We start from the raw sequence: 248411 nt of genomic DNA on the forward strand, positions 1-248411 counted from the left end.
GGGGGCTTAAGCTGGAGTCGGGGGACAGTGGCAGAAGGTGCAGGAGCAGCATGCAACATTCCAAGGCCCAAAAAAGGCAAATCCCAAGCAGCCGCAGCAGCAGCAGCAGCAGCAGCAAAATCGACTGCCAGGCTTGAAATTTCATTGCAGTTTCGTCGGTTCTCCGCGCTCCTCTCTCTAACTAGAGATAGAAACAGAGCTAGAGAGAGCGAGAGAGAGAGGCAGCGAGTGAAAAAGTTCAGCTCGAATAAATTGAATCGAATCGAATCGAATCTCGCGTCTCGAGATGCCAAAGAGTCTCGACGACTGGAAATGGAGTGAAAGTAGGGTAGGCAGATTAGAGTCGCAGCTTCCAGTGTGGCTCCAGCTGCCAATTTGGAATGGCAATGTAGTGGCAGCAGCATTCCACGAACCATTCCAGAAACAGCCCACGGAAGCCAAAGGTTAAAGTTGAGATTCTGTTTGGGTGGATGGGTCCTACCTCCCATGGGAATGGAAACTTCATCCACTCCAAAAACTTTGATCCAAGTCAAAGGTCTGTCAAGCGAAGAGATTCTTTGGGAGCCGAGTCACAGGCAGAGATTTGTTTTGTGCCAGAATCACAGTCAAAGTTAACCTCAGATCTGGCGAACCAATCAACTGTGGAATGACGCCCATTCAGGTGGTAACCCTCTCCCTCTCCCTCTCGCTCTCTCATTTACATTCAAAAAACAACAACAATAAAAACATAAATGCCATAGCGTCCATTCGTCGTCGTCGGTTGTTGTCGCATTGCCCTCCAATTCGAATAGGAAGTAAGTTAGTGTAACAAAAGTCATAAAAATACCTCGGACCGGCGACAGACTGTAGGCTCGATGATGGAGGGGCGGCTGGAGAACACTGAGGGGCGCGGTGGCCGGGTCTCGGTCCCTCCATTAACATTATCGTGGCTCAAGGGGCATGACTGGCTGGCTGGCCAGCAGAAATATTTGGCCATAATAAAAAGAATACAAAGCAAAACGAATCGAAACGAAACGAAATGAAATGGAAACTCAATCGACAACTCATCGAACCTTTCAATACACTCCAGCCACACGCTGCTGGTGGATTGATTGATAAGATATATTGACAGGGGAATTGTATAAATTATGGATAGCGAGACATGAGGGAGATTCCTTAGAGATTGAATCCTATGATCACGGATCTGTGCTGATGGTTTTACTGGAAGGATATGAACAACGATCGGTGCTCATTTCTTCTTTCGATTTCTTCCTTAAATGTATTTTATCTTCCTGACTTTATTTTGTAGCAACTTCTGTGAGATTAACGATCGGTCCCTGAGCACTTAATACTCATGAACTCTTCTCTTTTCTGTTGTGAGAAATCTTCCACAGATCTACTCCAAGATCAGCAATCACTAACCAAGTTCCCAATGGAACTTCCACAAATCCCAGAGCCTTATGCTCTACATTCCTCCCCGGTTAGTTGTGATGCTCTCCCACTTGAAAGGGCAGCAAGTATGCGACAATCGGGCTGTATCGACGGCCGATTGACAGCAATGAAGCGTAACGAAACAAACACACATACAGGCACCCACCAATACTTATACTAAGGGGAGTGGAACTGGGGACTGGGCACCCGCGTCATATGCCAACTTATTCAATAAATTCCAGGCCTCTTCGCCGTATTATCATCAACAACAACAAAGACTTTTGGCTTTGGCCAAGAAACAGAACAGCGCAGGGTAGAAACCCAAAAAAAAAAGGAGCCCCGAAACACGAGGAATTTTGAATAGAAAGAGGATCAATGGCAGCTGCTGCAGATCACTTCGGTTTGGGATCAGAATCGAGTGGGGGCCGCAAAAAACTGAAAAAATACAGCAAAAAATTGCGCGCCAATTCCGCAAAAGAGATTCTGGGGAGACACTGGAGGCCAGGCAGCAGAAATCGACTTCAAGGAATTGCATAAAAAATTCGTTCTTTATTTTTTTAGTTTTTTCTCTTCTTGGAGTCGAAACTTCGGCCTCGACCAGGCTCCAACCTCCACTCGCATGTACATATCTGTAGCTGTGTGTGTGTGTGTGTGTGTGTGCACACCAACTCACACACAATCTTGACCAAGAACGTAGCGCCCAAAAGGCAGGCTTACAGCCACAGCAACAACAACCGGTCTTAGAGAGTCAGCAACAGCGACAGAGCCAGAGCCAACAGCAAACCAAGCGATCGGCCGAAGACGAAAGAATAACGAAAAACAAGAATCAAAAGCCGGGATACAGTCGAGTCGGTTCAGGAAGTACCCTAAAAGTTGGTGGATCATTGTGTCATGGGAGGATTTATCAGCTGAGGAACTTTTATGGAGAATTATTAATAATGAAGATGACGATTTCTTTTTTTGGCTGTAAAGGATTCTCATTTAATGTAGATGGAAGATATTTTACGAGAACAGTCTAAGAATGTCACTTTCTGACCTAAACGTCCCTCAAACTGCTATACCCTTCAGGCAGAGTATACCAAGAAAAACAACACCCAAAAATATATATAAAAAACGCATAGCAAATACACTCGAAGAAATCGAAGGCTGCGGCAGAGAGTTCCCATCGTTCCCCCGACTCTCCTTCTTCCACCTGGGCCCCCACCGCGCTCTCCTAAGCCACTACACTGTCTGCTCCCACTGCTCCGCTCCCCTCTTTTGGCATCAGTCAACAAGTTATGACCATGCCAAGACGACCCCCGACCCGTCAAGAACGTGCTGAGCCCCAGCATCGAGGAGACTCGGACTTCACTACAGCTCCCCCTCTCCAACAGGCCACTATGGGGTGAGGTGTGGGGCGCATATTTGAAGCAGCAGCAGCAGGCAGAAGAAGAAGCGGTAGAAGAGGGAACAGCAAAGAAAAAGAAAAACAAAACTTACGAAAAAAAAATGAGTGTGTAGTTGGTTAGAGAGGGAGAGGTGCGAGAGAGAGAGATAGGTAAAAAGAATCCAGCAAATCAAGCTCACATTATGCTCGAGGAATGAATGCATTCAGGCACTCAAAGGTGCACGTGGTTGTAAGGTATGGCACTACTCTTTGCCAATATTACACGCTCCTGTGCATCCCGTAAGCGAGTCCACTGGGATACCATCCCAAGAGCTTGACATGTCACTGTTCCACCCTATAATTACTGACCTTGCATTCCTCTCCTTCTCACTACTGCTCCTGGGCTGATCTTCTCTTCCCTCTGACCGCCTGCAGCTGAGATATAACATTGGAATTTCTCACACACACAAATACAGATGTACGCCTTTGCATTTGCTGCTACTGTGATTCTCCTTTAAAGTTTGTTTTCCTTTTCCCATTTTTTTCGTTTTTACGGCTGCTGCCTTTTGCTTTTGGCTTTGCGAATGTTTTTCTTTCTTTTCTTTTTCGAGGTGCCTAGCTGTAACTGTAACTGTGTGTGTTAGTGTGTCTGTGTGGTATTTTCTGTCCCCAACCAACTGTTGGAGCCACTAACTATCATGAAAACGTCGCATTCCAATCTCAAATCTCAGTGGGAGATACACACACACACAAAACGACAGAGCGCTGGCTCTCTCTCTCCCTCTTTTGTTTTCGTTAAGTGAGACTCTGGCAACGGTCTTCGTTCAGTTTGTCTTAACAATCAGGCCGCTTGTTAAGACCTTAAATTATTTAACAAAAAATATTGATTTAGTTCATGGGTAATGTTTAATTTGTCTAGCAGCTGAAGCAATAAGCGTGGAATTTGTATATTCGTACTTGCTTGACGTACATAAACAACATTATAGGCATCTCTCCAGCGGAGGTTGAGCCACCTATAAATAACATACCTTGCGCTCACACGCACACATTTGACGAAACGATCAACACAGAGAGCGAAAGCAAACAAACCTATTATCTTCGTACCATGGTTTCATTCGAAATTTTGACGAAAGCTTCGTTCAGTTCGCTCGCAGCTCCACACTCGCCAGTGCGCACACAGATACAGCCACAAGGTGCGCGCAGATACAGACACAGCGCTCTTGCCAGCCACAGCTCCAAGTGGAGTTCGGTTTTCGCCCCACGATCGGAGCAGAGCAGAAACAGAGTCGAGTCTCGAGAGTGCAGTGTGTTTTTCGCGTTTCGGTTACGATTTGCTTTGGGGAATTTGGGGAACGGAACTCGGACTCAGATTCGGATTCGTTTACGGGTTTGAATTACAAGAGAAAAGCTTTTGCTACCGATTTTTGTTGGTGTGTGTAACGTGTGTGTTGTTTTCGAAAATTCCAGACATCGCGCGGACACGACTCAATCAAATCGTATACAATACAATCCACTACACTACAATCCTACAATACAAATCCCACAATCCAATAAAATCCAATCCAAAAGTTGGCGCTGGTCAAAATCGAGCCCCAGCAACAGCAACAGCAGCAGCAACAGCACAACCAAGCAAACGGCATTCTTTCGCGCAACAACAACAAAAACGTAACCGACTTGAGCGAGAGAGCTGACGTCTTTTTCCCACTCTCTCTCACACTGCTTGCTACTTTGTGTGTGTGTTCGGAGCGCTCGCGCGTGTGTGTATGTGAATTTTGATTAAAACGTAGTGTGCTCGTGCTCCCCCTCTCTCCCTCTCTCACTTCGGCGCCCACAAGTGCGGCCTGGAATGCGTTGACTGCGCAGTCGCAGCGCGCGATTTGAAGAGGTCAGGCAGCCAGCAGCAGCAGCAACAGCAACAAAACAAAACCAGCAACAACAGAAGCAGCATCAAAAGCAAAAATAAAACACAGTTTGGTGGCATTTGGAAAAAAAAACGCAAAAGTGTGAACAAATCAGTGAAGAAAAGTTGAAGAAGAAGCAGTTGGCAGCTGGAGAAAGAGTCGAAGAAAGCAAAAGATAAAACTTAAACTCTCAATTTTTGTGGATTACGCGGCACCAGAGCAGAGGAAAAACAACAACAAATAACAGCAGAGAAACTTCAACGAACAAAAACCAGAGACAATATGCCGACAACAACTGCAGCGGCGAACGTTGTCATCGGCAGTGCATAAGGTAAGACAGGGAAAACGATAGAAACAAAGAAGTAGCGGGAGAGGGGTAAAAACAGTTTCAGCGGGTCATAGGAGGGAGGAAGGAATAAGAAATCTGTCACCGTCAAAGAGATGGAGGATAAAGAATTACTTCTTGAATAACGGCATATTGCGACAGGGTGGACCAAGGGTCTGGGTCTCTCCAGCATGTGGGCTCATTTCTCTGGAATTTTAATGACTCCCTCGACCGACTCGACCCACTCATAAAGAAAACAAAACAAAATTCTCTTATCTCCCCAGCCCCAAAGTAACGAAATGAACCATAAAATCGCCAACGTCCAACCGACGATTGCCAAACTGTTGTTGTTGTTGTTGTTGTTGTCACTGTTGTTCTTTCTCTTACCTTCGCATTGTGCAATTAACCCATTTTGTTTGGGTTTGGGTTTTGAATTTTGATCCGCCCCAAAACTGGGGGCATAAGGAAATTGGCAAAGAATTTGAAGAATTGGTGGAAGAGAAAATTTCTGTGGAATTAGTTTAGACGATATTAGATATTAGGGTGTAAATATAGAGGGAGTACAGGAATTAGACATTCCTAGCTCCTATAAAGAGTAGAAGTATAAGGTTAATAGCCCTGCTTATCGACCTGGCTGGACACTGTTGATTGAGTGGAAACTGATCGACAGCGGAACTGAACAACTGAGATTAGGTGGAAAATTGTAGCTAAACTCCAATCTCGGAACTCTGTCTCCAGGTGTTGTATGGCATAGAGCGACCAGCGCCATCAGGAACCAGAAATCAGAGTTTTGTAAACAAATGATTGGTAATCCGTAATCCGTTTTTCCGTTCAGACTTCTCCAATGAAAAGATAAGCAAATGGCAAATGGGCGGTAAGCGGTTAATCGTTAAACGATTCTACCACCAAAACTGATATGAGTAACTGTATATCAATATGTAGCTGTAGCTGTGTCTGTACATGTGTTTCGTACCTATCTGTGGGATTGTCATTGCACTGTTGTTGTCATTGTTTTGTGGTTTCCGATTGAGTCTAGCACGCTGAGACATCTCCATCTCGTATCTCTATATCTTGCCATCACACTTGACCTCAGGCAATGGGCATTGCATTGAAATCGACAGCAGTGACAGCCAGCAAAATCATACTTGAAATAATAATAATTTCGTAAACCGAAATTCCTTCACGCACTCAATATGCGTATGTACATAAAGTTTGTCTGTTTGTTTCTGTTGTTTTTCAAACAATTCAAGCAATTAAAATGTACAACAAATTAAACAAATTTTGAATGACAATCGGTGTCGAGTTGCCGAGTCGAAGCTGAAAAGAGACCCAATCGCAATAGTTTTGTCTTTGCCGCCCCCTCCACGCTGATTAGATTAGAGCAAAGATCGACGGCTAGATGACCTGTAGAAGGCAAGTGAAATTGGGAAACACAGAAGGAGAACCAATTGGATTTAATGGCATATTTTGAGAGACTCATGACCGTTAAATTGAATTAAAACTGCTTTAATTAAGTATTTTAAATCAGTATATTGACTCAGTCATTGACTTACGTTCCTAAAACAAAGGTTTTGTTTTCCAAACAAGTTTTGCAAGCAATAAGTGAAAAAGTGCGGCAGAACTCCTCTGCTCAAAATATAAACTGAGGATTGGTCCAGTTTTTTAAGAATTTTCTCATCATCACACGAAAGATCTCATGACACTCCCCTACTTATCGCTACAGCCTATGCTCCCCTTCCTAGACCTCTTTATTTTCCCAGGGTATGAGCATAGTTTCGCACGCCTACCATTTGGCATGCGGCACACGTTGCCGTGTGCTGCTGCCTGCTGCTGCTGCTGCTCCAAGTGCTTGCCTGCTGGGCTCTGCTCTCATTGCGGAGGCCATCGCCATCGCTCCAGCGCTCTATCGCCTCCACCTGCGTTAGGTGTGCCTGTGCCTTCATGTCTACATGTATCTGCCTCGAAGAGACGTGTGCGCTGTTTTCTTTGGCCCAGAGCTCTTCACTTCACTTGTCTTCCCTTCGCCTGTCTGTCTGTCTCTCTAAATGTCTGCCACTTGCTCATCATCATTATAGTCATGATCATGATGAGCGGCAGACTTATCGCATTGGGGGACATTTCGCGCATTTCAAAGACACACCAAAATGTATCTGTGTGTGTGTTTGTGTGTGTTTTGGGCCATAACTGGCACAACAAGTGGAATTTTTGGCCGGAATTTGCCGCTGTTTGGCTTTGGCTTTGGCTCTTTCAAAGTTTTTTTTTCGGCGATTGCCGCTCTTCGTTTTCTCCATGTTTTTTCTGTCGATTTTGTCTGTTTTGTTTGGCAAGAAGATGCCGAAGTATTTGCGCGATTTGATGGCTCATAATCGCAGTCATAATAAAAGCCAGCTTTAACGTCCAAAGCCAACGTCTAAAACCTCAAAGCCTCAAAGCCCCAAAAGCCTCATTTGACAGAGCCACACCCCTGGTGTGGAATGACACTTGTGGGTCGAAATGACGCGCATCCGCTGGCACTGGACTGCGATCAGCGTGTGAAAATGCCACCAAACTAAGGCAAACATTCACGGGAACGAAGCGACTGAACTATTTTACTGACGCCAGTTCTATGCCGTTCAATCGTCGGCTCTATCGGTAATTAAAAAAAACAGCCCAGACGCACGTAGAACCCGCTTTGGATCCCAGAGTTCGCTTACAGTTCAGTCCAGTGCGATCCGGTCCGGTCTGTCTGGCGGACTCATGAGCAAAATATTCCACGTCAAAAGTTACCGCTCGTCGTCATTCATTAGCTGCCACAGAGAACTGAGAGAGAGAGAGAGAGAGAGAGAGAGACCGGGAGCTCCAAACACTTTCAATAGAATTCGAATCCAGTTTAAGAGTTCCAGAGATGTGCCTTGCTCTGCTCTGGTATCTGTTTTGCGATTAAAGTGTGAGAGGAGTGCCATGAGAACTGCCTCTATTGGGTTCTATGCCTATTGGCACAGCTAGAGATAGAGATATAGATTGGAAGGAAAGATCAGTGTAGATCAATTGGATCACGAACGAAGGTTCTGTTATGTGTATTCTATTTTATCAGGGAAATATTCTCACACTTTCTGCAGAAGAGAAATAATTCACATACTTTATTTATCACCTGTGGGATGTTCCTTCAAAGCCAATACTTACGCCCCTTGATTCAGTGTAAATTTCAATTCTGCGCTCCTTAAAGATCATCGATATGCTATTCCGTAAATTGTTTATTACGAATGTTCCTTCGAAAATCATTTAAAACACGCTCCTCAAGAGCCTCTGTTTATCGCCCAGATCTGCCATTGGAATCTACTATTTTTCTTCATTTATTCCACACATATTTTATTGTCGTCGCATTCCTTTGCCTGCGCTCGACTTTACGATCGTTTATTTTCAGTTGTTTATTGATCAGATCGCGCGAAATGGGTTTTTTTTTTGTTGCTGTTGTTGTTGTTGCTGCACGATCCTCTAATACTGTGATCGTGTGATCATATCTAAGATCTTTATTGGTAACATCTCTCGTATCGAGTGGCATTCCATACTGTGCAGATTTTTACGATCGTTTACACTCGAATGTTTATGGATCTGCGGGGCAGTGGCTTTCGCAGTGGCACTGGGCATTCCGCCATGAAATCCATATGGATATTTGCTGTTTCCGATTCAGCATTTCCAATGAGCAACAAAACAAAAAAAGGGGAGCGGTGGTGCAGTGGAGCGGGGCACAGACTGCACATGCGGTTAAATCGTTTATATCGTAGGGCCCTCGGCCCGTGCTCTTCGATCTCCGATCTCTGATCGAATGTTCGTTTGACTTGGGGACACAAAACACACACAGCGACAGAGCATGAGCTCAGTGCAATGGCATGCAATGCAATCGCTGGTGGGTCTCGAGGGGGGGGGGGGGGGGGGGGGGGGGGGGGGGGGGGGGGGGGGGGGGGGGGGGGGGGGGGGGGGGGGGGGGGGGGGGACTTGTGCTGTCGCTGCACAACGTGGCGTATGCGCAATGTCTCTCTTTGTCTCTTTTGCTCTTTTTGCTCTTTGGGTTTTAGCTGTGACAAGCAGAAAAATCATTTATTTCGCTGCCCGGCGCCAAGAGACCTCCACACACACATTTCGCAGCAGAGCCCGTGGGATATTTATTGCTCTCTCACTCACTCTATCTCTCTCTCTCTCTCTCTGTCTCTGCATTCCGCAAGTGTACCGTACCCGTACCCGTACCCCTACAGACACTTTATCATCTGGGTTTTTGGTATTTATTGCCATTTGCTAATTGCTGATTAGCGTGTCTGCCGCCTGCCCCTCCCTCTCTCTCTCTCTCCCTCTCTCTCTCTCTTTGTCTCTGTGTCTTTCTATCGCTCCAGTTGGCTTCTTCGCTTCTTTTTGCCGCATTTTTTAATTGCCCCACAAACGCCTGATAGGCCCCCCCCTGCCGCCTTCTCCAGTGTTGACTTTAATAATTAGCAACAAACGTCTTTTTTCTGTGCCTCTCCTTGCCGCTCTCATTAGCCATTGGAATGCGGATAATTTGTTGCTATGATTGAAATTGTTAAATGCTTTTAATTTGTTTGCATTTTAAATTAAGAAAACACGTTGCCAGCCGCTGTTTTGCCGGCTGGTGGAGACTACTTACTGACTCATCCTCAGCCAACCAGATCGCCTAATGCTCATTGATTGTTGAGTGAGTCTGTGGCGATCTTGAGGGGGACTCATTGCCTTTTGGATTATATAATTGGGGAATCTCGGGGTGGCCAGGGGAATCGTCTTGGGTTTGAAATATTCCACGACAAGTTCCCATTGATTGATGCCATCGATCGGTCATGGCAATCAGTGTTGTGATCCACTGGCAAACACTTCCGGAGAAATCTCACAGCAATCTCTTTGGTTGCTGTTTAATCGATCTTGCTCATTAGAGTTCATTTCCTGAAGAATTCCCTGAGGCGCATTCCTCTAATTGGACAAAGAAAATCTACAGAAATAAATGGATAAGCGGAAGATCAGTTTTTGGATTAGAAGATCACTTCTATGATCATTTCTCAAACCAAAGTCAGAGGATCACTTAATATTATCACTGCTTAAAGAAGCTTACTAATTGCAGTTAAAAGATCACTTCAGCATTAATTTCTCTTGCTTATAAAATCAGTCACTCACTTCCCACGATTCTATGCACATCTGTATTCATTTTTTTAGCACAGAATAAACAATCTTTTGCTTATATGATCACTCACTTACTACAAGTAGTAGCTCCCAGTCATCGCATAATAATAAACTCCTTTAGTGGCTTACTTCTTGCTGTCTCTCCCATAAATTCCTCAGTAATAAGTCAATCTCGCAGCATATTAGAGATCTGGAATTCCAATTCTCGTTTCGTAATCAGAAATAAAGCCACCCGAGTCAGAGCCAGTTCTGTGGATCGCTCATGGAAATCGGCTTAAGATATAATTGCTTTTCAAGAGCTCTGTTTTGTGTTTTGTTTTTATTTTTCGTTGGGTAGGAGGGAGGTATTGGTTCGTATCGGATTTGTATTCCCGGTGGAATATTCTCTTTTGGTTTCTAATTTATGTCAAATGCAGGCTTTGATTGATGATCGTGTTTTTGTTGTTGTTGGAATGGAATGGAAACGGAGGTAGATGTTGGATGCCGATGCCGATGCCGATCATATATTTATGGAAGTCAGGGCGGTTCTCTGTCTGTCTGTCTGTCTGTCGGCGTCTCTCTCTAGCGACTTTGAATAAATTTATGGAACATTTGAAATTTATTAGACACAGAAAATGCGCCAATATTGAAATTTATGCGTCGCTCTCTGCGCCACACAAAAAATGTTGTGGTAGAAAGAAACTAAAGTGTCTCTGGCTCTGGCTCTGTCTCTGGCGTCTCGCTACAAAGTAAAAAAAAAAGTTGATTTGATTCGATTTGATTTTAATTTATGCATAAAATACTTTTCTTTCATCACGAGGCCAGTTTTTCGGTCGCTCCGTGGAACTTTCTTTAACTGAATTTTAATAATTTTATGCGCAACGCATCTTGTGGGGATGTGGGGATGGCATGTGTTGGGGTGTTGTTTGAGAGAGAGAGAGAGAGAGGAGCTCTGGCGGAGCTCTCTGCCACGCACGCACTGGCCACCGCTCGCTAATCAAGTTTGTCGCCTAAGTCTTTCGTTATTGATTGGTGAAATTGTTCGGCAGTCAAAGAGCGGCACCGGGCGCCGTGCCATCGTCTTCGAACGTCTCCAGCGACTGGGGCGGCTCCAGCGTCCTCCATTTTGGCCCCGAAAGAATGCCTTATAAAACATAAAAGCACCTAAGCTGATCTGATCGCTATTTGATGGTAGATTTATCTATGGAATGCCTTTGCTGCCGCATTTCTAGCGATTAGTTCTGCCACAAAATGTAGAGAGATTTTTCACGATTCGTATCGCTTAAATGGTATTTAGTGCAAAGAAAAGTAAAATGGAAGATATATTGGTTAAGATTATACAAGATTATAGAATGCATCAACATATATTCGGGTTGAAAGAATCCTCCGGTATGTCGAAAGGCTGCTCTGCCATAGTGGGAAATTCGAGATGGGAATTTATTTAATTATGAAGAAAATACTCAGGGAGGGCTTCCATTAATTACCTCTTAGATTTGAGTAGTAGAATCTTACAGTCTTTTCTTACCAAACATTGAGACTAATTGCTCTACAAGATGCTGAGATATTCTCCAAATATATTTAGCTCCTTTGCAGACCATGGAACTTTCATCTTTGTCTCAGAGTTTTACACATCGAAACACACTTTTTGATGCTTAAAATTCACAAAATTTGCTCTAAAAAGCTACCCAAAAATATACAATAACAATAAAAATATACAATCTCTAATTTCTCTATTTATTTGTGACCTCTAGCAAACGTATTTCGAACGTGCGCGCTGTATACGGAAAATGATGCAGCATGCGAGCATTTTGCACCGTCAGCGCGCCCCTGGAAGTATGCGCGTCCTCAGCCGAGCAACTGTCACCAGGCTCGCGATTCCTGGCCCTGAGGTGAGTTTCCGCACAAAACCATAAATCTAACATAAATAAATATGCATTTTTCTTGCAGACTTCTGGGGCAACAGCAGCAGCCGAAAACCCTGTACTTCCTAGTCGATGCCAAGAGCCGTGTACGAGAGGTTTACACGCAGACATGTCTGCACTTTGCCACGCAGGGTATGCTCGATACCGAACTCTTCGGTCTGGCAGTGCTCATAGGTGAGTTCCATATACATTTGCTATAGATGGGAGGGGGGGCTGGAATGGGCAGTTAGAGTTTAGAGTAGCCAAATGCCAGGCGATAAGGCATGAAAAATACAACTAATAAACATAAACCAGTCTTTCTTTTTGTAAAAGCTGCTCATCATCATCATCATCATCATCGTCATCGTCATCGTCGTCAGCTTCTAGACCCAGTCTTTAGTTCTTTAGATCTGCTGCAGTCTTCATTCCTCACTTCTGCAGAGATCTGGAGTGTAGAACGGAGAGAGAGTGTAGAACGGAGAGCACTGCCTGCTGCTGCTGCTGCTGCTGCTGCTGCTCCTTTCGATCTGCCAAAACACATAAAAATACCAACACAACAGAGCAACAACAAACAACAACAACAAAAAATGGCACATAAAAACGAACAAAAAGGCCAGAAAGAAGGAACGCGTCGCTTTCATAGCGAACAAACAATTTCAGAGCCAAAAGCAGCAACAACCACGGGAGATACAGGGATACCGGGAGGTACTTCGGGGAGGGGGGAACAGACACAAGACGCGTGTTCAGTAATTCAGGTAGCCGTCGCGCGTTGCATTAACACAAACGAATCGAACGACAGGCAGCAGCAGCATGCGGCATGGGGCATGGGGAAAAGGCTGCTTTGAGGTTGGAGGATGGAGAACCAGAGCCAAAGCCTGGCCTGGTCTGGTCCGCACAGGCTGAGGAGCATAGCAGGGCAGCGCAGACAACGTCTTTGGCATTGGACTAACCGCTGCCCGCTACCCCTCTCCTTCCTATATGCGTTCGCCAAAGAGTGAAGAGCAAAACGAGAGAAGTTCCTTTTTGATTTGAGCGAAAGTCGAATGGGAAAATGCTCTGAAAAAAGTAGATAAAGACGGGAGATAAAAAGAGCAAATATTAGGAGTTGGGAAGCTGAAAACTGTTGTAAAAAAGAGGAGAAAGAAAAGGTTTTCCAAACATTTATTCTGTTTTAAAATCAGCTAAAAGAATTCCTTAAAATTTCTTTCTACATATTCCTCTTCAAGTCCCACCACAAACTTTACATACCCTTTCGTTTCCTTTTGGTTAGAGCAAAGCCCCAAGAACACAACACGTAAATTTTCGAATCTGGTTGGCATCAATTTCGTGGCAAGAGGCACAGCAAGACCCAGAGAGAGAGAGAGAGAGAGGCAGAGAGCGAAGAGCTAGCAGTGGAAGTTGCCTCAACATCTTCAGCAAAGAATTTGGTATGCAGTTTGAAGTTGGAGTCGCTGCTGGAGCTGAAGCTGCAACTTGGAGCAGGGGTTGGCTGGGGTATAGAGGATGGGCATGCCAACGTCCTCATCTTTGCAGGAGAAGAAGCAGCAGCAAAAGATGTGGCAGAAGAACAGGCGGAAGAGGCAGCAGCAGCAGCAGCAGCAGCAGAACCGCAAAAGGCAGGAGAAGGAGAGGCAGATGGAGGAATGAAGAACCAGCAGAGGATTCCTCTGGCTCAACTATGAAATTGGCAGTTTGCATTCTGCATTCTGCATCCCAGTGTCCAAGTGTGTGTGTTTTGCCAAGGATTCCTGTCCGTGTAGCTGTAGCTGTGAGTGTTTCTCTGTGTGCATCTGTGAGTGGCATGCGGTCGGAGCTTGCTTCCTCCGTCCACCATTTCACGCCGCGCGCTCTCCAAAGACAGTGAGAGAGAGAGGCATACCCATTGCTCCTCTCTCTCTCTCTCTCTGGAATAGATAGCCCCGTGGAATGTCAGTTCTTCTTCGTTCGTTTCTTGAGTCTTTCGTTTCGTTTCTGTTCTTCTTTTTTTGGCCCAGACCCTTTTCGGTGTACCCAGAAGGGGTTGGGGGGGGGGGGGGGGGCTTAGACCGAGAAATGAATTTCAATTTTATGGCCACGGCAACGTCAATAAATTTCATCTTTATGCAAATTTCCGCTCCTTCATGGGATGGCTCTTTAAGTGGCAGGCAGAGCCAGTGGCAGAGGCAGCAGCAGCAAGCAGCAGTAAGCAGCAGCAGCAGCTGCAGCATCCGATGGCAATTTGGCAACATTGTCATTCAGCAGAGGACAGACTCGGACTCCTCCTGCTACTCCACTCTCCATCCTCCTGTTTGGTGTTATTTTTAGGCTGTCGCATTGCCTGGATTCCGTCGCGGCCGCTGCCGCATTCCATGATGTCCGGTGCCCAGCCTCAGCCACAACCTTTTGGCTGCTGCTGCTGCTGCTCCTCCTCTGCTTTTCTGGTGGTGACTCTGTAATCTGTAGACCAACATTTTCTTTTCCATTTAATGTTAATGGCTCATAATCATTATTATATGGCGTTGGAGCTTGTTCGTCTTCGTCTTCGTCTGCTGCATCTTTGTTGGCTGTGATGTGATGGACGCTGGCGACTCGCGGCCTTGCCTCAACCTCAACCTCAACCTCAGCATGCCCGCTGCCCCCGTCCCTGTCCCGCTGCCGCAGCTGCTCTCCGCCTCCTTATGCTGCTGCTGCTGCTCCTCCTCATCCTGCTCTTCTCGGGCTGCGTGCATCTGATAACATCGGAAATTAAAATTCTTTTGGTTTTATGTTTTTTTTTTCATTCGTTCTTTCGTTTCGTTCTCTCTTGTTTTTTTTCTGCCTCTTTCCTTTAGCCTGTTTTTCGATACACACACACACACGCACGCACACATTTATCTTTTGAGGACATACCCTGTAGCGTGTGCATAGAGGGTAGGGTGTTTTAGGCCCTTGAACTCTTTTGGGAAAAGGAGGTTTTAGTCTACTGTTGATCTATAGAACATCTTTTACTTCAGTAGACTTTATTTATAGCACTAAAGTTACCCTATAGCCATAGTGCTACCTCGTTAAGAACATTTTTTAAGACGCTGCACTTTTGTTGGATTTATATGTTATTTTTAATATGGATTAGTCTCAGTTCTCTGTGTAACTGTGAGGTGTAGATATTATTTTAATATTTTTTCTGGACTTAAGTACAGAATATTAATGGTAAAATTCCAATAGCAAATTCTATGCCCATTAAAGTAAAGTTATATTAAGAAATCATATTTCTATCACATTAAAGGACGTTCATAAATCAGAGTTTATAACTGACACAAGAAATGCTTCTTATTGATTCTTTTTCTTAGACTCGATCACATTCTCTCTGTAAAATAGCACAGCCAAAATCAGCTTTGTAGATTGATCTCTGATTGATCCAAGAGTTGTCTTCTTCCCATACAGATCATCTCCCAGTCGACTCTGCCTCTTTCTACTGCTCACATTCTCTTCTCCCTCTCTTTCTTACTTTTTGGTTATTATGGGGGCCTACTCAAACGCTGAAACTCCAAGCTGAAAACCTTTAGGAAAATAAATCTGAATCTGAAGAATGCAGCGGCAGGCAGGCAGGCAGCAAGGCAACAGGCACAGGGCCTTGGCATTGGCATTGGGCGCAGCTGTCTCTTGAGGTTCGACTTTGACTTCGTACAAAACCCAGAGCCAGAGCCAGAGCCTGAGTCCGAACCAAAGCAAACCTCAACGAACTGCTGTGGAATTCCTTTGGTTGATGAGCCTCTGCTGCTGGCTGCTGCCACTGCTGCTTGCTGCCTGCCCCTTCTGCTACATCGAGGCTGTAATTTGTGTTGCATGTGTTTCAAATTGAAGATTTATTTCGTTGCCCCTTCCCCTGCCCCTGCCACAAGAGTTTGCCTCTCTCTGTCTGTCTGTCTGTCTGTGGTGTGTGCGTGCGTGTTAATTGTGAGCGCTGTGGAATGCGATGGAAAATATGTTAATTATTAGGTTTTTGCCGCTGGCAACCAACGCTTGACCAAAAAGGGTGGCAGCTCTCTGGCAAACCACAGAGATTGCGTGAGGATACATCCAGTGGCTGGCTGGCTGCCTTCACACCTGTGAGATTCAGGGGAGAAGAATTAGACTCCAAGAAGCCTCCAAGAAGCCAACAAGTAGCATCTCTAGAGGCCTCCCTAGAAGCCTCCCTAGAAACATCTCTAGAAGCCTGCAAGAAGCCCCCCTAGAAGCCTCCAAGCAACCTTCTTAGAATCCTCCCTAGAATCCCTAGCAGTGGCCTGCTAGAGGCCCTTCAAAAACTGAAGCCTGAGTGAAATTTGAATGCGAAAAGAAATCGATTCGAGACTCCGGGGACTCTGGCTGGGTCTTGCTTGGGTTTCAGCTGCCAGTCGCTGCTGCTGCCAGTGCTGCTGCCGCTTACCTGTCTTTCTACCTGTTTTTTTTCTCCTGCTCTCTTGGTTTTTTGTTGTTGCTGCGTTTTGGGCTTGGTATGCAGCAGCCACTCCACCAGCTCTCTCGCTGCTGGCACTGACTCTACTCTACTCCCAACTCGAATTTGTAGCTGCCTCTCTCTCCCCTCCACTGCCAGCAGCTCCCAATCTTTTCAGCTACAACTCCACGAAGACATCGTCATTGATAGGCACTTATTCGGCCGCTTCGCTGATGATTATTATGATATTGTTGCTGGCTGCTGGCTGCTGGCTGCTGCTTCCATTCCATTCCATGGCATGCCACTCCAGCAGCTCCGCTGACGGCCTGCCTGCCTCCTCCTCTGGTTTCTGCCGCTGCTGCTGCTGCCTCTTTTCATAATTATTATTTTCCATCTTGCTGTGGCTGCTGCTCTTCATTTCGTATGCAGGAATTCCAATTTTTCGTTCGATGAAGTGTGTGTTGATTTTGTTACTGGATTGGAGGCTGTCTGCTGCCTGCTGCCTGCTGCCTGTTGCCTGCCCTTGGGGCCCATACCCTTACTCTCCACTGACAGCCTGACGTGTCGTCATCATCATCATCTCCGACTCCAGCTCTTGAGTCTCTCGAATCTTGAGTCCAACTCTTGTTGATGTCAATGGGCCTGCTTGTTTATTGCCTGACAAACTGACACAAGTCTCGGTATCTCTCTCTTGCTCTCTGAGGCAAAAGTTCATTTAAAATTTTGATTAGCGACCTTGGCAGATTCGCGCCAAAAATGTTCCTTAACCGCTTCCAAAATCGCGGGAATCTGATCTTCATTGAGCGGCACTTCCTGCTACCTTCCTTTCCTGCTTTCTTATCGGGGAAAAAAATGAACTGGGAAACTGGCCTGGGCACTATCGGAAGTTCTCCATTTTACATGTACATTGATTAGTAGTTTTATGCGAACTTCCTTCTGTCACTCTTCGTTTGAGCAGCTCATAGATTGAGGCGATGACTGCCCAACGAATTCTACTTCCTTTGCTCATGGAAAACAGTTGACATCTCGTGGAGAACTTTGTAGATTGGATGGATCTTTATGAATATAGGCGATAGACTTTGCTATAAAAATTGGAATGAGAACTCGACTGCAATTAGTTTCTTTTAAGTTTAAGTTTTCATCTGAATAAGTCCGCATGAACCTTAGGGTTTTCAGTGATCTTCATTTGTTCTTTATTATTCATTTTATTCTCTACTAAACCATCTTCTACCCTTTGTAATTCCCTTCTTGCAGATGGCGAGTACATGTTTGCAGATCCCGAGAGCAAGCTCTCCAAATACGGACCCAAGAGTTGGCGTTCCTCACACACCCACGTGAGTCTTACCTCCACAAAAAAACCAACCCACTCCTTGACTTATTTTCACTTTTCTTCATTAGGGTTTGGATGCCAATGGACGGCCCCTCCTGGAGCTACACTTTCGTGTGCAGTTCTACATCGAGAGTCCGTTCATGCTGAAAGATGAGACATCGCGGCACAACTACTACCTGCAGCTGCGGCACAACATCCTGCAGCGGGAGCAGCTGCCCAGGGAGCATGCCGAGCAGGCGCTGGTCTTTCTGGCCGGCCTTGCGCTGCAGGCGGACCTGGGCGATGCGCCACTAGCACCAGCACCAAGCCAAACCCCCAGCCAAACCCACAGCCAATCCACCAGCCATTCCCAGACAGCCACCAAGGAGGATTCCAGCGAGGAGGCCACTTCTTCGAGGACGGCCTCCACAACGATGACGCTGCCGAAGATCAGCAAGCGGCTGAGCAGCGCCAATGAGCGAATGTTGCGACTGTCCACGTATGTGGCATCCACCTCCAAGCGCGAGTCGCTGCCACTGCCGCCGCTTCCACCCGTACCGCCACTACCCGTGTCCGGCGCGGACTACTTTCGCATCGAGGACTATCTGCCCAGCAATCTGCACACACCCTGGGCGAGGAGTGCGCTGAGGGCATGCCACAGGGAACACCTAGGCATGGCTGCAGCGGAGGCGGAGCTGCTGTACATTCAGCAAGCGTGCAGCCTCCACGAGACCATCAATGCGCACACATTCCGCATGCGGCTGGCCAAGAGCGAACAGGGTGCGGGCAGCTCCTGGTTTGTGGTCTATGCCAAAGGCATTAAGATACTTGGTGGAGCAGAGGGAGCAACAGCAGAGGCAAACACCACCACGACGACGACGACCTTCCTGTGGCCCAACATAACGAAACTTTCGTTTGAGCGCAAGAAGTTCGAGATTCGCTCGGGTGAGAGTCGCATCACGCTGTATGCCGCCTCCGATGAGAAGAACAAGCTGCTGCTGACACTCTGCAAGGATACGCACCAGTGGAGCATGAAGCTGGCGGCACGCCTCAAGGATGCCCACAAGCGAGAGGAGGAGGAGGCAGAGTCCAATCGCTTGCATGCGAGCTACGCCTGTTCGAGGAGTCTCCTGCTGCCGTACAAGAGCAAGAATGAGCAGCGTATCTCGGTGATATCCAGCACCAGCTCTAACACCACTTCGGGCATTGTCAGCGATCGCGTGCACTCTGAAGATGAGCTGGAAATTATGATCAACACTCCACCAGCTCCACTGGCTGCACCCTCCACGGAAAGCCTGGCGCTGGCGCACCTCCTCGACAGACCCAGCGTCAGCAGACAAACCTCTTCGGTGGGGCAGATGTCCCTTAAAGATCTGGAGGAGCAGCTGGCGGCGTTGAGCGTACGTCCACCGGACACCGCCTCCAATGGTGCCTCTGGCATCTCAGGCAGTAATTCCTCCTCTGGTCCGAGAACCTCTTCGGGCACGACGAATGCCAATGACTCGTCAACGGCCACGGATTCCCCCAGCTCGCAGCACAACATTGGCTCCCAGTGTTCGTCCACGTGCAGCACTGTGGTGGTGACATCGCCAGTGAGTGGAGAGACAGGCGCCACAGCCAACAGCAACAGCAGCATACCCGTGCACTCAACCTCCTCCAGCCTGGAGCTGGGCTTCAGCCACACGGCACAGAATTCCACGTTGAGTGAGGCCAATCCCGAGGACTTTCCGGAGAGCGTGTCCGGCGCCTCAGGCGTGTACACACTCGCACATGGCGCACCGCCCACAGAGACCTCAGGCGTGTACACGATGCACAGCAGCGAGCTGACGGGGCAGTCCTCGGAGATGGCAGAGTCCGAGAAGAGTTCACACTACGGCATGTTCCAGCCCACAGAGATGGAGCACATGGAGATGGAGGATGGTGGACCCTCGGACCTCGTGGATGGTGGCAAGAAGCGGGCGGAGTTCAGGCTACGCTCCGATTCGAACATCAGCACGGGCAGCTCCTTTCGCGGCGATGGCAGCGATCCCACGGACAACAAGCACTCGCTGCTGTCCGCCGAGGAGCTGACAAACCTCATTGTGGGTCGTGGCACCTATCCCAGTCGCAAGACCGTGTCCAGCACGCTGCACTCCGACTGTGACTACGTGACGATGCCCATACCCCTGGAGACGCCCAGCGAGGCAGATGATCAGGAGCAGGAACTGCCGCCAGCACCGCCACCGCCGTACAGTGCGCGACACGAGAAGACGGGTCTGTGTGGACCACCAGTGGCGCCACCGCCAGTGCCACCCATGCCCAAGACGGTGCCGAAGCCCATTGTGGTGGCTCCAGTGCCGCCCAAGCCAGAGCCACGTGCGCCAAGTCCCAGTCCAGCGCCACCACCGCCACTCACAGTGCCACCGCCCACAGTGACTTCACTGCGACGTCGAGATCCACCGCCATATCCCAGCAGCAGCAAGCCGCGACCCACATCGCTCATCTCGGTGACATCCTCCGCCAATCCAGCGCCCAGCACGGCGGGTTCTTTGAGTTCCCTCAAGTCCGAGGAAGTGACAGCGCGATTCATTACAACGAGGCCGCAGATAAGCATCCTGAAAGCGCACACCAGCCTGCTGCCGGATGGAGCAAAGCCCAGCTATGCAGCGCCACATCACTGCTCCTCCGCAGCATCCTCGAGTGGATCGGTGTGCAGTCATCAGCTGTCGCAGCAATCGCTGCACAACTCCAACTACGCGGGCTCCAGCTCACAGGCGTCGCTGCATCATCATCCACATGCGCATGCGCATCCGCACCATCGCATGGTGGATCCACATCAGCACCATCCGCACCATCGACACTCGGGCTCGGCGGCCATTGGCATACCGATAGTTCCTTATGGCCTACACAAGAGCACAGCCTCACTGCACCACCAGCAGGCGTCACAGCAGGCGTGTGTGCTGTTGCCGGTGATTAAGCCGCGACAGTTTCTGCCGCCACCGCCACCGAGTCTGCCACGCCAGCCGCCGCCACCACCACCGCCAGCACATCATCCGCACCAGCATCCACATGGGCATCCGCATGCACATCCCCATCTGACTGGACACCATTTGTACACGAGTCAGCTGGCGCGCAAGCAGCTGGAACTGTATCAGCAGCAGCTGTACAGCGATGTGGATTATGTCATCTATCCCATACAGGATCCGGCAGTCAGTCAGCAGGAGTATCTCGACTCCAAGCAGGGCTCGCTGCTGGCAGCCATGGCCCAAGCCCCACCGCCACCGCATCATCCGTATCTGGCCATGCAGGTGTCGCCTGCCATCTACCGCAGCACGCCCTACCTCCCACTGGCGCTGTCCACGCACTCGCGCTACGCCTCCACACAGAACCTGTCGGACACCTACGTACAGCTGCCTGGTGCAGCTTACTCCCCACTCTACTCACCCTCCATGGCCAGCCTGTGCTCGTCCTACGAGCCACCGCCGCCGCCACCGCTGCATCCAGCGACGCTGGCAGCTGCCGCTGCGGCCAATGCCTCCTCGATGTTTGCACGATCACGATCAGACGATAATATTCTGAATTCGCTTGACTCGATGCCCAAGGGGAAGCGTTTGCCGCCGCCACCACCGCCACCGTATGTGAACAGGCGCCTCAAGAAGCCACCCATGCCAGCGCCCAATGAGAAGCCGCCACCAAGTAAGCACAGAAACAAAAAGATCGATCGAACCCTTGCTAATTCCTCGCTCTTTTTGCAGTTCCTTCAAAGCCCAGTCCCAGCACGTGCATCCTACCGCCACGTAAGCCGCCCACGCTGAATCCCCACAATGCCAACAGTCCGCTGACCAAAACCTCCAGCGGTGCCCAGTGGGCAGGCGAGCGCCCGAGGCCCGATATGGGCGTCGGACTGAACCGCGCAGGCAATAGCATTCTGGCACAACTGCAAGCCTCCATGGCAGCGCAGAGTCATGCACAGGCACAAGCGCAGGCCCAAGCCCAAGCACTGGACATTGCCTTGTTAAGGGAGAAGAGCAAACACTTGGATCTGCCACTTATTTCGGCGCTGTGCAACGATCGTTCGCTGCTGAAGCAGACCAAAGTGATGGTCAATCCGAAGAATGCCAACGAAGGTGGAGGAGCATCACCAGCATCATCGTCCTCCTCCTCCGCCGGCAATGCAAATGGAAACTCCAATTCCACGTCGCCCTATTCGGGCGGCGGTGGAACACTGAGCAAAACGAGAAAGAGCTCCGCGACGGTGGTCAGCCATCGGCATCCGCAGGATAAGTTGCCGCCGCTGCCCGTACAGCAATTGGCCGAGGCCAACAACTACGTGATGGATCCCGCAGTGCTGATGAAGCACCACAAGAGCTACAATTCGCAGACGTAAATAACGGAGAGGAGCGAAGAAACGTATTGAAACGCAGAAATGGAACGGAAACGAAGCGATGGCCAGACGACACTCTTCTCTCTAGTTCGATTTGCTGTTTGATGTGTTTGTGTATACATGTGTTTTTGTGCTGTGTGTGTGCGTGTGTGTGTTGCGGCATGGCTACATGAGAATTTGCATAGATCAAGAGTCGAGTGTTGAGAGTTGGAGTTTGAGAGATCGATCACAGTGTTTCGGTGCGCAGGCAAAAGAATTCGGACACAAGAAAACACCCTAAAACATCAGAACAGAAGCATAACAGTAACCGTACCAGTAACAGAGTAACAGCGTAAACCACTTAACAGTGCAGTAGCAACATAATCCACTTAACAGTGCAGTAACAAACAGCTTAACAGTAACAGTAACAGCTTAACAGAATGTAACGCGACATAACGTAAGAACCTCAAGATCAACGCATTCAAATAACAGAACCCAGTCTAGTCACACGTAGAAGAGGGGACAGAGACAAAACCATACAGAGAATGACAAGAAAACAAAAAAACCAGAGAGAGAGATAGAGAGAGAGAGAGAGTGAGAGCGAGAAGCACCACTATATTAACTATGAGAAATGAGAAACGGAAACAATACTCAAGTATAAAATACGACAACTACTTAATAAAATGCTTAATACATTATAGTCTTAGTAGCTGCAACTTAGGCCAGATGCGAATACTTTTACACTAACTAAACTACTTCCGCCCAAACAACTGTGATTTGATTTTTTTAACTTTAAACTTAACTACATTTTAAAAACTACTTTAGTCAGTCAACAAGAACAAAACAACAACATCGAATGCAACAAAAAACGAAACAAAAAACTATGCAAATTTTTTAGTACGTAGAATCGCCCAACCTCACGACCCACCCCCACCCCACTCACACACATTATACCCACAACGAATCGGTTCCAACGAATGATCCACATGCTGGACATTCGCTGGACGTAAGGAACTAAAGAATTTCAAGAGTGCCCAGACTTGCCCAAACCCCCAACAACCGCTCACACCCACCGTATCTGAATTTAGCTAGTGAAAGATAAAGAACGAACGTGTTCTATATATTTTTTGTATCCATTTTTTGTGTTTTTATTTTATTATTATTATCTTTTTGTCGTTTAACAAACAACCCTCTGAGAGAATGTGTGTGTGTGCAAAAATGATTGAGTTTTTCGACGGATGTCACAAATATTTGCGTAGATTTTTCTCGACTAAAAGTCTATGGCTAAATTGAGTAATGTGATTTTTAAGAAAATGTAAAAATTTTTGCCATATATCTTACATATATATATAAAAAAACATTATATATATATATATACATATACAATTATTTTAATTTATTATTTTTACAACACAACAACAAAAACATTCAATTAATGCATTTATAAAGCGTTAAAAAAATCGTTGAAGCATCCAACAATCGTATACGATAAGTAAAGAAAATAAAAAACAAAGTCCTTGATTTAAACAAAAGAGTTGTAAAAATTATGTTTGCGAAATAAAAAATGAAAAAAATTCACAATGGAATCTTTAAGTGTTGTGGAAGATAATCTCTGTTATGTGTGGAGGGGTGTGTGGTGTTAAGGTATAGATTAAGAGTTAAGGAGTTAAGGGGTTAAGGTTTAAGGATTTGCTATCACAAAATGCAAGACGAATGTTGAGGCGACTGCCGGCGATTATCAGTTACATAACATATATAACGCGTAACAACAAACGATGCGACTATCAGAATGAACTAGGAGTGTTACAATTTGTCTCCTTGGCACTTTGGCTACTATTAATAATAACTACGACCTGGGGCTTTCCTCAGTTGGTCAGCATAGCCTCGTCCTCGTCCCGGCGCACCCAACGCTTGGTCAGCGTCAGTGTGACGCCTGTGATGATGAAGAGACTGGCAAGACCCACCAGGGAATAGCCAAAGATGATGCCATAGGAGGATAGATTTATGGCCAACTGTAAGGGAAATCAAAGATCAATAAAAAGTTATGTTGGCAGCGTCTTTATCCATACCTTAGCCTTGGAAGCCAACTCCGGCGAGAGCTCTGCGTACTGATCAAACCAGAACATGGGCATCAGCACTTTGGGAACTCCTCGATAGATGCTGCAATGCCAAATAATTTATAGAACAAATATCAATTAATATATCGACTTCAGCACTCACTCGTAATCGTTGTCGGGCTCAATCATCATATTGATCTGAATGCGTCCATGCACCTGAACGGGCACACCCGTGGTGGGCTCTATGGCCATGATGAACTCGTGCTTCGCCTTATCCGGATTCATGCCGGTAATCGCATCCAGATAGTGCTTGTCCGCGAGGTAAAAGTGCGGAAAGGAGGAGTAAATAGGCGCCTTGTCGCGACAGGCCTTGCACTCGACCACACCCGTCTTGGGGCACTCCTCTAGACGGGGATCACAGAAGCAGGCCTGATTCGGATAATTCTCGCCAGAGTCGAGAGTCTCCTCAGTGCCCACCCAGCGTGTGGCAGTCAGGCCGTGATTCTCGAGCGTGCCCTCCGGCCTGAGGTTCATGAAGCGACACGCATCGGTGGCAAAGATGGTGATCTCTTCCTTGACATTCATCTTGGGCGCAAATAGATCCCCAGTGGTGCCGTTCACAACGCCGCAGGGCATGTCATAGAAGCCAGTCTCCGCCTTGCCATTCCAGTGAGTCAGCTTGCCCACATTGGCGATGTTGTCGGTGCCCGTGTGAATGGTGAAGAGTCCATCGTAGGTTAACGATTCATTACGATCCGCCAGCCAGCCAAAGCGCTTGTAAGGAATATCAATCACGGATGTGTTGAACAGATTCAGGAAGTCCGTGAGATTGTCCTGATAGCCATCGAAGATCCACTCGCCCACGGGCTTCGTCGTGTACAGCTCGCCGCCCTCATGGTTCAGCATAAAGTTGATGATTTTCTTCACGATCTTGTTCTGGTGCCGCATCTCGTCCGCCACCGTGGCGGTGATGGCATGCGCAGCTGTCACCATATCATCCAGCGTGCCATTCGACTTTTCCGCATCAAAGAACCAAGTGCGACGCTCGTAGTACGCCACTGTGGCATTCTCGAAGAAGGTGAAGTTCTCCTTCTTGTGTTTCTCGAGGAACACATACGGGCCCATCTCCACAAAGTTGGGCTTGACATTCGGATTGCGTATCTCTTCGGGATTCGTCCAGTTGAACATGTTAAAGCTGAGATAAATGGGAATCGGAGCCTCCAGCCAGCTGTCGTAGGTGTCGGTGCCGGGCTTCAGTTTGAGACCCTAAAGCAGAAATGTTATTAGAGGATCTGAGAGAGTGAAAGTTTTACTTACATCCTCCACTAGATTGTCAGCCAATCCGGGCCAAAAGACCACGATTAGAATGCCCAACAGCATGAAGAGCGAGCCCAGGCCAAAGACCCAGGCTTTGCGCTGAGTTTCACCGCAGCACTTGAAGCACATGTTGAACGTTAAGCAGTCAAAGATTCACGGAAGGAGAAGGTAAAAGTACAAGTACGCTGGCCTAGGCGCTGCTGGGTTGCATCTGGAAAGTGATTGAGTGGAATTTCATTGAGGCTATTTTCGCTTGCATAATCTATGTCAATAAACCGTATCGAACGGGGGGTGCTGGCTATCGGTAGAATTTTTATTCGCTTATTGACGTTCAGCCTAACCCCTGCAGAGCTATTAATAATGGACAACCGGTGGCTTATCGCTCTGTATGTTTTTTTGCCATACTTAAGCATTCGATAAGCATCTACGATTAAGTTCCAATCCCAATTTGAATTCGGTGCACCCACTATGACATGCCCCAACAGAGATTACGGGCGCCAGTCCATGTCAACGCGCGAATTGGAGTGTGTTTCAAGTGCAGACATCCGCAAAATGTCTTGTTTGAAAGAGTGTTTGGGGTGTGCACTGATCTGATAGAAACTTACGAACTGTCGAACTGAAGAGTGGGTTTATCACAATTTTTGGGCAACGGAGTAGGACCAGGAACCCTACTGGACCGCACGCTAACGCAGACAAAGCGAAACTGTTTGCCAGCGCTACCGATTAGTGTTTTTAAGTTGTTCCACTTGAAGTTTCCTATTCCGCTCAATGGTTAATCTTTGGATTTGGCTAATCACAGCACAGTGTGCGCCTAATATGACGGTCAAGACTTAACATTCACGGCTGGAATGGATATGAGCTTGCTTGCAACATTTCTTATCTGACAATTACATGGGATAAGTGATGTTTGAGGCTAGCTCTTGGCTAATTGCGTAGATTTCTAATGATCAGATGCACGCACAAGGGGTTCCTATTTATGGCAGCGATAAGATAAGCCATTGGAGATATCTACTGGCAGGCGGGCAGAGCATTTGTACTGCGATTTTTATGTAGATTACTTCTAGCAGTCCAGCTGTGAACGCTCCGAGTTGTAATAGAAAATGGGGCCTGTTCTCTTTGTATCAAAAGTCCCAATTGCATATCACATTCTTTTGCTGCCTTACTGCCTTTGTTTTGTGCACGTACTGGACTGACTCAGACCGGGTTATTGGGGCTATGCAATCGGACTCGTACTCCGCTTTGTTCTTGGCTGATAACGAAAACGCAGACATATGCAAAACTAGAATGGAAGCGCGGGTGCAGATAATCATACTCCGTTCCGGCTGGAGAACTGGATTATGCCTTTCTGCTCTGTTCTGTTCAATGACCGGCTCCACCAGCTCAATAGCTGTTCAGGGCCGTGACTCGCCTGCTGAATCAGGTTGATCTCATGCCAAGGGGTAATCTCTCTACACCTAATTAACATGTGTATGTATTATTACTTGCTACATAAGTAGATTTTGTATTGCATTGGCATTACTCACCTTTTTCTCGCGCACACAAACGTAAGGTAAGGTAAGGGTCGTGACTTCTGCTGCTGTTGACCTTGACTTTAATTATGCAAGTAAGCTGCCAATAAATGTGGGTTAATGGATGACCAAATATGCTGCAAAAATACCGTTTAATATGTTTATAACTCAAGCAGAAGGCAACAAATAACAAAAATGTTTACCTGAGCAAGGCGCAGTAGCTGTAAACAAATGGCAAACACTGGCTATAAGGCACTGAGGTATTAGCAAAACCGACCGAATCTCAACAGAACTAATGGCAAGAGCTGCAGCGAGTGTCAAATCCCGCTGTCCACTGTTTTTTTTTTTGCAAATCTTTAATTGGATTAACAATTTGTTTGGCTTAACATTTAGCGGATTTATCGATAACATATACAGAAATAAGACCACTCATTTCAAAATATACCGCAAATATACTGAAAATATACTCAAACTTAACACCCTTAGCACCGCTCGTTTTAAACAAGTTAATGCCTGTTTAACTGCAGAAAATAATCCTCCTTGTAGGTCCATCCTTCCTCTTTAGTCAAACCAATTATTACCACGATATCTTCCACCTGAAATTAGTAAATAACTAACATGTCCGCGGGTACATTTGTGCGCTAATCGAAATACCCACCAACACTTCTTAATGGGTTAAATATCAGCTGTTAATCTCGCAGAAACAACAGCCAATCAACGCCGACCACGACGCACACACACAAACGTAGCTAGCGTCGACGACAAAATTTTGCCAGCAAAGTTCTAGTTAAAAAAGTATGAATTACATTTGTTAAACTAAGAGAAATCGGCAAAACCAACATAAACAGAATGCAGCTAATCAAAAGCTTGCTGCTGGTGCAGCTGGCTGTGCTCCTGGTGGACGTGGCACTCGCCGGACGGGACTTTTACAAAATTCTGAATGTGCAGCGCAATGCCAACACAAACGAAATTAAGAAGGCGTACCGCCGGCTGGCCAAGGAGCTGCATCCGGATAAGAACAAGGACGATCCGAGTGCGTCGACCAAGTTCCAGGATCTGGGCGCCGCCTACGAGGTGCTATCAAACGCCGACAAGCGGAAGACCTACGACCGCTGCGGCGAGGACTGCCTGAAGAAGGAGGGAATGATGGACCATGGCGGCGATCCGTTCGCCAGCTTCTTCGGTGACTTTGGCTTCCCCTTTGGTAATGGAGATCAGCACCAACAGGATACGCTGCGTGGGGCGGACATCGTGATGAGCATGTACGTGTCGCTGGAGGAGCTTTACTCTGGAAACTTTGTAGAGATTGTGCGGAACAAGCCGGTGATGAAGCCCGCCTCGGGCACACGCAAGTGCAATTGCCGTCAGGAGATGGTCACCAGAAATCTAGGCCCGGGCCGCTTCCAAATGATCCAGCAGACCGTCTGCGACGAGTGCCCCAACGTAAAGCTGGTCAACGAGGAGCGCACGCTCGAGATTGAGGTGGAGCAGGGCATGGTCGATGGCCAGGAGACGCGCTTCGTGGCTGAGGGAGAGCCCCACATTGATGGCGAACCTGGAGACCTGCTGGTGCGTGTGCAGCAGATGCCCCATCCGCGATTCCAGCGCAAGGGCGACGATCTGTACACGAATGTGACCATTAGTCTGCAGGATGCCCTCATGGGCTTCAGCATGGACATCAAGCACTTGGACGGCCATCTGGTGTCGGTGATGCGCGAGAAAATAACGTGGCCGGGAGCACGCATCCGCAAGAAGGGCGAGGGCATGCCCAACTTTGAGAACAACAATCTGTTTGGCTTTCTGTACATCACCTTCGATGTGGAGTTCCCCAAGAAGGATCTGACTGAAGAGGACAAGGAAGGTGAGTGGTCGAGCAGGCTCAGTATCTTAGCCCGTACTAATCCCTTTTCATTTTCTCTTTCAGCGCTCAAGAAAATACTCGACCAATCGTCCATCAATCGCGTCTACAATGGTCTGTGAATCCCGCCCCAAATTTTTAGGGATTGATCGCTCTCCGGCTGTACCCTAGTATTTAATTGCCCAAAACTATGCGATTTCGGTTCGGAAAACGCCCACTTAAATATTATGACTTTGTTCCAGAAAGTTGTGCGATAAATCAATTTAATTTTAGTTTAGAAATTTGTAAAATAGCAAATGGCTAACTATTTGCAGTTCCTGCTCTCTACAACCAAAACGGAATCGCAGGACAACCAAACCAACCACAAAAAATAAACACACAAACAGATTTAAATTATATTTGGGATTTTTAAGCCCTCTAATTAATAGAGAATATTAAGGGGTATACTAGATTCCAAAAGAAGAAATATCCTTACTACTAGATTCTAGAATTTGGTTACCGTCGGATTAATGTTATGGGCATAATGCAAAAAACTATTACTTGTGTCTGCCACACTGAATTGCGCTCACTGTCTGCATCTCACCACTAACCAAATAGTATAGTATACTTCTTCTTGTCCAGTGGCGCCACCTGTTGGAGTAAGCGTGAAATAAAGGCTGGATGATATTTCGTTGGTGGCAATTTACACTGCCAATCACTTCACATTGCTGAACCAAACAGCTTGAATCACAAAAACTCAGTATTCTGGTGTGCACGAAATCTTGATCAGAGCTCCAATATGTTTTATGGTGTAAATAAATCATCCAATTGAAATTTTTAAATACTTAAATTTAAGACCGGTTATTCCTAGTGTTGCCAGACCTGTGCCACGACTGACAACAACGACTTCTTTGAGTATTTAGTATTATTCAGTAGCAAAGTTTTAGAATGTAAGCCTGCCAACAGCTGTCGATAGGCGGCGCAGGACAACGGTAAACGGGAGAGAGATCGAAAGAGCGAGCGGCTACAGGAAGCAATAACTCAGCTTTCAGAGAGCAAATTTTCAGCAGTGCGGACGTAGAACAGGCTCGAATCAGGCGTATTTTTTTTTATTTATAGGGAAACCGAACCTAAAGAAAACCAGAAGTAATCTGCACAAAGAAGAGTATATCCAGAGCTACCTTAAAGTGTGGCCAGCGAAGGAATCATTTTTAAGGCAACCGTTTCAGGTGTCCTGCAAAACATAACCTGAAAAAGCAACGCCTGAACCTGAAACGACTTATTGCAACCAAAATTCCTAACTCCTGCGACACAACAACAACAAAAACCCACAGCACAGCATAGCAAGCGACCATAAATACATAGTATGAATGTCGCCTAAATATCATCATTTCGAGGTGAGTTGTCCATTCCATTTCGGTCGGAGTGGGGGCTATGCCGTGAAGACGCAACCAAAAACTGCCCCCCCCCCTGCCACACACACTCTTTTATCGATTTTCTGCGGCCTGCGGGGTTGTGTCCCTGTTACTTTAAGTGACCCAAAAAAAAAACAGGCTCTAAGGGTTGGAGAGTTGTGACTGGGTACGGTCGGCGGTGCCGGCAAGTTGCGTGTCCTTAATACCGAGTTCATTGTACACTTTCATCAACCAAAGTTCACTTTTTACCCCCCAACACAGATTGCACTGGTCTACTTTCTGCTGCTGATACCATGGCCGCCCACGAATGTCATCAAGATTTTGTGCTCGCGTGATAACAGCCGGCTGGTGCGCAAAATAGTGCGCTCCAAATGGACCCCCATATTGGATAAGCATCAGGTGAGCAGAAGCCAAATCCTCACTGCTTTGCTCCCTTAACTATTATATTCCTTTCCTTCAGGTCAAGCTCCCTTTGGAGTGCCCGCTGCATCCATTTCGGGATGTCTTTGCCCCGCGCCAAGATGCCAAGCAACGTGATCGCCCCACCCAGTGGACGTGTCGTCGCTGTGGCAAGAGCTTCTATCAGGAGCGCCATTTGGATTTGCACTTTGACACACGCCACAAGACGATCATCAATGAGGCAATGGACTCCATTTGTCTGGCCGACTTCTGTGACATTATGCGCTGCGAGGTGTTCGAAACGGAGGATGCCAATAGCCTCAAGTTTGGGGATCACATTGTCACGGACATTGAAGTCTGGGGCGATTCACTGGGCCAGAATTCCGCATTGGCCAAAGCGAATGCCGCATACTTGAGCTTAATACCAAGGTGCGTTCGTAGGAGCCTTTGAGTGTCTCATTTCTCATTTGATTTCCGCTACAGAACTTCCACATTGGGTGCCTCGCGTGCCGCCAAAGTACAAAACCGTCAATTACTCCAAGACAAGCCAATCCAGTCGTCGAGCAGCAGCAGCAGCAAGGAGCAGCAAACGCCGGCAGGTAAGCACTCAAACCCCAAATCCATCCACATCCCCCTACCCATATCCACACCCCTTGGCACTTGTCAGTCAACCCTTTACGCTTAGATCCAGCAGGAGAGGATGGCTCAGCGGCCAGGCCCAAGTCCGCTGGTGAGAAGCTGCTGAATAAACTCAAGGAGCTGGGCCTCAAGCGCGGCGGCGGCGACTCCACAGAGCCTGACGCCGAAACAAAGCTAAACGAAACAGAGGAAGAGGAGGAGCAAAGCGGTGACGATGCAGAGGCCAGTGGCCAGCAGGATTCAGCCAAAATGGAGGAGGGCTCAGGCAACGGCAATGGCGTCAAGGCCAGAGCCAACTGCAAGCCCGAGGAGCTGAGCAAACTGAAGACTCGCTGCGAATTGCTGCTGAGGAGCTGCATAGGAGGATTGCTGCTGTCCATGTCCGATCAGGCCTTCAAGGAGATGGAAGGTACAAACAGTCTGCACCCAACAGTCAGCAATCCATTAATCTCTGCTCTCTTTTTGGTCACAGAGGAGATGAACAAAGCCGTTTGCTGGTACCTCACCTGCGATCGTTATTGGGAGGATGGTCCCTTGGAGCCGCGTGCCTTTCCCTGGGGCCTCATTGTCATACTAATTTTTGTGCTATCGACTGGCATTTGCTTTTGTTATTACATCATTTGGATACTTTTCGAGTAAGTTTTCACTTCGGGCCTCGGCCACGAGGCTGTGCCATCTCTCCCATTGAGGTTGATCGAACCCAAGTCATTTGTTTCAGCTCCGAAGAGACGACAATCAATGCCAACAATCACTACGCGCCGGGACACGGAATCGGCGGCATGCACAGCAGCGGCAGCAGCAGCATCTACATGCCCGGTGCCCACCATCATTACCATGTCGATTATGCGACGCGACACGACCTCGACCTGGACGCCGGCGGGATACCTGGTCTGACAGCGGATCAGCAGCTGGAGCTGGAGATGGAGCAGCAGCAACAGCAGCAGCAGCAGTACTACTACCAGCAACAGCAGCAGCAGCAACAGCAAGCGGCAGCCGCTCGAGATTTGTACCCCGAAACAGTGCAATATCATCGGCACAGTCCGCGTCACTACATCGCCGATCCGCGTCAAGTGGGTCAGGGTCAGGGTCAGGGACAGGGCACACCCACAGCCGGGGGCGTACGCCAAGTGGTGGTATCGTCCTCCTCCAACGCCAATACGCCACTGCACCATCATCCGCTCCAGCATCAGCAGCAACAGCATCAACAGCAGCAGCAACAGCATCCGCATCTGCAGCATCGCCATTCGACGAGCCTGGGCTACCCACAGGACATTTTAGACCGACGCGACTATACAAGTAGCACTGGCAGACCCATGGCCACCAGTGTGGTGAGCAGTGCATCCGCCTCTGGCATCGGAGGTGAGGGCCAGCAGCGCCACTACAACACGCATCCACGTCCCCTGGATACGCGTCATCGGCATGTGGGCTCCTCGCAGCAATCGCTGCGCGCCTCCTCCTCCAACCAGGAGATTGTGCAGAACGAGGCGGGACTGGGACAGAATGAGCACTACATCTATGTCACGTATCCGCCTGATCTGAAAAAGCGCTACTTCGATAGCTACGAGTAGGGCAACCACTCGGCAGCGAGGATCAGCAAGGAAGAAGGGACTCAGAGCTGATATTACTATGGAGACTGCAGAGTGGAGCCTTCAAAGCAGACAGAGAGACAGAGAGACCAAAGAGCCCTCGTTGGAGAGCACAAAACGAAACGAAACCAAAGTTAGAGTTCAAGCGATGAACACGATCCACCTGGAACGTTACTTGACTCGAACCTAAAACACCCCAAAAAACAGAGTTGGTTTTTTACTTTTAGCCTGCAAATTCTAGATTTGTGAACTGTGCTGTTCTTTTTTAATTCTACAAACAAATAAATTGCAATATTTCTGTACAATAGTGGAACTCGCCAAGAGTTGCGACTTATATTTCATCTCTTGGGTTGCTGTAACTAGAGGAAAGAGCAAGTAGCGAATCGATTCGTTTCATTATTTATTTCCTTATCCATTTTCGCTTGAAGATTAAACATTTTAGCAAAGATTACTGCAGATTTGAATACAGCAGAAGCATTAAATGGAGTATCTAAATCGAAAGGAAAAAACAAATAGGAACTGCTCCCTATCTTCTTCATATTAGCTCTGGAAATGCAGAAACGCCTGATGGTGCAGCCGTTCCACCTCAATGCCCCAATAAGATCCAAGAGCCCAAGATCAAATCAATTCGATGCATCAACTGTTACATAAAAGATTTTCTTCGTCTTTCGATTTCGTATACAATCCACATTTTCCTTTGCATTATTCGTGACAGATTCCCTTAAACATTAGAGAAACCCCAAGATCCCTTCCAGAAATAAATCAGGCACTCCATTAACATTTACATAAAACATTTATTTCTCTCTTTTTAGGATTTTTCGTATTTCATTTATCGTAATTCCTTTTGATTTTGTTGTTGTTGTTTTTGTTTTTGCTCAAAGACACTCACATTTATATAAAGTCACAAATCTTAAGACTAAAGTAAATTGCAAAAACCCGTTCAGATATTACAGCTATAGCTCTATATAGCTATGGATATAGCAAGTGTAAGGGGACTGTGTGTGGCAAAAGGGCGAACATCTAGATCGAATGTGGGTTAGGGTCTGGGACTATGTACAATTATTCCATAATAAATAGCATTATTATTAATATAACATTTAGTGGGCTAGCATTTTGCATTTTGCATTTGATTTTGCTTTTGTTTTGTACTAAAATTAAGCGTATTATATAAAAACGAATAAAAATACATTTACAAATAGATTTTTATAATGTATATTAAAAGTTTCTAGAATGCACTTAAAAATCGAGGCTAGTTTATACGTAAGATTTATTTAGTTACATTTGGGTTTATATTTTTGTATAAGAGGTGTATATTTTTTGGTCCTTTGGAATGTGTTACAAGTGAGTGATAAAAGACATCTAGGTGGATTACTTTTCAATTGATAAATAGATAGATTGATTGATAGATGTGTTTAGTTGCCTAAAACTAGAGCCAGCAGTTTGATGTTTAATATGCGTATAAAAGACTGCAGACTGTCAGACATTTCCGCATGGTAAACGTGTCATGCAGCGTCGCCTCTCGGTCAGTTCGGTTTATGCCCTTGAGGTGTGCTTTCCGCAACCTTTCCGCATCTTACATAAATGAGCGTTTCAAATGCCAATTTTCCTGCAGATTAGTTGCATTTAAATATTCTTCTGGTTTATGCAAATTCCACACCACGTCCACCTGGAACTGCTGGCTTATAAAAATGTGTCTGTGTGTGTTTGTGTTTAAGAGTGTTTTAGGTGAACGCTTAACACGATCCTGATAGTAGGAACCCAACAAACAATTGCACTACAAACAAAACAAGTCTTTAAGTCTAAGATCTAACAGTTCAAAACGATACCCAAACCACAGATATTTATGGTTTACATTTTACTAAAATTTTTGGTCTAGGCTGCATATATTTTTTTTGGTGGCTAAGAGAATAACAGAGTCAAAACTGGGTGCTAGGAGGGGGCAAGGTTTTCTGGGTTCCATGTAGCAAAACACGCAAGTGCCGGGCATTTATCGTCATGTCCCTCAATCTGCGGGGGATCTGACCTTTAGTCGGAAAGCGTTTTAAAATTGCTCAGCCACTCAGTGACTAAAAATGCTGATACATTGTCCGATAACATACAACAGATACTCGTACATATATGTCTGTAGCTCTTGTTAATTGCACGCGAACCCAGAACCGAACCCATTCTAAGCCCCCAAACGATTAACTTTGCTTACTCATCCCTACAAAAAACTCACATCGAGATTCGAATTCGCGCACTTTAGTTACAATATTTTTTGTTTGTTATAATTATGCATTTGAAACACGAAAAGTTGTTTCAGTGTAAAATATTGCACAGTTTTCCAAAATATATAATATCTAAAGCTAATATCTATTTTTATACCTAAATTAATTACAATTATTCTGCTATTATTCTGCTATCAAACGTTGCTATCGTTCCTAAAGCAAATCCAAAATATATAACCAAGTCTTGAGATTCTAGAAATGTTTATCCAACAGATACATTATGTATAACTATAACTATATTATGTGTGTGTGTGTGGTGTGTGTGTATTTATGGATCGTATTTAGTATCCATTTAGGCACGCCTGATGGTTCTTTCGTCACGCCCCAATGGCTTCCAGGGGCTAAACGATCTCTGATCTCTGCGTGATCTGTTGTGATCCTCTCTATCTATCTTTGGTAGAAGCTGGACTCCCGCTGCTTTCCTGCTGCTGCTCCTGCCCCTCTCCTTCGCTTGTACTTCCTGACTATACGCTGAGCATGGTGGAATCTCCCTATGGGAATCTGCGCGTACTTCACATGTAAATACTTCAAGAACTCGCGACGACGCTGCCGCATTGCTGTCTGCCTGTCGGGAATGATCTCCTCGTGGTGTATCAACTCGGGCTGTGGCTCGGCCAGCAGTTGTATGAGCTGCAGCGCCTCCTCCTGGCTGCGATCCGGCTGCTCCGCATTCTCCTCCTCCTGCTCGCTGGCCACAACTCCCAGTATGTTCTCATTCATGTCGCACTGCACCACATACAGATCGCTGCTGGTATCAAATATCTCTGCCAGATTGATCAGCAGCATGTCCTGCCCATTCGCATTCGCTTCTGTCTCGGCATCCTTGTCGCCCTCAAAGTCCTCAGGATCGGAGGCGACGCCTATCTGCTGATACATCTCCGCCAGGGCATCCTCAACGCTTAGTTCACGTGGTGTTGGAGGCTGCTCAGAAGCGGGCAGGGAATCCTCTTCCACCTGTGCAGGCTGCTGGGATTTGGGTTCTTCCACAGGGTTCTGGGTTTGGTGTTCTTTCTCAGGGATCTGTGATTCGGGGGGATCCTCAGGGAACTGTGATTCGGTTGCTTTAAAAGGGGACATCTCTCGTTCCGCTGCCTGGCGTCTATCCTCTGAAGCCGGCTCAAAGGCTTGCAGGGATTCCTCTGGATCCCCGCTTGGTCTTAACTCTAATTCTCTAGTTATTAAGGAACTATTTAAGGCAATTTTACTAAGGTCACTTAGCTTTGGTACGATGCAGGAGAAAGGGAATGGGTTTGGGGATGAGGAAGGGCTTTGGGCAGGGCTTTGGGTTGGTGTTTCATTTGGGGACTGAGACTGACTCCGCAGTGTCGGCTGCTCCTCGCCATCGCTCTCCAGTATCTGCTTCAGCTTGGCAATATCATTGTTGGATATCTCCTCCATGGGCGTGGCCACGGCGAGTACTTCCTCCTCCTGCATGGGCTGTGCCTCCATTATGGCTGCCGCTGGCTTTGCTGCTGGTTCGAGAATCTGCGACTGGGAGAGTTCCCTCTCCAGTGCCGCCATCTCATTGAAGTCGCTCTCCTCGGCGGTCTCTGCGGCCTCGGCCACGGTGGAGTTGCTGCTGCTGCTACTGCTGGAGGAAGAGTCCTCCTCCTGGCTGCTGCTGCTAGTTGAATCCTTGTCATCCTCAGAGCTGGAACTAGAGCTGGAACTCGAGCTCGATGTTGATGACGAGGAAGAAGAGGATGGCGCTGGAGATGCAGCAACAACAATTGGCATCGCTTTGGGCTCTTCTGGAGTCTGGAGCTTCTCTTCTTCCTCCACTTCCTCCTCCATGCTGTTGTTCCTGAGCCACGCCTGAATCTCCCGCTCCTTGGCTTTGGTTACTTCCGCCACTGTGGACTGTGCCTGCACCTTCTCCTGCGCCTCCTCAGGCTCCACGCGCAGCTTTGCCTGCGGCGATAGATTTGTGTTCTCAATGTCATCGAATCCCTTGAAGTTGGGCAACAACTCGACGGACTGCATGGTGTTCTCCTCCTCTCCCTCCGCTGTCTGTAGTTCGCCATCCTCGATCTCCTCTTCAGTCTTCTTCTGTAGCGCGTAACCGCTCTTGATGACCGTCTCCCGGCCCGAGGACTGCATCAGGCTGTTCCTAAAAGCTTTCGTGTTCAAAGCGGAAACACTCAGCCCCTTGAGGCTTGGGGGATTATAGCGCTGCGCTCTCTCGTTCCTTTTTGAGCCCTCGGCGTACTTCCTGATCAATCGCTTAATGGGCGGCAGGCGACGCTCCTTACACAGTGCCAAGTGTCGTCGCATGAGGGTCCTGCGTTGCTCACGCGTCCGGCTGCTGGCGTAGCGCTTGCGCAGAAGTTTCAGCGCCTTGAAGTAATGCCGATACTTGAGTTTGGGACTTTCGAATTCCAGTATCTTGAGCATCTTGATGCGATTGCGTCGACGCCTGGCGAGCAGCTTCTGTGGGGAGAGTGTGATGGGCTTGGGACTTGGCAGAAGTGGTTCCTGCTGCAGCTGCTGTTCCAGTTTCTGCTGATCTTCCCCTTGTTGCTGCTGCTCCTGTGGCTCCTGTGGCTCCGTGCTCTTGCGCTTTCTCTTGTAGAACTTGAAACGCTTCGCATGCTCGCGATACTCGCTGTCATCTTGGGCATCCGTCTCCTCCGTTTCGCTCTCACTGCCCTCGATCTTGTGTATGAATGTCTCGTATTCCTTGGCAAAGGTTGACTCATTCGAATTGGAGCTGTTGTTAGCGTCAAAGTCCAGTGTGGTTGGTGGCTCCTCCACAACCGGAATGATGTCTGCTTCACTCTGCAGCAGGTCAGTGGAGAGAGCTAGCTCTAGAGTTGCCACAGGAGGAGCTTCCACTGGAAAAGGATCCGCCACAGCAGCAGGAGCAACAAGAACAGGCGCGGCTGTCTCTTCCTCGCGAAACATCTCCTCCAGTGCATCCGCGGGACACGTCTTTAGCCGCAGCTCGTCCAGCTCCTTCTCGACATCAAAGCAGCCAAAGGAATCCACACCGGCGGGCACGATGCCTGTCCCATTCGAAGCCTTTTCAATGTCTATAATGATGTCTGGGAGATTGATGCTCGCCGCTGCCTGATGATCCACTGGAACAGCTGTGGCCTGTGGGCCACTCGGCGGCAGAGATTCGTACATGAAATTGGGTGTCACAGTTGGCGCCACCAAAGCCACAGCTGTGGTCTGTGGTTCCGCTGCAGCCTCATCCTCATCATCGTTCCATGTGGCCAAAAAATCCCGAATGTTGCACGTTTGCGGGGAAGTCTTCGCGGGCTCCATGCTGTAGTGAGAGTTCGAGGTTGTGGCATGCAGATTGTAGCCCACATAACTGTCCACATGTGCCTCCAAATTGTTGAGTGCTCCATTGAGTGGACCCGCTGCACTGGCGCCCTGCTGTCCTAGGTAGCAGTTGCCTGCTGCCGATGCAGGGGCAGACCTCTTGCGGTACTCCTGGTAGGGGCCGCGATGCGTCTGCTGTGGCTGCATCTGTGGCGGCACCTGTGGCACATAGCTCTCCAGACTATTTAGATTTAGATTGAGATCGTTGTAGTAGTTGCCGCTGCCTCCACTGCTCATGCTGGGATCCATTCCCATGCCCATGCCCATGCCCATTCCCATGCTCATCCCCATGCCCATGCCCATTCCCATGTTCAGTGGTTGCGCCACATATCGCTGATTGGGATTTATATTGCTGGCTGTGGCTCCACCCACCTGTTGGCTCGTGCCATAGCCATAGCCCAGCTGCGTGGGCGGTGGTGCGGGGTCGTAGGGCGCGTACAGGTCAGAGGTTAACGGATGCTTCAGCTTTGTGGTGCCACTGACCGGATACTGCGGCTGCTGTTGCTGCTGCTGGGGTGCTGGTCCATTTCCTCTTGGATAGTAGCAACTCTGCTGAGGATATGCCGCCTGGGAGCAGCAATTCTGGCGGGGATTGGGCTGCGCGGGAGTCTCCGTCCACATGTTACGTCCCGCGGCTGCGCCATACGGCGGCTGCCCCATGCTCGTGGCATACGGATTGTTGGTATAAGGATTTGTCACAGGATTCCCATACTTGTCGAACTTTCCGGCGCCGTAGTACATCTCATTGCTGGGCGGGAGCGCTCCTGGTGGTGCTCCTCCTCCGCCTGGCACTCCGCCTGGGTGCGGATGATGATAGGAGCTGCTGGGTGCGGCAGCTACCGGCGGCAGAGTTCGACAATTGGCCGCATTGTAGTCCACGCTCCAGTGGCAGCTGCTCCCCGACTTTCGGTACGCCGACTCCCCCACCAGCTCCGGCGGCGTGTACATTGGCGGCAGTCCGCCATTCGAGGTGTACATGGGCGGCATGGGCATCACTCCGTACTTGTCGTAGTAGGGCGTGCCTGTGGCATTGCCTGGCATGCCACCCGAGGCGGAGGTTGCACCAGGAGGAGCTGCCCCATAGGGCACCTGAGACGGCGGCATGCTCTGGTAGCGACTGCTCGGTTTTATGGCCGCATAATTGGCCTCCAGCTGCGTGAACTGTTGCTGCTGCTGTTGCACTTGCATCTGCTGCTGTTGCTGCTGCTGCTTCTGGCTGGGATTCATGGCCAGTCCGTGTCCGTATTGAGGCTGTCCCACGGCTGCCGTCGGCTGGTTGGACGCTTGCACCATGGATTGAAGTGTCTGCGGTGGTGGCGCTGCCGCTTGGGCGGGCATCTTGTACTTGTACGGATCATACGGATTATTTGTGTTCATCATGTAGGGTCCTCCGCCTCCAATTGCACTGCCTCCTGCCTGCCCCAAGGGTTGAGCGTAGAAGGGCGTGGCTGCCGCTTGGGGCTTCATTCCTGCTCCTCCTGCAGTTGCTACACCGATGGCTGCATTTCCAGCGCTGTACTTTGAGCCCGAACTGGGTGCCAGCTTCTCGTAGCGTGCCCCACCCTGATAGCTGCTGTTGCTGCCGCTGCCGCTGCTGCTGGCTGCTGCCCCACTGCTGTACGCATTGTATGCCCCACTGTACGCATTGTAGGCTGCCGCATCCAGTGGTGCGCTCAAGGGCAGACTATTCCCATAGCCATAATTCTGATGATAAAAGTGAGATTGATTCTGCTGCTGCTGCTGCTGTTGCTGTTGCAGGTGTTGCTGCTGCTGCTGCTGCTGTTGTTGCTGCCGCTGCTGTGCATCCAGCGAGGTAAGTGCCTCGCTGTAGAACGGCGCCACTGTGGCTATCGTTGCCATTGGCATGGATGTGGGTGAGGCCTCATAGTGTCCCCCTCCTCCTCCTCCTCCTCCACCGCTGCCCATTGGCGTTGTGGGCGTGGTCGTGGCACTGCCATAGCCACTGCTGCTGCTGCTCCCACTGCTGCTGCTGCTCCCTGGGCCAGAGCTGGAGGATCCACCAACGCCCACGGCAATGGCCATGGCGGCCGTGTCCATCGCCGCTTGCATGCTGAGCGCTGCTGCCACGAAGAGGGAAAATACAGAAAAGAGAGAAAGCCAAAGGGCAATGTTTTATGTTCAAGTATAAAAATTATCAAGAAGGAAAAAAGGTCAAGGCCATCGGCGGAGCCGAGGTCTGGGAGGAACATTCTTGGGGGATTTTATGGTCTTAAAGTGCGAGGTACGCAAACTTCAGGTAAACTTTGGGCAACATAAACTCGAAAAATATTCTAGGAATACAAAATAACAGTAACAAAAATACTTTGCCAGCTCAAACTTAAAATACCCAAAAATATTTGTGTCAAAAAAAATAAGTTAAAAATATAAGCTAAAAACCCTAAAAAATCCGTACCCACATACCCACATACCGTACCCAAACATTCACATATAAAATAATTACTTAAATATTTTTCTAGCTAACAAAAACTGCATTCAATCGACTCTTCAGCGCTCTTTTTTCTTTTCTTTTTCTTTCAACCTACGATTTCTGTGTATTTCCCCATTTGAAATGATGACTCATTTCTACAATCGGACTCCATTTAATATTTTATATATATTTTTCCAAAGTTTAATAACAATGCTTGAGCAGATTTTTTGGGTTTTTTGGGATTCTCCTGTACACTCCCGTCATCGTTCCCCGCTGATCTCTTGATCTCCTTTTTCGAATTTCTTCAGAATAATTGAAGTGCTTTAGATAATGATTTTCGCTAATTAAAAAATCGTTTTAAATGCTACTAAGAATCAGTGCCAAAGTAATTATGATATGTTTTGGATTAGAAGTACTTGAGATTGTTTGGCGTTTGGTTGTATTATCAATATAATTAATTATAGTCTTTCTTGCTAAAGCAAAGTTGAGTTGTGTTTTAATGATTTTTACATTGAATTCATTCAAATGTGAAATGCGATTTTTAAGTATAAAGGAAGTAGAAGGAGGTTGTTGAAGTGCTTGAAATTCGGAGTTCTCTTTCAGTATATTCCGCATACGGACCCACCCTTGAAGGCTAAGCCACACTGGAATATAGAGGAACCGCGAGAGTAAAGGAGACGAGCAGAGTTCTTCAGCGGCAAGGGAGGGAAAGGGCAAGAAGTGCGCTTTCTTACAGCATATGCAACCACTTGCTGCTAAGCCGCACTGGGAAAAAGGGAAATATATACGGGAAGACTACCAAAACTATCTTCAAAGTTTCTTTAAACTTTCCTTAAAGTTGAAACTCAAGAAAAGCACAACTATTTAAATACGAACACAACTGAGCATGAATAATGAATGAAATGGACAGCCCACAGCCTCGAAGGTCAAAAGCTTCCCTCTCATTATTTTCCACGCGCTTCCTAACGGCCACAAGGTTATTTCTCCATTTATCCTGTGTGGTTGCACTTCTTAGAGTGGATTTCCCTTTTGTTCAAATTGCATTCGCAATTGTCGGTGAGGCCCTGCCACCACCCCCCTCCATTCACGTGGCTACAGGAAAAAGCAATTATGCCTGGCATTTAAATGAAAAATGGAAAATTCCCATTCATTTTCTCGTGCACCCGCGCCGCGCTGTGCCACAAATTCACTTTTGTGGGTCATTAAATTGTGGTTGGTCTTTCGTGTCGTCGCACGCAGAGGTCCTTTGCCGGCAAGTGTGTCAGTTGGTCCGTGGCTTGGGGTTTTTTGATGTCTAAATGCAGGAGGCGCACACCGAGAATGGGTAGCAGCTGGCGGTAAAGGTTGGAAAACCCACCAACAGACAACGAAACTGACTTCAACCGCGGACTTTGTGAAATGGAAATGTGGACTGTTCATGAAACATTAATGATTGACCCCCGACCGTACAAAAGCTATAGAGCAGCCATGGGGAATGGATGGATGGATGGACAACCCCTACTGCTTTCTATACACTTTCTACTAGCCACTGTCCCCCACCGTTCAATGTCAACGCCCACCACAAAACTGGGCCACACACAGACAGCCACAGAGGGTAAAAAAAAACCAATAATTGTTACAGATAATTGCCACAGAAGAAGCCAATGGACAATCCTGCATGCACCTACCGGACTTTCCCGGAATGCAATCGTAATATCCAGGCGGCGGCAGTTCCATCCACAGTCCATTCATGGCGACCACCTGTGAGGTGGTTGTGGCCCACGGACAGGGCCAGCCAAAGGGGCAAAGTGTTGCATCCGGGGGCAGCCACATCGTGTGGATAATTTGAATAGGAAATCGGTTAAAAAGAGAGCGAAACTACTAAAGGCACGGAGGAGCACACACAGAACAGAACCGGACGAGTGTCGCAACTGGAATTCATTATGGTAATACACTTTCGCTGGGACGATGCGAATGTTGTGTTTACCATTGATGACCACCGCCCCGACACAAACCATTAGGCCACCAGCTGTATGGATAATCGACCTTTCCTACCCATCAGGTCGCGGGGCACTCTCTGGGCTTTTAGGCTAATTGGGCGTGAAGCATTGATGTACCAACCGGAATAAATGAGATCGCAGCTCGTCGATTGGTTCACATATCCGAAGCGTAATGCAAATCGCCAAAACAGAAACAGGCAGCGGTATCCAACGGAGCGGAGTGGAGTGGAGCAGAGTGGAGCTTCGTGTAGCCACAAATTCGAAAGGGAAAATGGTAATTGAAGAAGTTGTTTTTTGTTCGATATGCAAAGCAAGGCTACGCGGTAACCCAAGACCCCCAAAGCGAACACCAAAAACACCCATCCTAAAAACAGAATCGGAAAACCAAACCTAACACACATTGCGTATACGCCCTGGATGTCAGTGTGTGTTTGGTGGGGGATGGCAGCCATCAGAAATTGCCTTCAATTGAATTAAATGAAATTGCTGGTTCAACGTTATGGGGGCAGGCATCGGTATGTGGCATCGGCATGGCCATCGGAATGAGTATTTATGTAAAACAAATGCAAATCTCACCGAGAATCGTGTGAATTATGCTGCCATATGCTGCTACAAAAAGGCGGGCTAACAGACACTGAGGCACTGACACACACGCACTGGGGCACTGTGGCACTGAGGCACTGCCACTGGCACTTCCACTAACACATTTCGGTGGCACAATGGGGCTTCCACTACTGGGATTCTTTTTTAATTATAAAACTTTCGAGGATTTGCTGTTATTTTTATTGTGTGGCAGCGAGAGGCGCGTTGAGGCGTTCTCAGCGGAAAACTTTTTCATCTGTTGAAGACGCCACGGAATGCCGACGACGCTCTGACTTGGGGCAGCAGCAGCAGCAGCGAAGGCGACAACCAACGACTACGACGCCGACGCAGTGAGGACAACGGGTAGTGTGTGTGGTGGCAGTAGTAGTGTCCTGCCGAAGGGGCTAGGGTTGGCTTCGGAAACAGTCAATAAAAATGTTAGTGTATGGGTGCCACAATGGGGTGTAAAATGCCTGTGTGTGTGTGTGTGTGTGTGTGTGTGTGTGTGTGTGTGTGTGTGTGTGTGTGTGTGTCTGTTGCTCTGTTGCTGTTATGCCTGGGAAAACAAGTGGTTGCCGTGGTGAGGCAAAAACGGGAACAAAATAAAGTCAAAGGATTGACAGGATGGCATCAAGAAACATTTCGATGAAGGACTGACACCCTGTAATGGAAATAAGACAACGCCTAAAAAAAGAATAATTAAGGTGGAATAATTACAAAGGGCCAAAGCCTAACCCTTAATTAGTTTTCATTCCGAAGGGCTGTGGGTAGTGTGAAAAGTAGTGCTGGGTGGAGTGAAAAGGTTGCCTCAGGTAGGGAAAAATATGTACAAGTTTTGAATAAGTAAGGGAGTATTGTTGGTAAATCCGCAGAAATTTCTAGGAGTTAAATTAAAATTTTGCATGGCGAATATTTATGTATGCGATTGAAAACTGTTTTAGTAGTAGATCCTTTGATTGGTAGAACTCTTGTTGGAAATCTCATCATTCAGGGGGGAACATTTTTATATTTCTTTTAAGTTCATAATAAACACATCAAAAATTTATATTCCGCATATTTTGGCATCCAAAAACATAACAATCTAATTTAATAACAAAAGTGTCTTAAATTACACAACATGTAGCTCAAATTTAAGTGAGTTTTAGGCCTGGCGTACCTAATAGGGTACTTTTACTGCCACTTTTACTTTATGCTTTCACTTTTCAACTCAAAAGGGAATATCTTTAGCCAAAACAACTTTCATCCTCTGCTGCGTGTCATCCGCTTGAGCACACCCACACCAGCTACAGGGTATGCCAAGTGCAGCCGCTCCTGCAGACATGTGACAGCTCAGCGCGCTCCTTTTCCTGGCAGCAGCGGGGCCCGTCCCTGCCCATGTCCTGGCTGGAGCGGAAATGAAGCCGCCGCTCGTAAGCAAACATGACAGCTCCAATGCTCCCATTAACGGTACTGGTTCTTGTTGTTGTTTTGAAGTGTTGTTGTATCTGCTTTGCCTCACTAACGGTTCGCTGACGAGAGGCGTGACAAATAACAACAAACAAAGTGAAAGAAGTAACAGAAAATAAAAGCTACCGCAAGATATAAGGTTTATGTAGATACCCTTTGGAAAGCAATTTTATGTATGCGAGATGTGTGGATGTAGCGTTCAGATTTTGTTATAGCTTCTAAAACTGAAATTTTCCTCTTTGTTGGAATTATCTTGGGGTACAAATATTTTCTTCGTTCCTACACTTGCCCTTTTTATGGCTTCTTTCACTTGCAGTGCAAAACCTCTCTTGAAACGCATTATACTCCCTTTTTAAGGGCATAATCGAACCAACTATGATTGGAAAAGTGCATCATAGGTTGTTGGTTGGTTTGCAACTTCCAGCTGCAGTTCGAACTGCTGGAGGTAACAGCCCCCGCGAGCAAGAGAAAAAGAGAGAGAGAGAGAGAGAGAGAGTTGGTTAAATAGGACTTGGAACAGGCAGCGGCGACCACAAAAACAAATTAAGTAAATTCAACCAAACAAAAAGGTAGCAAGAAAGAGATAGGGAAAGAGAGCGTCACAAAAGGGAATTGATATAAACAATGAGCAGCAAACGGCAAAAAAATAGGCGACAAACAGCAACAACAACCACAACAATCATCAAGGCAGGCAGGCAGCAGGCAGAAGCAGCAGCGGCGCAATCAAATGATAATAAAAAGCAGCAGCGATTACGCTGGCAGAGCAGTCAACGTCCACGGCAGCAGAGAGCACACACACAGCCATGCACATGCACACTCCCCCCGATACGTCTGTGATTATTATGCATGCGTGAGCGAGTCGTCGATTCCAAGTCGCGTCGTGTCTCCAAAGGTGAAAAGAAACATGAAAGAAGAAATGGCAGGGGTAGAGAGAGAGATAGAGATAGAAGAAGCTATAGCAATTCCCAATTCAAATGCAAAACAAATTCAAGAAAATCGAACAAAGCGAACGAGCAAAAGATACATATAGAAAAAGAAATAAATAACAGAAAGCTAAAAGAAACTTTGTGTCATCCCATAGTTTAGTTTTCGTACAGGCAGCGCTCGACATTCGGAAATCGTAGTTATTTGATGAAAATCAAAATGATGTTATGGAACTGGAGAAAACAATTTTTAATTATACGAAATGTTGGCCTATTTTCGCACACTCCAGCTAAAAATGGGTTGCATCGAAAGAAACAATCAAATACGAAATTTCTAGATAAAAAAACCACATTTTGAACCTAATTTTGAACCACACTTTGTACAATTCATAACTTTTCATAAACAATGAACAAGTGGCAATACAATTTCATTTTTATTATGAGAAATTTATTTTGTTTCAAAACGTTGAAATATAATGAAATATTCGTGTGCCCGGAAACATCTGTTTCCCATTGTAGAGCCTCCACTGTACATACAAACACCACCGTTACCTCTACATAGTTGTAGATATGTATGGACAAAATATTGATTGAAAATCAATAGGCTTTCTGCCGCTTGTCATTCATTTTAGTTCATTCTAGTTAACGGACACGTCCCAGAGAACAACAATTCAAAATTGTACGCTGAGATCGTTGTCGCCGTCGTTGTTGCTGCCGGCAAAACTTTACAGTTTACATATTTGTATGGAAATATGTAGGATACATAAGTATTTCTGTCTGCCAGTGTGTGTGGTGGTAGTAGTTTTTTATGTTCGTGCGTGCTGGGCGCGATGACAAGCTTGGCTTGATAATTTCCAACACGTAGCCCATTCCAGGCAGCCCCAATAATAATACTAATACAACCCCCTACTAGCGCTCACTAACACGAACACCGTCACATCCATGGGGTATAGAGCAAAACAGACGTGAAAAGGCAAAAACGAAAAAAAATGTCAACACACTTTTATTGTTGTTGATGTAATTACCCATTAAAAACAACTATCAAGTGGGTATATCCACCCGCATCACGTGCCACAGGTACTGTAGCATATTTAGTAGAGCAGTGGGTAAGCCACAGTCGACCCATCCATCTTCCGTCCACGTTCTTTTTCCCGCTGTCTGTGTGGCGCTTTTTGGGGCTGTCGTTGTAATCAACTTTGTTGTTATTGCCGCAAAATGGAAAAAATGCCAAAGAACAGAATAAAGTAGAGCAGCACCCGAGTCGGCGGCATAAGCCACACACACACACTCGAACTCACACCCAGCCAGATAGATAGTGTGTGTAGAGAGAGGGGATAAGAGTGATAGCCACAGCGGCTTGAGGGGGGTGAGGCTTGAAGCGAGCGTATGCACTGAAGCAGGGAGACGACGCTCTCGACATACTTACATACAAACTTCAAGCTACGTTCAGAAGAGGGTAAGGCAATCCCACTCCACGGGTGGGTGGTCTTGCCACTATCCCAACCTCTCTCTATTTCATGTACCTTGCTTACTTACATTTACATTTACATGAAAAAGCAAACACACACATTTACATATACGAACCTCAGCAGTTTTTCGACATTTTCATGCTATTTTCGCTCAGCTCAGTCGCTGCTCACTTAAACGTTCTGCCTGATGCTGCTGCTCTGCTGCTGCCTCGGTTGTTGTTGTTGTGGGGGTTATTTTTTGTGTGTCTCTGCTGTTTCGCTTGATTATTTTGTTTTTATACCTCCCTCTCTTGTAACTTGCACTATAATTGGAATTGTAACGGTTGTTCGGCTATGGCTTTTGCTTTGCTGTTAATTTCACATGCTTTCAATTAATATTTGGCCACGCACTTAAGAGAGGGAGCAGTAGTTTGAGGTAGCGCGCTGCGCTGCTGTTTTGCTACCTTTTTTGCACTTCAAGGTAACACTCGTGGTACACACGATATATGCTGATAAGAACGGAATTCTCTCTTCCACTCTCATGGAAACACTTTTCTTTCTCTTTTGCACGTATTAGATATGATATTTAAACGTCAGCATAAAAAAATACACCAAAATGCAACTCACACACACACACACACATAGAGGGCACTTAGTGTGCCGGCATTGACAACGCTTCAAGGGAGGTGATGGTGCTGGTAGTGTCGTTGCCGTACCTCCCCCTGTGTTGTACAGGTGGCAACAAATATAGCTGGAACAGCGGCGGACCGCGAGCGTGGCGAAATGTGTCGAAAAGCGGCGCGTAAAATGCAAAGAACAAAAATCATACACAATACGTATAGTACACAGTACAAGTAGTAGATAGGTGGAATGGCAAACGTAGTAAATATAGTACATAAAAAGTTAATAAACAACGCAACGAACAAAACACACGACGACGACGACGACAGCAGCGACGACGCGCCAACGGAACAGAATAGCAGCGCGCACAGTCCGCTCTCGTTGAAGGTATGAATACGAATAGAGCAACGGTAAAACACGGTGAGTGCTAATGAGCGCCAACGACAAGCCAGCAGAGCTTCGTCGGCTTAGCACGCGCCGAAACGAAATTTTACAGAGAGAAAGAGCAGTGGAGAGAGCAAAGCCAAACGCTCGCAAATTATATCGCATTCGAGTAAAATGCGAGATTTAACCCGACAAAACGCTCGCACTAGGACCTGGAAATTATGGAAATATGTTTCGTTTAGTTTGTGGCAGCATCGCTCGATGAGTTTAGCGATCAGTTTTGAAGAGTTTGGAAATACAAGTTAAAATCAAAAAATGCTCTTAAGAAGGAGCTTTTGGGAGATTTATTATTCTTTTCTATTTCGTTCTCTAATAAGAACATTTGTATTTTAATAATTTTAAGCTATATATTTATTAATATTGTAATAACTTATAAGTCGCATGCGTAATCGTTTGCGAGCATTTTTCGAAACTATCAGAAGGAACGTTCGTCGGTCTGCTGAGGAGAGAGGCCCGCCTCTCCATGTGTGTGTTTACATGTGTCCATGGATTCAGGGAGGGAGCGTTAATAAGTCACACAGGTGGTTGAGTTCGGTTGGGAGGAAGAACTGTTAAGAGAAACAGCAAGCAGTGGCTGCGAAGGGTGCTAATTGAACTTTTCTGTGCTCATGTTCTATATTTACCGTTAGAGCGACTCAGAAGGAGACCTGTATTCGTAGATCTGGCAGCCCACTGAGTACACATATGTAACGTAAGAGCGGTATCGTGCTGCCAGACAGTGAAATTGAGAACCTGCAATGCCGGTATTACTCTGTTTTTTTTTGTGCACCTCACAAACGGTCATACTGTGAAAGAAGAAGCTGAAAACAAAGAAAATTTGGGAAAAGTATTTGAAAAAATTCTATTTAAATTCGATTTGAGGCGATTTAGTGAACTAAAATTATGACGGAAGACTGGCAGAGTCAGAAGTTTCGCCAGAATGTAATTTCCAAAATGTAAGCAACTCAAAAAGCCAAAAAAAAAGTGCCACAAAAACAACGAACATTTTTCTTTTCAGACACGACTTGGTGCCGCCGCATGCCCAGGATCAGACGAAGAATGCCAGCGGTATGGAGAACCACATCTTTCGCAAGTCACGCAGCAAGGACGAGTACCTGGGGCTGGTGGCCAAGCTTTTCATGCACTACAAGGATATGTCGCGCAAGTCCCAACAGCAACAACAACAACAGCAGCAGCAACAGCAGCCGCCGCCTCCGAACGCGGAAATGGGCCAACAGAATATGATGCAGGATCCGCTGAATGCGCTACAGAATCTGGCTAGCCAGGGCAATCGCAATCCCCAGATGATGCCCATGGCCGGTGGCGCTCCTGTGCCTGGCGGCCCTGGCACTGCCTCGAATCTGCTGCAGTCCCTCAACCAGCAGCGTCCCGGCCAGCAAATGCAGCCTATGCCCAATATACGTGGCCAGATGCCCATGGGCGTGGGTGCGGGTGCAGGCGGACCACAGCAGATGATGCAGGTGCAGCAAATGGGCGGCGGCGGTGGCAATGCGCCCGGCGTTATGAACGTAATGGGTGCAGGCGGTGCCCAGGGACAGGGCCAGATCGGTGGCAATGCCGGCCAACAGATGGGTGGCATGCCAAATCAAATGGTCGGTCCAGGGCCGAACAGTGGCCCCGCAGGCGGTGCCGGAGGTGCAAATGCTCCTGGTGCCGGTGCTGGGCCTGTGCCCAACCAAATGCAGAGTGGAGGACCGATGAATGTGAATGCCATGCAACAGATGCCGCCCATGCAGCAGATCCAACAAAATCAAATGGCTGTAAGTATGGGAGAGGATTTTTACCAGAAGGAAAACTCCAATCGAATTCCTTTTCCAGATGGGCATGAGTCCCATGATGCGCATGAACCAAGGCAACGGCATGGGTGGACCCCAAGGCATGGGTCAGGGCATGCAGGGAATGCCGCCAAATATGCAGCAGCCGCAGCATAATGTCGGCGTGGGCGGACCGGCGGGACAGCAGCAGCAGCAGGTGGTGCCACCCAATGCCGTGCAGCAGGGCGGCATGAATCCCATGGGTGGCATGGGCGTCAACATGCCACCGAATATTCAACAAAAACCCAACATGGCCATGGGCCAGGCGGGACAAATGTTCCCAGGCAATCGCGGTGGCGTCGTTGGCGGCCAGCAGCCGGGACAGCCTTTTATGCGTTCGAGTCCCTCGCCAGCGGATGCCCAACAGTTGCAGCAACAGCAGCAGGCGCAGCTGCAACAAATGCAACAGCAGCAACAACAACAACAACAGCAGCAGCAACAGCAACAACAGCTCGTTGTGGGCAACCAAACGCCGACACAGCAGCCACCAACGCCACAAATGCCCACGCCACAAATGATACCCAGTCCGGCACTGGTGCCGCAGTCCAGTCCCCAAATGATGATGCAGAATCCACAGCGTAACATCCGCCAGCAGTCGCCTAGCAATGCTTCTATCAACACACCCGGCCAGGTAACGGGCAATAGTCCATTCAATCCGCAGGAGGAGGCGCTGTACAGGGAGAAGTACAAGCAGCTGACCAAATACATTGAGCCACTGAAGCGCATGCTCGCAAAAATCAGCAACGATGGAACTAGTGAGTGTCTAACGATAAGCGCCACCAGAGCTGCTCTTTCAACTCAAACTCTTCCCTTTTAGATGTGGAAAAGATGACCAAAATGAGCAAGCTGCTGGAGATCCTGTGCAATCCCACGCAGCGGGTGCCACTGGAGACGCTGCTCAAGTGCGAGAAGGCGCTGGAGCGCATGGATTTGATCTCCATTTCGGGTCAACAGTTTGGCGTAAGCTCCCGACAATACACTCCAACGAATTCTGTCTTCAAATGAGTCTCATTCATACCCCCAGAAATCCTCGAATCCCCTGCTGGAGGTTATCAATACCACGCTGCAGAGTCCCATAGCCAATCACACATTACATCGCACATTCCGACCTACACTGGAGCTGCTCTTCGGCACGGATATCGTGGCTCCAGTGCCCGCCAAGAAGCCGCGCATTGAGAATAAGACCTCACCTTTTGAGCAGGATGTGCCCCATGTGCTCCAAGGCGAGATTGCACGCCTGGACACCAAGTTCAAGGTGAAGCTGGACACCACAGCGCAGATCAACAATAAATCTATTCGTTTGATTTGCTGCCTGGACGACAAGCGACTGCCCAGTGTGCCGCCAGTGAGTGTCAGTGTCCCAGAAGAGTATCCGTGGCAGGCGCCCGACTGCTCTCTCACCGAACAGGAGTACTCCGCCACGCCCTTCCTGCAGACCGTTCAGCAGGCTCTCATTGCACGCATCTCCAAGCTACCGAAAAACTACTCACTTTCACATCTACTCGACACCTGGGAAATGGCCGTGCGGCAGGCCTGCTCGCCACAGGCCAAACCCAAAATCTGCGAATTTACCGCACTTTTCGGGGTTTAAGTGAAGGATCTGAAATCTGAATGTACTTGGTGTTATGGGATTTTAATTTAATTTATTTCAGCTAAAACAACCCAGAAAACTATCTGGTAAATGAACTAAGCTGTTTGTGCTGAGTGTAAGGATATTCTATATCGTCTATAATAAATCGAATAAAACCAACGTAGAATCTTCGTATTCTATAATCTTTGATCAAAGCTACAGAGAGAGAGAACAGGAAAAGCCCGTAAAACTATTGTTTATTCCATTAGTCACAAATTAAGACATTTATTTAATGACATGACTTTTTTGCTGGAAACTTGGAAACTTTTTTTGTATATAGCTGTTTCGTATATAGTTATTACTATAAAGAATCCATTAAATTCCCATTAAGTCAGCTATGAATTCTTTGCAAATAATGGCAGTAATGGCTTTTGGCATCTTCCTTTGATTCACGTTAAAGATCTTTCTGTATCCACTCCTGAAAAGGTTGCCATTTAGTTAATGCATATTAGTAATCCATATTTGTATTTGATTCATAATTAATGATCTCTCTTAATTCCTATGCAAATCTGTGTATATGCCCACTGAACATCTATCGCAATTTCGCATCATATACGAATATCCGAATGTCGAGGCACATGGGACTCTAACGAAAACTGCAGTTCAGTAAATAAAGTCAACTTTGTAATTATTTTGGAAAATATATATATTTTCATTTTGTTTTGAGATTTGGTCCGTGTGGGGGATCCATTCTATTTTTTTTGTTTTTGTTTGTTGTTCTTTTCCACATTTATCAATAAATACAGTTGTTGTTTTGTGTGTGTGGTTTTGTTGTGTGTAAGATTAGGAGAATTACGAGTACGAGCGATAACTACAGTATTGTTACAATATAGAAAATAGTTAATAGGTAAGAAAACTTAAATATCACAGATGTTGCCGCTAAATATACGCGTATATGTGTATAAAGATGCACTAGGTATAATCAGAATTAGAATCAGCAGATCGCTAAACTAACATGTGTGTGCTCTGTGCCCTTGGAAAGAATGAAGTGGCGCTGCCTCCGCCACTAATCCACTGAAATGGATCGGCATGCGATCCAGCGCCAGTTCGAAGCGTAGCAAAGGGTTATTGAATATTAACTTGATATATGCACAAAACGATGACAAGATCTAGCTCTTAAATCTATTGCTTAAAACTACACCCCAGCTGGGCTCCGTTCACGCTCTCTCTCTACGCTTTCGCTCTCTGCTGTCCAGCTGGTGATACTGTGTTGTGGGATGAGATTGGTTTGGCGTTGCTCCTGCTGGTCTCTCTTTATCGCTGCGCCTGCAGCAGAGTTCCCACTCCGCTGAAGGTAAAGCCGCTCGCCTGCTGCTGCAGTCGCAACAAATCCTGGGCACTGTACACCTGAAGCGTGGCTGGTGAGGATTGCGTGACTGGCAGCGATGTTTGTACTGAGCTGGATACGGCAGCCGCTGGGGCAATGGCTCTCAGGTGCAGCGTGGGGTCGCAGAGGGCGGACACCGAGGCTGCCGAGGAGGAGTTGGAAGCCACAGAGACGTTGCGATTGACGCCGTTGGCCTTGTCCTTGTTGTGACGCTTCACGTGCTTGGAGAGGTGATCGCTGCGCATGAATTTCTTCTGGCAGACGCCACACTGGAACTTCTTCTCGCCGGTGTGGGTGCGCTTGTGGCGGGAGAGCTCGTCGGAGCGGGAGAAACGCTTGTCGCAGTTATCCCACTTGCACACGAAGGGACGCTCGCCGGTGTGGACGCGCTGATGGGCCTTCAGGTGGCTGCTCTTGAAGTAATTCTTGCCGCACTCCGGGAAGCTGCACTCATAGATGCGGCTGCGGGTGGCCGCTGCCTGGGCGGCGGTGATGCGCTGATGCTTTTCGGCTGGCGACTCGGCCTTGGGGCTGGACGCCGGACATGGGTTGGGGCACTGCTGGGCGGCTACTGTGCTGAGCAGGAGCAGCTGGGATGCACAGGCGATTGATGGTGAGGCTGGTGTGGCGATGTAGATGCTGTTGCTGGAGGCTGGCAGAATGGCAATGGGTTCCGTTTTCTCTGTTTGCGGCTCTTCCGCTGGTTCTGGAGTCGGTGCTGGAGCTGGTGCTTGGACTGATGCTGGGGGCTGGGGCAAGGCCACCTCGGCGGCCCGCTTGCGGTTCATCTTGAACTTGAGATTGCGCCACACATTCGCCTCAGGATAGTCATCCTCCATGGCTGGGCTGACTGTGCTGCTCGTGGTTGTGGTGGTGCAGGAGGAGCTGCAGCAGGAGCTGGAGCTGTTCTCATTCTGGGAAGAGGAGACGGCGCCCGAGCTGTTCACCCGCATAATGACACTGACACGTTTGGGCTCATCATCGCTCTTGGACTCATCCTCTTCCTCGGATTTCTGCTGGTCGGGCGGCGGTGTCATGGTCACCGCAGGCTGCTCCAGGCGTGGCTTCTTGCTGGGCACATCGTCCATTTCGGGTGCCTCATCCTCAGTGTCCGAGGGATTGGGTGTGATGATGCCGCCGCCATTCTTCTGGCTCTTCTGGGCCACCAGTTTCAGCTTGGCCTTCAGCAGGTTCTCGTTCACCTGTTGCTCGTCCTTGACCACCTGAAGCGATACAGAGAGAAAAGGGTGATGATTAGTAAGAGTTTAATAACCTGATCCCGTGAGTCCATTCACATTCACGTTCACTTTTCCCCCAAAACCAGACCGGACAGGGCTGTGACCCACAATGACTTTAAGTCGAAAAATTTTTGCTAATTACGCAGGCATCACGCAAGGCCGTTCACCGTTAACCTTAACCTGTCAGCTGTGGGTGGGAGATGTCGGTTCAACGCACTCATTTTGGCCAAGAAGGTTGATGTATATTTATTTATTTATGTATTTTTTGGCGGTTTTTGCACTGTTTTTTGGAAAGCCGTTTGTCCGCGGTTCAATGAAATTTGAATTGCTCGCCCAAAAGCAGGCAATGGAGCAGTGCAGCAAGACTAATGACTACAGTTATTACGTGCTGCAGGTGTGCCGCGTGTGGTGGGTGCGAGGGGGAACGATATATAAACGTCGTTGAAATCTTTTTATGGGCTCGGCACGTTGCTTGCCATGGTGTGTGTGCGAGTGCATGACTCTGTTTGTTTGCCAGATAAGTGAGGGGGGGTGAGCAGAGTAGAGCAGTATAAGCAATGTGACATATTTTTATGGTACCGGGGCTTGGTTGTGGCCCCGTGTTTGCCTAGCCTCTCTGTCTTCCTCTTCTTCATTGTAGTATTTTTCTGCCGTCTCGTCTAATTGGCAAAATCACCTTCGCTCACACATACTAGCAAGCGCAAGCAAGCTCTCTCAAAACAAGACTCTCCCAAATATGCTAAATAGAAGGTAAGGTCTAACGCATAGAAAAGCATAAATAGAGGCCGTTATTTGGACTACTCTACCTCCTATTTGATATGCCTTGGTGTGCCCTCTCTTTGGCCTAACTGTATGTGTGCGCTGCGCTCTCGACGACGACGAGACTGTGTGCCTGTGTGCTAGGGGTCCAATGTTCAGCCCCCGCGGCACTCCTCCGTTGTTTCTTTCCTATAAGCCTGAGCATGCGGTGTTCACGTGAACGCGTGCTGGCTGCGTGATCTGCCCTGGCCATGGGTGCAAGAGAGATGGGACACTTTTGTTTTTAGAAACGCGACAAGTGGAAGCGAGACCGTACGAACGTCTGCTCCCATGGCCCCCCTGCGTGATTGTGGCCTATGGGGAGGGGCGGTAAATGTGCGGGAATTTCTGTTATGGCCCAGGGTCCGGGATGCATTTGGCTCTAATCACATTCACTATTCCACTAATCACAATCGCATTGTAGGTCAAACACATTCACTCCCCCGTGAGTCACATTCACGATTTACTTACATTTTCCAATTTATTTTCCCTCAGGGGGGGCGTTGCTGGCGGCGATGGCAGCAGCAGGGTATCCATATTCATATCCATTTCTTTGTTGAGGATTAGTCTTGCACTTTGCACTCTCTTTGCGATGCACTTTTCTCTTTCACTCTCCCCTGGTCTTTGTAGCCGGGTGTAGGAGTTAACTGTCTCTTTCTCTTATCACTTTGTTTAATCTGTTATTTCTTCTCCGAGATTTTGCACAAGTCTGTAACTGTTTCTTTTTTTGTACTCTTCAATGGACTGCGCTTTTCGGCCAGGCCGTGTGGAGCGGGTAGCGGGAGCTAAGCGAACCGTTGCGTTCAGAATTCAAAAGACGAATGAAACAACATTTAGTCAACGGGCTCCCAACAGAGCTCCCACCGCTGCCGCGCCGCAGTCGCAGAGTATCTGCTCTGTGTGTGTTTGTGTCTGTGCGAGGGAAGCGCCGACGTAATCACTTGTAAGTGGGTAGACATGAAGGTGTGTGTCGGGGGGAGGACAAAAATCGTCATCATCGTTTCGTGAGTGGAGCAACCAGTGCAATGAAACCGAATGGAACCTCGGGAACCCGGACAGCGGCTGCCGCCGGACATCAGCAGCCATCAGGCAGCAGCAACGTGGGCAGCAAAACGCCAGTTTTCTTCCCTTCTTTGTGGATTTACCCCCCCCTGACATTCTGAAAAGGTCAGGTCTCTTGTGTTTGCTGCCTTCCCTTTCCTTCCCATACATAAATATACACATGCATACATATGTGTGTATTCTTAGGAATGGAAGATCTCTTAAGCAGAGAGGCGGCACTACCACGTAACAAACGCATGGACGGACGTCATCAGCTGTTTACTTGAGACTTGTTTTTCGATGGTCGGATGGTTTAAGGAGGGGGACCGTCAGAAGATTCCATTCCATTTGGAGGGGGGCCCCGCCCCTGTCTATTCATAGGCTGTCCATGCACAAGCCGCGTGCACAGCACAGCCGTAGCACACACATTCGCACTCACAAACTTGTGGAGCTCACACAGACACACCCCAAAGCCATGACTGGGAGTCGGGCCGCCGCCAAAAGCTGTGACGCTGACGCAGTTGTTGCTACGGAAGTTCGTGATTAATGGACAAAAAAAACAGGCTCGAACGCGGTCGAGACAGGGTCTTAGCCATTGAAACGCTATGGCAGACGCACCTGGCATCCGATTAGACAGATCTTGGCCTCGTCGAATATATTTGCATAGGCATTATAGCCAAAGTCAGACTTTGGTGTCTGGATCGACTCGAGTGGGGTGGGAAGGCGAAACGCAAGATTTTATTAATGGACGCTACACAAAGAGATAGAGAACGGTAGAATGCGAGATGGTATTGGAGATCAACAGTTGAGCGAATCATCAGCGTTGCCAGCTGCTATGTAAATGTTGAGACATGTCGTGAAATTTGAAATGAGTCACATGGCAATGAAATATTAAATAAACAAGTGGACAAGTAAATTTTAACCCAAACTAACTATATAAACAATTAAACATATTTACAAAATACATACCTAAAGTAAATCTAATACAGTGGCCTGGCAACGCTGTGTGTTCGTTCGCCTGTACAAGTTTTCAAAGCAAAAAGGGGCTCGTACAGCGAACACACACAAAGAGAACCAGAGTGGAGAGAGAGAGCGCCAGCAGAAACAGCTGTGACTCTCTTGCGCAACAACAACTAGCATGCCATGGTAGAGAGGGTATCAAGAGTATGTCAGGTCAAAGGAAGCTATCGGAGCAATGGCTTGGTTCCAACAGCATTTGTTACTCATTCGCAAAGAAAAGTAAGATTCGTCATTTGACGTGTGCCTACACGTCGTCACCAATATAAGAAATTAGTAAAATATGGATGAGTTCTGTGTGTCTAGCATTGAATAATTCCTGGAGAAGGTATCAACTAGTCGACCCGTTACGTAAATAACCTTCTTACTGGCTGAGCGTGTTTGCCTCTGGCTTTAAGTGTGTGTGTGTGTCTGTGCTGCGGCTGTATCACGCGTTGACCTCATGTTGTTCACGTGAACATTTGTTGATACTTTGGTAGGCGTTCGTTCGTTTGCTGTGATGGAATGAGAGATACGGATAGAGCGAGAGAGAGAGGCCAGCAGTCTGTATCAGTATGGAAGTGTGTGTGCGTATTCGTGTGGGTGTTTGAGTGCTTGCGTTTTTTGTTGTTATTGGAAACGAAATTCGTGTGTAAATTTGCGCGGAACTGAAGCGCAGTCTCATGGCATGATGGCATACACCCGTTCGTCCCCTTGGAAGTGCACCACACGCCGCTCATTTGGAATGCAATAATTGCGTCGCAGTTGGAGGACGCTTCCCGACTTACTTACCCCCTACCCCATAAATATGGCATTAGGGAAATCTCTATAATTTTATCATCGTCAAGCTGGAGGTTGCTCATACAAATGTATCTAAATTTAGACGGAAAGACTCTGCCGTGTTCGGCCAGTCCCCGGGGCCAGGTTCAAGTTCAGCTTCCTTGACATGCATTTGGTGTGGAGGGCGCCCACGCACGCACTTCCAGATACTTCCACCCCGTTTCGTATCCAAATCCAAATCCGGACTCTGAGAACACGTGCCCACGCACATTCTCAATTGCACGTAGGCCGTCACACACCCCACACCCTAGCGAAAAAGCCGACTTACTTAAGAAGAGAGACAGATAGTAGTGGGCGAGAGAGAGCCCTTTTTTAACAGAGAGAGAGAAAGAGCTTGCGCATTGACGCAGTAATATTACGTAGCGCCTGGTGACGTCACACACATACTACATTTTTGCTCCTGTTGCGCGTCAAAGGTCAAACGTAAGAAGCTACGGCGAACGACAATGACGTTGGTGTTCCGCCACTCTACTCTGTCCGGGTTCAAGGCCTCTCTCTCACTCTTTCTCTCTTCTCCGCCTAGTTATGGCTGGCTTATTACAGAGGAATTCCAAGCAAAAGCACAATCACAAGCCCGGCCATGGCCATGTGTCTGTTTTCTCAATCACCGGACACACGGAGGAGGCGTTGCTCGAGCTCGAGCGTCAATCACAGGTGTAGCCTGACGTCAGACCCCCAGTCGCACAGGTCCAACAGTCGAATCATGCAGCCAACGAGTGTGCCCTGCCGCATAGAAAAAACATGAGAAATGTGTCTATAATTCGACACGGCAACAACGTCAAAAGCGTCAACAGACGAGGCCCATTTTCCGCTTTCCCATTGCCTCAAGTTGTGCCCCTTTCGAGATTTTGCAATTCACTTTTGGCAAACATTTTCTTTATGTTTTTCTTGGCCATCGCTCGATTGAAACTCGGGGGACTGGGTAAAACCCCGAAAAAAATAAATTAACTTGTCTCTGATCTCCCTCTAAGCACCACGCGCTATCCTCAAAAGTCTCCATGACGTCATGTCATGACTCGTGATCAAGCCACAACTCCATCAACAAAGACGAAGACCTTACCGTCTCCTCTTTTGCCTCTAGCCCATATTATTGTCATCTTTTTAGGCTTCTTTTGTGTCGAATGTTTACCGGAGCTCAGGTGGTAGATTCATAAATCGAAGCAGAAATTGGAAATAAACAGGCTGTGAGTTGGTTGTCGAATAGAATTATCGAAAGAGATCGTTTTTCATCGAAGGAAACACTGTGTGCTATCGATGGTGGAAAGGATACATCAAAAAGAGCTGTTAAAAACTGTTTTCTGATCATTCCCATTGATTTTCTTCACCCGATTGTATACCTTTTCTACTTCCTTGAAATATTTTACATTGCCATTAATATTATTTTGACTTCTAGATAAGCTTCCAAGATCTTGTTGTCGTTTCAGTACCAATGTGGGTCGGTACAATCGGGACTGATGAAATATCTGTACTTGTTTTGTTCAGAATCAAACCGATTTACCTTTGCACCGTATCGCCACCGTGTACTTTTCAGGAGTTGCTTTGCTGCTATTTTGTTTAAAAAAAAATAAGTAGACGGAAATTAGTATCTATTAAGTTGTATAAATAATAATAGCAGCTTGTGAATCATTTATTTCTAAGAATATTTCATCACTAAGCGAATTTCTGGCATACTTTCTTGAATAATTGAATCATAATTTGATGATAGTTTCGCCTGCAAGCGAGCTAATTCTATGGCTAGATCTGTAGACCCTGTACTTTAGCTAAGATTCTGTTTAGGTTCCATCACGTGCTTCCTATCCCCCCGACTGCAATGCGTTTTGCTCTCTGCCTACGTGCCTGATAACGCGTTGCCATCGAAAAAAACGTAACGCAATGGAAGCCCGGAACACTGCGGGGTAGCCTACAATGTTTCCAAATTTTTGGAAAAAGGCAGAAGGCAGTGTGGGAACCGAGAATCATGAGGTTGTCATGCTGTAAACAATGAGAGCAAAGGGCCAGAGCGGCCTTCAGCTGGGCATTGCGGGAAACACCAATGGAAATTTTATGATGATGTGTTGAAGGTTTCCCCCCCCCCCCATACACACTGGTTTTTGTTGCTTTTCGCTCTCTCTCTCTCTCTGTCGTTTCTCGTTCTGGCCGTTCGTGGGGACCGACCTTGGCCCAGTTCCTTCCCTTGCCAAATGTTCCATCTGAACTTGAAAGTTGTTGTCCGTGGCGCAACGGGATGGGATGGGATGGAATGGGATCGGAGAAGGTTTCCCTTCTCGTCCCGACCACTGTCCATGAACCGGTTCAGGTGAATGGGCGTTAATGGGACAGTTGCCTCGGGGCATATCGATGCCTTCAGTTCATCTTCATCATCATCATCAAGCGCAAATGGGGGGGAATCAACAAACATCATCAATAAGTGGAAAATACGAGTGTATAAATGGCACAAACAGAAATAAATCTAGAATAAGCACCATCGTACCCGTCCCCCGTCCCATTGTGTGCAGAGTGAGAGAGTAGATAGACCCGTTTTTTGTATGCCGACATCGACGTAGATTCCGATTCCGATGTTGACGAGGTCGCTGGGGCCTCTGATTGGGGGCACGTGAAGTCAACGTGAACACCTCGGCCACGCCGAGAGCGGAGAGCGAACGAGCAATCAGGCAAAATAAAACTGCGTTATTCATAACACAGCGATTTTTGCTACGGCGAACATATCCCCCGGACAGCTGGTACGTCCGTCCGCTCGTGCCAGAGGCCATCCATTTTTGGAACCCAACCCTACTGGTGCGGGGCAGCAAGGGGGAGAAGACGACTGATAAGCACTGCCGTCTCATGATTTACCCCAGCTGGATGCCGCATGTCGGCCAATCTTATAGTCTGCCCGCTGGTCAGTCACAACATGAGCGAGAGGCGTGGCTCTTATCTCCCTCTTATCAGCCACTCTCCCAACCGCCCCCACCCAACGGCCGACCCCCGGCATGGCGTGGCGTCGCTTCCCATGCGCCGCCGTCAATGGCTCTTGGTTATCAATGCGGCGGTGCATGGGGGGGCTGGACCGGGCGTCCGGGTCCGTCTATGACTTTGGGAATGCAGGTGTTCAGCTCGTGTACGTCATTAAAGCCAGGGGGGGGGGGTAATCTTTGCCATGTCTCATCTTGGTAGTGGGTGGACATTTGTGAATGAATTCTCGGGTGTACACGTAGTTTTCCCTTTTAGCTGGGGTTATCTATAGAGATTTCTCATTCATTCGTGATTATAGCTTCCTGAGCGAGCTGTGACCTCGGATGACATTGTGGAGAGTCAGACTTTTGCCATGAGTCATAGTGATAAGGGAAGCGCATTAAGATTATTAAGATTAGGTACAGTTGCAACAAAACAAATCACACAAATAAGTTATCAATGGGGAGGCAGTGGGTAATCAATGTCAATGGGTGATTTATCACTTTTTAAATATGGATCCTTTATGTGGAATATGCAACTGATGAGCCAGTATCATTATAATAGTAAGAACAAAAGAGTACAGTTCCTTCAAAACATTAAAGGATTGAGGTAGAGGAAGTAAGCTTGTAAAAATAAATCTTCTTTATATTTTCAGAGCTATAGAAATACTTAGCTTTCCTATCTAGTTCAATTTCGCTATCCAGGATCAAACTTTGCAGCACTCCAGTAAGGTACAGCCTGCACAAAACATGACTATAACAATTTTCCTCTATCTTTTCATGTTATGGAATATCAGCAAAGTCAAACAACAATTGCCCGATAGCTTTATATACATCCAAATCTTTCCCCAAGTTATACTTTATTAAAAAAATATTATGCAATCTCCGAATGTAAATAAAAGTATCTATTTCCATCTCGCTCCCTTTATTTCTATATCTCTTTATACCCCCCATTTATTTATCGAACTCATTGACAGCCAATGGCTGCGTGCACACAAATCTGCAATTGGCGGCAAATCCGGGGCATGCTGTTTATCTAACGTACTCCCCAATGGTTGGCATGGTTGAGGCATGGGCATGGGCTGGTCTGCTCTGCTCTGCTCTGGTACCATGACGTAGCAAGACCTTGTTTATGGGGCGTTGGTTCTCGCTTGTTTTGGTTCCTTAGATTGAGGCGGAACGACCAGGGGCTACGATTGCGATTAATATATTGCCCTTGAGGAGTACGTAAACCCTATAAAGAGAGAGTGTTAGCCACTACGCAGCGTGTGACTGTGTCACAATGGAAACAGCCCAAGTGGGCAGCGCCTCGCGCTCTCTCTTTGATTCTTCCCCCTTGCTGGCTCTGGTTTCTTCCCTCATGCCTCTCTGCATATCATTCTCCATGTTTTTGTTGACATTGCGCCGCGCTGTTTGACTAAGTGGGCGCGTTTGTTGTACTTGATATTTGATGCGTGGGGGAAGAAAAGGAAAAGGGAAGAGGTGGAGCAAGACCTACAGTCGAGGGCAGTCGCTGTCTGGAGTGTTATCGCCAAGCGATTACAACGGAGTGACCATCGGCCACGCAATGTGTGAGTGCACTCACTCTACATTCTTGGCATTTCATCAAACATGCAGGACAGAAGGCTTAGGGACTGCCAACCGGTTTTTGGAATGTTGAAGTAGAGGCCTGGATCGGAGGATCATGTCTGGATTTAGGCAGTCATGGGTGCTAGTCCTGCAATCTTCACAGATTTTATACATGCATGACATGTAACATAGTGATTGCCAATCTGCTGTTGGATTTGGATTTTCTGGGCAGGAGTAGAGTGTAGAGCAGAGCATTAATGAAAGATTTTCTGCTCAGGACAAAGATCAATTTACGTCTATAATCTTAACATCTTTCACTTTTGCCACAGTCTCTACGTTCATTGCATTCCCTTATACATGCATGATGACAGCGCTGCCAATTTGCTTTCTGCTTTTGGTACGCTTTCTTGGAAACAACCACTCCCACCATCCCATACGCTGTCCATCCACCTTCGATCAGCTCGGTGTACATGACCGGGTGGCGTGCTCAATGATTTTCAGTATTTAGCACATTTTCTGCTGCCTCCTGCTCGGCGTCCGCTTCCACCGACGATTGTTTGCTTTTGCTCGATGTCTAATCGAAGCACGAGCGCACAACAAAAAATGTAGTATTGTTGTTGCTTTATTTATTTTTAGACACTCGCGACGCGTTTCAAATAATCAAGAGTCGAAAGGGGGGAACTCACCATATCGATGCTATGCATGAAGATATCGCAGCAGAAGGAGTGACCAAAACACCGAAATAATAATTAACATATTCCTGCAAATTATTGATCGAGTGTGCTGGGGCCATAAATCCAATGATTGGATACTCGAGATCCCGAGTTATCTGAGATCACACAAAACATTTTAAACGGGGCATGAATTATATTTAATTTGTATTATTTTTTATTTTGTTCCAGAGGGTTTTTGCACTTTAGCAAGGACAACGACGGAAGTGAACATCATCACATCAGTTTTTTGTGCATTGCATTTAAGGTCAACGCGCAAAAAATTCAGAAAACGTTGAACCAAGAAAATATAAAATATATAAAAAACATTTAGGAGCGTAGAAACGCATCGAAGTGAGGGGGCGAAGCAGCAGTGCGGCGTCAGTCAGTCATTGGAAGAGGATGAGTAAAAAAAAAATGTAAAGCAGGCCGGTCAGATCAGCAGAAACAATACAAAAAACGAGTAGAGAAACGACAGACTAGTCGTAACATACGACCATGGGAATACCCGTTAAAGGGGAATTTTAAATAAGCTTCGAGCTAAGGGTAGTGAAAAATATGGGAGTAATCGCTGGGAGAAGTCAATTTGCAGGGCTTGGAATGCTTAAATCTTTTGCTGGGAATTAAATTATCAAAATGAGGTTGGGTATATGGGTGGAAAATGTAAATAAAACTAAGTTTATTGAATTTCATTGCTTTATATTCACATTTGCGGAAACTACAGCTTTTATTCGTAGGTTTCTGTACAGTTGCGACTTTTGTCTAGTGATGACATTTCCGCTCTTGCTTCTTCCTTTGCTGTTTATCGATTAACTTGCACAAATTTCGATTAATCGCCTTCGATCTTACAGCTATTGTTTCATTTAATATCTAAATTAATTTCACATTCTTTTCGATAACTACAGCATACCCTTGAACCCCTCTGCATACCTCAGTGCAGCCTCAACTACAGAGTTCTCTCAACAATCGATGATCAACCATAAAAGCGAATCTTGTGGCGAGTTTGAACTTTGGAATGATGTCATTTGAGTCACTCTGCCGCTATCTCTTTTGCTCTTTGAATCACCTATCGCTTCATGCGTAAGGCGAATGATCGCACAATTCCCTCCTCCAACGACTCTGATTGATCGCTCTGTGCAGAAGTTTGAAGGTGAAGGCGAAGGTGACCCTGGCACACGTGAACCGCAAACTGCGCGCAAAGTTCGCACACCAAAAAAATACCATATACGCATACCAGTTTCAGTCTCTGTGTAAAGTACCGAAATCTCTGAGCCAATTTCCAATGGTACTTGAGCTCGTTGTAGCGGTTATCACCATACGACATCGACAAACAATTTCATCATCTTCCTCTTTTGTCTGGTCAACTTCTGGCGAAATGACTTTAAATAGACGCAGCGAATGGCCATTGGTCGCGAGATAAGCACAATGTGGGGGCAAATCAATGGAAAGTGGAGCGTCGTGGCAGGCCGGGGAAATCCCCGGGCAGTTCTTTGAAGTTGAAAGGTTAGAGGTTGGGAATTCCCTATCTCTGAAGCTGTACAACTTTAAAGTTTTTAAAGATAGAGATTTTCTAAGGAAGTGTTGAGATGGAGGAGAACAATGAGAATGAGAATTTCGATCCGAGGACATTCTTCTTGTGAGGATTATAACTTCTGATACTCTAACCAATATGAATGCCCGTTTGAACTTCGCGCTTAGATCATTTCGGATAATTGTCCAGTCTGGCAGCGCTGTGTCTAGTGATCGCTGTTATCGATAGACTGGCGGAGTTATCTGTTTACATTTTGCGCTTCCAATTGTTAACAAATAAGAAAAAGTGCTTAAAAATGGAGCAGCCCAACGAGGAGAAGTTTCTGCAGCGATTCTCTCAAATGTCATTTTCGCACAATGCGTTCATAGAGTTTATGAATAACCAGGAGGTGTTTATCATGGACGATGTGGTGATGACGGCCTTTCGCGATGCAATTCGGTCGCAGCGCAATGCTGAAATCTTCGCAGGTGCCACTGTCCTGGAGGTGGGCTGTGGCAGTGCGCTACTGTCCATGATGGTGGCCAAGCAGGGCGCTGCACGTGTGTTTGCTGTGGACTCTGGCGATGTGGCGCAGGTGGCACGCCAATTGGTGCGTCAGAACGGGCTGGACAGCGTCATTGAGGTGATTCAGGGCGACATTAAGGAGCTGCAGCTGCCACCTATTGATGTTATAGTGTCCAAGTGGATGGGGTGAGTGCGGGACTATGCCACACGCTTGGTTCTCCATGCTGATGATGTCTTTTACTCCCTTTTCAGCGCCTGTCTGGTGTACAACTCCGCCTTGGACCAAGTAATCTTTGCGCGCGACAAGTGGCTCAAGCCCAAGGGCTGCATCTTTCCCAACACGGCCCGCCTGTACCTCTCTGTGGCTGAGGACCGGGACGTGAAGCCGCCCAGGCACCGCTGGTCACGCTTTGCTGGCTTAAATCTTTCCCATGCGGCGAGCATTGTGCAGCGGCTACCAAAAGTAGGACGCGTGCTGCAGCGCCAGCTGATCTCGGAGCCGCAGCAGATCTGGCATATGGATGTGCGCACCATCAAGCGTGAGCAGCTGAGCTTCAGCGTGCCGTTTAAACTGCAGTTGCTGAGTCAGGAGATAATCGATTTGTTTGTCGTGCACTTTGACTTTGGCTTTCCGGACGGCCCCCCTGAGGAGCTTGTGTCCACGAATCCCTGTGCTCGCAGCACCCACTGGCAGCAGACACTCTTCCACATTGATCAGCTTGTGCCTATACACAGGGGCGATATAATTGCAGGCAGTTTTGCGGTGTCGCGTGCTGTCAATCATTTGGACTTTGACATTGATTGGAGCTGCCGCAATAAGCTGGTAAACATTAAGCGGCACAAGCAAATCTTTCGCATGGGTGGTGAAAGCAAGGAGAAGACGTAGAGCGAGCATGGAGCAAGGATGGAGAGTGAATGGGAACAAGGAGAAGTCATTGATTAAGAATGAGAGCTGCATGAGAAGCAGCGGAAGCCATAGAGCCAGAATGCAGACTGGATTGGGCACAAGGCCAAGCCACTGCTCAGATCTGAGCATGGCGCTGAATGAGGATTGAAAGTTTGCCCTGAACCAAGGGAAATTCTCTGTATAATTTTACATTTTAAGACATGTTTGAGACCGCATCTGTGTTTTTTTTTGTTAGTTAAAAAATTAACCCAAAATGCATGTAAATATAAGACAAGGCAACTGCAACATTTATGTTTGTTGAGAGAGAACCTCCACTGTATGCTCTCTGTTTACCCAGGGTCACTCGTCATTACGTGTTCGCCGCATTGGGACGAACCTACCGCAATGGCGACGGCAGCGGCCCCCAAGAGCCAAAAAAAGCCCAAGTACCAATTAGCAGGGGGCTAAACAGAGAGGTGAGAGATGGCGAGGGGGAGCGGTCAAGAAAGAGTGCGGGGGAGATGATGCTAAGAAAGAGAGCGGCCAGCTATTGCTGCTATAAATACACAAATGGACCGATGGATCATTGGTGTTGCAGGCGGGTGCATGAACAGCATGGACTTTGATCAACTGCAGCGCAGACAGGCAGCGACTTTGATTTTTGTGGGCGGTGGCACTCTGCCTGCGTCAGCGCCGGCGTCCAACGTTGTTTGCCATAACGGCACAAGAGATGCTTGTGGGCAAGTGCAGGCTCGCAGCCAGAAACAAAGAAATTTGTTTTTGTTAAAAATAAATGAATAATTTTATCGGCTTTTCTGCCGCTGCTTATGCGCCGGACTTGGCGAATTTCATCAGCTGTTTTAATTTATGCAAGGAGGCGACACCTTAAAAACAAAAGCATCTGAGATCAGCTGTCTGTGTGAGTGCATATGTGTGTGGATGGGAGAAAGGTATGCTGAAATGTGGAACCCAAGCTGTGGAGGGTATGGCTTGTCGGTGGATTTGAAGCTGCGGCTCGGAGTGGCTTCCTTCTTGGAACTCCTGCTCCCAATGGTCCCCATACTGTACCCTCTCTATTTCGTACGTACACACAAACACAGCAACACTTTGCCAACAAACAATAAAATTTTATGGAATCTCTGCACTCCCAACGCATCATCCAGAAGAGAGTTAACCTTCAGAAGAGAGTCTCTCTCCCGCGCGTACACACATAAAAGGTCGCCACGCCAGGGCTGCAGTCACGCAAGCACAGTGGATCGTGTGGATGCCATGTGTATGCCAAGTGGATCATTGCACCCAGCGCACCGCAAGGTAACTGCACCTTGGGTCAATGATATGCGGCGCTGCCACCCGCCGAAAAAAAATCCCTCAAAATATTCGGTTCAACTTTTTCGAGTGTGTGTTTTTTTTGCAGCGACGTCTGTCATTTCCATTTCCATTTCGAGTCACGGGCATGGCCTTGCCGGCGAGCAGTTGCTTGACCTGGAAGTTGCTGCTTACCCCCCGACAGCACCCACTCCCCGTCCTGTTTTTGTTATTGCCTCGTTTCGCCTTGCCTCCAGCGTGGAGTGTAATGCACTATGATTACAGAGGGAGGCCGATTCGGTCACACACAGATACACAGACAGCTACACAGCTACAGCTACAGCTACAGATATTTATCTTTATTTTGGGCAGCTTTTGTTTTCTAAAGTCAATGAAACACGCGAGTATCTAGAGTGGGTTATGACCCACGCAGCAGTAGGGTGTGGGATCTTGGTGTTAAGCGTGTGAAATGTGCAATTTTGGGGATCGTTGGGGAATATGGGAATGCTTGAAACATTTGTATGGTATTTATTTATTGTTTCGGGGCTAATGAGAGTTTACTGCAACTGCTCTTAGTTCAATTTTCAATCATCTTTATGCCATTTGCGACCCTTGAAAGCATCCTGCATATCTTAATACCACTTTCTATGCAGATCTTTCACTCAATTTAAAAGATAGCAGGCTTAAACTTGCCTCAGAGCCTTCTTTTGACTGTTTTTACTCTCTAAGTTAAAATCAGCTATTTCGCTTTACTATATCCCATAGCTGTCATAGGAAAGATCGTTTGAAAACTGAGTTTTTGTATGAAAAACTATCTTGTTTGTGCAGCTAAAGCAATCAAACGTTGTACAACTTGTTTGCATATGCCTTAACATAACTCAGCCAAAAATGGTCATAATCGGATGACTATATCATATGGCCGCCATACAAACTATGCAACAAAAAACCATTTTTTGTGGGTAAAACTTTTTTGTTTGTAAAGATAATGCGTGCAAACTGACACACTTGTATTTGAATATGTTTTTACGTGTCTCACAAAGATTTGATTAAAATCGGAGCACTAGAACATATAGCTGCCATAGGAAACTTTGATACCAAATCATAACTTTGTGAGAAAATTTCAATTAACACTAGAAAAAACTGAATTTTCTGGTCATTTCTTGACTAAATCCCGTACCCACCATAGGAACAATGATTTTTTTTTTGCGAGGGTATTAATCGAGAAACTACGCCCAAGGCAATCGCATGAATAACCTTGCTGTGTTGCTTTTTGTGTGTTGGTTTTAACCTGTTTTCAGTGATTCTTTTATTTATAGGTTTGTTGGGCGATTGCCGAAAATGCATTCAGCGGCACAGAGAGCGATGATCAGGGATTGCCGAAAAAAAAAAACGACAGGCAGAAGGCAGAAGGCATACGGCATCGAGTGTGGGGGTTTAACGAACGCAGCGAAGGTCAACGGTGCGTATACTTCATTAGCGATTAACGAAACGTTGAGGACACGGGCAGGGACAGACCACAAATGAACCCAAAGGGGGGCGGGGAAGGCTAATCGATTTGGCCATATGTTAGCGCGGATTATGCTAGCTCCGCTAACTGGTTTTTGCTGGTTTTTCTCTGCCAATATTTATGGCCCATGCATCCCATTTGCATAGCACATCCCCACCCAGTCCTTTGGCAGGACTTTCGAAGCGGCCAACAGGAAGCGTTTCATTTCCGTTGCTGTCGCAATTTTTAAAATCTATGAGCGTCCAATGCAAAGCAGTCGGTATAAAAAAGTTGCAAGTGCCATTAAAATGTGTACGTTCGGGCGAGCAATAGGTGCAAATTACAAAGACAAAAAGGTAAAAGCGACAGAAAAAATTGGACAGGGAGAGAAACCCGAAAAATGCGCGGAAGTGCAGCTAACATAATGGTTAGACAGGAAATGGAATTCTGTCAGCGTAAGAGCAAAAATACTTATTATTTATATACAATAAATAAATGTGAGAGTGCGCTCATACTAATGTCTGTTAAAGAAACATTTTGGTGGAGCAAATAGCATTGCAATTTGAATTCAGGCGCCCATTGACTAGCGCCCTCTATACGGCAGCCCAAAAGTATGCTTTCTTTTTGGCTCACCAGTGCCAGCTGTCTCAGCGAGCTGCCAACTTGTTAAATGCTCATTTAAGCGTTAGTGCTAAGCCAGCAGCGGTTGGAGCCAAAAAGTAATGTGCAGCAAGAAAAGCTGAAAATGACCCAATTAAAAAGAAGTTAAGCAATTAAAAGGTGTAGAAAGTGAACAGATATAAAGTCAGAGCGTGGATCCAGTATAAGTTCTAACTAATTTGAGTGTTTGACAATCAAAAAGTGAAAAAAACAGCTGTTGAAGAAAAGTTCGGGCCGCAAACAAAGCAAAGCGGGGCTAACACATTTTTCGGTAAAAAAAAACATTAAACAAATTGTCAACGAACAACAAAAGTGCCTCAATCGTTTCTTTCCGGCCTGCCGGCAGCTGTTAATTGTGACCAAAACAACAGTACATTGCAACACAGTCGGGTTGCCTGGCGTGCGAGCGAGACGGTGAGCGGTGTGTAGTCCGGTGCGGTGCCTTCCTTCCCGGGGGAAAACGTGCGTAAATGTTTCGGCGTTTTTGTTTTGATTCTTATCACGCCACGAAGCAGACGGCAAAGCATGCGAGGCAATGAAAAATAAAGTAAAAACAAAATGGAAATTCGAGCGGGAGAGACAAATGCGCGCGCAATCGGTTGCTCTCTTGCATGGCTCTCCTCTCTCTCTCTCTCTCTCTCACTGACGCGCGCTGTCTGTGGCCACCGGTTTTTCTGCTTTGTGCGAGCTTTCGTTGATTTTGGAGCGAAGCCCCAACGCATTTGGCGACGCCAACCTGCTTACAGTTTTAGTTGGGAGCTTGCACTGTTCGGACGTTGAAAAGCCCACAAGCCACGCCCCCACCGACCAGGCACTGGCAAAACACGCGACAAGCAGCGCAACAATTGCAAAACTACTGTAAAAACCCCGAGCATCATTCACAATAAGTTGTTGGGTGTTGATATTTGCGTTTCGTGTTCCGTTACGATCTTGCCGAATTCCATTACATTCCCTTTCCATTCCCTTGCGTTACGTTACGCGATCTGTGCGCGAGCCGCGCGTTTTTTGTCGCCCGCTAAACGCGTCGATCGTTAAAAATTCATTAGAGCTTATTAATCGCTCGTAGCTATAGAAATAATCGCAATCATTATAAATTATTGATACTTGCGAGTGCCCGTGCCCCCGAGCCCAACAAGTGTGTGAATTTTTTCCTCTCGCCTCTGTGAGTGTGTGCGTGTGTGTTCCGGTGTGTACATCCGATCGCCAATCGCCGACAACCGACCGCTGACCGCCGGTAAATGTCCACGGAAAAGGCAAACGAAACGGATCTGATGCAGACGTAGGTCGCAACGCTCCGCACGCCCGCCGTTGGACCCCCCGCCGCCGTACGCATACAATGTCACGACGCAAACAATCAAACCCGAAGCCGTTGAATAAAGGTAGGAACTAAATATTGCCCCAGTCTGCTCTGGCCAGTCTGCCCAATTCCCGCCGATGAGCGATGGGTTTGAGTTCTCCCACCCATGACCCATTCCAAAATGTTTTGCATGGTCAGCAGATCTGTTCTTTCTCATGTGTTCCCCCCGTCATGTGAACATGTGAAAGAACAAACAATGAGGGGGTGTGGTGGGGTGTGCAAAAGAGGGGGAAAGGTAAATTATGCCAAGACAAAGAGTGGACAGAAAGTTGAATATGCGAATGGGGAATGCTCTGCAATGTGAAGAAATTAAAAATAAATACAATCTTATTGGGAGATGTAAAGAGAGGAATAAGTTTCTTTTGCAATAGATAATTTGGTATTTAATTTAATTAAATTTTGCTTTTAGAGCACACTTGATCAAGGGCTTGCTGCCGAGTCAATGGACTCTTTATACATAAGTGCCCTACGATTACTTGGGTATAATCTCTAGAGAGTGAATGGTAAAACTATGCCACAAGCCAGCGACAAGAAAAAGCGCTGAAAAAAATTGAAATCAACGTTTTGTGTCTCAGTTTCTGTCTCTGTTGCTGTGTGTTTTCTGTTTTATTTAAATGAAATTTCTTTGTCAACCCGTTATCGATATCGATACTTGTCGTACGTGCTGCTCTGATGTACGGCCAGACAGACGGACGGACAGACGGACACACCTTATAGCGGGTCTTGGAAGAGATTTGGGGCTTGGGTTGTGTGGAGTGTGAAGAGTATTAACTAATTACATTTCGCTGTTTTGTTGTTTGGTTGTTTCTGTGTTTTTTTTTTGTTGCCATTTGATATTTATTTATGGCCCCGAACCGTTTGACACCCGATGAATGCATTTCGAAATCGAAATCGATAAAACGTGCCCCGGACCTGCGACACTGGACACCTCCAACCCTCTACCCACCCCGTCGCAAACTCAGCTCAGAGTTCACCTCTGGCCCCACACCCTCTTTCCGCTCTTTATCCATTTGCCATTTTGGACTCCTTATCGTTTGGCCGTTGCTGTTGCTGTTGCTGTTGCTGCCGCTTCAAGCACGTTTCTCGGCTCGCTGATTCTGATTCTGACTCTGCCCCTGCCAGTGCTCATGCCTCTCTGCCTTGGTGGCCCAACCCAAGCACAGCCCACAAATGATATCAGAACGAGAGAGTCTCATGAAAGTGGAACTTATACTTGAAAGTGTACAAGAACACAGCACCAGTGTAGCTTCAGCGCTAGTTTTGATACTCTATAGAAAACAGACGGAATATTGAAAGATTTTGGGTGTAGTTTCTTAGGAAATTCTCCACAAGAGCTGGAGAGTTACGATACAGATTAGCAGAGCTGCGATAATTCTGGAAATCTGTCAAGAAACTGGTCACAATCAAAGGATCCCTTGAGACTATATAAAGATGTAGATGGAAGAATGATTTTATAGTCAAGAATTATCTTTCAGAATGAACTTAATAGCCTTTTCCATGCCAAGTTTCTTCTAGTATTTTGTAGAAATTCCCTAGAATTGTGCTTGAAAATACATTTATCCATATTCCATCTTATTAATCCCCAAATTTCATCAACTCTCATGCCGCGCACTCTCTTTTTCATAGGGTATTGGGTACTGTACAGTTGATAACAAAAAAGAACTTCACGACTTGCGTTCCGATAAATTAGGGCATTTATCTGTGCAGCTGTTGACTGTTTTCTGTTGTTGCTTTTGGCTATTGTTGTTGTTGTTGCACCTGCACTATCAATGGGTTATCCCTGAGCCAACTATGCGGCTCCTATCACACACTCTACCTCCCTCCTGCTCTATTCTCTCCACCCAACTATTCTGCTTTGCATATTTATCTCTTGAACACTTTCCTCTTGCTTCTATCGCCTGTGCTGTGCTGCTTGTGTGTGCCCCCCGCGCATTTTTTTCTATAGCAAAAAGTGGGAGTGGAAGGGAGGGGGTAGCTGGAACTCAAAGCGCAACTCGATAAACTTTTATCACAATTGCAAATAACAACAAAAACAACCACTACAGAAACAACACCAAATAGTCAGCTTTTGTTGAGGGCTTTTCGTAGTTGCTTTTACATAAGCTTCAATAACTGACATTTCCATCGGAATGCCCGGATAGTAGTCGCAGCAGCAGCAGTCGGAGTCGTTATCGTAGTACCTCCCGCTTTTTGGTATCGCGATGACAACTAAAAAGCGAACGCCTTTGAGGGCAGGAAGATGGATGCAGGAAGAGGATTTTAGATGCAATTTTAGATGTTTAATATAGAATTCAATTGTAAGACGCTTGTAAGTAAGACCCTAACGAAGAGAATGAGATTGTAATTTGAATGAGAGAGTGGGCTCTCCACCCAAAAAGTAATCAAGGCATTATCATATGAACATGTTTAAATAAATCATATGGATCTTGGGTGGTGTTTTGATAATTATTTATGTATATTTTCAAATATAGAGCTGAGAACCATAATCCGAAGTCTTGAAGTTCTTAAATTCTTTTCAAAATTGCACACAAAAACTCAGATAAAATGTGTAGAAAAAGTAGAATTAAAGGAAAATTAAGTATTTCTTTCAGAAAGGTCTCACGAGAGGCTAAATGCAAAAGCGTTCCAATTTATGCTTTTTGCTTTTGCTTATGCTAAACTATGAAAATTAATTGAATTACTCTGTACTTATTATACACAGCAATGATAGCTATAAACAAAACTGATAATGAGTATTGCTTAAAGATTTCTCAGTAAATTTGATATTATCTGAATGTATTTCTGTACCTTTTGGTCACGTACAATTAATAGGAATCCGTGCAGCGGCCTACTTGCTGATACTTGTTGAATAAATTGGCTATCAACTGAATGAATAATTTCAGCAGCAGCAGCAAAAAACATCAGTAAAAAACAACATTTCATAAGAAAATAGGTTTATCTTTGTGGATAATGATATTAATGATGATGATATTGTGGCATTGAGTCATTTTATATTATAAATTTAATGCATAAAAAACAACAAAATCATCTATAGAAATTTTTAAATATATCTGAAAATGTTGAAGTGGTTTTTCTGTATTTTATTCTTGGGTTTGTATTCATTGAAATTCAATTAAAATATTTTGCACTGCGCTTTGCTGCATCTTTCTGCCATATCTTTCACCTGCCCCTTGGCCATCTATCTCACTCCACTTCTTAGACCCTTGGGGAGTGCACTTGCCCCCACAGTCCACACATAAATAAACACTTTGTTTTGTTTCAGTTTGTTTATTTTTTTATACATTTTTAATTACGCTTATCACTAATTTTATGTTAATTGCCAGCTGTTGCCAGGTTGTGCTCCAAGCAGCAGCCACCCGTCATGCGGGTGACAATTTTGGCCAGCAAAGTCCACAAGGCGGCGGCGTCTCGAAGCCGCTTGGGGGTTTATTCTGTGTTGGAGCTGGGGGCACTGGGGCCTCCCTCTCTCGGTCTCATATCTGGAATCGGCAACGGGTACGTGTCATGAGGTTTGGATGAGGTTCGCTTTGGCTTCGCTTTGCAGATAAGAGAAGTGGCTCTAGTGGCTCTGGTGGCTCTGTGGCTCTAACTGCGTATTCCAATTGCAGTTTGCAGTTTGCTGCAGAATGATAAAAGCCACGGGGGCTGCCTGGCTCCTCTGCTCTCAGTTTTGCTGCAAGCCAAAGCCAAGGTCTTCCCCTCGGTCTCTCCCTTTTTGATTTCCACTCTCTGCGGCAGTGGCTCTGCTGTCCATTTCAATTGGCAAAGATAATCTCGAGCTTTGGCCATTTTGACATTGTATTTTAATAATTGCGATAAGCTTTTTCCACTCTCACTCTGCTACCCCCCTCTGTGACTGTCCCTCTCTTGTTACTCTCTTTGTTTCTGCTTCTGTTTTGTTGATTTGCTTTGGTGCATTGAAATCGCGTACCAGGAAATATCAGCAGATAAAAAACACCAACACCAACAACAAGTACATCACAAAACAACATTAAAAAAAACAAGAACAACAATAAATAATTAAATAAAAGCTGTGTTTTGGTCTGACGACGCGTGTGATACCCTCGCTAAACGCTCGTTTCCTGTAGGAAAATGCCCTAGCCCCCAGATATTCATACAAATTTTGATAAGCTTTGAAAAAATAACACTTGGAAATAATGTTGGGTTGAGTATGGAGCGGATTACTTCACAAAAGTGGATTGGAGATATGTACAAATGTTTTATGGAATATTTTGGTATTTATTTTTTATTTCTTAAGCCAGTGTAGGCCACCAAGAGTAGCTCTTTAATATCATATCATGACACAATATATATGGAAAACGAGAAGGGACGTGTGAGACGCTTCTTACGCGTCACAACTTTTATACCCGTCACTCAGGACTACATCTAGATGTAGAAGACATCGCCATCCACTAGATATCGTTCACATTACAGAAGACGTAGTAAAAGCCTACCAAATAAAATGCATCAAACAAATTGGATCAGTTAATATTTTCCAATTTATGAGATATTTAAAACAGCAATAAAATTGGTACATTCTTGGACCGATAGGTTTCACAGCAAATTTTTCAAAAGTGGCGCCATCTATGAAAATTTCTTGTACGCAACTTTGATGGTCCAATGGTCTGCACATTCTGTGCAATAATGACCGATAGGTTTCACAGCAAATTTTTCGAAAGTGGCGCCATCTAGCGTTAAAAACCGAGTCTTGGTTAAAAGTCGGGGGAGGGCAGTGGCAGGGGCCGAGTGAAGCAGAAGCAGAGTGTGAATGAGTGAATGTAAAAAGAGCAACAAAAGCTGCGGGACAGGGTGGGTTTAGCCACTGGAAATTAATTTCCCCATTGTGGCTATAATAATGATCCGATCGGATCCCAATTTGGTGATCTGATAGATATAGCAATTTCCTACGGAATGGCGTTTTTAGTTTTCTTTTATCTTCAAAACTGTAGATTTGGGAGGTTTTCGCTCTTTTGCGGGGGCGGAAGGGGGCGTGGCTCATTTTTGAAATACACTGGTTTCAGTGTGAGCATACAGCAGTCCGGAGCTAAAATTTGGTGGCTCTAGCTCTTATAGTCTCTGAGAACTAGCCGACAAACAAGACGGACAGACGGACAGACGGACGGACGGACAGATGGACAGACAGACATGGCTCTATCGACTCGGCTATTGATGCTGATCAAGAATGTATATACTATATGGGGTCGGAAACGCTTCCTTCTGTGAGTTACATACAACCGTTATTCGCACAAATACAATATACCCTATTTACTCTTTGAGTACCGGGTATAATTATATGGAAAATTGGTTAAGACCTGCAGAAAAACCGATGATCAGAAATAACAAAATATGGCTATGGCTGTAGTATAACTTTAACGTGGTACTCGACATAAAGTGGAAGCTTCAGGGGCGCTGATCCCACGCAGAAATCCCGATCAATGGATCGAAGAGCACTGCTTAATGTCCTTCTTTGTTATTTTTACACTTCATAGCTAGATTCATCTTGCATATATTCCCTTTTTCTCTTTGTTTAATCCCCAATCTTCTCATCAAAATAATATTATATTATTAACAAGCATTACAAATTACATTATGTTTTTATTTCTTTTTTTTTTCATTTGTACTTGTCCTTTTTTTGTTGATTCTGCTTTTGTTGTTGCTTTTTGCTTTTGTATTTATTATCGTTGTTTTTGGCCAGCAGAACATTTGCATATCAAGTGGCAAACGATTGTTATGTAGGGAAGTAGGAAGGGAAAAGCGATAGGCGGGAGATAAAACTTAGTCAGCGAACAAAACTCTTGATTCTTGATATATTTATTGCAGTTTGCAATTTTATACGAGCGTGTACTGCCTTTTGTTTCGTTTTCTTATCGGCTGAAAATAAAGAACCTCACAAAATAAAATATATTTAAAAATAAAAGGGAAATACGCGTGCATGATCGTCAGGAGTGGGAACTTTTAGGAATATTTCAGGGGTTTAGGGTACTTACGATCATTAATGTTTGATTTTGCAAGAGCTTGTTGGCCATGGGACACTTCAGACTAGTCTGTCTCTGTCTCCATTCATCGTTCATCAGTAAGAAATTACACTTCGTCTGAGATTTTCTCTGAGATGAGCCATGCCGAGGTTCCTTATAAGATTTATTATTAGATCAAAAGTCATGAAGCCTGTGCCATGAGTAAGCTTCCTCCTCAAAGTCCTCCATTGAAGTTGCCTCAAGTAAAGCCAAGTAAAGATCTTAAGGTTAAAGTTCCTTAAAGAGCAAAGATAAGATCTTTTTGCTGTTGCTGCTGCTGTTCCCATCGGCTTCTATCAATCTTCTATGCTCAATCTAAGCCCAATCTCTGGTCTCGGCTGATCTCTCGCGCTCTGTCTTAATATTTTTCAAGGTCTGCACTTTGACAGGCAATGGCCACCAGCAGATAATCAGCAAAAAGACAGCAAGACTTTAACTTACATATAGAAAATACATAAATACATATGTACATACATATATGTATGTATGTATGTGTGTATGTATGTATATGTATATGCTTGAATGATTTGCGGGGTCTAATGCCCCAAAGGGGCATTGGGGGCATCCCAGGGCTTAATCAGAGATTGCAGATGCAGAAGCGACAACAGGCGACGACGCAGGCAGCCACAGCCACAGCCACAGCCACATACAACGAAGAGCCACAACACAGAGAGAGGAGGCACAAGGCATCGATGGATCGCTTGGGATGGATGGATGTGGTCAGAGTCAGAGAGTGGCCCAAGTTCTGTTGGTCAATTAAACGAATGCTGGATGGGAAGCCACTGATCGCTGGGAATAGATAATAGAAACCATGGCATGAACTTTATTTCGAGATAAGCGAACCACTCCTCTCAGTCTTCCTCCTCGATTGATAATGAATTTGAGCAGCAAAAGGAAGAGCGAAGAGCGAAGAGCGAGAGAGAGAACCGAGGAGAGAAACTAATTAAGTGGGTGGAAGCAATGCAGAGAGAGAAGAACTCTTGGCCTCTTGCTTCGCTGATGATTATCGCCGCCAGCGTTTACCCTTTTTTTTTTTTAAAAAAATTGAAAATCAACAGAACAAATCTCAAGTAGAAATCTAACTAAGGAATTGAACCACTGCTTCGCTCTCGCTGTAGTGCCGATAAGGATAACGAATATCATTATCGGCTGACTGGCAGAGTCTCCTCAATGGAAGAGCGTCGGGAGGTAGCACCACTCGAAATTGGAAACCCGCCAGATGCCCGTCCAACGATAAGGTGTCTGTAAAATTTGAAAACTGAGATTTCTGCCACCGATACAGCACCTAGACCCGAGGTAATCTATCTCTTACTTAGGCTGCCCAGCCCAGCGGTCTCTATCATTGGATCGCCGCCTGAATGCCGCACTTTGATAAGCAACTCCCGTCGGTTTCCCCGGTTTCTTTTTTGTATATTTAGCAGAAAATCAGTTCTAGTTCTTATAGTGCCCCCGAGCCGATGGCTGTCAGGCTTTGCGTTCCGTTCCGTTTCTTTCTTTTTTTTTTTTTGGAGGCGCTGACAGAGATTTATGGCATTCAAAGTGTTTATTTTGTTTGGTGCGGGGTGGGCGGTGGCGGCGGCGGCGGACAATCAATCGGCACCCGGCGACAGCCAAGCGATCCGAATGGAACCTGATATCTGATGCAAAGTGCGGAATGGAAATTAATTAGACCCCAACAAATCCAGGGCTCAACTTTTTACAGATTGATCAGACCGATAAATACCCTCTATAATCATCTCAACTCTCCTCATAGTTAGCTTTTTGTTGGCATCTATCATTTGTTTTTTGTATCTGCGGCGTATCCATCCGACAAACCACATCAGCATTGACATTTTTATCTTTAGCTGAAAATCTTTTCAAATTGTTATAAACGAAAAAACAAAAAAACAGACACAAAATTGTTGCTACAATTTTATTGTTTTTGTTGTTCATTCTCTGTGTCTCTCAGTTTATTTTGGAGGCAAAGCGCGACAATCTAGCCATCAGATCAGCTGATAAAAAACAAGCGACGAGCGAGACGGACCAGAGCAGAGCAGAGCAGAGACCAGAGCCCAGAGCCCCACCGTAGCATTGTACAAATCATACAACAAACATCCCACAGATATACAGATACACAGCCACAGATACAGCCAACAACAACTGACAATCGACAGCTGTTTCAAGCGATTTTTAGTTGGATTTTTTAGTTCGTTTTTTTTTTGTAGGGAATGTTTTTGGAAATGACTACAAACCGTTATCGCTCTTTGGGCATCAAATTTCAAACTTCAAAACCGATTGCAGGCCACGATTAAAATACTCAAATAAAACCAGATCCCTCCAAAAAGACTGTGGGGGACCAAGGGGGGGTTATTGAGCGTGTGACATGGGTGGGGTTTCGGGCCTGGCTGGCACCACTATCGCAGGTGATTCGTCAACTGCTGGCATGGAAATCGAAATCGTCTAATCAAGATCTGAAAATGCCTTTCTTTGGAGTCAGACTCAGGCTGTGTATAAAGTAAGGAAAGAGACATGAACAAATACTCTATAGAATTATTTTTTGCACTTAACCTTTAAAAAATGTATATAAATTGACCGATTTTTAGATCATTTTAATAGCTAACATTTTGATAGCCTTCATTCGCCTCCGAGCTTTTATTATTTACAGATCTGAAAGATCATTTATTAAATATTATTAGTGAAGAAGATATTATGATATTTCCTTATAGCATATAAAAATCTTCAACAATTTTTAAAGATTTACATTTATATCTTTTTGATTTATTATATAAATTCGTTTATTTTTTTCCCTCAAAATGTCCCTTCATAAATAATTCTCTTTCTAACATTAGTGAGTGATTGACAGAGTGACTCACTTCCCCTAGCTTTTTTAGAGCTTCCTTGTGATGTGCTGTGATGACTGATTTGAATTTCTAAAAAAGAGAACGAATTAGCCTTATCAGACATTGGGCTCAATTTCATTCATTTCGAGAACTGACTCATTTCGATAGCTTTAATAATGTTGATAAATTTAGCAAAACAAAATGGGAATAAAAAATAAAAAATTATAATTTAATTTAATTAAAAAAATTTTTTAAATTAATTAAATTAATAACAATTCAGAGTAAATGAAGGCTTAATTCTATGGGAACCTTTGGCAGACTATCTGCCAGTTAATAGGTTTTGCTCCTCATAAATGCGCTTTTAAAACAATTTCCCCTAGTCTACGTATCATCTCTCCTCCCTTTATAAACCCTTTGAAAGGGATAATGTGGACTCAGCTCCCTCCCACTAACCCCTTCACATATCTATTTCTTATTTCCTAGACGATTGCTGCTTGGAATTTCTGTTTGCCTTTTACTGGGGCTAAGAGTTTTGCCTATTTCGCCTCATCAATCAATTATTAATTACAGAATGTACAGAGCAGCAGAGAATGTGCCACAAGCTGCAAGCTATCTATGCTCCGCTCGAAGCCCCTTCTCTCTGCCATAGAAACTGGTGATAAATTGATTAAGTTTACATGTCCATGAAGGAGGGAGATAGAGCGGAAGACAGGCAGACGGAGAGACAGGGAGTGACATCTACACTTGAGCTGCCATCGAAATCGAATCGGAATCGTATCGAAAATCGGGCACATACACACACAAATACAGAGAGGCAGCGAGACACACAGATACACAGCTACACAGCTACACAGAAATATTTCGAAAATGAAAATTTAAGTGCTGCGATTAATTTGGCTGGTGGCTTATCAGAGGCACAGAGAGAGACAGGGACGCCTGAGAAACCTGAAAACCTAAAACAAGTGCAATTAAAAGATTTTTTAAGCAAACATTTGTCATTAGAGATAAGCGGCAGAGAGAAGGGAATAAACGGGCGGGGAATTGGAGCCTATTGCTACCTACGCATAAACCCAAATTAGGATGTCTTCATGGCAGGGAATCATTTGGGAGCTAATAGCCAAGAGATACCGATAAAAAAGGGAGACCAAAAAGCAAACTAATTAGCCGATAAAACAATGTCTCTCTGTCTGTCTCCACCTGCTGCCAATTGGCCCGTCTTATGGAGGCATGTACCAGCACCCCAGGCCGGAGTATTCTATCTCTATTTACCCACGACAATCAAATGGCATCGATGGAATCGCATATGGAATGGTTTGCTCGGCCCCAAAAAAGGGCAGCGCAACGCAATGTGCCACAAAACAGAGCGAACGGTCGCCGGCAATCGATTAAAAATCCATAAAAATATATTTCTAGATTTTATTTACTGATCGAAATGAAGGCAACTCCCGCAATGTCTGTGTAATTAAGTTCCAGAGGGTGGCAGGGAGAGAGAGAGAGAGAGGGTCAAATGGAGGGCAATATGAAATCTATTTATGCCATTAGCTTTGCGCCGATCCCAAAATGCGATACGTTGAGCATTTTTCGGTGGCGGGGGGAGGGAGTAGCTCCTTTATGGCAGTTCTCTTGCCCTGTTCTTGCTTTCATTTTGTTGTGGTTTATCTCTTTGTTGTTGTTGTTGTCTTTTGATGTCCAACCCAACAAACCAAGCAGAACTCTCAGAATCAATGCTAGTGTTGGGTAATGCTATATTTATAAACCCGTTTATTTTTATTCCTCGTTTAGCATGAAATTATGTCTGTCTCGCGATGTTATGTAACTGCGACGCAATTTCATTTGCATCCAGCATACGAAACTCGGGATGGGCCTTGCTCACGACGCCCACTTCCAGGTGCAGTGGCTCGAACTCAATGTCCATGGCCGTGCTCAGGCAGTCGATGGCCAGCTGCAGGGACTTCTCCTCCGACATATGGGTCTGTAAGTGCTTCTCCAAATAAGCTTCGGCCTTGTCGGCGTTAGGCCCCAAGGCGCATCCCTTGTAGCTGTTGTACTCGCCTGTGGGTTCTGTCATGTGCACGGTGGGGCCTCCCTCCTCGTCGTAGTCAATCAAAATCATGCTGCAGCCGAGCGAACGTATTTCGGAATGCATCGAGTAGATCTGATTCATGTCTGCAAGGCGTTCGCACAGCGCCCTTGCCGACATATCGTAGCCAAAGGTATACCGGAATTTCGAGGCCTCATTAATGGCCCAACGCTGCTGGTAGCGGGCATCGGCGATGCGACCGGTCGCACAGCAGCCAACCTTTGGGGTGGTGGCAAACAAATACTTCAACGACTGCGGCACGATGGTCTTGTCCCCAATCCGTTTCTGTGTGGCCACAACTGCCGTGTGTATAGTTTTCAGCGCCACTGTGGTGTTCTCCGTGGCAACGGCCATCTTGGCATAATCAATCTGATGCAAGTCCCCCGATGGCGAAAATATTTTGATCTGCTGATCCAGCCCTGCTGTTAATCTCTGCATTTTCTGAAGCTCAAATTAATAGCAAACTTCTTCAAATGATGGTGCACTTTATTCAGCGTATGTTCAACTCTCTTGCATGGAACTGTTCTATTGCTGTTTCTGTCCTTTATGTCAAGGTGTTAACTAAAACTATGCATACTACGTTTTAGCACAATTCATATTCGACAATACAAATACGATTACGTATGAGTATCTATATCAAAGATTAAAAACAAATCACTCTTGTTGCAACAGCAGGAGAAGAAGATTGAAAGAATTTGAAAATTTGATTCTTGTCTACAAATTTGTGGCTAAAAATATGACGCATCGACAAAGGAATCACGTCATCAGCAGAAAGTCAAAACAGATAGATATAAAAAAGATATACGAGACGATTTCGACTGAAGGAATACCCGTTTAATAGGATTTATTGTGATCTAAGAACTTTGTTTAATAACTTCTCGAAACGAGCGAAAGATGCATCAAAATTGTAACAGGAAATTAATACAGACTTTTCTGTAAAATGTTTTGCGATTTGCTGGCATTTAAGAAAATTTCTCTTGATCATAAGAAGATTTAGTAGATCTAGAAAAAGTCAGACTAGCCCGTTCGAAAACTCTTTTGATTTCTGACCTTCCCCTACCTTGACAAGAGCACAACATACCCACCATAAATCATCAATTACCAGGGTACACAAAATCTCATTAGCTCGAATTTTTGGCATTATGTTTTTGTTGCTCAGATATCACCTGATGTCTGTCTGATGAGTGGATGGATTTCTACACCAATCATGTGATATTTTGGCGCCTCAATTCAATGGAAAAACCCAAAGGTTCCAGCCGGAATCCATAACAGTTTCCGTTCAATGTTCGAGATCTGGATGCCATCGGTTTCTGACTCTGACGCTGGCTGTGTATTATCCTTAGTTTTGGGATGAGTGGGTCTTGGAGCACTTTAAGCCTAATCATTTCAATGGCCCACAACTTGCCTTCACAGCCGCAGAGGGCTGATTGCACGCTGCAGATGGAGATGGAGCTGTTGTGGCGTTCGGCATCGGAGTTTCAGGACGGGAGAGGAGACATTTGCTGGTGCCGCCGCCGCCGCCGACAGTCTTATCTAAATGCCAGCCTTACAGTCTCGTCTTCCATTATGATACAGAGATACGCACACGTGGACATCAGCAAGAGACACAGAGAGACAGTAAGATAGAGAGAAAGGAAGCAGGGAAAAAGAGAGGTATGCAGAGAGATGAAGAGCGCGCGCAAAAATAAATATCTTCAAGAGCTATCGAAACGCGTCGCCAATGTGGAGCCAATTGGGAAATCGAAAAGGTACTGAGAGGGAGAGAAAGAAAGGCTTGGACTCATACCAAAGGGAATGAGAATGCCAGCGAGTGGAGGCGAAGTTGGAATGCTCTAAAAAGAAAGAGAAAACTGGATCTGGTGAAAAGAACGGGCAGAATTTTAATAAATAGCAAAGATAGTTTGGGGTGGGATGGTAAACTGTTAGGTGATTCCAGGAGGATGCAGATTTCTGTGTAAGATAAAGCGAGGTGCACTGCCGCATTACGAGTTACACGAACGATGTCCTCAAGAGAATAGATAATTTGAAGGATGCCAGTTATTATAAGGAACATAAATATAAGGGGATATCTCATAAAATTAATATTATTTCCAAATTACTCCAGCTGGTTCCTTCATCTCTGATATTTGTTATGAAATTCCATCTACAATTTCCACTTTTCCACATAACCTGCCAACCTCCTGCCTTAACCCACATACTCCAATAAAAAGTCCACACTTTCAGGGCATTCGTTGAGCAGAAGTGTTGAGGAAGCATAATTTACATGGCAACAGGCGCCATTAGGAGGAGGCTGCTTGCTCCTCTGTGCTGTTCGAGTGCCCTGCTGCTGAGCCTTGACTTTGCGGCAGCAACATCCAAACGGGTTTCCATGCGTGGCAAGGAAAACACGAGCTACCTGTTGCACTGTGGACAACACCCCCCCCCCCCCCCACACAACTCTGCCGCAGACGCAGGGGCTTGGCGCTGATGGATGCGTGTTTGTTTACAGCTTTGCTGTTTGTTCAGTTTAGCGTAATTGCCGCCGTCTCTCCGCTCGATGAAGTTGCAGGTGTGTGTGTGTGTGTGTGTGTGTGACGGAGAGGTGTAAAGGGTGGTGGGGGGGTTAAATGAATGTTAACAACGTGTTCTGCCTGCTCTGCTCTCTCGGTGTCTCTGTCTCTCATTCGTTGGCTGTCCTGCGGACCATTAAAACATTTTAATTATGGGACCCACAAAATGTATTTCTTCTTCTGTCGCTTATCCTGCTTCTGCTTGCTCGCTCTCTGTGTTTCTGTTTGTGTTTTGTGTCGCTGTTTTTTCTTTCCTTTTTCTGCAGCGAGGTGTCTGCAGGCTATAATAACTCAAGGTGAGGTGTGGTCTTTGAGGAATAAATACTTAATGCTTAATATTCACACCCCTAACAAAATCTGATACATAAAATAAGTTTAAAATAGGCACCCTCCTCTCTCGTTTTGCCTTACCCTAACTTATTATACCCTACTTCGCCGCCTCTTACTCTCCTAAATGGCATTTAGATAAGGTCCTCCCGCCGCCTGCCGCTCTCACTCCCTTTGCCTTTCGCTGCTGCTGCTGCTGCTGCTGGATTGTCCATCGATTTATGAGAATGTTGATAGCAAACTCAAACGCCGTCTCTGTCTCTATCTCTGCCCCTCTCCATCCTATTCTTTGCCCTAGCTGGCAAATCTTGCTCATCATTCTCTGTCTTCTCCTTCTCCTCCTCCTCCTCCTCTTTTACTGCTGCTTCTTCCTGCTGCCTGTCATTGTGCGTCATTTATTGAGAAACTGATAAGACCATCGACCACTAGCTAGCTGCTACTCCATCCTCCCTTCCTTTTTTTTTCGCTTGGGCAAAATATGAATTTGATTTGAAAAGAAATTAAGAAAACAAAATAGAGAAGATGAATAAAGACATTTTGTCGCCGACATTGAATGAACCCAAAATATTAGTGCCTGTTCGCTCTAACACTCAATAACTGTGCATTTGTGGTGCGCTTTCCTTTTCTCACCCGCACTAATTGCTGTGGAGTACGTACCCTAGATTCTAACAAGAGCAGGAGAGTCCATTGATTTTGAAGAAATCTGCGGCTAACAAATATTTAAAGGGAATCAATGCCTTACAAATGCTCAGTACCATGATTCTGATTTAATATTTTAAACAATATTTTTACATACCAAAAATCCTCGACTAGCTTCCTTTCGGTACAGATCGGTACCTTCCTCTCATGTAGAGGGTATCTGTGATGCGCCTTCACCCCCTCTTTATTGTTTCCCCTCTCGTGTGAGCATTCATCTCCTCCACAGCTCGGTCTCCATTTACCCGCTTATCGTGGCCATCGAAGCTAGCATCTAGACAAGAGCCCCACTACCATTGCCATCTCTCTCTCTCGCACTCTGTGGCTTTGCTCTCTCAGATATGAAGCTGCTGTCGTGGAGGGCCATCCATCCATCTCGCTTGTCCTCCCACCAGCCAACCCCACCCCCATCTCTCTTCCCTTTGCACTCAGCATTTGAGTTTCGATTTCGGTTTCTTAATTATGTTTGCCCAGCGACTGCTCTGCTCTCCGCTGCTCTGTTTTCGGGAGCATCCGTTTGTAGATCTCCACGAGAGATAAGACAATTTATGATTTACGTTGAACATTGCGATGGAATGGAATGGAATTTGATTTTTGTGATTTTCGGTTACGGTTTTTCGTACGCTCTCTTGAGTTTCGCTTTTGGGTTTGCCTTTGCTTTTGCCTTTGGCTTTGAGTGTGCTTCTGCCTTTGCCATTTATTGAGAGCATCAATAGCTTTACAGTTAATTCTTGTATTGCCTGTCATTATGCATATGCGCTTTGCTTTTGCTTTCGTTTTCATACTTTTAGGTTGTTGTCAAGCTCTCTTTTGCTTACTCTGCCTCCCGCTCTCCCCTTGTGTGTGTTTTGTTGTTTTTTTTTTTGGGCAGATTGAGGTCAGCGATAAGGCCGCGGGACTCAAAGTCAAAAGGCATTTTGTCCGATTACTCCTCTGACGCGACTCTGTTCGTCGCAAGATTGGGAGAGTCGCCGCCTCGCGACTGGCGACCACACAAAGCCCAAAGCTCCAGCGGGCACCAGCCCGCATTCTCAGTCTCCTCCTCTAGCCTAGCGGGGGGGACAGGTGGGACATACAAACATATCTCTCTCGCTCCATTCCGTTCTTATAATTATTTTATAAGTGCAGCGACATCGGCTTATCCAGTGAGCAGAGACCAGAGTAGAGGCCAGACCCCATGATTCACTTGGCGTCACTTGGAGTCTCTCAGAGTGGACGACTCCACTCTTCCATGGCCGATAACTCCATGTAGATTAGCCCTGGCTCTGAGTGCAGCACAGAACAGGGAGACGACGGCGACGGCAACGATAACAACACTCCACGTTCCACGTTCCATGGTGGGGCCAGAGAACCCACCAATGCCCGTATCCGTACCACAGGTCGTCGCTGTGGTCATAATGTGAGGCAGAAAAAAGGTTTTTGAGTTGCATATCTTGAAAATTGTTATCCCAAATGCTGGCCAAGAGAGACAGAGAGAGAGAGAGAGAGTGGCCTGATGGGACACCCCGCATGTCTGCTACATGGGCCTCCTCCATTTCCCCCATTCCTGCCGTCGTTTTGTTGCTTTTTCTGCCATATCTAAGCGACTACGAAAGCCTGACTCATCAAAACTGTCAATTGGGTGCTGGGAGTGTATTAAGAAGTTTTTAGCAATTTTTTGTTCATTTATAGATATTTTCGGAAGGTGTATTTCATTTGGAATGGAAATTATATGGTATAAAAACATAATTTTAAAATTTTCTTAGCGATTGAGATTTTTCAGCGATAAATCAAGTCTTAAAAGGATCAGATCCCGTATTCAAACATGAGATCTTTCCTTTATTTATGGGTTTTCTTAAGGCTTATCCATAAGGAAGCCCCGTTCCTTATCTATTCTATCCAGAATTCTAGGAATTTGCCAACTTTTTGTATATTTTCTTTTCCTTCTCTTCGATTTTTAAATATTATTATTCGCATTATTGATGTGGCACCCGTCTTTCCTGTATTTATAAGCTTTGTGGTTGTTGTCCATTCAATTGTTGTTGTTGTGACCACAAAAGGATCGTAACAAATCTCAAAAAATTGATAAACGTTTAGGTGCTCGCTGCTCGCTGCTCACTCTCATTTTTGCAGCTCTCCAGGAGGGTGGAGAGGTTGCATTTTGCGATGGCCATCGTCCACTTTTGACTGCCTCCCTCTGTGAGGCATGCCCCGAGAGAGTGTTTGCTCTGAGTCGCTGATCTGAGACTCGGATGTGTGGGCGTTCGTGTGAAACTAATGTCGCACTTGGGCCCACATTCCCATCGCCATGCCATTTAAAAACAAACAAGGCAATGCAATGACATGGCCACAGTGGGACGGAGGCTATATTTAATGGGATCCAGAAAGATATGATGTGATATACTCCTAATAATGTGCTATGGAAGTTTTGGGTACAAGTTTCAGGGATTAATGTTGTTTTCACTAGAGTTATATCATACCTGAGGCAAACTATGATTTTCTTAGGTAAAGAGCTGAAGAAAGGGAACTGAAAGCTGAACGATGATCCATGGAAGTGAAAGCCATTTGGTTTGTTTCACAGTTTATTATACATTTAATTCCTTCTTTAGATCTTGCAGTTATTTTCTTTTTACTCAATTAATTCATTGGGTTATCCACATTTTATAATTTGGCTTCAGATATATTCCCTTTAATATTATCAAATGATTCCTTTGTAGATCCTTTCTATACTCACACATATTTTGCACCACTGTTGTGTATATATTTTCCTTAAGTTCATTTTTGGAGTGGGACTGTTGGACTGTTCGACCGCTGATAGGTTTGTGTAGATCGTGTTGAACGCAGCTTGTTTAGCATGCCAATTAGGCTCCTCTCCGAATGCTCCGCCTGGGAATCGACTGTGCTCCACCTTCGTTTCTCTTTCTCCTCCTCCTGTCTCCACTCTTTCTCCTCCTCCTTCTACTATTTTTTTCCTTTTTGTGTGCCGTTTGTCCATCTCAAATGCAAAATCAGCTCGTGCACCAGTCAGCAGCAGCGGCAGCAGCAGCAGCTGGCAAAAAGGTGTTAATTTTGTCTGGCACTGGCACTGTCGATGCCTTCTCCCTTTGGGCCAGCTCCTTTGGCTGTTTGACTGTGGCGTGGCTCTTCGGTCTTGGCCAAATAGTTTGGTTTTTTGTTTGTTGGCCACGTTATTGCCACAAAAAAGCGCAGAGCCCGAGTGTGCTGGTTCACGGGGGTCATCGTCGTCGTCGATGTGGCAGTTGCAGACCTAATGCCGGATTCTCTTGAAGCCAAACACAATTTGTAGATACATTTTTCACGAATCTTTCTCTGCATTTTTTCCCTTCGTTTGGCATTTTTGTGTGCATTAAAATTGGTTTTGATTTACGCTGAGAAATGAAGGTAAAACTTGGATGTTCTGCTGGCTTTTTGCTGATCTTTTTCCGAAGGAAACTTTTTGCTTTAATCTTCGCTCTACACTTGTGGCATACCACATATGGGCGTGGCCTATTTACGATTATGATTATGATATCAATGGAGCAACGCAGTGGAGCCAGCCACCAGCCAGAACTAACATTTAAGTCAAACACAAGAAGCAACGTACAGGAAAGGGGCTGCCGAGGCAGAAGGTGCTGTTGCTGCTGCCACAGAAGATGTTGCTGGTTGCAGCAGATGCTGCTGATGGGGAGAATTGATGATGGGAAGCGCACATCATGGGGCGAGCGTATGATGGGGCGCGCATTGGTATTCCCATTTGCCCATTATAACACTTTCACGGCTCGTTTAGCTCGTTCGTTGCTCGCCAAAGCGAATCATCTGCGGCAGATCATCAACAGAGTTAGCCGCCAGAGGAGCACGAGTTCTCCATTCTCCACCAGAGAGCTCTGGAGAGGCACCTCTTGTTTTGCCGTTCGAGTTCTCCCGCACCCTGGAGGCGTTTGCATGCCATCGTGATTGGTGTGGATCATAGTCTCCATGCTCTAGGTCTCTCTCTCTCTCTCTGTGTGTGTGTGTGTGCCTGTATCTGTGTGCACGATTCGACACCATCTTTCATTTTAGCCTCAGTTGCAGTCGCAGTCGCAGTTTTAGCCACTTTGCTTCCAGCCCAAGAGAAGCATTTTCAATTAATGGCCACACATTCCACAGGGTATCTAAACAGCACAGAGAGAGAGAGAGAGAGAGAGAGAGAGAGAGAAAGAACTAGATGAGAAAAGGGATATGGGATGTTAAGAACAGAGCGAGAGAGAGAGAGGGAGAGAGAGATTCGAAGCCTTAGCCAAAGTGTTACAAATACGCCAATGGCTGAGTGGCGCAGATTTTCGACTACACTAGACAACAAGATTGCTGGATGGTGGAAAAAATTACATGAATTTTACGTTTAAAATTTAATTAGCATTAATTAATTTCAAACAGAACTGTTTCCTTCATAGATTTTTTTTAAATATGATTTAATTTTAATTTTTTGGAATTTTCAAGATTAAAAACGATGCGAAGCCTCTCTTACGCTTTCAAAATGTGGAAATATCACAAATTTGACTCAAGCTAGATCTTTTATATTCATCCACAACCCAATTTTGTAGTGCAGTGTCTTTTTGTTTTCTCCTGATCGGCCGCTCAACCGCAGAGCGAAACAAATTGCATCCCAGACGGAGTTTGCTATCGAATCAAAGCAGCGGCAGCAGCAGCAGCAGCTTCGCCAGCATCGGCAGCGTCAGCGACAGCTATGCACGACGACTACAAAAAAAAACTGCATTACCTATGCCCCCTTCTCCACTCTCCCCTTGCACACTCTTCTTGTGCATTTCCTGGGCAATCTCTGTGCAGTGCCTTTGCCTGGCTCTCCCATCGCCTGCCCGCTGCCTGCTTGGTTCCCTTGGACACGTTTCGTGATTTATGAGGTGCGAATTGCATTGAAATCATTTTGGCTTTTGCCTTTGACTCCCACTTGCCTACAATGCGCCCCTACCCCTGCTCCCCCGTCGCTCCGCTGCAATATTAAATTGATGCCATGGATATTCCGTGGCCAACTTCCATTTTTAAGCCACTTTTCGGGGCTCGATTTAGGTTCGGGCCTCCGTCTCCTCTCCATAGAAACTGTCTTTTCTTTTGGCACCATTTTTGATTGGATTTCGAGTTCTTTCTCCTTTTGATGTATTTCTTATTTGGGTGTCGATTTGTGCTGCTTATGGCATACAATTCGGGGAAAGGCAATGACCGGGCCACTTAACCCTAGAAAGTCGATTAGTTTTGGGCAAGGGAATTGGAGTAAAATTATGGCATTAAAAATGTTGATATACTGAATATTTAGTGCAGAAGTTTAACGCGAACTTTGCACGTATTTCGGTAAATGCGGAAGACATGCTTTAATTTGCAGTTAATTGACAATCAGTTCTAGATGAGAATGATGTAAAATTTGGCGGTAGATTAGTGCCAGATGATAAAGAAAAGTGAGTGTTTTGTGATGGATTTTTTAGTCTCTCATTCAAAGTTATACGTAAAGAAAAATACTATTTTGGAAACACAAAATCCCTTATTAATTTTACATATTTTCGGGTGTGCTTAAAGATACAAATAATATTCGTATTTATCGTCCTAAACTCTTAATAAAGTGTGCTCAAAATCGACCATTTAGTCTTTAAAGATAAAACATTTTTGTGACATTTGTATCCCAATTATTTCCCAATTTTTATTTGCTATAAAATACCAACTAATGTTTTACTTCCTTTTGTATCTTTTTAGGTAAGTTTTGAATTCCACATTTCACATTAAATATTTTTGGAGTCTGAAAACACAACATTTAGTGTTTGAATATAATAATTTGTTGTCCCTTTTGGGTAAGTTTATGACTAAATATCCCACATATCAGCTTTATCATGAATTTATTATTTAATGCTGCCTAGCCATTGGCTTTCCAGTGTTAAGACCTCTCTAATGCTGGCTTCCCATTTTAAGGCACCCTAAAACGGGGCACAATCCTCGATGGCAATTAGTTTTTGGTCACCCATCGTGGCGCAGGCCAGCGGATTAGGACTCATAATTCACTGACGATTCGTCTGCTTAGCTGTTAATATTTTAATTAAAATGTCGCGTGCATTCGGGCCATTATTATTTAGACTGCAAAGCAGCAGCACCTCTACTTGCTCTTCTTTCTTTCTTTCTGCGGTTGCTGCTGCTGCTGCTCTGGCTGTTGTCTGTTATCTTATCAGTAGACGCTGATATTGCTCATAGATACGCGAGGATAGGGGCACCAATCATCACTCGGCAACGCCATTTTGTTTGCTGCCTTTTCCCCCTTACTTTTTGTGGAGTATTTTGTTTTTTTTTTCCGTGGGGTTTTACGCTCTTTGTGGAGGAGGATGCGGGATAGGCAGAGGCAGTGGCCCTTTATCGAGAGACCATTTCTGGGCGTCTTTTCACTGGCGATAAAAAGCGTTCTCTGTGCCGTTTCCTCGTGTAACTTTGTAGGTACTTTTGTATATATGTTTTCCGTATTTGTTGCATGTATCTGCTGTATCCATGTACTCGTAATATCGCACTTATCGCGGACCATATAAATTTGTGGGCGGACATAAAAACCGCAGAGCAGAGCGAGAGAGAGCAAAGTGAGCAAAACTGAATGCAGATAGCACTCAGCAGATATGAGACGAAACGAACGGATAGACGGACGAACGGACGGGATGGACTCTACTGCACAGCGAAATATATCCGTTTTCAAATATTGTAAACAACAAAAGCAAACACAAACACAAAAAGTACAAGCATAAACGCAGTAAAAAGTGGATGCAGACTGAAGAAAAAGCCGATGATTAGAATACACTATGGAAGGAAGGAAGTATAAATTTGTGCTGTTTAATAAGTTGAATATTATAACTTAATCTTCCATGAAAAGTCATACAAGTTGCAGCAATGTTTATTATTATTATTTATTATGCATCGATTATTACTGCAGGAACTCTGGAAGATCGTGAGGAATATTAAATTATGCGAAATGCTTTTATGGAACTTGCAACTATGCATTGAATTCAGTTGCTTTTGTTACCATTTGTAACCATGTTTTCCTCATAAATTTGATGATATTTTTTCCCTTCAATCGTTGATCTCTTTATATGGACGATCTATTAACCTTTTTTATGAAGCTGCAAAAGCTATCACAAGACCAATGTACCGTACATCAAATAGTTACACCCTTTTTGTATAGCACATCATAGAGTATCAACAAGAGAACATCAGAAAAAGAGCGAGAGAGCGGCAGAGAGTGAGTGCAACACACACAGAAAAAAATAAGTGTTGTAAAATGATGGGAAAATGTTGAATGTTTCAAATGTAAAATGGCGTGAAAAACGGAAGCTGACAACGCCAACTCTCCAATGACACTGAGTGATGATGGTCTTTGTATCTTTTCGTTTCTCTATGGTTGAGTGTGGATAAAAACTGACAATCCTAAACCGCAAAACGCAACGGCATACCCCCCGTTTTCCCCTCTCAGCTTACACCACTTTATGTTAATTTTTCATGTTGGTTCCTTTGTTATTACCATGGATATTTACACTGTTTTTTGTTTCCATTGCTGACAGAGCAAAATCATTCATAGATAACATCTGAAAATCTGGAAAATCCCATACCATCTGTCTGTTTCTGATTTTTGCGGCTACTTTTTTGATGTTTTTGTGCTGATAAAAATGGGTTAAAAATAAACAGACGCACAGATTGCTCTTTTTTTGCATTAGCCGATGGAATGTTGCTGCCTCTGCTCTCCCCCCGTCTCTCTGGAGAGATTCGTATCTCTCCATCCGAGTGTCGCATTAACGACAAATTTAAGTTTTAAGCTTTTAAATTTGTTTTTGGGTGGCTTTTGTTGTTGTGTGTGTGTGTTTTGTTATCTCGGCTGTGGCCCAAAAGGCAATTTCCATAAATTTCTAAATTTTATTGAATTTTTGTTTCGTTGTTTTTAGCAGATAAAATTGCGTATACGTTGCGTGTGTCCATGGCAAAGCTTTCGCGATACGGATTGGATTGGATTGGATTTACGAACGATACAATTTCTGGCATATCTTTTCCTTTCATTCGCTGGGGAAGAGGAGTTGTTGCTTTTTTTGTATAATTTATGGGGCAGATGCTGACCATATTGTTTATGCAGAGATCTTTAGATATGTCTCTGCTTAAGTGCTCACCGATTTTTATATTCATCTGAAGGTGTGATTTCATTTGGATTTTTGTTTGGCATATGAAGTCATCGAAGCGCCTCTTATCGCTGGCACAATCTTTCGCTGGATCTGTGGCTCGGTCTCGGTCTCGGTCTCTGGCCCTCTCTGGGTTTTGGCGTCGCTCTAAGTGGACCAGTTTTTGAGTTTTTGATGATCGCATTAATTGATTTTTAATAAACGATAAGCAGATGTGCACAGGGGCGTTGTGTAGATGATTAGTGGAATGAGTGGAGGGGTGGATACATATTCTGGGAGGTTCTATGGGATAGAAGAGATCTGTTGGGGGGAAATGCCAGTTAGTTGGGGGAAGTCTTTCGAAGCCAAAATATGAAACACAATGATGTATTACAATAATAAGGATACTGAAAGTTCCTAACTGCTAAGCTGCACTGAGAAAGATTGGGAGATTGGGAAAGATTGAGGCAGTATGAAAAATTAAACCACGTAAAAATAGAATGTAAAAGAGTTTTAGAAAGTTTTTCTGGAATCGTATCAAATTTATAACAATGAAATTCACCAATTTCTGCGGTTTTATGTTTAAGAAACTGTTGGAGTTTCAGATTTTATTGCCAGACTGTTATTCCCAACACTATTTTTCGCTTGTAACGATCATTAAATGATCAATGAATGTCCATAAAAGATGATTTCTCTGCAATTTGTGATAATTTGATTAAATTTTTTGTTTAGTTTTTGTCATATTCCCCGATTTCCAAACACTTGTAAGCGAATACCTACAATCTCTGGCCATTTCCATTCCCCTGCTGCTCTTTAGCGAGATGTGTCCCTCTGCTTGATGGTCGCCTTAACTGAACGTTGATTTGCCAATGCGATAATTGGCCAGCATGCAGCATCCAGCATCCAGCTTGCAGGCAGCACTCTGTGGTCATCTCTCTCCCATGAGGTGCCAGTGAGTGTTTCCAGTGTCTCTCGGTGTGTGTGTGGCATTCCATACGAGCCAAAGGCGAAAGGTGGAAAGAAAATGCAAATTGCCACAGAAACAGCAACAGCAACAGAAACACACAGACACACAGGGAAACCAGTTTCCCCTGGAGAAACTTGCTCTGAAACCCCCCCAAAGGACCAGATAGCGTCGCTCTCTGCCTCTCTCTTTCTTCCATTTCCCGTTGACCAACACTGGTCTCTGTGGTCCCCGTGGTCTCCGTGGCTCTGTTGCTGTGGTCTCTTGTCTGATCGACGCACTTTACACTATCTGCCACCGACATCTGCCGCGCTGCGCTGCGCTGCGCTGTCGCTGCAACCATTTTGAATCAGACCTCGTGAGAGGGGGGGCCGACCCCCCTCTTGTGGCAGCTCAACATGCTGAGGGCCAACGCTGATTGGTGGGCCCGCGTCGTGGTCGGGTCGTGTGCTGCTTGCCGGTGCCGGTGCGCCGCCCCAATCTGGTTTTACAGCCTCGGCCCACGGGGCCACATCGTTGGCTGCTGCTGGGGGCCTGAATTCCACTTCCACTCCGAGTTTTGGGTTCGGTCGAGCTGTGGCCTTATCTGCCTTTTTATCGACTCTTCTACGAGTGCTCCATCGCTTTTACTCACAGGCGGAGACTCTGCTTAAGTGCCCTCTCCCTCTCTCTGTTTGATGATCTTCACTTTTGTTGGCGACACCTTCTCTGCGGTTCGGAGTCTACAAAATGTTTTGAAATTGATCAAATTTATTGCTCAAGAATCCATCAAATGGCACGCCCTTCAACTACACAATTTCTCTTTATCGATTGTGCATTTAAATTGAAATCGCGACAACATTTTCCCTGTAAATTTGCATTTGCACATTCCATGCCGCTAGCATATTGAATTTTTCGCACTTTTATTTGTTGGGTTTTTCTCCTGCGGGGTTGCCGCAACACGTTTGCAGCTGGTTGAGGCTATTGGATGACCTGTTTAGGTTTAGGAAGGCATATTGGACATAAGAGATAAGTGTAAAGGGTTTAGGATAAAAAAATAAACTTATTTAGAACTGAATCACGAAGAGTATTGGGTGCTAAAGGATACAATTCCATGGGAATACTAAACTCATAAACGACTCTCGAGAGAGTGAGAAATAATTCAGCAATTTCTCGCTCGCTCTTTCCATTTCATTATATGCCTCGGGCTTCCAGGGTATCTTCCTTATCGAGATGGACTCCTACTCCCCGCCTCTTTGCTCTTGTTTCTTTTTACGTGTTGACAACTCAAATGAAGCTGCCCCTCAGCAGCACCCCTTTCCGCTCCCTGCCTCTCCTTCTGCTCCTTCCTGGCGGCCTCAAAACTGTTGCGCCTCGCTATGTTTTTTTGTTGCCTATTTTTTCAACCATTTTTATTGTATATTTTTTTGTTTTAGCATTTTGCAAACTGTAGAACATGTGTGGGCGTGGCTGCCTGCCTGCCTGCCTGCCTGCCTGTTGTTGACGTCTGTTCTTGTTTTTGTTTTCCTTTTTGCATTGGATTTGTTTTTGTGTTATGCGCAAATTGAAAATGCTGACAATATTATCAAAGGTTTTTCAGTTTACACATCAGTGGGCCTTATGGCTGTGGCAGTGTAGGCCCAATCCCAATGCCCGTCGTTGGGTATTTTTGAAAAATTATGAATATTCGTTTCTAAATTGCAATTTGATCAACAATTCCCCTGCAATTGTTTTGTTGTTTGTAAATTGAAATTCAATAAAATGTGCCACAGATATCATCCATCCAGTAATTACAATCGAACGGGAGAGGCTTAGACTGCAGGAGGGGAAAGGGTTTGCGGTTGGACCAGGGGTACATGTGGTTCATGTGTGCATAGACACCTGCCAACCCCCGACACATTGTGTAATTAGTTGGACCACGTAACGAGCTTCACTCTAGATCTCATTTAATGATTTGTGGCACAGCTTCAACTTTGTTTAACAGCCGCCTGAAATGTTGGTTTAGTAGCCATGCCATCTGCCCCCTCTATAGTCTGTCTACCACTTGTGTTATCCCCTATCCAATCTCATCAGGTGATTACCCGAAGCTGAACAAAAATGGATAAAAAAGTAGGCAGAGAGTGAATTCGTTGTGCGATATTAATGAGCTAAAAAACGGCACAAATATTAGTTATTGTTTATTCGGAGCTGGTTGCTGCTTGCAGCTCGGTCTCTACATTTATTTGTCAGTTTTGATATGTGAATATCTTTGTTAAGTGTGGGAGTTGGCATAAACTTTGTGCAAGATGTATTGTAAGTTGAAATTCTGAAGTTTAAGTTTAAGTTTAAGAATTATTGATGGCTGGTGATATTATTCTCAGCATATTTTGGACAATTTTCTGTGCATGAAGTGACTGCGTGACTCTGTGTAGTCTCTCAGTGTACTCTGATCTTCTAGCTGTGTAAGAGTAGATCTTATCGTACCCTGACTGTACGTTTTTCTTGTAAATTTCCTTTACATATTTCTCCACTTATCTTGTTGTTGGGAACGTGGGCAAAGAGACCCTCGCTTAGTGAGGATCTTCAGAGCGAGATGTCGAACTTTTGTCCGTTTCTCCTGGAAATTTCTAAGTGAAATATTTAAAAATTCTCCTCTCTCTTTAAACAATATTTCCACCCTTTATGCATTCCTTTTGCCATCTCCCAAAAGTAGTTTCCTCCATTGATAAACCCATAAAATGTCTATGTACATATTTCACAAACATTTTGGTCCATGACTCGCTATCAGATTTCAATCCCAAAAATCTGCTAAAGCTGCGTTAACGTTAGCCGAGCAGCACCAGCAACAGCAGCAGCAGCAGCAGCTTCTCCTCGTGCCACAGCGAATTATCAGTTAGTTGCAAGCATTTTGCATACCACTTTCCGTTTCTTCCTTCAGGAAATCACGTTGCACAGACACACAAACACTGCCACACACACACATAGAGTGGAGTGTAAAGGAGCGCGTGGCAAGGCGTATGAGCAATATTACATTACGTATACGCAGCGCTTTGGCAACTTTTTGTGGGCTGGGAAGGACCAAAAACTTTGCAACGTCTTTATAGCGCGAATCATGGCTGTATCTGGGCGTATCTGTGTGTGTGTGTGTGTGTGTGTGCGTGAGTGTGTGTGAGTGCTTTACGTGCCTGTTAATGCAATATTCAAGTGATTGCAGACATATCCTTAGTCGCCTCCTGCCTGCTCCTCCTTCAGTTTTGCTTACAACTTCTTCAGCTGTCACACGAATGAGCAGCCAGGCGGGGCACTCGCAGGGGCAGGGGCAAACGCTTATCTGCCTCACTCAGTGGCAGTGTGCACACTGCCGCCAGACCATGTGCATCTTCAGCTTCCACTTGCTACATGCTCCACCCCGCGCCCCCTGCTCTGCTGTAAGTTTTGTTTCCTCTCCCTTTTTATACGAAGCAGCAATCTCTGTGGCACTATCAAGATTCGCATTAAAATGTATCATTTTTGCCTGCCTTGCAACAGCAGCAGCAGCAGAAGCAGCAACAAACATGCACCATCCTGCTGCCTTCTGCTCGTTCTCTTGCTGCTGCTGTTGCTCCTGCATGCATCCTCGTCTCTAAAACTTCGTAATCAACTCGTAATGACAATGCATAATAGCTGACTCTTCTGCCTGCATCCTGACTGCCTGCCTGACTGCTTGCCTCCTTGTTGTGTGTTTGATTGTGTGTGTGGGTGTGTGCGCTTTCCTTGAAGAAGGATGCAATCGATGCACTTGGAGAAATTCAAGATGAAATTGTAAGGCAATTAAGGTTATTTGTCTGGCTTTAAAATCTTTTGATGGAAGCAGGAAAAGCGGCGAAGATTTATAACAAGAGATTAATGGAATTGTATACAGATTTTTGAAGGAATATAAAATATTATGCGTAAAGATTTCCTATAAACCTGCTTTACATTTTATTCCCTATTGTATTCGGATATTTCTGTCTGGGATCTGCATACAAAAGCTCAGTGATGGGCATTTATGACTACCATTCTGTTGAAATCTTTCTAAATTCTGCAAAAAGGTAAAAAGATTTTATCTAAAAAATATCTCTGTCGACTTCCGCCTTAATCTGTTGATTTCCCCAAGAACTCATCAACTTTACGATCCCTTAAACCATTTTTTTTGCGACTAACGTACGTGCTTTAGCCACAAATCCGAATCACAGATCTCTAATGTTCCTGTAGAACAAGTTCCATCATAATGCAATAACTTTTCCTTTGGTTTCTCTCAGTTATAGTACTCGTTCTCTCTCTCTCTCTCTCTCTCTCTCTGCTTTCTTATCGCTCGCTTTACGTTTCATAAAATTTTGTTGGCTCTTCGGAAAAGAGAAAAGATTTTTTTTTTGTGTTGCTGCTTCTTGGTGTTGGAAATATTCAACATTTTAGCAGCATTTTGCGAGTCATGAATCATGCGAATGGCTTCAGATCCTGATTAAGTTAGCGAGAGTCACTGCCTGAGAAAGTATTAAAATACTTTTGCTTAGTCGGCGGTCGCTCTTCCAGGAGGTACGAAGGGGTTTTATCTGGGCTAAAGGAAGTCCCAAGTTGCTCTTAATCTGGCATACCCCCCGGTATGTAGCACTTCTTAATGATTTATCAGCTGTACGTGGACTAGCCCCAGTCGCTCAGGGAAATTCTTCTTATCAGAAGCGCACGAAGCATTTCAGGTGTTCAAAATGCAGTGGAACAGGGTAGAAGGAGAACAACAACAAAATAACAGCAATACACGAAACTCAAATGAAAACTTTCGCAAAGCTCATTCTCTCTCTCTCTCTCTCTCTCTCTCTCGTGGGCTCCTGTTCTGCCGCCCTCTCTGCGTCTGGAAGACACCTTTTTTGGGTTCGTTTTTCTTTATCTTTTGTTTGAGGACACATAAATTTAGAAAGGGTATTTCTGTAAATTTTTTGAATATTATTTAATTAATGAAACAAAAAATGAAAAGTTGTGTCGAAATTTTAGGCTGAAGTTTTCAGTAAAACAAGTGAGGGAAAACTGTTAAGAGATTCTGGAAATGTGTTTCTACTCTCATTTCTCTCTCTTTATAGACATTTTCAATACCATTTAATCGTACTTTGCAAAACATCTTCCAATGCTTTCATCCAAGTAGAGTTTTCAAAGGCGATTTCCCTCTTTAATGATCATTCTTTAACTTTTATTTAACTTTCCATTGTCGATTTTGCTGCTATAATTACGCCAGACCTTTCTGTAAGCCAACAGCTGATCCACTTAAAGCAGTCAGCAGGTGTCACATGTACCCTCAACACTCTCCTTCTCGCATTTGTCTTGCATTTTGGGTTCTGCCTCTGCTGCCGTCTGCTCGCTCTCTTTCTCTCTGTTTGCGTGGATGTTTGTTTTTATTTTATTTGTATTTGCATTTTCATTTTGTGTTTGTTCTTGTACATTTCTTTTTTGTTGTGTTTGTTAATACGTTTTGATTGCCTTTCGCCTTTGGCCACCCCTCGCTCTACTGCTGTTGCTGTCTGGCTTGCTCTCTCTCTCTCTCTTTCCCCACTCTTACTCTCTCAAACACTTTTTATGTTGTTGTTCTCTATCTCGCTCTCTTTGGCCGGCTTTTGACTGCTGCCTGCAAGTGTGTGTGAGTGTTTGCGGGGTTGTTATGTTGTTGTTTATCTTTGAGGCTGTTTTTATTTTGCGTACACTCCACACACACAGAAACACAAATACACAAACGAACACACACAAAAACAATTCTTCCTTTCGTTTTTGCTCCATTTGCATCGTCTTTTTGTTGTTTGCCTTTTTTCGGATTGCTTCGTTTTTGTTTGGCTCGCTCTCTTTCTCTCTCTTTGTTGGCTTTCTATTCTGCTGAGCGCCTGTTCAATGCCGGTCGCGAAACTCAACAAAAACACAAACAAAGTAACGGTCGGCCGCACGGGAGAAGGAACCACAGCCGCCAGATGGTGGTGTGTCCGCGTTAGCATCCTTAAGCTAAGGAGTGACAGAGTCAGCATAAGAAGTCCCGTTTGGAATGAGTTTAGCCTTGAAATGAGCACAACTTTTGGTGGGGCTGGTGGGGACGCAAGAAATGAAGGGAATAGTATCATTAGCGTATGTAAAAGGGTAATGGGATATGGATGAATTTTTTGAAGAGAAATTATTCCGAGAATTAGTTATTGAAAATAAAATAAAGTATTCTGAAAATGAAAAATGCAATCAAAATTCAGTGGAGATTTAAAGTCGATTCAAAAGAGTTTCAAGGAAGATGATATGGAAATTTAATTTCAATTTGAATGAGTTTTTTTTTTTAGATTTTTGATAGATAGACTTCATATAAGAAGATAGTTTGAAATCCAACAATTTCTAGAACATTTTATGGAAATGCAAAGAAAGATTATTTTGCAATTATTTTGAGATTTTTTAAGCTTTCTGGGGCTCAGTTGTATGAGTAGTTCCATTTACTAGGATAGACTTTAATCTTTCCTTCCATTTCATACTCCAGATTCTCTCCCCCCTTGTTTAATGTAAATTCAGATGCGATTTTAGAGCTGCGATAAGTACAAGAATTATTATATTTTAATACATTTCGGCAGACATTGAGTATCTCAGACCGCCTATCATCTCCCATCTACGCTTCTTCTCCCTTCTTAATGCTCTCTCAAGTTTGGCTGAAACAGCAGAAATATTGTTGTGGCCCCTTCGCAGATCCCTAGGCCTTCGTTATGGGGTTTTGATTTGTTGTCACAGCTGAATCGGCAGTTTTTGTGTGCCGCTTTTATGGGCCAATAAGCGGAGTCTCCCCACCAGCACTCTCCCATCTACTATTACTCCCTCGGCTGCTCTTTCTGCTCTTCCTTCAGCTCCTCCCACACCCTCATTAGCTGCCCTTAAAAGCAAAATTTGTCAACTTTATCTCCCGCTCTCTTTTCCATCCATCTGTCTATATTCTCCACTCTTGATTCTGCTCCCCCACGCAACTTTCGTAGCTAATAAACTAAACTATAATTAATTATGATTTCTAGATCTTTGCCCCCTACTCACTCTCTCTTTCTTTCTCTCTCTGATTCATTCCTCTAAATGCCACCATTTGTCACCTGCCCCTCCCAAACCGATTCCCGCACCAAATTCTTTGCCCTTTTGGTCAGCATTTGGTTTGCGCTTTGCATTTCCATAAATCATTTTAATGAAAATTATTTCTTCCACGACTTCTTTTGCTCTTCTTCTTTTTGTGGATAGCGATAAGGGCAAGCTTGGGGCATGAGGGTTACGGTTTACGGGGGTAAGGGTTATGTGGCGGATAAGGGGGAGACATCAAGACATCTCATCTAAGTGGCGCTCGAGTGGCGCTTGTGGCAACAACAAGGGCGGCGGCTTTTGTTTGAGGGAATCCGCTGATGTTCCTGCCACCAGCCACCAGCCCCCGGCTGCCCGTGCCCCGCTGCCTGCCTGATGGCGGTGGCGTCTTCATTATCGCAAGGCAACGTCGACGACGACGACGGCGGCGGCAGTTGATAAAAAGTCCGTTTCTGTGGCTGTTGTGGCTCGCCCAGAAACTGGGGCAGGTGTGGCAGAAAGACAGAAGAAGAAGGAGGAATACTCACGTATCGTATCGTATCGTATCGTTTGGTTTTTGCCTTTTGTTTCATGCCAGAGACACCTCGAGCGAGAAAGAGAGGGAGAGAGAAAGGTATAGCTATAGGTAAAAAGAGAAACGAATCAATATCGGGTACAAGTTTTATTCAGTTAGCGATTCCATTCTGTTTTGTTCGCTGTCTGCCTTACATTCATTTGTATGTAAATATGTATGAATGTATGTAAAAATGTCTCTGCCAGATGTGCCACTATTGATAAGGGAAAAGAGAGTGAGCGAGAGACGATACTAAACAATCATTTCGAACATTTCCAAAGCTTCTGCTTCCACCACAAAGTGCTAGAAAGCAGTTCCAAATGCACTTTGGATACCTTCGAATATATGGGATGGATAGTTTGTAGGGAGAGAGACAGATTGTGGTAATTTTTGGATAAGTTGTGAACATTTTTTGGTACAAAGTACTAATGGAGTGAGGATTTTATCATGCTTTCATTCTTGCGTGCAGAATATACAAAAAAATTGATACAATTATTTAAAAAATATTGGAAAAATTGGAAAAGCTTGTAGAAATAAGCAGATCAAAATACAAATACCAAGGTTAATACAAAATCACAGATGCAGGCATGTTTTTATGGTTAGCAGTGGAGTTCTGTGTGCAAACATTTCCACTGGTTCCAGTGCCATGCCAGGAAATACATCCAATAATTCAGATAGAACACTTTGTGATAGATTGAAAAATAATTGAAATGCAATTTTCTTTAGATATTTATAATATTTCACTGTACTCATGGATATTCATGTTTTCCAAAGTATTTTATATATCTTTTCATTTGATTCCGCATCAACATTTTGGCATTCTCTCAACCCTTTGGTTGGGTATCCCTTAGTCGTCTCTTTCCCCCACTGTGCATTACTCTAACGCTTTTTGTTATCCCACCTAGCGATTTCCCTGCCGTTTATCGGACGTTAACGAGAAAACAAACTTTGCTGCGAGCTACAAAAAACAAAAAAAAAAAAAACAACAAAAAAACGAACAAACTAAAGCTGAAAATGAAACTCGAATGGAATCGGAATGGATTTTTGTTTGCTCATCGATTTGTTGCTGACGATGACGAAAGTTTAGGGGCACCTGTGTGTGGCATGCCTCCCGCTCACTCCCCTCCCCTGCCCCTCGCTGGTTTGCTTTCTGTTTTATGTGATCTTTGCTTGTGATTAATTAAGATTGATTGATAAGGTCTACTGCCTGTCCCAAATGGTGGCACTGTGTTTGTGTGTGCGTGTGCGTGTGTGTGTGTGTGCGTGTCTATAAAAAGTTTTCGTTTTTGCCTTTATTGGCAAATATCCTGCTGGTGGCACATACAGCAGGGGGCAGGAAGGGGGCACAGGGAGATGCCAGCTAAGCGATAACTCGTTTTGGCTTTCCACCGAAAGAGAGTCAGAGGGGGAGAGATCCTAAACCAGCGATAGCTACCCGATACCCCAGTGCCTGGCTGCTCCATCCATTCGATAGACAGACGACGATATATGGGTGCTACCTATACACACACACACGCACACACACGCACACACCACACCTATGCTGTGTGTACGGTCATAAACCAGAAGTTTATGACTCTGTTTGCTACTCGCTTGTGCCTCACATTTAGTTATTTAGTCATGGGGCGCCGCCACCAACTGGATTTAGCCCCATTAATCCAACCCATACCCAGTCCCATCTCTCAGGTCTCTCCGTCTCTCATGCCACATGCCTCATGCCTCATCAATATTTAGCATCGATACTCAATACCTCTCTATCCCCTGCCACAAGTGTAATCGAACACCCAACCTTAGGGCCTCTGGGCCTGGATTTAAGTTCAAATAAAGTCACAAATGTGTGCATAAGTTATGGCCCAAAAGTCGTAAATGAAATCATCGCAGAGGTTCCTGCATTAAGTCTCTCTGGTTGGATCTCTTTTTGTAACCATAGTTTGCAGCGTATATAAGGATTGGATATAAAAAGATTTGAAATAAATAAATAAATGGACATTTTTAAGGGATTTGTGAGAGAAATTATCGCATAGATGGCAGATTTTGCTTTAGTTCAAATGAATTGCAGAGACTCTTTCTCTTTCTCAGAAATGCTTTAAAAAGTGGAATTTATGGGACATTTTTATAGCACTTATTATGATGAAGTTTTTCTCGCAAAAATAAAACCACATTCAGTGCCTAGATGTTCTATCATTGCTGCCACAAATCTTTCAATCACTTGCTGTCATATCGATTGATGATGCATGCCCCTCAAGAGGTGCAGTGGGTTTACCCCTAGCCTTATCATCAAAGAATCCATCGAGAGCACAGCATCGTATCAGCAATTTGGCATCGACCAAAGCAATGCAAAAAGGCCTCAAAAATAAAATCAAGCAAAAAAATGCCCCAAAAATCAACGAGCAAGCACGAGTATTTTTTTGTGTGTTGTATTTTGGTTTTTGTTGCGGCAAGCGAATGGCAATCAAAATGTTATCAATCAGTGGCAATCATCATTAAAAGTTGCCAATGGGGCAGTGGCAAGAGGCGGAGCAGTGGCAGCAGGTGGGTAACCAAATCGATGGCGATTAGTGCGGATATTCTGTCTGTCTCTGTGTCTGTCTAATTATCTGACATTTACCTTTCTGCTGCCTCTGCTGGCTGTGGCTCTGCCTCTGATTCTGCTTGGGATGCTGCCTGTGCCTCTTGGGTTTCCACCTCGGATTCTGCTTTTGTTGCTGATTGCTCTTGCAGCTGCAATTTTTGATAAGCTTGCAACATCCCCATAAGCTTAAGGTTAAGATAACGAGACACAAACAGCTGCTGCTGCTGCTGCTGCGGCTAATCTTTGGCGAATGCTGCACGTGCTCTATCTCGCTCACCGCTTATCCCCCGCTCCCCTGTGCTTCACATTCCGTTTCTCTGGAGAGTTATGCAGAGTTCATATCATTGCAACAAGGGGCAAGGCATGGTAAGGCAAGGCAAGTCAAGACAAGCGAACATTTTTCGCGTACTATCAACCCACACGTGTATCAGTCGGTCTCGCTCTCTCTTTGATTATGTAATCTGGGTCAAGCGAAGTATTTCCCAAGCATCCGAAACGCGACGCAACGAGACGCGCGACATGCCGCGCGTGGCAAGAGCAACAAGCAGGCAGCAGGCAGCAGCCATCCAGGCCAGAGCTTTGCATCTGCCAGATACAAATGTATCTGCGGCAGCTGGCAGCGCCTTGCTGTGCTCCTGTTCTGCCACACACAAGGAAACACACACAAACGCCGTTTAACGGCGCGACGGGAAGTGTGTGTGCAGAGAGAGACAACAATACAAAGAGAAAGACAGAGAGAGAGAGAGGCAAAAAGAGAGTGTGTGAGATAATGAAGGATGTGGAGGAGAGAATTATGATGTTTAGTGCTCTCCTGTTGCGATAGTGTTAGAATAGAGCAGGAAGCTGCCAAGCCTTAGTTTCCATAGACAAAATTTTCATGGAGAGAGAACTTGAAGAACTTCAAAGACGTGCCAATTTTTCTGCACAAAGAAAAGGAGAAAGTTATCCCTGTTGGAATTGATTTCGAACCAGAAGTTTTAGCATTTCAGGAGCTTCGAGCAGGATACAGAATGATGGAGAATGGATATGGAGAATGATAGTTAGGTAGGGCCTGTGATGAAGTGACTTGGCTCTCGCGCAATTGTTAGACAAAATGCTACACCCTGGAGGCAAATTAACGCTGAGAGGAAGCTGAAAGGAAGGTGTTCTTTACTTTGGGAGACCCTCTTAAATGTGCCACCCCATCTATCCCTTCTCTACTCTCTATCACACCTGAAAATCTTACTTTCTCCCTGACGCCCTTTCTGGCTGGTCTTCCTGCCTCTATTGATTGTGTGTGTGTGTGTGTGTGTGTGTGTGTGTGTGTTTTGGTGTATCGCACACATACGCAATGGAAAGGATATTCATATCGGGACTGGACCTGGACCTGGACCTGCTGCTGCCATCATGAAAATAGAGCAAGGACTAGAGGTGCTGTGCCCCACTCCTGCTGCTGCTGCTTTGCTACCCTTGGTTCCCACTTCCTACTCTGACTCCTGCTGCTGGTTCCCTCTTCCTTCTCTCAGTCCTGCCTGCTCGTTCCCACTTCCTCCTCTGCCTCCTGGCTCCTGGCTGCTCCATGTCTCTTATCGCTGCTGCTGCTGCCTCTGCTCTTGTCGCCTGTGACCGTCTCCTCCTCGACTGGCTTGGCACATTCCACACGGGCGATAAGCGGCACACTACCCTGTCCCCCTGCCTCCCTGCCTCCCTGCCACCCTGCTACTCCTGCTGCCACGTCCATCCATTCACCCACCGAAAAATGTTTGTTTATCAGGGGGCATGCAGCAGGCGGCGGCATTTTCACTTCAGTTAATTAAGTCAAGGCCTTCCAGGACTAGCCTCAGTTTGGGGGTGAAGTGTAGGGGTAGTAGGAGGTCTGCTGATAACAGCTGAAGGGGGCGTGGCTGTGAAATCAATTTGTAGTTTTTCGAGGCACAAAAAACCCCTCGAAAATCTCTTTCTCTCTCGCTCTGAAAGCGAATGATTTCATTTAACAATTTTTTTGCATCCATTGAATGCAAAAATTGTGCAACATTTTCCAACACTGAAAAGGCGCTTGCATTATCAGGTGGGCAGGGTGTCCTGTCAACCGGTTGTCATTGTTTTTGGCTCTCAGAATGGATTTCTGCTCCGCTTGGCTCGTTCTCCGGGGTTAAAACCTCAATCCTCACCATCCAACCAGCGCCCACTGCCCCCTCTCCCTGCCCTATGTGTGTGCTTGTGTGTGTGTGCGTGTGGCGATAAGCAACACTCTGCTGGCTTCTGGTGGCATGTCCTGCCACTGCCCCGTGCCCCCTCTGACTTTTGCTTCATATCCTTGCAGTCAGGCAGGCGACTGCTCCAGAGCTGGTTGAATGATAAGGCCAGCAGCGACAACGGCAAGTGAAAATATTCCATGAGCCCGCGAGCAGAAAATGGAATTCCACTCGGAGAACAACAACAGAAAGCACAAGGAGAGGGTTGAGGCGGGTGTGTGGAACAGGTGATAGCAGCACCTGCTGCTGCTGCTGCTCCTGCTCCTGCTGCCCGGCAACTATAGTAGTAGTGCCTGCCTCTTGCCTCCTGCATCCTGCATCCTGCCTCCTGTTGGCCATTTTTGTCGTCTGCATTCAGTCGTGAGCTTCGCTTCGCCTCGCCTAGCATCGCATCGCGTCGTGTCGCTTATCTCTGCCAGCAGTCGTCGCAGGACAAAAAGCTCTGCCTGCCACCCACACGGAACACTGCAAAAAAGAAAGGTTAAAAATCAGGTTATTGTTGATTTGAGTGCAGGATAGGCTGCTCATTTATTGCAGAATTATTATCTATTGAGAGCCTCAAAGTCTATCTGTGTTGCTGTCCAACAAGATCCGGAACACTGATCTTTCCACAGGATCTACATATATGTTCAATTGCTACGGATTTGGCGTTCAATCAACCTTCAATATGATGCCAAGATATTGAAAATTAATAATTGCTTCACAACTGTCTGCATGATAATTTCGATTCTTCAAGTTCGATTTTGTCTTATAAAAAGATTTCCCACTGCATCAAAGTTGGTCTGACCTTCCAGGGTTACCCTTCAACTTTATGAAAGTTTAACCGCCTGCCAGGGTTGCCATTGCTATTCATACATTCAACTATTGACCTGCCAGTGCTGCCACATTTTTATTTAAGTGCAAAAGATGAGTGCCTGCCCCGCGTCGTATCGTGACACGAATTGTTAGCACGACTACCGGCTACCAGCTACGGGTGTGTCGTCTATGCCGTGTTTCTGTCTCTTTTGCTCACTCTCTTCCTATCTCTGTTTCTCCCTTTCCTTTACTGCTTTTTCTCTCTCCTTTGTGCGGGGGAGCGGGCAGTGCACACTCCATTTAAAATCTTTTTGCTTATCGGCGCTCGCTGCTCGCCTGATTGATGGCCATAGATAAGACGTGGGCCCAGCCCCATTTCTGGTGTGGCTGCTGCTGCTTCTGCTCCTCCTATTGTTGTTGTTTGTTGTGTATGTCCTTGCTGTGTTGGTTGGGTGGGTGTGGTGTGGGTACGGGGCTACTGCCTGCATTGCCTGTGCGCTGCTCCATTTGGCATTGTTTGGTCCCATTAGCGCCGGGGTGTTATCAGTTTTCCCATTCGCTCTCCAGCAAGTTGATTCCTTTTTCATCTCTGTGTCGCTTTCTCGCTCTCTCTCACTCTATGTGTGGGTGTTTCTGTCCCTCTCCCCCCTGGAATGGCTGAGTGAGAGTTTTGCGATAAGAATGTAAAATATAAAATATGGCATTGGGTTCCTCCGCCGCTCCATTCCCCATATCTCTCGCTCTGTTTCGCTTTTCGGAGAGCATTTGAGGAATGTCCTTTTTGTGGCCAGAGCAACCCCCAACTCCTGCTGCTGCTGTTGCTGCTGTTCCTCTGGCAATCCTGGCAACCCTGCCACTGCCAGTGCTGCCCCTGATGCTGCTGCTCTGTTGGTATTTTGTCAATTTAATGGCTCCCGCTACACTGAGACAAATGCTTTTGGAGACTCTATGCCACACACTCACCCACTAAAGCCTGACACCAGACACTCCCTCTCCCTCTCTTTCTGTCTCTCTCTGTGAGCATTTCCTTATCAGCTGCAGCGTTGTCCTGCGTGCCTCCGCTTCCTCTGGCTCTGGCTCTGGCTGCCGTCTCTGCACTGATTCTGCCTTGCAGTTTGTCATTTGGCTGCAGTTCTGGAGAATTTATCATTCTGGCCCAGTCACAGGACACACACACACACACAGAGACACAGCAGCAGCAACAGGATAAAGGATAAGCTCGCCTTCATGCGTTTTTGGTGCGTGCTTTAATGAACATGACTTTTATTTATGCGAAGGACCTTCTGTACATCGTTGGCCCCCTCGCAAGTAATTTGTAATTTGCGAAAATTGTTATGATCCTGGGGAAAGTTGAACCTTGACCCAACGGACAAATGCCTTTTTTATTCGAACAGAACTTTTGGGGCGATAAAGATCTTTAGGATGAGGAATATGTACTCCAAAGCAGCGCAGGACAATGACAATGATGATGACGATGATGATGACGATGATGAGCAGGGCCTTCGGGGCATGCCACTTATGTATGACGGGGTAGGTGGTGCAGAGTATAAACGGTTATGATTTTTATGGTGCGACCCCAAAAACACTTTCGGAGCATGACTCACTCTTCCGTTCGGAGGAGAAGAGATGGCAGGATGATGGGGCACACGGGCGGCAACAATGCCACACAGGAGACTCTGTGAAACTGAATCTGTGAGAGACTCTCAGAGAAGTGGAACTGAAACTGGTAAAAGGAATGCCAACTGATAAGAGCGCCCCATACAGAGGAGCGTTTCCGATGATGCCTGATGCTTGATGCTTTCGCCTTCGCCTTCGCCATCGTCTCCTTGTCTCTCTCTGTGTCTCCCTGTCGTTGCTCGTTGTCACACATGTGTGCCTGGCATGGCACACAATCGGTGGGCATGAATCAGGGGAGGAAGGTTCACTCAGATTGAGACAGACATTGTTTAAGCACTCACTGCGGAAAAGGGTACAACAGCTAGGGGAAGAGGTTGGAGACAGGAAAATTCACACTCTCATTGTATTTGTTGGAGATTGTTCTTTTCGCTAAATATAACCAGAACTTTCAGTCTTGAAACACTGTGAAGGAAAGATATTTCTAAGATAGAACTATAGACAACAAAATCGTGAACATATTCTCATATTCTAGCCAATATTTGTCTCAAGAATGGTTCTCTTCAAAATGTCCCCAAAAATTTCGTATTTCGTAATCAAATTTGAAGACTCCAAGAGGGCTTGAAGTTTCCTCATCCTTCACTCGAACATTCCTTGAGACTGCTGTCTCCATTCCTAATCTGAAAGTAAGTGCATCCCGAATTCGTCACAGGCCTCCATGCACCTTTACTTCCACTTCTGATTGCCAATTGAGGCGCTGATCAAGTAGTCAGGCAGTACCGAAAAGCGGTATTCTGATGAGCGAGAGAGAGCGGGAAAGAAATACCAAAAGAGCAAGAGGTTGGGTAGGGAAGAGCAGGCGAGAGGCGTGTAAAATATTTTTATTGCACCTTCCTTTTATGATGGCACTTCCGGCTGCGATAGCGGGCGACGTCGTCATCGTCTCCGTCGACGTCGTCGTCTCGGTGTCGGTCTCGAGCCCCGTTATCCACTCGAGATCTTTTGACGCACTGTGGAAGCCGTTGACAGGCGAACGTCAAAGGACGCAGGCAGATTCTGTGGGCAGGACAGATATAGGGAGGACAGGACAGACAGACACACAGATACAGGAGAGCAATTAGCTTTGGCTTTGGCTTTGGCGTGTGCTCTATCTGCATCTCTCTACCTGAGGCGCAGCCCTCCTACGTGGTGCGAGTCCGAGTCCGAGTCTGTCTCGGTTTCCAGTCTCGTCATTTGCTCATTTGATGACTGGCGACGGTGACGGTGACGGTGACGGCGACTCCCGACCCTTCCCTAAAACGTTTACTGTTTTACAAGCCACTTTTGAGCTCAATTTGCGTACAGGCGACAGAGACAGAAAGAGGCAGGGATTGTCTCAATATCGGTTATAGGATCATTGACACTTTTGTCAAACCTCGTCGCGCCCGCGTCATCTCTCTCACATTACGAATGTCGCCGCCGAAGGAATCACAAAAAAAAGAAAAGAACGAGCAGGCGCGGGTTTTTATGGCTTGACTTTCGCCTTCTCCCAGGGAGAAGAGGAGTAGAGAGAGAGAGATCCGAAGTCTGCGCCTTTGCTTTGTGGTGGCTTTTGTTTTTGTTGCTGGATCGCCTTTAACGACGTCAACTTGACGCCGAACTAATTGATGCGATAACTCGTGTTTATCACTCACTTAGGAGTGGGAGAGAGCGAGAGTTGAAGAGAGAGAGAGCGCGGCGCCCAAGGCAGGAGCAGCGAGGTAACGGGGAATCGAGCGCCAGCAGCAGCAGAGAGCGGGTTAGAGCGAGTCCGAAACAGCGGCCGCCGTATGCAAAACAAAGCCAGAGTCACAGTCAGAGCTCCGTTGTTGTCGATAACGTTGAAATAATTTTGAAAGCGAACAGAAACGAAACGAAACGAAGTCTCCAGCAACTCCTCAACTCAACGAAATGTACGATACGATATGGTTTCCATTTCCATTCCCATTTCTGTTATCGCGCCTCGGTCTGTGCATTTCTGCTGCTTGCTTGCTGCTGCTGCCTTTATCCAATATTTTAATCTCGCACTTACCAACGGATGACTGAACGAACGAACGAACGAACGAACGAACGAACGGACTGGCGGCTCCGTCGTCTCCGGCTTCGGCTGCGGCTCTGGGGCGATAAGGAATTTTTACGATGGCCGAAAAGGAGAGCAAGAGATGGGCAGGGGAATGGAGTGGGAGCTCGGCACACGGGGGGTTGTAAGTGTTGGCACCCGCATAGAGGAGGCTCAGTCGGCGGCGTCGGCGGCTTCCTGATGATGCATTAAGCATATTTTATGACCACTTAGCAGCGTCGAATGCCGCGAACAGAACAGTAGAAGCCTCCGCCAGAAAGGAGGTCAATAAAACGTGGCAAACCACTGGATATCGTATGGGTTTTATAGATCAAATGGAAGAAGTAGAAGCTGCCTCCAGATTAATGATAGATCTTTCAGAGGATAATCGATGAGTCACTAAAGGTGGGGAGAGAAATGCTACTACTTAGGAATGATTCAGATGATCCCTTAAGAGAATGTTTTATGGCAATAAAACTCTTTGGGATTTGTGGAACTATCAGTCAGCTAATTGGGAAAATCATTTCAAAAGAGTGACACAAAAAAGAGACACACTTTCCCAATCCATTTGTTCAGTGTTCTGGAATGAAATCAAGTGGGGTTGGAAAAGAATCTGCATATGTACGCGTTTAATTGAATAATTCCAACTCGAAACGTTAAAAGATCAAAGTCGCATGTGAAATGAGGGATAAAATCAATCTGTCAAAGATTAAAACACATGAGTGCTTTATCTAGCAATTTTATCTGAAGAAATGCACTCAATTAAATGGTGCTCAATGGCATTTGGTAGGGATGGGGTGTTTTGAAGGACTTTGAAAGAGGAATCTCAGACATCAAAGGAAGAGATTCAATGAGAAAAGAGACAGAAATAATTTATTGATTTTATGTAGATATTGTAATGGATATAGATTTCTCATCTACTTAGTTCCATTTCCTATTTGATTTCCTCACCACATTTCATATTTCCCCCAAAATCAAGTCTCAAACTATCTTGCCCAGCCATTTATTGCCCTCCTGGCAAAGGGTTTATGTTTAATTTAACGAATCACTTATGGCATTTCATTTTGTTGTCCTGCTCTGTCTGTGGCGTCTGTTTGCCAGCGATAATTCCTCAACACTGAGCCGACGCCTGAGCCGGAGTTTGCAGCCAAGAGTTGAGTTGAGTTCTTAATCGGCATTTTCAGAAATATATTTGCTGTCTCCACCCATGCCATAGCCATGCCTTAGCATTCCATTCCATTCCATCGTGGGTCTCGTCTGGTTTCTGGTCTGCAGATACGCGGCATGAAATTTAAATCACTTTGATTGATTGCTAGATTAGCAGCTAGAGAGAGACAGACAGAGAGAAGGCCAACCAAACGTAGAACGAAGAAGCCAATTGAGAGTGGGATCTATAGCTGTAGTTGTGTGCTGCCTGTTCCTGTGGCAAGGTGGCAGCCAGCGATAAGTGGGGCACACCACAACCACACAGAGACGCAGGTGGTGGTGGTGGTTTGGCTGGTAGGTTGACTGACTCTCGCTCTCGCACCTTTGCTTATGTTAATTGATTTAATTTCGCTACAATGAAGTCATCGTCGTTTCTGCTCTGTTGGGGGCTTATCTGTCAGACTTCATAAATATGCGGCAGGGCCTGCTACAGGTCCCACGGGAGGGAAAGCCACTGTCAGCGGCTCAACACCTGCTGCGGGCGAGCAGGGGGAAACTCAAGGTTGAGCAGTTTTTCAGAGGAAATGAGTGTTGAGCAACTCTGCTGTCTGCTGCTGCTCAGCAGCTCCATTGATTATATAACTCTGACCCTCGTACTACACTTCACCCCTTCTGTGGTGCATGAGTGGAGTCTCGCCCCCTCTTCTGCGGAATGAGACTCCCTCCCGGTTCATACAATTTTTGAGACCTGACTTCAATGTGCGCGTTTCGAGTTACAGCAACAAATTGCGTACCCATTAAACGTGGAGTACAAGGGGAGTGCTGGGTTGGAGAAGAAGGAACTGACGATTATCCAGAGAGTTTCTAAAGGTAACTTAGCCTTGTTTTTCTGCAGGAGTGGAGCCTATTCCGATGAGCGGACTTTCGGATAATTCAAGATTAAATACCAAGAGTTCATAGAATTTGCAGTTGGTCCAAAAGTTTTAGAAACCCAAAACTGCTGCCAGGATATTTGTATAGTCGATTCGCTTCACCATAGCCTTCTCTCTTGTTTCGTTTTTTGGAGTTTTGTTTCATGAAGAAGCAGAAACAGCAACAACAACAAATACAACCAAAAAGCTGAGTAGATTTATTTCAATGATAAATGTTTTTTCATTGTTGTTGTTGTTGTGTTTTTTTGGTGTTGTTTCTTTGTGATTTGGCCACAATCACAACAACAAGAGCAGCAGCAACAACAGCGACTATAATCTTAACGATCCATCTACCCGAAAAGCGAACGAAATGAAATAAAGCGACGAAAGAGACAGACAGCTAAGGAGAGTGAGAGAGCAAGAGAGAGCAGCGTTGGGGAGTGTGTGAGTAAAAACAACAAGTAAAAGCGTTAAAGGAGTCGCTATGCCGACTAAAGGATACCTGGGGAATAAAGTCTTTCAAATTTAAATGTGGAAAACTAAAAGATGCAGAAATACTTTAGTAGTTCGACTAAAATTACTACTGGATTTTTTTTCGTGAACAAAATATACAACAATTAATAACAACATATTTTCCATATTCTGTCGGTAACAAATGAAGCTATGGATTCTGAGCTATGGAAACCAACGCCTAACTACAGCCTAAAAGCATTTTCCGCATATTCAAGAAGGGTTCTCCAGTTATAAGTATCGTTCCAGCTGAGTAGCTTTGATATTTATTCGATTGGAATGAATTTTGTTAAACTAGCGGAAGTGCCATGAATATTTATATCCATATTATGTGGATTATGTGAACGAGTTGCTCTATTTCTATTGGCTATGACATCATATAATATATTTTTAATAAATACAAAACTAACAGATCTAAGGTATTTAGTGGGAATTGTGATTTTAGTTTCTTTTAGCAACAACATCTTTCTGTTGCATATCTCCCCATCTAACCCACACACCATCGTTGCCTTCAATTACCAGGGTATGCACAACAACAGTACCAGCAGCAACAAAACAAAGCAATCCCCGAGTAGAAGTAGAAATAACCCCAAAAAAAAAAAAAAAAAAAACAGAGAGGAAGAAAAACAGCAACAACTGTGCGCTCGCTGGCTGCTCTTGGGCCTTATCAGCGTCAGGATCTTATCGCTTCGCTTGCATCTGCGCGCTCTGCTCAGCGCGCTGGCTTCAGCTTCGACTGTGGCTTCGGTTGTGGCTTCGTCTATGCTGGCGCAGCTCGGAGCAGCGCAGCGCAGCGCAGAGCGGAGTGAGGAGAGCCATCGAGGTCGACGTCGCTGCTACGTCTGGTGTGCGGGGGAGAGAGCAAGGAGTGTTACAGAGGGGGGAGGGAGTATCGTATTGCTGCGTCACATGCAATTGCAGGCAACATTTGAATACCCTTTTTGGATTATTTTTAATAAAAATTGACGAAGTTTCCTCCTGCCTGTCCAACAGTTTATTTCTTTATTTTACTTCTAAAACAGATATTTTCTTTACGGAATCTTGTGTTCTCGTGAAGAAGTCATTAAAAGAATGGATCGTAAATATCAAATTACTGTTTCAAATTCTCTACTACCCTTCGAACATCAGCTATGAGACAACCTTTTGTGGTCTCTCTTTATTGTACAGAGAACAAATCTATGTACATTTTTAGCAGTGATCAAAGTCGGAGTACAACTTATAGTACGAGCATTTACGCATTAGCTATCCCAATCACAATTACAATCAATCTTCAAGGGCATCGGACAGCATCAGTTTGTTCATCGAAACTTAAGCGTTTTCTTGCATGTTTTTTGTGGCTGTTCGTTGCTGTTGGCTTTTTCTCTTTATTTTTAGCATATTTTCTTGAAAACGCTTTTGTGTTGCTTCGGCTGCTGCTGCTGTTGGTTTTTCTGTGTATTTTCTGTAATCAGCAGACGTTGATCTGTCGCATTTGTTCATATTTATGTCAATAAATGAGCACGTAACAACAATGACACACATAGATACAAACACACACACACTGCCACAGCCACAGCCACTGCCACAGCCGCACGCATCAGAGACATGTGTATGATACTTGTGGCAACATAATTGCAAAACAATTGTTAAGACAGAGCAAGAGCCAGAGAGAGCGAGATGAAGATGGGGCAAAGATTAAGCCAAAGAAAAAGAGAGATGGGCAGAGACAGATTGGCCGCAAAAAGTGTGGCTAAGGCGCAGGGTGTATACAATAGAAGGTGTGGCAGAGTACTCCATGCCAGAGCTCTTCTTACCTTCCTTTTCAACGAACCTTGGGGGGCCAAACCCAATGCCGCACCAAGTGTTTTGGCGGCAGTTCAACACTCCAAGCTACCGAACTACCAGGAACAACCCGTAACAACCTCCAGCAAGAACAACTGTTGTTGCCGCAGCGAGGGGCACATTCATCAGCAACAACAACAACAACAACAACAAAAGAACCTTTTGCAGATATTCACGCATGAAGTGTTTATCGCGCTGCATAAGCGCGGAACAGAAACAAAAACAAAAACAAAAGCGCGGGGTACAACAACAAATAAGTGAAGGAAAAACCAACAGCCACCCACAAAATGTGGAAAATATGCGTTGTTCTAACTAACACACACACACACACACACACACAAAACAGGGAAAGGCAAGGAAAGGCAAAAGTCATTGGAAAAGGAAAAATTGTGTAGCGAATATGGGAATACCCTTTGTGGAAAGAGAGAAGTGTAAACGTGGGAAGTGAATGTGTGGAGGCAGAAAGGAGATATTTATGTTGAAATTGTGTACATATTATGGGCGGACATAATATTGATGAAGAAACTTAAGCCGAAATTAAAGAAGTACAGTAGGGGCAGTTTTTATGCACCATGAAACCGCAATTGAAACCATTACTTGAAAATATTTCTCAAACTCAAAGTAAAATTTGTAACTTAAGAAACTTTAAGCCGAAAGGAAACATTTTGAGGGATTATATTTGGCAGCGAAATTTCTTCACTTCAGTTAAATAATATAATTTCATCATAGTATTTCAGTCGCCAAAGAGTTCAACCAATCAATACTCCCTACTAAACTTCATCCTTAGGGTACAACAAAGTCGCATACAAAATTCTCCGATGCGCCATGAAGGGGTGTCACATGGCTGGCCGAGGGGGGTTGGGTGCGTGGCGGTGGCAAGCGGCAAACGGCAAGCGGCACGTTTAATGAATCTAATTAAAAGTCAACAATGGCAAACGAGATAATCGTCATAGAGAGGCCAGAGCCAGAGGCAGAGGCAAGGGCAGACAGCAGACAGCAGCAGGAAGGAGGGTGCAGCCACAGATGGCAGGGAGTGGATTTAACGCTTTGCCACAACGCATGCGCAACATGCAGACACAACAGCTGATTGAAGAGAGAGAGAGCGAGAGCGAGAGCTCGCTGCTGCTGCTGCTGTAGATGCTTATCTCTTGAGAAAGAGGAAAAACGTTTTTGCATCTGCAAAAAAAGTTGCCAGGGAAATGGAAATAAACCAAACGCCGATAAGCATCAGAGGAGGAGCAGCAGCAAGAGGCAAAAGAGTGGCTGAGAGGGCAGACATAAAGATAGATCAACGCTCTGCGATTATAAGCCCCCGAAGGAATGAAGGAAAAGCTGAACAAAAGCCCCTCGAGAGCCAACAAAAAAAAAAAGCGAAAGAGAATGAGTTGATGGAGATGTGAAGATACAGATACAGATACAGCTGGGGGGAAATGTTGGAAGTGGTTGCAGTACCAGGCAGGTGGAAGTCCATCGAAATGATAACAGATCCATTCCACTGTAGACGTAAAATCCACTTCCACTGTGCGGCCTGTGCTCCCCCTGCTCTTCGCAACGTTTCTCTGTTTCGCTTCATGTGCATTTCTCAGATACAGATACACAGATACAATTAAACACAAAACGCTTATCACTAAGCAATAATCAGAATTCCATTAGCCGTAGACGCGATATCGCTCGCAAGCATCTCCTCCACACAGCACAACACACAACGGACAACACACCCCTCGCAAGCGAATGTATCTTTGTATCTGTATCTGCAACTGTGTGTGTGCCTGTCTGTGTGTATCCGTTTGTTGCCGCTGCTGGTTGGTTGGTTGGCTGGTTGAATGGCTCGCCTTCCCAACTCATTCGCTGCTCGCGATGTTATCTAACTGCGCGCCGCACCGCGCTCTTCTTATCAGTGCTTTATCAGTTTTTGTTTCGAATAATTTCGAACCGACGACGAAGGAAGTCGACCACAGCAGAGGCAGAGCTGGGAGCAGCAGCAGCAGCAGCAGCAGCAGCAGCGACTGTGTTGTGTATGGAAGATATCTTATTTCAGTTGGCAGCGAACCGAGGAGCCGGCACTGCGAGTGTTTCGGATGCAGATACGAATCCAAATCCAAAGAGAGACAGAGAGAGAGAGAGAGAGAGACTCTGCGAGTGCGACTGAAGGCAGCAGAGATAGGGCAGCAGATAGACGTTCTGGCAGACACTGGCAAATGAAAGATAAACCTCCTCAACGTCCACAACCCAAAGATACAATATACATATATCCACAGACAGACAGCAGAGACGGCACTGAGAGCCCAGGCCACAGCCACAGCCCGGCATCAACAAACATCAGCTGTGCCTCGTCAGCGCCGTTGCCGGTCGTTCGTCGTTTTCCTCGTTGTCGTTCGGCCAACTCTCGGTATCTCTTGTATCTCACACAGATACTCTCGTACACACACACACACAGAGACAAATACAGATACAAGCGCACACGAAAATTTCATTACTCACCGGCCGCCCCAGAAGCAGCGCCTCGCCTGACACTGCCACTGCCGCCGCCTGAGTTGCCTTGCCCCGAGTTTCAGTTTGCCATAGAACGCGGACCGAGCAGCAAGCGGACACTCGACAGTCGACAGTCGACACAGCGAAAAGATAGAGATATAATCACGTTCGTCATACAAAATTTGAATATTACGAGTGTTATTTGTGAGTGCGAAACGAGTCAAAGTCAAATAATTTGTGAGTGTGAATGGCAAGTGAATGAAATGCTAAAAGAATACCCAAAGTGCCCACCATGTGTGTGATCAAAAGTGAAGCCAAAAAGTAAAAACAAAACAAACAAACTAAACCCTAGGATTAGCCGCTGCACTGCGATCAAATCAACAACAATGCTCAGCAGCAATACAAGAGGTGAGAAGTGGCCTAAAGGTTACAGACGAAAGAAATCCACCAAAAGCTGGGCTTACGGAGAATAATCGTATGCAATGTGGTGCCAGAATGATTCACTGGAACGGAAGGGTTCTATGTTTAAACAAAGTTAAGCGGAAATTAAAGCAAGTTTATGTGTACTCGGATGTAAACAGAACATTAAGGCAGAACAAGAGTGGAGAAACAATGAAATGGAAGTCATTAAATTACCTTAAACGTGGACTAAATTAGAGCTGGGATATAGTTAAAGTGGTTCCCGAGCTCGTAGACAGTTGTGGATATATTTGTATTATAATAATACCCACAGAATGGCCAGAAATAGATCAAGGTTTGGTTAGTAACTGGAAATTGGAGGCTGATAAAGACATTCATTGAAATTAATTGGTTATGCAGCAGCACACCTCGGTCGGTTGGTCATTCCTTGCTGCCAGGGAGATTTAACATTGGATGAAGGAAGCTAAACAATTAAATGAAAGAAAGGTTCAAATCAAAGGGAAATATTTCCTACAAATGATAAAGATCAAGCGTGAATCATCATGGACTGGGATCGTAAGATCAGAAATCCCTAAATTAAAGCCACAGTTAAACCTAAGCTAAGCCGCCTTTAACCTCTGATTAGCAGCCAACCCACGCGTAAATCCAAACAAATGACCCACTAAACGGCAACATAAAAGATGATTTTTGCCCAAAAGAAGAAGCTCCAAAAAGTCGCAGCAACTTTGCTGCGGCACAATCAACCTGTAAGCCGCGATGATGTGTGGGTGTAGTACGAGAGAGAGAGAGAATGAATCCCGCCAATTGCTGTCGAACACTTGGAAGACTCCTCGACGCACACGTTGCTGGGGAAAGGGTTGGGGAGTTGCCTCTGCCTTTACCTTTACGTTTGCTTGGCCTGGGCTGCTGGGGCTCGGGCGAGCGGTGGTGTCCGGCTTGTCCAAGTCCATTCCAGCCAGCTTTCAGTTGCTTATCAGACGACTATCTGCGCTGTGTGGCTTCACATTCATTCCATGGCCAGAGAGCTCCACCACAGAGAGCCATGTGTGTGTGTGTGTGTGTGCTTTGCTATCTGCAATCTGTGGCAAGCGAATGGAAGAGGCAGAAGAGGTTGAAGAGAGGCAGAAATAAAAACGAAGGAATTCTGCGGATTGTTGTTATTATTGTTATTATAATTCCTTGAAGTGAATAATCAGCGAAATATAATCAAAAATGAGAGAGAGAAAGAAACAGCAAACAAAACGAAAAGACGAAGACGAAGACGAGTCGTCGACGTGACCAGGAAGGGGTGTGGAGTGTGTAGGCTAGTGTAGACTGTGCGTTGTGTAGTGCTGTGTAATGGACTTGGAGACGCGCTTGAACACCGGGCTAACCCATGGGGGACGGGGCTACTGTGCGTAGCTCTCCTCAAACACACACACACACACAACAGCAGATACAAAGATACAAAGATACTAGAAACAGAACAGAGAATGGGCGGTGGGGATTGGATGGGATAGTAGAGAAAAAACAAACAGCGTTTCACTTGAACAGCAATTATGATGATCGCTGCCAGTACGGCTCGTAATCGTAATCCCTTACGACAGAAGCGAATTATCTCTTAGCCATTATTGAAGGGTGTGGAGTGGTGGAAAGGATTGCAAAGCGGAGCGTAATATTTCCAAACAATATTCTAAAAATCATCAGTGGTTATGATGGTTATGCGATTCGGAAAGATCTACCCGACATTCAATGCAAATTGTGGCCCATTATCTCTTACTAGATGTCTTTTTTTGTATACACTTAAGACCTGGATGCATCTTCCAGCAAATTAATATTATTTTTAGGACAATCTACTGTCAACAAATATTACAAACTATTACTTTTAAGAGCAAACGAAAGATCACTCTTAAGTGTTTGCATTTATTACAAAAATCTTTTTGGAACATAAATTTCGTTCAGAATTTTTGGATCTTCCTTATGGATATTTTTTATGAAATCTATCAACCGTTTGTAGCTCTATAATATCTCTAAGTTTTCTTCTTTAACCTCTAAAATATTACCCTGAAATCGATTTCGCACATTGTAATCTCTACGAAGTGCTGCATCTCCAATCTCTAAATCTCCACATCTACAATCTCTAATCTTCAATCCATTTTCCCTCCCTCTTTCAGGTGATTGTTCCGATACCACAGAAGAGATGACCGTTGACAGCAGAGGTATGTACCATCAGCCCTGAAGCAGCAACATTCTTCCACAAGAGAAAACTTCCATCCATTGTCCCTTATCCTTTATACCCTCCAATTCCCCACAACCCAATCGATTTACTCTAGCTGCCGCTGTCCACTGTTCAATCCGCGATAAGTTTAAGCTTAAACGAAATGGGCCAAAGCCAAAAAATAAATTCTTATCTGTTCGAATGCAGGGAAACAGACACTGTCTCTCGCTCTCTCTCGCTCTCTCTCTCGCTCTTCGACAGACATAACCCGTTAATGCTCCAATAATAAATTTCCTCGATGTGTAGACACTGCCCCTACTCCAACCCTCCTCCTCCTCCTCCTCCTCCTCCTCCTCCTGCAACGCTTTCCCTGCCATTCCTGCGGGCTGCTGATATTTTGCCAATAAAAATTTAATCCCAAAAAAAGATGGAAGTGCGGGGGAAGAGCTCTCTAATTTAATACAATTTCTTCGTTTTTGGTTATCAGTGCAGTGACACTGGGTACACCTACCCCGCTCCCCGAGGCCACTACTCTGCGGTTTTTGGTGATTTTTGACACCTCACAGCAGGACCTCAGCCTAAACCCTAAGCCTCCGGAATGAACCCTTTGCCCAAAAATAGAAACGTAAACGCTGCCAGCAAGGGGTGTGGAGAGAACACCACACCACACACACAACCCTCGTTTCAGTCACTTCGATGGACTGCAGGAAATGACAACGGGTCAAGTTCTCCTCCCTCTGTCTCACTCTCTCAGTCTCTCACTCTCTTTCTGCTGTAACCCCTTTTGCCTGTTACAGCCCTTCCTCCTTCTGTTGCCCCCGGGGACATGTATTTTGACTTCACTCTTCTGTTGCCCTGGCATGAGGCATCATTGGCATCAATTTCATATCACTTCATAATCATCAGGCAGTGTCAACGTCATTGAGACGACGACGACGATGTCTCCCATGAACCCCCAAGCCGGCAGCCCACAGTCCAACCCTTTCTCTCCCTGTCGCTGCTTTCACTGCCTCTGGTCCGCTGTGCCTTTTCTTTGCTCTACTTTAGACAGGAGCGGAGTGCGGGTGACACTATTTCCGATAAGCAGGCATATAAATATTTGCTGTGGCAGGATAGACTTATGGAAATGGTTCCCATTTGTTGTATTTATGCATCTAAGAATGTCTATATATTATTTGGCTACTGATTTCCATATTTTCCAAGAACAATTGGCACCTTCTGAGTGTTTTTCTCTATCGCAAAAGCTTAGAAAGTCTCTAGAAATTCAATACGCAGATCGTGTGAGATCTAATGAGACGATTGGGCAAGGCACTTCTGTAGAAAATTTCTTATTTGTGAAGACTAACTTAATTTGTATGTCTTTCCAGCGATATTTCTATCTTTCAGCTATGAAATTCTCTTCGAATTCTTTGCTTCCTTCCTGCGATCATTTATCATCTATCTAGAAAGGGTTCATTTCTAACCCGCTGCTGTTTTTCTCTGCTAAAACCGTTCCTGGTTTTCCTTTTTTGATCTAACCTGCAACATTCCACACCATTTCGCTGCCATCTCAAGCATTCATCATTAATAATCCTGCCGCCACCAGCCCAAAATACAGGCGGCATTTGGAGCGCCTCTCCTCGGCTCGCCCCACTGTTGTCCATCCAGCAGCCGAGCTCTATCGCAGCCCTTCCACGTGGCCCGTTTTTGTGCTGCGTCAGTGAAAGATATTCTCTAAAGCAGCAGCAGGAGCACAAACACACACACACACACACACACACACACACCAGATAGGGGCAGGAGGCCAGTGAGTAGAGTGGCCGAGTGGGCGTAACAGTTTGCCTAAAAAAAAAGTGGGCGTTTCTCTGTTGGGCTAATCTTTATCTGGCTGTTGACACTCCATGGAAACGGCGACGGCCAGGGACACAGGCACACAGCGATAGATAGAGGAAGAGCGAGAGAGCATTCCTTTGGGAAGCTCACACTATCGCCACCCACTGCACTCCTGCCTCCACGCTGGCTTGTGCCACACTTTGTGTCCAATAGATACGCGAGCTGTGTCCTACACTTGCATTTATTTTCCTTTGCTGCACAGATTGGGCTTAAGTTTAGTGGCAGCTGATCGCAGGTTTGGTTTGTGATGAAGTTTATGGATGCTGCCAACAGATAGAAGGTTTCTTTGGAATTATTTCACAGCTTTCTTTCCATATCTTTGAGGAACTTTCGATGGAGATAATTTGTTCTATCGTTGATGCTTTATTTCTTATTTTATGGTGACTATTCTTGGTGTAATTTGTGGAGCTGATGAATGTTTCTGTTGGGATTCCCTAACTTTCTATGCGCCTCTTTGATGGTTTGTGGATTGAGTTTCTTTTCTGCTATCATCAATGCTATTTTCTATATTTTCTGTTGACTAATCTTGGTGTCATTTCTGCAGCTGTTCGGCAGATTCTTCTTCTGATTAGCCAAATGTCTAATAAAATGTCCACCAATTCTTGGAAGCTTATGGCAACTGCCTACTTGTTCCTGTGGTTGTTTCTTCCTTGATTATTTTGATTGATCATCCGTTTCGGTTAATTCTCCAATGATTCACTTCGAATCCTTTGGGCTTTTTGCTCCCACTCCTAGCAGAGTATTCCATCTTCTGGATATCTCTTGACTCTGCTGCTTAGCCTCTGCTGTTTTTGTTTTGCGTTGTGGCTTGCCATTGATGGCACTCTACTTGCCACTGCTGCCACACACTTGCTACACTTGCCACTGCTGTTGGTTTTGCCTCTGCTGCTGCATCTACTGATGATGATGCTGATGATGACGTTGCTCACTTTTGGCGCTCTGCATTTGCTGTGGCTGCTGCTGTTGCTTCTTGCTGCTGCCACCGATTGCTGCTCCTGTGCAATGTACTGTAAGCGCCTGTCCCTGTCCTTCCTGTGCTCCCTGTGCGCCTGTCCCTGGCTGTAGTCGTATCTCTGTGTCTGTCTCTCTGCTCTCTCTGGCTCGCTCTCTGTCAGTGTGTGTGTTGGTGGGTTTTTATCTATGAAATTCATGAATGCCTTGGCTTATCTTGCAGAATTGCATACTTGCAGCTCGCCACAGAATCCCCCCAGTGACGTCCTCCTCCTGTGCTGTGGCCCGGCTTTTGCCTGGTTGGCTGCCTCTGCCTGCCTCCTCTTTGTTGTTTGTCTCCCGCCCTGCCCCGCTTGTTGGCTGCCTTCTAATGGCGCTAAGTGGTGACCTCCTAACCACACTCCAGCCATGGCATGTGTGCGTCTCCCTCCCTCCCGCTCTGTCTCTGTCTCTGTCTCTTTCTCTGCTTCTCTAATGGCATTTTATCTATGGCATAATTTTTTATTATGTCTCCCTGCTGTTGCTGCTGCCGTTCGCTTAATGACAATCCACCCAAAGAGAGCGAGAGAGGGGGAAACCACACACACACACAGCACCACACTCCACACTCCCGACATCAAGTCAAATTGTTAGATAGCTTTTCGGCATGTAATTAATCATTTGACAAGGTTCAAGCTCCACGAGAGCTTTCGGACAGCGGGGGGGCGCACATATAAAGGGAGTGTAGAGGGGCCAGCCACAAAGTTTTCTCTTTTTTTCAAGGGGGGGCTCTTAATGCGGGAAACATTTGCTGCATTTGCTGCGGGCAGCAGGCAACTGCAATAATGAGGAGGGAGCGGGGGTGTAGAAAAAACCATTACACGGCGCTCACGACTCACCTGCGTTATCATTAGCGTTCAATCAACATGCCTCTTACCATATCTCTTACCCCTATGGCCCCACAGAGACGCTCACAACGCGCTCGACCCGCTGTGCAGTTGTTTTGTTTTTTTGGGCTGGAGAATATTACGCATACGCAAGAGAGTTGCTTTTGGGTGGGGAATGCAGTGGAAAGCAGCTGTGGAACTGAGGCAGAAAGGAGGTTACTATGTCTATAAGCTAATAATGGCATATAAATCAATTGGGAGAATTTTAATATATATTTTTTACAAGCTGCTGAAGCTCAGAACTCCTAAGGGATCATCTAGACATCAACGTTCAAGAAATATCCCTCTCTTGTGTATAAAATATTTCCGAGTCTTTCTGCAGATCCCTCCAAAAATAGCCCTAAATATGGCTCATTATAATCTGGCTTGAATTCTTTTTCACACTTTTTCCTCTTGCAGTTTGCAGCTACAAAAAAAAGCAGCAAAAAGTCAAGTCAACTCTTAAGCCACCATTGCCATAAAACCAGCAGGGATTACCCCCAGCAGGGATCATCTAAAGCACCCAAAATCCTTGAGTCACATTTCAAAATAATTCGCACAAGAAAGAAAGTGCACCCTTTCCCTGCCTGCCTGCCTGCCTGTCTGCCTGCCTGCCTGCCTGCTTGCCCCGTGTGTGACCCCACAAAGAATGATGATAAAGAGTCGTATAATGGTTGCCATATACATAAAAAAATTACAACATAAATCACAAACACACACACACATACAAGTGTTTGGTTGTGTTGTATTAAAAATAATATCGTCGTCTGGTCGACGAAAGATAAGAAAATTTATCCAAAGGATTGCGTTTTGGTGTTATGGCCACACACACACACAAACCACGACACGACACAAAAAGTGAGAGAACCCTGTGGAGAACCCACCCACTGAACCCCTCCCTCCTCTTCCTTTGTGTGCGCAACCGCAAGGACAAGGACGAAGGCAAGCGCCCAGTGCCCAAAAAATGGAAGAACAACTTGAATCCTGTGGCCGCCTGAACATTTTATGACCAAAGGCCCGCCCCAAGTCGAACTCATCATCATCATCAGCGCCCATCGCCCCATCGGCCCATCGCACAGCGTCATCTGGCGAGGCAAGTGGGGCAGAGTCCAGGGCCAGAGACAGGTCCCAGGGTCAGGACTTAGGCAGGAGGAGTAGCGCCAGGAGCCGCCACCAGTTGTGATCTGTGGCCAGCGATAAGAAGAGAGAGAATGAGAATACATTTCATAAATGCCGCGCCACAAAAAGGATTACGAGGCTGTGTGCTACTACTGCCACTGCCACGGCCACTGCTCTCCTTTCTCTGTCAATATTTTGGGGGCATATCCGTAGGGGGTTTCAGGCCGTAATTTATTGTTAAAATAGTATACATTTTATTTGCCACTTGGCTGCTGTTGCCACTGCCACTGCTGCATGGAATATCTATCTATCTATCTGTGCAGCTCGGGGAGGTTGTCTTTTACTGCTTTTAAACTTTAGGGAAATCTTTGATGTTCATTTTATTGGGAATAAGAAGGATGCATACAAGTATAACTTTTATTTATCTAATTCTGAAGAGAAACTCTGCTAAATAAACAGAGGAAAGCTGCCTAAGTATTTCTGTGTGAATTCGTTTTTAATCACAGCAAAATGGAACAAATTTAACAACTTTGCAAGATTAAAAGTTATCCCAATTTTATTTAGTAGAAATATTCACAGATTAAAAAGGAACATCAAGGGTATATTTATAAGCCCACGTGTGACAGGGTAAAATATGTATAATAATATTTTAGTGGGTTTTAGGGACTTGTCTTTGAGCTTTAGAGCTGATTGCTTGGAGTCTTTATGCAGTTCAGCCTTAAGGCTTTCAGAACTTATGACTTCAACATTTCCCTGAAGTGTCTTCTATTCGAAGGATAACTTTTATAAAATTAATCTTAAAATATGGGATTGAAGGATGGACATTTCCTCAGCTGTTGGACATGCTACAAACTTCAGGGACTTCAGCCGCTTCCGTTTCCATCATTCTAAGACTGATTAATATGATAGAAAACTCTCTTAGAATGTGTGAATTTCCTTGAAACCTTCCGGCACATTTCATTCTTAGCTCCCCTTAATGGGAATGTGATTGAAGGAATTCTCCTTCCCTTTACTTTTCCCATTTCCTTGGCACTTTGACATCCTTCACTTGTCCTAATGCATTCATGCTATGCGGTTTGCCTTTGATTGATCCTTTTCCATATAAAAGGGGAGACATTCCTGTCAATGTTTAATCAATTAGCTTTCTCTCCCTCTGCTAAAACCCTTGCCATCGATTCCTTGCCAGCTCTTCCGCTTGTCATCTAACTTTGGCTAGAGCTGCCTTCCACCCTTTCTAGCATTTCTTTCCTTGCTCTCCCCTGCTTTTCACACTTTCTGCCCCACTCATTGGTGTTTGCATTTGGCTTAGCCGCTGCTTGGGGGCTTAAAACACGCACGAATGACCCTCGTCAATGGTTTTTGTGGCTCTGCTCTCAGCTCCCCCGATGGCTGGTTGGATGGTTGGTCCAATCATGTTGCTTGTTTCCCTTCAATGATTGGCTTGCTTGCTGGCTTGTTTGTTGCCTTTTTATTTGTACAAATCCAGTGCGAAATTCAATCAGCTATCGGACTGGTAGAGCCATGCCACAAGGATTTGTCGATTCAGTGGAGTGTACTCCTGACACTCTCACTCTCACTCTCCTTTTTCTGTTTTTCTTTCTCTCTTTCTTTTTGCATATAAAAGAGCATCCATCCCTTTTTGGGTGCCGCCTCATTACAAGCTGTTAGCAGGCACTTTGCACTTCATCATCCCAGGAGCAGCAGGAGCCACAGAAACGCAGGTAGCTCCCCATACCAGGTACCTCCAGGTAGCCACGTCTCTTCTGCTTCGGCTCCTCCCTAGCCTTTTGGCTGCCTTTGGCCTCCCTGCATTTATGGCTTATTTGCTGCCTGTCAGTCACTTGGCTGCCTCCTGCCGCATGCCTCGCCAAAAACCCAACTCATTCGCAACGTTGTAAACGTTTATTGTGCCACCAAAAGAGCAGGCAGCCAGGCAGCCAGGCAGCAGCCTCCATACTCTGGGGCCTTCGTGTTTGTCTTGACTGCCTGCCTGCCTGGTTGCTCTCCTCTTCTGCTCTGCCACACAGACGCACACACTTTTTGGGGCCTAATTGGTAGGTAATGATGTGTCTGCCTTGCCGCTTTGTTAGTCCCAGTCGTTGAGGTGGGTACGTACCATGGGGTTCCTTGGGCTGCCTTTTTGGCTGCTGCTGCTTGGCCTGGGACTTGGACTCCTTTTTGCGTGTCGGCCTTTTCGCTTTGTTCTCTCGCTCGCTCTGTTAACTTCTTGTTGCTGTTGCTGTTTGTCGCTGACTGCGCGCATCTTGTTAGCAACTTGGACGCCTGTTTAGGCCTGCTCCCCGTACTCCCCTCCCTTCTTCCCTCTTACGTTTTGCTCTCTGTGTGTGGGCTGCCTTGTGTCTCTTGTTTTCGTTGCTGGAAGTTTTATTCGCTTGTCCATTCCACGAGCCACGTTTGCAATTCCCATTCACACAGCTTGCAGGCAATTTTCGCGCCTCTTTAATTTACTGTTCGAACAGAAGAAATGTTAAACCTTACCTCCGGCTGCTGCTCCCCTCCTGCTGCAGTCCCTTTCTCTGCTGTTTGCCGTTGTTCTGTTGTTGTTTCGTGTCGTGATTGGCTGATGAACACATCAAAAGTCATCAGCACATCAGTCAGCCAGCAGCAGCAGCAGCAGCAGCAACAACACCAAAATTGCACACAGAGGGAGCCACGCGGAAAGGCAGCAACAAAATAGAAGGCAGAGGAGCGAGAGCTACAGACAGACAGCAGAAAAGAGAGAAATTAAGTTAACACAAGCCAGACACGATTTTTTGGACAGAGCTACAGTGGGGGTGGGAGTGGGAGTTGGGTTTGGGTGTAGAGGCGTGGCTGGGCAGCCCTCACGAATTGAGTGTAACAGTAAAACGGAGCAGCAGCAGCAGCAGCAGATAGCTACATGTTGCTGTCGTGTCTAAGAGAAAAGGGAGAGAGCAAATGCAAAATGCGAACTCGAAGTCAATTGAATTGTGTGGCAACCCTTTTGGGGGCAGCAGTTGTCAGTTGTTTTTGATTGATCAGCGGAAAGCGTGATTTGTATACAACAATTGCTGTAAAATGTTGCTACACTGCCATGTTGCCGATGCCATGTTGCCAGTTTGCTGTTTTTGCTGCTGGTACCATGTCCTTCCATCCCATTCCCCTCTTCGGTCCAATCATCATCTACTGATTGTAATCAAGCCAAAGCGACATTTATGCAAATGCCAGGGACTTGTTTAATAAACGCAAATTATGAGCTTGCTAGGAAACAACTAACCATGTTACCTGCAACACCAGTCTCTGCACTCTATCCCCCAGCCCATGTGATGTTGCTGCTGCATTGATTTTAGATTAGCAACATTCAAACTTGCACTTGGGTCAATTTAAATTTGTGCAGCAACAGTTGCGGTTGTTGCCGTGCAGCACCAGCCAGAGCAGCAGCAGAGCAAAACTGGCAGATTGTGGGAGCAACAGGCAGAGTGGAGCTGCGAAAGCCAAAAGCTATACCCGCGACTGAAGATCGCAATTGATCAGCTGGCAGCCAAGAAGTGCAACAAAAAAATCGAAGCTACAGGCATGCAAAAGTGTTGGTGGCTTTGCCTGTGGGGATACTCTTTGAGGCGGAGAGGGTATGTAGACTTAAAACAATAGTTTGTAGGATATGCGATTTTTGAAAGTTTAATCAAAGAAATGGCAGCAGAGAGAAATAATCTCTTCAAATAAGTAAAGTGCCTAAAGGGTATTCCATGTTTCGGCAACTTGTACTCTACTGCTGCTGCTGTTGCTGACGACAAATGTTGCTGCAGTTGTTGCTGTTGCTGGCTGCTGTTTTTGCTGCTCTCCGCTGCTGATCAAGCGATCAAGCAGAGTCCCCCAAACGACCGCAACAATCGACGCTGAGCGTGCTCACACGAAATTTTCAAGTACTGCGACAATTTCCCTACTACCAAAAACCACACCACAGCCCCTCGCATCCTCGTCTCTTGTTGCTTATCAGCATGCCATGCAACAGCAGCACCAGCAGCAGCAGCAGCAGCAGAGGCAGCAGCAACAACAACTGCAGCAACACATCTCAACAGTTGCATCAATTGCTCAACATTGAACTCTGCTGCAAAAGAGTGGGGCAGCCCAGACGATCAGAGACTGCAACACCCTCTGGCACCCTCTCACCACTGCAGCTGCCCTGCCTCCTCCCTCTGCTGTTGCCCCTTGTCCCTTGTATCATTTGCACGTTTTTTAATTAAGACATCAAAAAGAGACTTTGACTTGGATGGCGATTTCGAGGAATTGCTGCCTGCCTGCTGCCCTCCGTCTCTCTGTCTCTCCGCTTCTCTGTGGATGTTTTGTGGCCTGTGTTTTGGTTTTTCTATAGATCGAAGATACAGTACCGCATTGGTTGGTCCATATACATATAGCAGGCACTGTTCTGTGCGGACTGCTATCTATCTGCTGCACCATTGACATCTCAGCAACTCTGTTGAACCCCAAGTGAACTAAATTAGTTTTTGGCCCGAAAATCGAACTTCTGTTGGATGTTTCGATGGAGCAAACGAGGTGGGTGGAGTGCCAAAAGAAACCGAACATGACTTGGGCTTGAGGTAGAGGAAATAAAAGAAAGGTTCTCAGAGAGAAAAGAGTCTGAAGAGTGGAAAATTGGTGGACGGAAAAAGTGTATCTAGAACATGGAAAAGAAAGAAAAGTAGCAGCCGGAGGAAGATTCGGGAGATTCGGATAGAGAAACTTACACAGAAAATCCTCTAAACGGTAGAACATATATGTTAATAATTCGGAAGAATTTCAATTTAAATAACATCTAAAAAAGTCTAAAAACTTGCGAATAAATAGCACAAAATACTTGGAAGAAGAACACACGAGAAAATGGAAATTGTCCTCTAGGAAATGAATTCCTTTGGATATTTTCGGAGGTAGAATCAACAGTCTAAGATCATCTAAAGGAATAATCTGATTATGAATCACATTTAGAGAGTTTTTTTCTCACTTTCTCTCTCAACTAAAGAAGAATTACTCTTGATATAGGAATAAGAAGAGGAAAGGATTTTATGGAAACCATCTTGAGGCAGAAATATCAGATAAAAGTCCTATATTTTGAGTGTAAAAACTACCAGACGAAGAAGAGCATCCAAATAAAAGCAAACCAAAAAAGAGCACCATTTTGGCAAGTAAATCACGAATAGCATTTTGAAAGAGGAGCCCCAAAGATATGAGAATTTTGATTATTTACACGGCCTCCTACCAGGACCGTCCTGGTCATCCTTTTGCTGCTCCTCCTGTGCTCTCCAGATCCTCCCACTTGTTCTTTTTGGCCAAAAGTGTGAAGTGAAATGAAATTTTGTTGCGAACTTTGCGCTGTTTGCATTTGGTGGATTCCTCTTGTTGCACTCGCGAGGGGCCTTTTCCTTGATTAATAACAATTGATAAGCGCCGCAGACAGACAGGCGCAGAGAGAGAGAGAGAGAGAGAGACCAGAGCTATGGCCCCAGTCCCAGCTCCAGCCTCATCCTGAGACTCTGAGAGATGGCGTTGATTGCCCGTGCCAGGTCTTCCTCCAGCCTTCCTCCCAGTCTCCCGCCCGGAAACCCACGAAAGGTGGCAAAATTTTCGCGCGAAAATGAAGATTTCTCTTATCAGCGCAGAGACTCCCAGCTGCAGTTTGCATCTCGCTCTTTCGCTCTCTTCTTCTCTGCCATTCTTTCTCTCTCATTCTCTGTATCTCTCTTTTGGCGCTGCTTGCTCACGTTTTTCCATTACTGCACCGAAAAAAAAGAATCTCGATCTTCGATTGGCTTGGCAAAAATTTGTTTAATTATACTGAAAGCAGACAGAAAGGCAAGAAATCTTTTTGGCTGACTAATGAGCCAGCGAGTGGGAAGCTTTAGGAGGTGTCCGCGAATGAGGGAAAAAAGTAACAGGAACAGGAAAAAGAAAACATTGAAGGAGTATTTAAATCTAAGTAATTGGAAGGAGTCGGATTGGGACGGAGTTTGGTCTAAAATATTACCAGAAATGTTTTACTTTGCTTGCCAAACTCGAGTACCTTTTTGTGTCAACAAATTTCACTCAAACTCAGCTCTAATTTCTCTCATCAAAGTGGTAGAAAACCCTGGCTGGAAACACCCACAGAAAACCCCACAAAAACCCCGCAAATGTACCCTCAACCACAACGCACACTCCCTCCACATCCCGGACCTTCTGCCAACTCCTCTCTGGCTTGGCCAGACTCCCTGGCGACGTTTTGGTCTTGGTCTTAGACCCATGCTAGACACCCACCGAATCGAATGTGTTCCCCCAAGGTTGCCACCAAGAAGAGATCTCTGCGGTGATCTGCCATCGAGTACGAAATGAGCTTCGCCTTTGGATGCTCTGGGGTTCAGTCTTTTCGGGTTTTCTGACCCCAAACGATTAGCAGCGACGGCGGTCCAGTGGTTGAGAACCCAGCGACAAATGAAACAAAAGGGCTCGCGGGATCCTCTGTGCCATCCCCTCCCCTCTGTTGCCAGTTGCTGGCCAAGATCGGGGCACACCAAATTGTTCGATTGTTTATGGCTGGCAACAACGCCCACCGCAGCCGCCGAGTGGCAGCCAGTGGAGTGGAGTTGGAGCGTCCAAAAGTGAGAAACCGGCAACAATCATCTGCCGGCTGATAAAGTGCCACAAAACCCCTCTGTCCCCTGTCCCCCTCTCGGCAGTCTCCTCACTGTGTGTTTGTGTCGCTTATCGGCGAGGATCGATCGCAGTTGCAGCGCAACCACAAAGAGCGTGGGGAGATGGAGGGGAGTGGAGTGGAGTGGAAACCACAGCGTTGCAGCGTGGAGAAACGGCGGCGAAGCTGATTTAACAAATTGATAAACAATTGTTGGCGTTGGCCACACTGCAAGTCGCTCTCTGCCGCTCTCTCTACCTCTCTCTCTCTCTCTCTCTTTCTGCAGTAGGTGTGGGGCGGCGTAACGTTACGAAATGGCTAAACAAACGATCGCCCAGCCGATCAGAGAGCCCCGTGAGCCGCGTGGAGGGACCTGCACAGTTCCTTTGAATATGTTCCAAGATTCGAAATCGAATTCTCATCGTACGCAGCCTTGGCATTCCACAGAAGGGGGTTGCTTCGATTGTGGATGGTAAATGGGAATTACTTGTGGAGAGGGCTTTGGATAGACTTCCTACCTTCGTAATTACAGATTCTAGTTAAAATCCTCCTCGAATTGGAACATTTATAAAGTATTTTGGCTGTCAAATCCTTCAAAGTTCTACTAAAAGTTGTATTCATTCTTTTTTTAAACCACAAATGTACCTAAAATGTACCCTTTCAATCTTTTATTCGGCGAGTTTTCACAACCCAGAACATGCCGCATGCTGCAACAATGCAGCAATGGCAATGGCAATGGCAATGATGATGATGATGAGGTGGTAAGAGCAGTACTCGCAACAGCGCAACAAGTGCGGGCTGGGGGGGAGAGACTGTTGGGCTGGGTGATGGCACTCTCTCGCGAGACAATCGTTGGAGCAAATCTGTTGCAGTGCTGCAACTTGGGCCTAATCCTCAGCAGCGTCAGCAGCAGCAGCATCGAAGCAGAGGCGGCAGCTGTCGCTAGGGGCAGAGCTTGAACTGGAAGTTGGAAGAGTCAGCGTGGAAGGTTTACCTTTTGCCAGAGCCCAAAAACCGAACCATTGTTAGCGTCTTCTCCCGTTTTTTGCGCTCTATCGGCGCTGGGCCATCTCTTGTGGCAGTGTGGAGGCTCAACCGCTGCTGCTGCGGACAAAACACTTTACGTGTGCGGCTTATCGCAACCCAATCGAAGGCAATAAATATCTTACAAATAAGCAGAATGCCTCGGAATGCCTTTTGCCCCGAACTCTGTTCCTCTGTGCCGCTCCTCCTCCTGCCTCTGCTCTGATGATTCTTCTAACCGATTGCTCACGTGCAGAATTGTGTGAATTCGTGAAGAATCGACGGCGGCAATTAGGGCGGGCCGTCAATGCAACAACATTTCTCCCCCTCCCCACCGCCACAAACTCTGTTGCTGCAAGTGCGTCGTCAGTGGCATTCAAAAGACTCTGGCGACGAACTCTCTTCTCTCTTTGCTCTCTCTCTCTCTCTTTTTGGTTTGTGGCTGAAAGATGTGCTGACATTTCAATAGCCAGCAATTGACAGGTCAACGCGCAGCTTTCTGGCGGGAATTGTGGCAGAGAGCAGCACTGAGGCCCGCACGAGCAGAACCAGTCGAAAAGATGTCGAATTTCTGGCGAATGCGATGCAAACTCGTCCTTATCCAGTGGCTTCATCTATGGCCAGAGCCAGAGACAGAGCCAGAGCCAGTCCGAACCATTCCTTGCCATGCCATGTGTGTGCCATGTCCCCTGTCCATGTTGCAGTTGCAGTTGCATTCTGTTGTGCAGTTGCCACAATCTCGTCCAGCATCGACCAATGGGTCGTTATAATATTTCTGCTGCTGCCGCTGCTGCGGCAAAAAACAAATCAGATGTCAGTGAATGTTCCTGCCGGATCCTGAGGCCCTAATCATCAGCGGCAAAGGCCACCATGTGGCAGCCTGCAGTCGCTTTTCCGCCACAGCGTTTTCCACGTATACGAAGAGATGGCCAGCGTGGATAAACGTGGGCCAGAGCCAGAAAGATTCGCGGTGCACAGAGAGACGCTTGTCTTGTGTCCGCAGCTCCTCTTGTCGCATTGTTTTCACAGCTTTTGACTCCCCGCCACTGACAATTTGTTTTGATAATAATTGCCTAAGCTTTAAGCTGATCTGCAGCCAGCGAAGGCTTCTAGGAATGCCACTTAAACCGCTCTAATGATTACTTCAACTCTCTCTCCTGCAGATTCCAAAGATTTAGCCGCTCAGGAAATGGGCGAAGAGAAGCAGCAACAGCAGCAGCAGCAGCAGCAGCAGGAGGAGCAAGACGAACCCATGGATCTGCAGGATAACAACAACAACAGCGATGGGGAGGCAGACACAGAGGACTCCCTCTCCGTAGCATTACCAGAAGAGACGCAGGCAGAGCTAGGGGCAACAGAAATGGAGGCCGAGGAGGCTACACCCCACAGCAGTCCCAGCACGCCGCCACGCAGTCCCACGCCGCCAGCTGGCAACCTGGTGCCCAAGCTGGAGCAGCCCGCAACGCCACCCTCCGAGTCGCCATCGCCAAGTCCTTCGCCCACGCCCACGCCCACACCCACGCCGAGACTGCCAAAGCTGCGACTCAATGCGCTGCTAGCCTCGGATCCCGCGCTGAAGCCCGATGCCAAGGAGTTGCACCTGTCGGACAAGCGATTGCTGGCACCGCCGCAGCAGATCAAACCAGAGCCACAGGCACAGGCACAGTCGCAGTCCAGCCTGCAGCCCGATCTCGTGGAGCCGCTGCTGAAGCCCGCGCGTTTCATGTGCCTGCCCTGCGGCATTGCCTTCAGCTCGCCCTCCACGCTGGAGGCGCATCAGGCGTACTATTGCTCGCATCGCAACAAGGACACGGAGGAGGCGGATGGCGCAGGTGCAGACAAAGCTGGAGGTGCAGATAAGACCACAGCGGGTGGAGGCACTGGCGGTGGCAGCAGCGGTTCGGAGCCACCTGCTAAAGTGGCGCGCATCGGCAAGCAATACGCGTGCACCCAGTGCTCCTACAGTGCGGACAAGAAGGTGTCCCTGAACCGTCACATGCGCATGCATCAGACCTCACCGGCGCCCAGTCTGGGCAGCCTGGGATCTCTGGGCAGTCTGCCCAGTCTCACGGCAAATGGTGTGCCAGGAGCGGCAGGTGGCAGCGGTGGCGGCGGCAGCAGCAGCAGCGCCCTCGAGGACTGTTCTAGTCAAGTGAGTTTTGGTTGCCAAAAATCAAAGAAATTTTCCACTAACTTTAAGCGCTTTCCAGCAGCAAACGGACCGCTACTGCAGCGACTGTGATATACGCTTCAACAACATCAAGACCTATCGTGCACACAAGCAGCACTACTGCAGTTCCCGACGCTCCGACGGACGTTCGACGCCCAAAGGTGGAGCAGCAGCAGCAGCAGCAGCAGCAGCAGCGGAGGGTGCAACAGTCGCCGCTCGAGAAGCGGGCGGAGCGGGCTCTGCGGGCAGTGCCTCCGCGGCAGCAGCGGCGGCAACCGGCAAACTCAGCCCACAGACGCGTAATAAGACACCCACGCCAGCCATGGTGGCAGCAGCAGCAGCGGCGGCAGCAGCAGCAGCGGCAGCTGCCACATTGCAGGCGCCCACGCCTCAACCCTTTCTGGCGCTGCCCACGCATCCGATCATCATTGTGCCGTGCAGCTTGATACGAGCAGCGAGCATTATTCCAGGACCACTGTAAGAGACACCACAGACACCTTCCGCACTGCTCCCCTTGCTCATTGTTCCTCTCCATTTCTCTACCCCTGCAGCCCCACACCCTCCTCGGGCATTGTGAACCTCGAGTCCACCTGCTTCACCGTGGACAATGGCGCCATCAAGCCGCTGGCCACTGCTTTGATAAGCAATGCGCTGGCCGGGAACATGAATCACTTTGTCAATTCGCTGCACATGGCCGCCCTGGAGCCGGAACGTCCCACAGCAGGCGCCGAGGGAGTAGGGAACCCGGAGCCCAAGAGCAGCAGTCCAGCGGAGCCCAAGCGCAAGGAAGCAGGCGGCAGTCGGTGAGTACTTGGCAGCCCGAAATGCAGCTGAATGATCCAACTAACTGAACACATCTCTCTCTCTCCCCATCCCTTAGTGAATCTGCGCCACTCGATCTCTCGTTTCGTCGGTCGCCCATTTCCCTCTTGCAGCATCGCCAGCGGCACATACGCACCGCTGCTGCTGCTGCGGCCGCTGCGCTGCTGGACGTCGAGGAAGTGCTGCTGGGTGCGGGAAAGGAGAACGTGGAGTCTGCCCTCAGTCGAGCTGGCGGCAGTGTAACGCCCGAGCAGATCGTGTGTGCGCCCTCGCTGCCCAGCAGCCCCTCGATGAGTCCCTCGCCCAAGCGACGTGCCAGTCCAAGAAGCTCGGGTGCAGGCAGTGCCTCCTCCATGTCGCCGCCTGGCCTGAATCCACATCTGCTGGACATACGCTCCATGCTGCCAGCGGACTTTGGGCTGTCCGAGTCGCTGCTGGCCAAGACCAATCCGGAGTTGGCGCTCAAGCTGGCGGCAGCCGCGGCGGCAGCTGTTGCAGCGGGTGGGAGTGCCGCGTCCTCGGTGGCTGCAGCGCCCGCGAATGTAGGAAACCAACAGCAACAACAGCAACAGCCACAGATCTACGTGAAGCAGGGCGTGTCCAAGTGCAAGGAGTGCAACATTGTGTTCTGCAAATACGAGAATTATTTGGCCCACAAGCAGCACTACTGCTCGGCGCGCAACCAAGAGCCAAGCGGCGATGGCAGCGACTCCAAGTCCGCCGTTTCGCCCTCGAATGCCGCAGCTGGCAACAATGTTGGCGCCTCCTCGGTGGAGACTACGCCCGTGGCCTATCAGCAACTCATTTGCGCCGCCTGCGGCATCAAGTACACTTCGCTGGACAATCTGCGCGCTCATCAGAACTACTACTGCCCCAAGGGTGGTGCCACGGCGGCCACAGCGCTGTCCGAGGCAACGAAGGAGAAGTGCGGCAAGTGCAAGACGCTGCACGAGCACGGACATCCCTGCCCAGCGCCACCTGCAGCCACACCGCTGACAGCGCCCACCAGCCTGCAGTCGGGCCTGTCCTCGGGCCTCAACAGCGTCAACAAGTGTCCCGTGTGCGGCGTGGTGAGTCCCACAGCGGCACTGGCACGCAAGCACATGGAGATGCATGGCACGGTGAAGGCATTCCGCTGCAGCATTTGCCAGTACAAGGGGAACACGTTGCGGGGCATGCGCACCCACATCAGGACGCACTTTGACAAGAAGACGAGCGACGTCAACGAGGAGCACTACATGACGTGCATCTTCGAGGAGGATAACTCGGGGCATGCCGCCGCTGTGTCGCAGGAGCTGCCAGCAGCGGCAGTAGTGACTGTGCCACAGCAGGAGCCACCCATGGAGCATCCGCCGCAGCTGTTTAACTGCGATTATTGCAATTATGCTTCCACCTACAAGGGCAATGTGGTGGGTGCAGCTTGAAGACTCTTCTTTGATGAACTTTCACTTAACTTTGGACTCTTCTCGCTTACAGCTGCGTCACATGAAGCTGCTGCATCCGCATGTGGCCATCAACTCTCCCTCAATATCCCCCGAGACACGTGAACAGGAGACGCCGCTGCTGCCCAGCGTCACGCCAAATGCGCACGAAGCATCCAATGGCGAGGCCATCAGGTAAGACTTTGGTGCATGAAACTTAAACCCAGAATGGCGCCTCATCCTCGTTCTCCTCTCTTGCAGCTTTCACATCAAGTCAGAGCCTGGACTGGACAATCCACCGACGCTGCACGAGAACAACAACTCTCCCATAGGCACACCCTTGCCGCACATCAAGGCCGAGCCGCTGGATATTGATGGCATGTCGCCCACACCGCTGACACTGCCACTGCCACCGCCTGTTGCCTCGCCGCTGGCAGCCGCTGCAGCCGAGGCCATGAAGAAGTACTGCTCCGTGTGTGACATATCCTTCAACTATGTGAAGACTTTTCTGGCCCACAAGCAGTTCTACTGCAAGAGCAAGCCAGCAAGGCCCGAGGTGAACGACAGTCCCAGTCCCAATGCCAATCACCTGGCGGGAGTGGGAGTCGGAGTGGGTGTAGGCATGGGCATGGTGAGTGGCCAGCCGCTGCAATCGCCCAGCGAACTGATGCTGATGCAAAAGAACAAGGAGAACCTGCAGGAGGCGGCCATTTGAGAGAGCCAGCAGCGGCAGATGTGGGAGGCACAGCGCAAGCAGCTGGAATGGTATTACAAGTGCTTCTAAGCAGCATTCAAACCGAAAAACCGAATCGAAATCGAATCCTCTTAACTCTACAATGTATAATCCATAAACGTAATCCCATAAATTCCCGCAAAACCGACAGCATCGATGACAGTATTCCTGGCGAATCTCACTGTCGCTGCAAAACGCTCCACTTCCACGTCAGAACTGACTCCGATCGATAGAAATAATTATAATTAAACATACAACCTAAATATACACACAAATGCATATACAGATATATATATAAATGAATATACATTTAGACATTTAGGTACATAAACGTACGCATACCCCACACCCCATAACATACCCATTAAGTGGGTAAATCATGACATATAATGCATGCCAAAGCTTACCACTTAGAGAGAAACTACAAATAAACAAATATTGAGTGCAAGAAACTACAAGTTTTCGCTAGAGAACCGATGATGATGATGATAATGCGAGGAACAAGCATAATCCTATATAGATTCAATATTCTACTGTATGTTAATGCTATGTAGAAGCGAGCAATTCAAACTGTGTAATTTAAATGAAGAATACAATATTTATTAAGTGTGTGCGACAATAAAAGTAATTAATTTATTCAAAATAAGACAACTTTTCCACAAATTTTCAGAATTTTCGCAGTGTGTTGGTTGGAAATTTAATGGGCTATCGTACCTTCTTTCATTACCTAACGTTTTTTGGCCAATATTTTTAATACACATTTCATTAGCGGTCTTTTTCTGATCACGGGAAGCCAAAGCACGTCCAAATCGGGCAAGAAATGGTGAAAGTATGACATAAACAAGCAACACCCTAAATTTGGCGGCACGCGGCTTGCAGCGCTGTTAGAAATTTCTACACAAATGCGGGGCATACTTTTAGGGTGGCAGAAAAACTTTCTGGTCATTTCTGTGCGCCTGGTATCCAGCCCGTTCAATTTCTCGTTTTCGCGCACTTGAAGGCGGATTTGGTTTGCTGTAATTTCGTTGGCTATATCTCGAATATTTAAGGACGGATCTGAGCGTGGTTTATCATTGCTTCATCGGGAGAACCCTGTCAACCGTTTGGCAACATAAAAAACGGAACTCCATTTTTCACAATTTTTGCAAAAATATCATGACGTAACCATCGTTAAATTTGCCAAAAAACAACATATCTTTCCCAAACGACATTTTGATGGCAAAAATCAGTCTGGGTTGGGTTCTCACGATACTGTAAATGTTAGTCTTTGGCTAAACGGATCCCGATTTCCGGAGATTTAGCGTCTCAAACTTTCGCTTATCATTAAAATACTGGTTTCAGTATACTGTGTATGTGTATGAACATACTATGTCCAGGTGCAGTGCACATTGTGCATGTACAGTTATGAACATGCTTGAGAACGCTGGGGACCGACATTGTTCATATCTAAATGTTGACATCCTGCAATTTTCTCTATTTCGATGCCCACCAACAGCCAGGATTGTGTGTTAATCGAATTCGACAAAGGCCGATCAAAGCCAATCTCAAAGCAAGAGTAAAGCTCTGCTTTAGCTACATACATACGTACACATGCATGTGCACTCAACCATTCATATAAACAATGTACATATATCACTGCCACGTAGCAACTTCGTCATGATTCATCAGGCTTGGTGTGTACATGGTAACACGCTTCCAAAAAACGAAATGAAGCTTATACAAATATAAAATAAATCAAAAAACATATGGCGCATGTACTTGTGTGTACGCACGGAAAGCAATTTTAATCAAATTATAATCCCAGTGCAAATCGTGAGTTCACATACATACATATTTGTTTATTTGATAGACTTAGTAGAAGTAAAAAGATATTAGAGCATTCCCGAAAATGCTGCAATTCTAGATGTTTTTGTTTTGTGTGTTGTGTGTTTGTTGGTGATCGGTTTTTTTTTTTATTTTTGTGTTATTTGTTATGTCTATGTGTGGATTGAAGAGCGGATTTACTCGGTTGCGGCCATGGCACGGGCCTGTGCGCGCACGCGTTTCTCGTACTCCAGGCGATTCTGGCAGTAAATGGTGTATGCCTCGGCCTGTGCCGGATCCTTGATGTTGGGCTCATTAAGCAGATCTTGGATGCCCAACAGAATTTGCTTAATGGTGATGGCCGGACGCCAGTCCTTCTCCTCGTCCAGCAGCGACAGGCAGACAGTGCCCGACGGATACACATTTGGGTGGAAGAGCGGTGGCTCGAATTTGCATTTCGGCGGCGAGGTCGGATAGTCATCCTTGAAAATCATGCGGAGTTTGTAGAGGCCACCCTCCCATGGGGTGGACTTCTTGCCGGGAATGGCGCACTCCCAAATCATCAGGTTGAGGGTGCCATCGGGATTCTTGGCGGGACGTGCAACAAATCCGTATGGATGGTCCTTCCGCCAGGCCTTGCGCTCCTCGCCCAATCGTGTTATGGCAATGCCAGACATCTTGTATTCAGCTAGTCGTTGCTGCAATTTGTTGTTGGAAAATGAACTGTGTCTTGTCCGTCCTCTTCTTTATCACTATGCTGTACACGCTGCTACGCGTCTGCAAAACGAAAACCACCGAAAAAGGGTTACAAATGTTTGCTCTCGCGGTCCTAAACCAGTTTCCTTTTATGCTTACCCAGTTGCCTCTTTGTTTGTCAGTTGACGATCAGGAAATTGCCAAAACGTGTGGCTTTTTTCCGGCAAACTATTTTTCTTTGCAAATTTCTAGCGCAATTTTTTTTCTCCGACGCTCGGATCCAGTGTGACTGTCGGACCGTTGCAAATATACCGAAATACACCGTAAATATACCAAGGACAAATCTGCACTAACCCACTTAGCCCCGCACTATTTAAAGTTTCAATATGTAAGCTGTTGAACACTGTTGACGTTAGCCGCTGAAAATAATAATGTTTTTAATTTCTCGCTGTATATTCTTCCTTTTTATTTACAAAATAAAAAAGGCTACTATATATTTTACCCAAGCTGTGCGCACAACACTTTCAAGTTCGACAAAATTCCTGAGTAATCTGAAATATTCCGCTGGTCGAAAACGGGCTAACGTTATATATTATTGTTCGATTTTGACATTCTCTTTATTATTACGGTGAGGCGCTCAACTCCAAGCATACTATTTTCCGACTTGTGAAAATTTTGTACTCTCATTTTTTTTACCAGTGTGGCAGCCCCTTGCAAAATGTGTACATTTCAGTGTTAGTAAGTTTACGTTTGGCGCTAATTTTGAAAACCAACTAATGTTATTTATTAAATCATATTTAGTTAAGACACATTTGAACAAAATAACAAGACGAAAATGTATTCATTGGGTCACAAAAATTTAAATATATATTTCAAGTGTTCATTCTTATTTGTTCGTGTTCCTTTACAAAAGGTACATAAATAAAAAATTCTACATTAACGTTTGATTCTGGTAGAAAAAGTTTGAAAAAAGGTAAGTTAAATTCTCTACATATTTCGTAAACCTAAACGAACTTAATAAAGTGGTTGTGCCTTGCGAAGGAACATTACTAAATCAATATTTATAGCAAAATCGTCTTTTATAGAAATGTCGCAGGAAGTACGGATCGGATCAGAGAAGTGGAAGCTATAACAAAATATTACACGGCTTGCCAAATTGAAGAAGACATTTAGTTTGATGGAACGGGTTGTGGTTGTCGTGCTGCTCTTGGTGGCATTTACTTTGCCTTCTTAGATTCCTTCTTTTTGCTGCTGCTGCTGCCGCTACTGCTGCCCTCCTCCTTGTCCTTCTTTTCCTTCTTTTCGGGCTTCTCCTCGGGATGATCTTCATAGCTGTACGAACGATATGCCATTAGTGGGGATCAATAATTTGTATACTCAATAGAACTCACGCAAAGAGCACCTTCAGCTCGCCACGGATGAGAGCCACCAGCAGAGGGGTGCCCATGCAGGCGGGCACCAGATAGAGCAACGCCGGTTGGGCATGCTTGAAGACATGCATCACAAAGATCGTGGCCAAGAGACCCAGGAAATATGCCGCCAGTGTGGAGTAGAAGTAGATGCGCGTCTTCCTCTTCTTACTGTCATCGAAACGCAGGAGCAGGGCAATGAAGATGCCCGGAATGACAATGTCGCCAAGACCCAGCATGGCAAAGTTCGAGGCATTCAGGCCATTGTCTATGAGATCCTGGGGGAAGACTAGCTTGATGGGTGCCTCGAAGCTCTTAGCCACAGTGACCATGACATTGGTGCCAAACACCCAGAAGATGTCGTAGAAGAAGAGACCGCTCAGCAGGATGACGCCAGTCACAAAGTTATTCAAATGGAGCATCTCCACGCCGTTGATGGCGAAGGCGAGGCCGAACAGGTTGTTGGCTATCCAGTGCTTCTTCAGCAGATACCACACACCAATGACCGATGAGATGACCAGGCACACAATGTCGTGGGTGGAAAACTTATAGTTAATGATATCCTCCTTGTGCTTGCCCTCGCCCCTCGTGAACAGTATGTGGAAGGGCACCTTTGGCACGGCCGCGGGCATCAGCGAGTTCATCACGGGGCTGAGTAGGTGCGCCAGAGCAATCACGCCCAGCACGAAAAAGTAGCCGGTGAGCAAGAAGTTGATGTGCACCTTCTGGAATATCTTGAAGAACAGATACAGGCCGAAGAGGGTGGCCGAGGCAATCAGTGGGAAGTACATGGCGTCTTTCTTTGTCATCGTGTCGGCTTTCTCCCCCGTAGACTGCGTCGAATCGAAATGGAAGTGAAACCAAACAAAACCAGTGAGCTGAATGCATAATTAGGGCAACAGATGACCTACCTTTTTCAGCTTGTGCAGTTTCACGGAACGTATGGAGCCGAAAATAATGGGCAACATGGCCATAATCACCAAGCTGCCGTACGCCACCGCAATGCCTTCGGGGCTGGACGGTTTCTTCTCACTGGGCGCCGTTTCATTTTTCACATTCACATTCTCAAAGATGCCTTTGATGGTATCCTTCACAGTGTCAATCACTTCGTCCGCCATGGTATCTATTTTTTATTTATTCGAACGGGGTTGAAATTGACACGCAGCCAGTGTACACGTCAATATTAGGGACGTGTGACCGCGGAATTATCGATAAGATATACCATCAGACCCTCAAAAATATACCAAAATATACCTTCTAATTGCAATTTTTTTTTCGTAAATATACTGTAATCTTAAATCATACTTGTCGATTTTCATGTTATATTTGATATTACTATCTTGCATAGACTTTTGGCTTTAGTTCGGCGTATTATAAATACTCCTTTTTATTGGAATGTACACCTTATGACCTTATATATTACAAAGTATTATCACTAACCATATAGTATAGTCACTAACCTATACTATTTGGTTAGTGGTATTATGTAGGGTTGGTGGGGAAACAAGTTATCGGTATTTTTGTGCGATAAGCTGAACTTATAGGCGTTGATTACGAAAACAATAATAATGCAGCCGAATTGCATTACTGTTTCAACATTACAATCATTTTGGTATTAAGTTTACTACATTGCAGCTACTAAAATCTTCAATATGCAATTTAGGCAAAAGGAGAATCACATAAACATAACTGTTTTATGGAGTGGAAGCGTTCTACGTTTATTTTATCTGCTGCAAAAGTGAATGAAAAATTGCTGCTGACCGCCAAAACCATTCAATCAGGCAACAGATTATGTACAATGCCCACATACTCGTAGTTTGCGAGGCTGCTATCGCTTATCCGCTCTCTGCCTGCTCCCTGCTTAGCCTCGGTTTGTATTTGGGCGCATTCCGACTTATCAGAGCAACGGCCATGTGAGCAAAACTCAGAGCTCTGAGCTCAGTTCCAATTCAGACTCGGAAGCGAATGCATTAACTACTTCAAAAAATTCTAACTGGAAACAACAATGACGACGGCCCCAAAGATAAAAACTCTGATTTCCGGTCGTGGGCTGCTGGGAGTATTTTTGTTGCTGCTGCTTGCTGTTTCCGTGCCAGGCGCCACTTGTAAGTGTCACAAAAGTTTTTTCTTATACAAACAGCTAACTCCCAAATTCCTGTTGTAGCAGATGCGACTGCCATTAACGCCAGCAGGAGCAGCAGCAGCGATGGCAATGCCAATGTCAACGCCCTGGATCGTCTGCACGCGAGTCTGTTCCTCAACTACGACAAACATTTGCAGCCGCTGGACAAGGGCGAACCCGCGACTGTCAGCATGGCGCTGACCATTAACTTTATTGATATTGACGAGTTGAATGGCAAGATGACGACACACTGCTGGCTGAATATTGTACGTTTTCCTTGCATTAACCCATTGCCATCTTGATCTCTGTTTTCCCTTTTTGCAGCGTTGGATGGACGAGCTTCGCACGTGGCAGCCGCAGGAGTATGAGAACATTACGGCCATCCACTTGCATGCCAGCGAGATCTGGACACCACAGATTAAGCTCTTCAATGCGGCTGGCGAGGATGAAAGCTTCCTGGTGGACACTCAGGCAATACTCACCCACGAGGGACAGTTCCTGTGGGTGCCACCTGCCGTGTACACGGCCTACTGCAACCTAAACATGATCAACTGGCCGTACGACGAGCAGACGTGCAAGCTAAAGATTGGCTCCTGGGGCGTTAGCCACATCAATGCGGACTACGACAAGTCGGGCAAGGGCCTGGACTACGACGGTGCAATGCAGTCCACCGAGTGGCAGATTGTCAAAGGGTCAACGCAATTTGTGCCTCAGGATTACTACAGCTATTTGGAGTACACGCTGACGGTGCAGCGACGCTCCAACATGTACACGGCCATCATTTACACGCCAGCCTCCTGCTTTGTCACACTCGCGCTGTCCGCCTTCTGGCTGCCACCGCACATGGGCGGCGAGAAGATTATGATCAATGGATTGCTCATGATTGTGGTTGCTTCGTTTCTCATGTATTTTGCGCAGCTGCTACCGGTGCTGGCCAACAAGACGCCGCTTGTGGGTGAGTTTCTGTGTGTTCCTCCATGTGCATTAAGCCTCAGTTTGCTCTCCATTTTGTAGTCGTCTTTTATAGCGCCACTCTGCTGCTGCTGAGCATCTCCACCATTGTGGAGGTGGCTGTGCTCTACTTGTCCACGGCCAAGCATAAGCGGCGCGTTCCAGACTGCCTCAAGAAGCTACTGCATGGCAAACTTGGCTCCTGGCTGCTGCTCTCGCACTTTCGCTCCGAGGCCGAACAGCAGAAGGACAAGAGCAAGGAGATGGATGAGCAATTGTATGAAAATGACGATTATGATCAATCCGAAACGCTGGACATTAATCCCACGGAGGTTCCCACATCCCGGGCCATACAATTCGAATGGTCGCTGCTGGCCACGGCAGTGGATCGTGTCTCATTTTTGGCCTTTAGCCTGACCTTCCTCATACTGGCCATTGTGTGTCGTGTGTAGGAGGATGTGTAACCCCCCCACCTGTATGTAATTGTATCTCTATAACTATGTATCTGTATCTATATCTATGTATTTTTTGTGTATTTACTATATGTATGTATCCTCTGTGCGCTTAGTGAACTTAGAATTATATAATGATGAGACCTCTTAATGGGTTTTTTGCTGCCAGAAGCGAGTGGATAACAGATGAAGTAACAAATTGGCTTCTCCTCTCTCTTTCTTATTGCTCTGCGATGCTCCGTTGCTATCACAATTCCTCAATTAACCGATTAAGTATCTGGAATTATGCGGAAATTACTCGTGTCGTACCTTTTTACGGTCCAGTCCGGTCCGCTGCTTCTCGCTCTCTCCCTTACAGCACTCTGCGCAGTGGGTGGTCCTTGCGCATCTTCCTCGCCACCCCCCTGCCCTGTGGGTCGACCGTTTACAACCCCACAAAAACAAATTGGGGTTGCTGTCGTCACCATCTTCAGTTAAATGCATTTGTGGATGGGTTGCCCTGGTCATAGGTCGTCCCCGTGCCTGTCCCTGTTCTGGCTGCCTGTTCAGCTGCTGTCCCGCCATGGAATGGTGCCGAAAACGTCGCCGTTGTCGCTGTGGCTGCTGGTCCATTGCTGGGCGAGGGCTGTGACGACACCGTAGGGGGTGAGGGGAAGCCCAAACTGGAGCTGGTTGAGGCGGGCGATGTGTGGTGATGCAGAAAGTGCGGCTGCCCGGGATGCACATGTCCGTGGCTGTGTGGATGCGAATGATGATGATGGGCATGCTGCGTTGAATGAGGATGATGCAGCGGTGGGTGACGGCTGAGGGGCATTCCACCGCCGGGATGATGATTGTAGGAACCTAACATATTGGCAGCCGGATCGCCGCCTTGCGCTTGGGCCTGGCAGGCGGCCATCAGGCCATGAAAGTCGAACTTGTAGGCGTAACGCTTGCCGTGCACCTTGGTCATGATGTTCTTGTCGTAGTAGTACCTTTGGGAAAGGGGAGATAGGAGCTATATAGAGGGTTTGGCTGATTGTTATACTGGGAACTCACCTCAGGGCACGACTTAGCTTATCGTAGTTCATATTCGGCTTGGCCTTGCGTTCGCCCCAACGTTTGGCCACCTCGTCCGGGTCAATGAGCCGGAATTCGCCCGATTGGCCCTCCCAGCTGATGCACGCGACATTCGACGAATCAGCGAGCAGCTCCAGCAGAAATTGCCACAATTGTATCTGCCCGCCAGAGCCCTGAGCGACCAATCGGTGCGAGGCAGCGTTCAGCAGTTGATACGGATCTGAAAGAGAGACGAAGACACGCGAATCAGCCAGCAGATACACAACAAGAGAGAGAGAGAGAGAGAGAGAGAGAGTGAGATTCGCGAGAGAAATCCCCAGCCAGCCAAACAAGATTTTCTGGTCATTGAATGTGTCTCTGTGTCTCTGTCGTTGGGGACGTGGCAAGAGTGCCAAACAACGGAATGAAATTGTAATGAAATGAAATGCCACAAGCCCTGTCGCGGATTCACAGAAACTCATTCCACCAGGGGTAGGGTAGGGCATAAATCCTGGACTCGGGGACTATGGGGATATTCCCATGCCCATAACCATTGCTGTTCTATACGGGGAAATCCCTTCAAAGTGGCCCGCTACAAAAGTCACGAAAGTGCCATAACCAACAGATGACAGGATGACTCACAGACAAGCCACGGCAAAGCAGTCCAAGAGCAAGCAGTGCCCGCACATAGACAACAGCAACAACAACAGCCAGCCCCATCCAACCATTCATAATTATATTTCTAGGCAGCACCACAGAGGCACCGCTCACCGGAAATGCCTCAGCGATCAAGTGGTTGCCGCCGCAGACGCCGCCATTGAGCAGAGGAATCTTTCATTCATTTCGCACAGCGGAAATTCCAATGAATTTTTGGCAACATTTTTCTCACCATTAAACATGATCGAACCGTGTGTGTGTTCGAGATGGTGTTGATGGTGATGATGGTAGTGGTGCACTGCCGCCGCTGCCGCATGATGCGAATGATGCGCCGCCGTCGGCGCTGGTTGCATGCGAAGACCAAAGCGACGGTTGAAATCCTCCGAGAGGCGCCACATGACGCCCACATCCACGCTGACGCTCATGGTGACTCTTTCGCTTGATTGTGGGTACTCGCGGATTCACATTAACTTTTCGGACTTATCAGAATTTTTGCCACAAGAAAAGTTTGTCTGGAAATTCCACACAAAAAGGTTTTTCCGCGTCTGCACCCAAAATTGGGGAATTTATTTATTTTATTTTTTATCAGCGTTCTTCTTCTACGGGAACTGTTTGGGGCAAACGCCTTTGGGCAACTGAAACGTTGACTTCTTATCACTTGACTGATGCTGCCAGGGCATGGCATGCCCTGTAGCATCTTCGTCGAAGCAGCAGCTACTGCTCGCATGTCGACTGCTTTTCACCTGCGCAGCTGGTGGTAAATGCTGCTTCGGCATTCGTTGGCAGAGAAAAAGTCACAAAGTCGCAGAGGCCACGTGCAGCCACTCAACCCCGCGGCACCCAGCAACACCCCACAGGGTAAACACACACAGAAACACACAATACAATGGAAGCAGAGTGGTGGCAGGATAGCAAAGCGATTGATGCCCTTACTGAGGAAAGGTTTGTATGAAAGAGCCTTGGAGGTTTTCGATTTTGATGGAATTTGAATGAGCTCTGAATAAGCTAATGGCACTATAGTTGTGGTATTTGGATCGATGTTTTCTCTGGCAGTGATCTAGGATAGACTTATTTCCTGTGGCACATCAAATAGAGGCTATAGTTAGACGCTCTTCATGGTTCCAAATAAGTGATAAATCCCTGCGGAAACAAACAGACAGATGAAAATATATCATTAATTCTTGCCTTCCCGCAAAAGTCATAATATCCTGTGGCCACAAAGTGTATAAAAACGAGGGGCTCTGCCAGGGCAGGGCAAGGCGAAATCATTCTGGCAAAGACTCAGACATTGCAACTGTAATCTGCGCCACGGCGACGCTAAATCCCCGTTTGGCATAAAAAACAAATCAATTAAATCGACGCCGCCTTCTCTTTCGCTTCACCTCTATGTCTCTCGCTCTAGCTGGCTCTCCGCTGGCTCTTGTGGATCAGCAGCATATGCCAGACCCAAATCAGGCGGAGGCTTTTCCGTTGCCACAGGAAGGATGCGAACGAATGAATATTTTCCTGTGTGCCCCAAAGGCAGCCAGGAGCTGACCACCCGCAGTGCTGTTGTCAGTGAGACTCCCCTGCAGCTGCCGCTGCCCCATGCCCCTGTGCCACATTGCGACTTTCATGAGTGACATGACTTGGTGACTTTTTGTGTGTCGCTGCCGTAGGATTATTTTGATTTTATTATTAGATGCCACATCCTGCGAGAAATTATCATATTTACATCGTTTATTATTAAGTTCATCACTTGACGCGACCGCCTGCTAAGCCTCCAACCATCCACACTCCTCCCCCTCCCCCTGCTGCTCCTTGAACAGTTAATAACTGAAAAAGTGTTGCATACTTTGCTGCGGCTGTCGCGCGGGGATTTTCGCAGCGATTTACGTTTATGAAGTTCCAAAAGAAAAGTTGGAGAGCGCAAAAGCCAGCAGCAGCGGCAGCTTCAGGTAATTAAAAGGTTGTTCATTATGCCAGCACTTCCCCACTGCCAGCCTTTTTCGAGGCGAACTTTTGCCGCTTTATCAGAGCCATAAGAGATGGTCGCAGGGGCGGAGAAAAACAATCAATGAGGCACATAAGTAACGCCTCTATCAGCGAGTTGGCATCTTAATCAGTTGCCATTTAGCAGCAGAGGTCAAAAAGGATTCAATTGATGCCTTGACCACAAAGGATTCTCATTCACGCACACTCAGACACACACATGGAGCAGCCCTCACAATCGCACCACTGGGAATAGGACGTGAACCCAATTACCAAGCAGCTCGCTCGATGCTCGCTCAATCTCTGGACACCTCAGATTTATGTGCTCCCAGATTAGATATAGTTACTCACTTGGCTCGCTCTCGTTGAGCATGGGACTCGTCTCGCGGCCCGTGGCATGGTACAGGCTGAGCGCGAAGTGTTTGGCCAGCAGCGTGCCACCTCGCCGAGAGCCCGCACATACCCAAAAGTCAGCGCGACTCAGATCGCACAGCTCCTGCCCGTTCTTGGGAAAGCGTCCAATGTCCGGCTCCGGATCGATCTTGAACTTGCGCGTCAGCCACTTCACCCAACTGGCAATGTCCTCGGTGGACCAGGCATGCGGATCCACGGGCACTTCGACGGGTGTGCATGAGTCACTCGATTCGATGGAGGCTTTTCTGCTTTCACTGCGGATGGGTGAGGCTTGAGGTTGAGGTAGAGGCGGGGATGTGTGAGGTTCAGGCAGAGGTACAGCCCGAGGTGCCAGTCGATGGCTGCTTTTACTGCTGCTGGTGCTGCTGCTGGATGAGGATGTATACGAATCGGAGTCCGTTGTGACATCCGAGTCCGAGGAGGTGTTGGTGTCGCTTGTCGAACTGCTGCTGTGGCGCCGTCGACGGCGTCGTCTCTGCGGATGGCTTCCTCCTGCTCCTCCTGCATTATCCACCTGCAGCGTCGCCTTCTCCGTCGACGACTTTTCCAGTTTCGTTTCGGTTGCAGCTCCGATGCTCTTCTGTGGGACATCCTGGTGCATGGCATAAAGGCTGAGCCCAATCAGTGGCCTCGCAACGTGTCTGGTCTGTGTGAGGTGGCTCTGCACAAGGGCCATTAATGGTTTAGGACCACAATTATCAGCTGTGCACTTTGCATTCGAGCGACATTATGGGTTGAGAGGGGAATTCCTGGAACTGCACTGAACACACACTCTCGGGTATTTATTGTTGCTCCAACCGGTTGGCAAGCGAAACGGATTTAGGATTGTAGTCCGTAATGGGTAGGTCGGTGAATCACCGGTACGAGTATTTCACCTGCTGCCCGACGCACGGAATCACCTTCCCACGTGCCGTTGAATGCCGCGCGGAAATCTTTTAGCCTGTCGCAGCGTATTTTTCCGTTTGGAAAATTTTAATAACCGTTATTGCAGCTATCGAGCTGGATACGATGATCTTTGAACCGCACGGACCGAAAGCGATCGATCGAGTTTGTTCCACAAAGGCGACCGAACCGATTGGGGTATGACGAGTTAATGATCGGACCAACTGGCCGGTGATAAAGCCATGACGAAGTCGAGCCAGCCATCAAAAAGCTTTTTTGCCGCTCGCTCTCTGCCATTCATGCTCTGGCCAAGATCCCAGTGAGCAATTGGCAGCGTTCGTAGCAAGCGCGAGGAGCGTTTACAGGTTTGCGCACTAAATTCGACATGGGGTGGGCGAAGCTTTTGCGACACTTGCGCTCACGAAACGCCGCTGCGCTCTCTCTCTCTCTCGCCTTATCTGGCGCTCGCTTTGGCTCGTCGGCAAATAACAACCTTAAGCATGACGTAGTGAAAAGATCGGTGGGCCAGCGCCGGGGGTGGATGAGTCATACGGCCAGGCGGTGTAAGCAAACGAATGTCGGTGGTCGATGGAGTTCCCCAGGGTAATGGGATCCGTTGCGGGCAGAGAGGGGGGTAAGGTCGTCTGAAAATTCATTCATTCATTCATCGTTTGGCGATCGCTCGCTCGCTCTTTCTTTCTGTGTGTCTCTCGGTCTCTCTCTCTGTGTGTTTGTCGCGTCATTTTTCTGGGAAAACTGGCATGAGTCGTGCCGCTGCCTATTACTCTCTCTCTCTCTCTGCTCATAATTTGGCTTCGATGTTTGCCGCTCTTTGGCCATCGATGGCTAGTGGGGCGACAGGTCGTTCATTCATGGGAATCGGGGATTAGGCGACCCACCCGAACCGACCCCCCTTCATTTTCTGGAGCAAAGAACACCGACGCTGCTGATGGACAATTGCCCTATTATTCGGATTATTTGAATTCCGTTCGAGATTCCGGGAATCGCTTCTGATTTCATAGCAGAGGACGACGCTTTCGGCGTAAGTGATTCATGCCACATCCAATTTCTCCTCTCACTCACTCACTCTTGGAGCTCGGTCCGACCTATCTCTTTGGCGCTATGGCGCCAGCGATACAAACAATCATATAGTATCGCTGTTGATATTTCTTACCCTTTTAATGCGAGTGTTTCAAGGGGTATATCTAGGGGGTAAGCAGTAAAAGATTACATGAACTTTTATAGAGAATTTACGGTACATCAATGAAAACCTCTTCCAAAAAAACACACCTCAGCATTTACTTATTTTTACTTACCAAAAAATTGCCTGAAATGAAATCGAAATTGATTCAGATTTGCTTCCAATAACTTGTCGTACAATGCTCTTTAACCAAATTTCAGTATACCTAAACCACATCTCAGATAGCTCTCAAGTGCCCTACAGTAAACATTCGATGACTCAGACCTTATAAGCAGCTCCAATATTTAATCAATTTGGTTCGAAAAAAAACCCATAATCAGTTCAAATTTTTTATCAATTTCGCTGAAGATATTTTCAAATTGGGAAAGGTAATGTTCGCAGAAAACGTTTGCGTTAGTCACACTTTTAATGATAAGAATCTTTGGTGACTTGGTACACTTTTAAAGATAGGAAATTTTAGTTCTTTGGTATTTTGATTGTAGCTATTGAGTGTGTCGCGGTTTCATAACGATTGAATAATACTTTCATTATAATTGCCAGCCAGTCAACGTAACTCTCTTTTAATTACATTTCCCAGTATTTCCAGCTTTTTAATTTGTTTTCTGTACCAGGTATTCCCCTAGTCGCCTCGTTCCTAGTGTGTTTTGTTTATATTTACTTTATAGTGACGCGTTGAAGCCTACGTTTGTGTGTGGTGGAGAGCTTTTACTACGTAGACTCGACCCTCGTTAAGTTCATTCATAAAAACATCTAATGGAGGGAAGGGAACGCTGTTGCTGTGAGCAATATTGCGAAATCGTATGGATTGCTCATTGCTGCCCCATTAATTTACTCGTAGGTTCGCTGGAGGCGACCCTTGGACGGATTTAGTTGCGGGGGCGGTTGCGATTCCTAATGCAGTTCCTCTCTTATCTCCTCATCATCAGCGTCATCATCGTCGTCACTGGTTGTGGTCGTTGTTGTCGTCATGCTGGTGGCTGTGGTGGCTGTCGTCACTTGACGACCAGAGTTCCAGATCAAATTAAAGTCCAAATCGCATTCCTTGGCCACCTTCTGGACGAGTGCACGATCCAGCAGACCCGAAGCGCTCCACGAGTTGTCCTTTACGGCCAGCTCTTTGAGAGCGCGTCCCGCCTCCGGATATTGCTTGGCATAGACGAGAGCACGCACCAGCATGGCTAGGATGTGGGAGTGACGAATGGGAGGCAGCTCAGGCTTGACTGTAAAAGGAGGAATTATTAATAGAAAGTCTAAAAAGATAATTCCAAAGCATAACCCACTCAACATGCTGCGACAGGCGCCAATTACCGACTGATTGTCGCCATCCCGAAGCGCTTGCTGGATCTCCAGGATCTGCTTGACATCCGACACCGTGCGCTGCAGATTATTATACGCATGCTGAGCGTGACTTAGTTTCTCCAAGCACTTGGAGGCTTCCTGCATGGCAGTCAGTGCCTTGCCATAATCCTGATACTCCTCAATCTCCATCGAGGCGCAAATGGCATAGAAATTGGCCAGCGAATCGAACGCCTGCCCCTTGGTGTAGAAGCTGACAATGTGCTTTAGGATGGAGGCATCGCCCTGCCAGTCCAGGGCCTGCAGATAGTTGGCTGCCATAATGTAAACCTCTCGCTGCCGTGACATGTTCGCGAAGAACACAATCTTGTCGGTGTTGCCCGACTTCAAGAGACTCTTCATGGCACGCATCTTGTCCCCTGCTTGGGTGAATTTCTTCGTGGCGCTGTGGTAGTCGCCCTGCTGTTGGAGCAGCTCTCCCAGCTGCACGAGGATGGAGGTGCGTGTGGCCTCCTCAAAGACACCCTTGTCGGGGGTGAGCATCTCCGCCAGTTCCTCCGTCACGGGCACACCCTTCTCCGTGCAGATGCCTACAGCTCGCACCAGGTGATTCGTTTTGGCCAGCAGATGCACCGCCTTCTGGTGCTGCTCGATGCTGCAGAAGAAATCAGCACAGCGATTGATTAGCTCCGCATCTGAGTCCGGACTGAGCTCCGTGGCAATGATCTCCAGGATTTCCGGCTGCTGCGACTCGAAGGCCATCTCCAGTGCCTTGTGCAGCATGCCTGCTCTATGGTAGAGCTCCACGGCATGCTTGAAGTTGCCGCACTCCTCAAAATAAGCTGCAGCAATGGCCTTGTCCCGCTGCCGCGAAGAGCTGGCCACAGTCCAAAGTTCCTCCTGAAAGTCGTTATCCTTGCAGATGCGTATGGCATTGCTGAAGGTCTGGGCGCGCGTGAAGAACATAATGGCCTCCTGGAACTTGCCCACGTTCTCGTAATGGCGCGCCAGATGGTAGCAGGCAGCGCGATCACCCGACTGCCTGGCTATAGCATCCGCCTTGGAGATCTTGCCCAAATAGCAGAGGATTTTCACCTGGAAATATATCAGAGATTAAGGGAGTTGTTCATTAGGAATTGGAATGAGCTAGGCTGAACCTGTGAGAACCAATCCTCTGCCTTGTGATAGACAGCCAAAGCGGCGTCCATGTCCCCGGAGCTCTCAATGTACTGGCCCCACCAGCGCAACAGCTTCGGATCGCTGGTGGTCTGAATGTAGCGCTTCATGGCCCCCGGATTCTCAATCAACAGTTGGGTTATATTCTGCGAGGGGTTCTGCGTCTTCTCAAAGTACTCCAAGGCGCCCTTGATGTCGCCCTGTTCGCGCAGTGCCTGCGCCTTCTGGTAGTAAGTGTGCTTCAGGTGTATGCGATCCTCCGTTTCGGCTATTTGCAGCGCCTCATCCAGCCGCCCAGTGGCCTGTAGGAGTTTGTTCAGCAAATCGAAACGCTTGCAGCGTCTGTACAGATCCTTGGCCTCCTCAATCATGCCCAGTTCGATGGCCAGCACCGCCACCTTGGCCTCCGTTTCGAGATCATCATCCTCCATGGCCTGACGCAGGGCGCGTACGGAACGTGCCTGCTCCAGGTGTCCCATGCACACCTTGGCCACATCCAGGCGATTCGTGTGGACACACATCTTGGCCAGATTTGTCCAAATTACTTTCGACTGAATGGAGCGAACGCTGCGGTAGGCCAGATCCATATTCCCCTCCGCCACGTGTAGACTGAAGTTGAGGACCAGCTTCCTGGTGACTGCATCGCAATTCCGCAGATCGGCAAAGTCCTGCAGCGGCTGCTCTTCCACCACATTGATCTTCAAGCGAACGACGCTGGGCACGCAGAGGTTCAGCAGCTGGCAGCCAGCGGCCATTGGCTGCGACTCGAGCAGATTCAGACCCGATGAACCCTGACTCTGATCGGAGTAGAACATCAGCATAATCTTCGATTGAACAAAGTGCATGGGCGGCTGATGGGCATTGGAGTTCTTGGCTGTTGGCTGTGGCTTTTGCATCATCGATTTCACCTCCATGGCCAGCAGTCGCGGCTCCTCAGTATCCCAGAAGAGTCTCACCGGCAGACTGGTCTCCTCCTGCAGATCGTACTCGAAGAGATTGTTGCGCTCAAAGTCCCAGCAGAAGAGCGCAGAGCGTGGCATGAAGCTGCTGTTGGCTATGACCATGGCCAGGTGGCTGCCCTGACTGTTGCACTTCACCAGAATGAACTCCCCAAAGTCATCGAAGATGTCGTGGCCCGACTTGCTGGAAAACAGCAGCTTCGGATCGTGTCGCGACACGTCGTACGCTTTGACATAACCATTCATGGTGAAGATGGACAAGTAGCAGCCACTCAGGTCCATGCCAATGATCTTTCCTTCAATGTCGCTGGACTGGATGCGGTGCAGTACAACTCCACCCACGGAGTAGACCATAATGTCGCTGCTGGACAGGCAGAAGATGTTCTGGTTCTGCAGGCACAGCAGCAAGCACTCGGCGGCAAAAGTTTGCAGCAGCTTCACGATCAGCGATGGCGGTGAGGCCGTGGAGGCGGGAGGTTCGCCTGCGTCTACAGCCACTGCCTCCAGCACCTCGTCGAACTCATCAAGGCTCTTGTCCACCTTCTGTAGGCTGTACGAGGAGATACTCCTTCCATTGCTCATTACCAGACTCAGCTCGTTCAGAGCCAACGCTGTCACTGCAAACTCGGACTGAACACTCGTCTGTCGGCCGCTGCAGTGCGTCAGCTGCACCGACTTAGCCGAACGCTGCACCGCCCACAGCTCGCGGGTGTGGAACGCCAGCAGCGGCTGCTCCTTCAGCATGTAAACATTCGAGAGACAATTGACCAGCATGCAGGGTTTCGACAGCTCATTGAAACCCCACTCGCAGGTCCTGACAGCGCCACGCACTGAAGAAATGTTCGTAAGCTGCCAAACATCCTCGGGCGCAGTCACCAAGCGACTGCCACTGCGCTTCCAGGTGTACAGATTGCCCAGGGACGTGCCTGCGCACAAAGTCTGATAGCTGCCGCTGTACGACAGGCAGGTGAAGATCTCGCCGCTGCTCAGCTGGCCGTACTTTATGGGCTTGCGTGGCAATATGCTGCTGCTCTCGCTGCTGTCCTGGCTGTAGAAATTGTTGGACGAGGAGGTGTTGGTGTTTGTGACATTGGCCACACTGGAGAGTGTCGAATTCAAATGGCGAGAGCTGGGCAAATCCATTCTTAGGAGATAATTGTCGCTGCGCTCAATGTCCCAAATGCGCACAAAGAGATCGCCTGGAAAGGAATGAAGATATTATTTAAGGAAACAATTGAAGATGCAAAATGATGACTCCACCTGTGATAATGGCCAAACTATTGCCCGACCAGGCTATGCCGCCCTGCCTGCCGCCGCCACGTCCGCTCATCTTAACGCGATCCAGTTCCGTCAGAATGCCCGTGGACTCCACCAAGAACAGCACCACAGTCAAGTCCTCCATCAGGCAAATGACTGCATCCCTAAAAGAGCAAACAATTTTAGCTTAAGGACAAATTTTCTTTGGATTTTGCTAACTTTTTGGGATGCCAAAGCATCTGGACTATGGGCGGCAGTGATCCGCACTTCATCACCTCGACGCAGGCGCCGCCCTGATTGATGTAGTACACCACGCCTCCCTGGGTGCAGGCATAGAAGCAATGATTGTCCCGCACACCTGAATGAGTCAATCCACGTGCAGCGGTGCGTGGCCGCCAGTTGGTGAGCGTGTCCAAGGCGTTCTCATCGCCTGCCACCGCCGCCTTGGCTAGATTTGCCATCTCCTCACGCACCTCGCTCTCGACGGTGCGTCGGAAGCAGACCAACAGCAGCACTTCACGCAGATCGTGCGAGAACATGGTGAGAAACTGATACTGTCCATCGCAGCGCCAGCCGGTGACTAAACCCATGGCATCCGCCGTTACCATGCGGCCGCCCTGCTCGCTGAATTGCAACAACACAATGGCCGCCTTGTGGGGTGCATTGACGCTGGCAAACTCCCGATGACCGGCAAACCAAACGTGTATGTCGCCGTGCTCCCAGCCACTGGCCAGCAGCGCCTTCTCCGGGTGCCAGCACAAGGCTGTGGCCTGCGATGTGGCATGCACTGGATAGGTTACATCTCTTTGCGGTTCACCCTGCAAAGAAATCTCAAATCAGAGTATGAATAATTAAAGCGGATAACAACTTACGGTGTCCGCAAATATGGTGACGGAACCTCCTCGTTCCTGGCTGAAGGAGGCTACAGCAAAGAGCGGCTCATTTGGATGCCAACTGCTGATGGTACTCACTGCATCCGAGTCGAGAAACTCTATTTTAGTGTCAAAGTACAGCGTCATCTCGGAATTTTCCTCTCAAATGCGGCAGGCAAAACCACAACAAAACGAAAAGTGGCGCCGCTGGCAACGGTTGCCATAGTTGCATTTGAGTATTCGAAGCTAACGGTTATTTCCCAGCCCTGGAAAGGACGGAGCTGCTGGCTGGCAAAAGCACCAACAAAACAAATATAGACGGGCAAGATAACTGGATTTATTTATTTAGTTGAACATCGATGAAATTTGTTTGCTAATGGTAAGCCCCTTCTATGCATGTGACTATTCAGCGTAAGTTATATTAAATAGAAGGTAAGGCGTTGCTTAGCTTGCATTCGCAATGTCAAAGAGAGTGAGGAAATGAGCGGTGCCTTATCTGCTACCTTTTGTGACTTTAATGGAAGGTAGGGCGCAATGAGCGCAGAGAGCGAGATAATAAACGGGCCTTACCTGCTTTTGAATGTTCTCTGCTGACACCACAAGCATATGTTCACACTATTGCAATTGTGTACATACAGTTACCCAGAAAACCAAAGAACACTTGCTGGAGTGTAGCACTAAGCTCGCCAACGAAGTTTTCAGCAGTAAAATATGCGCGGAAGAGAAAACGGAGAAAAAAAACATTTGCAAAACAAAAACTGATTCGTATATGTACCTAAATAACGCTACATAGCATAAAATAATTTCACCATTTAAGTTTTAAAAGTCTCTGACGGGCGAGCGTTTTGTCGTTTGCAATGCTTTTGTTTGCTGGGTAACAAGTAATGGCAGCTCTAAATAGTTTCATCACGTACATACGCACGCACATCATCCATACATAGACATGCACATACAAGTGTGCAAATGAAATCACCGGCAAACAACTCCAAGCGCTTTTGGTGCCGCTACTGCGTATCATTCGCATTTCGTAAACTCTTTGGATATGGCCGATAATCAAGAAGCAGTCGCTGGGAAGATTCTTAAAATCGCTGGAGCCGTCATCCTGCCGAATCTGGGTGGAATTGTTAATGGCCAGCTAACCCGGAGGAATCTCAAGAATTGGTATGCAAACCTGAACTTTCCGTCGTTTAAACCACCCAACTGGGTGTTTGCCCCAATGTGGACATCGTTGTACGCTGGCATGGGCTATGGCTCCTACCTGGTGTGGCGCGATGGCGGCGGATTTGGTGGCGAGGAGGCGCGCCTGCCTCTAATTGCCTATGGCACACAGTTGGCCCTGAACTGGGCCTGGACGCCGATCTTCTTTGGCCAGCACAACATCAAGGGCGTAAGTGTCATCACAATTATAATTTTGAGGTTGTTTTATCGCTAATCCTTTTCATGCTTCAGGGGCTCATTGATATCATCGCTCTGACGACCACTGCCAGCGCTTGTGGCATACTCTTCTACCGTGTCAACAAAGTCGCTGGATTGCTCTTTGTCCCGTATGTGGCCTGGCTGGGCTTCGCCACGGCTTTGAACTACGCCATGTTGAAGCTCAATCCTCAGAAGGAGGCGGCGGTGGAGGAGAAGCCCTCGACCTCGAGCCATGCCAAGCCAAACTAGGTCGTGGCTTCCTTGCTTGTTGTTTGTGATTGTAATTGTTTTTATTGAAAATGTAATTGCACAAAAATAAATGAAATTGTTAGTACCAGGGATGCATTAGCTGTTGTTCTTGGTATATCGATAACTGATAACTGTTCTAATCGTGTCTGAAAAATGCTCGGTAAATTCAAAATGCAAGGGAGCCGATTGAAAAAAAGCGAGAATGATGCACTAATTGGAGCCACCAGGTGCGGGAGCAGCTGCAGCTGGTGCGGACGGGGTACCAGCCTTCGGGGTGGCAGCTTTCTGAGAGGCGGAGGCCTTTGGCGACGGTGCAGCCTTTGCGGGCGCATTGTTGTTTGGTTTCTGTTGCTGGGCTGCATTCGGTGCTGCCTGCTTGGGAGGCGACGCTTTGTTACCTTTGCCCTGCTGCTGTTGGTTGGGCGGGCTGGCAGTTTTCTGTGCAGCTGGCTTTCCGGGGGTCTGTGCTGGTTTGGGCGCCACAGTGGGCTTGGCTGCTGCCTGCTTTTGCTGCTGCTGTTGCTGTTGTTGCTGTGGTTTGTTGTTTGCTGCCTGCTTCTGACACTGTGCCTGGCCTTGAGATTGCTGTCCTTGAATCTGTGCCTGCGGCTGGCCAGCCTTGGCTGGTTGTTGTTTTGCCTTTTGGGCGGCTTCCTGCTTCTTGCCATTGGCTGATGCTGCTGCTGCTCCTTGCTGTTTCTGTGGCGGAGTAGCTGCAACCGGCGATGGTGGGGCCGTAGCTGCAACAGGCGACGGTGGCGTGACTGTGGAGGCCGGCGATGGAGGAGTAACAGCTGCTGCCGATGCTGGAGCTGAAGAGGGAGTCGATGGTGGAGTAGCTGGCACCATAGGCGAGGGAGCCTCTGGCGTTGGAGGAGCCACGGCAGGAGCTGCTGCAGGAACAGCTACAGGAACAGCAACCGGAGCTGGTGCAGGAGCTATAGGAGCTGCAGGAGTGGCAGCTGCAGGAGTTGGTGCAGGTACAGCCACCGCAGCTTGTGCAGCTGGGGCCTTCTGCTCAGCGGGTGGTGTCACTTGCTTGGTTGGTGGTGGTGTCTTTTGCTTTGGCGAGGCTGCCTTTGGTGCATCCTTTGGTAGCTCTGGTTTTTTCTCGACTGCCACTACGGGTTGTACAATGGCGGGGGCTGCTGGTGCAGCTGCCAGTGGCTCGGCAGCCTTGGCCTTGACCACATCCGTGGCAGACTTGGCTTCTGCGGGTGGCGTCACTTGTTTTGCTGGCGGAGGCGTCTTTTGCTTCTGTGGCTGTGCTGCCTGCTTGGGCTGCTTCTCTGCTGCGCTCTTTGGTGGACTGGCCTGCTTCTGCTTTTGCTCGGGTGCACTCTTTGCTGCACTTTCTGGCGTCTTGGGTGCGCTCTTCTGAGGACTGGGCTGCTTGGTCTCTGGTTTCTTATCGGTGTCCAAAGTTGCGACAGGCGGAGCAGCTACAATTGGCTCCACTTTGACTGGCACTGGCACGGGCACCGCCTGCTGCAAGGGAGCGGGTGCTGGCTCGCTCTTTTGTGGCTCTTTCTTCTCTTCGATCTTTGGAGCGGCTTCGACTGCTGGAGACGTTTGCTTTGGCGGCTCAGCGGCCACAATCTGTGCCAAAGTTTGACCAGAGGTTGGTGACTGTGACTTGCCCCATGCCCCTGTAGGAGCCGTTGATGGTGGAGCTGCGGCTGCCGGCTTAGCTTCTACTTTCTGCTCTGTTGGCTTGGGCGGCTCCACCTTTTGCTCTGTTGGCTTGGGCTGCTCGCTCTTTGGTTCCTGCTGCTTGGGCTGCTCTACCTTTTGCTCCTTCTGCTTGGGCTGCTCAATCTTCTGTTCAATTGGCTTTGGTTGCTCAATTTTCTGCTCCACCACTGGCTTCGGGGGCTCCTGCTTAGCGGCTGCGACCTCCACAGACTGTGGCTTATCCTTCGGTGGTGCAGCGGCTGTCTGTTGCTTAGCCTCCGCTTTGTTCTTGTTGGGTTTCTCCTTGTTGGTCTGTGGCTCGTTTTTCTTTACATCTTTATCCTGTGGATGCGCCTGTGCTTGGGCCTGCGCCTGCGTCTGTGCCTGTCCCTTGCCTGCTGCCTTCTTGTTGTCTTGCTTTTCCTTGGGCTTGGCTTCCTCCGCTGGTTTCTGTTGTTTCTGTTCCGTTTGCTTCTTACGATCCTCCTTCTTGGGCTGCTGCTGCTGCGGCTTGCCCTCCTGCTTGTCCTTTGGTGTGTTCTCCTGTGCTGGCTTCTTGCCCTGCTGCTGCTGCTGCTCCTGCTTGTTGGCTTCTAGCTTGGCCACCTCATCAAAGTCTTCCACCAGCAAGGGCACATCATCATCATCTTCAGCGGTGTTGGGTTTGCCTTCACCTGTGGCTGCTGCCTCTGGCTTGGCATTATTCGACATGGCATTGGCATACATGCGCAATTGGACGACCGTCTCCTGGCCGAGTTGTGGCAGAATATCTGGCAGCATTTCGACAACCTTCTTCGTCTCGCCATGGCCGGTGACGGCGAACGTGTTGGCCGAGAGTGAGGCCTGGGCCTTGGGATTATTGAAGTGAATCACGGTCAGATCGTCCTTGATGATGTTGACCTCCTCGATGCCGGGTATGGTGCTCACCGAGAGCTTCTTCAGCGAGCTCTGCAGCTTCTTGTCATCGGTTGCGGCCGTCTGGTGCATGACCTTCTTCTTGCGCCTCGGTGTGCCCTTGCCACCGATGCGCACCTGGGACTGCAGGCGCTTCAATTTCTCCACATTCATGGCGATAATAAACTAAACGTAAAGGGTTAAATGTATTTAGATATATTACATAAAATGGCGTAGAACGTACCTCGTTTGGGACCACAGATACAGCGACAATGTGCAACTCCACGGGGCAAAATCACGAATGCAGGCAGCAGCCAGGCAACAGTCAGAAGATCCACCACGAAGCAGCAGCAGCAACCATCGGCAGCGCTGCTTTTATTAATATCGCGCCATAAGATTTGCAGGTCTCGTCTTTTCTTTTGCATATTTTGTTTTTTTCGCGAAGAGGAAAACAAGAAAAATGTACCCCCAAAATGTATAAATAGCTTCAACATTTCCTCCGACACACACACAGAGCGGGAACGGGGCTGGGGCTGGGGCTGGTGCCGGTGGGCCGATGTTTTAGTTTATGCGGCAAATGGCTCGGCGTGTGGCTGCCAAAGCGGCTGTTGAACTGTGTGCATGGGATGGGATGGGAACACTCTCCCGAATGATTGTGTGTCGAAAATAGCTGGCGAACTTCTGTCACTTGCAGCGACAGCAGCAACAGAACAGAACGAACTCTCAGACTGACGCAGCGGAGCACTGCCACATGCCGCTTGCCTCTTGCATAGTTGCGCAAAAATTAAAGTCTGTACAAAATGAAAGCCACAACTCATGACAATTCTCCCTGTGGCAAAACATTCATCTATTTCTATACCTATGGTTGTTATTTAAAATTCATACAATCAAGTGTGAATGTAAAAGAGAAATTACAGGGAAAATGGTATATCAAATTTCAGAATCAATTCGGAATGGTGGCCACTCGAGTGGCGAATTTGGCCAGCTTGTAGGCATTTATGGAGGCACAATCCTCATAGACCTTCTTTTGCATATTCGTCTCCTGCTGCACAATTTTGACCACCGATTCGTAGTGTTTAGCCTCTGCCTCTAGCTTGGCCAGCGTGATTAGGTTCTAAAATCATTTGGCATTGATTTTAGGCATTCAAATTAGAGATTCCAATTCTTACCTCGCGAAAGAGCACCTTTAGCTGCTTCAGCTGCGCGTTCTTTTTCTCCTCATCTAGAGCAGTGTATTGATGCTCCAAGTGAAAGTCCGGCACCAGCAGCACATGCGGCGGAACACGAAAGTATTTTTTGTCCAGCTCCCGTAGGGATTTCATGTTCTTCAGGGCGGACTCCTCCACGAGGCGTACCACTTCGTCCTTTTGGGCGCCGAGCAGTATAGAGGTGGCCGGTGTTTCTATCTTTTGAATGGCATTTTCAATAGCTTTGCCAACCATGTTCTGCACCAGACGCTCGCCTGTTTTTATGAAGGGAAAAGGAACGGCCTGAGTGACGCCAAACACGACTAGCATATAAATTGGTACTTACGTTCAGCCGATATCTGCTCAGCAGTGTAGTTGAAGAACTTTAGATCGTAGATGCTATCGTGGAAACGCATTTTAATTAATTTGGCTTGGCATTCAATTATAATTTGAGAAACAAATAAAAAATAATTAATTTTTTCAAAGACATTCGCGCATATTCGTAATAGTGTGACGAGATTCACGAAGCTAAAAAATACCCTATAGGAAAAGTGATTTTCACAGAAACTACTAGATAACACCTTAATTGAAGCACATGGTCACACTACTCGGCAGTTTTCGTTAGACTTCACGTCAGATGTACTTTTTGGTTTGTTCTGCAATGTTTTTACCAAGATATATTCTCCCCGCCGAAAAATTCGTGGCAACGACCCAACCGGAGCCATCCCCGCGACCATCGGCATTGTTGATGGCTGCATCAGGGTGTGCCTAACCCAGGAGGTGACCAATGCACGCGCCGGGGAACTCTCTACAGTCTTCATAAAAATTCTTTAATTTAAATTCCTATTATTGTTTTTTACAATTTATAAGTTCAATCTAGGGTGTATGTTATATTACAAGGATATGGGACATCAAATATCAAGGTCACTTCGGAATGGTGGTCACTCGAGTTGCAAATTAAGTCAGCTTGTAGCCATTTATAGAAGGAACACCTTCATAGATCTTCTTGTGCTCAATCGTCTCCTGCTGCAAAATATTGGCCACCGATTCATATTGATTGGCCTCCGCTTCTTTTTTGGCCAGCGTGACTAATTTCTGAAATTATTTGGCATTGATTTTAGGCATTCAAATTAGAGATTGCAATTCTTACCTCACGAAACCGCAGCTCTAGCTCCTTCAGCTGTGCGTTCTTTTTCTCCTCATCTAGAGGAGTGTATTGTTGCTCCAAGTGAAAGTCCTGCCCTAGCAGGACATGCGGCGGAACGCGAAGGAATTTTTTGTCCAGCTCCCGAACGGGTTTCATGTTTTTCATGGTGGAATTCTTTATGCGACGTATCACTTCGTCCTTTTGGGCGCCCAGCAGTTTCGAAGTGGCCGGCGTTTCTATCTTTTTAATGATGTTTTCGACAGCCTGGCCAATCATATTCTTCACCTCACGCTCGCCTGTTTTTGTGGAGAGAAAAGGAATGGCCTGAGAGATAACTTGCATATAAATTGGTACTTACGCATAGTTGTCATCTGCTCAGCAGTAAAACCAAAGAACTTTATATCAAAGGTGCAATCGTGGAAATCCATTTTAAGCTCTAACTTTTTTAAGACATTCGCGCAAGTTCGAAATATAGTGACGACAGCCACAAACCACAAATGTACCCCATTATAAAGTTACTTTTCAGCAGAAAATACTGGAACACACCGCAATTGTAGCACATGGTCACACTAAGTGCCGGTTGTTGCTTTTGTTTTCCGGGTCAGGTGTATTTTATTTGTTTGTTTTGCAATGTTTTTACGAAGATATGTTCGCCCCGCCGTCAAATTCGTTCGTACCAAGCATTACCAGCACATTTTGGTGCATCCAGAGATACAGTATGCCATGCGGCATGAGCAGCCAGTGGTGGCACTGGAATCGACGATCATAACACATGGGATGCCAATGCCAGAGAACGTGACAACGGCGCTGCAGGTGGAGGAACAGGTGCGCCAACACGGAGCCATTCCCGCGACTATCGGCATTATTGACGGCTGCATCAGGGTGGGCCTGACCAAGGAGGAACTCACGGCACTTGCCAAGAAACCGCGGAATGAGGTTATCAAGTGCTCGCGCCGCGACTTGCCGTATGTTGTGGCCAAGGGACAAAGCGGCGGCACAACGGTGGCTGCCACAATGATTGTCGCTCATCGTGTGGGCATCAAGGTGTTTGCCACCGGTGGCATTGGCGGCGTCCATCGTGAGGGCCACGTCTCCATGGATGTCTCAGCGGATCTCACCGAACTGGGACGCACGCCGGTGGCTGTGGTCTGCAGCGGCGTCAAGTCCATACTGGACATTCCGCGTACCCTCGAGTACCTGGAAACTCAGGGCGTGTGCGTGGCCAGCTACGACAGTCCCGGCGGTGTCTTTCCGGACTTTTACACCCGCGACAGTGGCTGCAGGGCTGCCTACGATCTGGCCACACCCAAGGAGGCCGCCGATCTGCTGCGTTCCTGGCGTGAACTCAAGCTGACGTCGGGCGTGCTCATCGGAGTGCCCATACCCGAGGAATTTGCGGCGGACAAGGGCCAAATGGAGGCTGCCATCAAGGCAGCTGTCGTTCAAGCGCTGTCTCAGGGCGTCTCGGGCAAGGAAGTGACTCCGTTCCTGCTGGCAGCCATAGCAAAGATCACCCAAGGCAGCAGTCTGCAGGCAAACATTGCGCTAATCAAGAACAACGCCAAAGTGGCGGCACAAATTGCAGCAGCCTTGGCGGGCGGTCCAGCCAGAAAGCAGAGCGAGGGCAAGGAACACCTCAAGAAACCCCTAGTTGTGGGCGCCTCCATACTGGATCTCTCCTTCACGGTGGATGATCAGAAGCGGGACATGAAACTGGATGGAGCCACGTACTCGGCGGTGGCCAAGCAAGCGGCTGGCGGCGTTGGACGCAACATAGCCGAAGGCATCTACAAGCTCTACGGCGATGTGAATCTGATATCCGCTGTGGGCAAGGACCAGATGGGCCAAACGCTGCTCCAACTGATGCCCAAGACGCTGCAGCGTGGCATGATTCAGGATGAGAGTCAGGCGACGTCCCTGTGCTCGCTGATCTTTGACAAGTTCGGCGACTGCAAACTGATTCTGGGCAACATGGAGATCCATCAGTGCTCCATCACCCCAGAGACGCTGCAAGCGCACCAGCATCTCTTTCGCGATGCACCGCTGATCATTATGGACAGCAACATATCGGAGCAGGCCATGGAGTGTACGTTGCGGCAGGCGCAGAAGTATCAGCTGCCTGTGTTCTTTGAGCCCACGGATATGTTCATTGCCGGCAAGCCCTTCCATCTATCAGCAGATCTCACTCAGCACATTCGCTTGATCAAGCCAAATCTGCACGAACTGAAGACCATTGTGGAGGCAATCACGGGACAAACGGTCGACTGGCAGCCCGACACCAAGGTGGATCGTGTGCAGCTGCTGCAGCAGACCAAGCAACTGCTGCAAAAGATTGAATCTCGTTTCAACTGCATCATTGCCACGCTGGGAGATCATGGCGTGCTGCTCAGCTTTCGCTCGGATGCCGCCACGAATGCGAGCTGCCTGCTCGATGCCACAACGTCCCAGGTGCCGCCACACATCACACGCTTCTATGCCGCACCCATAGTGCCCCACATCGTGAATGTTTCGGGCGCTGGCGATAGCTTTTGTGCTGGCTTCATTACTGCGCTGCTGCAGGGCCGCATTCTGGACGAGTGCGTTGCCGCGGGTTTTGTGGCGGCGGAGCGTGCGCTGCAATCGGAATCGGCAGTGCCAGCAACTTACTTTAGCAATGCGCACGCCTTTGAAGATCGCTACAAGCAGACACTGAAGACGCTGCAACAGCAGAGCATTTAGAGGAGAAAAATTACTCAGGATCTTAGCTTTATTTTACTTCTCTCCAACCAAGTAGTTTCTTACAATGTACAACAGAGGCGGCTGCTCCTAGTAGGCCCATCTGCAAGTTGCAATTAAAAAGAATTTGTTGAATGTTATCAAAGATTTTTCTTCCCAAACTTACAGCTTGATCACTTTGTCCTTGCCGCCAGAGGCCACGCGTGAGCCATCGGGCGCCCAGTCCACGCCAAATACCTCATCCGCATGTCCAGGCAGCTCCTGTGCCAGCTTTTTCGATTGTATGCTCCAAACTGCAAGGAAAGAAAACATGAAAATCCAAAGACAAACCCACTCTTAGGACTGCCCTACCTTTCAGTGTGGAATCCTTGCTGCCGGAGCATATTAGACGCGAGTCCGCAGACCAGGCTAAGGTGTAGACAGCCTGCACATGACCGCGGAATGTGGCCACGTACTGACCATCGGAGGCACGCCACAATCGCACCGACTTGTCGAAGGAGGCCGAAGCAATGAGCTTCACGTCCGGCGAGAACTTGACATCGTTGACAACATTCTGATGGCCCGTCATGCGCTCCACGCACTTGTTTCCATTGTTGCGCCACAGATAGAGCGTGTTGTCATCCGAGCAGGACACCAGAGACTCCACTTCATCGGGACACACTGCTTGGAAGCGTTGCAGAGCCGAGGCCTGCAGTTCCTCAGCTGGAAATGAAAGAAATTCCATAGAAACAAGAACAGAAACGTGTCAGCAAAGAATTTTTCTTACGTGTCATGCTGAGATAGGACTTGGTCCGATCCTTGACCGGATGGAACGGTCCCGTGCGCAGTACATAGTCCGTGCTGAGTGCAATATTGTTCACCCAATGGGCATGACCAGTAAAGGTGCGGCACAAAATGCCATCGGCTGCACGCCACATCTTAATGCTTCGATCTTTGGACGAGGTGTAGATGAGGCCAGCGCCGCCCCAGCGCACCGCAGTCACGGCATTTGTGTGCCCGGCAATGTTGAGCAGACACGAGCCCAGCTTGACATCCCAAATGCGGCAGTCGCCGTCACTGCTGGCGGATGCGAGCTTGCGGCATTCGGGATTCTGATGGAATGGCTCCCAGCTGAGGCAGTTGATGTGCTTTCTGTGGCCTGTCAGAGTGCGCCCCACCTGCTGGCCCGTCTCCGGATCCCAGATGATGATTTTCCCGGCCTTGCAGGCACTGGCCAAGCGCTTGCCATCCGGTGCCCAGGCCACGCACAGCACCCACTGCTTGTGGCCGCTGCACGTGAAGTGTGGCGTCTCTGTTGTCAGATCCCACAGACGGACTGTAGTGTCACCGCTGCCGCTGGCCAAATGCTTGCCATCCGGACTGAAGTTGAGCGAAACCACTGCCTCGGCATGGCCGGGCATGGAGCTGGTGCATCGCGTGACCGGACGAACCTTGAACACGGCCTGTGGCTGATAGACAATGTCAATAACGTTCTCTGTGTCCACTGTGCCCAGGTCGAGGGTGTCCTCGAGGCTCTTCTTGATCTCATCCTCGCCCACAAAGAACAGATACGGTGTCGCCTCCTCGTTCTTCAGCAGCGCATTGCAGATGAGTCCCAATTGTTGCGTCGTAATGCCCGCTGGCAGGTCTATGGGTGGTCCAGCCTCCTCGCCTGTGTCGGATATCAGCCGTGCCTGTATCGTCTGTGGTGTGGCCTCCACTTGTGGGTCTACTTCCACGCCCATTTTCGGTTTTTTAGCAAACATTTTAAGCAGCAGCGTAAATGCGAATAACAACAATAAAACACGTGCCGCCGACTAGTGTGGGTGAGCGTAAAAAAATATTGATAACAAAATTCTAAAGCTATCGATGTATCGGCATATGATTTTAGCTCTTTTTCATTGTGGAAGGGAATTTTATCAAAACAATTTCCCTTGCCGAGACCGGTTTTGTTTAAAAATTCTTTTAAAAGCAATCCAATAAAAAGAGTCCATAAGAATAGTCTAGATTGCAGAGAATTGTTTTTTCTATAGGCTAAAATTATATCTCTAGTTCTGAAAGACTTAACTATCTACTATTGTTGAACCGAATATCAAAATCATGTAAAATGGTTTTCGATCCCGGACAGATAACTTTTAGCCAATTTTAGCACAGGGCAATTCACAAAACGAATAATTAAGTGGGTTAAATTTGTTCTTTCATCACTAATTTATGGTCTATCGGCAAATTTCGATAAATCTTCACCCCTGCATGTACGCGTCTTTACAATTTGTTGATAAAAATGGAAAATATTCCGCGAACACATGAAGGTGAGGCAAATAAACCAACTAATTAGCTATACTGCAGGTCCTAGATGATGGGAACACTAGAATTCGGCATGCAGAGCCCCTAAAACGGCCCAGAAAAGTGCACCCGGTTTGGTTGGCCTGCCCTCACCCCCTTACGAAAATCAATTATTTCATCAAAATTTGTTGTGACCCATTTCAGACATCGAGGCCCAGATCACTGTTATACAGGAGAAGAAAACGGAGCTGGCCAAGACCACAGCGGCAGCGGAGGGTGTGGGATTGTTGGACAGCGGTGGATTCTTCGACACCGATTTGTATGACGAGGAGGCCGCCAAGGGCAAGGGCCGCTATGAGGGCTACAACACATCCATCGCCGCCAATGACGAGGGCGATGAGGACGAAGACGATGGCTTTCCAGTGCCACAGAAACGCACCACATACACGGCACCCATTTCCGTGCTGAAGGATGTTACCCAGGGCAAGGAGGATGTGGATCCTTTTGCAGATCGACGGCAACCTACCATTGCCGATCGCGAGGATGAGTACAGGCAGAAGCGGCGTCGCATTATCATCTCACCCGAGCGTGCCGATCCCTTTGCCGATGGCGGCAAGACGCCGGATGTGGGCTCCCGCACCTACACGGACATCATGCGGGAGCAGATGCTCAAGGGCGAGGAGACCGAGCTGCGGCGCCGCATCATGGAGAAGTCCAAGGATGGTACGCTGGTGAAAAATTCCTCATCAGCGTCATCATCCAACGGCGACAACTCCTCTAAGGATAGCAGCTCCCGGAAGCGTGGCCGCTGGGATCAAACGGTCAGCGATAGCTTCATACCAGCCAAGGTGGCGGCGACACCAAGCAGCGCAGCAACACCCACCTGGGAGGATGTGAGTATATCTGGCACTAGGGAACTTTTAGAGCACTTTTTATTCCCTTTTCCCTTGCAGAAAACACCCGGAGACCATCGCTGGGATGAGACTCCTGGGCACAAGGGCAGCGAGACGCCCGGCGCCACACCGGGACTGGGCACACGTATCTGGGATGCCACACCGGCACATGCTATGACCCCGGGACATGAGACACCTGGCCATGAGAAGTCGGCTCGACGCAATCGCTGGGATGAGACGCCAAAGACAGAGCGCGAGACGCCGGGACACAGTGGCTGGGCAGAGACCCCGAAACCAGATCGCACGGGCAGCGGCGCTGGTGGGGAGAGCATCTCCATTGAGTCTACTCCAGGGGCCTCGAAGCGTCGCTCCAGATGGGACGAAACCCCTTCGAATGCGACGCCCGCCATAACGCCAACAAATGCCAGCGCCATGACACCGAATATGACGCCCAGCATGACACCGCATGCAACGCCCGGACATGCCACACCCATGCTTACGCCAGGAGGCAGCACGCCCATTGGAGTCAAAGCCATGGCCATGGCCACGCCCACTCCAGGTGCGCTGGCTGCCATGACGCCCGAGCAGCTGCAGGCCTATCGCTGGGAGAAGGAAATCGATGAGCGGAACAGACCCTACACCGACGAGGAGCTCGATCAGATGTTCCCGCCCGGCTACAAGATTCTGCCGCCACCTGCGGGCTATGTGCCAGTGCGAACGCCCGGCCGCAAGCTAATGGCCACACCCACGCCCATCGCTGGCACCCCGGCGGGCTTCTTCATTCAGGTGGAGGATAAGAATGCCAAATTTATGGACAATCAGCCAAAGGGACAGAATCTGCCCTTCATGAAGCCCGAGGATGCGCAGTATTTTGACAAGCTGCTGGTGGACGTCAACGAAGATTCGCTGTCGCCCGAGGAGCTGAAGGAGCGCAAGATCATGAAGCTGCTGCTGACCATCAAGAACGGGTCGCCGCCCATGCGCAAGTCTGCGCTGCGCCAGATCACGGACAAGGCGCGTGAGTTCGGTGCGGGGCCGCTCTTCAATCAGATCTTGCCGCTGCTCATGTCACCTACGCTGGAGGATCAGGAGCGTCACTTGCTGGTGAAGGTCATTGATCGCGTGCTCTACAAACTGGACGATCTGGTGCGTCCGTATGTGCACAAGATTCTGGTCGTGATTGAGCCGCTGCTGATCGATGAGGATCATTATGCGCGCATTGAGGGTCGCGAGATCATCTCTAACCTGGCCAAGGCTGCCGGTCTGGCCACCATGATCTCTACGATGCGTCCGGACATTGACAACATTGACGAGTACGTGAGGAACACAACAGCGCGTGCCTTTGCGGTGGTCGCTTCGGCTCTGGGCATACCCTCGCTGTTGCCTTTCCTGAAGGCCGTTTGCAAGTCGAAGAAATCCTGGCAGGCACGCCACACTGGCATCAAGATTGTGCAGCAGATTGCTATCCTTATGGGCTGCGCCATCCTGCCGCATCTCAAAGCACTCGTTGAGATCATCGAGCACGGGCTGGTGGATGAGCAGCAGAAGGTGCGCACCATCACGGCGCTGGCCATTGCGGCACTCGCAGAGGCTGCCACGCCGTACGGCATTGAGTCATTCGATTCGGTGCTGAAGCCGCTGTGGAAGGGCATACGCACGCATCGTGGCAAGGGATTGGCTGCCTTCCTCAAAGCCATTGGCTATCTAATTCCCCTCATGGACGCTGAGTATGCCAACTATTACACCCGCGAGGTGATGCTGATTCTCATACGAGAGTTCCAGTCGCCCGACGAGGAGATGAAGAAGATTGTCCTTAAGGTGGTGAAGCAATGCTGCGCCACGGACGGCGTGGAGCCGCAGTACATCAAGGAGGAGATTCTGCCGCACTTTTTCAAGTTCTTCTGGAATCATCGCATGGCATTGGACAGGCGCAACTATCGCCAGCTGGTGGACACCACCGTTGAGATAGCCAACAAAGTGGGCGCCTCCGAGATCATCAATCGCGTCGTGGATGATCTCAAGGATGAGAACGAACAGTACCGCAAAATGGTGATGGAAACGGTGGAGAAGATCATGGGCAACCTGGGTGCAGCGGACATTGACTCGCGTCTCGAGGAGCAGCTCATCGATGGCATTCTGTACGCCTTCCAGGAGCAGACCACAGAGGATGTGGTCATGCTCAATGGCTTCGGCACAATTGTCAATCAGTTGGGCAAGCGCGTGAAACCATATCTGCCACAGATCTGCGGCACCATTCTGTGGCGTTTGAACAACAAATCCGCAAAGGTGCGCCAGCAGGCAGCGGATCTCATCTCGCGAATTGCCGTCGTGATGAAGACCTGCCAGGAGGAGAAGCTGATGGGACATCTCGGTGTTGTGCTGTACGAGTATTTGGGCGAGGAGTATCCCGAGGTGTTGGGCAGCATCCTGGGCGCACTCAAGGCCATTGTGAATGTCATTGGCATGACCAAGATGACGCCGCCCATCAAAGATCTCCTGCCTCGCCTGACGCCCATTCTGAAGAATCGACACGAAAAAGTGCAGGAGAATTGCATTGACCTCGTGGGACGCATTGCGGATCGTGGACCCGAGTATGTGTCTGCACGCGAATGGATGCGCATCTGCTTCGAACTGCTGGAGCTGCTCAAGGCCCACAAGAAGGCCATTCGGCGGGCGACAGTCAACACTTTTGGTTACATTGCCAAGGCCATTGGACCGCACGATGTGCTGGCCACGCTGCTGAACAATCTGAAGGTGCAGGAGCGACAGAATCGTGTGTGCACCACGGTGGCCATTGCCATTGTGGCCGAGACCTGTCGCCCCTTCACTGTCCTGCCCGCCCTCATGAACGAGTATCGAGTGCCCGAGCTGAACGTGCAGAATGGTGTGCTCAAATCGCTGGCCTTCCTCTTCGAGTACATTGGGGAGATGGGCAAGGATTACATCTACGCTGTGTGCCCCCTGCTGGAGGATGCTCTGATGGATCGCGATCTGGTGCATCGTCAAACGGCCTGCTCGGCCATCAAGCACATGTCGCTCGGCGTCTATGGCTTTGGCTGCGAGGATGCGCTGACGCATCTGCTTAACTATGTCTGGCCGAATATCTTTGAGACGTCGCCGCATCTGGTGCAGGCTTTCATGGACTCTGTGGACGGACTGCGCGTGTCGCTGGGCTCCATCAAGATACTGCAGTACACGCTCCAAGGCCTGTTCCATCCCGCACGCAAGGTGCGCGATGTCTACTGGAAGATCTACAATTCGCTGTACATTGGCGGGCAGGATGCGCTCATTGCTGGTTATCCGCGGATCACTAACGATCCGAAGAATCAATACGAACGTTACGAAATGGATTACATGCTCTAAGGGGGGGGGAAAACGAGATCAATCATTGGACACACGCAAAATATATACACAAATTGTACAAAATTGGGTTTTATTCTACGTTTTCTGTTTTGGAGTAGCTTAGAGGTTCTCCGCATCCTTCCCGCAATCCCTAATCTTTTGGCTTATGCAATAATACAAGTGTTGTGGTGGAGTGATTGATTGTTCCTTGGTCTTGGTCTCTGGTTGCTATCGGTAGAGTATGGATTCCACCACCTCAATGAGACTCTGCAGTCCGAACATGTAGTTCTCATCGGGTTGGCCATCCTCCGCTGGATAGACATGAGCAAAGTCAATCATGCGCACGCGCACCCACTCAGAGGCATCATCGGCGCAGGACTGAGCATTTTGATGATGATGCCCATTGAGCAGTGGCATTGGTTGAGTCTTAGCTGCGCTGCTGAGTCTTGCGTAGTCGTAGCAAATGAGCAGGGAACTGGCATAGAAGTGTAGCAAACGCTGACGCTTGAACCAAGCGAGGATCTCCTGCAGCTGTCGCAGCACTTCACGCAGCAGAAGCTCAGTGCCAGCGGCTCGTGTCTTGGAGTCACTTGTGCTGGCATTGAAGAAGATGCCCATGGTTTGCCGAAAGCCAGCGACATTCAGGCTCTTGCCATAGTCCTTGCCGTGCCGCATGAGCACCGTCTTGCCGGGCTCCTCTGCTGGGAGGTAGACCAGGAAACCGGGCAGGCAGAGGCCAAGCTTCTGCTTGCATATCACATACTTTTGCTCCTCCACCTGGCGCTTGTGCGGCGAGGACAGTGGATCCCAGGTGCGGCGACCCATCTTTACGTCCATGACGCACGGCTGCTGCATGCCTCTCGTGAGGTCTTCCAGCCGGACAAATGTGTGCTCGCGCTGATTCACAACCAGTTTCAGATGGCCGTAAAATCGCGGAACGTGACGACTGAGGGCGGCAAGGTCATTATCACCTGGCGCTGCTTTCGCTTCGGTCGTAGATCCCGCCGCTGACACCGCCGCCGCCGCTGCTGATGCCAATGACTCATAAAAGTTGAGCTCACGCACTTCACACTCGGGCTTGCCCAGTGGCTTCAGCACACATCCCTCGACAGAGTCCTGCAGCAGGCCGACGGCGGCGGCATTGGTCGCCTCGAATGTGTGTCCGGCCACCTGTGTGGCAAATTGGCGAAATCCCACGGGCAGCGCTGGCCTGGGCAGCTGCACAGCTTCCTGATCCTTTCTGGCCATGTTTTGTGTGGTGTCTGAGTCGTCTGGTCGGTCTGTCCAGGCGGGTGGGTGGTAGCAGCAAACAGAGTATTGAGAAACAGAAAATAATTGCGCGGTTAACGCTGAATTGGTGATGACCGTTTAGCGTATTTATACTCAGGTTTTGGCTTTTTCCAGTCAGAAATGCCTAAACATGAAAATATGGAATCAAAACCATCGACATTTAACGGACTTATATGCATTTTTCGTACTTAAGAGAAATGCAACCGCTCAATATGTTACACAAGTCATAAGTTGCATTTGTTTTATATAAACATTTAGCAATTTTTTAGCGTAATGTTGATTTTGTCATTGCCAGCACTATTCACCAATGCAGTGTTGCGAAACAGCCAAACAGCGCAAACAGCTAGGGTTGTAAAACACACGCGTCTTCTTATTTGTTGCTTTGGGGAGTGGTTTTTTTGTTTGTCAATTATTCATCTTTATTTACCGCATTTGTTATCTGCGGCTGCTCTTTATCCACGCCACTGCGACTCAGATTGGATAACGGACCACAATGAAATCCTGGGAGATTGCCGTGCTGGCGCTAGCAGCTGTGTATCTGTGCACGCAAGGTGAGTGCTTAGCATTTTACGGGCCACACCTCAATAATGTTTATTAATCCCCACAAACAATATCTAGTGAGGTTTGTGTCTGGCCTGGAGTGCTATGTGTGCTCCAACCAAACGGGCAATACGGAAAAATGCCTCAACACGATCAAGACCTGCGAACCCTTTGAGAATGTCTGCGGCACAGAGATTCGCTGGGGCAGCCAGCCCTACTTCTCCGAGGGCGCCCTGAAGCAATATTACGTGTCGAAGCGCTGCATGACCAAGGAGCAGTGTCAGTCCAAGCGCAAGCGCTATATGCAGCTGTACTGCACGCACATCTGGTACGAGGATTGGGCGTGCAATGAGTGCTGCCCGGGCGATCGCTGCAACTACTTTGTGATTGTAAGTGGAGCTCTCCGAAGTCCGAGTTAAGTAGTGCTTTTGATTGACACATCTTTCTTGCAGAGTGGCGCTCCTTCTGTACAACGACAAACCCTAGGATTAACACTGCTAATGACGCTGCTGGCCCTGGGCTCTTACCTCATTTCACACTCTTAGCTAAAAACGAGGAAACTCATACAAATCGCATTCCAATTGTTCCAACCTACTACAGGTAGAACTGTAAACGATTGCCGTCCATTTATTTAGTAGATTTGTCAAAACGAGAGGGAAAAGATTTCCCCATCGAATATTTTTCACGTTTTATAGAAAACTCCCAAAGGATTGGTTAAAGGTTTGTTCAGCATAAACAAGACAAGTGAGAATAAGCTCAAGATTTTGATTCAGGAACAGCGCCTTGGCACTGTTAAAGTATTCCATAAAGTTCAAACGAAGCTAATTTTTGGTAGATTCCCATTAAACCTTACTTTTACCACATCCCACTTGCTATTTGAGCATTTTTAGACCATTTCTGATACACCTTTCTGACCCTTTATCATATAGAAACGATGCAGTTAGAAACATATCTTAGATAACATCAGAAAATGTCTTATTTATGGAACATAGCTATACAAATCTCTGTACCTTTTAAATCTCCAAACCGCAGTGAAGACGTTCGGGATTGCCATGGTCCTACAAAAGTATTTTATAAAGTTCAAACGAAGCTAAACTCGAATAGAATGTCCCTTTAAACCTTACTCTAACACATTCCACATGTTTTTGACTACTTTTATACCATTTCTGACACACTTTTTGCCCCTATATCATATAGAAACTCGACAAAAACTCAAGCAAGTGCCTTAGCTATAAAAAACTCTTGCTCATATCGAATCTCCAACCAGCAATAAACACAATTTGGGCGTCTTTTTGGCGTGCTTTAATTAATAGACGACTATTCTCTCACATCTTACACAATCCAATCCTTTACTTGGCACAGAAGCAACCGGCGGTGACGGTGACCGTCTTGAATTGCCACAGCTGCGCGGCAGTCATCTCCTTGTTCAGCCAGGAAGCAGCACGATCCGGCACCGTGCCCTGCGTCAACACCTTCACCTTGTACTCCAGTGGCCTGCAGTTGGCGCCGTGTGTGCACTTGGCATCCTGTGCGGGACGCGACTCACAAACGGCATTCATCAGATAGCGCGGAAAGTGCAGCGTGCCCAGATCGAGGAGTTCGTTCTAGAGTGGGGAGAGACTGTGACTATCCGCTGATGGATTGGGCAACTCAACAAACCGTAACTTTGCAATCGCAGCCGGCAGAATGGACATCGTTGCGCTTCGTGGCCAGCAGATCCTCATAGAAGTCATTGTAGTACATTGCCGGCAGCTGCATCTGATGTGGGGACATGGCCATCGCTGTCTCAGTGGGACGTGGCGTGCCAAACAGTGCGCTGAGCATCTTGGATGTGCTGCGGTCCGGTTGCTCTTGTTCCTGCTCCTCCAGCTCCTCATAGCCTCCAGCATTGTCGCCGGCATAGCGACTGCCACCACTGGCCAGGCAGAGCAGCGCCAGCGCCGCTATCGAAACGGGAAACTGACGAAAGACAAACAATCCCTCAAGCCTCAAGCTGCTGAGATGTCTTGGACTCGCGAACTCACCCAGAGCATCCTCCTGGATCCGTGCCTGTGCAGAGCTAAACTCCTTGTGCTGCTCTCAACCAGGAATCCCTTCGCTTTTATATCCCGACTGGACAATGAAGCTAGAAGACGCCGGTGCCGGCTCTCGGATTACCTTTTGTGTGTGTGTGTGTGTGGCGCATCCATTATGGTCCCGTCACCTGGTGGACGTCGCAACAATGACCACACAACTGTTGACAGTCCCATAACAATGGACAAGCCGGGGCTGATGGGGTTGAATCCTTTGGCTATTTATACACCACTGCTGGGGCTCCCTCCATTCAATCACCAAAATGGCTTTAAGGCCTCAAGTGGTGTGGCGTGTGGGAGTGTGTGGAGTGGGCTGCGAGAAGCCCACTGACCCAGACATATGTACACAGCCACAAGGCAGAAAGGTCGGTGGTTTACACCCCACACACCACTTGTCAGGGGATGGCTACGAAATACGAGTGTGGGGGGTTTACATGCGGCTAGTTTTTGGCTTGGATTTCCCTGTGAATTTTTCATTCAAATTGGGGGATCGCGGTCCATTGAGGGATCTTTTTGGTTGCCTTTGAGACGGAGAAGAGCAAGAGGTCCAAGAAATTACCATTCTTTTCCTTCCCTAAACTTACCCTTCCATTCCCCCGCCTGTAGCAGCTCCTAGACGCAGCCTATGGGTTCCGCTTGTGTCGTCATCAACAGCTATAAGCTCACCCTCTCTCCATGTCTAACTGCTCTCACTGTGTCTATGCAGGTGCCTGGGTCCAGCTAGCGCGACTTCTTGTGAGCACTACCACGGGTTACCACGGGTTGCCACGGGTCAGACGGTGCCACAGTCCGCGTGGGGCGTAGGGTGCACAAGCGTATGGGCCCCCACTTTTAGGGCTTCCCCTCCGACATCAAGCAGCACGCATTGGACACTACTCCGGCTATCCCGCTCAGTTGAATGCGCGTCGTCGTGGTAAGAACGTCGCTCGCCCTACAGTTTGACACGCACACGCACAGTTTGACAGCCGCCTTCCTTCAAACTGTAAGCAGTGGAGGAGAAGCTGCAGGCAGACAGCACCACCAGCAGCTTCCGTTTCTTGTGGATTATTCTTGAGCTTAATTTTGTGGATTGCTGCGATATCATCAGCTTCTACTGTTATTGTTGTTGTACAGTTTTCCGCTGCGGAATTTGTTGAGGCGGAAAAGCGAGAGAGAGAGGGAGCGAGAGACGTGGCAAAAGGTAGAACAGGAAGCCCTCAAAGTGTCAACGAAAATCGTTAAAAAAAATAGAAAAAAAAACACACACATTGCGACTATGTCAAGAGTCGCTTGAAGACCGAGCACCGATAGCCAGCGGACACGGCAGGCACAGGCAGAAGGCAGCCTGAAGGCGACACCACGGCGGACATTCCGAACCCACTCAGGATTCGCATGGACAAAGGCACAATGAAGCGCAAGCAGAGGAGATACAGGTACAGCACAGCACTCATTCTCCCTGGGGATTCCCTCTCCTCTAACTCCCATTTATCTCTCCCTAGAACCACCTTCAATACGTTGCAACTGCAGGAACTGGAGCGCGCCTTTCAGCGCACCCACTATCCGGATGTTTTCTTCCGTGAGGAGCTCGCCGTGCGCATTGATCTGACGGAGGCGCGTGTCCAGGTGTGGTTCCAGAATCGTCGTGCCAAGTGGCGCAAGCAGGAGAAGATTGGCGGCAGCCTGGGCGACTACAAGGAGGGAGCACTCGATCTGGATGTGGCCTACGATGATAGTGCAGCGGTTTTTGGTCAATTGGACAGCGCATTGGGTAAGGGCATTAAATCCTGGATATACCAGACTCTCCTTCAGCTATTAATCGCTGCCTTCTGCCTGTTTAGTTGCTGGCGGCACACTGCTGCCGGACACACCGCCGCAGTCATCCAATTCGCTGGATAATGAGCTGAAGGCGCCCTATGGCACGGGCGCTCTGTCGCCGTCACGGCTTTCGCCCAATATTTTCCTCAATCTAAATATCGATCACTTGGGCCTGGAACGTGGTGGCAGTGGCTTGTCCATGGAGTGGTCCACATATCCGCCGCAACAGCAGACGCAAACGCAGCCACAGCTGGACAACGAGCAACAGCAGCAGCATCAGCACCCGCCTCAGCAGCATCAACAGCACCACCACCAACAGCATTCCCAACAACAGCAGGATCAGCATGAGGGTCTGGAGTTTGCTGCCTGCTCACTGGATCTGGACATGGCTGATGGCTCCTCTGCCTATGATGAGATGAAGTTCCTCAGCGTGGATCAGTTCACCATTGACAGCTTCAAGGCGGACTGCATACTCAGCATGGAGCAGTCGCCGCTGTCGCTGCCACATATCGCGCCCTATGTGAGTCACGCGCCGCCACACCTCAGCAGCGGCGACTCGAATGGGCTGCAATCGCTGTGCCTGGATGGCATTGGTTCGAGCAGTGGCCTGGGCATGTCCTCGTTCGGTGGCGGCCTCTCCTGCTCGCTGCTCTCCCAGCATATTGGTGACGGGGATGCCATGCCCAAGGGTTCAACGCCGCCCTCGCTGCTGGTGCTGGACAAGACGCTGCCCTCGCTGAGCATTGGTGTGGAGGGCATAGCCGAGCTAGTCGAGCAGCTGCATCAGCATCATCATCATCAGCAGCACCAACATCATCATCATCAGCATGAGGCGGGTGCCAGCGATATTCTGTGAATCAAAATTTAGACGAATCCAAATTTTAGCTAAAATAATCTTTAACTTTAAATTTAACTTGCTGTTTGAGGAGGAGTGGAGTCAGCTCTAGTTCTAGTTATATTATTGTTTTCTAGTCAATGTTTTAGTCTTCTAAGTCAAAACCCCAAAGGTACAGGCGCTGCACTCATCAGAAATGAAACTCTTTGTAGCAAAAAAATGAATAATATTTGTATCCATACATATTTAAGTAATATTTCCACCAATTTTTAGGCAACTTTTTCGAGTGTACAATCCACCTGCTTATCGCCTTTGTCCAACCCCCCCCCCCCCCCCCCCTTGGTATGCAGCCTGAAATATAAAAGAAACAGAATGGGAAATATTTCCAGACGAGACGAGAGTCCTTGACTACCTTTTTCGGGCGGGGCAGGCATAGAACATGGAAGCTTCCTTCTATGGATTCCCCTACATGCGGCACATGCGTTTTGTGTGCCGAACAAAAGGGACACAAGGAACCCCACGCCACACGACTCCCGCACCTTATTTGTGGCTCGGATTAGAGGCAAACTAATTGTGCGATTTGAATGGATTTCGGGTTTCACTGCTGTTTGTTCGGCAATAACATTTGCTTTGCTTTTTAACAACTGCCGCTGTAGCCTCCGCCTGCACACCTCTGCTGCAATACACTCCCTCCAGCATAGTCATTCCTCTTCTGTTGGCTGTTAATTTCATTTAACATTATTAGGGGCTATGACTCCGTCACTCCACCTCAATCTTGCCTCTGAACCAAGGTGAATTTACTTAGCAGGTGATGTTGTCCGCTGTGTGGAGGACCAATCACTTATTCACCACACATGGTTTGGGTCTAAGTTAATTCTCCTTGCTTTGAACCAACCCCTCTCTGGTGACTCTTTTGTTCTGCTGGGCTTCGGCTTAGCGCATCAAAAGCACAGAGGAGGAGGAAGAGTAGGAGAAAATCTGCAATGGTAATGGCTGGCGCAACTCCTGAAGACAGAGACGGCATGGGGCTCTACACACGCAGCTGGCTCAAAATATGAACTCGCTGCCGCCAGATCAACGACCAGCGCTGGCATTTTAGCTAGAAACAGCTAACAAAATTTGAACATATATTTTATGAGCTTTAAAAGAGTGCCAGCGACATTTTGAGCAACATTTTCGTTATGTTTTAATAATTTACGACTTACCATTAAGATATTAATAATAATTTCATAAAATGAAAATAAAACTGTCAAGAGGAAGAGGTCAAATTACTATAATAAAGTCCGAAATTCACACATTTATTGTTTTTTTGTGGTTTTTACTCAGCTTAATTTTTAGTTGATATATTTCGGCTCTAGCCATTTAATTTGCTTTCATTTTCGAATCTAGCTTCTAGCGGCTTCGTGCTTAAGCCAGGCGCGCACATCTAGATAAAACACAACGAACTGTTATGTTAGTGTTGGTGCTTGGTTGGTACACGACACACACAGTGTTTATATATTTGTCTCGCTTGCGCTGCATGATTTTCTTACATACTTTTAGAGCTAACGGGATCGAGCCTGAATCTGAACTCTTTCATTCTGGCGGCTATAATAATTATCCAATCCTGCCCTAATTCGGGCATCTGGTAGGTATAAATCGAACCACCAATGCAATTGTAGTGTGGAAAGTACTCACTGGTGGTTCATTAACATAAAACTTTTCTAGTTATTGGTGATTCCGGAAGTGATTTAATCAAGTTATGGTCCTAAGCTATGGTCCTAAGACTCTTGCGTTGAACCTCTTCGAAGCTGCATTCTGCTCGAGGCAGAGCTAATAAGCGAAGAGCACTACGAAAACCCGCAGGAGCGCTGGCGAGGGTGTGTGTGTGGTCCAGGTGGGCGCTTGGCTCAGCTGGCTTAACACCTTGGCAAGCTCCTTGTGGATTTGCAGAGGCCAAGGGCCACCCAATGCTGCTGCCTCCACAACAACCTCTCCTCTCCCGTGTGCGCTTCTGCCGAAGTGCTGTCAGCCATTTTGCGATGACAATGAGCTAATTGACGGCTGAGGTGGATGCCCCAGCGGGTGGACCGTGTACCACGCCTCAGACACTGGCCCAAAAAAAAAGTTCATTATCCCCCGGACGGGGGTTGACATCATCAAACATCTGGGCATCCGGCCATCCGACATCAGACTGGTTGCCATTGGATAATCCTCACGTTATGAGTAGGACGCACCGAAGCGCAGAGGGAATTTCTTTTGGCATTTCTGCATTCCAAGGGGTTGTCTGCTCTGCCATTCCCATTTACATTTTACCAACCTGCTCGGGCATCCATTCCTTCTGCTTGTCCTGTCACATTTAAAATTAATCGAAAATCTTTTCTTTGGTAAAATTTCTAGCACTCGAGCACCCCCCGGGCTGACTGTGTGCACAAGGACCACAAACTTTAATCGATAGTCAAATAAGGGAAGACTCTCATGAAAGAGCAGCAAAGCATGTGTGATTGTGTGCGTAAGGTTACGTCGTCCTTTGCAGCTCCTTGCTCGGCTTTTGTGCTTGTAATTTCTCTAACGTTTGTTTATATTTTATATCGAATGCGCCCCGGGCCGCATAAACGCAATAATCGCACATTTTATGGATTAAACTCACCTGCTCCGCCTGCTAATCTACGAGCAGACCAGGTTATGTGCCCTCCAGCCATGCCACAATAGCATGGGTCAGTCGGTTGGTCTTTGCGCTGAGTGATGAGGTGTCGAGTACCCTAGAAACTGGTTTGGTTTTGGAGTATTCAAGTAAAGTTTCTACGAAGAGAATTGAGAACTCTCTCCTCTACAATTTTACCACCTCAAATCGAATGTATTAAATATTATAAATATTCAAAAAATGTTCAACATAATTCCAGCTTTATTTAAAATCCATTCTGCACAAATCATATTTCACATTAGTAATGGGAGGAAAGGCAGAGTCAGCATTCATGAGTCGTCGTCTCTTCATTGCGTTGCCAAATGAGTTATTCATTATGCATATGCATTCGATTTCCCCCACCTACCTCCGGCCATGGAAAATATTAAATAATGAAATATTAAAATCGAATGTGACTGCAAATTACTCCTGCCGTTTGCCCCATTGCCACTCCAACTGCTGCTGCCATTTCCGTTTCTGTTTCGATCCCAGTGGAGGTGTTCATGTGAATAAATTGCAATTAACAATATTTTTATTTCAACAAACGAAATGTCGGCCCCTACTCTGTCCGCCATAACCCTTTTCGGCTCCGAAAAAGTCATCAAAAAAAAAGGTACAACAGTGTGTGAGGAGGAGCTGAAGCAGGGCATCGGCAGGGGGGGAGGCACATTTAATTAAAGGCAAATTTAATGGGTAAATATTGCATGTGCTACACACACACACGAGCGCGTCAAAAAGCGGTTGAAAAAAAGATATGTACATATAACAAAATATGTAATACGTATGTATACAGTGCGCTTCGAAAGTATAAGCTAAGTGACAGGGTAAAGTTTGAAGAAAAGTAAGGTAAATGAATGCCCAGAAATCTATGGCAAACTATGATTAAATTATTTGCCATTTACGATTAAAGATCGTTGATGAAGAAATCTAAACGATAGCAAATAATCGAAATGAAAACATATTTCAGTGATAATATTCCAGTAAATATTCTACAGATTCAAAACACTTCTATGCAAATTTTTTGGTGAAAGGAAAATGCAAAAAAACAAAAATAAATAGTGAAATAAATAATAAATGGAATTAATAGATAGTCTAAAATTCACATCCATGTAAATTCTCTTTTTAATTAAGTAATAACAATAAATACTAAATAAACACATAATTATTTGTCTCGTTATTCGATCTAAATTGCATGACAAAAATATTCTTAATACAAAACATAATCAAGAATTCAACAATTCTCCATTTATTATCCCAATCCATTGCTTATTTCGATTCTCACCCACAATTTTCCACGTTCTACTACTATGTGCCACACTGTACTTAACGCTTAAATGTATAATTTTTATTTTAAAATCAAAGAGAGAGAGAGGGAATAACTTTTGCTCTGTTTGAGCTGCGTGTAAATAAGAGGAAAATAAAGGCAAAGAGTCAAATAGAGGGGGAAGTGTATATTAAATTTCGAAAAAAAGGAAAAAAATTATGCGAAGCGTGCACTAGAAAAACAAAAGAAATACGAGAATGGGAACACAAAACAAAAAAGAGGAAAGAACGAAAAGAAATCAGAAAAATTAATAGAGTGCAAATATTTGTAGATTTTTACACGAACTATTAACGGAGCGCAAACAGAGGACCAGCAGCAACTAGGCCTAGGCTCGATCCCCGGGGTTTGCAGATTGCGGGTTAGTAATTCGAGATCATATCAGTAGGAAGGGAATAAGGGCAGGGTATGTGTAGGCATAGGCCTATGCAAATACACAGGGAGACACATGACAATGACAGGGCACAAAAGACAAATGGCCAAAACGACAAAATGGTGGCAAAAAGAAGGAGCTAGGAGAGAAAGGAGAGCCATAGTCTCGACTCAAGTCGAACGATAGAATCAATTTGAAGATGAATTTGAATTTTTGACCATCGATTGGTGGAGTAGTTCGCTCTCTGGGACTCTTTTGTGCACTCCACTCCAAAAACCAAATGGAAAATAACAAGCTGGAAACTTTTCCCAAAAAGAAAAAACACACAGAGCAACAAAAAAATTGAGTGAAAAAACAAGTGCAAAAGCAGACAACGACACAGAGTCCAAAGCATTTGGCAACAGGACAATTTGTCAGTGAGGGTTGTGAAGGGGTTGAGTAGATGCTGTAACAGGTCAAGCGAGTCTGAAAAGTGCACTGACAGAAAGGCATATTTGAATGGTATTGTGAAGTTTCATAAATCGTGAAAATATTCAGTTGGTTCTTCGGCAGATTTTCCTCTATTGCATATCGTGGCGGCTGTGATTGATACAAAAATGCCCTTTGGAGGCCTGGATGATCCCTGGATGCGGGAGATTCCAAAGAGTAGGATAGACGGTTCCGTTTCTCAAACTTCTCAAACTTCCGTCCTAAAACTCTTCCATCAAAAGGAGCTTCCAAGAGGTTTCTCCTTGACTTTTCGCTCACTGTAAAACATTTTTGTATCTTTTATTTTGCTCCCAAAAGCCACAATGAAAATGTCCAACAAATGCCAAGAGACGACATGCACATACAGCATCCATTTACCCCCCAAAAAAGAAGATGCAAAAGATACAAATAAAATTTGCCATCCTTCATCCTTCTATCATTTCCATTTCCTTTGTGTGTGTTTTTGCTTGTCTGCAAATTGATTGGAGGCGAAGCCATCGAAGGATGACCATTCTCCTATTACCTCGGATGCCCTCAACTGAAACCCCAGCCAGGTGTGAAAGCCTCTCGCTGGGTCTTCCCACTTATCGATGAAAGTTTTGTGCCACAACCCACAGAAAATAAACTTTAACAAACGTTTTTCTTTTGACTTTTTGGCGATTGTTTTTTTTTTTTTTTGGGTTTTATTTTATGTTTTTTCTTTCATTTAGGATGTGTTTTGTGTGTTGTGTTTTCAATAAGTTACGTTTAACATTAGAATTAATCGTTGGAGGAATTACACTTGCTTCATTATCGATTACTTTATATATGTATATCGTAATCGGTTATCGTTAATCATTTATCATGGTGTTTTTATAGACTTTTTTATGTTTAGTTGCAATTACAGGACACAAGAAACAAATACGACAAAATGCATTCATTCCATTAAACACCGATCACACTTATGCACTCAGACATTTAAATATATAATATTCTATATAGTGACTGTACAGATTTTACTATATACTCCTTTATTTTAAGATACTTTGCTAAGACTCCAAACACTTTTCACTCTCCCTTTTCTTTGTTTTTCCGCTTAAGAACTTAGTAACAAAAAATACTTAAAAAATCTTCACATTTGTCTATGTACAAAACAAAAGCACTAGCAAAATAATTACTAGATCTAAGAGCTATAACTATCTATATACAGTGGATGAGGGTATGCTCCGCTTTAGGCCACCTCCAGATCGGAAGACTCATCCGCATCGCTGTAGCCATTGGGATCGCTCTTGATGTGCACCATTTGTGTGGCATAATGTTCCGCTCCGGGATGCTGCTTGGGACCAGGCGGTGATCCTGTGGTGCTGCTGCTGTTGTTGGTGCCACCACTGCCCGTGGTATTGTTGGTGGTGCTGCCACATTGCTCCTCCTGCAGCTTGCGTAGGCGCTCCTGTTCCTCCCGTTTCTGTTTGCGCCACTTGGCCCGACGATTCTTGAACCACACCTGGAAGAGAGAGAGAGCGAGAAAAACGTGGATTTAGTTGATGGATTTCAGTGGGTGGATGGATTCGCTGCCTTGGTTACTTTTGACTGTGGCGGGGCTTCAAAAACACTTTCATCCGTTTTGCTCGTAATTTCTGCGATGCTCCTGCCCTTCCCCTTCCCCTTCCCTTTCCCTTTCCCCTGCTCTGTTTTGATTCTTTTTCCATAAATATTTTAAGTAATTTTTTGCTCTCCATCGTTTGTATGGCTTCCACTTGGAAGCGGTTTTTTTATCTTTGGACAGTTGCCAGGGCCAGAGCCAGACCCAGCCTCGCTCGCTGCCTCTTTGGCGCTTAATTAGATGACTTATTGTAATTGTAATTAATTGTGTGCGAGGAAAAGCAAAATGTGCGGAGAGGCGAGGGTCTTTGGGGTGAAGAAAAGTCAAGCAATGGGCAGGGAGAAGAGGAGGAAAAGTTTTCAAAGATTTAGGGTAGCAAATGGGGCGTGCTTTGGGTGTTTCTTTACCATTCTTTGGGCGCTTCTGCAGGTCTACACTTTCTTCAAAGGGAAGTAATTTTTAGGTAAGAAAAAAGAAAGCTAAGGAAAGATTCCATCACTAATCTTTCCTTAGCTTTCTTGGGATTAAACATTCAAAGAAATTATCTGTTTATGTGAATAAAAACCATAAAAAAACCACCTCCAGTTACCTTCACGTTTAAGTTAGCAAATTTGTAGAAAGAACACTGAATTCTTCTTGGTAACTAAAGGGTGTTTCTCTTATCATGAAGACTCTTCCTTTCCTTTGTGTTTTGTTTCCGAGTTTTGCTGGTTTCGCTGCTTTTCTGGGGGCTTTTTAATTAGGCTTTGGCCACACCCACAACCCACCGCGAGTGTTTCTTTCGCTACACCCTGAACCCTACCACTCATCAGCTCCACTCCACACTTTCCGCTGCCCCATCTTACACCAATTTGCTGCCCTGCTGCTACTTAGTTAATTAAAACAAAAGGCGGCTGTGAAGTGGCTTAGGGGTTAACTTCCACCCAAAAGAGAGAGATACAAAGAGAGAGTGTGGAAGAGAGTGGGGAATGAGGTTGATGGGGATGGGGATGGTATCTGTGTTGTGTAATCACCCTTGTGGACAGCGCCATATCATCATCTTGTCATTAGCTCCCCCACAGAGACACCCAAAACTCACTTACAACCCAATCTCCTCCTGTCCAACCGTAGGCGGAGACTGCTCTCTCCCTCTCTTTCGTTGCTCTCTGGCCGCTTGCCCAATCCGAATGCAATGGTAGCAACATTTTGCAACCCCTATTTGTTTATTTGTCTGTTTGTTTATTGATTATTTGTTGAATAAATACTGTGGAATATTGTGGAGCGAAAACTCGAAAATTTTCCTCGCCAGGGCAAAAGTTTAATTAGAACAATTAGCAGGCGGCGGCTCCGACGAGAAGTTGATTTTCCAACAATGTTATCATTCCAGGGAAAATTTTTTGGGAATGTTTATGCAGCAAATCGACTGAATTTGTTGAAATAACAAGAAAAGGAAGCGGAAAAGCAGCAAAGCCGGAAACGGATGTGGCCAGCGGCAAGCGGCAAGGGCCAATGACACTGAAGTGCGTCTGTGGCGCTTAACTACAGATTGCCCCATACCCATCCTCCTCCTCCTACAACCATTCCCTCTTGAGCTCATTTTCATTTAACTTTGCATAAAATTTGTGTAAATTTCTACAGCTGCTCCAAGGACCAGCAGGACCTCTCCTCTGTCTCTCTGGCTGGCTTATTTGCTTAGGATGGCTGTGATGAAATGGTTTGTGCCACAAAATGGCGATGATGCCATTACCGTGGCAACCTTTGAAGCCGGCAATCATTTGTTAGACGTCCGTTTCCGCCTCGTTGCAGATGTCAGCGGAAATTTTATATCACATTTTTCCATTTTCCACTCTAATTTAATTAGATTGACACACCTGCCCACCCACTTTCTATATTTTTGTGCATGCTTGAGTTATTTATTGTCATAATTTTCATAATTTGATGAGCTTAAGTTATTAAAATAACAAAACGCACACTGAAACGCGCGCGTTTTTACGCCTGTAGCCAATGAATTTGTGATTTAGTCAGCTTAATTATGTCAACACACACACATACACACAAATACATAATGCACGTATGTATACATGCCCCGACTAATTAGCTATGCAACCATTTTAGTTCATAAAATCTAAAAATACTCAAAATGGCACACAAAAAAACAGTTCTGGAAAAACCGCTTGGGCGTTTTTTGCCGCCCCCAATCTGGTTGATTGCATTTTTGGGATTTTCGCATTATTAAAGTTGCATATTTTAATTAAATTGTTAGCCAACCAACCGCATTGAACCCTAATCCGGTGGAACTATATACCCCAAGGGGTACGTACAGTTTTGCGGGGTGTTGCGGGCTTTTTTGGCGTGTGCGGCAAAAAACGCGTTCGCTCTCACTGCTAATCCCGTAATTTGTACGGCCAACATACGGCCGCCCACTCGACCGTAGAGTGGTGATCCCCCCTCAGGAGAAAAGAGTGTAGTGTGTGTGTGTGTGTGCCTCTCCATCCGTTTAAAATCTGACTAACGCACAACAATTTTTGCCAGCGGGCCGCGGGCGCGTTTTTTGCCGCCTTTGCGGTGCGGGAGCTGCCTGCTGCTGCTGTGCCAAAAATCGCAGTGAACATTTTTCGGTGAAAATTAAATAAACAAAGGCGGAAAAAAGATGGAGACAAGAGCGGTGAGGTGTGGGAGGGGTGCGGCTGCGGTTGATTGATGGGCAACAAAATGGCGGCAGGGACTTGGCATGCATGGGGCACGCCTTGGAGGCGTGTGCCACCGTTACACGTCACAGCAGCGGCAGCGCCAGAGCCAGAGCCACGGCAAATATTTCCACAGATTTTTCATCCAAAAGCGCATAAATCGCTGATATGGCCGGAAATCCTACCGTGTGGCAAGCTTGGGTGGGTTGCTGTTGTGGGGCATGGGGCACTGTGTGTGTGTGTGTGTGTGTGTGTGTGTGTGTGTGTGTGTGTTGGTGTTCCACAGACATTGGAAACGTGCATGAAATCCATTGAACAAACAGACCGACGGCAGTTGATTTTTAATTAACTACAAAAGCGCTTTACGCTCGTCCCTCGGCCAGACGCTTGCACCCACAGGGGGGGGGCTAAGAGACGGAAACATGAAGAGCAGGAGAGAGGAGATAGACGGTGGCCATCCATCATCGTGTGTTATTCCAGCGTGCAAGCGAGACAGCAAGAGTCAGCAGTGCAGGTTGCTGACTGTTGGATTACAACCCAAAAATGGTGCAGTCCGGCATGAAATGTTGCAACAATGTGGTGCCCTGCCTGCTGCCTGTCGCCTGCCACATGGTTTGTAGTATGTAGTTACTGAGTTGCATGATGCTATGATAACTTTGCGCTTCGTTAATCGCTGCAGCTGCACCAGCTACACGCTCTCTCTCCCTCTATCTATCTCTCTTTCTAATTTTCCAGTATGTTTTTCTAGCCTCAAAAATGTCCCCAGCGCTAAAGCCAAAATATTGCAAATGGCAAAAAATACTAAAAATGACAGCTGCCAAAATGGAGAGGGTAAAATCAGGAGAGTAAGAGAGAGCGAGTGTGTGGGAGAGAGCACCAAAGAGTGTTTGGCTCTTTTCCCCACCTCCCCACACCACGCTAAAGGCAACACAAAATGGCGGCTGCCTTTTGCCAGTCCGACGGCTCTAATTAGTGAAAATTGGCAACACAAGTCGGTCGGAAACTTCGTCACCCACCAAAGAGTGGTGCCTCCTGCGCTCGCCCTGCCACCAATCCACATCTCCTCCCTCCTACCACACAGCGACTGTTGTTGGATTAAAATCGCGCAGCCGTGAAAATAGCTCGTTACGCACATTCCCTTTGCCTTTGTCGCAGTAATGGAATGGAGCACGGGTGTGAGGGGGGAGCGCTGAGCTGGAGTGCGTACCAGTGAAGGGTTAAGTGCATGTGCACTAATTAAAGCACAGCGCAACCATGCACTGCCACCGCCGCTGCTCTTACATCCGATTGCACTTACACACATCTATTACTGAGAATCAGATCATTTCAAGCCCAAAGTAGCCTTCAAATTGCACAAGACACCAGCGATTCTCTTCAGCACATCAAAAAGAGAGCGATCGCGTTAGTGTCAGCATCAAAAAATACCATCATGCATAAAGGATTAGAAGAACGCGTTAGTCCAAAAAAATAGTGGGAAAAAGGCAAAAACGGCGGCAATTTTTTTGCATTAAAAGTGCGCGTAAACTTTTTTTTCTTATGTTTAAAGTGTGTATTAATTAATAATAAGTGTACGTAGAGTTATTGAAATGCTGTGCAGAAGCAACGAAAGTGTTAATTGCGTTTCGCGTGGCGGCAAACTCCACGTCGGTGTGGAGAGCAAATAAGAAAAAGAGCGTAACGTTTTTTTTCTTGTGTTTAAAGTGTATAATAGTTAAAATATTTAACTAACTATGCGCAGATCGCATAGAATCATTAAAATGTTGGAAAGAATCAACAAATGTGTTTATTTGGCAGAAAATGCGCTTCGGGTGCCGGCAAATTCCTGTGTGGAGCGCAAGAAAAAAAGAGCGCACGGTAGGATCACGTGATTTCGTAGAAAATTCTCGAAAATGGCGACGAATGTGTGTGTATTCCTTTTTGTGTTGTAAATTGAGTAGTATAAAATGGTTTTTATTTAAATGTGTTGTGTAATCTTGTGAAATACGGTAAAAGTAATGTCCATCTTCTGCCTACGGGTGAGTGCATTTTTCCTGTCTCTTTGAATCAAACTCTTGCAAAATCTCTCAAAAAAAACCTCTCAAAATGTCACTTTCCACCAAGAAAAACCATCAAAATTAATGAATTTTCAACAAGAAAAAAACACAAAATGTGAATAATTTGAAAGATTTTGTTGCTTCTAATCGCCGACACGCTCCAAATGTTCTCGACCTTTTAAGAGCTTAGTGGGTTCCAGAGGCCACCTTTGTGCACCTGTTTCTGCGACCCCACCCACTGATTATCCCCCCCTCACTTCTACACTCTAAGTGAGGTTTTTCTTTTGGCGTAAATTTATGCAGCTTCGAGGGCAATTTTCTCTTCCAGTGATAATATTTGTCGAAGGTTATACGCTTCGACAGTCAAAACTGTAAAGCAAACAGGGGCGGCAGGGCACGGCACGGCACCACACACCACCCCCTGCCAGGGGCAAGAAACGCACTTTGCGGGCGAAAAAGTATCCCCCAGAGAGTTGAGGGCAGAGAACCCTCCTCATCCGCACATCCTCAAGTGTTTGAATAATGGAAAATTATGAAAAATTATAACAACAACAGCCACACAATCAGAGTAAGGCACTTGGGAGGGGGTGTGAGATTTGCGGGCAGAAAAGTGGGCAGCATTTGAGTGGATGAGTGGGTGGTGGGTGGTTTCTCTGACCCCTTAACACATGTTTCCTGCCTGATGGATGTAGCCCCCCTGCTGGGCGCTGTGCCCTGGGGCACGGAAAGAGACTACACTCTCGGAAAAATTAACGAAAATCTGCTGATTCCAGCTCATTGCCGTTTCGTTGCGGGGGCGTGTTTATTATTATGTCTAAAGAGAGAGAGACAATAATAATATTTTAGTTAATTGCCACGCAGGTGGCCCTGAAACCACTCACTCAATTGTGCAACATCAAAAGCAGCGGCAAACAGATCATCTCATCCTTAGAAAGGGTCAAAGCGAAACAGAGAGAGAGGCAAAGAAGTGGTGACAAGACCTTTTACAGTCCTGGCCACACAATAAAGATCAGAGTTCACAATGGAAAGAAATGTGAAGAAAAGTGGAGTGGAGGCGCAATGAGTGGGCACATTCTTCTCTTGGGCCTGGCTGCATCTTCTTTTTTTCAGCACTTGTGTGTTGTGACCCTTTGCTGAGCGGGAGAGGGAAACATCAATATTTATAGAGAGGACAGAGAGCGAGACTCGAGAGAGTAGCAGTGGCAGCGGCAGCACAAATTATGCCAAGCCTGGGAGATGATTACTAATTTCTTGGCGACGAACAAAGATAAATATTTGCCCAGCGCTTGAAGCCGGCCACTGTCTCGCTTTCCTCCCTCCCTCGGCTGTTGATTCGGCAGCGACTGAGAAGACGCAGAAGCAAAAGAAGTGGTGGAGGGGGAGGAGGTGTAGACAAAGCAGTAGCCGATCAGAAAAACGGAATCACCTCAATCACTTGAGCTGCGGGATTAGGCGTATTTGACTTGCACGCACCACGGACGACGACGACGTCGATAAGCAAAATGAAAGGAGAGAGGGATAGAGGTAGTGGGAGAGAGAGCGCAAGGTATGCTAAGTAGAAGGCTAGGTCTGACCAAAGGAGAGGCAGCTTCGAAAAGAAGAAAGCAAATGCAAGCAAATTAGGTAAGCAGCATGTTCAGGAACCTCACCCTGCATTTACATACTTTGTTTCTATGAGAGCGCAATTTAAATGAGAGTGAGACAGCAGCCGCGACCGCTGCCAAAGACAAAGCGAGACAGCAGCTTGTCTGGAAATTGCTTTTGTTTGCGGCTCGCATTGGAATCCCGTTTGTTTGCTCTCATGAATGTGCAAAAGTGTATGTGTGAGTGAGTATGTTAATGAGCGAGAGAGAGAGCGCGAGTGTGTGTGGTAGGGAGCTACTGTTTTACCCGTCAGTTGGGTAGGGTCTCTCCACCGATCTCGAGTGTCTAAATAAAAATAATAATTGTAAATGATGAAGTCAAAATAAGCAGATCATTTAAATGCTGCTGCCCGCTATGATGATAATGATGATGATTGGTCGCTGTCTTGGGAACCCGCTGTGTGAAGGCTCTCCAGGCAGAAGTTTATGGAAACTCGGCTTTGGCTGTAGATTTATTTATGGAATTTTATAATCAGTAATCCTACGATGAGAGTTTGTTATAGGATTTAACTTGAGCTAAAAATAGTCCATCGTAACTTGGCTTGCGGTTGAGATAACTTAATGAAATTTGGTATGCAGAGTTCCCTAATTAAAATATGGCACATAAACACAAATTGAACCATCAAAAGTCAAACTACCCATTTTATATGATTTTCAGCTCTTAAATCCCAGCAGTTCATAATTGAACATCAGCCCTTTATTTTCCTTATATGGTAGGCATAGTTTTTGTTGTTGTTGTTGTCTGTTTTCTCTTTGTTTGTCTTGGCCAAGATTTTCAATAATTATTGCCACTTATGGTGGGGCTCGCTTGGGTTCGGGTATTAGAGAGACGTTACCCCAAAAGGCATGGGCGTACAGTGGAGAGAGGATAGACAGGCAGTGGCAGAGAGACTCTTTTTACAAGTGGCAACACTTGGCATGCAAATATGCTAAACAGTAGCTGCCACCACAAGTTGTGGCAGGAGAGGTAGCTGTGGAGCTGTGGCCACTGTGGAGCTGCTGCTGCTGCTGTATCTCTGAAGTTGATTATGCTGCTTAAGTCAATGACAAAGATGATGATGTTGGCGATGACTGAGCACAAGATTTGGTTATGGATTTTCGTTTGGCTTCTCCACTGTCAGAGACAGATTTGAAGTCTCTCTTTTGTTGTGTGTTGTATGTTAATTAGTCTCCTGCCACAGTCGCTGCCCCAATGAGGCAGCAAGTTTTATGCTGCCAGCGATTTCAATTAGTTGAGAGAAATCTCATGCAGCTATGCTTGTCCCCCCCTTCCTGCTCTATCAATCATCAGCCACCTCTCGATCTAAGCAACAACCTGCGTCCTAATCCGCTTAGGAATCTGTGTCTACGCTGCCGCTGGTTAAATTTGTCGCCTAATGACACTGGTCGTGTCAATTTGTCCCCAGGATATACTTTCCTGTTCATTATCCATTACCTTTTGGGCTGGAGTGGGGGGCTAGTAAATGTTCCCTAAGTTGTCTTAAGCTCAAGTCTAAACAGGCAACGCCCGTCTCCCCCTTCCCCGCTGAGGCACACGCAAATGTCAACAAATGTCGCACTTGTACGAGTTCCTTCCCCCGCAGGTGAGGGAAGGAAGGGCTGGCTACCCTTTCCGTAGATTAAACACATTTTGACCCGCAACCAAACATATTTCCAGGGCAACAACCCACAGAGTGTGCGTGTGTGGGGGAGAAGCGGCATAAATCCTTATCAAAGACACTTTTCCACACGAAAATTAACTGGGACAAAGTCGGGGGAGGAGGAGTTCTACGTTTATCTGGTCCCATAAAATTACTTACAAATTAAATTGTCAACTTTTCGTCGTTGTTTGTTTTGCTATTTTGTTGGGTTTCCTCAGCCCCCCCGGCTCTCGACCCTCGACACTAATGGACTTTGAATCACACAAATTGCCGCAGCAGCATGCAGCAGAGAAACGAATCGAAGGGATGTTCCGCCTAAGCATGCCCCCGGGGGTAGGCTTTTCCTCCTCCTCCGAGAGAGAGCGACAGAATCCGCGGTATTTACATTGGCAATGATACGGCATAACCTCAGAAAACACGACCCCAGAGGAGGGCTACGTCCAGCGTTTATCCTGCTGCAAGGACCTCCTCTCAGCTATCTGTGTGTCCCATTACCCAAATTAAGTGATTCCTTAGCATTGTTTTGGTTTTCCTGTGCATGGAAGGAAGCCCCGCAAATGTTGCCCGCCGCCGCCTTCTGACAACTAAATAAACACAAAATATTTCACAGGGGAAGTGCTGATATATGAGGGGAGATATATACCAGAGAGATAGAGATGTTCACAGAGAAGAAGAGAGGGAAAGGCAGCATTCAATTGGTTTCACGCGGGGAATTAAAACGAGCGTGAAATCAGAGACTCAGCGAGAGCTGCCAAGAGAATGAGTCAATGGGAGAGAATATGTTGGAGAATGGGACAAAGGGCAGACAATGAGAAGCAGCAGAAGTGAAGGAAAGAAAGGAGAGGCACTGGCAAAACGTTTAATAAATCAGAAATGCGTAACAATTTTATTCAAATTTGTTCGATTTTTTAATATAAAGAATTCAGAATTACCAGGAAAGAAAATGAAAGAGAAAACGTACAGAATTCCCTGAGAATTTAAAGGGGCACTGATATTTAAAGGAAGGAATTAAGAGTGACTGAGAAATGTGGATAGAAAATATCACAAGATTATAATTTAAGAAAAAAGAGGTTTGGGAAGTGCTTTTCCGATATATTACAGGAAAAGCATATCCACAAGGGAATAAATCCTGAAGAACTACTGCAGAATGAACCAAAGAAAACATCTTTAATTCACATTGTTGTAGATAGCTGCTAAAAACTCTTTAAAGCTAAAACCTAACCTTTGTAGGAACTATTCTGATTGTGTGCTTAATCTTGCCGAATACAGAATAATTCCTTAATTTATAGAAAATTTCATTACCACAAATTTATACAGATAATTACTAAAATATTTTATATATGTATTCTTTAGGGCACACTAACTCCTTCGATCCCTAAAGCAGTTTATTTTTTTATTCCATAATTCTTTCCTCTAATTCTTGATACTTTTCTCAGAAATCAAATGTTCTCTGAGACGTTCCTTGGGAATCATTTATTTGGAGACTTTCTCTATCTATTCCCCTCCTAAGTTCTCCCACTTGAGACTCAAAAATATTCTTTAAAGACTCACCTCAACACGCTCCTCTTTGAGATCCACTTTGAGTGCCAGTTGCTCTCGCAGCACCACATCCGGATAGTGTGTCTTGTCGAACGTGGCCTCCAGTTGCTCCAGCTGCTCCTCCGTGAAGATGGTGCGATGCCGCCGCTTGCGTTTGGGCGGTGGCCCGTGCCCCAAGTGGCTGAGGTGATGCTGCCCATGATGGTGGCCCAAATGGTGCGGGTGCGAGTGATGTGAGTGATGGTGCGGGTGATGCCCATGACCGGCAAGGCCAGCGGCAGCAGCAGCGGCCGCAGCGCCGTGTCCACTGACATGCGCCTGCATCTGGGCGGCGGCAACGTGGGCAACGGCTGCGGCGTGCATGTAATTTGGATAGAAATTGGGGTATGCCACTGCAAACAAAAACAAAAACCCAATGGAGAATTACGAAAAATTCATTATTTTCCAGGAAAAAACAATCAGGGGAAAAGTGAGAAGCGAGCAACGGGAGCGGAGCATCCTTCTTCAATACTTAAAAATGCGCATAACGTAACGAAGCGGCCATGTTGCCTGTACCTGTGTGTGTGTCTGTGGTGTGTGGCTTCCGTTTCCGGTTCCCATAAAAAAAAACCGGGGAAAAAAGGTTTCTCAGCCATTTTTTAATATTCATGTCCTGCGGGGGCAGCAGAAGAGCTTTGAATGATTTACCAGAGACTCAGGCATAAAAATAATCATACTCAGCATGCAGGATCTTCGCAGCGACATAAGTCGCAGCTCCCACGCCACAGCCCCCCAGGAGTAGACTATGGCAAGGGCAATGCAAATCCTCTCCGACACACGGAATGCGGGAATCATCTTTTCCGGATCATTGCCTAATTATGAATAATGCCATTCAGGATTCAGCAGGGATTCAGGCAGGACTCCCCCACCCAGAGTAGACATTTTTCTGAGTGGCTGAGTGGCTTTTCCCCCTTAAGGTGTTTTTACACGGCCCAAGCGGAAGCCGCATCAGACTGGAGGTTGGGGGTTTAAGTTCAAATGGGAAGCTTACCTAGAAAATCCGATGGCGAGGCCGCAAAACCGCTTGCTGCCGCCGCCGCCAGGTGACCCAAATGCAGGCCAGGATGCTGCAACATGGCAGGAACCCGCTGCGGTCGTATCGGGCTGGCGGCGGCACTCGAACTGGAGTTGGAATTGGGTGAGGCGGGGGATTCGGTGCTCCGTTTGAGACCCAACCCCAGACCGTTGCTGCCACTGCTCCCACTGTGATTGTTGTTGTTGCTGCTGGAGTGGGAGTGTGAGGAGGAGCTGCCCTGCTGCTGCTGGGCATTAACGCTGCGTGAGCCCAAAATGCTGTCAATCGTGAAGAGGGAAGCGGCTGCGGCAGACGCCGCTGTGGCACCCACGGGCAGGCCACGCGTTCGCTCCTCATCCAATATGGTGACGCCCGACTGGCTGCCATCGTCCGAGGATGGCGTCTGTGACTGTGACTGCGTTTGATGTAGGTTCTGGTGCTGCTGCTGTAGCACCGATTGCAGCCGCTGGCCGAGGTATCCACACTGCTGGGAGTTCAGGAGCATGGCGGTGGTCAGGTGATAGGCGGCATTGCTGCTGACATTCCCCGGGGAGCGTGAGATCTGCCGCGGTGGCTGCTGCACATCCGATAGATCGCTGGGGCACCGCTTGAGGGTGTAGCCCGCCGGCGGGGAATTCGTCTCCACCATCCCGCCGAGTGAGGGGGGTGTGGGTGGTGGCGAGGGACTGGGCGTGGACACGACGGTGATCTTGAACTTGGCCTTCGATGAGGCCACAACTGAGTGATGATGATGATCGATGATGGTGCTGGTGCTGCCTGTGCTGCTGCTGCCACTGCCACTGCCTGATCCGCCGTTGCTTGCGCCGCCCGCCAGTTGCGTAGCCGACGCTGGGGTCCACAGTGAGGACAGAATTTTGATGGATTTTTCGACCACGGAGCAGTAGCAAAAATTACACACAAAATCACACACTTTTTGGGGGCTCACACAAGAACTGTTTCTCACTGGACACACACGCGACACGCGAAATCTGTTTTGCTGCGGACTGCGGATGCGAATATTCTCTCTGCTCTGTGAACCCTTCTTCTCCGCTCGAAGTGCGAAACCGTTATGAGTCGTCGTCTGTGACGTTGCGCGCGACGACAGCCAGCCACACACTCAAGCAGTGCACACGCACACACATGCACACTCGTGCGTCTCGGTCGTCTCTCAGGCAGCCAGACATCCACAGCCAATGATGGCAGAGAGCAGTGGCCACGCCTACACGAGTTGTGCCATATTGAAATGAGAGAGCGCGCGCCTCTCACGCTCTCCCTCTCTCTCTCTCTCGCTCTGTCTTTGGTGGTGGTTGTTTGTGCTGCTGCTGCTGTGCCCCGTTTACCGTTGCCTTGACACATGGTGTGGGGTGGGGGGGGGGCAAAAGATGGCGCTTGGCGAGCAGATAATTCTCAGCTGTCGCATGCCCTCTCACACACACTCTTCATTTATTTTGCTTTTCTTTTCTTTTATTCTGCTCGCTTATTTTTTTGCTTTTTGCTTTTGACAGTTATTTATACAGATAAAGTCATCACTGACAGACCCCGCGGCCACCCTCCACAGCGACCATCCAACGTGCGCTAGAGTGAGAGAGAGCGTGGGGTAGAGTGTGATGGCTATACAGCGTCCATTCCGTTTGCTCATCCTGCCTGGAGTGGGTGGTGCGGGTGGGTGCCGCTGCTTGATGCATAAAAATGTTGCCTTTGATAATGTGGAAAATCAGTAGAATGAAAGAGAAGTGGAGACAGTGGAGTGAGTAGAGTCAACGCTGCTGACGCTGCCGCTGCCGCTGCCGCTGCTGCTGCTGCTCTCCCTCTGATATAGCGCCATATCTTAAGAAGATAATGACTAAATTAATGCTTTTATGTTTTTGGCAACACATAAACATCATTATGCGCTCAATCCTCGAGCGGCGGCGTAAAACCGAAGCGTAGCGACGAAGCTTCGTGTGTGCTCGCTTATGTCATGGAAAGGGGGAAGAGCGTGTGCAACAGAGAAGGGAATACATAAAGCAAAGAAAGGAAAGGAGAAAAGGGAGGAGGAAGTAGATAAAGATGAACAAGGTGTGGGAGCTGCTGTAAGACTTCCTACCTCCCGCGCTCCCTAATCATCTTTTTGGCGATTCTCTCACTCTCCCTCTTCCACTCTTTCTCTGGTGACTCGCTCTGCAGTGTGTGTGTGTGTGTGTGTGTGTGTGTGTGTGTGTGTGTGTGTGTGTGTGTGTGTGTGTGTGTGTGTGTGTGTGTGTGTGTGTGTGTGTGTGTGTGTGTGTGTGTGTGTGTGTTTGTGCATATGAAAATATTTTAATCTAAAGTTTCCACATCAAACAAAAGGGCACAAAAGTGCAAAATCCCCCAATGGCGCCCTCAGGGTTCGTCGTCTCTCAGCTTTTCGAAAATGCAGGGACAAAACAAAAGCTAAGCTTACTGCTAATGATAAATGCAACAGCTCTGTTAGGGTGTGGTGGCAACTCTGGCACACACACACACTCATACACATGCAATGTGTAAAGCGAATGAAGCGTACAGTTGGCACCCAGCTCCACCCACAACAACAAATGTCACAGAATTGGCAGGCGGGAAAGAGTGAAAAAGAGCAACCAACATGGGAGGAAAGAGTAGAATGGGATCTGCATGTGTGTATGTGTGTCTGTGTGTGTATCCTACTGATTACAGTTGCCACAGCGAGGAGTCCTCCGCATGACCCCCACGTAAAAGGATGAAAGGATGATGGCCTGATGTCGTCCAATGTTGCCAAATGCTTTTAGAAATTATTGAATAATTAAGCAGCAGCCAGAAGAGAACCAGGACACAGCAGCTGCAGGGGCAAGAGGCCAAAGCAGAGCCAGCACATGCACTGGACATGCCCTGATCCTCCTCCCCCTTTTGTGGGGTTTACTATTTGGCTTTGCACTGAGCTTCGTACATACATGTGACGGCACACACATGGGAATAACCGACGGGAAAAGCGAAAGAAAATAGGANGGTGTGTGTGTGTGTGTGTGTGTGTGTGTGTGTGTTTGTGCATATGAAAATATTTTAATCTAAAGTTTCCACATCAAACAAAAGGGCACAAAAGTGCAAAATCCCCCAATGGCGCCCTCAGGGTTCGTCGTCTCTCAGCTTTTCGAAAATGCAGGGACAAAACAAAAGCTAAGCTTACTGCTAATGATAAATGCAACAGCTCTGTTAGGGTGTGGTGGCAACTCTGGCACACACACACACTCATACACATGCAATGTGTAAAGCGAATGAAGCGTACAGTTGGCACCCAGCTCCACCCACAACAACAAATGTCACAGAATTGGCAGGCGGGAAAGAGTGAAAAAGAGCAACCAACATGGGAGGAAAGAGTAGAATGGGATCTGCATGTGTGTATGTGTGTCTGTGTGTGTATCCTACTGATTACAGTTGCCACAGCGAGGAGTCCTCCGCATGACCCCCACGTAAAAGGATGAAAGGATGATGGCCTGATGTCGTCCAATGTTGCCAAATGCTTTTAGAAATTATTGAATAATTAAGCAGCAGCCAGAAGAGAACCAGGACACAGCAGCTGCAGGGGCAAGAGGCCAAAGCAGAGCCAGCACATGCACTGGACATGCCCTGATCCTCCTCCCCCTTTTGTGGGGTTTACTATTTGGCTTTGCACTGAGCTTCGTACATACATGTGACGGCACACACATGGGAATAACCGACGGGAAAAGCGAAAGAAAATAGGAAAAGGAAAGCCGCCTGGCAGCTAAAGATGTCATTGCTGTGGGATAATAAAGTTGGATGATTTTTTATTAGGATTTGGGGAAATTATAATGTGATATGTCAAGGGGAAAGCTATGAAAAGAGAACAAACCCGAAGTTATTCGATGCTAAAGCTGTTCTACAATACTCCCAGTTTTATGCACAGCCGAAAAATAAATAATCATACGAAATATTCGAATTTTTAGTTGGTTTCCGTTATTATGGAATTATTTTGGAATTTCTAAACCACGAAACTTTGTTCGATGATGATTTTTGTTATCAATTTCCATTCATTTATGCTTCAAGAAACGTTTAATTGAGATATTTTGTATACTCCATCGAGAATGATTTGTTTCAAAGTTTCTAAAACTTTGCTGTAGATGTCTCAACTAAGCTTCAAAGTTGTGCTCCACTTAGTTCTGTAAATTATTACAGCCCCTCATCCTATATTCTGCAATCCTTCCAACAGAACCCACATTGGCTCGCTCCTTTCCCTTATCCTTACACATTTTTTCGTTCCTTTCCGCTTTCTGCACAGATTTTTTGCACACTTTTTTCGATGGATGTTTTGGTTTTTTTTGTGTGCACTTTTTGTTTTAGTTTGTAGATTGAATTTTAAATACAAAATTAAATTAACTTTCGCGTTTAAGTATTGTGTACTCCCTTCCCCCTCTTCGCAACTTTCTTTCTTGCTACGAATATCTCTCTTCGATTGGCTCTTCGATTCGGGAAAAAGTTCAATTGGCAAAAGGACTAAGCAAACATTGTGGAATAAAAGGTTTTTCTACTTTTCCATTTGAACCACAAGGGCAAGGAGGGAAGGGGCAGGGGCAGGGGCAGGAGGAGCTCTTTAACTTTTTCTTCCCATTCTTTGTTGTTGTCGATTTTTATTTCGATTCTTGCTCTGTGCCACGAGATTTTCATCTCGCCACCGCAAATTCATTCCACGCCCTGCGGCCACATTTTCCACAGTTGTGCAAAATTAGAAAAGTTTCCTTTTCCTTTGCTTTCGCTCGCTCGCTCTCTCTCTCTCTCTCTCTCTCTCTCTCTCTTTTGTTGCCCTCTCTTTCTGCTTGCTTCCTAGAGAAGCAGTAGTGGTGTGGGGGGGGGGGGGGGGGGGGGGGGGGGGGGGGGGGGGACTACGGGGGTGTGGCATGCGGCATGTGCTTTGGGTATTTGTCTTGTTAAAAATTTAAGCGAATTTCCGCAAGAAGCCAGAAATCGAAATCAGAAATCAGCTCCCGGAATCCCGGAACCCAGAAATCAGAAATCAGATTGGGATTCAAGGATTCCATGGGCGGGAGCTGGAGTCGAGCCTGCCACTGACATTGATATGTTAATGAAGCCGCGGGGCAAGGCATGTGGCATTCAACATACACCATCCACGGTGGTAATCCTCGCCAGCAGCAACCCCCCGAAAGGCAGCAGATCGCATGGTCACACCGGTTTCTGGCTGCTGCTGCTGCTGAATCCTCAATTAAATGCTTAATCCAAATATCGTTTTATGCCGCGGCGGCACAATGTTGCCTCATTTTGTGGCAGTGAACAGAGGAGAACGTCGCAGCCAGCAAGCAAGCATCAAGGGATCATGTCAGGGGATCAGGGATTCGACGAGGATTCCAGGGATATGCCCAGGGATTCGGGGATAAGTTTAATCTGGCGATATGCGTAAAGCGTGCAAATTGCTTCGATTACGAGGCACAGAAAGAGATGGCAAGCGAGTGAGAGAGAGAGAGAGAGAGAGAGGGCAGACAGGAACAAAAGGTGCAATAAAACCGATGGATGAATGACGGTGGAAGGGAAGCGGGGCGTGAGGGCCAAATACCAAAATGGTCGACCAAAAACGATCAAAAAACAGGGGAGTGAGAGAGGCTCTACACGAAGAGGGAGAGGGAGAGGGAGAGCTATAGAGAGAGAGGCAGAGCGAAATCTCTTGCGCAGCAGCTGCACTTTTCCACATCTCTGCATTTGAATCCCCTGCTGAAATCTGTATGCCTGATAATTCTCCCCTGGGCTTATATTTGCGTAAACAACGCCACACTTTGGTCAGCATTTCGCTCTCTTTCTTTCTCTCTCGCTATATTTGAGCAAAGGCTATTGAGGCAGAGGACTCAAGGATGCCAGAACTCAGGATTACCTTTGCAAAAGAGGAGCTCCCAGTTTCATAAAACATGACAGATCACAACACGAAACGCATACAAAAGTGAGAAATCATTCAGGGACAGAACGGAGAGCCGAACGCGAAATTTTCTACAAGAATGTGAACTGAATATGATGTTAAATTATGCTTCAAAGAATGCAAGATATTATTTGTGATGAAATCTGAGATTCTGAGTATATTTTCTCCATTTACGAGACAGTTTTGCATTGATCTTGAGCTTAATAACCAGTTAAAATTTACTCCAATTATGGAAAATACTAGAAAATTGTCTTCAAAAATTGTTAGACTGAATTCTATAAATAGTTTTTCGATCGATTTAATCCATATTTGAGCTCCAATTATTCCAAGTTTCCATTTTTAATTATTCAAGTAAATTTTATTTTTCGTTTCTCCATAGAAATCCATAATTTGTTCATTAATAATTCGGAGAATTGGTAAGTTTTAAACATGTAAAATTCATTAAAAACTATATATGGTTTGAAATGTAGGAATTAAATTTAAATTTGTGAGAATATTCGCACCAGATTTAAGATAGTTTTCCCTGCATAACGAGAGACATAATCTATATTTTTTGGGGCAAGCACCTTGCCAGTTTTGTGCAAGAATAAATATTGAAATGAGCTTTAAATTATTCCAAGAAATGTGTCAAGACCGACTCAATAGATGCCAAATGGCTTAGAGAATATCTCTATAAATTTTCATAAAATTATGTGCATCATTCCATATCAATTACAAACGTACTCGAAGTATCATTCCAAACTTATCTATCGCAAAACCAAAGTTCGCATTGTAAACCCCCTGCCATGTCCTTGCAACAATGGCTACCAGCGGCACAAAGGGCTCAAAGTGCTGGCTCCGGTTTGTGTGGTTTTTTCTATGGGTTGTTTCTCATTTTGGGTTGAGTTGTTGTCGGGGGTGTGGTGCTGTGCCTGTCATAATTTTTGCGTGTTGATTTGATGCGTAATTAAAAATTTAAATTATGTGCCCCGAAGGATGTTTTGTGTGGCAGTAGCAGCAGCAGCAAGACTTGCCCAAATATTTGTCCAGTGGAAATGGAAGGGAAAACAAAAAGAAAAGGGCACAACTTTTGGCCTTCTTAACCCAAAATTACTTCGACTCAATTAATTAGAAGGAGAAACGAGATGCAGACTTGCCCTCCTGCTCTCTGATTTCTCTGTGATTTGTCTCTGTCTCTTTTTGCTGCTTTCTTTTTCTGTCCCTTGCCCCTTGTTCCTCTGTCTTTGCTTTCTTTCTGTCTCTGTTTTTTCTTCACTTTTTTTTGTCCCTTTCTGGCCTGCTGTTTGCTGTAACTCTTTCTTGACAAATCTCACAAATCAGAATCAAGGCAATGCCCAGGACCTCTGTGGAGTCCTGCTGCTGCTGCTGCTGCTGTTTCCCTCTTGTTTCGACATTTTCCGTCACCTCTCAGACAAAGCCAAACACAAATTGGCAAACAAACACGAGAGAGAAACAGACGAGTAATGAAAGGATTGCTGTTTGTAGGGAGGGCAAGGCATGCCCCAGGAATATGTAGGGATACAGAAGGGAGGCAGCAGCACCTCCTTGCCATGCTGTACCGTGCCTCGTGTGTGGCTCTATTTGTTTTTCTCTTCTACTTTCGCTCTCTCCCTCTCTCTCTCTCTCTCTCTCTGTCTCTCTGTGTATTTTCTCTGCTGTTATCCCCGTGTTCTATGCACCTAAAAAACACAGCCTAAACAAAGGTCCTGGCCTGGTAGCTGGTTCTCCTGATTTTTTGTGTTGATCGTTTCTGCCCCGCCATTCAATTGACCATTGCAACAAATCGTTGCAACAAGGCTCAGCCGGGGATAAGCCATGTTGTATGGCAAAACAGAAGAAAGCCAGTACCAAACCTCCCCCCACTGCTGCAGCATGTCCTTTTTTTTTGCTGCTCTTCACACGCCTCGCCAGAGCGCATTCTCTCACTCTCTTTTTTTGCCGATGATTGCTGATGCGCATTTGATTGCTTCGACTCTGTGAGGGACCTGTGATCCTCACGATCCTTGCGATCTTTTAAATATTTTCTTTGCAACCTGTGATCCTCTGTGATCCTTTGCGAGCCTTCTGTGCGTGTTCAAGCTCTTGGAAAATCGTTTTTTACGCCGCATTTTTCAGCATTTCCTGCCAACTAATTGCGAGAGAAATCTGCTAAGACTTTGCAGAAGCCATGCAGCAGCAGGACAACGCAAAGGACATGGCAGTGGCAGTGAAATCTAGAACTTGTATCTGGATTTAGATTGATTTGCGGTCTGCCTGCCTGCCACTGCCTCGCCCCTGCAACGCCGCGTATCACGCATCCAAAAAGGGTGTGAAGTGGAAGGCCACTTGAAAAATCTCGTTATCCTGTCAGCGGCAGGACCTATGCCACTTGGCTGCCACTGGGAAAACTGCCAGTCATTGGGAGAAGTGGAGCAAGCGAGCGGGGGAGCGGGGGAGCAGCAGATGCCACTCGCGGGCGTATCGCTTACAGATGGAATCCCGAGCAGCAGATGAATGGAAAAGAGCAGCGACAGAAGCAAAAGCAGCCACCAAAAAGCGACAAGCAGCAGCAGGATCAACGACAGCAGGCAGCTAGCGTACAGCCCTTTTGTTCAGCTTAGGACCTCAACCCGAACCCGAACCTCAACCTCAACCTCAACCTCCTTCAGCAATGCTCATCCCTTTTTGGGCCAGAGCCAAAGCACCCACTCAAACGCCTCGACGGGACTCAATTGTTTTCGTGATCAATTTGCAACTTAATTGAAATCCATTTAAAGTAATGAGAGTTACTAACTTGTCCTGCCTCCTGCATCCCCTGCCCGCAACCCATCCTTAGGCCTTTTGTCCTTTTCCGTGCACCCTTTTCCCGCCGCAGTAGGGCTTTGCTTTGCTTTGCTCTGATCCCGCTGCTTAAGAATTATAATCCCACGCAGAGATCCCGCTGCGAGCGGGCGGTGCCTTGTACCTGCACTTCCACTGATTGTCGTTGTGTGTCCACGATCCATTTGCATCTTCTGCAAAATGCAAATTGTCTCTAATGTCGCTCAAGTGAGGACCAATTCAGCTGCGCCCTGTGGTGCAAGGCGGTTGCTCGAGTTGCTTCGACGTTTGTGTTGGTGATTCAGCAGTGGCACCAAAGAGATGCAGAAACTCTGCCAAAAGGTAGAGCTGCTTCTGGTGGAAGCTCTTGAAGACATTCACATGGGATCTGCTTGTGAATGAGAGATTGAAAGTACCCAAATTATTATATTATCATTAGCTAAAGGGTTTTCCCTAGGTTTGGTATTTTTCTAGTATTTTCAGTGGTATTTTAGCAAGTGTTTTCTAGTAATTTTCTGAAAATTTTTCAAATATTTTTCTATAATTATCTGTCTAATATTTTCTTTCTGTAAATCGAAAAATAGATTTCGAATTTGTAGACTTATGCTAGTATTTTCTAGTATTATTTCCAGTATTTTTAGTATTTTTTGGTATTATTCCAGCATATTCTTTAACATAAAAACCAATTGACGTACTTGTCATTTTGGTACCAACTTCTCAAAGAAGTGATCCCAAAAAGCATCTTGTTCGAGAAAGATCCTGGTAGTTGGCCTCTTGGTGGCCTCTTAAATGAAAGCTGAAGCTCCATAAAAATAAAGTAGTTCCTCAATCAAGAATGAAAACCTGTTTTTTTGGTACACAACACGCCAAAAAAAAATATGCAAAAATAAATCCGATGCTGGGCCGTGCGACTGTGTGAGTGTCCAAGTCCATTAAAAGGGAATAAGTGCGTGCAAATCCTGGCCGTAGGATATTTTTCATATTACATCAGAGAGCGCATATTACTTTATCGAAAATGAAAATGCGAAGCCAATCTCCTCCCACCCCTGCTCGAAAGCAAAGAAAACACATGTGAAGTGCTCTCCCACTCCCTCGCTGATGGGTGGATGGGTGGGAGGGAGGATTGAGGATTGTGGATGATGATGATATATCCATAAGCACGCGCCTTTTTTTTCTTGCGTCTCACTTAAACCGCAATACAAACACACCCACTAGGAGGGCAAGCGAGCAGAGGACCGAGCGAAAGATACAGCTACAGAATGGAGATACAAAGATACAGCAGCAGGAGATACAGAAGCGTGTGTCCTGCTGCCACTGAACCACATTCAAGTTGATCCCCTTGTAAATCTCTAAATTGTTTTATGAACATATTGGCCCAAAAAGGTGTAAACCAAATTTGCAAGCAGGTAAATGATAGCTATCGATCCGCCCTCCTCCTCATCCTCATCCTCTACTGTTCTGTCTTTTGGTGCATTGATATCCTTCCTTGTTCATTTGTTGTTCCGGCACAGCAGGATGCACTCATGCACTGCTTCCGCCTTTTGTTGAGCCTCATTTAAACCGTACCGCTGGCCAATTTGCATTCGCACCACAAACCAAATTGATCCGCCCTAATCCTTAGTCCAGTTTTCAGGCCCTGCGGCAGCGGTAAAGGCCATACCCATACTCCTACGCCTTTTGCTCCTTTGAGACCGATCGACCGATATTTATAAGCACGGGATTTGAATTTGCAAGAAAAACAAAACATTTTGATGCACGTTGGCTGGCTGGACTCTGCCACTGCCTTTGGCTCTAGCACTGGTTCTGGCAGGGATTGGCTTTGGCTTTGGATTTGGAGTTTGCCCTTTTGCCAAGTGAGAGGGGTGTAGAAGTGCTCGGAAAGCAGCAAAAGTAAATTGAAGTCATTGAGGCATGTAGCGATGGTCGCTGGAAAAGGGATTGATGTGAATATTTGAATTGATTGCAGGCCATTTCCATGAAAAATGACAACATTAATTAATATTTTATTGCAAATTCAGAACGCTGCATCTCTGTAAAAACTGTCGATGGCTTCTAAAAAAGTTTCTCCACAAAATTCTCTCAAACTTTAACCCAAACAAGGTGTCCCGTCTACCCAGCCCGGTCCGCCGTAATTGCCGTCAAAGTTCCTAGAACTGCCAAAAATCCTGGCGGCGCTAGCGAGGCAACAGCGCTGTTAACAGCACAGTGTAACATTCTGTGCCCGCGTTGTTAACAGCTCACTGTTGGAACGCTCGAACAGCGGACTGTTAGCTCATAACATTTTTGCATCTGCATTTAGTTTCTCTACATCGTCACGGTGGCGCCCTCTATGGTTCAATTTCTGCTCTCAATAGCTTGCGCTGCGCCATCTGTGCTTTGTTTTGTCACTCACTTGCCGTGGCCTCTCTCTGGCAACGCCTTAAACGTCAGCTGTTCCCGCCTGCTCTCTGGCAGCGCTGTTTAATATTGTTATGCTTTGTTTGTTTGATTGTCGGAAAATATAAATACAATTTGTGTGCACGAATGCCTTGGCAGGATTAACGACACGACACAGAGCACATGCAGGAGGTGCGCCTGGAGATGGTGAGGAATAGAAGCCGTTCAAGGAGCAGCCAGCGCAGCCGACGCGGACGCAAGCAAAAGCAGAAAGAAGCGGCAGCCAGGCAAGCGGCGGCATCAATCATGGGCGGAGACATTGCACAGGGCACCACAACAGCTGAGATGTGGAGCAACACGTACAGGCAGCTCTTCCAGTGGCATCACATGCAGGTGCAGCGGCTCTGCCAGGCACAACCTACGCAGCAGGAGGAGCAACTGGAGGAGAGCTCCGCTTCCGAGGCGGAGGAGGAGGCGACACCCATTGACGAGGAATACTTGCAGTTTCTGGAGGTGACAATGAAGCATCAGCAGGAGCTAAGACAACGACGAGCTGCCGCAGCAGCGACTGCCACACCCGACTCGACCTTAGATTAAGATTTTTAGACTAAAGAATTTTATAAACTTTTTTTTACACCAACTAAAACTTTGCCTCAAAGCCGCCTCGGGAGTGTGTCAGTGTCTGACTTTTGCGTAGGTCGTCGCCGGCACAACTGTACTTTCTTCCAGGAACTTCTCGGCCTAACGAAGATGTTTTCTTTTTTTTTTGGCCAAAGGGAGACGCACATTAACGTGGCCAAGACAAATGTCTTGCCATTTATAATCCTCTCCAAGAAATGCGCCACAAATTGGGGCATGACTAACAAAAGAGACAGAGTGCAGCAACATTAGTGGGTCAGCGGAGTGTGTGGGCGTGGTCTGTGCATTTTTTCGACAGTTTTTTCAAGCGAAAACCTAATTAAGACATCGCTGAGGCCTGAGAGACACTGAGCAGACAGTGCAAATGGGTTTTTGGCTCTGTAATCCTCACCAGTCGCAGTCAGAGTCGCTGGATTGCGGATCGCCTCCTATTCTTTGGTCACGGCCATTGGATCACGACGGACGACGACAAGCGACGACAACTGCAACTGCAACTGCGAGCGAGAACGACCTTTCTAATGCCTTGCCACTGCATAAATCATGGCCCAAATGGCGGCCGGCCACCTGCAGTCGAAGCGAAGCAAAAGCAAAGCGCAGCGACGGCGGCAACGGCGGTGGCTAATAAGCAGCAAACGGGAACTGGACGGGAATGGGAACACGGGCAGTGGCCAGGGGTTGTGGCTCCCATTCACATTCAGCGATAAAAAAAAAGTTTAGTCAAATCGGAATTGAGATTTCACTAGAAAGAAAGAAAGTATTGCTCCACCCACAAAGCGAAGAATAAAAGCAAAAAGCAGCTGAAAGATTATACCCAGGAAGACGAGCAGCCGCAGTAGTGCAGCAGCGAAGCAAAATGGCTGCCCTCTGGCATGCCCAACGTCAACGAGAAGAGTGTGTGTGAAGCAGAAGGCCTCTAATTAAATGGGTGTAGCTGTTGAATGTGTGGTTAATAACCAGCAGACGGCTGCCAGCCAGCCAGTCAGCCGAATGAGCAGCAAAAGCGCACAAAAACAAAGCAAAAGGCAAAGAGAATTGAGGGAAGGAGACAGAGAGAGAGAAGAGTGTAGAGATATTTTAAATGCAGAAGCAAACATCAGGGTACTCGTAAAAAATTCTAGAAAAATAGAATTACTCCGCTAGGAGCATAATATTTCCTATAAATACCTGCAGCAGCCTCACCTTTTCCTACACCTAACTTGTGACTGACCAAAAGGGCCGCCTGCACACCTGTTGCATGGCTCCAACTTGCTGTCTCCCTCTCTGACTAACTCTGTCGTGCCGCCATGTTTTTTTTTTGCTTCGAGATTTGCATGAGATTGTGGCTTGGATATTCGAGAACAAACACCCCCAACAACATCTTGAGATATGAATATTTTATGAGGCATTTGTGGGGAAACCGGCTGCTGCCGCTGTACTGGCAGACAAATTGTTGCCTACAAATCAATTAAATTGCTAATCAACAGCGACAACAAACAAAACGGCAGGCAACAACAACAACAACAAACAGCTATGGTGCAGCAACAAATCGTGTATTAGGCTGCACAATTTAATGGAGCCACATTCCAGAGGCAAAAAGGCTAGAAGCCATTGTTGGGCCGCCAAAGCGACCGCAAGAAATGCATAAACATATTGCAGATTGGGGTACCAAGCGAAAAACACCATGAAAAAGGGGCCAAAGACACAGCAGACAAAGCTCGGGCGCTGGACAAGTGCATTGCACTGGCATTCCCCCCAACCAGAAGGCAAGGCGGGTGGAAGGAAGGTAGAAATCGGAATTGGCGTACAAGACCCCAAAACAGAAACAGAAGCAACATGGAAACACCGCAGGCGGCATTTGACAAAAAAAAGAAATAAATAAACCAAGAGCCACATAGTCGAATTCGTATTCGTATTCGTACGGCAGACACTCGCAGAATAGATATACGAGTGCATAGATACAATATCGGGGGGAGGTGGACCTGCTGTCACACAATTCATGGATAACAAGGAGAACTTATAGGGTGAGGGATGGAGAGAGAGTGTGTTAGATGATGGAGAATTGAGGCATTGTGGGAATGATTTTTTGTGTCTTATTTGTAGGAGCAGTTGGTTAATTGTTGGGCATTTGCGGTTCGTGATAGAATGCCCTTAAGCTCAGAGAGCAATTGGTTTAATTCTATCCAAAACACTTGCAGACCAGATGGAGAAATTAGATAAAATAAAACACATATTATTTCAAACATAAAATACTACAAATAATAATTTTGGCAAATTTTTAAATCATTTTTGAGTAATTCTAGCTTTTTGTTGTGTGTAAGAATTCTGAAAAAAACCTAGAGAACTGCAGGAATATTGATACCCCCCGTCTGTCATTCAGTCCACTTCCATAGGCTGTGCCACCACCCACTGTTTTCGGTGCAGTGCTTGCTGCTGCTGATGTTGCAGTTGTCACCACCATTAATAGAAGCTGCAGCCGCCCCGAGAGCAACTTGCTCTCGAGTTGCAGCTTGCTGCTGGCTGAGTCGCTGTCGAAATTCATTGAATTCAAATCGAAATAAGCTCCGATTCATAGGCAAAGCCAAAGCGAGTCACAGGCTCAGGCTGAGTCTCGAATTCAGATTCAGGCGCCGACATGGGGACTTGGGGAGTCGGTTCCAGTTTCAGGTTACACCACGCATGAGGAGGCTTTTCCATGTCGTTCTCCATTTGTCGCCAGGCACTTTTCTAACTGAACGAGACATGGGAGAGCTGTCTCTAGAGTAACAACTGCTTAGTGCCCTATATTTTAGGTATAATATGTGGAAAATAGAGATATACTTTATTGGAATTCCTGTGAAAATTGATAGAAATGGAGGGCTGAATGGTATTGACTGTAAATCGAATTATACAAATATTTCCCATGACTCTGGTGACATTTTCTGTCATTTCGCTTACCTAATCATCACACCCACTGCACACAGGGTAGCAGAAAAAACGGCGCTTGCTCTATGGCGGGAATAAGAGAGCGGGAGAACAGGGAGAGCGCGAGGAGCTGAACAGAGTTGGGAAGGTGTGGAGTGGAGTTGGCGCGGGGTTGGTGGGGAGTATGAGAAGCGTGAGAGTCGACAACAAACTGCGCCTGCGCACGCGTTCAATTAGCTGCAAATTGCAAATCGTGCGGCGCATGCGCAACGTCCAGCGTCGTCCCCAATGCTCGATGTCGCCACAAACGGCGGCAACATGTTGCTGGCTGGCAACCAGAGAGCCACACTACGGCTGCCACAGCAACAGCAACAGTTGCTAATGTGTTGTCAACAAAACTCATGTTGACAGCAGAATCGAAAATATTTCATTTCAAATTTGCTGCGGCTGCTTATTGCAGGTGTGTTTGTGTGTGTGTGGGAAAGAGAAAGGCAATGATGTCGTAGCAAGGAGGTGTCGATGTCCACTCTTAATTGGGGGTTTGGGAGGGTGGAGGTTGGGTAGTGGGCAGGCCTTGAAAGAGAGACACATCCTGTCTAAGCGGCAACCGCTGCCATAACTCACCCGCTGAGGTGCGGGGGCTACAGAGGAAGGCAGCAACAGGGGAAGGAAGAGGCAGAGGCAGCGGTAACCACAATTTGCATCAGAAGGAATGGACATTGCAGGATGGGAATTGAATTTCGAGCAAGAGATTCGAATGTTTCTTTGTTGAATGTTGAGTGAATGATAACTGACAGTTAAAGCAGGTAACGAGAGGAAGAGCAGAAGCAAGAGGAGGGGAGGAATGGAGTGGGAAGGAGCAGCAGAAGCCCCAACATGTTGCAGTAGAATCTCTTGCGGCTACTGATGCTGTTTGCCCCAGAAACGGGGTATATCCAGTGTTGCCAGAAGGACGAAAGGCAACAGAAATTTCTTGTATCCATAGAGCTTAGAATAATTTCGGAATTGAATGGTGAATCAAGATGGAATAATGAAACAGTTTTGATGAAATTATATTTACCCTTATTTTGAGTGGGTATTTAAAATAAATATTAATGTATACAAATAAGTATTTATTTTAGTTGCAGATTTATGTTTCCATAAGAAATGTGAGAGACTCGAAATTGAAAGCGACTTGAACCGTCTCTCTGTCTACTTAATTGCCTACCTGCTCTTAGGTCATTGCTTGGGTCTCGCTTTTGTACATTGAGAACAACAGAGAATGCAATGCAGACCGATTGACCTAACGGTAAAACGGATTGGACTTTGCAAGCTACCGACCGATGCGTTGATGAGTAGAGAGCCGAAATCATCTGCAGTGCACACACACACAGCACACAGCACACGAAAAGAGCGTAATCTATTTTTAGAATTTTACGCTCTCAGATGCAAGCGAGTATCCGCGCCGGCAAGCGTAAAGTTTGTGTAAACAGAATAATAGGGAATTTTGTTGTTTATGTCACTGCGCTTCTGATTATTTTTGCTGTGTGTATTTTCTTTCCTTCACTACACCCTCCTCGGCTCCACATAGAGAGCGTGTTATTAGGGGGTATTCTTTTAGTCGCAATGTCGCTGCATTCTGAGGCGCTGCTTTGTGTGTTTTTTTTGCTTGTTTTCTTACTCTCGCGGTAAATGTCAATAAATATTGTTACGTCGCATTCGATGTCATTGTCATGGAGTGGAGGCCAGGCAGCAGTAGAATGGAATGCTGACTGCCTCTGCCCCTCTAAGATGCCCGAATGCGCGCATAAATTCTATCAAACAAGCAAATGGAAATATTAAGTAAATTTAGGATCCGCACCAAGCGAAAAGGTAACGAAGCTGCAGTAGGACTAGGAGCAGAAGTAAGAGGTGGCTGCGCTTTTGTTTATGCGCTCAAAAGCAACCGCCGCCGACAATTTTCGAGGCGCAGCAGACAAAGTCAAAGGCTAGAAGCGACACCAGAAACCTCCATGTATCCTCCATGCTCCTATCCCAATGAACCAACCGCAGAGCCACATGCATCATTTTCACACCGAAACGCAATTGATGATGATGAGGATCGGATGAGCGAGAGAGAGGGAGAGAGAGAGCGAGGATGGGGCAACGCTGGAGCCTCTGCCTCTGTGGCCAACCTCAAGGCGAGAATTATGAGCGACAACACGGCAACAACAAATGACTTTGAGAGTGAATTTGCAGCTAATAATTTACACAAAAGCATTTTTAATCATCGAAAGCCAAAGAGAAGCTGCTGGAGCGAGGGCCAATAAATTGCAACGTGCCACAGCAACAAAGTAATCAATCAACGCGGTCAATAGTCAATGATCCCGCAGCGCGAGAGAGGGAGAGGGAGAGAGGAGCAGGGTGGAGCGTTGGAGGAGTACAGAGGTGGCAGAGGTTGCATTTTGGACCACTTGCTGGACCTGCTGGCATTGTGTCAGTCACAACGTTGCAATGGGAATGCAACAGAATGTTGCATGCCACCGAGCAGGAGATGGAGATGGCGATGACGATGACGCTGGCCACCAGATCATTGATAATGATCAGGCAGCCAGCCAGCGAGCAAGCGGCTGTGGCATCTGTGGCTGGAAAACATCTAGAGTGCAACCTCCTCCAAATGAGAAATGAGAAAATCAACTCCAAAGCTCAAAGTATGCGTAATGGCCCCAGGGAGCAGCGCTGAGACTTTGCTCAGCTCCTCCAGTGGGGGCCGCCGCGAGCCAGATTCCGATTCCGATTCCAAGTGAGATTCAGAGTCAGTGGCAGAGCCCCCATAGCCATGTCGATAGATTGCCAGTGAAACTGCGATGAGAAAATGCGTCATAAATGCGTAAACCCGACGACAGCAGCCCCTGAAGAAAGGTGAGCTTGGGGGAAGAACTAGAGATGGGAGAGTGCGCTAGGAATGGTTAAAGCTGGGAAAAGTTTTAGTCGAATTTCTAATAGAAATATATCTTTGGGAGTGGTATTTAAGCATGCGGAAACCCTTATTCAATCTTGGATCATGTCTGTAGGAAAACGTTCAACTATCGACAACAATTATTTGTGGGAAAGACAAAGGTATTATCTTACAGCAAACCATATGCTTAAAATGTTAATACATCTGTCTCAATTTTGGGAGAAGTTAAAATAAAGATATTATCTGCCTGAATGACAAAAATCACCATAATCGAAGAATAATTATGAAAACAGCAATAAAAATGTTTAAATATCTAGACATTTTCTACAAATAATACTAGAAATCGTAAGGAAATAGATTATTTATATTTTAGCACGAATCAAAGCTAACATCTACAGTCACGCCTTCTGTCTTTCACTCACGCTCACGTGACGTGTCCATCTCTATGGCCCGGAATCAGTCCTCATGCATCGGATCGCACATCGGCATTGCATTGCATCGCTTTGGCAGTCTTCATCATATTTAATGGTTGTGTGATAATATGCCACGTTGCTGCCGGTTTGCTGTGGCAATGTGGATGCCACTGGCAATGTTGCTGCCAGCTACTGGTGATGCTGCCTGCTTGCCTGCACAATGATGTGGCCATGGCATGGCCATAAAGAGTACGAGTCCAAGTCCAAGTCCGAGGCAGTTGCAACGCAAAACTCAATTAAAGAACGCATTGCAGCAGTCCATGATACACCTCTCTGGTTGCTGGCTGTCGCTGCTGTCTCTGTTGTCTATCTTGGATGATGATGATGATGATGATGATGCCATCCTCCTCTCTCTTCGCCCAAAGATGATGATGATGAACAACTGACATTGAAGTGCCAGATCGACAACTGAACGAAAGAGCCTCATGCTCATAAATATGGCTGCAAACTCCATGCAGCAGGCATCATGCAGCATTTCGCATCTCTGCTGTATCGACTACAACCATCCAACCATCCGTCCATCTGCTGTTGTTGTCTACAAGTTGGTTATTAGTCGAACGGAATGCTGGCGATGCGCGTTAATTAACTCATCAATTTTTTCATGCCCCCCAACGCTCCCCCAACTCCCACCATCCATCTGCTGCTGCCATTTACTCCTACTTATGCATTGTCTCCACCTTTTGGTGAGTGCACCCAAAAGGATCAGATCAGCGTAATCAGCGCCCATGCGTTGTGCCTGTGACGATGACACAAAGCCCTGGCAATCCAATCAGCTCGTGTGAGGTGGCATGCCACAGGTTGCTGGTTGCTGGTTGCTGGCCCTCTTGTTTCGAGGCAAATTAAGTACCCTCTAGAATGTAGTTGAAAATGTCTTTAATAATGACAGCAACTATGTGTGGAACTTGAAGAGCGCGTAAGCATCCATGGGAGATGTGGCACGTCTGGAGACTACTCCTCGGTGTCTGTGCAATAATCTGGAACGTCATTTTTATTGCTGCCACTCGTCTGTGGCATTGGGGCATTCCTCTGGAGTAGTAGTAGGACTCTCTCTCTGTCTACTCAGCCTGCTCGTTGTCATCTTAAGCAATCATCTCATAATCGGCAGTGGCAGTGGCACAGAGTCACACACTGCCACTGCCAAATCCCCATCAGAGCTTCACCACACAGATCTTCAAAGAAAGATCTACGCGCGCGGATCTGGAGCGCACCTTTTTGATTGATTGCAGCGGACAGACAAGCGGACGAACGGACAGACAGACGGACACTTTTTGTCGCTGCTGCTTTTGGTGTTAATAATAATTATTATTGAACGAAGATGCTGCTGTCTGCTTCGATCTGGCAATGAGAGCGGAAGCAACGTTCTGTACTTGGGCGACAAACGTGAGAATTCTCGACGGATGCTTTGTCTCTTTCAATATGATTGCTCTGATTTGATGGGTGGCTCTGCACCAGCTCCAGCTCCAAGTTGCTGCACGTGTGGCACAGGAAGTTGCACATTGTTGGGCGTACCTAAAAGTTGTGGGTTTTGCTTTTGGTATAAGGAATTTCGCGATGGTTCTTCGATTATAGAAAATGTAAAAGAAATTCTTGGGATTTTATGAGTTTGATGTGCCACTCCAACGCTCCCATAGATCTCTCCCTCACTCCTCTCCTTTCCCTCTGTTTAATTTTTCATTGCTGCACTTTTTGTGGGTCGCCTCAAGGACACCGCTTGCCCAGTTCCTAGTTTTGAAATGGCAAACAGCCACGTAGCCACGTAGCCACGTAGCCACGTAGCCACTCAATCGATTGGATTGCAATCGCCATCGCCAGGCACTGTGTGCACTCCAGAGAGCGCACAGAGACAGCAGCAAAACGAAGTCTAAGCCCAAAAACAGTGTGCCACATGCGGCGTTGTGGCTGGTCCCGGCCATCAATAAAAACTTGTAAAATTGATTACAACAATATTCTGTTTCTGCTGTTTTGCTCGCTGATTTTCTGTTGACCAAATACAAACGAAAAAAAAACGTTGTCGCCGTGCCTGCCCCTCCCCGTGGCAGCAGCAGCACTCGATTCTCGGTTCCATATCAAAGTCGTGCGCTGTCAAATAATGAAGTTGCCAGATCAACAAAAACCAACAGAAAAAGTTGCAATTGGAGGGGGGGTAGGGATCTGGGAGCTGCAGATCTGGATGGGGCTCTGGCTTTGGTCTACCTGTTGGTCCGTTTGCTAGGGACTGCTGCGACTGCGACTGTGGCTGCAAATCGTGCAGCAGATATCAGTGATCAACATGTTGCACCATGGCCATGGCCACCAGAGTCCGCAGAATCCCTTTTGTTCAGCAAAAAGAACATTCGACATTCAACAAAACAATTGCAATTGCTACCGATTTGAATACCCTGTACCTGGGAGTGGAGTGCAGCAGAAGGGGTATATGGGTGAATGGGAGATGATAGATGGAGGGGATTCTTTATGATTTATTTTTAATTTGAGTCAGAGAATTTTTAAAGGTTTTAAAATTGGTTTACATTTCTTTAAATGTTTATTCAGAGTATTTTTTAAGTTTTGCCGCCTTTAAAAATGACTAAAAACAGTCCTCCTTTGCAGTTTCATGTATGAAAATAGTTTCCAGCTTTTTGTATAGTAAAAATAATTCTTTTATGATTGAAAACCTTTCAGAACTTTGATGCAGAATGAGGAAAACTTAGGTTAAAAGTAGACGGTAGCCGGAAGAGTCTCATGGAGAATGAATCAACTTTAGAGCTCCTTCATTTCGGCTATTTTATGATCTAGAAAAATTCCCAAAAATACTAGTTGCAGAAATAGTTAAAGGATAGTCACAATATTTATATTTAAAGCACTTTTCGCATAGAAATGTCTTAAGATTTTTTATCTTAGAATAAAATCTTTCTTCTGCTCATCCAATGGGCAGCTCCTAGTCGTTTCCATCAACTCTTGCCTACCTGCCTGGTTATTATTTACAGCAGAAATCGACTCCAAGTTGCCTGCCTGCCTGCCGCATCGCGAGCTGAGAGTCAAAGTTGCTGACAAATGTTTGAGTTGCATTTGTGCTACCGTGCGGCTGCTGCTGCAAGTGCCGTGCACCAGCCCAGCGTTCATTTGTTTCTCTCTGGCTGTGTTTTTCTTGTTGTTTTTTTGTGGCAGATACTGTTGGTATTTGCTCTGCCTCTAATTACAAGGAGGGGAGACGCAAGGCGACGATATTCCGCTTTTGATTGCTGGCGACAGCCGAAAACGCGTTCCCAGCTAATTTAGACACCTCGCATGCCGCAGATGCCCCGATCTGTGGCTCATTAACCAGCAAGCAAAGCCAGCGGCGGCGGCTGCGGCTGCGGCGGCAGCAATCAATTGCCTTTTGCAACATGTCCCTGCCCCCAGTAGCGAGGGAGGGGTAGGGGTCTGGCGGGCAGGAGAGCGCGCAGAAGAGAGAACAATTATGGCGACAGTGAGAGGAATTTGCAGCGCTTGTAAGCGGCTGCCCCAAAGGCTCTGCTTGCCCCTGATACGATACCCTTGCTTGCAACATCGACCATTGTTGCCGCTGCCGCCGCTGACCTTCGTGTTTCGAAAAGGAAATGAGGGGCTGCCGAGTGCTAGAAAGGCAATTATGTTCGCTGTTTTCTCAGCGGTTCAATGCTGACTCCAGGTTCCAGCTTCCAGGGTCACTTATTTAAATTGCAGCGCCGCCGCTGAAGCTGCCGCTATATTGTTGCAGCAGCAAATGACAACAAGCAGCCACATTGCCACACACGCAGCACAAAGTTACGCGCTCTGAGGATCTCTTTCTGGTGTGGCAATAGCCAAGCGGCATTTGTATTCCTTCCATGGGACTATGGGCGTTTTTCAAGATTTTCTAAGCATAAAATATTTGTTGGAGTATTATGCTGGAACTGCTTTAATTTTGGAGCGGATCTTCAGAGGAATTTTCACTAAAAAGAGGATCCAGAGGATCATTACAATCTGTAGCTAAAAAAATACATAGAAAATTGTTTAAAAAATTGTCTTACTTTGTCGAAACCTTGACAAAATTAAGGAGAGCTCAAAGATCCTCATTGTGGCACTCATATTTAGTAATATTTCATTTGAAACAATTTATTTTAAAGCACATTTTCTATGGGAAACCGGTCGAAGATCAAAGATTCCTAAAGCTGTCATCATGCATAGGAAAAAATAATATTTTTGGTCAAACTTTTGTTGGAAATAAGAAGAAACATTATAGAAAAAAGGGTTTATACTTATGGTATTTTGAGCAAAAAGTGATTAAAGATCTTCTACTAAAATGTGTTCTCCTTCTTATTCTATTGCAGATCAACGATACAACATTTCCATCTGATCTTTCAAGTAAGTTTTGCTTAAAGTTTTACCTTAAAAAATACCCTAAAAGTTATCTAAAATCTTTAATAAATATTTTCCTTTAACTAAGAATCTTCTTGGCCATTTCACATTCCTTCAGCCATCGCTGATCAATCGCTGCCGAATAACTTATCAGTAAGGAAAATAGTCAACGTTTGTCTGTCTTCAGCCACATGAAAGTTTCCTTTTTCCTGCTGCCCCCAAGCCCTACTCCTCCTCTCTCTCTCTCTGTCTGTCTGTCTCTCTCGTTGTCTCTTGTTGCCCCTCTCTATGTGTGCGGTCGTCTGCTGGTTGTTGCGTCGCTGGGGCAGCAAATGGACCAACTGACACCTAGACACATTTTTCTGTGGCACAAATCAAAAGGCAAACATTTTCACTTTCAATTACAGCAATTAAAGCGAGCAATGATAATAACTTATTTAAGAGGCGAACGTGGATGTGGCAGAGGACGCAGTCGCGGACCGGACCGTGCAACGTGGAGCATGGAGCCATGGTCCAGTCCGGCCACAGGCCAAAAGCGAAGGCAGGCAGAGGACAGCAAGCGAATGGGGATAGGGCATGGGGAATAGGAGAAGAAGTAGGAGTAAAGGGAGAAGGATGAGGAGTAGGCAGAGGGACACCGGCAGCACTTACTACATGGAGCCATGTGGCTGTTGGCTTGATGAAAAACTAGTTCATGCCTTAAAACAGGCCCCGGTCTCGCTGCCATCTCTCTTGCACTCAGTTGTGTGGCATGCCGCATGCGCAAATTGAATTTTCGAGAACTATGCAACACTCATACGCCCCGTGGGTCTTCCCCCGCTACCCCACTGCACTCCCCTGCTGCTGCAATTGCGGAATAAACGCTTTTTAATTGAATTCGAATTCTGGAACCGCTCTGCCCCCGCTGCTCCTTTTTGCTGCTGCTGTCCTCGAATCGTTGTCGTCGTCGCTCGTTTTGAAGTCGTTGCCCAGTGGCTCACTTACAACTTGGGGCACCGCCAGAGTCATCCTTTTAGGATTGTGGAGAGCTCCGCTCTGCACTGCTTCTGCTCTGCTTCTGCTCTGCTTGTTTGTGTCGCAATGCCCTTGACCATCAGAGGAGTCCATTAGCTAAGGGATGCAGGAGGAGCAGCTAAGAGAATCAGCCAAGAGGAAATAAGAAAGTGATCAGTGAAGTTTTTACTGGAAGAACAATTCCTTAGAGCATCATTTGTTGGAATAGAGATCTTCAGTCGATCTTTCTTGACGATTTTCGTAGCTTGATGATCATTCGATATATTTAAAATTGATGCTGTGAGGGCAAGTGGATGTTTTTTGACTGAAATATTTTATTAGAATTCTTTTAAAGATCTTAGAACTGTGCAAATATCATCTGAAAGTGATCCACATTGATGTTGGCTTTTTCCTAACATGATGAACGAATCTGCAGCTCATCTTTTGAGGGATCTTCAGGGTGTAAGTGTTCTTTATTCCATAAAATCCACCAAGAAATCTGCTTTCTAAGCGACATATATTCCATTCAGATGTTATAGAAAACACCTCTCTTAATCTGGCACTCATTGACTGTAAATCCGAGCACTTCCAAGTGCAAATCTCACCTCAAAAGTCCCTGCCTTCTCCCTCAAGAGCATTCCCTAGTCGTTGCCTTTTGAGTCTCCATTTTGCACTCTTGTTTTTTCGTATCTATAAAGTTTTTCTTTTCCTTTTTTTTGTATTTTATTTTTTATTGTTAATTTATAGAATTTTTTTGTTGTGTTTCCTTCTGCCTTTGGAAATGCCTTTTGACTGGCAATGGCAGGGGCGGCGGCAGGGGCATGGCGACTGCGGTCTCTGGTTGTCATTAAAACGCGCGATGGGACATCGATTTGTTGTTGCTGCTGTTTCTGTTTCTGTCTCTGTCTCTGTTTTTGTGTGTTGCAACGATCGAGGATCGTTGATCGTTGATCGTTCATCGTTCAACTCTTCACTCCGTTGCAACGATCCAGCGATCCATCGCTGCAATGCTCTCTCCTCCTGCGATCCTCCAGCGATTTCGATCCTTCTTCTTACCATTTCGACTTGTTGTTGATTTTTGTCGTTTGCCTTTTAAATGAAAATAACGATAAATCAAAGGTCGGCGTTGAAGCAGAATGCCAAGGGAGAGAAGCGCAGGGAGAGTACCCTACAGAGTTGAGATCTGTAAGATCCTTCGCTCTGCCTCTCTCTCTCTGCCTTTTTCTCTCCCTTTTCTGTGTAATTTGTTAAGCTTTTAATTGCCCCAAAATGCAGGTGACTGCCACCCACCAACAGGTGGCCTCGAACTCCCAACGAGCGAGCGATGATGAATCTGCGATAGGCAACCCACTGGCTCTCTGGGGAGTGGGAACAATTCACTGATGCTCAGCTACGATCAAGTGCTTTCGAATCCAAGCTAAAAGTGGCGCGAAAGTGCAGCCACAGGGACGTCCTGCAAAAAGGGATTTGTTTTGGTATTTGAAATGGGTGCAAGGAGGCTCCAAAATATGTGGAATAAAAGTGGATTGTTAGAGCTTCAAAGCGGGATTTATTCGGAAGTGAAAATGGGGGCTAGTAGCCGCCAAAATATGTGGAATAAAAGGGGTTTTTCAGACCTTCAAAGAGGTATTTTTGCTGGTATTAGAGGTGGGTTTTAGGAGGCTCGGAAATAGACTCAAAGTAGAGGAGTTTGTCTTATATTAAATGGCAATTTATTGCTTCTTGTAACTGGCAACCAAAACCCTCTTCAAAGCCAAAGAAATCCCCCCTCTTGAGCCCCACCCCTGTGCCAAATGGGTGAGCGCTAGTAGGTGGCCTGTGAGATTTTTGTGATTTTGTTTGTGTGTCTGCGGGGGGAGCATGAGAACCTCGTGCAGAGGTTACACACAGACAGATGTTTGCAATGGGTATGGATTGTGGGTTTAATTAATTATCTCCCCACCCCCCAGAAAACAGTTGCTGCAGCTCCTGCCGCGGGCTTTCTTTCCTCTAATGGTTGCGGCAGGGGGAATGGGTGGAGAGGGGAGTACGCTCTAATGTAGATATTCCATTTGCCATTAGAGGCAAAGACGAGGCAGAATGGCGCAGAGAGTCGCTGACTCTGAAGACGTCATCAGGCCGCCTCCAAATGCGTTTTTTTTGACGAGGCAGCAGGCGGGCAGTACCTCCCTGGAGAAACTCCTCTCTGACTGCTGCACTTAATCTCGGTCGATCGTCAACGTTCCATCAGCATCATCATTGGCATCAGCATAGGCAGTGGCAGAGGCAGAGGCAGAGTCCACCCGCTCCCCTCGTACTGGTAGGGGAAAGGGGGGTGCATGCTTGGCTCCTTCACTCCCAAAAGATTGTATCTCATCAAAGGCGCACGTTTTCGAAATTACCGTACTAAGTGGGCGTCTAACTGTGCCACAGTGCCGATGCTGCCACAGCTGAAGTCGCAAGGCGAAGGCGAAGGCTGACTGCCAGTCGAAGACTGAGTTCGAGTGCCCCTACCCCAAGTTTTTTTTGTGTGCGTTACCCTTCGACCTCCCTCTTTATGCGAGTCTCCTTCTTCTTCTCCTCTCTCTCTCTCTCTCTCTTCTGCTTTGCTTCTCTGCTCTTCAGTCATATTTATCCGCAGACTCTTCAGTCTGCAGTCTCCACTTTGCTTCCCTGTCTCTCCTCCTGTCTCCCTCCTGTTCTGCATGTTCTCCTCCTCTGTTCATATTTCCATCGCTTTTTCACATTTTCCACGCTTGCTTTATGCAATTTCTCTTCACTTGAGAGAATTTTTTCATTAACACTCGACTGCAGGGAAGAGCACCATTGGGAGGTTGCGGAATAAAAAGAGTATCTGTATGAAATTAATGAAATTTTTTAGGAGCTTCCTCTTTGGAATACGATTATGCTTATGCTCTTCCATCTAGAAGGGATTTTTCTCTAATTTAGAGCAGCAATTGAGGATCTCAAGAGTGGATAAATCTATGAAAGAGCTCCCTGGATAGATGCTAAGAGTAGAAAATGTCTCAGGAGTAAAGAAATCTATCCTCTATCTTTATTTATTATGTGATAATCCACAGAGCGGATATATGAACAGACTAATCAGGTGGAGAATGCCTAAAGAATGTTGTGGCTTTACCAGAGGAATTTTCATACTCTTTCTAGACTTTCAATATCGCGCGTCATGCAGCAGCGCCCCTCGGTCGATGGTCTGCGCAGCTTTCTCAGATCTTTTGCTACTACAACCAAGACTTTCAAGCTCCTAAAGTCTCTCCATAGGAAGTAATTCCATTCTTTATTTTGTTTTCTGCCTTATCCGCTGAACATCCCATTGGAGAATCGTTTATTCCATGCCATTTATGACTCTTATTTTGTAAGAGTTTTCCCATTTCCTTTGCTTGTTTTTCTTGATGGATTCCACTAATGATCTTTGGCTAACCTTTCCTTGCAGTTTAGTGTAATTTTCCCCATCAAGAAAAAGCCAATTTTCCCCCGCACGAATCGTTTGTACTTTGGAATCCAAGTCAAATATGTTTTATTAAAAATATTTTAATGCCATTAGGCATTAAACATTAGACTTCTCCCGCTCCTTCTCCCAAGTGTATTAACCCCCAAATGGTGGGGGGATATGCCAGAGGCATGCAGCATCAGTTTCTAGAGGAAGACCACACCGAAGGCACAGGAGGCCATTGGCGTTTCGCATTTCGCGCGGCTTTTGCCTTTGGGTCGAGTTCAATTTTTGGTGCGTTATCTCTGGATAGAGGATAAGCCATGGGGATGGGGATGGGGATGGGGAGGCAGTGGCAAGTGTTGCATGTTCTGTGTTCTGCAACCCACTGAAGATGAACAACAGCTGCGGCAGCTCCCCACAGAGACATACAGCAACAATTTCTGGCTAATTTCTGGCACAAATTCTGCCAGCAAGATCGAGTCCTGTAGATGCGGCACTCCAGCAGATAGCGTGGGGCTGGAGGATAACCTTTTGCTTGGCCATCATCTGATGGACAATATGTTGGAGGTTTTCCAACCCAAAGGCAATGTTTTTGCTGCCCAGAATCATGTTTTACTCACGCCTCATCATTCGTGCCACACGCTCTCCTCTCTAATGCAAATCTCTGGATCTGAATCTGTGGCACAAAAGCAGCCAGCAGAGGGAGAGAGAGTAGAGAGAGAGGAGGCTGTGGCAGAGGCCAGTAAAATGTCCGAAATGCTTAAATAAATAAAATGAAGAAATTGTAGAATCACGACCAAAGCAGGAGGAGCCACAGCAGAAGCTGCCGCTGCTGCTGCAACTGTTGTTGCAAGTAGCCTGCCTGCCACTTACCAGTGCTCTTCAGTGGCTTCTTTTTTATTTCTCTTTCCATTTTTTGCTATGATTTTTCCCCATGGTTTTTCCCTGTGATTTCATTAAGGGGGTTATGCAAACAAAACAGAAAACTCCTGACAATCGTCGCTGATGAGCCGATTCTTTTGCCCACTCCCTGCCTGCCTCCCTTCCCCTTCCCCCTCTCTCTCTCTCTCTCCCCGCTAAGTATCCACCATTTCCTGCATTTGCATTCCCTTTGGCTGGCTTCTTCTGTTCTCCTGATGAATGAAAATTGTTGCTCATAATGTGCCGTTAGGCTTCGTTGGCTGTTGCTTCTTGGCCTAACGGCAACATTTGTACGCTGTCCAAAATGCTTGACCAACTCTTCATTCTCCAGTTACTCGCTGGCCTGCCATGTTTTCCCTGCACACATTTAGCCAGCGGGAATGTTGCCTGGGAGTTTGTTGGGTTTTTGGTGCGGAATGTGACGGAGGAATATGCAGAGACCATAAGAAAATATATCTTAAATGATTTAGGAGCTGGAAGAAGTACTTTTCGACATTCTTCTTCCGTATTATTGATCAAAATTCGTTCTAGAATCCATTCTTCAGTTTGTTAAAGGATAAATAAACAACAAAAGTTCATGATTTAGGCCATGAGTTGACCAATTTCCAAAAGAATTCAATTGAAACCTCAGCATTTTTCAAAGATATAAATTTAAGGAATATTTATGAAAGCATCCCAACATTTTGGCAGCTGTAGTTTACATAATTTCAGAGATGTGAAGGTCTCTTGTGCATGGGCTTAAAGATAATAATATGCTGCACATAAATACCGAAAAATATCAAATTTGTTCGCTATTTGTATGACGTAATCCCACACTTTGAAAGGTCCTGGCAGCCACAATATTACTGCTACAGGGCTCCTTTTTGGTAAGGTGCAAGATGATGATATTCTGCAGCTATTTGCGGAATATTATTTAAATATATATTTTGGAAATTATCATTTTCTATGCACCGTTGCCAAGACATAAAAGTTAATTTTGCTGAAATTAAAGATAATAATATTTTCCACCTCTCTGGCGTCCATTTTATGCATTATTAATATCATAATTAATTAAAATAATATTCGATTTACTGAGTATTCTCCCTGCCATTAACATTTTCTGCTTTTTGCACCCAAAAATATTCTCAGAGGCGACAACAGTGGCAGCAGCCAGGGGGCAGTGGCAACAACTCTTCTAAACTCTAAACTGGATGCCAGGAGTTGTTGCATTTGTTGTTGGTTTTTTGTGTGCTGATCTTATCGCTGCGTTTAGCATTTAATACCAAATTTGTTTTATGCAAATGAGCAGCAGGCAGGCAGCAGCAGCAGCAACACCACACCATTGCGGCAGTCGAGTGTCGCTGTGGTGACAAACTGCAAATGAAATCAGCGCCTTGGAGAGGCATTCCAGAGCTCCACTTGCAGCAGGGGCAGGGGGTGCATCAGTTCAGCATTAGATTCGGCGACAAAACCATTGAGTTGGAGACCAGATTTTAATTGATGCTTAACCTTGGAGGCACACCTCCTGCTTGGCTTCTACTTGTTGCCACCGCTAGATGCACGCTCAAAGATCTCCCTCACTGCCTCTGCTGCCCGCCTGCGAACTGCCAGCGAGATTCTCTGATTCCGATAAGAAAAGCGATTCGATTCGAGGCAACCCACCAAAAAGTGCGATTTCATAAATCTTTCAATGAATTCAATTTAATTTTTTGCCATTTTTCAAAGCCGTTGCACGGCAGGGGCAGGGCAGCTGCAACAGGGAGGGCAGCGCTGCATGTTGCATGTTTCATATTTAATCAATTTTTTTGGGGGCTGTTGCAACAGCTGGAGTCACACGCTTTGCTTATCCGATTAGGCTTCAATTTCTCAATTTACCAAATTGATTGCTATATTTTTGTGGCAAGTTGGCGTGGCACAGGGGCAGGGGCAGGGGCTGCACTTTGTCTGGGATTATTTGTTGTTAACATTGAACTTTCATGTTGCCACACTGTGGCCACAGGGTTTTGTTTTTGAATGGAAAATGTGCAAAAATGGTAAAAAAAAAATGCAAAAAAAAAATGGGAAGAAAAATCGTTGAAAAAATGTTGGAAAAAATCGCGTAAAAACGGTAGCAATGAATGGTAGCTGGTCCGTTTGCAGTTCGTGGCTTACAGAAGCGGAAATCGGACAATGCCTCATGACTTTTCCGCGAATTTTCCAGCAGCCCAAAGGGCTCTGGCTGGCTGGCTGGGGGTGACAACGACCAACACCTCGTCCCGCCTCAGAGGGAGAGATCTTTTGGGCTGTGCTGGGCTCTTCCTGACTTCGTGATTCAAATGCCAGTGTCAAGCGTTGCATTCAAGGCCAGGCAAACAAAGGGGCAGCAGCAGAGCCAGCGAGAGCCAGAGCCAGAGCCAGAGCAGCAGCCACAATGGAAGTCTGAGGCAAAGACGTTGGCCATAAATTAATCAAGCGCTACGGTTTTGGTGGTTCTTTTTGGGGGCTGTGGCTGTGACTTTGTGTCTGTCTGTGTCTCCTGGCTGTTGTCTTTTGCATTTCACGGGACAGCGGCTGCGGACTGCGGACTGCGGACTGCGACTGCGGCCTGACAGCCTTTAAGCCACGACCCATCGATCCCCCGAAACCCTGAGACTCATTTCCCAGGCGCACTTTTGCTTTTGCTCTTCAGCCGAGATTCATCCATGAGATTCATTCGCTGACAGGCTGTGGCTGAGGCTGAGGCCTTTTGGCTTTGCTTTTGCCTTCGTTTCGCTTTGTTTTCGGTTGCTCGGCAATTGACAGGCGGCTGCTTGGCAGGACAGCCAGTCCGCGTAGCTCCAACGATTGTCGGACATTCGAAGCTTCTGAAGATTTGTCCGCCAATGCGCGCCGCTTGCCCCAAAAGATAATTTATGTCCCCCCCCCCACCCCCGCTGCAGCAGCCTCTTTTGCATATCGATGGTCAAAGTGCGCTGCCCGCTGCCCGCTCTCCGCTCTCCGCCGCATTCTGATTTACCCCTGGATCCAGGCCCTGCCCGGGTAATCGCTGGCGCACTTATTTTACTTTTACTTTTCCGCACTGCTGGCTGGCTGGCGGGCTGGCTGCTTCTTCAGTGGCTGCTGCTGCGGCTGCTGCTGCTTCTGCTTCTGTCCGGCTACTGTTGCTCCAGCAGCTCTTTTGTGGGCTGCCAGTTGCCGCCAGTTGCACAGTGTCCAAGGGGTTGCATCCATCCATATTTCGAGCATCTTCAGCTTCATATTTTTAATCTTTCCTGTAGGACACTGTGCTGCCCCTTTGCTCTGTGGCTGTGCTGCTGCTGCTTCCCTTTCGTTTTTTGTTCTTTTGTGAAAAATATCCCCTTTGTCCTGTCAGTCAGTGCGCGGATCTGCGCGACTTTGGGCGGCTTTCGGTTTCGGTTTGTGGCTCTGCAATTTCTCTGGTCCCTGCCCCTCTGTTCCACCATTATCCGACTGCTTTGCATACATAAATTCATCTGTGTGCCAAGTGCATCCTCTGTGAAGGCACAGCCACAGCCTCATCCTCATCCTCCAAGTCCCCGGCTGAGGCCCATCCCTAGCCATCGCATCTGTCGCTGTTAGGGTTAATGTCAATTGCTTTCCCAATGCCATAAATTCGCAAGAGCAAGGCAGAAGTTGCAGCAGAACAAAGAAAAGAATCAAAGAAGGAGCAGCAGTAGCAGCAGCAGCTAATTTCGCCCTCAGGTGATTTCCCGTACAAGCAACCCGCCTTCCATTTAATTAGCAGCGAAAAGAGAGAATCCCAGAGATTGTTGTTGCTTGCGTTTCGATTCGATTTGACTTGACTTTCTAGTCCGCAAAGTGTTGACCAAATAATCACTGTTGACAATCACGAAAAAGCAACCCACAACCGAGAGAGAGAAACGTAGAAACAACCAGCCAACATTTCAATATCGTGAGCCACAAGAAAACAATTTATACAAATCCGAGTGGAAAAGTAACAAAATGCCAATTAATTGCCAAATAGAATGTTTATCTATGGAATCGCCAAAGGCAGCAGCCAGCCAGGCAAACAGCAACAACAGAGGGGGAAAACTGACAAGTCGAAGTGGGAGATACTCTAAGAAACTTCCAAGGAAACTGCGAATATCGCTTAGCCTTAAAGTTGGAAAGTTTTTCAGAATTGTTCTTTGTTATTTTGACTAAATGTACTTAATTTTTGACATTTTTTCAGGGACTTTATGGGTTTTTTTTGTATTCATTTTCTTTTACCTCTAAACGATATTCAGTTTACCTTCTGGCAAATGTCTGGGACTCTGGGCAAGACCACCAAGTTTTGTTGGTTTTTGTATTGTTTCGTATATTTTTACAAGTTTAAAGAAATGTTCCTCAAAGTTTGGCCAGCATTTTATCAGCGTTTATTATAGCTGGAGGCAGCTCAAGGCATTCGTTTATAGTTTCAAATTATTTCGAATAGTTTTGTATTCTTCTGGATCTGGCCTATGGCTTCTCCGTTGTATTAATGGGATTTAAAACTGAAAAACAATTATTTGAGCTAATTACAGCCAAAAGCTGCGTGGGACTGTGAAAGAGTTGTTTCTCCTTATCAATATACCCTTTGAAAGTGTATCAGCAGCCACACTGCTGCGTGAAGGAGTTGGCAGCAGCACAGCAACATAGCAACAGCAACAGAAACAGCAATCACTGTTGACTATTAGTAAAAGTTAAGCATTTGTGACCGTAACACATTGAAAAGAGAGTCTCTCTCGCCAATGGGATTGCTGCGATGGGAAAATGTAGGAGCGGCAGGAGGAGGATAAGCAGCGGGCGGAGGAGTGGAGTTAGCCATATAAAAGAAAGAAAAGAAGAAGCGACCAAGGGATACCCGTTAGCTTTTTTAATAAAATCAGCTAAATTTATAAATATAAATGAGGCAAGAACAGGAGTCAGAAACAACTTTAATCAGTTTATCGATAACAGGTGCTGACAGGGGAGCTGCTCACGCCTACAGGGTAAACAAATTTCACTGTTCGCCTAAGCAAATGATGGTAAAAATGTTGCTGCTGCAAGTTGGAAGTTGACTTCAGGTCAGGCAGACGCCAGGCAGCAATGGTGACGATCTAAACGAGCAGCGAGCGTGGATCGGCTGGCGGCATCTTAGATGCCAACACACAGATCCTCAAGCAGCAACACAAACACAAGCAAACAGAGAGAAATAGAGAGCTAGAGAGCGGGAGAGACAACGATATACAAGTGCAAATTACACGCTCTCTCATACATATGCAAAAATGCCAGGCTAGGAGAAAAAAAAAGTCGTGTCGCCTTCGTCGTCGATGGCCGATGCGGATCGCTGCCTTTTTGGCCATTGTTGTTCTTCTTTTGTGGTTGGCCCGAAAGAAATGGAAATGGTCCTCTCGTCTTGTGCTTAAACGAGACGAAAGACACACAAGAGGGAGACAGACAGTCTAAGAGGGCGAGAGAGAGAGAGAGAGAGAGGGAGGCGCGACTTAACTGCAACTTAAATTTTAAATGCCACTTTAATAGCATCATTTGCACGCTGCAGCGGCGATGGCAGCTGCGACGGCGACGGCGGCATGCTTGTTAGCCCCCTCGAAGAACTTTGAAGAGATCATTGATTCGAACTAACGTATCGAAGGAGCCGGGTTAACAGATCCATAGGATAGACAGACATATAGCGGAGGAGTCAGAGAGACAGAGAGAGAGAAAGAGCTGCTGGAAGGTGTTTTTGCCAGCTTGTTGGCAGAAGAACCAACGGAACCCTGTGTCGTTGTGCATTCAATTCTCCCAAGCAGAAACAGAAGCGTGACTTTTGGTATACCTAAGCTCTCCGAAATTATTCAAAAAAAACTTGTAGCTGTGCGGCTGAATGGGAATTTTCGATAATAGATGTTTACGTAAACGTACAATGTATTTACAATGAGTTTTTCGAAGTTAAACTTTTTGTGACGACATTTATTTTGTGATTTTAATGATTTTGAACAGTCAAAGGCAGGTTTGTATAGAGCAATTATTTATTTACTCTTACAGAATCAATGTCTAAACGATTTAAAGGTCTAAAATAGCAAAGTACAGTAATTTTAGTTATCGATATTTATCGTTAATTTATCGAAAATAAATAAAAGTGCTACTAAAGGTCTGAAAGTGCAAAGGATTGCAAAATACTTTAATATTTGATATCGATAAATTATCGAAAGTAATCGATAAGCACAGGAAAACAATTAAAAACCTCAGAAAAGAGTTTTTTGAAGAGTTCTGAGGGTCTAGTTGCCTATAGCTTCCATTTCAACAGTTCCATGGATCCGAAAGCCCAGCTTCAGCCATCTAAACCTATCAAAATGTATCGATAAGTTCGGTAATTCGATTAAAATCACCTAAACGTGCGATAAGGTGTGCCATAATCGATTTACTACTTTCTACCGTCATGTGTGCCTCGGCAGCCCAGTCTACCCTTTCATTCAGAGTATTACCGTGTATCATAACAGTTTCATGTGTGAAATTGCTCAATATTTATATATAAATTAAGAAGGGGGAATGGCGGTTGCGATTGGACTTCTCTCTATGTAATCCCGTTTCTGCATCCACAAGTAAATCAGACTCTTGGCAAATTGCTCAATTATAAATTGCTCAACCAAACAGTCGCGTATTCAGTCCTGCAGTCTTCAGTTTTCAGCTTTAGCTTCATTTTCCGCGCGGGTTGCCCAATGCATTGGTGGAAATTAGCATTTGGGCAACACAGGCAAATGGCAATCCGCCAGCCATAAGCCTTGGCAGCAAAAGCTGCCGTCATGTAAGCGACTAATTAACATGTCACTCAGCGCAGCAGCAGCAGCCAGCAGCACAGCGGAGACTGAAACTGCAACATGCCACATGGCTGTGGCTGTGGCTATGGCTGACCATTCACCAAAGGAGTTACGCACTGAAAATCTGAATGGAAAATAGAAGCAGCCAGATCGAACCTGTTGCTTGTGGCCCGTTGACTGTTTGCCCCCGCGGAGGCTGCCTCTCTCTCTCTCTCTCTCTCTCGCTCTGTCTGTCTCTAAGCAAATCTCTCACGAGTTTCGAATTTGCCACAAAACGAGAATTGCCGAAAATAAACGTTTAACATTTTTGAATTTATTAGCCACCAAAATTGTTGCCTGCCACAGAAGGAGGCAGAGAAACAGCAAGACCAGACCAGTCCGTCAGCGGGCGACCCATCGTCTCCGTCTCTGTCTCTCTCTCTCTCTCGTCTCTCTGTGGAGGCAATCTCTGGGCCTGTCGTCTGCACGGCGCTAATTATCGCTGCTAATGATGCTTTAAAAGGCAGTCGTCGACGACAGGCGGTCCCAGGCTATAGCTCCGGTTTTTGGTTTTGGTTTTCGGTCACAGCCGCCTCAACTTTGGCTCAACTAACGAGGCGGGAGGGGCACTAGGGTACTGCTCTGTCCTGTCCTGCTTTTGTGTGGAGCTTCCTACCTGACTGGTGGTTTGCTGCTGCTGCTGCTGCTCCTTTCGCTCATCGCATGAGTAATTGACAATTTGCTGAAGTCAGCGTGTCTCCTGCGCCTCGTTCATCGGTCTGCCTGCCTTGTACCCTGTGCCTATACCTAACCCCTGCCTGTACGTGACCATCCACGAAGATGACTTTTCTCTCTCTCTTTCTCGGACTGCAACCGCAGCAGCAGTCACAGTCGCAGGCTCAGCCCCAGACCCAGCCTCAGTCGGAGTCCCAGCTGCAGCCTCCCTGCCCTCAGCTGAGGGACATGCATGCCGCTCGACGCTCTTCCACTTCCACTGCCAATATTTGTATATGTTAATTGTGTGACTAATGACAGCCAACTTGTCATATTTTTATCAACATGTGAAGTTAACATTTTTGTTTCGTTTCGTTTCGTTTCGAACGTGCAGCAAGCGAAGTCGCAAAAATGCTTACAGACGGGGCTGCAGCATCACACGAAGGGGAACTAGAAGTGCCAGTGGGTTTATGATATTTAGTGGTTCATTGGTGGAAGATTTAGGGCATTTTTTCAGCATTATTTCAGTGTTTAAAAGGTGCGGGAAATGGATAGTTTCTGTGATAATTGGAAAAGTAATAATTGAAGTCTCGAGATTGGAAATATTTTTAGGATTTAAAACCAGAGGTATTTTTTTCATCATTAAAACTTATTCTTCCTTGTTTCCGGCTTTTTCGAAATCTATTTTCATATAAAAACGTCGTACAAATGTTTAAAAATAATCACAAAGTAAAATTTAAAGGCACAAATAAAACGAATGAAACTCTCATTTAGGTCTCCATGGAAATAAACTACTTTTGGCTCAATGAAAACCATTTTCAGGCACCTCAACACGCTACCATTTCCCAACTAGTTCTTTCTGGAGCACACTTTCCTCGCTGCACTCCGGAACTAGTTCCTTTTTTTGTTGCATCCCTCGCATTGAGACATTAATTTCGCTTCGCTTCGCTGCGACTTTTGATCGCATATTTGCGCGGTTTCAGTTTTGTGTGTCAAATTAACGCTCTTTAGGAGCCAATATGCAAAGATATCACGGATATGGCTTTGCCACAAGAGCGACGCCCACACAGATACACACACACACACACACACAGGAAACACTCTGCACTGTTGCTTAGAGGTTTCTCCGTTCAGCAACAAAATAAACGGGCAGAAAAAAAAGAATTCGTTAGTTCAAAAAACTCAATCAAATGTCGAAACTTGAAAATCGTGATCATGGTCCTGGCTATGCCTCCACTTCCACTTCCCCGCCCTTCTCTCTGCTGTACATCCTCCTCACTTCCATTCGATCTATGGGCCGCCTGGGCCTAATGGTTGTTGCCTCAAGGCGCTGGTGGCACAGCAGCAGCGGTGGCGGTGGCGATGGCAGTGGCAAGGGGAACCAAAAACCAAAGAAAAAACAACAAACGGTAGCTGCAAACAAGACAAAAGACAAACTTATCGTTTGAATTATCGGCATTCATTTGCATTTTGGGAACCCTGTAGCCCCGCCGTTCCCCCCTGTAACCCCTTGAGTACACTGAAAATGGGGGAAAATAGTGGTAAAAAAAAAAAATAGCGGCAGGGCAGGCAGCGCGCGGAGATAGGTATACAAACAAAAAGCAACAAAAAATCATTCGAAATCGAATGACAATTGTCTCGCAAAGAAAGAGCGGGTGAGAGGGAGCGGGAGCATGCAGTAAAAATATCACCCATAAGAAAAAACCAAAACCAAAACAACAACAAATATGTGAATGGCGAAATCGGGAAAAAGAATGAATGCTAGGGATACCCTGGAATTTAGGTAGATTAATTAATGAATGAATTTTTATAGAAGAAACTTTTATGAATGTGAAATTATAATTTTTTATAATTGAATTTAATTTTGTACAAAAGATTTTTGGGTGCAAATTGCAACTTCTAAATATGAGAAAGTTTTCTACTCAATCAGGCCTACAACCTGTTGTTTGTCTCGTGCCAAAGACATTCAAAAGTTGCCCATTTTTCTCATAGTTAATTAATTAATAAATTCTTAATATCATTTCTCATTGAGTTTCCCTCCATGCAAAGGGCCTAGACAAGATGCTGCTTCAGCCAGATCAAATTCCTAACTCTCTGACCGAAAGCTTCCATTTATCCCCAACCCAAACCCCAACTCCTTTCCCAACTATTTACAGGGCATCAAAATCACACATGAGCTTCTGCTGTTGCTTCTGTTTGGGCTTTCATGCTTCATCGCTCGCCACCGTTGCGCCTTTTACAGTTAGCCATCGAGGGCTTGTAACGAACGAGCAGGAGAAAGAGGAGAAGGAAGAGCGTATCCCAGCAAGAAATTAGCATGCGCGAAGCCTCCGCCGCTGCCGCTGCCGCTGCTGCTTCGGTGGAGGTGTAACAGTGGGAGGAGGAGAGAGCGAGAAAGAGAGACAGCGAGAGCCTTGGAATGTCAACGGCAGCTGAGATTTCTTTCCAAGCAGCTTCCCATTTTTTTCCACCGCTTTTCTCTCTGCAGCGAGGCGCTTTTCCCGAAAGGATTTCCAGATTGCAGTTGTTTGCAGGAAAACGTGATCATTTTAACATTTTTGCTTGTTGCTGCTGCTGCTGTTGCCTGTTGCCTCTGCGGTGATTTTGAGTGGCTTTTAGCAATTCTAATGTTGTAGTTGTTGCTGCCACAGCAGCTGCAGCTGCGTCCCAGGCAGCACAGCAGATGAAGACACGATAGAAGCAAAGTTCTCATATCGATACCGTAAGACAAGCGTTTGCGTTTCACTTGATCGATTGTAGGTGAATATCCCCATGCCCAAAGATCTTTCACTCTGCAGTCCGGAAATGTCATCAGTTTTGCGGGCAAAGCTAAGAAAAAAAAAACAATTGCCATGTCAAACAAGAACTGCCTCCTAAAAGAACAATCCTCCTCATCATTTGGGCTTGTCGTCGCGTATTTTCATTTATGCAAGAACTGCAGGAGATCTCGTCCACACTCCCCTTGCGAGAGAGAGAGAGAGAGGGCTGCGTCATATTCTCCACCCACACGGATCATCCACAGACAGACAGATAAACAGAATCGCAGATGTTGCAGCAGTGGAGACAGAAGGTTTTCGCGTTCTCGTTGCTCTAATGTCTGTTGGCGGCACGGCAATTAAAAGGCACGCTCTCATTGTTGGCAACATTGGAATCAACGACAACAACAAGCCATGGAACAGAGAGTAGTCAGAGTCGTAGCTGGAGTCCCTCTAACAATCAACAAACGCGCACGATTGCGATTACCTCAAAGAACTCTGCAGATCTGCTGCAGGAATAAAGCGTGTTTTGCCGTAGAGAAGTCTCTGCTGGGGCGACTATCTAATGTCGGGATCTGTGTACCGTAAGTGATGTCGATGTCGGCAGCGCCACCTACATCTTGGCATAGAGACAACGACGAAGACGACGACAAAGACAACTCCTCTTGAAGCCTTCAAGGAAAACGCTCGCTGTCCCTCAGCGGAAGTTGTGGCTGCTGCGGTTTGCGGGGGTTCAACATTTCTATGGCGCATAATTGTGCATAATTTGCAACTACCTGGGGGAATCAAAGGAAAAAGAAATCTATGATATGAGCTGCTTCAATTCAGAAGGTGTGGGGCATTTTGAACACCTTTTTCGGCATCCTCCCGATGTATTCCTTCATCTTAAATAACAATTTTGAAAGTAACTGACTTTGAACTAAGATTGAAACCATCTTCCTGTCATCGTTAGTTACTCGAATTTTATAGATGGTTCAGCCATAAGTATAGGCCTAAATTCATGTTATTCTGCGAGCTGCAAAGCTCTCTGAAAAAAGGCCATAAAGCGTTCCTTGATTAGCCTCCAATGGAGTGAGCAAATGTTTTTCTTTTGCCTCGCTTTATAGATCTCTTTTTCACTCTTTTGGGCGTTGGGCGTTGGGCGTTGATTGGCAACAGCTAAATTGTATTGAATGCTAATTTCTATAGTGAAAAATCAAAGCGCCGTTAGAGGCAGAGAGAGAGAGTGAGGCAGGGGCATGCGTGGCATGGGGCATGATACAGACAATGGCGCTCCATTAATAACTGACAGGACAGCAACTCAAAAACTCTAGCTCAAAAGCCACCGACAGGCAACAGAAAAAAGCGACACAAAACCAAGAGACGGATGGACAGACACTCGAAGGAGTGGGCGCTCGCATTAGTTGGCTTTTGTTTTGGGGCAAACCCTTTTGCGCCTTGGCTAGAGGCGAGACTCCTCCACAACAGCAGAGCCACACAATAAATAATAAAATGTTGACACGACAACGTCATAACCTTTGAACGTGAAAACCCAACCAGAGAGGCCTCCCTCCACTCATCTCAAAGGGAAAACAAATCTCTCTCTTTCTCTCTGCGAAATGCGAGCTTCATTTTACATTTCTGCGTGGGCTGAGGTCTTCATCTTCATTCTCGTGGGCCTGCAGCCATCCAGTATGCCACGCTCCATTCCTCCATTCCTCTCCTTGCTCTGCGAATGGATTCAATTAGTCGCTGGCCCCACCGGCATCCCCACTCCCACTCCCACTGATGTCTCGATCTTCACGCCACATTTACCAGATTCGATTCAACTTGAGTTATGTCCAACTTGTTGACGTCGCGCCCGATAGTCATCTTTCCCACAGACAGTAGCGTAGAGCCTCAGGCGCACAAGGGGGGTCGCCTAAGCCAAGTGTTGATTGATTGGTGTACATTTTTCATTCATTTTTTAGTTAAATTTTACACTGGAGGTGCTTTTATAGGGGTTCAATTTGATTGTTTTTTGCGTGCTAAGTGTTTAATTTGTAGTTTTTTTATGTGGAAAAGGTGATTCCTAAATTGATTTGATTTTTCTATATTATTCAAAAATGTTTGGATGGATTTTCTGAGTTTTTGCATATTTTTCAGACAAGTTCTTTGACATTTTTCGATGGGATTTCGATTTGAATAAGCGTCTCATGTGGAGTATTTCTTATGGCATATCTTTCAAGCTAAAAGATTGAATTTTTTATATACATATCTTTATAGGAGCAGAGAAATTAATTTGTTTAATTTATATGAAAATTCTCATTGATTTTTAATGGAAAAATCTGCAGTTTCGAGTTTGAAAATATTCCTAAACCTATTGGTAGAAATTTTTACATAATGCAAAGAAAAATACCTTGGAAGAGAGCTTGCAACGGTAGAGGAAAAGCTCTCCCTGCCAACCCTCAACTGCTAAGCCACACTGTAAGAGATAAATACGAGTGCAAAAACATCCCTAGACCCCTCTCATAAGCCACAAAAACATATCCTCGGGGTGCACTACGCACATGTTTTTGGCTGTCCTATAATTGGGAGCAGAAGCTGTGAGAGAATACAATGGTGTAGCCCGTAGATATCGCTGCAGGTGCCCCCACGTTTCACGTTCCACTTCCCGTGGCACTTGCAATTCCAATTGGCAATCGAGTGCACGCCAGAACTGCGACTGCGACGAGGTGCAGGCGAAATGGCAAGACATTGAGACGACAGCAAGAGGCAGTGCAACAGTGCACCAGTGTGGCAGTGTAGCAGTGTGGCAGCAATTTAGCAATTGAGGCAAGTGAACATGTCGTTTGCTCATTACAGCGGCTCTACGAGCTACAGGCTGCAGGCAGCAGCCAAAATATCGAATGCTACGATTGCTGGTTTATGTTTTTTGGGGGCTTTAATCGCAAACGAAATCGAAAACTGAACAGCAAACATGAGCTCCAAAATGTGTGCTTGCCTGAGAGAGGATTGGAGATATCGGAGGGGGTTGCGGGGCTGCTTGCAGATTTGTTTTTCGACTTTTTTTTCGCTTCACATCAAATCAAATTAAAACGGCAGCCTGTCGATTTCTCGGCCTGTCTGTCGCGTCTGCGACTTTGATTTCAATTTCGATTTGCTGACAATTTTTGTTCGGTTTTTCTCGTAGTTAAGTTTGGCTGCAGTGTGTCTTAATTGGTTGCAAGATAAGATGTGTGTTCGCTCGCTCATGTGCTCATGTTGATGTGTGGTTGCCATTTAGCATCTGGATCTGGATAGACCTTGGCTTGGGAGTCAATTAGCAGCTGAGGTGAGGGTGCAAAATGTAGGCTTAACAGCGCCGTCCCTGCCTCTGTTTTGTGGCACGCAGCAGCAGCACAATCGCAAAATCCCACCGCTGCCAGCATCGCACCCGTTCTATCTCTTTGCATAATTCTCTCATTAGTCAGCCGCTCGTTTCGATTCGTTTTGCGGTTTTTTCGAAAGTCGAAGTTCAAGTTTTTTTTTTTTTTTTGTCGAAACTGCCAGGAACCAGACAACGCAACACCACCCTCGTACCGCCTGTCGTTCTGTCTGTACGTCGTGAGTGGACCCCGTTCGGACCAAATACGGTCGACAAAAATAAATCAACGGGCCCGCAAAATACTAAACGATTTGGCTGCAGGGCAAATATGAAACATAAGCCAAATTAAGGAGTCGCCCGGCCACATATCGATCAGGCTTCAGTCTCCATTTCAGACGCAGTTTCCACAGACAGACCCGAGTCTAGGCAATTATTGGAACAATGTTCCATGTCCAATTTGTGTGTGTGTGTGTGTGAGTGTGTGTTTTGGGGTGCCTGCGAAAATGTGTCAACGCTACATGAAACACGGCTTCCAATTGTAATTCCATAAACTGAAACTAAAAGTGCAACTCCAGCGGAACTGCCGCTGCAGCCTGGAGCCTGGGACTTAGACTTGCCTACGGGCGCCAAATTGTACGCCTTTTGTTATGTAAATATAAGATTTTTGGCTTGCATAGTGATGCGGGAGATTTATGAGGAGTATTTGGGAGTCGTTGAACGTTTGAGAAGCAGAGAGAGAGATTTTTGAGGCATAAACTGAGGAAGCGCTGACAGAGTTAAAGGGTTATGTTTTCCTCCTCCTAAAGTTCCTTCATATATTACTTGAAATCTTTGAAATCCCTGAGGTATCCGTCAGTTGCCATAACCCCATATGCTTACTCATTTCTGTTACAATTTCTGCATTCAATATATTTACCATACTCGATGCAAAATGCAAATTTTTGAGCTCAGTTATTGCCTCAAATATTTTGGCATTTTGCGCATTAATTTCCATGTTCCCTGCCCACCGCAATGATCTACTCCGATCCATTGCACTACACTCTACTCCATTCGATCCATACGCGATGCATTCGATCCATTGAGACTGTCCCAGAGTCTGGGACTGCGGCTGAGGTTGGTCGACCAACCGGTTGGCGGTCCGCCGGTCCGCCGGTCCGCTCCGCCGGTCGTCTCATAATTCTGAATGCAGTTTGTCGTCGTGGTGGCTTCGATGTTGTTTTGGTTGCTGTTTTGCCTAATACGTGACTATCATGTCATAATAGCGAATTATTAGAATTTAATGCGGTCACAATGCCGGAGCGCTGTGAACCCCGGGCTGAAGCTGAAGCTGCAGCCCCAGACGTGAATGCTGATCTCCTCCTGTCTGTTGGTCGATGGTCCACGGTCTACGCTGTACGGTCTGTCCCATATTTACTAACTGGGTCGACAGTTGGCCGACTCCTCTCGTTTGTATCAATGCTGCTGTAGGGGAGGGGCAAGAGAATTACACAGTTTTTATTGGGAATTTACTTGGAGCGATGGGAGAGAATATTGAAATTATAGCGATAGTGGATAATGTGTGTAATAGGAAGAGAAATATTTTATTATTTGCATTCGAAAATATTTAAAGACTCAATATTTGATGGTAGAGCTAATTTTGATTAGATTTTGAAAAAAAAAATCGATAAAACATTTCAAAGTTAATTGATTTAGTATCGTTTGGTTATATATTTAAAATATTACGAGAAATATGTGAAAATTGTATCGATATTTATCGAAAAGTTATCGATAAAAATCGAATAGTTATCGATATTTTTGAAAAAGTATTCCATATTTTTGAAAAAGTTGTCAAATACAAAAAGAAAGATATATAAAATTATATAACCAATAAAACACATCTAAAAAATTCATATATCGAAATATCGATAGCACAAAAATGTATATATGCAGGGTTTCTTTTATCGAAGAATGTTTGAAAACCTTTTAAACCTTATCTATAACAGAATAAGAACCAAATAGATAAAGAACAAAATATTTCGCGTTGTCCACTACAAATATCGATTTTCCTCGACCATTCCTTGAGCTAATGATTGCGTAAAGGTGCCAAGTGTAGAGTACTGTGACCGGCGGCACCCATCTTAAGCCCCATAATCTCCACGATTGTCGCTCTTAAACTCCCATTGGCTCGAACCCAACTTTGGCCACTGGGCGTTGCGCTGTTGCGTTGGACTGGATGTGGCTTTCGCCAGTTGAAAGATTCAAAGATCGATCGAACGTCTAAACGGCCTAAAGCTGATTAAAAGCGGCGGCTTAAATAATTTCCCATGGCTGCGATCTGCATCTCCAAGTCTGAGTTGGAGTCCGAGTTCGAAGTCTAATCACGGTGATCATTCGATTTGCGATTGAGCGTGCCACATTGGGAGATTAGCTCTGGGGGCATACAACGCTCGACGATGCAACGATCCCAATGATCCATCGATCCATCGATCTCTGGCGATGATTTTATGTCTTGATTAAGTATACGCCGCGTGCTTATTGATTTAGTTTCACTTGAATTGCATTTTTCACGCTTTTATCAAGCCAAAAGAGCAAACCAGCAAACGACCCAAACGACCAAAAGACAGTGGCATGCCGCAAACTTGGGAACACCTGCACGATCTCTCTCGCTCTCGACTCCACTCTGACACTTACATGTTCACACTTGCTGCAACATTTTTCTGTTTTCTGTTTTCTGTTTTCTGTTTTATGTTTGTTCTGTCTGTACTTTTTCGGGGGATATTTCGCGTGTTGCAATTCTTTTAGGCATTTTTGACAACTCCAAAAAGTCTGTGGAGTCAGAGTCGTACCTTTTATGGTGGTTCGCCCGCCAAATTGTGTACTTGGGGGCGTCTCCCCTCGCTCATTTATAAAAGAACGAAGAGAGTCGGCGCGTTGCGAGGCGTTAAATTTCATGTAGGTATTGATTTCCATTTGATTTCACAGCCAAAAGCAAGGGGCCCACCTCTTGCAACCCATTCGACAATATTTCACAACATTTCACCTCATTAATCAAACAAAACTGCACAAGGGTCTCGGCTCTGGGTCGGTCTCGACCCAGCTTCGACTCCAGCATATTTTCGGCAAGTGTCAGCCGTTTTACAGTTAACATTCGGGCAAAATCTGCTACGGAAATCTCGAGGATCGTTGACTTTTTAATTGATTAAAATGAGAAATCGTTACGATTTGTGTGCGTTGATTGTGTGCCGGGTAAAAAAGGATCTGATTTCAGCAGGAGGAGGCAGGAGCATGCATGCAGCATGGAGAATGAAGGCATGACCTGGTGGCTATTGTTCGTAAAATCATAATGACAAGTGGAACCGTCGTGGACACAGGAAATGAAATTCGATACTTTTTGTGTATTTCGAACCGTAATTTTTTTGGGTTCTGCGAAATGCGAAAATGCGGCCATACCGAAATTCGCAAATGCAATAATAAGCAATAACAATTCTTTCAGTTTTGTGCCATTTGGATTTACTTGGGCTTAAGATTTACGATGCGCGCGGCTTGACCACTTTGATGGCACAAAGCTCCGAATATCTCCGTCCGGCAATCCACTCTCCGGACTTCAGTGCTTAAGCCTAATTGTGCCTTTTGATGCAACTGTTTCGCATATTTGCTTTCTATTGAAAAGAGAAGCAATTTTGGTGCTCATTCTGCTGCTCCTCCCCCTTTTGCCGCTGTCCTGGTTAGCGACCTCTGGCCCCTTTGAATGCGATCCACCGATCGCTGACAACTTTTGTACATTTCTCGCTAAATTAACTGAATTTCTGACCTCGTCGTTTGCTCTGATGGCCAAAAGGGAGAACTGCCAAAAAAAAACACACACTCACAAAAGAGACACAAAAGCAGAAACACAAAGAGCGAAAGAGAGAGAGAGAGAGAGGTAGAGAGACAAACAGCAACAACAAAAGCGAATCGTTAAGAGTCCAAGGATCGCATAACTCGCACTCTCTGTCCCTCTCTGGTGCGCTCGCTCTCTCTTTGTCTCTTGCTGCAGTTCCAACTGTGAATTTCCGAAAAAAAACCCAAAAGCCCGAATGTTGCTGCCGCATGCAGCTGCTCTGCTCTGCTCTGCTCTGCTCCCCCTCAGCTGGGGCGGAGTGTTGGTGGGGGGCAAATATGCGCAAACTGCTTGATGTCCACTTAAAAGTGTCAACGTGAAATTCTTGCCACAGCCAGCACAAAAACAACAAAATAAACAGAGCCCCAAGAACGAACTGTGAGTGTTGCCTGTTTTGTTGCTTGCCTCGTGAGCTTCCACTCATTGGGGGCACTCTTTTTTGTGGCACGGCAGTGGGGGAGAGGCAGCACTGGGATTGGGATACTGCGGATTGGGACAAGTACCGCTTTTCTCTCTACAAGTGTGTGTGTGTGTCTGCTGTGTGTGTGTGTGTCTGTGCTGCAATTTCTACAGTTTTTATTCTCTTTGCGGTTTGGACTTCTGTTTGCTGACAGGCGAGGGGGATTTGGGGGAGGTGGAACAGAATGACTGAAAGGGCGGAACATGGAGGTTCTATATGCAGAGAGAGTAAAGTAAGTTTCAGAAAATATTTATGAAATATTTCTTGAATATTTGATTATACTTCCAAAATCATTCGAACAAGTCTCTTAACATTACTGGTAGGAAACTTTGATGATCCAAAGAAATACAAAATATGGTACAAAAATGTACTCAAAAACCAACTTAAAACTTTTTTGTTTGTGTACATTAAGTGTACATTGTGTACATTAAATATTCCAAACATTTCAAAGTTTGCATAGAAATAATTATTAGTCAGAAAAAAGACTTCAAACAATTATTCGGCCTGCGATTTTCTCGATATTCTGATACAGAAATCATTATTGATTCAAAGATTTTCGATTTGTATTTATCGCATGAAATTGCACAGTGAACATTGAATTGAAAATGTATTTTTTATATATTTTATGAATATTAAAAGCAACAAAATCAGAATTATTATGCATGAAGAAGTGAAAAAAAGTATTTACAGGTGAGATAGTCAGTGAATTCTTTACGAATGTATTTCTGATTGTTGGGTATTTAATGAACCATCTAAAGTAACGCTTGGGCGGCTCCACTGTACTCTAAAGTGTTTTCCAAAGTCCAAAAATTATGCTAGAAATCACACATTAGCTCTCAACATTTGCAGCAGCTAATTAATGTCAAATAATGCCGGAATGATGGTCACTGCATGAACTAGGAACCAACGTTCCCGCGCCCTCCCTCTCTCTCTGTCTTCTCTCTCTTCCACGCTCTTCTTTTGTCCAGTGTGTAGGGCATTCTTCGTTTCATTCCCACATGTCCCCAAGTGATGTCCCGCTGTACCACAATTCCTTTGTGGCTTTTGTTATTTCTTCCGCTGCTGTCGCTGCTGCTGCTGCTGCTGTTAGTTCTCTGCCAATATATTTGTATATATGTTTGTATAGCTGTATATAGTGTGTATGTATTGGGTTTTTTTTTGGCAGTTGAATTGCGCCTTTCGCCAAACCAATTCCGTTCATTTATCTTGAACTTTTCCTTCGCTCGTTCATTTGGGCCTCTGTGTTCTGTGTTCTCTCTGTGGTGTTTCTTCGAGTATTTCTGCGGCTGCATTTCTGTGGCTGTTTCGGGGCAGCATTTCGGGAATTTGGGTTGCTCCTTCAGCTCTGTGTGTGCCTCGCTTTTTCGTTGTGGCAACACAAAAATATCACACGAGTATAATTGAGTTTGACACAATAAATTGCTCATCGCGGGACAAGAAGCTGCGGCAGCGGCTGCGACTGTGGCTGCGGCCAATCCCCTTCTGTATCGCCTGCATCTCCTGACCTTTAGAGCCGCCACTTTCTGTGCTGATTTATAAATTGATTTCTGCTTAAGTTTGTGGCAGTGCACCGCGGGGCACCTTGTGCCTGCCACCACATTTACTGGCATTTACTGGTCCGATCGAGCTGCTGGCTCTGGCTGACCAATCATTTGATTTCTTTTTTTCTCAGCGCATTAACACATTCGAAATCGCTTAAGCGAATCTTTAATGATTAGCCTCCGCTCACCTCCCCTGCCGCCCGTAAATCCTTAACCCACAATGACACTGACTTCACGAATATTTCAATTAACTGACAGTCGATGATGGCCACCGAAAATGAGGCGCATTGAGGAATCATCATGGATCAGTGGAGAGAGGGGAGACTCTTTTGCTGTCTGTCAGTCGAATGGAGACGACACTCGTTGCCGTGTGCAATCCGCGATAAAATGCAAATCTCTCTTGATGCTGAAAGGACACAGAGAAAAAATCAAAACCAAATCGGAATCGTCGACAAAACAATGGACTTGCTGGCTGCAATGTTTTGTTGCTGCATGCTGCTGTTGGTGGCACATCAATGTCGTCTCAGTGGTGGCATCGACAGCAGCTATGTAGCTGTGTGGCGTTGGGGGCTGCTGACTCTAATCTTCATCAGCCGCCGTTTGTAGTCTTTCGGCGACGGGCGCAAAGTGTAAGCCTCACACAGAGAGACAGCAAATCCCCAAGGGAGAGGGAGAGGGAGAGCCAGAGCAAGAGCGATAGATGCTGGATGGCTGCTGAGGTTTATCTGCTCAATAGATGGACATTTGGATAGATTGTTCTTGTTTTGGCAGTTGACGTTGCTGCCTCGCATTATGAGCTTTTCTATCGGCCCAGAAGCTGCAGCAGCTCCACACACAAATATCAAGAGAGAGAGAGAGAGAGAGAGAGAGAGAGAGTGTCTGTGTGTGTCATGTCCAAATTGTGCAGCTCCTTCTGCTCCTTCTTCTGCTCGAAAGAAGAACAACTATTATTATATTTTAATGGTTACCTTTGTTGCAACATTGCAGTGTGTGGCATGGCTTGGATGATTATATTGCCATTATGGCAGTTGCGGCCCCTTGTTCCATTATGCGGCGTTTGCGCTTGTCAGTTGTTCTAATGGATTCCATTCCATTCCATTCCTCGAAGTGCTTCTTCTGACTCTTGTGTGTGTGTTGTTTTTTTTTCTTCTTTCTTTCTTGGCTGCGGCGCCACAAACGTATCGAATTACATTTGGCGGCAGTCAGTCGGTGTTTCTGCAGTCGAACCTTTGATGCACGCTGAGGCCACTCCACTCATCTGTGTGCTCTCTCGTCTGTCTGGATCTTTGATCTCTAGATCTCTTCATTCAAAGCGAAGCCCGGCCATTGGTTGTTGCTGCTGCCTCTAACGGAAACGGAAATGGTCAGTGGAGTGTGCGGCGAGGGGAGCAGCAGCAGCAGCAGCAGCAGCAGCAGCAGCAAGATTGGGCTGTGCCCCCAAGCTTTTCGTTGATTTTTTTGCACTCATAAAACTCTGTTTATTGTGATTGTCTGTGCTGCCGCTGCCGCTGCCGCTGCCGCTCCAATCAAGCCTCCGACAAGCTGCTGGCAATTAGCCCCGGACCCTGCTCCCCCTCTGTGGCATATTTCGTGATAGCAATTATTTTCGCATTTGTTGAAGCGACCACGAAATGCTAATGCGCAAGAGAGGTACGAATGCGGGTTTGTACATCTGTGGATACTTTTGTACGAGGCTTATTAGTGCAATAACTTTGGACAATAAAACGCAGTCGTCGTGCAGTGAACTTCAAAAGGATCTCAAAAGTGTTAAACTGACATGCGAAAGATGCGGCCAAGGCAGGCAACAGGCAACAGGCACTGGCTCCGGCAGAGACCCATAATTCTACAGTCCACAGTCGGCTGGCGATGACGGACCTCGCTTGCACTTCCAGAGCTGAGCAATCCGCGGCAGTTCGAGGCATTTCGAGCTGTGCAATCCGAGGCAGTGCCTCGCCAGTCAGTTTAGCGTCATTTTCTGATGCTGCCCCCATGTCTGACACTTGCAATGAAGACATTAGCCGCTAATGGAATTGTTATTAAGCCGCGCAGAAGCGCGCCTTCATCAGGGTTGGCAGGATGCAGCATTCCTTGGCCAGCTTTAATTTCATTTTGAATTTCATTTTCGTCAGGGATTAGCTCAAAGCCCAAACCCTAGCTATAATCACTTTATTGTGCGCTTGATATATTGACAAATTATAAAAACATAAGGCAGCGGGCAGATAGTTCTACAACCGAATTGAGCCTTAACACGCATTCCACTCGAATCACTTATTTTGCCATCAGCAGGGAGGGGGGCAGGGAGTGTGTGTCCTAGAGCTGTCGATGCTGCACCTCCCTCCTGCTGCTGCCAGCTTTCAACATTTGACAGGAGATGTGAAAAATGTGTAGAACAATGCCGTGGACTCTGGCACTCTGCTACGTGCGCATACTTGTGTCTTACAGCCACTTAAACGGCTTTAAAAATAAACCCAAACCGAGGACTATCCCTGGCCTATCCTGCCACAAAATTAAAGCTTTTCACTTTCTGCCTGTTGTCTCGTGTGTACACACCCCAAAAAAATGTGCGTAGCCTCCTGCTAAATAAATGCCTAGAACATCATCGAATGGTGCCACAGCGCCAAGTCGCAGCAACCCCATAATCATAATCAACATCATGATGATCGTTTGGTTCGTTCGCTGTGGCAACATCCCATAGCCTCATCCAGGTGGCTTCTTCTTGGCTGTTATTTGTATTCGCTGTAATGTGAATTGACTGCTACTAATAATAACCACAAGCGTTTACTTCTCCTAGATGTCTTCGCCCCTTCCTTTCTGCCTTGCAACCTTACTTCCTTCCTTCCAAGGATAGTGGATAGTGCGTCCAGTGCAGTGCACTGTATCTGTAGCTGTGTTGCCTCCCGAGATGTGACCGAAAAATGGCTGAGAGGCAAGGGGCGACAGAATGGATGATGGCGTACCCTGGGAATTAACAACTTTTCGTTAGGGAAATTTATAAATTTTAATCGTATATGCATTAAAGTATCATGACAGAATGGCAACGCATTTTTGTTACATTTTTTACACCTTTAGTTCAAGAAATACTCTCGCAATACTCCACAAAATATTAGAAATGTACAAAAAAATATCCCACAAATATTTTATACATGCTGTAAAAATTCTAAAAATTCTAAAAATTACTCAAAACCTCAAAAATTAGCTTGTGCTACTATTAAAATACCTAAAAACATTTTTCCAAAATGCAAACAGAGTCTGTAAAAAAATATGAAAATATTAATTGAAATGTTTTTCTATTTGATTTCCCTCCTTTAAGCACTTTAACTTCTTAAAAACAATTTAAAAGAGTATTAAAAAGTAAAAAACTGTTTTAAATACTCCTGGAACAGTTGTAATGTTTATTTTGATACAATTTTCTATACAATTGAATGCAAAAGTTCCTTCCAAAGGCTCAAAACAGTTTCGGCATGTGTGGCTTTTATTTATCTCCAAGTAACCGAAATACCCTTCAGCCACAGAGGGTACAAAAAAAGGCGAAAAACAAATTTCAGCAGCTCTCCTCAGCGCTCCGCACCCATCCTCTCCACTGCATTCGCGTTTGTTGATCTGCTGCAATTGATACGAGAGTCGAACCCGCGACGACTCGCGACTGGCAAATGGAAATAACTCAACTCTCGAGATGGTGGACTCCGAGTCCAACTCCATGGCACAGACGAAGCACATAATGATAATGACGACAGGCAAAGGAGGGGGGGAAGGCAGGCAGGGGAGCTGCAGCAGGGCCAGGCAACCGGCGGTGGAGGTGTGGTGCAGGCCAGAAATCAGCAACAAATAAATGAGTTCATGCAACGTCTTTGAAATGAAGACAAAGTGGATGTCGGTTGTCGGTTGTCGGTTGTTGGATGTTGGCTGTTGCTGGTTGTTGGGCTTTCTGCCATTTCCATTGCCATTGGGACTTTTGCAGAGTCTGCCGAGTGTCTAGAACAACAAGGAGGAGGCCAACGCCTATCGGATCAGACTACGGCATTGGCATTGGGTGCGATGTGTGTTGTTGGCAGTTCAAGAGTTCAGCCAAAAACTTTGCCACCTACTACACGGCGATGACTCCTTTGCTGCACTGCCCCTACATATGTTTCTGGGGGCGTGGCTGGCACTTTTGCTTTCCCAAAAGAGAAGAGAAAAAACAAAGTGTATCCATGTGGGGTCTTGCCTCAATCCCATTCCCCTTTCCACTGGCAATTAATCACAGAATACTGCGGCAATTTGTTTATTTTCATTTGTATTTATTTGTTTTGTGTTTTATTTTCGTTTAAATATTTATTCTCTTGCTTTCTTCGTTTCGCTATTACAAACTACGGAACTTAGATTTA

The 248411-nt window shown here is 46.5% G+C and overlaps 27 protein-coding genes across 41 annotated transcripts; 13 read left to right on the plus strand and 14 right to left on the minus strand.

Moving 5' to 3' along the window:
* The first annotated feature begins 3942 nt into the window (after nucleotides 1-3942).
* Nucleotides 3943-23609, plus strand: LOC117582630 (protein expanded). Its single transcript, XM_034270507.1, has 6 exons — nucleotides 3943-5008; nucleotides 11893-12030; nucleotides 12089-12237; nucleotides 17690-17769; nucleotides 17834-21419; nucleotides 21479-23609. The coding sequence occupies exons 2-6, from the start codon at nucleotides 11939-11941 to the stop codon at nucleotides 22108-22110; spliced, it is 4539 nt and encodes a 1512-aa protein (XP_034126398.1). The 5' UTR covers nucleotides 3943-5008; nucleotides 11893-11938; the 3' UTR covers nucleotides 22111-23609.
* On the minus strand, nucleotides 23601-27337 carry LOC117582637 (protein croquemort). Of its 2 annotated transcripts, XM_034270517.1 has the most exons (6): nucleotides 27172-27337; nucleotides 26984-27105; nucleotides 25461-25671; nucleotides 24307-25409; nucleotides 24156-24246; nucleotides 23601-24098 (listed from the first exon to the last, which is right to left on the minus strand). In XM_034270517.1, the coding sequence occupies exons 3-6, from the start codon at nucleotides 25587-25589 to the stop codon at nucleotides 23952-23954; spliced, it is 1470 nt and encodes a 489-aa protein (XP_034126408.1). In that variant the 5' UTR covers nucleotides 25590-25671; nucleotides 26984-27105; nucleotides 27172-27337; the 3' UTR covers nucleotides 23601-23951. The 2 variants fall into 2 exon arrangements, with proteins under 2 accessions (XP_034126408.1, XP_034126409.1); XM_034270518.1 differs by lacking the exons at nucleotides 26984-27105; nucleotides 27172-27337 and adding an exon at nucleotides 26066-26187.
* Nucleotides 27338-27686: 349 nt separating this feature from the next.
* On the plus strand, nucleotides 27687-29222 carry LOC117582638 (dnaJ homolog shv). The gene is made up of 2 exons (XM_034270519.1): nucleotides 27687-28829; nucleotides 28893-29222. The coding sequence occupies exons 1-2, from the start codon at nucleotides 27818-27820 to the stop codon at nucleotides 28946-28948; spliced, it is 1068 nt and encodes a 355-aa protein (XP_034126410.1). The 5' UTR covers nucleotides 27687-27817; the 3' UTR covers nucleotides 28949-29222.
* A 652-nt stretch (nucleotides 29223-29874) lies between these two features.
* On the plus strand, nucleotides 29875-33149 carry LOC117582635 (transcription factor RBF1). 2 transcript variants are annotated; one of them, XM_034270514.1, is made up of 7 exons: nucleotides 29875-30202; nucleotides 30482-30619; nucleotides 30681-31048; nucleotides 31103-31218; nucleotides 31287-31667; nucleotides 31731-31893; nucleotides 31977-33149. In XM_034270514.1, the coding sequence occupies exons 1-7, from the start codon at nucleotides 30176-30178 to the stop codon at nucleotides 32824-32826; spliced, it is 2043 nt and encodes a 680-aa protein (XP_034126405.1). In that variant the 5' UTR covers nucleotides 29875-30175; the 3' UTR covers nucleotides 32827-33149. The 2 variants fall into 2 exon arrangements, with proteins under 2 accessions (XP_034126405.1, XP_034126406.1); XM_034270515.1 differs by having other exon boundaries at nucleotides 31305-31667.
* Nucleotides 33150-34042: 893 nt separating this feature from the next.
* On the minus strand, nucleotides 34043-48272 carry LOC117582629. Of its 2 annotated transcripts, XM_034270506.1 has the most exons (3): nucleotides 47384-48272; nucleotides 40405-40519; nucleotides 34043-40017 (listed from the first exon to the last, which is right to left on the minus strand). In XM_034270506.1, the coding sequence occupies exons 2-3, from the start codon at nucleotides 40509-40511 to the stop codon at nucleotides 35499-35501; spliced, it is 4626 nt and encodes a 1541-aa protein (XP_034126397.1). In that variant the 5' UTR covers nucleotides 40512-40519; nucleotides 47384-48272; the 3' UTR covers nucleotides 34043-35498. The 2 variants fall into 2 exon arrangements, with proteins under 2 accessions (XP_034126397.1, XP_034126395.1); XM_034270504.1 differs by having other exon boundaries at nucleotides 34043-40519.
* Nucleotides 48273-49084: 812 nt separating this feature from the next.
* Nucleotides 49085-51880, plus strand: LOC117582069 (mediator of RNA polymerase II transcription subunit 15). 2 transcript variants are annotated; one of them, XM_034269625.1, is made up of 5 exons: nucleotides 49085-49247; nucleotides 49310-50072; nucleotides 50131-50881; nucleotides 50944-51086; nucleotides 51151-51880. In XM_034269625.1, exons 1-5 carry the CDS (start codon nucleotides 49195-49197, stop codon nucleotides 51715-51717), a joined length of 2277 nt encoding a protein of 758 aa, XP_034125516.1. In that variant the 5' UTR covers nucleotides 49085-49194; the 3' UTR covers nucleotides 51718-51880. The 2 variants fall into 2 exon arrangements, with proteins under 2 accessions (XP_034125516.1, XP_034125517.1); XM_034269626.1 differs by having other exon boundaries at nucleotides 49087-49247; nucleotides 49310-49466; nucleotides 50533-50881.
* Nucleotides 51881-52539: 659 nt separating this feature from the next.
* LOC117582664 (Krueppel-like factor luna) lies at nucleotides 52540-55945 on the minus strand. Its single transcript, XM_034270579.1, has 2 exons — nucleotides 55591-55945; nucleotides 52540-54306 (listed from the first exon to the last, which is right to left on the minus strand). Exons 1-2 carry the CDS (start codon nucleotides 55666-55668, stop codon nucleotides 53011-53013), a joined length of 1374 nt encoding a protein of 457 aa, XP_034126470.1. The 5' UTR covers nucleotides 55669-55945; the 3' UTR covers nucleotides 52540-53010.
* A 9026-nt stretch (nucleotides 55946-64971) lies between these two features.
* LOC117582665 (protein arginine N-methyltransferase 8-like) lies at nucleotides 64972-66362 on the plus strand. The gene is made up of 2 exons (XM_034270580.1): nucleotides 64972-65426; nucleotides 65493-66362. The coding sequence occupies exons 1-2, from the start codon at nucleotides 65032-65034 to the stop codon at nucleotides 66124-66126; spliced, it is 1029 nt and encodes a 342-aa protein (XP_034126471.1). The 5' UTR covers nucleotides 64972-65031; the 3' UTR covers nucleotides 66127-66362.
* Nucleotides 66363-69979: 3617 nt separating this feature from the next.
* Nucleotides 69980-139189, plus strand: LOC117582662 (zinc finger protein ush). 4 transcript variants are annotated; one of them, XM_034270575.1, is made up of 8 exons: nucleotides 69980-70956; nucleotides 120838-120882; nucleotides 134555-135543; nucleotides 135602-136038; nucleotides 136113-136364; nucleotides 136442-137792; nucleotides 137860-137999; nucleotides 138066-139189. In XM_034270575.1, exons 1-8 carry the CDS (start codon nucleotides 70914-70916, stop codon nucleotides 138517-138519), a joined length of 3711 nt encoding a protein of 1236 aa, XP_034126466.1. In that variant the 5' UTR covers nucleotides 69980-70913; the 3' UTR covers nucleotides 138520-139189. The 4 variants fall into 4 exon arrangements, with proteins under 4 accessions (XP_034126466.1, XP_034126467.1, XP_034126468.1 ...); XM_034270576.1 differs by having other exon boundaries at nucleotides 135605-136038; XM_034270577.1 differs by lacking the exon at nucleotides 69980-70956 and adding an exon at nucleotides 117817-118672.
* Nucleotides 139190-140347: 1158 nt separating this feature from the next.
* On the minus strand, nucleotides 140348-141350 carry LOC117581972 (SUMO-conjugating enzyme UBC9-B). Its single transcript, XM_034269458.1, has 2 exons — nucleotides 141196-141350; nucleotides 140348-141117 (listed from the first exon to the last, which is right to left on the minus strand). The coding sequence occupies exon 2, from the start codon at nucleotides 141015-141017 to the stop codon at nucleotides 140538-140540; it is 480 nt and encodes a 159-aa protein (XP_034125349.1). The 5' UTR covers nucleotides 141018-141117; nucleotides 141196-141350; the 3' UTR covers nucleotides 140348-140537.
* A 530-nt stretch (nucleotides 141351-141880) lies between these two features.
* Nucleotides 141881-143634, minus strand: LOC117581971 (minor histocompatibility antigen H13). Its single transcript, XM_034269457.1, has 3 exons — nucleotides 143357-143634; nucleotides 142428-143278; nucleotides 141881-142368 (listed from the first exon to the last, which is right to left on the minus strand). Exons 1-3 carry the CDS (start codon nucleotides 143561-143563, stop codon nucleotides 142254-142256), a joined length of 1173 nt encoding a protein of 390 aa, XP_034125348.1. The 5' UTR covers nucleotides 143564-143634; the 3' UTR covers nucleotides 141881-142253.
* A 609-nt stretch (nucleotides 143635-144243) lies between these two features.
* LOC117582281 (neuronal acetylcholine receptor subunit alpha-4) lies at nucleotides 144244-158487 on the plus strand. Of its 4 annotated transcripts, none has more exons than XM_034269916.1 (4): nucleotides 144244-144550; nucleotides 144607-144833; nucleotides 144892-145196; nucleotides 158418-158487. In XM_034269916.1, the coding sequence occupies exons 1-4, from the start codon at nucleotides 144451-144453 to the stop codon at nucleotides 158470-158472; spliced, it is 687 nt and encodes a 228-aa protein (XP_034125807.1). In that variant the 5' UTR covers nucleotides 144244-144450; the 3' UTR covers nucleotides 158473-158487. The 4 variants fall into 4 exon arrangements, with proteins under 4 accessions (XP_034125807.1, XP_034125804.1, XP_034125806.1 ...); XM_034269913.1 differs by lacking the exon at nucleotides 158418-158487 and adding an exon at nucleotides 145582-146121 and having other exon boundaries at nucleotides 144269-144550; nucleotides 144892-145522; XM_034269915.1 differs by lacking the exon at nucleotides 158418-158487 and adding an exon at nucleotides 145582-146121 and having other exon boundaries at nucleotides 144269-144550; nucleotides 144613-144833; nucleotides 144892-145522.
* Nucleotides 146259-151114, minus strand: LOC117582279 (DNA-binding protein D-ETS-6). Of its 2 annotated transcripts, none has more exons than XM_034269910.1 (3): nucleotides 149988-151114; nucleotides 147009-147249; nucleotides 146259-146944 (listed from the first exon to the last, which is right to left on the minus strand). In XM_034269910.1, exons 1-3 carry the CDS (start codon nucleotides 150724-150726, stop codon nucleotides 146440-146442), a joined length of 1485 nt encoding a protein of 494 aa, XP_034125801.1. In that variant the 5' UTR covers nucleotides 150727-151114; the 3' UTR covers nucleotides 146259-146439. The 2 variants fall into 2 exon arrangements, with proteins under 2 accessions (XP_034125801.1, XP_034125802.1); XM_034269911.1 differs by lacking the exon at nucleotides 149988-151114 and adding an exon at nucleotides 147898-148129.
* LOC117582275 (intraflagellar transport protein 140 homolog) lies at nucleotides 152508-158167 on the minus strand. The gene is made up of 6 exons (XM_034269903.1): nucleotides 157694-158167; nucleotides 157041-157639; nucleotides 156825-156985; nucleotides 154587-156763; nucleotides 153414-154524; nucleotides 152508-153353 (listed from the first exon to the last, which is right to left on the minus strand). The coding sequence occupies exons 1-6, from the start codon at nucleotides 157838-157840 to the stop codon at nucleotides 153025-153027; spliced, it is 4524 nt and encodes a 1507-aa protein (XP_034125794.1). The 5' UTR covers nucleotides 157841-158167; the 3' UTR covers nucleotides 152508-153024.
* A 170-nt stretch (nucleotides 158488-158657) lies between the features above and the next one.
* LOC117582286 (translocator protein) lies at nucleotides 158658-159443 on the plus strand. Its single transcript, XM_034269923.1, has 2 exons — nucleotides 158658-159080; nucleotides 159143-159443. Exons 1-2 carry the CDS (start codon nucleotides 158736-158738, stop codon nucleotides 159356-159358), a joined length of 561 nt encoding a protein of 186 aa, XP_034125814.1. The 5' UTR covers nucleotides 158658-158735; the 3' UTR covers nucleotides 159359-159443.
* Nucleotides 159388-162353, minus strand: LOC117582277 (pollen-specific leucine-rich repeat extensin-like protein 1). 3 transcript variants are annotated; one of them, XM_034269908.1, is made up of 3 exons: nucleotides 162159-162353; nucleotides 161145-162113; nucleotides 159388-161114 (listed from the first exon to the last, which is right to left on the minus strand). In XM_034269908.1, the coding sequence occupies exons 2-3, from the start codon at nucleotides 162098-162100 to the stop codon at nucleotides 159569-159571; spliced, it is 2502 nt and encodes an 833-aa protein (XP_034125799.1). In that variant the 5' UTR covers nucleotides 162101-162113; nucleotides 162159-162353; the 3' UTR covers nucleotides 159388-159568. The 3 variants fall into 3 exon arrangements, with proteins under 3 accessions (XP_034125799.1, XP_034125797.1, XP_034125798.1); XM_034269906.1 differs by having other exon boundaries at nucleotides 159388-162113; XM_034269907.1 differs by having other exon boundaries at nucleotides 159388-162112; nucleotides 162171-162352.
* Nucleotides 161021-183038, minus strand: LOC117582284 (inositol hexakisphosphate kinase 3). Of its 2 annotated transcripts, none has more exons than XM_034269920.1 (2): nucleotides 173679-174799; nucleotides 161021-161039 (listed from the first exon to the last, which is right to left on the minus strand). In XM_034269920.1, exon 1 carries the CDS (start codon nucleotides 174718-174720, stop codon nucleotides 173701-173703), a length of 1020 nt encoding a protein of 339 aa, XP_034125811.1. In that variant the 5' UTR covers nucleotides 174721-174799; the 3' UTR covers nucleotides 161021-161039; nucleotides 173679-173700. The 2 variants fall into 2 exon arrangements, with proteins under 2 accessions (XP_034125811.1, XP_034125812.1); XM_034269921.1 differs by lacking the exon at nucleotides 161021-161039 and adding an exon at nucleotides 183033-183038 and having other exon boundaries at nucleotides 173547-174449.
* LOC117582287 lies at nucleotides 162750-163634 on the minus strand. The gene is made up of 3 exons (XM_034269924.1): nucleotides 163460-163634; nucleotides 163096-163388; nucleotides 162750-163040 (listed from the first exon to the last, which is right to left on the minus strand). Exons 1-3 carry the CDS (start codon nucleotides 163527-163529, stop codon nucleotides 162870-162872), a joined length of 534 nt encoding a protein of 177 aa, XP_034125815.1. The 5' UTR covers nucleotides 163530-163634; the 3' UTR covers nucleotides 162750-162869.
* On the minus strand, nucleotides 163981-164760 carry LOC117582288. The gene is made up of 3 exons (XM_034269925.1): nucleotides 164619-164760; nucleotides 164264-164556; nucleotides 163981-164208 (listed from the first exon to the last, which is right to left on the minus strand). The coding sequence occupies exons 1-3, from the start codon at nucleotides 164686-164688 to the stop codon at nucleotides 164071-164073; spliced, it is 501 nt and encodes a 166-aa protein (XP_034125816.1). The 5' UTR covers nucleotides 164689-164760; the 3' UTR covers nucleotides 163981-164070.
* Nucleotides 164853-174860, plus strand: LOC117582278 (pseudouridine-metabolizing bifunctional protein C1861.05). Its single transcript, XM_034269909.1, has 2 exons — nucleotides 164853-166980; nucleotides 174844-174860. The coding sequence occupies exon 1, from the start codon at nucleotides 164891-164893 to the stop codon at nucleotides 166976-166978; it is 2088 nt and encodes a 695-aa protein (XP_034125800.1). The 5' UTR covers nucleotides 164853-164890; the 3' UTR covers nucleotides 166979-166980; nucleotides 174844-174860.
* Nucleotides 166974-168775, minus strand: LOC117582280 (protein Notchless). Its single transcript, XM_034269912.1, has 4 exons — nucleotides 167742-168775; nucleotides 167327-167677; nucleotides 167142-167268; nucleotides 166974-167078 (listed from the first exon to the last, which is right to left on the minus strand). The coding sequence occupies exons 1-4, from the start codon at nucleotides 168718-168720 to the stop codon at nucleotides 167066-167068; spliced, it is 1470 nt and encodes a 489-aa protein (XP_034125803.1). The 5' UTR covers nucleotides 168721-168775; the 3' UTR covers nucleotides 166974-167065.
* On the plus strand, nucleotides 169130-173551 carry LOC117582276 (splicing factor 3B subunit 1). Its single transcript, XM_034269904.1, has 3 exons — nucleotides 169130-169263; nucleotides 169442-170130; nucleotides 170191-173551. Exons 1-3 carry the CDS (start codon nucleotides 169236-169238, stop codon nucleotides 173491-173493), a joined length of 4020 nt encoding a protein of 1339 aa, XP_034125795.1. The 5' UTR covers nucleotides 169130-169235; the 3' UTR covers nucleotides 173494-173551.
* LOC117582289 lies at nucleotides 175107-176165 on the plus strand. Its single transcript, XM_034269926.1, has 3 exons — nucleotides 175107-175313; nucleotides 175381-175691; nucleotides 175755-176165. Exons 1-3 carry the CDS (start codon nucleotides 175256-175258, stop codon nucleotides 175845-175847), a joined length of 462 nt encoding a protein of 153 aa, XP_034125817.1. The 5' UTR covers nucleotides 175107-175255; the 3' UTR covers nucleotides 175848-176165.
* On the minus strand, nucleotides 176592-177509 carry LOC117582285. Its single transcript, XM_034269922.1, has 3 exons — nucleotides 177327-177509; nucleotides 176962-177261; nucleotides 176592-176906 (listed from the first exon to the last, which is right to left on the minus strand). Exons 1-3 carry the CDS (start codon nucleotides 177333-177335, stop codon nucleotides 176652-176654), a joined length of 564 nt encoding a protein of 187 aa, XP_034125813.1. The 5' UTR covers nucleotides 177336-177509; the 3' UTR covers nucleotides 176592-176651.
* LOC117582283 (homeobox protein orthopedia) lies at nucleotides 177527-180288 on the plus strand. The gene is made up of 3 exons (XM_034269917.1): nucleotides 177527-178786; nucleotides 178853-179121; nucleotides 179192-180288. The coding sequence occupies exons 1-3, from the start codon at nucleotides 178746-178748 to the stop codon at nucleotides 180022-180024; spliced, it is 1143 nt and encodes a 380-aa protein (XP_034125808.1). The 5' UTR covers nucleotides 177527-178745; the 3' UTR covers nucleotides 180025-180288.
* A 2829-nt stretch (nucleotides 183039-185867) lies between the features above and the next one.
* LOC117581942 (homeobox protein goosecoid) lies at nucleotides 185868-198038 on the minus strand. The gene is made up of 3 exons (XM_034269423.1): nucleotides 196961-198038; nucleotides 195943-196322; nucleotides 185868-186310 (listed from the first exon to the last, which is right to left on the minus strand). Exons 1-3 carry the CDS (start codon nucleotides 197631-197633, stop codon nucleotides 186038-186040), a joined length of 1326 nt encoding a protein of 441 aa, XP_034125314.1. The 5' UTR covers nucleotides 197634-198038; the 3' UTR covers nucleotides 185868-186037.
* A 10087-nt stretch (nucleotides 198039-208125) lies between these two features.
* On the plus strand, nucleotides 208126-208725 carry LOC117581872. The gene has a single exon (XM_034269334.1). It carries the CDS (start codon nucleotides 208251-208253, stop codon nucleotides 208662-208664), a length of 414 nt encoding a protein of 137 aa, XP_034125225.1. The 5' UTR covers nucleotides 208126-208250; the 3' UTR covers nucleotides 208665-208725.
* Nucleotides 208726-248411: the final 39686 nt, after the last annotated feature.

This window comes from Drosophila guanche, unplaced genomic scaffold (assembly GCF_900245975.1).
Source record: "Drosophila guanche unplaced genomic scaffold, DGUA_6, whole genome shotgun sequence".
Lineage (NCBI taxonomy): Eukaryota > Metazoa > Arthropoda > Insecta > Diptera > Drosophilidae > Drosophila > Drosophila guanche.

Coding starts and splice junctions, on each gene's coding strand:
- LOC117581942 (XM_034269423.1), bottom strand. CDS start 197,633: ATGGTGGAGACGAATTCCCCGCCGGCGGGCTACACCCTCAAGCGGTGC. Junction 196,323..196,960: donor CTCGCCATCGGATTTTCTAG/GTAAGCTTCCCA, acceptor TTTTGTTTGCAG/TGGCATACCCCAATTTCTAT. Junction 186,311..195,942: donor TCAAAGAGGAGCGTGTTGAG/GTGAGTCTTTAA, acceptor TCTCTCTTCCAG/GTGTGGTTCAAGAATCGTCG.
- LOC117582285 (XM_034269922.1), bottom strand. Junction 176,907..176,961: donor GCTGCGATTGCAAAGTTACG/GTTTGTTGAGTT, acceptor TCCCCACTCTAG/AACGAACTCCTCGATCTGGG.
- LOC117582630 (XM_034270507.1), top strand. CDS start 11,939: ATGCGAGCATTTTGCACCGTCAGCGCGCCCCTGGAAGTATGCGCGTCC. Junction 12,031..12,088: donor TCGCGATTCCTGGCCCTGAG/GTGAGTTTCCGC, acceptor TTTTTCTTGCAG/ACTTCTGGGGCAACAGCAGC. Junction 17,770..17,833: donor GGCGTTCCTCACACACCCAC/GTGAGTCTTACC, acceptor TTTCTTCATTAG/GGTTTGGATGCCAATGGACG.
- LOC117582287 (XM_034269924.1), bottom strand. CDS start 163,529: ATGCGTTTCCACGATAGCATCTACGATCTAAAGTTCTTCAACTACACT. Junction 163,389..163,459: donor TGAGCAGATATCGGCTGAAC/GTAAGTACCAAT, acceptor TCATAAAAACAG/GCGAGCGTCTGGTGCAGAAC. Junction 163,041..163,095: donor TAAAGGTGCTCTTTCGCGAG/GTAAGAATTGGA, acceptor AAATGATTTTAG/AACCTAATCACGCTGGCCAA.
- LOC117582278 (XM_034269909.1), top strand. CDS start 164,891: ATGTTTTTACGAAGATATGTTCGCCCCGCCGTCAAATTCGTTCGTACC.
- LOC117582665 (XM_034270580.1), top strand. CDS start 65,032: ATGGAGCAGCCCAACGAGGAGAAGTTTCTGCAGCGATTCTCTCAAATG. Junction 65,427..65,492: donor ATAGTGTCCAAGTGGATGGG/GTGAGTGCGGGA, acceptor CTCCCTTTTCAG/CGCCTGTCTGGTGTACAACT.
- LOC117581972 (XM_034269458.1), bottom strand. CDS start 141,017: ATGTCTGGCATTGCCATAACACGATTGGGCGAGGAGCGCAAGGCCTGG.
- LOC117582279 (XM_034269910.1), bottom strand. CDS start 150,726: ATGGCCCTTGTGCAGAGCCACCTCACACAGACCAGACACGTTGCGAGG. Junction 147,250..149,987: donor GCTCAACGAGAGCGAGCCAA/GTGAGTAACTAT, acceptor TCTCTCTTTCAG/ATCCGTATCAACTGCTGAAC. Junction 146,945..147,008: donor AAGCTAAGTCGTGCCCTGAG/GTGAGTTCCCAG, acceptor CCTTTCCCAAAG/GTACTACTACGACAAGAACA.
- LOC117582284 (XM_034269920.1), bottom strand. CDS start 174,720: ATGGCCAGAAAGGATCAGGAAGCTGTGCAGCTGCCCAGGCCAGCGCTG.
- LOC117582662 (XM_034270575.1), top strand. CDS start 70,914: ATGTCACGACGCAAACAATCAAACCCGAAGCCGTTGAATAAAG. Junction 135,544..135,601: donor TCGAGGACTGTTCTAGTCAA/GTGAGTTTTGGT, acceptor AGCGCTTTCCAG/CAGCAAACGGACCGCTACTG. Junction 136,039..136,112: donor AGCATTATTCCAGGACCACT/GTAAGAGACACC, acceptor CTACCCCTGCAG/CCCCACACCCTCCTCGGGCA.
- LOC117582275 (XM_034269903.1), bottom strand. CDS start 157,840: ATGACGCTGTACTTTGACACTAAAATAGAGTTTCTCGACTCGGATGCA. Junction 157,640..157,693: donor TCACCATATTTGCGGACACC/GTAAGTTGTTAT, acceptor ATTTCTTTGCAG/GGTGAACCGCAAAGAGATGT. Junction 153,354..153,413: donor CGCCTGTCGCAGCATGTTGA/GTGGGTTATGCT, acceptor CTCCTTTTACAG/TCAAGCCTGAGCTGCCTCCC.
- LOC117582069 (XM_034269625.1), top strand. CDS start 49,195: ATGACGGAAGACTGGCAGAGTCAGAAGTTTCGCCAGAATGTAATTTCC. Junction 50,073..50,130: donor TCCAACAAAATCAAATGGCT/GTAAGTATGGGA, acceptor TTCCTTTTCCAG/ATGGGCATGAGTCCCATGAT. Junction 50,882..50,943: donor AATCAGCAACGATGGAACTA/GTGAGTGTCTAA, acceptor CTTCCCTTTTAG/ATGTGGAAAAGATGACCAAA.
- LOC117582283 (XM_034269917.1), top strand. CDS start 178,746: ATGGACAAAGGCACAATGAAGCGCAAGCAGAGGAGATACAG. Junction 178,787..178,852: donor CGCAAGCAGAGGAGATACAG/GTACAGCACAGC, acceptor ATCTCTCCCTAG/AACCACCTTCAATACGTTGC. Junction 179,122..179,191: donor TCAATTGGACAGCGCATTGG/GTAAGGGCATTA, acceptor CTGCCTGTTTAG/TTGCTGGCGGCACACTGCTG.
- LOC117582664 (XM_034270579.1), bottom strand. CDS start 55,668: ATGGATATGAATATGGATACCCTGCTGCTGCCATCGCCGCCAGCAACG. Junction 54,307..55,590: donor GGGAAAATAAATTGGAAAAT/GTAAGTAAATCG, acceptor GTATCGCTTCAG/GTGGTCAAGGACGAGCAACA.
- LOC117582276 (XM_034269904.1), top strand. CDS start 169,236: ATGGAAAATATTCCGCGAACACATGAAG. Junction 169,264..169,441: donor TATTCCGCGAACACATGAAG/GTGAGGCAAATA, acceptor GACCCATTTCAG/ACATCGAGGCCCAGATCACT. Junction 170,131..170,190: donor CAACACCCACCTGGGAGGAT/GTGAGTATATCT, acceptor TTTCCCTTGCAG/AAAACACCCGGAGACCATCG.
- LOC117582629 (XM_034270504.1), bottom strand. CDS start 40,511: ATGCAAGCGGCGATGGACACGGCCGCCATGGCCATTGCCGTGGGCGTT.
- LOC117582637 (XM_034270517.1), bottom strand. CDS start 25,589: ATGTGCTTCAAGTGCTGCGGTGAAACTCAGCGCAAAGCCTGGGTCTTT. Junction 25,410..25,460: donor CTGACAATCTAGTGGAGGAT/GTAAGTAAAACT, acceptor TTTCTGCTTTAG/GGTCTCAAACTGAAGCCCGG. Junction 24,099..24,155: donor AGTTGGCTTCCAAGGCTAAG/GTATGGATAAAG, acceptor TTTCCCTTACAG/TTGGCCATAAATCTATCCTC.
- LOC117581872 (XM_034269334.1), top strand. CDS start 208,251: ATGCAGGAGGTGCGCCTGGAGATGGTGAGGAATAGAAGCCGTTCAAGG.
- LOC117581971 (XM_034269457.1), bottom strand. CDS start 143,563: ATGGCGGACGAAGTGATTGACACTGTGAAGGATACCATCAAAGGCATC. Junction 143,279..143,356: donor AACTGCACAAGCTGAAAAAG/GTAGGTCATCTG, acceptor GATTCGACGCAG/TCTACGGGGGAGAAAGCCGA. Junction 142,369..142,427: donor GAGCTGAAGGTGCTCTTTGC/GTGAGTTCTATT, acceptor TCGTTCGTACAG/CTATGAAGATCATCCCGAGG.
- LOC117582289 (XM_034269926.1), top strand. CDS start 175,256: ATGAAATCCTGGGAGATTGCCGTGCTGGCGCTAGCAGCTGTGTATCTG. Junction 175,314..175,380: donor TGTGTATCTGTGCACGCAAG/GTGAGTGCTTAG, acceptor AACAATATCTAG/TGAGGTTTGTGTCTGGCCTG. Junction 175,692..175,754: donor GCTGCAACTACTTTGTGATT/GTAAGTGGAGCT, acceptor TCTTTCTTGCAG/AGTGGCGCTCCTTCTGTACA.
- LOC117582635 (XM_034270514.1), top strand. CDS start 30,176: ATGTCGCCTAAATATCATCATTTCGAG. Junction 30,203..30,481: donor CTAAATATCATCATTTCGAG/GTGAGTTGTCCA, acceptor CCCCCAACACAG/ATTGCACTGGTCTACTTTCT. Junction 31,219..31,286: donor GGAGCAGCAAACGCCGGCAG/GTAAGCACTCAA, acceptor GGCACTTGTCAG/TCAACCCTTTACGCTTAGAT.
- LOC117582280 (XM_034269912.1), bottom strand. CDS start 168,720: ATGTTTGCTAAAAAACCGAAAATGGGCGTGGAAGTAGACCCACAAGTG. Junction 167,678..167,741: donor GTCCTATCTCAGCATGACAC/GTAAGAAAAATT, acceptor TTTCATTTCCAG/CTGAGGAACTGCAGGCCTCG. Junction 167,269..167,326: donor CAAGGATTCCACACTGAAAG/GTAGGGCAGTCC, acceptor CTTTCCTTGCAG/TTTGGAGCATACAATCGAAA.
- LOC117582277 (XM_034269906.1), bottom strand. CDS start 162,100: ATGAATGTGGAGAAATTGAAGCGCCTGCAGTCCCAGGTGCGCATCGGT.
- LOC117582288 (XM_034269925.1), bottom strand. CDS start 164,688: ATGGATTTCCACGATTGCACCTTTGATATAAAGTTCTTTGGTTTTACT. Junction 164,557..164,618: donor TGAGCAGATGACAACTATGC/GTAAGTACCAAT, acceptor CCACAAAAACAG/GCGAGCGTGAGGTGAAGAAT. Junction 164,209..164,263: donor TAGAGCTGCGGTTTCGTGAG/GTAAGAATTGCA, acceptor AAATAATTTCAG/AAATTAGTCACGCTGGCCAA.
- LOC117582638 (XM_034270519.1), top strand. CDS start 27,818: ATGCAGCTAATCAAAAGCTTGCTGCTGGTGCAGCTGGCTGTGCTCCTG. Junction 28,830..28,892: donor GACTGAAGAGGACAAGGAAG/GTGAGTGGTCGA, acceptor TTTCTCTTTCAG/CGCTCAAGAAAATACTCGAC.
- LOC117582281 (XM_034269913.1), top strand. CDS start 144,451: ATGACGACGGCCCCAAAGATAAAAACTCTGATTTCCGGTCGTGGGCTG. Junction 144,551..144,606: donor TTCCGTGCCAGGCGCCACTT/GTAAGTGTCACA, acceptor AAATTCCTGTTG/TAGCAGATGCGACTGCCATT. Junction 144,834..144,891: donor CACACTGCTGGCTGAATATT/GTACGTTTTCCT, acceptor CCCTTTTTGCAG/CGTTGGATGGACGAGCTTCG.
- LOC117582286 (XM_034269923.1), top strand. CDS start 158,736: ATGGCCGATAATCAAGAAGCAGTCGCTGGGAAGATTCTTAAAATCGCT. Junction 159,081..159,142: donor GCCAGCACAACATCAAGGGC/GTAAGTGTCATC, acceptor TTCATGCTTCAG/GGGCTCATTGATATCATCGC.